The sequence below is a fragment of the Lissotriton vulgaris genome, chromosome 8, assembly GCF_964263255.1.
Source record: "Lissotriton vulgaris chromosome 8, aLisVul1.2, whole genome shotgun sequence".
In the NCBI taxonomy this organism is placed as follows: Eukaryota; Metazoa; Chordata; class Amphibia; order Caudata; family Salamandridae; genus Lissotriton; species Lissotriton vulgaris.
Window position 1 is genome coordinate 706,411,608 of NC_141696.1, and position 288,358 is coordinate 706,699,965.

Consider the following 288,358-nt stretch of genomic DNA (forward strand, 5'->3'; position numbering starts at 1 on the left):
GCTTTGACGACTCATTCGGACCACGCGTTTAGACGGTATTACGGTCCAGTTTATACTGCGTGGTGAGTTTTCTTTTGACTTGCTGACATCATACAATTGCTCGGACTTGCCAATACCTTGAGCCGATCTTATCCCATAGCCAGTGGGTACTGAAATGTCCGGTTGCTGCCGTCTGTTTCGGACCGGCTTTACTCCTATCTTCTTCCTTTAAAACAACTTGAATTAATCGGCGGATGTAGCGCAATTTCATTCGTTTTTCATTCCAAGTGCGCTTATTATCCATTGAAATTGATTAATCATACGCATACTAATTGTGTTACGTATGAGTATACTCGTTCTAATTTTATGGCACAGTAATAACTTTGTCCCCTACCATTTCATGTTAGTACTGATGTGCTTTCCCTTTGGAATAATATAGGGATTCTTTTCCCAATATTAATTTATATATTTACATTGAATAGGTGTGTCCCCACCCCTGTCCTGATGAAGACCCCACAGCAAGGATAGCAATTCTACCTGCACAATAGAGGGTCGAAACGTCGACAACTATTCGCATTATCAACTCCACGCCCTAACGCCTTCATTGTTTGAACTTTGTGGAGTATGCTGTTATGTGGAAATAACAAATTGAACCGTGTGGTCCCCATTTCTACACACATTGTGTAGTATGGACAAATGATGTATATTTACTGATTTAATTGTCACTACAAATTTTTCTTCCTCCTTTCCTCCACTACCTCCTCACAGGATCACTCCCCCCTCCCCTGTCTCTCCACTACATCTGGGGCACTACGCAAACTATGTTTACGTGTTGAGATAAGCTATATATTTGCTATAACACATTCACATTGTGATTAAAACAATGTGGACAGATTTGTTTCTTGATTGATTTATTCTATTTTTTGCCTTGTAAATTGTTCTTTGATTACTGGGACTCTGTGTTTGAATCGGGCAGTTACAGACACTCTCCCCCACCATCCCATGTGGGCATCAGCTCTGACTCCCAGCAACCGGTCCATGGAACAGCGAACAAAATCCAACAGAGAAGCATCGCGGAGAAGAAGGGCAGCAGACAGCCCCATCCAAGTAGGTGACCGCGTGCTGGTTAAGGATCGTCACCCTGGGGGGAAATTCCGCCTCCCTTTCGAGTTAGACCCATGGACTGTCACAAACGTCATGGGAACCATGATCACGGCAGTGAAAGGGAGAGAGAAAGTCACTAGGAATGTGTCGTTCTTTAAAAGAACCCCAAATGGATATGATGATGATGGATTCCCTGACTCGGCAGAGCAATACACAGAGGCAGAGCAGCTGCGCCGGCCCGGAGCGTAGAAGAGTCGCAGATGCCCCAAAGCCACCCTGGAACGGCGGAGCTCCAACCCCGTCAGGCGAGCGCAGCCAGAGCAGGTACAACCTGCACCCCTGTCCGAAACCATCCCAGAAGTACTATGACTTAGTGGCCTGCTGCAGACGCTGAGAGAGGCACTGCAGCTGATGAAAGAAAACAAAAGTAAGACTGTTCCTTTTTGCATTTTTGAAATTCTCAGAGACTATGATCGGAAGTGTTTATATCTATTATGTCATGTTTATTCTGTTTTCACTTCAGGGTAAAGGAGGAATGTAGTGTCGTACTAGGTGGGCGCAACCACTATGGCCCACACGTAGTATGACCGTGATTTCATGTGTTACCCCCAAGGCGCAGGTTCAATGGTTTAGCCCGACGTAGTTACGGAGGGCACGTTCAAGAGCTAATAAAGGGCCCAGGACCCTGGGCGTGGCAGGCATTGTACTGACCACCAAAGTACACATGTGTGGTCTCCTTTTGTGTCTGCCAGTAGGCCCAATCACGACACGACAGAGACAGGCGAGGTTAACTTCGAAAAGTTGCAATTTAACCGCGCTGGCCTGACAGAGGGCAGGCAGACGAGTCACTGATGCAAAATCCTCACCCCCTTTTTTCCCACAAAGCATTAGGAAACGATGGGACGAGCATCATGACCAGTCTGTGGATCCCTGTGCCACTGATGTCCCCCTGGATGAAGCACCCCGAGACCTAACGGCAGTGATCTAGCAGCAATGTAGACATTGAGATGCCGAGTGTCTGCCTGTTGGTGCTGCAGTGTTTTTATGTATCCTTACCTGACAGGTTCTGATGTGTATGCAAGAGGTAAGTGAGTGGATTCTTCATAGCACATGGCACCACTGCGCCCCTTGGTGAGGCGGAATTGACAAAGGAGGAAGGGCCATTTTATCAAGAAAGGGCAATACATTATCGCCGCTTTTATCAGCAGGAAACTGCCGCTAAAGCGGCGATAATGGGCTTGATAATATGCCCTTGTGAATTCCAATAGAAGCCCAGGTTAACACCAGAACATGGGATTCTATGGGAATTCACAAGGGCATATTATCAAGCCCATTATCGCCGATTTAGCGGCAGTTTCCTGCCGATAAAAGCGGCGATAATGTATCGCCCATTCTTGATAATTTGGCCCCAAGTTCTTTGGTGCTCTCATTTGCGACCATGCATATCTACCAGGAAGAGAAGACTGGTGTCATTTACGTGGCTGCAAAGAAAGCAGAGAAGACGTTGAAGGATTCAGTGCAGAGCCTGGAACAGATGACAAAGAAGACAAAGCATAGTGCAGGTCTGGAGATTCAGAGGGCTGGAACTGTATCGGAGGGGGAGGGGATTGCCTCCTTCAACATACATGCAACTGACATCGTGTTGAAGCTTGATATCAAGATAGAACTGATTGACAACTTAAGGAGGGATCCTCAACGTGTGGCTGCTCGGTGCTCCACCTTGGAGGCTGCCTGAATCTCTCCATGACTGGATGCATTGAGTGCTGCATGGGTCACTGGATCTTCAGGATGGGATGCGCATGACATGATCTGGAAGGCGCATTCCCCAGAAACCAGGGAGGAGCCAGTACTGTGTTGTATCTTTCTTGTCTCTCTCCTTTACATTTCCTTCCCTTTAATTACACAAAGAGCAGCCAAGTTTTATGGTTCTAGTGATTATTTGCTTAATTACGTTTGGGACCTTTTTAGCTGACTTTGCTGAGATGAGAACTCAACAAGGTTGTTGTTGTGTATCTTGTATATGACTTCATGTTGGTACCCAATAAAAATATTTAAACCGACTAGTTCATTTAACCTGATATGTTCTTGGACTGTAATACAATTGCTTACACAGGCATCCAAGCATATCATTGAGCCACATATACCACCATCATGAATATACAATTAGAAAACAAAATTGGAACTACCAGGACAGTTGAGCAGCAGAGTTAAAATACAAATGTATAGGTTTACCAGCGTTTTTCAACAGCCTTCCTCTAGTTGTATAGTGCTAAAATAAAACAGAGCTTTTGTCGAGTCATTATTGGCCTGGGCATAAATTAACATCAGTGGACCTCCAAAAACTTGTTATGTTTGACAATCATTCAATATGTACATGAGAGGAGGAGAGGTGATCTAGATCAAACCGCTTCATAAAGAGCAGATTCTGGCTGAATCAGGAGCACTAGTTAAGTGAAGCAATCTGTACCTTCGAATTGTCCAAATTCACAGTTGACCAGAAAAAACAACCTGGTGAAATATGAATGGGGAAAAGAAATGTCTTCAGGAAAAAACTGGAGCGCAAACACTGAGGGCCTAATTACGATTTTGGGCGGACTTAAGTCAGCCCGATATCGTTACCGAACTGGGACCGATCGACTTCGTGTCACCGGTCCCGACCGACCAATTAGGGTGAGTCCAAACACGGTTCGGTCGCACTCCTATTCTCTACAATAGGAGCATGCATTCCGACCAGAATGCATGCTCTCATTGTAAAACAAAGAGGTGCAGAGATCAACAGGAGGGCACAATAGGTGCCCCCTCGGCCTCCATTCGGAGGCCATGCACCCAAGGGGGCCCTGTTCTGACCAAGTTTTCCGCCCCTTTTTGAGTGAAGATGACTGAAGGTGACTTTAGCCTGCTATCATTTTAATAGGAGGACTAGAATCTCAGACCGGGCCTATTTACAAGGCGTTTGATGCAACTTCCTACCCTTTTCTTTATTCTAGGGCTTATAAACTTATGTTAAGGGATAGATTCCTTAGTATTAGTATTAATCCGTCCTTTTGTAAGGTTGCTAGTATACTTTTAATGGAGTTATGCTTATTTCGGGCCTTGTAGTCCTCGAACGGGAGAGACTCCATCTTTCTTTCTGCCTCGGCAGCTTGAGATGCTTTTAGGTCAAATGTAATGTTTTAGTTATGAGGTGTTGTTCGCTTGGAGAGAACCGGCTCAGGCTGGCCCTTATCGAAGAACTGTATTTTTCTTTGTATCGAAGACATAACATCAGGCCGGCCGGCTGAGAACGTGTCCTTGGTACGGGGAGGTACAGGAATTTGGTGGGTGGCAGGTTACTGGCCGTAACTTTCCATGCATGAACAAGGTTCCATATTAGCGAAAGCACGAAGCAGTCAGTGAGTCAGTTCATAGGCAGCAGCTAGCCGTTAGCATCATTGCAGTTAATCAACTTAAGGCAGACAGTTGCCATTTTGAAGTCCGAGAAAGACTGAAGACTAATACTCTCTTAGTAAGATTGAAGTTATTTTAGCTGGAGCAGCTGGCGAGCTTTGACATTTAGATCAGAGCATGCCGAATAAAGCAGTTAGTGGAAAGAACGAATACCAGAGCGGTAGAAACTAATTCATAAGATCGAAGCTGGAAAGTGCAGACAGTTCGTGATTGAGAGGAGAGAGGAGTAGTGCAGAACAGCGAGAGTGCAGCTGACGGGACAGAGAATAAGAGGAGGGTTCCAGTGACTTGGAGAGAAACGGAGGAGACAGAGCATAGCGGTGCAGACGTGTATCCGTGACTGCAGGGGTGATCCTAAGACGAGCCAAGGCACAGACGAGAAGGGAACCCAGATGACTACCGAGTCCAGACTTCATACTCATAAGGTGACGTCGCCCCTTTCTTATTAGTGTGCACACACATTCTAACCTTTCCTTTTGTTTTTCAGGCTATATGTGTTATATTGCAGTAGTATATTGTTGATGTCATTAATGAATAAAGATACCCCAGTTCTTAGTGAACTAGTGCGTGATGGTTATTTCCTTATGATAAAGTTATCCTTTCTTCTAGTCAGATGCTGTTATGTGAACGGAGGCGTCTCCCGTCCAGGTAAATGGTAACTGAGCAAGGGAGTAGAGGAGCACTCAAATAGGTAATAACCTTCACACAGTGTAATTTGGCCATTCTTGTGTGGGAGAGGATTGACCTGTCTATCTATCCCATAATCTATAATATTGTATTATCTGTAATCCTAGTAGAGAGAGAGAGAGAGAGATTTCCCAATATGAAGAAGGTATTCATAGGAAAGTGATCGTCGTTGTGTAGCGGCGTTAACGAGAGCATTGACCGTGGTCAATGTGTATACCCACAGGATTGTGGCTTGCGAGAGAACTGGGAGAATCCGGTGTGTAACGAGAGCATTGACGGTTGTCAATGTGTATACCCACAGGATTGTGGCTTGCGAGAGCACCGGGAGGATACGGTGTGTAACGAGAGCATTGACGGTTGTCAATGTGTATACCCACAGGATTGTGGCTTGCGTGAGCACTGATGGTGATCAGTGTGTAATGGTAAATAATTGGAACTGCCTCAGGGTAGTCTAGTCTGGGCCCATGTTGCCGCGAGACTATGTTGTAAATGATCTAAGCTTGTATATTGCTAATTCCCCATCCTTAGGTAGGTACACAGGTGCCTTTTGTAAGTAGGTCCTGAGGAGGGAGATGGTTACGTTTCGGCTGGGTTAGTGGTGTTTTAGTCTGATTCTATCTGGTCCGAAAATCCGGTCGTTACATCTGGCGTCACAAACCGTTTACCAAAGCCTGTTTGCGCGGTATTGTTTACATCTTGTTGGTTTGCGCTCTGCGTTTTACGTTGTTCATTTTGTATATTATGTGTTTATAGTTTTATATATCTTTTTCTTTTGACACGATGTTTATGAAAAGGTCTAAATCTACTCTTAAATTGCCCGTTGAAATTCCCGGCTGGGAATCATCGCCTTACGAGGCTTTAGCCCGTGAGTGGGCCGATTCTACTGGTTTGAGTGAAAATTGGAGTTCCTGTTTGGAACTGGCGGAGCCGGCTAATGTGATTTCTTGTCTCCAAAAAGCACCAGTTGTGAAGGGTGAGGAGCTTCCTATTTTGGGACGCAGAGGTTGGATTGTTTTATCTGCGTACAGGATTGTACATGAGAAATTTTTGAAATTACAGAGACAATATGTGGAAATGGAAGAGAAGTTTGTTGAAATGCAAAATGCTCATACTCTTTTGCGCTGTCAAAATAACTTGCTTGCCAACAAACTTGAGACTTATCAGACAATAGCTGAGAGAGCTGCTGTTCGTATAGCTAAATACAAATATAAGAATCGTCGTGGTCGCGTTTGTAAACGGAAAGTGCGTCTGGTCGTGGCGAAAGCCGGACTGGATTGGAATCCTGATGAATGGGATGGTAATATCTGGGACTCGAATGATTCTGGCTCCTCGGCTGAGGAGTCTGACAAGCGCGAGTCTTCTCGCGCCGGACGTGATTGTAAATCTAATACTTTTGACAGATATGATGATTCCGGCGACCATGGTCGCTGTTCTAATTCTGATGACGTTTCTCGATCTGATTGTCCCTCTAAATCTGTTGATCGAGCTTCTTATGATGCTCGTCCTGAAGTTTCTGCGCATACGGTTTTTTGACGTAAATTACAGCAAGCTCCTGGTAATCCAAATGGTATTCCATTGGATAGTTTGGAAGATTTTACGCAACAGGAAGTTAGTGACATTTTGCAACAATTTCGGCAACGGCCCGGCGAGGCCTTGCTTACGTGGATGGTGCGCCTTTATGAACTTGGTGCTGCAGGCATCATGTTAGATGCAGGGGATGCCTTGAAATTTTGTTCTTTAAGTTCTGATTCTACTGTTCAGGATCATTTCCGTAACTATAATGTTCCTGGTCAAATTAGTCTGCTTCAGTTAACGCCTGAGGGTTGTAATAACAAATACCCTACTGAATCTGATTGGCCTTTTAATGACAAGCCATGCTATACGTTACGCGATGCAGCACAACGGCTTAAGGAGGAAGTGATGAAAACTGCGATTTTTCTGGGTACGTCTGACAGATTGTTGGATGGTTTATTAACATCTTCTGTGTGGAATCACATTATCCGTTCTTTCCCTGTTGCTTATAAACAGGTCATGATGACTTTGTTGATCAATCAGACTGGCAATGCTTTGTCTATGGTGCTTGAATCTGTACGTCAACTTGGTGAGTTGGGCGAATGGCTTAAACCTGAAAGACAGTCCAGACCTGAGGGTCGTACTGCTGGGAATCATAGATTCACTAGACGTGATATGTTTCTTGGATTGTTGGATGATGGTGTGAAAAGGGAGGACATTGATGGTGAACCTAATAATCGCTTGTGGGATATGTTTCGCAAACGTGGTTTGGATCGGAAGGAGGGTGCTCGACGTGTGCGAAAGAATGAATGTGATCGTGAATATTCTGATGACAGTGGGGATGATAGACGTCATGATGATTCGGATCGGTATGATGGTCGACGGTATGAGCGCAATGTATCCCCTCGGCGTGAAAGAGAGAGAGGACGAGAGGGGGAAAGAGAAAGGGGGAGAGATGACCGTGTTAACAGCAGATATAGAGATGAAAGGGATCAGTCCCCCGAGGTGAGGAGAAGGGAGGATCGACACAGATTTTCCGAACGAAACTCACAATACCATGCAGATGACAAGAATCCATTTCGTAATCGGGATGGATATGAACATGACATTATATCGTCCGAAAATTTTTAGAGCATTTATCCTGATTTGTCTTGGTTGTCAGAACGCAATAAAAATGACTAGGAAATAGGTCAAGCTCCGGTACGCAGGTGGGCTCACAAAGACAATAGACCCTATGTAGATATTGAAATTTTTGGGAAACATCGTAATATACAAAGGGCCCGAGCATTGGTAGATACAGGAGCGGAGGCCACTCTAATTCATGGAAAATCGAAGAAATTTAAAGGACGATTTTTCACAATTACTGGTTTAGGTGGAAAGGAAACCCCCGCAGTGCAAACAAAAATTGAAATGAAGATAGGTAGAATTCCTCGAAAAGAATATTCTGTTTTAGTTAGGCCACTTTTGGAATACATAATTGGAATTGATATTTTAAAAGGTATGACATTGCATCTAGATGATGGTTGTTATCAATTTGGGAGTAAAAGTTATATATCATCTAGACCTGTACGAGTTGGTCGCTTGAGAATGCCCCCTATAAAAATTCCTCTGGCTACAAAAGTTGTTTCCCTAAAGCAGTATCGTATCCCAGGTGGTCACGAAGAGATTAGATCTACAATTCAGGATTTAGTGGATGCAGGAGTTATAACTCCGGTTACTTCTGCTTGGAATAATCCCGTTTGGCCTGTGCGTAAAAGTGATAATTCTTGGCGCATGACTGTTGATTACCGCGAATTGAATAAACATACACCCCCTTTGACTGTTGCAGCACCAGACATGATTACTTTAATTGAAAGAATTCAAAAGCATCCAGGAATATGGTTTGCGTCTATTGACATTGCTAATGCTTTCTTTTCAATCCCAATTGCCCCTGAGTGTCAGGAACAGTTCAGTTTTACGTGGAATGGACGTCAAATGACGTTTAGAAGTCTTCCTCAAGGCTATGTACACAGTCCTACGATTTGTCACTGGCTGGTGGCGGAACATTTATCTGAAGTACCCATAAACCCACAAATTCAGATGTGTAACTATATTGACAACATTTTGATTCAAGGTGAGACACAGGATACAGTTCAGACTCAGTTAGATCAGATCATCGATCATTTACGTACAAAAGGTTGGGAAATCAATCCCGACAAGTTGCAAGGCCCGTCACAAAGTGTGAAATGTTTAGGCATTAATTGGCATAAAGGTAACAGAGAGGTGATTCCACAAGTGAAGCAGAAAATTCTTGATTTTGCGGTTCCTCGGAACCGAAAAGAAGCCCAAAGCTTCATTGGTTTATTTGGTTTTTTGGCATCAACACATCCCACATTTGAGTCAGAAATTGGACCCTTTATACAGAGTCACTAGTAAAAAGAATGCGTTTGAATGGAGTAAACCGCAGCAGGATGCGTTTGATTTGGCAAAAGAAGCAATTCAGTATGCTTTGGATTTGTGGCCCGTACGTGATGGTGATGTGTGTAGGAAGGTGGCTACCTGACTATGGTTACCCCAGATTTTTTGCCTTGTGTTTAGCTGGTTTTCGACTTAGTTGGCCTGGTTCCCTGCTAATCAGGGCCCCAGGCTATCTGCTCTCTCTGTAAAATGGATTCCATGTACCCTAGGTGCATAACTAGATTGGCTTGGGTCACCTTATCAGCCCCTGTACAGAGCACTATAGGTGCCCAGGGCATAGGTGCATCCAAGGCCTACCAGGGGCTGCAGCATATCTTTTGCCACCCCTGGCTGGCTATCTAAAATTGACACAACTGGCTGATCACTCAGCTGGGGCAAGGTGGTGTAATCACCCCTTGCTTAGATATAGTATGCCTATATCTAAACCTATCTGGACACATATAAACCTGTGAGCCACTCCTATGGCAGGCCTTAACAATCCTGAAGGCAGAGTGCGTAGTTTATTGTGAGATGGTGCTCTAGCATGAGCTGAGCCTGTCTGCAGCTGTCGGGACCACTTCCCTTAGCTGTTCCGGGATAATGCCAAACCATATACTATTAAGTGCATTATAATCTGCGCGGTTATATGTCAACTTTGGTTTGGCTTTATCAAAACATGTCGTGTAAGGTGTCATACGATTTGGAATACTACCCCCTCGCCAGTCCTGGCGACGGGGGTAGCATTCCACCCCTCTAGAGGGGACGACATGTTACTTTTGCTAAAACGCGGTTGATTTTTAAAAGAGCCTCAGATCCACAAAATGGATGCTTCTGCCACAGACACATGTCTGACCTCCTGCTGCTGACCGAAACTCAGCAGAGGAGGCCTGGACAAAGGATTTCCTGTCACAGGGAGGTGTGACACCATCCAGACAGGAGATAGTGGATTGTAGTAGGGAGGTTTCAAAGAAACCAGACAGTGCCTGGGGAGCACAAGGCTTCCCCTTGCATAATCCGGTCAAACCGGTTCTGGGGCAGCCCAGCCCCAGCTCCAGTGAGACCTGGACAAAGGAAAGGGGGTGTAACCACCCCCCTTCCTGGTCCCACCCATAGGGGAGGGACCTAGCAGGAGATCCACCCCTCAGATTGGAATAAGAGTGGGAGCAGTGCCAATGCAACTCAGATCATCCTGAAATCAACTTTAAACTAAGAAGACGACTGGACTTCGACTTTCTGATGAATAGAAGACTGAAGAGCATCTCCCTTGTGGCCTAGGAGGGGCCACCCTTTGAACACAGGCACCACCCAGCACCTCGACGTCTGCTTTGCCGCCGCCTCCCGCCGGAGCCCGAGTGCAGAGCCTAACAAGACCCAGCTTCCCAGACTTCTCCCAGCCCGATCCACAGTCCCTGCAAAGAAGGGACCCGTGGAGGCACCGAGAGACGTGGGAGCGGCCATCTTGAAAGACCCCCAAGACGCTGACTGCGCAGCACCCGAGGCACCCTCGACTCTGTGCTTTAGGGTTTGAGAAGCCCCACAACCGAGCAGCATTTGCACTAAAGATCAGCCCTCCAGCATCTCCACGATCTGCGTGGGACCCTTTTGTTTTGTGCCACTCGACTCGCCATCCCGTCCGCTTGTCACGTGGTCAGCGGCCATCTTGGCGACGAAACCTACAATTTACACTGTGGGTCTGGTTGCTCCAGATATGCCCTCGCTCCTGTAGAAAGGAGTACCCGCTCTGACCTTGCTGGTCCGAGTAATAAGCCTTTTTCCCTTTCCCAGTGGTTTGCATTAGCCAAGGCTTGTTTGCTTCAATCGAGTTGCCGACACCGCCATCAGCTAGAGCCTTCAAGGGACAGCTCGTGATCGACTCCTGGACCTCTTTGTGTCTACGCAGCTGCAGAGAGAAGCAACCCCTGATCACCTGTTTGCACCCGACTTTGCCTGGTTCCAATCTGGTTCCACGGTGGTCACTGGTCAGTGACTTTGAACATTGTCCCCTCTGCTTTCAGGTCTTCACCACTTCAGATCCACCCTTGGATCCACCGGACACTTCTCCTTCACATCGCCTGCAGCGTCTTCAGCTTCAAGCGCCAAGAACCTGCGTGTCAAAACCCGACGCCACTTCGACCCTGTGCACCCACTTCCTGTGGGTGAGGTAACATTGCAACGCCGGTGTCCCTACACTGGTACACACCTCTAGGGTCTGTGTCTTAAGTTTTGTTCCTCTAGGTTCAGCGGAAGTGCCTTTAAACTCACTTTGTGTAACTTTTACGCTCCATTGACATTGCATTGGTGCAAGCCGCACTTTCCGTGCTGCACCCGAGTCCCGTGGGCTACTCCCAACTTCAGCATTGCTAGTCCTGACTGCTCCCAGCGATTCTCTAGGCCCTAGGCCTAACCACTGTTCGATTGGTATCTCTTATACCATTTTTCTAGTATATGGTTTGAGTGGCCACCCGCCCTCATCAATAATTGTGCAACTTTATATGTTTTACTGTGCTTTTGATTTAACGCTTGTGCCCCTTTCCTCATAAAGAGTACTGGGGAGTAATTTAGAAATAAATACATATATTTTTATAATATATACTTGTGTGGTGTCCTTTCATTTGATTACAGGATTGTATGTGGTAAAACAGCTCGCTTAACACGACCTCTTAAGTTAAGCCTTTAAGGCTGCTTAGTCCATGCTACCACTAGGATAGCTTGTCTAACAAGGTTGACTTACAACCAGACATCTTTGGGGTTTGTTTGGACTGATACCAAGTGGTTCCAGAATTGGAAACACTACATATCAGGCCAACTTCTCACAATGTGGATCTGAATGTTTCTGTGCAAGGTCTTTATGCAAATTGGAGTCTGTGGCAAAAACAAGGCAGAAATAAAGTACCGTTGGGTTTCTGGACTAAAAAGTTACCTGATGCTGGTGAGCGTTATACACCTTTTGAGAGATAGTTACTTGCATGTTATTGGGCTCTGGTGGATACCGAGCAATTGACTTTGGGACATGATGGGGTATTGAGACCTGAAATTCCTATTATGCAATGGGTTTTGAATTTGCCGAAAACTCATCGAATTGGACATGCTCAAGAGGCGAATGTGATTAAGTGGAAATGGTACATACAAGACAGGGCACCTGTGGGACCGAAAGGTGTTGCGATGTTACCTGAGCAAGTGGCGCAGGAGCCATCGAATGAGACTGGGAGTGAATGCTCCGTACCTATAGTACAGGAATCCCCTGTTAAGTGGGGTAAGCCATTTGATGATCTGTCCGCGGAGGACAGAAACCACGCGTGGTTTACGGATGGTTCAGCGAGGTACATAGGAGAGAAGAGGCATTGGAAGGCAGTGTCCTATAATCCTATCACACAAAAATTGCTAAGTACAACTGGTGAAGGAAAGAGTAGTCAATTTGCTGAATTATATGCTGTTTACCAAGTTTTAAAACAGGAGTTACCTGGTACATGTCATCTTTTTACTGATTCCTGGTCCACTGCTAATGGACTAGCGGTTTGGTTAACAACTTGGCATTCTCGTAATTGGGAATTGCATTCTAAAGAACTTTGGGGTAAACAGTTATGGCAAGAAATTTGGGAGCTACTCCCACAAAGTACTGTTACAATCTTTCATGTGCATGCTCATACACCAATAGACTCCCTTGACAAATTCTTTCACAACATTGCAGATGAGAAATCTAAAATTGCTGAGGCAGTGGTGGACATGCAGGATTCTGATTTGGCGGGATTGGCGAAATGGGCCCACCAGAAAGCAGGACATTTTGGAGAGAGAGCCACTAGCAGGTGGGCTGCCGATCGAGGAATTTATATTCCTTTAAATTTGATTAAAGATACTATACTGCATTGTCCTATCTGTCAACATTCTCAACAGCGAAAAGTGCCCCAAATTGTTAAAGGACATTTACACCGAGGAAAATTGCCCGCTCAAATTTGGCAGATTGATTATATTGATCCACTCCCTATGAGTAAAAATTGCCAATATATTTGCACCATCGTTGATACATACAGTGGCCTTTTAGTGGCCTTTCCCTGTAAACGAGCTACCCAAGTAAACACCATTAAAACATTGGAATTGATTATGCTGTATTATGGTGTTCCATTTCAAATTCAATCTGACAATGCATCACATGTTAAGGGAAGATTGGTGCAGGAATTTTGTGTGGAGAACAACATTGAATGGGTGTTTCATATACCATACTATCCACAGGCAGCAGGCCTTATTGAAAGAATTAATGGTTTGTTAAAAGATCAATTACGTAACTTAACTGACAATAAATATAAGAATTGGAGAGAATATTTGTTTCAGGCACTGTTGATTTTGAATAATCGTCCCTTTTTAAATGCTGAATCACCATTGATGCAATTATTTCCCCCAGCTATTGATGCTAGACCGAATACAGTTGGAAATACTGTAATGTATTGGGAAATTTCCCCTGGAGCCCTGGCTCCATGCAGAGCAACCCCAGGTTCCGCAGGCTTGGACCTGCATGCCATGAATGACATTACTGTGAAAAGCAGAGATCGAGTTATCATTGAAACTGGCATTGGTGTCTGTATACCAGCTGGAAATTTGGATTAATTGCCCCTAGATCGGGCCTGGCCTTAAAAGGCATTCAAGTACTTGGAGGTGTCATTGACAGTGATTATCAGGGAGAGATTAAGGTACTCCTGCTGAATAGCAGTGAGGTTGATTTACCGATTCATAAGACTGACCGAATTGCTCAATTGCTAATCATGCCTGTTTTCAGTGGTGAGATTCAGAAAGGCACTGCCCCAACTTTGTTAACTGTCCGAGGACAAAAAGGTTTTGGCTCCACTGATAATCCAGGAGCGAGAGTGTGGGTGCAATCGCCTAAACATCCCCCTGAACAAGCTGAAATTATTGCAACCGATCATGATAACACAGTACTCGTCATGAGACCAGGGAAAGATAGCTGGGAAGCTGTCCCGGCTGACAAATGTTACTTACGAGAATGAATAATGCCTGTGTTTGATTTTCTTTCAGATCATTCTCTGGACTGCTGTTGCAGGATGTGCCGGCGTTGGACTCCTTTTGGCTTGCTACGTCGGGAGAGGAAGGAACCCACTGACTTTGGTTGATTCGATAACCCAAGTACTGCGTTCTTTTGCTGCGTGGGATTCATCATCTAACTTTTGGACTACCCTGGCACGAAGGGTGACAAATTCCCCACATTTCTGTTTAACACCGATGCGTTCGGTGACTGACATATTAGCGACCTGTTTGGTTGCCATCCCCGCTTCGTTGGAGACTCTGGCCCATATTTTCAATATATCAAATGCTCATCCTAATATTATTCTTGGTGATTTCGCAACACAAGAATATTGCCCCTTATGTACTGTGCTTTCAGATCCAATACCCCCAATTCATTCCCAAATAATTACATATAATATCATGCAGGGTGATTTATGTTTTTCCTTACCTGTGATCCAAATGCCATAACGGAATGTGTGCGTTTAAAATTGAAAGGTGCTACTTCATTCACAGTTCATGAAAAGATTTTATGTTCCCGGAGATCACCGAAGTCGTGTATTTCAGTCAAAAATAATATGACCTGTAAAAGTCTTGTAGTTACCCCTAGCCACTATCGTACAATGCTATTACCTTCTGGATGGCTTTTCTCTTGTGGCAATACATCTTGGCCTTATATTCCTGCAAATATTACTGGAGGACCTTGTGCCATTACCAGACTGAGTTTACTGATGTTTTCCTCACATCCTAACATGCATTCCCGTGTTGTCCGTGATGCAGTGATGTTAAAAGACAACTGTGACTCTAAACTACATTTATTTTCTGAATCTGAATATCTTAGTTTGGCTTTTTCTATTCTGGGTGTCCCTGCTTTAGCAGTCTATAATGCTAAATCCATTGGAAAAATGGCCTGTTGGATGGTTAAATCTATTAATAACACTTCTACAATTTTATCTGACATGCTACTAGACGCCCAAGGTGAACGCAGAGCTATTTTGCAGAACAGGGCTGCAATCGACTATCTTTTGCTTAAACATGGACATGACTGTTCTGACTTTGAGGGTCTATGTTGTTTCAATTTATCAGATCATACTAGATCCATTCAGGCTCATATCGATAAACTTCATGACTTGACCAAAGAAGTTAGAAAACACATTGATCAGGACTGGTTTGACTGGCTCTTTAATTGGTTACCAGATTTACATTCTTTACGTCAGATATTAGGGGGTATCCTGATTACTATTTGCATTTTAGTTGCTATTTGTTGTTTAATTCAATGTATTCCTTCTTTACTTCACACCTGTAGATGTAGTACTAGAAATAGATCAGTTAGTTTTGTTTCATATTATTCCTCAACAGATGTTAGTTCCATTTAGCGAATGATTAGTAGTCTAAAGTCAAGGGTGAAGTGTTCTGACCGAGTTTCCTGCCCCTTTTTGAGTGAAGATGACTGAAGGTGACTTTAGCCTGCTATCATTCTAATAGGAGGACTAGAATCTCAGACCGGGCCTATTTACAAGGCGTTTGATGCAACTCCCTAACCTTTTCTTAATTCTAGGGCTTATAAACTTATGTTAAGGGATAGATTCCTTAGTATTAGTATTAATCCGTCCTTTTGTAAGGTTGCTAGTATACTTCTAATGGAGTTATGCTTATTTCGGGCCTTGTAGGCCTAGAACGGGAGAGACTCCATCTTTCTTTCTGCCTCGGCAGCTTGAGATGCTTTTAGGTCAAATGTAATGTTTTAGTTATGAGGTGTTGTTCGCTTGGAGAGAACCGGCTCAGGCTGGCCCTTATCGAAGAACTGTATTTTTCTTCGTATCGAAGACATAACATCAGGCCGGCCGGCTGAGAACGTGTCCTTGGTACGGGGAGGTACAGCAATTTGGTGGGCGGCAGGTTACTGGCCGTAACTTTCCATGCATGAACAAGGTTCCATATTAGCAAAAGCACGAAGCAGTCAGTGAGTCAGTTCATAGGCAGCAGCTAGCCGTTAGCATCATTGCAGTTAATCAACTTAAGGCAGACAGTCGCCATTTTGAAGTCCGAGAAAGACCGAAGGCTAATACTCTCTTAGTAAGATTGAAGTTATTTTAGCTGGAGCAGCTGGCGAGCTTTGACATTAAGATCAGAGCATGCTGAATGAAGCAGTTAGTGGAAAGAACGAATACCAGAGCGGTAGAAACTAATTCATAAGATCGAAGCTGGAAAGTGAAGACAGTTCGTGATTGAGAGGAGAGAGGAGTAGTGCAGAACAGCGAGAGTGCAGCTGATGGGACAGAGAATAAGAGGAGGGTTCCAGTGACTTGGAGAGAAACGGAGGAGACAGAGCATAGCGGTGCAGACGTGTATCCGTGACTGCAGGGGTGATCCTAAGACGAGCCAAGGCACAGACGAGAAGGGAACCCAGATGACTACCGAGTCCAGACTTCATACTCAGAAGGTGACGTTGACCCTTTCTTATTAGTGTGCACACACATTCTAACCTTTCTTTTTGTTTTTCAGGCTAAATGTGTTATATTGCAGCAGTATATTGTTGATGTTATTAATGAATAACGATACCCCAGTTCTTAGTGAACTAGTGCATGATGGTTATTTCCTTATGATAAAGTTAACCTTTCTTCTAGTCAGATGCTATTATGTGAACGGAGGTGTCTCCCGTCCAGGTAAATGGTAACTGAGCAAGGGAGTAGAGGAGCACTCAAAATAGGTAATAACCTTCACACAGTGTAATTTGGCCATTCTTGTGTGGGAGAGGATTGACCTGTCTATCTATCCCATAATCTATAATATTGTATTATCTGTAATCCTAGTAGAGAGAGAGAGAGAGAGAGAGAGATTTCCCAATATGAAGAAGGTATTCATAGGAAAGTGATCGTCGTTGTGAGGCGGCGTTAAGGAGAGTATTGACCGTGGTCGATGTGTATACCCACAGGATTGTGGCTTGCGAGAGCCCTGGGAGAATCCGGTGTGTTAACGAGAGCATTGACGGTTGTCAATGTGTATACCCACAGGATTGTGGCTTGCGAGAGCACCGAGAGGATACGGTGTGTAACGAGAGCATTGACGGTTGTCAATGTGTATACCCACAGGATTGTGGCTTGCGTGAGCACTGATGGTGATCAGTGTGTAATGGTAAATAATCAGAACTGCCTCAGGGTAGTCTAGTCTGGGCCCATGTTGCCGCGAGACTATAAGGTATGAGTGTGGTGTTGTAAATGATCTAAGCTTGTATATTGCTAATTCCCCATCCTTAGGTAGGTACACAGGTGCCTTTTGTAAGTAGGTCCTGAGGAGGGAGATGGTTACGTTTCGGCTGGGTTAGTGGTGTTTTAGTCTGATTCTATCTGGTCCGAAAATCCGGTCGTTAGAGGCCCCCAAAGTCGACTTCCGACAGCCTTTAAGTGTCGGAAACACTGGCACAGAAAGGCTGTCGGAATCTGACATTTTAATCCCTTGGGCAGAAAGAGACGCCCTTGGGATTACTGAAATCATTCCGACTGTCAGATGGGTTCTCTGAGCCCGTCAGAATGACCGGTCAGATTATTTTCTGACCGACACTATAGTTTTGGGTCGGTCGGAAATTAATCCGACCGGCTGATTACGATGCGTTAGGAAAGGCTCCGACCAAGGGTCAGAGCCGTTTTCTAACCATCGTAATCAGCCCATAAATTTCCAGTTCTTCCATATTCTGGCCATCCCAACTCATAGGGAGGAGGGAATATCGCACATATGATTTACTAATCCCAATGGTACCAGTAGTTACCAGGTGCAGGGATTACTCCCCGTTCACATCTCTACTCGTGATAAGGCTTTAAGATGTTGACAATGTTGGGATCATGATACAAAATGTTCATTCAAGGTTCCGCTCATGACCATAATATGTAAAGACTAAAACACTTTATCTCCCCATCCCTTTTTTGTGTCATCTGCCAACACCCGCAGCAGTAAGAGTTCGGATAAAGGATATTTGTGGAAGCCTGGAATAGAATTTATTTCCAGTTTTGATAGTCATTTTATTTTTTGCAGAAAGTTACTAATCAGAGGCATTGAATATTTGAATTGATAATGAGTTCGATTCTCAGACAAACATTATTTCTTTTAGTCAAATACCAGCTCGCTCGCTCTTTTAGTGATATCATGCAATAAGTAGTTATACATGGATCTTTCTGAAGAGAAATTGACTGGTCTAAGCAATCTCTTTGAAAAGTTTGTCATAGGTCATGTGATTGTCTCTTTGTAGTGCGTTTCTCAGGCAGTGCCAGAAGTAACACTGAGAGTGCGGGTTTGTAGGCCATTCCAAAACCGAACCTTTACATAGTCTCTTTCTTAACCTGAGATATTTAGAATTCTGCAAGGCCTTTTCTAGAAATATGAAGATAATCACATCCACATTTTCATCCATTAGACACTGGTGTGCCATGTAGAAGGCTGTCTTGAAATGCCCACTTTGTGCATACTTTTTTGTAAGCACAAACACCGTTTTTCGACTCATGCGTATGCATTCAGAGAGGTTCTCAAAAATTGCTTGCCCCGGAACCCAATCTCTTTCTTCCAGGCACAAATTAATCTGTTTTCCTCCTTGATCTTCCAGGTTTGTAACTAGTTCTTTATAAACCCATTCAGATGCAGGCACATCCTGTGTGTCATAGGCAATGAAGGCATCATAGCATTTGCCTGAGGTAGGCAAACGGCGGTAGCCTTTTAATTTGGCTGCACAGAAGTGGTAACTGTACCAAATGTCCCAGAAATACAAGTGGTTTGAGACAGCGATCACCATAATGCAAATAATTATTGATGCTGAGACAGAGTGCAGTACAACAAGTGGAAGATCTTCTTCACAGGTATAAAGATCCAGAAGAATTAAGCTTTTGTCTTTATGTGTCCCAGGGCCAGCACAGGTAACGTCTGTGGCAAGGCGGGGGACATAGACATGTGTTTGGTTTAACCACCACACAAACCATACTGCTTCACAATTGCACTTAAAAGGATTACCCTGAAGGATCAATGTGTCAAGTTTCTCGATCACATCCATTGGACAACTGGACTTATTGATTGTAGTTAAGCTGTTATCACTGAGGTCCAGGTAGCGCAATTGGAAAGCGCCACGCAGGAAATGTTCTTTTAGTTTCTTTATTTTGTTGCTTTTTAAAATTAGCCTAGTAACTGTTGACGTGCAGTTGGACAACTCACGTGGTCCATTGACTAGCTCATTGTTGCTCAAGTCCAAGACTTCTAGCTTTTTCAGAAAGATAAGTTGCCCCCAGTTGAACGACGTAAGTTTATTGTTGGCCAAGCAGAGCTCGGAAAGTTGAGGAGGCATGCCTTCAAAACTCCCTGGAGGAATAAAACTCAAGGAATTATAGGAAATATCTAATTTTCTAAGCTTTTTAAGATTCTTAAAGAAGGATAGATATCTTGAATCTCCATCTCTCCATAGAATATCAAGACGGTTTCCCTTAAATTCCAATGTTTCCAGAGACGAACTATTCATATGTTTATTGGTGGAGGAGGAGATTTCGTTCCTGTTCAAAAGCAGTTTCTTCAGAGAGGGCAAATAATTGGTAAAATTGAGCATATGTGTGATACCTTCTGCCAGAAAATAATGGTTGTTATTACTCAGGTCGAGCACCTCCAAATCTGTCAGTTCTTTAAAGGCAGCTGCAAACAAAAAATCAAGTCGGTTGTTTGAGAAATCCAGGTATTTTAACTGTTTTAAGTACTGAAGTTCACTACCATTCAAAGACTGGCCAATAGCATTGCCTGACAAGTTGAGACATTTGAAAGAGGAGACATGCTGGAAATCTTTGGCGTTGATGAAAAAAAGGTTATTGATGCTAAGGTCTAAGGTTTTTCCAAAGTCACGACAGTCCTCCTTTACAAAAGAAATAAATGGAATGTTCTCCTTGTCTTTGCTCTTGCATCTGCGTGCATTTTCATCATACATGAAGTAATGTGTGTCCTGAAGCCGTGCACTGCCAAAATAGTTCTCAGAATTTCTGGAATTCGAAAAAAAACCTTGATCAGATTCACTGGATGGAGATATTTTATTCCAAGATAGGTCTACAAATTCCAGAGCAGGGAAGTCCTGAAATAGGCTCAAATTTGCAACCTTAATAAAATTTGTACCCAGATCGAGTAGTGTTAGATTTTTGAGCGGGATCAGTGGTCTAAGATGTTCTATGGCAAGTTCTTTAAACACATACCCCCTTACACGGAAACGTTCAAGGGACAACAACGAGGAAAATGTAGTTGACAATTTCATAAATACAGGATACACTTGCAGATCATAATTAAAAGAAAAATCTAGCTCCTTAAGTTTGGGAATAAGTCTCAAAAAGTTGGCCTCTTCCATTTCATGTGCTAAAAAGTTTTGGGAAAGATCTAATACCTGTAGTTCTTTAGTGTTTTTAAACCAGGCGCTTGGTATTTTACGCAAACAATTGCTCCTAAGACGCAAAATTTTCAGATTTTTTAAGGAGCGAAATGCTTCAATGTGAATCTCAATTGCGGCATCGTTTGGGCAGGGAATACAAGGATAAGGTGCATTGTAACACCGTGGACAGTTGGCACTCAAGTCAAGAATTTCCAAGTGCGAAAGATTTTGAAAATCATTTTCTCTGATAGATTGAATAACGTTGTTGTAAAGATAGAGTTCCTTCAAAGTTGATGGTAACCTGCCAGGAACCTGTGTTATATTATTAGATTTTAAAGACAAAACTGATAAATTTGTGAGACTGTAAAAGGCATCATTCTCAATATAAAATGACACGTTGCAGGGATTGCGATAATAGCAGTTCTGGCCCAGGTAGAGGATTTCTAGATTTACTATGTCTGTTAAATTGCCCGTGGTTATTGAAAAAATGCTGTTCGCTTCAAGACTTAGTAATTGCAAGTGTGAAGGTAGTCCGCGTGGAATTTCCAAGAGCTGGTTCCCATCTAAATACAGTGATTTTAAATACATGAGTGACGTGAAGCTGTTGTCCTCAATATAAAGTCTCTCAGTGCACACATGGTTCTTTGGCCCCAACCGCACAGGAACGCAGTTGCATCTGAAATCAAGTTCCACCAGCTGCTGGAGACGGAGAAAGGACTTCTTTGAAATATGTGGTATATGATTAATTGTGAGAGTCAAATTAGTGACGTTTGTGGGAATTTCCCTTGGAACTTCTGTCAGGCGGCGATCAGCACAGTCCACAAGTAAGGAAACATCATCAGAAGATTCGATCACGTCACAAGGGAGGCTTTTGGGAAACCAGGAACCTGCAGCGGTGTTTGGGCACAGGCACAGAAGAACAAGAAGGTGGCCTCGCAGGATAGTTGAGTACAGCAACTAAAAAAACAGAAACAAATAGGAAGGGTTTTAACGATTTTTATTATTGTGACAGACGCTATGCATTTTAGTACCAGATAGAGGGTTTTTAGCATGCAAATTACAAAACTGGCTCTAGCCTAATACGCTCTCCCCATACACCTCAAGTTTTAACCTTATTAAATCTTTTACTAATGAGCCGTATTGTACATTGCATTTTTCTGGTCACATGTTTCATCTCAATTTGAATTTTTTATGTATGAGTTGTATTGTCCGTCGTACTTTTATGGTCGTACAACGGAAATAACGTTTTGTATACACATATTTTAATATTGTACTCAGCTCAAGAGTTGCATTTCTGAACCATGTTTACAATGGCTTTTGAACCAAAAAAACACAAAAGATAGGGCACTTTAAAGAGAATGAGGATACCCTTGTATTTCCGTGTTGTTTAATTAATATTATGATATTCAATGATCAAAACACACATAACAAATTACATAGGTGTACTACATTTCATCAACAGTTTTTTTCTTTCGGGCAATTCTATGTCTGAGGCCAAGGCAGAGAATAAACGTCTTATTCTGTAGCAGTGGGAGGACGTTATAATGGAGTTTGTGGACATGGACCACATACATGGACCACAACGAAAAGACAAACTGGGAAAAGGAAGAGGAAGAACAGTAGAAAAAGCAGACGCTGGGGAGGGCAATACAAAGACATAACAAAACAGACAAAGAGAAAATGATCAGTGACCAATTTGTAGATGACACAGTTACTAATAAAGAAATAAAGAAGAAGAAAAAGTTTTAGCTTTGGGACTATCTTTCTGCTCTACAACCAACTTTGATTACGCTCAAACCAGGATTGCATTTTTTCCATTCATCAGAAAACGGAAACTACAGAAATACTTTAAGACCAAACCGGGTCAAATACAAGGCACCGATAATAATACTCCAGTTTTAGGATCTCTACAAGTGGACGATCTAGCATTGATGCAGGACTTGGAGGAATTACAGGGAGGAACCCAACACACAAGGCCGGCAGAAGAATTGGCAGCAGAAATGGGATTGGACATGTTAGATCTGGGGGTCTCTAGTTGGCAGAGGTAGGTACCAATATCCAAATAGCGACCCTTGCTTCTAGTCAGGGTAAGGTGGATACACGCTTTAGATAACCCCTGCTCACCCCCTTGGTAGCTTGGCACGAGCAGACAGGCTTATCAAAGGCAATGTGTAAAATATTTGTACCAACATTCACAGTAACACAGTGAAAACACCACAAATGGACTCCACACCAGTTTAGAAAAATAATCGTATTTACTCTAAACTAAACAAGACCAAAACGACAAGAATCCAACATACACAGTTCAAGAATATGATTTTAAAAGTGTTCTAGGGCTTGCGTAAAAATAATCCACAGTTGAGTCCCATTCAGCCAAAAGTACCTTTAGATGCGACAAAAGTTCCAAGTGAAAGCTGTATGGGGAGGGATGCGATACCTTGTATGGATTCTGATGCACAGGTTCCGTAGGAAGCGTCTTGCAAAGGCACGATTAGACGATCTTTGGCACGGCGACGATCTCAGGTGCGGCGGCGATGCGCGGCACAGCGTTGATCTTCTCCTCTTGCGGCCTCTCGATGCGATGGCTCTACGACGGTGTTCGCAGCGACGTGATGTGGTCCGCAAGCAAGCGGTGCGGTGATCTCACCCAGCAACGACAGGCTCTGCGACGATGTTCACAGCAACAGTAATCTTCCCGCACCGGACCGATGCGTTCCGCAAGCGAAGGGAGCGTCGGCTCTTGCAGCGGCAACAGGCGCTACGACGATCTCGATCTTCGCGGCGGCAGGAATTTCCTCGCACTGTCGGGGTTGGGCTCCGCAAGCAAGCGATGCGTGAAATTTTGCAGATTGTCTTAGTTTCTCCTTGTCCAGCTTTCCAAACAGCAGGCACAACTTCCAGAGGCCCTCAGTCGGACTCAGCACTCCAGGAAGGGCAGAACTCTCTCAGCAGAGTTCAGGGGGAAGCTGGGGCTGAAGTCATTTTGTTCCTGGGACACTTTAACAGAAGGCCAGCTCGCTTCAGGTGTCAGGACTCCCCTTGTAAGCTCCTGTTCTACTGTGATCACGGAAAAGAAAAAACTGAACATGAAGAAATATCCATATTGGAGAAGGTTAAATCCAGTGTCGAAGGCAATTTTACGAAGCATATAGCGTCTAAACCAGCAAAAACAAAATCCAGCACAGCGTAAAAAATACAGGAGGTAGAGGCAAAAAGAAAGGGGAAACCACGCCAAAGACGTCAGGTCTAACAGGACATATATGGTACCATTCACCCTTCAGACCAAATCCATTTTTTGCCAATATTGCCTTGTGATTCTCTTGACATATTTGCAGATAATGTTGTATGCAAATTGAAACAACTCACTATTGAGTCAAGCAAGAAATTCTTACATTCTGACCACAATTTGAGAGCACAGTATACACAATTGATCACGAAAAATAGACAGGATATAGTGGTGAGGTGGTCGGACTAGGAAGGCTATGTGGTACTCTGGCCTCTCCATATGTATACTGCTGAAGTGCACAGGCAACTGCAGGACAGAACATGCTACTGTAGAGTAGGCCAGATGAGCCTCCAGAGAGTTAAAGAAAAATTCCACAGTGAACTGTACAAATGGAGGGGCCGGGGCTTAACTTCCAAAAGCGAGTTTGATTTTTTGAAGATCACTGCCCGGTCACTCCAATTCTGTACTTAATTCCGAAAATACACAAAAATGCTAGCAACCCCACAGGTTGCTCTATAATCTCAGTGATTAGGGGGCTGTTTGAGAGTACTTCAAGTTTTATAGACCATTTTCTCCAAGAGTTTGTAGTCACACTACCCTCGTATATATAAGGACACAGGAGACTTCCTGCGTAAGATATAAAACGTGACCTGGGATGAGCAGTTTCTCCTTATGAACATAGATGTTTCTGCTCTCTACACCAGCATCCTGCATGTAGATTGGATCAGAGCATGAAACAATTCCTGGGAAAGAGACCAATCCATCTTCACCAGCAAATACACTCATGCTCCTTGACATGGCTGAATGGTGTTTGGATAACAACCTCTTTATGTATAACAAACCTACAAACAGACACAAGGGACGACCAGCGTAACTGCAGCAATGAGGCAGTTTTGGGAGAAGCTCAGAAAGACCTATTTGACAGAATGAAAGTTAGGGGCTTCAGCTAGGATGTTTTGGAGTTAGCAGAGGCTAAAGCAGGTCACAAGAGTTGTGAGGCAATGCTATTTGGGGACAGCAAAAGTGAGGTGAAGAAAAAGAACCCCAGGCACGGGAGGCCCAGTTAGCCTAATCACAGGATACTCAGCGTATCAGGCAAGAGTACGCAATATTCTACACAGAAATTGAATAATTTTGAAGGGTGACACAGTGATAGGATCAGACATACATCCTGCCCCCTTGATATCCTTCAGGAAGGCCAAATCCATAAGGAGAGAGCTGGTGCAGAATATGCCACACATGAGGAGTAGCTCAGATTGGCTAACAGCAAAAAAAGGATTCTTTAAATGTGCAAAGTGCAAAGCGTGTAGGCATGGCCGGAACACGACCGCCATTAGTCACCTCTAAGAACTACACCCATAGAAAACAGGGGCAAGTATAACTGCAAAAGTGATTTTATAGTATACATTTTAGAGTGTACTTGCCAGAAAAGATACGTAGGCAGCACAATACACAAAGTACATGTTAGGATTCTGCAGCACCTCAGTGCAATCACGAATGATGATCAGAGCTACCCTGTGGCCAGACATATTAATCAATGTCACCAAGGCAATGCCAGGGATTTTGTATATTTTGTCATTAATTCTGTCCCAAAGAGTCCCAGAGGGGGTAATAGTCACCTCCAATTAAGGTGACCGGAATCAAGATACATACTGACACCAAAATACCTCATGGACTGAACTCAGACGAGGAGTTAATAGTACATCTGTAGCTGTTTTTTCACTCTCCCATAGACAGGGTGCTAGGTACAAAGTTGTTTATAATTAATTTGTATTGTTTCCCACTCTTTCTTTTCTTGTACTATGTATTTTATACATTACAGTACACAGTTTTACATATGTATTGATTTATATGGTGTTTGCTTTTTCTGCAATGTGGCAACCAGGATTGAGACTGCATACTAATGCCTTTCACATTCCTCTGTGGTGAGGGTTGATGCAAATATCTAGTTTGAAAGGATGCTAAGCCTACTGGGGCCCAATCCCTCTAAAGTAGGTCACATAAGTTGGGACGTAGGCAATTGCCTTTTCAGATCTCACATGATGGTTATTTCTATTATTATTTTCATCCCATGTGCACTTAATATTGGGTACCAGGATTTTGGGTACTCTGTGAATTTGTCCTGACAGCTAGTGAGATATTGCCTATATTCTTGTGTTTAAACTTGCCCAGTACCACTATGGAAAGTCCCCAGCAGCAGATATCATTTTTCACCAATTTGTGTTTTTGTTAAGACTCTATTTTATTTCACTATTATTATGAGGCACTTTCACATTTTTTATGTCCATCACGAATAACCAGATTTTTCTATGTCTATGTGTTTACTGTGTTGCCATGACAATCGCTCTAGGTGGGAATGCATATGTAGACCTGAGACATTGGGGCCCATTATGTGAACAAGGCGGCATGACCGGCGAAATGCTTCAACGTCGATTGGGACAATAAACTGGGTGTTTAATATCCACGGTGTCTTGTCTCTTTGTTCACTTCCCTTGCCTGTTTCTGCACTTCTCTTGCCTCTTTCTGCACCTCTGATGTTTCATTCTGCACTTTCCATGCTTCTTTCTGCACCAGTCATGCTTCTTTCTGAACCCCTGTTGTTTCTTTATGTACTCTTTTGCCTCTTTCTACACTTTTCTTGCCATTTTCTGAACCTCTCTTCCTTCTTTCTGCACGTCTGTTGCCTCTTTCTGCACCTCATTTGCTTCTTTCTGCACTCCTGTTGTCTCTTTCTGCACTTGTCTTCCCTCTTTTTGTACATTTCCTGTCTTTTTGTATCTCACTTGCTTCTTTCTGCACTTCTCTTGCTTATTTCTATACCTCTGTTGCTTCTTTTAACAATTCTCTTGACTCTTTGTGCACTTCTTTTGCCTCTTTGTGAACTTCTCTTGCCTCTTTCTGCACCTCTCTTGCCTCTTTTTGCCCCTCTGTTGGCTCTTTCTGCACCTCACTTGCTCCTTTCTACCCTTCTCTTGCCTCTTTCTGCACCCCTGTTGTTTCATTCTGCACTTTCCATGCTTCTTTCTGCACCTGTCTTGCTTCTTTCTGCACCCCTGTTGTCTCTTATGTACGTCTTTTGCCTCTATCTGCACTTGTTTTGTGTTTTTCTGCACCCCTCTTCCCTCTTTCTGAACGTCTGTTGCCTCTTTCTGCACCTCATTTGCTTCTTTCTGCACCCATGTTGTTTCTTTCTGCACTTGTCTTCCTTCTTTCTGTACCTTTCCTGCCTGTTTTTGCATCTCACTTGCCTCTTTCTGCACTTTTGTTGCTTCTTTCTACACCCTTGTTGCTTCTTTTAGCAATTCTCTTGACACTTTGTGCACTTGTCTTGCCTCTTTCTGCAACCCTGTTGCTTCATTCTGCACTTTCCATGCTTCTTTTTGCACCTGTCTTGCTTCTTTCTGCACCCCTGTTGTTTCTTTACGTACCTCTGTTGCCTCTTTCTTCACTTTTCTTGGCTTTTTCTGCACCTCTCTTCCCTCTTTCCGCATATCTGTTGCCTCTTTCTGCACCTCATTTACTTCTTTCTGCACCCCTGTTGTCTCTTTCTGCACTTGTCTTCCCTCCTTCTGTTCCTTTCCTGCCTGTTTTTGTATCCCACTTGCCTCTTTTTGCACTTTTATAGCTTCTCTCTACACCTCTGTTGCTTCTTTCAGCAATTCTTATGTCTCTTTGTGCACTTCTCTTGCCTGTTCCTGCACCTCTCTTGCCCCTTCTTTGCACCTCTGCCGGCTGTTTCTGCACCTCACTTGCTCTTTTCTACACTTCTTTTGCCTCTTTCTCCACCCCTGTTTCTTCATTCTGCACTTTCCATGCTTCTTTCTGCATCTGTCTGGCTTCTTTCTTCACCCCTGTTGTCTCTTTATGTACCTCTTTTGCCTCTTTCTGAACTTTTCTTGGCTTTTTCGGCACTTCTCTTCCCTCTTTCTGCACCTCATTTGCTTGTACTTTTCCTGACTGTTTTTGCATCTCATTTTCCTCTTTCTGTACTTTTCTAGCTTCTATCCTCCTCTCTGTTGCTTCTTTCAGTAATTCTCTTGCCTCTTTGTGCACTTCTCTTGCCTGTTTCTGCACCTGTCTTGCTTCTTTCTGTATCCCTGTTGTCTCTTTATGTACCTCTTTTGCCTCTTTCTGCACTTTTCTTCCCTCTTTTTGTACATTTCCTGTCTTTTTGTATCTCACTTGCTTCTTTCTGCACTTCTCTTGCTTATTGCTATACCTCTGTTGCTTCTTTTAACAATTCTCTTGACTCTTTGTGCACTTCTTTTGCCTCTTTGTGAACTTCTCTTGCCTCTTTCTGCACCCCTCTTGCCTCTTTTTGCACCTCTGTTGGCTCTTTCTGCACCTCACTTGCTCCTTTCTACCCTTCTCTTGCCTCTTTCTGCACCCCTGTTGTTTCATTCTGCACTTTCCATGCTTCTTTCTGCACCTGTCTTGCTTCTTTCTGCACCCCTGTTGTCTCTTATGTACGTCTTTTGCCTCTATCTGCACTTGTTTTGTGTTTTTCTGCACCCCTCTTCCCTCTTTCTGAACGTCTGTTGCCTCTTTCTGCACCTCATTTGCTTCTTTCTGCACCCATGTTGTTTCTTTCTGCACTTGTCTTCCTTCTTTCTGTACCTTTCCTGCCTGTTTTTGGATCTCACTTGCCTCTTTCTGCACTTTTGTTGCTTCTTTCTACACCCTTGTTGCTTCTTTAAGCAATTCTCTTGCCTCTTTGTGCACTTGTCTTGCCTCTTTCTGCAACCCTGTTGCTTCATTCTGCACTTTCCATGCTTCTTTTTGCACCTGTCTTGCTTCTTTCTGCACCCCTGTTGTCTCTTTATGTACCTCTGTTGCCTCTTTCTGCACTTTTCTTGGCTTTTTCTGCACCTCTCTTCCCTCTTTCCGCATATCTGTTGCCTCTTTCTGCACCTCATTTACTTCTTTCTGCACCCCTGTTGTCTCTTTCTGCACTTGCCTTCCCTCCTTCTGTTCCTTTCCTGCCTGTTTTTGTATCCCACTTGCCTCTTTTTGCACTTTTATAGCTTCTCTCTACACCTCTGTTGCTTCTTTCAGCAATTCTTATGTCTCTTTGTGCACTTCTCTTGCCTGTTCCTGCACCTCTCTTGCCCCTTCTTTGCACTTCTGCCGGCTGTTTCTGCACCTCACTTGCTCTTTTCTACACTTCTTTTGCCTCTTTCTCCACCCCTGTTTCTTCATTCTGCACTTTCCATGCTTCTTTCTGCATCTTTCTGGCTTCTTTCTTCACCCCTGTTGTCTCTTTATCTACCTCTTTTGCCTCTTTCTGAACTTTTCTTGGCTTTTTCGGCACTTCTCTTCCCTCTTTCTGCACCTCATTTGCTTGTACTTTTCCTGCCTGTTTTTGCATCTCATTTTCCTCTTTCTGTACTTTTCTAGCTTCTATCCTCCTCTCTGTTGCTTCTTTCAGTAATTCTCTTGCCTCTTTGTGCACTTCTCTTGCCTGTTTCTGCACCTGTCTTGCTTCTTTCTGCATCCCTGTTGTCTCTTTATGTACCTCTTTTGCCTCTTTCTGCACTTTTCTTAGCTTTTTCTGCACTTCTCTTCCTTCTTATTGCACCCCCCTGCCTTTTTCTGTACCACTCTTGCCTCTTTGTGCACCCATCCTACCTTTTTATGCACCCCACTTGCCTCCACCCCTCTCCCCTCTTTCTGCACCTCTGTTGGTTCTTTCTGCACTGCTCTTGCTTCTATCTGCACCTTACTTGCCTCTTTCTGTACTTCTCTTGCTTCTACCTTCACCTCTGTTGCTTCTTTCAGCAATTCTCATGCCTCTTTCTGCATTTCTCCTCCTCCTTTCTGTATCCCTCCTGCCTCTTTCTGTACATCTCGTGCTTCTTTCTGCACCTCTCATATCCCTTTATGCACCCCTTTTACCTCTTTTTACACCTCTGTTGGTTCTATCTGCAATGCTCTTGCTTCTTTCTGTACCTCACTTGCCTCTTTCTGCACTTCACTTGTTTTTTCTGCACCTCTCTTGCCTCTTGCCTCTTTTGGCACCTCTGTTCCTTCTTTCTGTACTCCTCATGCCTCCTTCTGCACCTCTTAGTCAAAGGTAAGTTTAATCCCCCTGCCCTATTATGTACTGGGGCCATACAGGGAAGGTAATGCCAATTACAGGGGTACACCAACTCATAGTGTACCCTAGTGTATGAAGGTGTTTTCACTGTATAAGTCTCTTTCAGCATAGCACTGGGTCCGGGCCTGGTTAGTCAGAGTCAGTTACCACCAGTACCCGTCAGCAAAATTTGGGGGCACAGGATGACTTTGCAACAAGGCCTCTTTCTGCTCCTCTGTTGGTTCTTTGTGTACATCTCTTGCTTCTTTCTGCACCTTTCTTCGACTTTCTGGACTTCTATTGTCTCTTTCTGCATTTTACTTGCTTCTTTCTGCACCTTTCTTTCTGTTTCTGCACATGTCCTAGCTTTGTAGACATAGTCAGAAATTTGCATTTAAAAAACCTTTAAAATTCACTGAAAAAAACACAGGTTTCAGGGACATTATAGTCATAAATTAGCATTCAAATATCCTTTGAAATTCACTGAAAAACCATAGGTTTCAGGGACATTATAGTTAGAAATTAGCATTTAAAAAACCTTAGAAATTCATTGAAAAAAACAGGTTACAGGGACGTTATAGTTAGTTGGACATTTCACTCATACAAAACCAGAGAAATATGTCCGTTATAATGAGTTCAGCTAACTATAACTCGTGCCCCTGCAATGCACTGCTGATGACGTCACTGCTGATATTACATCATTCATGACATGGTCAGTGACATCACTGATGACATCACTGTGCCGCTAATATTAGATGAGTGCCAAGTTCACACGATCACAACTTCAAAGCGCATGTGACCTGTACAAGGTGTGAATCAGTGATCTTGTGAACTTGGCACCCATCTGGGGAATATTAGCGCCACACGTATAAATCTTTATTCGGTAAATTGATCACCATAAAAAACAACAATATACAATTTTAAAATACATTTCATAAAATCTAATTATACTAGCAACAACAAGGGTTGACCATACTTAAAATACGACTGAGCACTGACATAATTAATAAAACCACAGACAAAAAAATACTCCAGGCACTCAGAATTAGCAGCTTCAAACAACTCCACTCTAGGTAGGTAGAGGCCTTGCAATCATTCCCAGAGATCTTGATCTAATGATCCAGGCACTGCCTAAAAACTTTGCCACCCCGCATATCAATGGGGTAGATGATAGATCCGATGTAATCACTCGTAAGGCCGAGCGATGGCACCTCATCCCCAAACCTTTACATACTGGTTTCAACCAGTTTTTCCGCGCCACTTTATACGCGGGGCAGGCAAAAAGAAGATGGGCCACGGACTCTTTAGGGGCCGCACAGCCAGGGCAAGATCGCAAGGGGCCGCCCTGGTTGGACCATTTTGAAGTAAATTCGCGTACCGGGAGGGTACCGTACCTTAATTTTAAAAAGAGGGCCCTGTCAAGAGGCTTAGTTATCAAATCAAGGAAGGGTTCAAGTTTCCTTACACTCTTACACTCCAGAAAAGACTCTGTAAGTGAGCCCCCTGTTATACCACGTGATGCTTCAGCCTGAACCCAATCCCAATATAATTTCTTGATCACCATTTTGGGCGGGGGCACTTGAGACTCCCAAATATCTCTCAAACCCAATTGGCAGACCAATAGCCTCAAATTTTTCAACCAGCCAATTTTACACCCAGAGTCGAGTAGAATTAGCTCGTCCAGTACTTCAGCATATTTAGCCAACTCCTTAGTCCGTCTCAGGCGGACCCAAAAAAGCAATGGTCGCAGCCTCACTATATCCTTTAGGGCACGTCTACCAAGGTCTAACCGCAAGGGGATAAGCGGGGTGGAAACAGGGAGTGCCACCACATCTCTCAAAAACTTATTTTCTGCTAAGGTTAGCTCATTTGCATTGTCGAACCCCCATAATTCGGAGCCGTACAGTGCAGCCGGGAGTATCTGGCCATCGTAGATGGCCATTATCGGGGACACTGGTTTGCTAATTGATGCCCGGTACTCTCGTAAGATCACCCCCGACACTCTTTTGTGGCCCAATAGCATTTTCGCTAAGTGATCCTTCCAGGTCATTCGGCTATTTAGCCGGACCCCTAAATAGTCGAATGCCTCGACCAACTCCAAGGGAGTCCCATTAAGCAGAAAATTGTTTTTAAAATTTTTGGTGGGTGAAAAGGCCATCAATTTGGTTTTAGTGGTGTTGATAGTTAGGCCTCTCTCTGTACAAAAGGAGGAGAAACGCTGCAGGAGTTTGTGCAGGCCTATCGGGGATTTAGCTATCAGCAAGGTGTCATCAGCAAAGAGCAGGGTCTGAATCTTTTCCCCCGCCAGGGTTGGGGCATCCGTCTCTTCTCCTCTCAGATGGTCCACCACTCCATTCACAAACAAGGAGAAGAGAGTCGGAGCCATGACACACCCTTGGCGGACTCCACTCCTCACAGGTACCCTATCTGTCAGTTGGCCCTGTGTACCCCATCTGATCCTAGCGTATGTCCCCTCGTGTAGTCTTACAATTAATCTTAAGAGTGAGCCAGGAAAGCCCAAACTTTCCAGAATCTCCCACAGTTTAGCACGGGGGACCAGGTCGAAGGCCGTCTTGAGATCTATGAAGGCCATATATAGGCTCCCCTTCTTGATGGTAACTGCCTTCCAATAGATCCCAAACAGCCGAAAGACCTGGTCCATCGTGCCCACCTTTTGGCGAAATCCGGCCTGCAGATGAGAGAGAATGCCTTCCTCCTCCATCCAGTCGCCCACCCTGGCGATAATGACCCTGCCAACCACTTTCTGGATTATGTCTATCAGACTGATCGGTCTGTAGTTGGCAGGGTCATCTCTTGCCCCCTTCTTGTACACTGTGACCACCTCGGCACCCTTCCATGAATCTGGGACGGGGTGTCCCTTTACTAACAAATTCATTATGGTGGCTATTAAATTTGCCCAGGCTAGGGGTTCAGCAATCAAGGGGTCCCCAGGGATCCCATCCGGCCCAGCTGCCTTTTTGGGCGTCAAATGTTTAATTGCTGCCACTACTTCGGAGGCCATAAATAAGCACTCCGGCTCCCCGTCAGAAACCCTTCCCTCCCCACAAGTAACCAAAGGGCCAGATGTATCTTCACTGCCGCCATACAGAGATGAAAAGTGATTGAACCATTGCAGGCTGGTTATATGGGTTGCTAAAGGCTGGGATTTACCCTGTCTAGCTCTATTAATTAAATCCCAAAATAACGTCGAATCCCTCCTACTGACGGCGTCTGTTATTTCCCTCCAGTGCTCCTCCTCCCACTCGCGTTTTGCCAGAGCAATTGCTCTCAAGTACTCCCTTCTGGCCGCTCTAACCAGAGTAGGATTCCTTGAGAGCAAGGCAACTGACAGACTTTTCCTCTTCCCCCTGCAGTCCGTTGAATACCATGGATTGCTGGATATGGGGGGAGTCCTATTTGATCTGGGGGATTTCCCTTTAGAGGTGAAATAAAGACTCACTTGATCTATCGTGCCTTTATATGCAGAATCTAATTGTAAAGAAAGGCACGGAGGGCTAGCAACCACCCGATCCATTACTTCCAAGTCCCTGTACAGGGCTTCGATGGTAAATTTAATGGACTCTAGTTGGTCTGCGTTTAACTGAGCCTTGTCCCACTTCAATCTACGATTGTTTTCGTAGGGGATGATCTCTTTGGTTAATTTCAACGGTGCACTCATCCCTTTCTCTTTAATTTTGCCCCATTTAAACTTGCAGCAAAGCGGATTATGGTCGCTATCCTGGGTGGGTACCACCTCCATATCAATAAGGTCCATCCACATACTAACACTCATTAAAATATAATCAATTCTGGACGGGGCCGATACCCTGTTAAAAGTCATTGCACCTAATGTATCAGACCGGGTCCTGCCATTAAGGGCTCTTAATTTGTGCTCCCTAGTGAGGGCGTTCAGTTGGATTGCCCTAGCAGACCATTTCCGGATGGGGGGTAGCGTCAAGGGGGGGATAGACCACCTGGAGTCGTCCTCCTCAGTACCTAGTGGATCATCACCAAGAAGAGGTTCGAACGTGCAATTAAAATCGCCACCCACCATAATTCTGGCTGAGGGAGGGCAATTAGCTAGAGCAGAATCAAGGCTCAATATGGTTGCCGAAGTATTATCCCCCCGCAGCCCCTCTAGCGTATACATTAAAAAGTTCAAGCCTAATCCCCTCGATATGACCCCTGGAAGAAAGGTGCATTAAATCATTACACTGGGTGTCATTAGAGGCCATGTCCCAATCTAGGTCTGTTCTTATCCAGACTAAAAGACCTCCTGCTGGTCTACCTTTCCCTCTACTTATCGCTGGGGAAAAGAAGGTGGTGTAGCCAGATTTATCAATTGGTATCAAGCACCAAGTTTCTTGAAACAGGCAGACATCGAACTTCTCGATGAGTTCATGCCATTCAGGAATGTCTAGCTTCCTTTTTAGCCCGGCTACGTTCCAGGAAATCAGGTTTATTACCCTAGAACCCTTGTGCACTAGAGAGTACCCTTCCGTGATCGCCACTCCCGGCTCCATTCCCACACCTCTAAATTGGTGGCTGTTACTCACACAACAAAATTGCCTGTCGGGTTCAGAACAATCAACAACAATAGACATATCCGGGGCGTCAAGATGAGGCATATTCGAGTGGATGACATTAGAGTCTTCTATAGTTACCTCCTGGGAATTGTCACAAATAGTTCCTCCTTGCTGGGGATCCACTCCATGTCTACCGCCTCCCTCCTCCATAGGCTGTAAGCATCAATCGCAGTCCTCCATGCCACTGAGCTGCGAAAACCTGTTGAAAGTATCTAAGGGGGTGAAGGGTCTAAGATGCTCCATTGCACCATTGTGGCTTGGGTGATGACTCTGAGGAACCGTAAACCAACCAGACTGACCATTAGGGTAAAGCTGATGCTGGCCAAATACCTGATGAGTACTATTGTAACCAAACTGCTTGGGCCATAGGGCATAAGACTCTTCCCTATGTTTGGGGGGGTAAGGAACCGGTCTCGGGTAAAAGTAGGTTAAGGGCCTAGGTGTAACAGAGTTTCCTCCTCCTGCATATGGCCAGTTTAAGATGTAGTCTACTGCACGGGGGTCTCTAAAATTGACCACCACTAGATCCCCGTCAATATCTTTCCTAGTGTTACCCAACCACGGGATCCTTCTAACATGTACAATATCTCCATCCACATTTGGGGCTATAGGCCTGAATGTCCTCAACCAGTGAATTATTTTATTTTTCAATTGGCCATAACCTTCCTTCTTATTGTCTGCTAATGGGGGAACCCCGGTCATGACTACTACATAGGGCACCGCCTGGGGTGGGATTTCCACTTGAGGTACCCTAGTGAAAGGACCTCTGGTGCGTCCCCCTTCCCCCTGTCTCTCGCTAGTGTTTACTGGGGGAGCCTTGGACATTGGCCTTTTGGCGCCACCTTCTGCCCCAGCTACAGAAATGATCGGGTTCGTTGTAGGATTTTCTTTATGTATAGCAGGCGCCGTCTTACCCTGATGCTGAGACGACTGTTTAGACGGCTGGAGTGGAGCAGAGGGGGTAGCTACTGGGGGTTTTACAGTCTCGCTAGACGAGACCCCAGTACAAGGTGTTGGTTGTGTTCCCCCACTCCCCTGAGCCCTAGTCACCGTGGCCATACTATTTAAGGCAGCCTCTACTAAGGTCAATCTATTTTCGACTTTCCTAAGGCTCTCAATCACGGGTAGCAACAGAGACCTCAGTAAAAGTTCGAAATCCCCTACAGGTGGAGGAGGAGTCGATGAGTTTGTAAGTAAGGGCCCCTGACTGTTAACTAAAACTGCTATATTGGGGACCTCAACAAGCGGGGTAGCCACCATTGGTGGTGCCTCGGGTATTACAGTAGTTGCAACTTCCATGGTAGCCCTTACATGCGGTGAAGATAATTTAGGGCCTTTGCCAAAGTCTAAATGGGAAATTTTAACTTTGCCTTGACCCGCCCTTAATTTCCTCCTTTTTTTTTTGGGTGGTGGACCGTGTATCTGTGCAACCACTAGTTGCTTAGATTTCAATGGTTTAAGCTTCAGGGGAGCAGCAGGGTGGCATGGAATCTGGGTAGGGGGGTCAATCACAATAGGATCAAGGGACATACCAGGCGAAGATGTGCAGTCACGCAGTAAAAGTGGGAAGCCTTCTTGACTAACGGTTTCCCTCCCAAGGTCAATTAAGTCCCCCTCGGTGAACAAGGATACAGACGCAGAGTCAATAAAGGATCTGTTTTTCAAGCTTTCGATTGAACGCCTCCGCTCAGCCCTGCGTTCAGCCATGATCAATTCCTTCTCCCCCTCGGACAGTACCTTGGGAAAGTAATTGTCTAGTGACCCATTGCGAAGTTTGCCCTTCTTCCCAGGTGACCCCCCATCAGGTAGGGTAGCCATTAACTAACCTGTAACACAAGCCTACGGAGTGGGTTTTAGAGAGTGGGCCCAGCCCGGCCTGCTCTGGCCTACGAGGGCTTCGCCCCGGGCGCTCCCGCGCGCTCCCGCGCGCTCCCGCGCAGCGAGTTACAAAGGTTTATATGGGCCTAAGGCTGGAATAAGCTGGGCGGGGCGGTCAGGGAGAGCGGGCCAGATGATAGGCCGGAGGATTGCCGGGACTCCTGGGAAAGCGAGTCCCGGTTCCTTCGCTCGCAGCCCTGTCGCACGCACTCTCACCCAGCTGGCTCCTGTGACTCCTGGGCTCCGGTGGCGGCAGCAGCGCAGCGGGACCCGCGAAGCGGGTTCCGCAAGTAGTGAAGTTGTGAAGTTGGTCTCCCAACGGCAGCAGGAACACACACAGCAAACGACCCCAATGTCAGTAGGAGGCGGGGATTTTTAACGGTGAGCTGGGCGGGGCGGTCAGGGAGAGCGGGCCAGATGATAGGCCGGAGGATTGCCGGGACTCCTGGGAAAGCGAGTCCCGGTTCCTTCGCTCGCAGCCCTGTCGCACGCACTCTCACCCAGCTGGCTCCTGTGACTCCTGGGCTCCGGTGGCGGCAGCAGCGCAGCGGGACCCGCGAAGCGGGTTCCGCAAGTAGTGAAGTTGTGAAGTTGGTCTCCCAACGGCAGCAGGAACACACACAGCAAACGACCCCCTAACCTCCTCAGCACCCCCACTGGACGACAGGCCTCTCTGGGGTTGCTCAAGTGTCTTCTGACAGGAGATCTCGGTAGGATTCTGATGATAATGATTAAAAGGCCGATGCTGTGGAATGGGCAGAGGAGCCGAGAGTTCGTTACAACTAAACAGCGCCTCTGTTTCCGCTCGAAGCCTCAGTGCGCTATGCGCACGCCCCGAAGAGAGACACTGCTCCTCTGGGCCACACTACAAGTACCACAAATCTGTGGGAAACTGCTGAATTGCTCATTGGAGCGGGAGCCTATCGGAAGGCAGCAAATTTGAAATAAAAGTGTGGCGCCTGAGCCAATGAACACATGAGAACGGCCTCTGAGGAAGATTGTTTGAAACGCGTCAGTCTGCAATTCATGAGCTGCGAAGTCTTTATGGCATTACAAGTTCTGGAGTGCGTCCCTGCCAGCTGGTCAAACTTTGGAGCTTTCATATATGTGTATATATATATCATTTTGAACTTGTACATAAAGAACTTGAATCACCTCACCTACTTTGTCATTGACTCCGTCCCCAAGAATATCCGGGGTGGGGATCATGAGAAAACATTGAGACAACTTGAGAGCAAATACATTGTACTCTTAAACACCAGAATACCTAATGGGCTCAATAGGGGGGAAGATTTACAAGTTTTCTTGTAAACTTGATTCTATCACCCTGTCATGTAGTTATCTGAGTAGGACCTTGTTTAATGCCTCCCCTTCCCCTGACCTGTGTAACTCTTTCTTTTGGAGTGTTTCTCCCTTTTCTAAATATAACGCATATTAAGTTTCAGTTCATTTTATATATATTTTCTGTCTGAGTCTTGTTGATGAAATATTTTTCTCTATTGAAATATTAATTGTTGTTACTTAGTCACTATGGCTATAGTGAACTCACAGCATCAGCGGCAATGCCTTATAAATGTTTTTAACTGTGTTTGGTTGATAGCACTAGCGCAGGTACATTATGGAACATGACATCTATTGTTGTGATTTGGACGAAATCATTACATATGTGTACACACTGCGAGTATTTCATGCACTTTAGAGCACTTGAGCACTGTTTTTTTTAATAACATCCTATGGGTTTGTTTTATCACTCAGGGACATGATATCAGTAATTCACACATACGTCATGATTAGTATAAATCCTATGAGGTATAAAGAATGAGCCTATTTTTGCACCCCTTTGTACATACTCCTACACCATTTCATAGTTCAACATTGAGCTCAATTATGCACTTGCACTTTATTTTTTCCGATATGCAAATTCGATCAGATTAACAATGTTTATCAAAGATTAAATTTTTTAATAATATGTTTATACATTGTTTAGAATGAGCTCATGTATGCATATAATTAATTTGTTTTATTGAGTTTGTACTTAGTGCACATGTGTAGATTAGTATTTTTTCTATGTCCCTCACCCATGTGACCCGATGTTATTATCTTCTTTATTTGAGCACAGTATATAAACACCCCCATTGGTCATTTGAAGCCATGTGATCAAGGCCGTTTTTTGACGGCCGAAACGCGTCATGCCGATGGCGAGGGAAAAATAAAGCCACTTTTGATTCAACTTCTTGGTGTTATGGAGATCTGTACCTGATGGATGTGTGAGGAGTCACATTGCAGGACCTTGTTTCTATATATATACATATTCACTGAAAAAAACATAGGTTTCAGGGATGTTATAGTTAGTTGGCCATTTCTCTCATACAAGTCAAGTCAAGTCAAAACAAGCTTTATTCGATTACATTTAAAATCATAAAAGCAACAAACAACATATATTTAAAAAATTGATTACAATTTGATAAAATTCATTACAATTTGATAAAGTCATGTGGGTTAAAAAACATAACAATTCAGTAAAATTCATGAAGGTTAAAAAGCAAGCCGGGAATTATAATGATAAAATCACCCTTCCAGTTGTCTCGGGGATAGCATCCTGGACCTAGTACGCATAGCGGCGACCAGGAAGCTAGCAACCCCGAGAATTGTCCTGGTGCTGCCTAATAACTGAAGGTAAAGTAGAGCAGGCCGTACCTGGACAAAACCTGCATCTCTTAAAATGGGTGCCAAGAACCTCAACCTACTCGCTTTGTAGTGACTACAAAACATGATGAAATGCATGAGGGTTTGGTCGGAGAAATTATCACAGCTACACGGGGTAGATTCATCAGGTACACCCCACACGGGAAGATCGCCCAGGGAATATTGAATTAAATTGAACCTAAATCTGATAAGCAGGTGACGATGGTAAGGTCTGCTCACGATTTTTAAATAGGGTTCAATTTGGGGCGAAGTCAGGAGTAGGAAGTTAGCTCTGACTCTTGGTTTTGTTAATTCTTTCTCCTCCCGTGTTTGAACTGCCCTTCTCATGAAGTTTTCTTTGATCCATTTCAGATCTCCCTTGAGTATAGTATTTGGGTGGCTATATAGGTTTGGTCTGCCGAGTCTGCCCATCTCCCCCTTTATGTATTCGAGCCATGGGATTTTTGAGGCGTTGTCCAAGGTCATGCAATCCCTGAGGATTTTGTGATTCAGAGCAATGTCCTTGTTCAGCCAAGTTTTGGTCCAACACATGAGGGGCGCTAGTTTGAGCGAGTCAGTAAGATAACCCAGCCCTAGTTCGGTATGTATTGAAAGGACAGGTGTGGATTGTGGAACACCCAACAAGGACCTGAGGAAATGATTTTCTGCTGTTTGTAGTTTGCCACAGTTTGCGTGGCCCCACAATGGGGCTCCGTAGGAGGCTATAGATAGGCATTTGGTTTTGTAGACCTTCAATAATGCCTCCATCGGTCGAGACCCAAGACGCTTGGCAAAACTCAAAAGTGCAGAGGTGGATCTGGTAACAGCTAGGGATTTCGCATCCACCTGTGGGGACCATGAACCCTTCTCTTCAAATATCACTCCCAGGTAAGTGAACACTTGTACTCTCGAGATCCCCTCTCCACAACAACTGAAAGATTTCAACTTTTTTGGCCTTGGGCGCTTCCCTACCAGCATAATGTGAGATTTTTTGTTATTGACCAGCAGGTCTAGCGAGGACATAAAGTGACCAAATGCATTGAGGAGCCTCTGTAACCCCACCCCTGTGCGGGCTAGAAGCACCGCATCGTCCGCATAGAGGAGTACGGGAACTGCAGACCCCCCCACATAAGGAATATCGGGTGTAGTCCCCTCCAGGGCTTTATCAAGGGAATTGATATAGATGGTAAACAGGAGTGGGGCTAGGATACAGCCCTGCCTAACACCCCGTCTGGAACTGAATGGTCTGGTGGTTTTACCATCACGGGTAGTTCTGATGTTAGCTGAAAGATCTGCATGGAGTGCGGCCAGGAAGTCTACTAGAGGGGGGTCAATCCCAATACCAGCCAATATGGTCCATAGCTTGGCCCTATTGACCAAGTCAAAGGCCGAAGAAAGGTCCATGAAGGCCAGATATAGGTGACCCTCCTTGGCCATGGTGTATTTACTAATCAGCATGTGGAGGTTCAAGCACTGCTCTATTGTACCTCTTTTCTCCCTGAAACCATATTGCAGGTCAGAGAGCACCCCCTTCTCCTTAATGATGTCGTCTAATCTGTGTAGAATGACTCTGCCAAGAATCTTTACGGCAGAGTCGATTAACGAGATCGGCCTGTAACATGCTGGGTCCGATCTGGAGCCCTTCTTAAATATAGGGATGATGGTTGAAGTGGACCAACTTTTTGGGAACCCCACGATGACAGTTGAATTGAAAATGTTTGAAATTCCCCCGTTTTAGTTAGTTCAGCTAACCATAACTCGCTTCCCTGCAATGCACTGCTGATTATGTCACATATTACATCATTCGTGACCCCTGACCCTGCTTGCAGGCCAGGTCACCCCCCTACTGCCGAACAGATCCACCTGCTCGTCAGCCCGCCGCTGCTCTGAGCGCGAGTTTGAGCCTTCTGTGCCCTGATTGCCTCTGTTCGCCGCTGTGCCATTTGGGACAGTCTCGTATTTTTTGTGTCTTCCACCTGTTTGTTGCCTTGTACCGTTTTGCTTAGTTCCAGCCCTCTTGTACACCCCTTCCACCCCCCCTTCTTGCTCCTGCACCCTTTTCCCGACGCTCCCCCTGCGGCCCGCTCCTTGCCGCCTGGCTCCTGCCCTCCAGCTGCTCCTCCCTCCCCGCCTTAAATGGCGGATGCGCGCAGCGGACGTGCCGCTGGTGCACCAAAGGCGCACCAAAGGCAAGCCCGACTGCGCCCGACTGTGCCTGTCTGCGCTTGGACCGCACCCAGCGCCAGAACCCCTGGACCCGGCAACCGCCACACCACCAGACTCCACTATGACACCAGCACCCTCCACACACTCAATGGCTGGCCGAAACCACACCTGCTTCCAGGCCGCCCCAAAACAGACCCACAGACCATTCTCCTGCGGCACCTGCAGCTTCACCTGCGACAGAACCACCAAACCTCCAAGTACCAAACTCAACCACCTCAGCTGCATACTCCTCAACACCCGCTCCACACGCAAACACGCCGTCGAGCTCTGGGAACTGCTCAACCTCTCCCCCAGACGTGGCCTTCCTGACCGAGACCTGGTGGAACGACTCCTCGGCACCCGACATAGCCATAGCCATCCCGGATGGTTACAAGATCACCTGCAGGGATCACGCCAACGGAGTCGGAGGAGGAATAGCCATCATCTACAAGTCCACCCTCAAGGTCGCCACCCACGCAGACGACAGCCTCAACACTGCCGAACACCTGCACTTCCGGATCCACACCAACCCCAACACCACCCTCAGAGGAACACTCATCTACAGGCCCCCCGGACCCCGGGCTCAGTTCAGCGACTCCATCGCCGACCTCGCCAGCACCCATGCACTCGCCTCCACGGACTACATCCTCCTTGGGGACCTGAACTTCCACCTCGAGAACAACAACAAGGCCAACTCCACCACCCTGATCGACAACCTTACCAACCTCCACAAGCTCCCACGCCACCTTCAACCACACCACCTAACTCCACTAAACCGACCACCGCTGCATCCATTTCACCTTCAAGAAACCAACCACACGCCACTGCACCCAACAGCTACCTCGCCGCTGCTGGAGCAAAGTCACAGACGACCAGCTGATCACCACCCTCGCCCAGAACCCACCAACCGACACCACCAACCCAAACGCCGCAGCCCGCAACCTCAGACAGTGGATCGAGGATTGCGCCAACACCCTCTCCCCAATCAAAAAACCCTCCAACAACCACACCAGCAAGAGAGCCACCTTGTTCACCGACGAGCTCCAGACCTCCAAGCGTGCATGCCGGAAACTAGAGAAAACAAGGCTCCAAGAACACACACCGGACAACCTCGCAGCCCACAAGGACGCCACACGCAGACATCACCACCTCATCAGACTAGCCAAGAGATCCTCCTTCAAAAACCGCCTGGACAACAAAGCACACAACATCAAAGAGCTCTTCAGCATTGTAAAGGAACTCTCCAACCCCAGCGCCAACACCAACGATATCCTGCCCTCACAAGAACTGTGCGACTCAATAGCCATCTTCTTCCACCGCAAGATCGCTAACATCCACAACTGCTTCAACACCACGACTGCCCGACTACGCCAGACGCCGCCTCCCCTGTGAACAGCGCCAACCGCCTGACCTACTGGTCCAACGTCAACAACGACGAGACAGGCAAGGTCATGAACTCTATCCACTCAGGATCTCCATCAGACCCGTGCCCACACCACATATTCAACAAAGCAGACGCAGCCATCCCACCCCAACTGCGGAAGGTCATCAACATCTCCATCGAAACAGCGACATTCCCGGAAAGCTGAAAGCACGCCGAAATCAACACCGTCATCAAGAAGCCCAAAACGGACCCCAAGGACCTCAAGAACTTCGGGCCCATCTGCCTGCTCCCGCTCCCAGCAAAAGTAATCGAGAAAATCGTCAACATGCAATTGGCCCACCACCTGGAAGACAAGAACATCTTGGACCCGTCCCAGTATGGATTCAGAAGCAACCACAACACCGAGGCAGCCCTCATCGCCGCCCGAGACGACATCAGGCGCCAACTGGGCAACGGCGAAACATCAGCCCTCATCCTCCTAGACCTGTCAGCCGCCTTCGACACGGTATGCCATTGCACCCTAAAGACACGCCTCTTAGACACCGGAATCCAAGAGAATGCCCTTGACTGGACCACCTCCTTCCTCTCAGGCAGATCCCAGAGAGTCTGCCTCCCACCCTTCCTATCTGAAGCCACCGACATCATCTGCCGCGTCCCCCAGGGTTCATCCCTCAGGCAGACGCTGTTCAATGTCTACATTGCCCCCCTTTCACAAGTGGCCAGCTATCACGACTTCAACATCATCTCCTACGCCGACGATACCCAGCTCATCCTCTCTCTCACCAAGGACCCACACACTGCCAAAACCAACCTCCACAAGGGAATGAAGGCTGTCGCCGACTGGATGAGGAGCAGCCGTCTAAAGCTGAACTCGGACAAGACGGAGGTTCTCACCCTCGGACCCACCCCCTCAGCCTGGGACGACTCCTGGTGGCCGACCACAATGGGAACAGCGCCAACACCCAGTGACCATGCACGCAGTCTAGGATTCATCCTCGACTCCTCCCTCTCCATGTCCAAACGGGTCAACACCGTCTCCTCCTCCTGCTACAACACCCTCCGCATGCTCCGCAGGATCTACAAGTGGATCCCAACCGAAACAAGAAGAACGGTGACACATGCCCTCGTCAGCAGCAGACTGGACTGCGGCAATGCACTCTACGCAGGAATCCCAGCCAAACACCTACGACGACTACAAAGCATCCAAAACGCCTCCGCCAGACTGATCGTCAACGTCCCCTGCCACAACCACATCACCCCCCACCTGAGAAGCCTACACTGGCTCCCCGTCCACAAGAGGATCCCTTTCAAGCTCCTCACCCATGCACACAAAGCACTCCACAACGCCGGACCAGCCTACCTGAACAGCAGACTCAACTTCCACAACCCCACCCGCCAGCTCTGCTCCGCCAGCCTCGCCCTCGCTGCTGTCCCCCGCATCCAACGTACGACCTCCGGCGACAGATCCTTCCCCTACCTCGCCGTCAGGACCTGGAACACCCTCCCTACAAACAGACCCAAGACCTACTCACCTTCAGAAGACTCCTCAAGACCTGTCTCTTCGAACAGTAGCAGCACCCCCTCCCCACAGCGCCTTGAGACCCTCACGGGTAAGTAGCGCGCTTTACAAGTACTTTGATTGATTGATTGATTCATTCATGAGATGGTCAGTGACATCACTGATGACATCTCAAATGACATCACTGATGACATCATCCAGTGACTGTGTGTTTCTTTAAAGTTTAAATATGTATTATACATATGCCAAGGTGTATTGAAGAATGAGTGGGTGTATAAGTGTCTGGATGGATGATTTAGTAGGTGCATGACTGAGTGTTTAAGCGAGTGATTACATGTGTCTTACTGAATGCATGGGTTAGTCACTAAACATTTTGAATGTATGTATCAGTTTGTCTGTTGTTGTATAAGCTACATGAGTGTCTATATGGGTTATCGATTGTTTGTCTTAGTATTTGTATGGGTGCCTGATTGTGTGTGTGGGTGGGTGAGAGGTGTGTGACTCTGTGCATAAATATTTGAGTGGTTTATTTACTGGGTGTAAGGGTTCTAGAGTGTATGTAGTAACAGCTGTATGGGTGGGTGAGTGTGTGTATGAGTGTGTTGGTGAGTGAATGGATGTCTCAGTGATACATGTCCAAGTAACTACATATGTAAAATGCAGTGTATGTGAGAGTTGTAGTATATAAATAACTCTACTTGAGAGTCAGTTATTGTGAGAGTGGATGTATGGATGAGTATGTACTTGTATCAGTGATTGTATAAGAGAGTAAGTATGCATTTGTTTCTGTTTGAATAAGTGATGTGGTGTGTGTATAACTGTATAGGTCAGTAAATGGAAGTGTGATTGATTATTTGCATGACTGACTAGGTGCATGAGTAACTCTGCATGAGTGGTGCTGTGTGAGAATCTGTATAGGTGTATGATTGCATATGATAGTTTTGTATTGATGAGTGACTGCATGTATGAGTGATTGTATGGGTGAATGAGTGGATGTGTGTGTAGATCTAGGAATCAGTGAGTGCGTATGTAGTAACTGGTAATGGTGTGTCGATGGTTATTTTACAGAGGGTGTATCAAAGTTTATATTAGAGTGTGAGGAGGTGGATCAGATTTTCACGAGGATGATGTCATCAATGATGTCATTTGAGATGTCATCAGTGATGTCACTGACCATGTCATGAATGATGTAATGTAATATGTGACGTCATCAGCAGTGAATTGCGGGGGCGCGAGTTATAGTTAGCTGATTTAACCATAACAGGGGAATTGTCCAACTAATTATAACGTCCCTGAATCCTATATTTTTTTCAGTAAATTTCTAACGTTTTTTAAATGCTAATTTCTAACTACCATGCCTGAAGCCTATGGTTTTTCAGTTAATTTCAAAGGTTATTTAAATGCTAATTTTAAATTATAACATAAAACCTATATTTTTTCCAGTAATTTTGATTTTTTTTTTGGGTGATATTTTGTAACTTTAATATCCTTAAAATAGTTTTTGTAATGTTTTTGTTTGTAATTAAAATAATATAATGTCTTCTGTTTTCTTAAATATTAATATATTTTTTTTGGGGGGAGAAAATAGTCGAGTCGCGCACCCATCGTGTACCTATCTCGGTGGGTGTGCGGATTCAAACTGACATATTGGTAAAGTGTACGCTTACAGGGAGGGAACTACAACACTACATGTCCCAGGTCTTCCCTGTAGTGATCTGCTGATCACAGGTTTAGTTGTCTGCATGCCAAAGCCACTCCCTCACAGCTGGTTTACACCCACACCACACCCATGCAGCACAGGCTTCACAGGACATTTCACCATGTCAATAAAAAGGTTCTGGGTGCACGTGCTCGATGCCATTTCCACTCTCTATCTGGGTGTATCCCTGTGGTTATTATTTCACTTATATTGTCGCAAACTTCTCAGGCAGTGTGCATGATTCCTACATCTTTTGCAAGCATCCCAGCCCTGGTCCCCAGACCAGTCCACCGCCCATCGATTACTGCCCGACCCTGCGCACCCAGACCTCAATGCTCACCTGCCGCCACCAGCGTGTCTCCAAGAGGGCCCACCACGTTCCGGAGCAACCTCCTCAGCCGTCGCTGGATTCCACGGCACAGGCCCCCAGTGCATCCTGCTTCGCTTCACTGAACTGAAGGTTACAGGTTTTGCCTGCACGTTCAGTGCAGGCAAAACTGAACGGTGGTCCAGTTTTGCCTGCATATTGTTGGAATGCGTGTGGTTTTTGTTGTGATGATTGTGTGCAGTGTCGGCAGGGGCCACAAGTACTACATGTGTGCAGTCAATTGCCCCCAACACGTGCAGGAAGCCTGATATGGTGTAGCTCCCTTGCTTGGTCTCCAGCTGTTCCTATGCAGTGTGGGTGAAGTGAACATGCAGGTGTATCAAGCTGAAACGAACCGAGATGCTTACAGGTATGATACATCCTGCATAATGAGACCGTAACAGAAGTTTGTGTGGTTGTAATGTTCCTTTTCTTTTCTACGAAGGTTACGACCACACAAACGTCTGTTACGATCATTTTTTGCAGGCTTGAACATACCTGTAAGCATTCCGGTTTGTCCAAGTGCAATACATTGTACCATATTACGTTTGTGAGCATACTAACGCTCACTATTTAACCCCCCAGCACAGCACTCACTTATAAATTCCCTCACTAACACCCCAAATAGTCAAATAAGTGCTCCCCATGCAAAGGTCGGTCGCAGCACGTCGCATCCCGTAGAGGAGTGCGAGGACCCCAATGATGAAGCATGACACCAAGGGGCCTGTTGGTGTGTGAGGGGTACCCAAAAACAACTAGTGTGTTCCCAACCACAGTAGGGACACCTTCTACCCACTTCCTAATGGATTCCTCTTGTTAATGAATATAACTCAGGGAGAGCGAATTCATTTCAAGGTAATATTCTCTCTCTCCCCTTTTGTTGAAATTGGTATACAGGCAGCGTACAGCTGCGGGAGCTCCCCTATCCCAACCAAGACACATACTACCAACACATTATATACATAGAACACACGCTCAACCACACCAATATGGAGTCAGAACACGGACTTACGTTCGGCGAGGAAGTTGTAGACAAGATCCTGGCAGCCCTCAACCCCTTTGAAGGACTGAGCAGCACAGAACCAGGACCCAGTGTTGTTGAATGGGATGAACTAGTCTATCTGAGAAAGACACAAATAAGGGCAGCATTGCATGGCCTTTTAATGACCGAGTACCTGAGGAACAAGATAGCACCACAGGGTCTTTTGGTCAAGAATGAGCCCTTCATTTTCCAGAATGACAAAATTTTCAAAAAAGAATGGTCACTAATTTCGTGGCACTGTACACAGGATTGGCTGGTGCTCATAGTCAAAACCGCCACAAGAATTACACAAGAATTAAAATTGGACATACAGAAGATTGAGGTGCAATTAAAAACCTATATAAAACCTGCAGAACTCAAAAGGATGCTGGATGAACTAAACCAGCAAATGGCTGATTTTGAAGCCACACTGAAACAAAGCAAATTTAAAAAACTGGGTAAGGATAAGGACCGTTTCACTCCCGAGACAACATATCCTTATACAAAGGATGATTACACCTCGGGAATGTGAACAATGACAATGATAGTGATGGCTCCGACAGTGGTTCCTCTGGTTCTAGCACCCGCAGCAACCAGCGACAGAGGGGCTACCAGAGACGACAAGGCCAACTTTACCTGAGACAAAGAGGATGGCGAGGATACCAACCTCAACCATACTTTCCACATTTCACAGGACCAACACCTTTCACACCATTCAATTTTGGACAAGGACCAACAGGACCCATGTATCAACCATGGGGCTCTGAGTTTGACCCGAACTTTTACAGCAACCAGCCTTTTTTAGGCACCCGCCAAGGAACAAACAGAGGACGGAACAGAAAAGGCAACACGGTGATGTGGCAAGATCCCAATCAGGGAGACCTCAGAGTGAACACGAGGAGCATGACAGGAGCCCTGCAGAGCAACCCATCAACCAGCCGCAGGGGACCTAGTGGTAAACATCACACCATGGAAACTGACACCCACCCAGAAGGATGTACTAAACAAAGGCCTAAGTTTCGTCCCAACTAATAAGTTGGACTCTTTCAAACTCCACACAGAAATGCAGGAATTTCTAAGAAAAATCAAGTTACAGGTTTTCTTCAAGAACAAAGAGAGTGTCCCAGAGACAGACACAGGATTGAGACCGAAATCGACCTTCACACCACCAGATGCCCTACTACCCATAGAGGTTTTGTCCTTCGAGAAGGCAGTAAGGACAGATCTCAACAAATTAAAGTCGTCGGAACGCACCGTTTTCCAGAACACAAGCAAGGTGGAACAAACGGCCATTCGAGAACTGACCAGCAACCGTGATATCACCATAAAACCTGCCAACAAAGGCGGAGCTACGGTTATACAAACTACAACAGCATACAACCAGTAATGTCTAAGATTGTTGTCAGATAGACGAAATTACACGATATTGACTGTTGACCCGACCGAATCCCTGAGAATAACCATAGGAGGGATGGTAGAGGAAGCTCTGGCACATAACTGGCTCTCTAAAAAAGAGTCAGAGTCGCTGATACCAAAAAACCCACGAACACCATACTTCTACTGTATCCCGAAAATCCACAAAAACCTGGACAATCCACCAGGGAGACCTATTGTCTCCGGGATAGGTTCCATTCTAGAGCCTCTCTCAAAATTCTCAGATGCTTTTCTGCTCCCCCTCATCCAAGCAACAGACACGTATCTGAAGGACACAAAATCAGTTTTGCAAATGCTAAAAGATCTCACCTTTGACCCAAAGAACCTACTCCTGCTCAGTTTAGACGTCAAGAGCTTATATACAAGCCTCCCACACGATGAGACCCTGGCAATAATCAAAGAAGTATTGTACAGCTCACACTGGCGATACCAGACTCCAAGGGGAGTAGTAAAAGAATGTATTGCTTTAGCTCTGACCAAAAACATGTTTGAATTTGATGAGACAATTTATTTACAGAGCCATGGCACAAGCATGGGGAGCACATTTGCGCCGAGCTTAGCTGGACTGTATGTACACCACATGGAAACCAATAAAATTCTCAATCCTAACAACCCCTACAGACAACACATACTAACCTGGAAAAGATACATTGACGATATCTTTGTGATCTGGCAGGGGGACCACGAGACGGTCATCCACTTCATCGAGTGGCTCAATACCCAAGACAGCTTCCTCAAATTCACGCATTCAGTTTCAAATGAAACACTAGTTTTCCTGGATACCAACATTTACCACCAAGATGGAAGACTAGAAACCACTACACATTTCAAACCGACAGCAAGGAACTGCCTACTCAGATACGACAGTTTCCATCCACGCCATCTCAGGATGAACCTTCCATATGGGCAATTTCTGCGGCTTAGGGGAAACTGTACCCAAGTGGATAACTATAAATCACAGGACCTAGATCTCAAAGTCAAGCTACAAGCTAGACATTACCCAGACAGAATAATCAATGCCGCCATGAAAAGCGCCAGGAACAATAATAGAGACGCCCTTCTGGAGGACAAAATCGAACCAGTCCCTAAACAAACAAGACCAATATGCGTCACTACATATAGCCCTCATTCAAATGAGGTGTCAAAAATAGTGAACATACATTGGTGCATTTTGACGTGCAGGACTGTGGAGATTCAGAAACCAATGTTTTCCCATAGACGTGGGAAAAACCTTAAGGACATACTAGTGCACACAAGCCCAAAACCAACTCCACAACAACAACCTTCAGTACAAGGAATACAGGGACATTTTCCCTGTGGCAACTGTGCTAGCTGCCACCTAACCAGAAAAAGTAAGCAACTGACCTTCGCCAATGGCACAAAATGGGACCAAAGAAGAATGACAAACTGCAACAGCAAGAATGTGATTTACATGATTGTGTGCCCTTGCCACTTGGAGTACATTGGCATGACCACCAGAGCAGTGAAAACACGACTCAGTGAGCACAAGAGCAATATCCGCTGCAAGAAGAGTACCATCAAGATGGCGGCTCATTTCCTGGAGATGGGACATTGTGTTAATGGCATCTACTGGACTGTAATTGAGCAATTACCCACGGAACAGGGTCTCTTTGAAAAAGAGCAACGTTGGGTTTTCCGCTTAGGTACCCACATATCTGGATTAAATGCTGCCATCTCCTGGGGCCAATTAAAACCATAAACGACTAATAGAAACAAGCATTTACAATGCAACGGTTTCGCCTTTGCAAAAGTTAGAGCTATTGGCATTGTAAATGACAACATTTTTATTTACGTGTTGGTTTTGAAAACAGATAAATAAATTACATTGTCATTTACAATGGCAATAGCTTAATCATGGTCCCAGAACTTGAACATCTGTAATATAATAATAAAAAGCACTGAACAGTTCTCATAATAGTGCAGTAAAAAGTCACATACAGATTTGAAGATTGACTGCTACATTAAAAAAGATATACAATAGTGGACTCTGTCATACAGTTTCCTTAAAAAAACACCTATATTGTCTACTTTCTGAAAATCCATCCACATACACACAAATGCATGAATTAAGTTTTCCAAAGTGTGCCCAGTTTGCTGCCTACCTAAAATGCTCCCAGCAGCATCTCTGTTATTGCTTATATTTCTCAGAAGCACGTGGCTACTTTCAGTGAAGAGCGAATACTGTCAAGTGAAAAAGAAACATGAGATTTCATAGCCCTGGGATAGAATATTTTAAAGTTGACAGTGGTGAAACAGCAATGGTGGCTGCTAAAGCCGGAAGAGAGCGATTCACTCTGCACGTGCCCACAATCGACATCCCAGAATAAATAAACCTGCTATGTGTGTGCAAGCCTGGATTAGGCGCACGTGCCCCTTCCGTGCTAGACATGTCTGCTGGGAGATCTGCTGAGAAGAAGACAAGCATGACAGGCCAGACTGAAAAACACCACCCAAAAGGCACGGCAGGAGAACAAAGATGGCTGACATTCCATGTGAAATAGGATAAAAACACCACATCAGGCTGAGATAGCGGCAGGAATGCAAGTTTCAAAGGCACGAACAGCGTTTAAGGATCCTTGAAATCATATTACGCTTGCACGTGCATCTATGAAACATCGGTCTTGCAAAACTGTGCAACTTATTTTCGTGGCACAATCGAAAACGCCCTCTACAATACACACAGCCCCAAAAACAAAAAAACGGTGGTTCTCAGATGCAGCAATAGAAAGCTTTTTAACAACACACTCTCCCCACAGACACACGTCCAATTGTCCCTTTGGTCTGTCATGTGACGCTCAGCCATTGCGCCTCCTCGCCCTCTAATCACCAAAGCTTTGAAATTGTCATTATCCTGCCTGAATTATTTTGCTAGTGCCACGTGCCTGGCCTGCTTTGTTTTCCTTAACTGTGGCACAGAATATCGCGACACTACGACGGGGTGATGTACCCACCGGTAAACTGTTCTACCCATTCTTAAGAAATAGCATTAGCATGCTATTGTAACTCAGCATGTGTGTAAGTTAATCTTAATTATTTGGGTATATCAAAGTATTGGAGCTAAAGAGAAGGCTGGGGAGCAAAATAAGTAAATTGGCCAGGATCACTCAGTGTGTTCGAGTTTTGGAACATTGCACACGAGTGAAACTCTAAGGGTGGTTGTAAAACCCGTTCCCTGTCATATAAACTGTTTCTCCAGCTGAAATCTGCTATTTCCCCCTGTTCTTCGCGTTCATAATGACGCTGCCTGTACATTATGATTTTAGCCTGATATTTTACTTGGAATCGCCAGGGCTTACGAGTGTCCGTCCCTCTGAGACACATTTACGCTCCCCTACACTGCGCGCCTGTCTGTGCCTGCACTCTGGCAGAAATCACTGAATAAATGCCTGCAGAAAGAGCTCTGCGGCGTGCAGGCAGTCACCGTAGGGAACACATTGTTAGTACTTTACAGCGAATATATGTCCAGACGCAGGCGAACGTCTCCATTTCCAAGAAAATCCATGCGGCGAGAAAACAGCCATTTCCACCTGTTTGTCCTAGGGAGTGCTATTTCTAAAGAGTGTTTGATATTTGCATGCCGGCTTTCCTATGTTCCGTGGAAATAAATGCACGAGGAAGGCCTAGTATTTCTTGGATGGCTGATTTCTCTCTCCCCGTGGGGACCACATACACGGAGTTCCTCAGCAAAACCACCTGCCGGACTCTCTACTGTTTAGGAAATCAACGCAGTTGATAAGTTGCTCGTCCATAACAAGAGTATGTGGGTATTAAAAATATAAACACACATATGTATCTAAACGCAGAACGGTCCCAGGAAGTGAGGCAGCGAGATGGATAGAGACGCAGATAGAGAGCGAGACAGAAGGAAGGAGAGATAGAGAGAGAGAAAAGGGAGGGAGATATATGTTGACGTTCTTAAGAGATTGTACACATTGGTCTGCATAGCCATTAAGTCGGTATCAACATTTAAAAAATAAAAATAAAACAAAAAGAAGAATCGACTTTTGAACATTTTTCTACGAATTCGGAGCATTTTATTCGAACTAAAACATGTCCAAAACATGAAATCATTGTGCACACAGTGGCGATCATACCTGGACAATATTGGCATATTGTAGTCACTTGCAGTGGCGTCACTAGGGTTGGTGTCACCCGGTACGGGTAACTAATGGTGTCACCCCCTCACAACTTACTGGATGGACCAGCTCACCCTCTGCCTGCACCATGTCCCCTCTGCCTGCACCATCTCTCCCTCTGTCCGCATCATCTCCCCTCCACCTGCACCATTTCACCCCCTGCCTGCACCATCTCCCCTCTGGTTGCACCATCTCTCCCTGTGTCCACAACATCTCTAAACTGTGTCCACACCATCTCCCCTCCTCCTGCACCATCTCTCCCTTTGTCCACACCATCTCCCTTCCGCCTGCACCATCTCTCTCTCTGCATGCGCCATCTCTCCCTCTGCCTGCACCATTTCCCCTCCGCCTACACCATCTCCCCCTCAGCCTGCACCATACCACCCCCTGCCTCACCATCTCCCTCTCTGCCTGCACCATCTCACCCTCTGCCTGCACCATCTCCCTCTCTGCCTGCACCATCTCCCTCTCTGCCTGCACCATCTCCCTCTCTGCCTGCACCATCTCCCTCTCTGCCTGCACCATCTCCCTCTCTGCCTGCACCATCTCCCTCTCTGCCTGCACCATCTCCCTCTCTGCCTGCACCATCTCACCCTCTGCCTGCACATTTCTCCCCACCGCCTTCACCATCTCTCCCTCTGCCTGCACCATCTCCCTCTCTGCCTGCACCATCTCCCTCTCTGCCTGCACCATCTCCCTCTCTGCCTGCACCATCCCTCCCCCTCCGCCTGCACCCCCTCCCCCGCCTGCTGCTCTTTTAACCCTTTCCTCGTCGCCTTCTCAACCCCCCCCCCCTCCATGGTTTCTCCCTCACAGTTCTCGGCTTTTCTCAAAGTGACTGAAATAAACACATGAAATGTGCTTTGAATTCGTGCACGCGCCGCTGAGGATAAGTTTAAATAGTCATAGAGGAGAGGCGAGGCGGTAAATGTCACCTAAACTTCTTAACACACCTGTTACGCATTTTCATATTACATGTTTTTGAAATAGGAAAACGCATAATGAAAATAACACTTCATAACACTTTTGTATGTTAAAGTGTAATGCTCTACTTCCTAGCATCCTCACTGACTGAAAGTCACATTTTACAGAATTATATCATTTCAGAGAATATTGGAAATTAAAAAAAATAATGTATGACACCATAGATGTGGAATATACAATTTGAAACAACTGCTGAAAGAGGGTTATCATTATGACCCAATAGCTATACACATGGATTTCACCAGATCTGGTACCTTAATTGATTGCCTGGGCACCACAGACATGCTCAGGGCAAAATATCCCTGCCCACGTGAATCACTTGGCTTGCCAGCTCCTAGTTGTCACTGGGCATGCAGTATGCCCTGCAGTCATGCCATGGGCTCAGTATGCTGATTGATACCAATATCTGCACACATCCCCCCTGGGCACGGCCACATGGCTCAGTTCAATGGAGCCAACATTGCTAAAGATATGTAACTTTTTTCATCTTCGATATGTTAACACCAGCAACACTTTGCCGACGTGTAAAACAGAAGATAGTCCCAAACAACCCCTTTGTTGATTTCACCCCTTCCTCTATGCTTCTCCATGGCTCTCTAACATCCTGAATCCAAGAGTAATCCTCATCCTCTTGGGGGTAGGAATCTGCCTTCAGACTGACCGTGAGTCTAGTGGTGGTGCACGGCACTTTGGTGGCCGATTCCCTGTTTCCATTAATACCATGTACCAGAGTAAAATGCTGCCAGTACTGTGAAACTTAGTACGGAACTGGCTCCTGAAATCTGCGGCCTGTGCACACCCTGTAGATCCGAGGTACCGGAGTCTGAATGAAGGAACTCAATCGCTCATTCGAAAATTACCTGCTCCAGTATGACCCAGTAAACACATGCTAATAAGCAGGTGCAGTACAGACGTCATGGCTGGCGAACTCCTCCAGTGTCCCCCTCGGGGTTCCCTCGTCGAGCTGACTTTGGCACAAATCTGGCTAATAACGGCGCCCACTGTCAGTGACGCGTGATACCTGCGAGCTGTTATCTATTGGCAAACATGCAAGTCAGTATGCTGGGAAAAAACAAGTATATCGGGAAAACTACGCACACAGGAATGTCATAGCTGCCAAGGTTTCAGGTGACATGTTTTAAATAATCCCTGTGGTGCGAGCAGTGCTGATTGCCACCACAACTTTGTCACAATGCGGCTCAATGACCCCGATCGGCCCAGCGCCACGCACAGGAAAGTGTGGTATAATTTAAAGGCATATTCTTAATTTTATTAAAAACGAGCGCAGTGAGAGATTCCATTACCTCACTGAAGCTGGTATTGACATTTAGCACTAAGAAAACAAACGGCCGACAGGCCGACACGTGGTGCAGTGCAGCACTTATTACAAATGAAAGAGTAAATGCTAAACTTTTTTTTTTTTTATCACTCACGTTTCCGAAGGGAGAAGCGTCGTCCAGGATGTCCAGTGAGACCCGAGCGGGACCGCCCAGTCGGTGACAGACTGTCCTGGAGGCCGCTGCATCGCGGGTGACTGACTCCTTCCCTCAGCTGCGGCAAGACTTAAATTTGGGAGGGTGTAGCAGCTGAGAGCACACTGCGACCCGGCCCGGCTCGGGCTGATGCGAGATGCAGCAGGAAGCTGCGAGAACCATTGTTTGCGGGCGGGGCGGCGCGCCAAGCCAAATTCAACAACCAGCCCTCCACAAGTTGATTTCCGGCTCCCCGCTCAGTAATCAGGATGTGACGACGGTTCCCCGCGGCGCCGGTCAGCACGTAACCTGACTGGGCCCCGTGGCGTCAGGCTGACACTGTCCTCGCGCCACCGTCCAAGGTAAACAAAGTTGCGGTGAGCAAAAACCTGAAGGGTATGGAGTGGCGGACAGCGTAACCAGATGGTGACGGTGTCACCCGTGCGGTCCGCACCCCCCTAGTGACGTGTTCCAATATAAGGTATCTAATCATTTCAGGGCTGCGTGTCAAAAATGGTTAGCGGTCCCCTGCACAAAAAGGAGCGCACGTTGTTGGTGACAAAGTAGCAACCATTTTAAACACGTCAGGTCCCGGGCCGGCCAGCCAATCACAGCGCGGCCCGGGGAATGACGTCACGGGGGTGTCCCGGGCCGGCAGCCAATCGCAGCGCGGCCCGGGACAAAGGGGCGGGGCTTAAAAAAAGCACCAGGAACGCCCCCGAATCGCGTTTTCGAGAGAAAGCGCGATTGACAGCCTCTGTCTCCCAATGGCTAGTCTCCATTTATGGAGCTAACCAATTGGAAACAGAGGCTGTCCTAACCTCACTATTAATAACAACAGATTTCGATCTGGGAGGGGCTTCGCCCCTCGCCAGGTTACGAAACCTAAAAAGGGTACCATCCTGAATATATTCTTTTCCCCTCCCCCTCTTTTTTATATAAAAGAATTTGCCTCCTTCTAAGTCCGAACAAAAATTCCGAATACGAACATTTTACGTGAAATCCATGAATGTACTAAATCCAGAACAGCCCATAGGGTAGATGAGGTAAACAAAAAGATGAACGAAATTCCTTTATTTTTACATAATATCGCTATCCTTCTCTCATCCCCCTCTGAACTGACTGTATATACTAATATCTGAACTATAAACAGGTTGCCCAGATTTCATTATACGACCGAGTTTGTAAAATCCTTGTTTTATTCATTATATTTATTTTTTTGAAGATAATCCCCGATTTTTCAAAAGATAATAACATGCTCAGAGCAGGCACGAACCCTAGTCGTTTCGGAGCAGGCTAGAAGCGAGCTACCGGGTGAAACTAACTATCGCGCATGCGCGATCCGGAAGAGAAGCAGAAAGCAAACCCAATTACCGGCGAACCAAATATGGATATCCCCAGTTACAAACCTTACCAATAATCCAATTAAGGGCGTGACAACGATAGTATATATAGGGTCCTTTTGCAAACACCCCGGCACAACCAACGGAGCCGGCGTAAGGGGCAGCGAAGAGGGATTCTCCTTATAGACTCGTGAGTAATACCACCAAAAAACGAAAGAACTTACCACCTCTTCAAATATGTAAGTAGCATGACAAACAGCAGTATTTGTATTTTTCCCTCAAAGGCAGCAAGGAAGCACGAGTAACCCCTACGTTAGTACGGTCTCATGGAGTAATAAACTCCTAACAAAACAGTATGTTATGCCCACTGTGAGCTTCACAGAATTTTCTTATTCTTCACAATAAGTTTATGACTTAACAAGTATCACATGGGCTGACTACAACCCGATTCTGCCATGATCATTAGAGTGTGTGTTTTATGTTACATGTGTGTCTATCTTGTATGTGTTTTTTGATATGTTAAATAATTTTCACCATAGGCACGTTCCTCAGGTGTAGAATGATACTAACGTGTCTAGACAAATTCGAACCGCACTCCTTTTTTGTGACTGTATCCACGGGTAAACATACCTATGGTTTTTCAAGGAATGGACCACCTGAAAAAAATGTTTGTCCTTCTCCTTACAGGTCAGGTAAATAGCTTGGTGTCCCCCCGCTCCCTGTCCCCAAGGTCAAAACCCTTGGTGTTTTCCTTAACTCTTCACTTTCTGTTCACTCACAGGTCAATTCGGTTGTTTCCTCCTGCTTTTTTTCCCTCAGAACCATCAGGAAGATCTCTCGCTTCTTCTCTCTACCTGCCCTAAAGATCATAGTGATGGCTATGGTGCTCTCGCGCCTTGACTATGGCAACATCATTTACAATGGCACCCCAGCCTACGCCATTCACCGTCTGCAGCTAGTGCAGAACCAGGCCGCCCGCCTTATTCACGGCCTGCCCAAATTCCACTGAGCTACTCCTTTACTGCAGGCCCTGCACTGGCTGCCGGTGAAAGAGCGAGCCTTGTTCAAGCTTGGCTGTACCACCTTTCAGGCCAAAATGGGCACCGCCCCGGAGTTCATCTGCTCCGCCATCAAGCCCTACACGCCGGGTAGAGAGCTTCGATCCACCCATCAGGCCCTGTTAATTACCCCCCGTTTCAGAAAGAAAAAGGCGGGCGGAACAAAATTTGCAGTTCTCGCTCCTGCGTTCTGGAACTCCCTCCCGACGGAACTCCGTATGACATCCTCTTACATTGAGTTCCGGAAAGGTCTTAAAACTCTGCTCTTCTCCCGAGCCTATAATGTCTAGATTCCCTCCGCTCCTGTTTGTCTCCTCGCAATCTAAAAGCGCCAAGAAACCGCGTGGTAGAAGTGCGCTATACAAATGTTTATTCAAATTAAATTCAAATTCAAATTCATGACTTGGCGCAGCCCCATTTCAGTGACTACAATCTTGGATCTGGAGCACAGAGGTATCAAGCAACGACAAGGGTTGGGGTTGGTTGTGCAGGAATACTACAAATTAAGACAAGCGGGTGGTGCGGATACAGGGGCCCTATGTTGCTGTTGTCTACATGCATCCAAGACGTGTGAGGAAGGTTAATAGGGCAGGCTGTGAGACTCCTCCTACTCTCACAGTTGTTAACTTGGAAGGTACCAGAGGCCAACAGGTGCAGCACAGCCAGCAGCTTTGTCTGCGGAAGTATGTTGATTGTCCGCTGTGTTGGTACCGTCAGACTGTGGGCAATGTGGCAGTGAGCACCAACTTGAGAATGGGACGATAATTCGTTCGCCACTTTTGCTGCGCTAAAGTGCAGATAACTTGGCGATAAATCCCCACTGTTGGGTTATAGAGTGACTAAAACTAGCCCTTGTGTTTATTAGGACTTTGTTGTAGCTACATGCGAATCACAAGAAAAAAGATGAAAAAACAAGAAAAGTGTGCAGCCTACAAACACCCTGACCCCCTAGGCCTGCTCAGGGGATACCACTAAAACCCCCAGGGCCAAAAAAAGATTACTGTTTTTGTTTAAAAAGCGGTTGGGTGCACGAATCCGGACGTAAGATTAAAAAAATAAAAACGATGGGGCGCATTCTCAAGGACTTATCGCTGAGTTATCGGCACTTTAGCGCAGCAAAAGTAGACAAAGAATTATCATCCCATTCTCAACGTGGTGAAAACTGCTGATATCTCCAGTTTTCCAGCGATAGCTTCTGCAAAAAACACCGCCACGAATGAGAGCGACAACTAACTCTAATAATATGCAGAGTAGGCGTTCCCGTGCAAAAAAACCCCACAAAACACCACTTCCCAATATCTACCAGCCAAATCTGCGACGCAATCCAAAAACAGGCGATAAGCCGCGTTAGAAGTAAGAATTTAACATCTGCCTTTTACTGGTGTGAAGCAGGATGACTATCTACAGTATGAAAGGGAGCCCAGCCTAGAGTCACATCTGAAGACCAACACGTCATAGAGCTACTGATCATGCAGCTCTGACACCCAAGAAGACCTCAACACCCACCACCAATACCCCCAGGACAGCAGACCTTCCCAAGATGGCATGGCCCCTCAGCTACACAATAGCTGAACGTTGGGAGACGTGGAAACCAAGTATGTGTGAAGGAGACAAGTCACCCATCAATAACAATGCACACAGTGCCAAGTGTAGCGGTGCTGTGCTAGACAGACCACACTATGCAGAGCACATCTACTCCATGTGTACATATACTGCTGGTACTTGACGTGCTGTGGACAGTGGACACAACCATGTTACCTCAGGGAGTGGGGAAGATCTCGGTCATGTAGCTGTGTTGTCCCCCCCTATAAGAGGAAGCAGAGTGGGCTGGTCCAGCGTAGGAGTGTGAATAAATAGGCCGGGGCTCTGGACGTGGTTCACTTCTGGAAAGGCCAATGCGTCTGCCAGAGCATCGGCCCTCACCCTGCCACAAGGCCGCCGCCATGATCGCCGGCCTCCTCGACACAGGCCCCCTGCGAACCCAGCGGCACAGCACCACAGAATTATGTCTGTACAGACTACTGCCTTCAATGTACACTGCGGACAGCAGGGCTCACAATTCAGATCGACTTGCGATTGCAGATGACGCAGTCCAGTAGGCAACAGACATTGCTACCAGTGCGGCCTTCCCGGACCACGCATCATCACTGGCTGCGGACGCACAGAGTGCTTCTGGTACCACTAACTATGTTCAGCTCAAGTCAACGCAAAGTGGCTGTGGGCCCTTGCGGACCGCTGCCTCCGGCCTACACTGAAGTCAGCAGGACTCACAATTCAAGATTAGGGACGAAGCAAATTGTGTAAGAGAGTATAATCGGTTAAGAAGACAAAATGCTCCCAATCTGTGCAGCTCAAGTCACCGCCACATGGCTGTGAGTCCTTGCTGACCGCTACCTGTGTCCTACACTCCGGTCAGCAGGGCTCACATTTCAAAATCAGTATTGATTCATTAATTGCACAGTCCAGTAGGCAACAGACATTGCATCCAGTGTGGCCCGGCCCGGACGACGCATCATTGCTACCTGTGCACAAGCTGAGTGCTTCAGGTGCCACTAACTCTGTGCAGCTCAAGTCAATGTCACGTGGCTGTGTGCCCCTCCTGACTGCTGCCTCCGTCCTACACTGCGGTCATCAGGGCTCACAATAAAAATTGTGTATTGATTCATTAATTACAGAGTCAGTAGGCAACAGATATTGTTCCCAGTGCGGCCCAGCCGGACCACGCATCATCGCTGGTTGTGCACATGCTGAGTGCTTCAGATGCCAGTAACTCAGTGCACCACAATTCACTGCCAGTTGGCCTTATTGAGGCAGAATTCATGAGGCAAAAAACATTGCTCCTAGTGCGGCCTGCCTGGACCACGCATCATCGCAGGCTATGCACACGCTGAGTGCTTCAGGTGCCACCAACTCTGTGCCGCTCAGCTCAATGCCACGTGTCTGTGGGCCATTACTGACCACTGCCTCCGGCCTACACTGCCGTCAGCAGGGCTCACAATTCAAATTCAGTCTTGATTCATTAATTTCATAGTCCAGTAGCCAACTAACTATAAAATCCCTGAAACCTACATATTTCGATAATGTATTCCATACTTATTTTATCTTTTGTTCCATACGCCTACACTGCAGTCAGCAGGGCTCAAAATTTGAATTCAGTCTTGATTTATTAATTGCAAATTGAATAGTACTCTATGTCCTCAGATTTTATCAAGAGGAAGTGATAAAAAAGCATTCCTCAATATCTGTGCTGACTGCTGCCCTACATCTACACTGCGGACACCAGGGCTCACAATTCAGATTGAGTTTTGATTGCAGATGACACAGTCCAGTAGGCAACAAACATTGCTCCCAGTGCAGTCGGCCCGCACCACGCATCATCGCTGTCTGCGCACACGCTGAATGCTTTTGATGCTACTAACTCAGTGCACCACAAGTCACCGCCACATGGCCTTATTGAGGCAGAATGAATTCGGCAAAAGACATTGCTCCCAGTGCGGCCCGTCTGAACCACGTATCATTGCTGGCTGCGCACACGCTGAGTGCCACTGTTGCCACTAACTCAGTGCACCACAAGTCAACACCACATGGTTGTGGGCCCTTGCTGACAGCTGCCTCCGGCCTACACTGCGGCCAGCAGGTCTCACACATATCCAATTCAATCTGTCCTGCAAGGACATGCCATCAACGCTGGCTGCGCACACGCTGAGCTCTTCAGGTGCCACTAACTCTGTGCATCACAACTCATGGACCCTTTATGATTGACTTTCATGCTGTAGACACCGAACGCAGCAATGTCACCTCAGGCAGCAGAAATATCCCGAAGGGACATCAACAATTTCTTAAGATGAGCACGGTCATCTCTGGTGCCCCTACCTCAGTGCACCACAATTCATGGACCCTTTACGATACAATCTTTTGTGTTTGATTTAAGATCTGGTGCCCCTATCTTAGTGCACCACAAGTCATAGACCCTTTATGATTGAATCTCTGTGTGTGATCCGATGATTTCTGTTGTAGTTGTTGCCAGCACCAAACATTCCCACACGCATCCAGCACAGACGTCACTGAACATGTGCCCCTGGTAATAAAAAGGAGCAGAGCGCACATGCCCTTAGCCAGAACCTCTATCTATCTAACTGTGTCAGTGTGTTCATTATGTATGCATGATGGCACTGGGCCCTATCACGTTACATTGTGCTGTTGAATGCGCATGCAACCATGTTACCTCTGGCAGTGGGGAAGACCTCGATTATGTAACTTTGTCTGGGTCATTCTATGAGTACATGGGTAGAGAATGGATGATTAGAGTACTGCAAAGAGAGTGTATGGTGAATTTATAAGTGCTTGGGGATTGGCTGAGTGCTTGAATAAGTACATATTTTGGCGGAGCCTAACCCCCGAGCACAAGCTTGGCTCTAATTGCCTGCCAACCAGTGGCAACCCCAGTGACGCAGGATTGCAAACCAAGCCTCGAGAGAGCTGACGCTACACACGGAGCGTGAGTAGGCACCGAGCCGGTTCCTGAGGCACCCACCTCCTTTGCTGTGGAATCCCCACTGCCTTTGCTCTAGTACCCTGGGTTCCTGCCCACTAAAATCTGGGCCACTGGCTAGTGGGAATACCGCACGGATGCCTGGAAAACGGCGTCCAGGAGCTTAGAATTTTCATTGTGGTGTACTGCATTCTCACTCAGTGGATACCCTCCCAGGTTGTTAATCTCTGGATCAAGGAATTCTGACTGTTGGATACCCGGAGTTCCTTTCTCTGGACCCCTAATGCGAGCCGGTAATAAAAGGCCCAGAATCCTGTCTGCAAGATATTCCTAGCCCCACAGCTGGATCATTGACATACAGTATTCTAGAATTTACGGAATTCTGTGAGCGTACGCGGAGTGGGCAGAGCCGTGTATGCAGGGGTGCAACTAGAGCCACATTTCGGGGAAGGCTGATAAACATTTCGGGGGGGGGGGGGGGGGGCTAATTCTTCCAGTCATAGGCAGACTAGAAATGCAGGGGCTCTGAGAAGGGGTGAAAACACAACACAACAAAGCCTTATTTACAGGTAAATGGTCTTTTAAAGACCTGTGAAGTACTCGGGCTGAGAGCTGTGCAACCAGCGCGTTCACACTAGGGGGCCATGCTGAATGCCATATTAGGATCTTCTTACAAAAAATGTCTTAGGAGGAAAACACCACCTTGTCCCAAAACTCTCTTCTAGCATAATTCTAAAGATCATCATACTCTCTGGCTTTGCTTATTAAGGGGCATATTATCAAGCAGGGTGTTAAAAATTAGCTCTGTTTTAGCGGCCGAAAACTGCTGCTAAAGTGGCGATAATGGGCTTGATATTATGGCCTTGCGAATTCCAATAGAAACCCATGTTCTGGTGTGAACATGGGCTACTATTGGAATTCTCCAGGGCATATTATCAAGCCCATTATCGCAGTTTTCTGCCTCTAAAACTGTGATAATTTTAACGCCCTGCTTGATAATATGCCCCCATGTGTCTCTGAGGTATGTCCCGTAGTGGGGGGTATTTCAGTTCTCCAGAAATTGGTGGATTGTTATCTTCCAACTTTAACTCATGCCCAAAGGGAGAAAGGCATACTACAATTTTCTTGGTGGTTATTTGTGTTCCATAAAATACTTTTATATTTTTAAACACTCAAGTTAACGTTGTTGTGATGCCCGACATATACATCACCTTTTCTAGTGAAGCGTTTTAGAAAAGCCAATGAAGCTGTAGCCATGATCTGTGGAAACGAAAAAGATAACCTTTCATCATCGGGATTTGTACCATGTGTCTGTGCTGACCACATTTTGTAAGAGTTAAAATAGTTTGCCCAATGGTAGTGGAATATTTCAAAAGGCTGGTATCATTTCTAGTCTTGTCAGCTTTGCAGCGCACAGGATACAGTTCAACTGCTCATGCTCTGTGTTTACTCACAGACCTGCTCTAAAAGGCTCACCCTGGTGTCTGTACTCCGGATCCCACGCAGAAGACGTGCTGGTAACTCTGCACGAGCAACAAGCACTAGGAACCTCTGTAGGGATCCTAGAGGCACTACTTGTGGTGCTGGGAGCGCAGTCATCTCCTCAACCCCATTATACTATTTTTATATTTGGGAAAACCTCTAGAGCATAATGAATTTATTCTTTACTATTATATTTATCTTAGTTTGTGTGGGAATCTGTATGGATTTATAGAGAACAAACTTTGTTTCAAGGCAACAGAGAGTCGTACAGGAACAAGGAATGGTGCACTTCACCCTGCGCCCGCTATTTAGCACCCAGAGACCACTTCGATGTTGAGGGGTAGCACTTAAAAAAAAAACTTCAAATAGCACCAAGTGACCTCTGACGAGACCTGGACGTGCCCTTACCTCGGTTTAGCTGCAACACCCCAAATGGCTAGGACTGGAAATAGAAAAATAAACACACCCAGTTACAATATTGAGAAGTCAAAAACTAGTCACTGATGTGGGTCGGGAGGGTGTAATGACCTTCCAGAGTCCAGTGAGGTCAAGGTCAGTGCGCGTATGTTGGACAGCAGCCCTAACCAACACAGTACAGTGTGGCTTGGAGTTTGCGTATGATACGTGTTCAAGTGTGGCCCCCCAAACAGGAAAGCAACTCACTGCTCCAGAACGTGTAATTGCAGTCACAGCATAGCTGCTTTGTAGAAGCTCCCTAAAGTAATTTTTTTAAGTAACACTAACTGCAATAACGAGGGCCAGGCCTGAGATACACAGGTATTTTAACCTAGCCTGGCTGCTTACACACTGTTTACACTGGGGGTGTAAAAAGCATTTCCTGGCCCTTAGCAGTGCCCCTTCACTTTATCTGCGGATTTCCCCCCCCCCCCCTATCCCCGCCCCTCTAACAATACGATTTCATCCCTCCCTGAAAGAATCAGGAACTTTTTGAAAATAAACTCTCCCGCAAACGCCCCCCATTCACCACCCAGCCCCCGCCGGGCAGTCATTGCCGTTCATCTCTTTTATCGGTCACTTTCTCTCAGCACCTATTTGCTTTGCCAGGAAGAGGGCACATCACCACCAAGCTGCAATTGGAAAAAATGCATACTTTCCAGGAAACCTTATTTATAAGACTAGAGCTCGCCTCCATGCCATTCCTATTTCGGCTCTCATCAAGGGCAGCATGTTCAGCACCCGCCGCTGCCCGCTCTTGAATCCAGCTCAGTGGTGCTCCTCCCACAGGTTATTTTTGACCATGACTAGCACCCTCAGGAAACCTTATTTATAAGACTCGAGCTTCCCTCCATGCCGCTCCTATTTCTGGCACTCATCACGGGCAGCGTGCTCATCACCCGCCAGTGCCCGCTCTTGCATCCAGCTCAGTGGTGCTCCTCCCGCCGGTTCTTTTTGACTGCGACCAGCCCGCTCACCCACGCCACTGGCAACGTAAATGCTGGTTGAGTGGCCGTGCTGCCATGGAGGGGGCCCCTGGAGCACACACCCCCCTGTAACGCGGGGGCTGCTGGGGCCTATGTTATGCCCCTGCTTCAGATGAATAAAATATTCAGCTCCCAGTTTGAAAAACAAAATATGAACTTTCTCAGTTACTGGGATTTGTAATCCTTTTTTCTTAGTCGCTAGCTGCCAACAGTTCCTGGTTGGAACTGTTGACATCCACACACTAGAAGCTATAGGGGGATAAAGAAGACAGGTTGCCCCCACTCAACGCGTTACAAACCAACAATGGGCCTGTCCATCCAGAGTTACACCCAAATCTGCATTTCCAATACTTGAGGGGTCTCCTAAAATTTTTATAACTCCCTCACAGACTTAAGTCACAGTGTTGTGGTGTGTCTTAATTAAAATTATCTACCATCATAGACCCACCCATGTGCAGAAGAAAAAGTGTGGAACAGAGAGAAAGAACCTCACGGTAGCAACACCAAGGGGACAGCTGGCTAGTACTGGCCAGCAGGTCCACTTATCATCATTGGTTACCTTCTCTCTGAGGAAAAGAAATGTGTGTGTTATTATAAATGAAAATCTCAACCCTATCAGATCAACAAAAGATAGAAAAACCTAAGTGTGAGTGTGCTATCTATGCAGGCTAATGCAGAGTATGCCCTTTCGACCCAGTGAGAATATAAACAGATAATCCTCACCTTTAAAAATTGGTAAAGCTAACTAGCTTAAGGTAACTTTATTCAGTGCTGTAAGCTTTCCAAATTATAAATGGTTCCCATCAAACCATGATCAATTATTATGAGCCAACATGTTTCGTTGCCAAGAGACAGTTCGGGCAACTTCGTCAGGGCTACTGGGGTTCCAAATCAATACTTCATGGAGGTTCACATCATAACCGTTTGGTTGCGTCTATCGTGCCGATTGATTTTGCCACCAGACGTGACCGGTAGCGGTGATAGGACCTGTTGGCAGTCACCGAGGGGGAACGTGATCTGCTGATGCGTGGGTCTCCCTGATGATGGTTGCAGGTATGCAGTATAGACGCAACCAAACGGTTTTGATGTGAACCTCTATGAAATATTGATTTGGAACCCCAGAGGATGTAGTGGCAGCTATTTTGAATATATTGTTTTGATGAATTGAATGTGATGTTCTCTTATTGCAATTATTATTTGCTCAGAGTTTTATCTGAAGAAGGGATATTGTGTGTGCCCGAAATGTATTGGGGCTTGTGTAATGCACACAGGAACTTTTTGAACATCATCTAAAGTCATGTGGAATGGATTTTCTGTGTAGCACCTGCGTTTGCGTAATAAATTATGAAGAAGTCATATTCAGGGTCTCAGGGATGATTTATTGATGGACTTTTGTATATTGGAATGTTGCTTTTGTTTTGAGTTTTATATGTACAGTGTTCAAGCTAGTTCACTATTGGAATATAATCTAGGATACACTCCCTGGGTGATCAAAAGTAGTACACCTTGTGTCTAGGGCATAGGCCCTAGTTTTTCTCTTCTTTACTTTTTGAAAGTTAGCATTTTCCTGGCCTTTGCCCTTTGTGCCTGAAACCTGTCTTGGGTCACATGACTGGGTGTAGCTGGCAATCAGACTTTGTGAATTACTCCCATAAGTCACAAAATGGAGGGATTAGGTGTTCTTCAATGGGCCATCTGCTGGCAAGATGGGGGGCAAAGCTGAACACAGTTTCACTTGCAAATAAATAGCATGTGCTCTGCTTTCACACAAAGGGACTAACACCACCACATTGTCACTGCAGCCAGTTTGGAGCCAGGGCAGGGGAGAAGGTAAATTCCATGCATTTAAAAGAACCTTTCTAGAAGCTTCTCCCACCTTCCAGCTCTGTGTGGACCCAGCCTGACTGAGTTATGAATCCCCAAGAGGTGCCCCGCCATTCCTGGCCCCTTGGTTGTGGTGCTAAAGGTGCTCAAATGGCCAAACCCCAAAACTAAGGACTTAAAGAAAAATGCTTTAAGAACCAGGAGGAGACCGGGATCAAGTTGCTCGCCTAACTGTCTGATGTGCATCACCCGTCAAATTGACATTGCAACTTCTACAGCTACGTTCTTCTCCGCAGCAGCAAATCTTTTTCAGTGGTCCATCTTCAAAGAGGTATCAAGCCTTGTGGAACTGTTTTCAACTACAACCCTCTGACTCGTCCAGCTGGGGATTATCAACTTTCATTTCAGAGACTAAGGGGCCGATTACGATGCGGTTTGGAAGGCCTCTGAACGACATTTGCTCCGTCTGAATCGGATCGGTAATACATCTTTCCGACGGCATCGGAAAGGATTTTGACTAACTGATTACGATGCAATTTAGGCGTTAGGAATATCTTAATCTGAACCCGACAGCATTCGGAATGACAGAGCCGTACCGAACAAACTCGTACGCCTGTCCGGACCCTGTTTCCGAAAGACCGATTACAATGCTGGATTCGTACAGCCTTTCCAAATCGTGCCATCCAACTCGAATCAGCAGTCGGAATCAGACTTTGGGGGCCTGTAGTTGGCCCTGGTGCACCCAGAGCCTTCCCAATCGGGACCATGGGTGTATCCGTGGGTCCCCCGTACCAGCCATGCACAGTGTAGTAGGCACCAGATTGTGCCCGCCACATGTTGCCCGATTTTCCCCAGCCACCCCTTTCTCCAATAGGAGCCTATGCATTTGGTCAGAACATAGGCTCCCATTCCAGTAAATGGGAGTCGGACCGAATCGTATCTGGAAGCATCCGGATGCATCGCAATCGGTCAGTCGTACTCACCCTATCCGAATCGGTCGGAAAGCATTCACAAACCAATTCGGTCAGAATGATTTCCGAACCGCATCGTAATCGGGCCCTGCGTCAAGAGGGCAGAAATCTTCACCACAGCTTCAACCCAAAGATATCTGATGAAGACGCACCCTCCTCTGACACTTCCTGCAGCTCTGCCCTGCTGAACTTTACCTTCTCAGACACTTTTAATCAGAATGACTTCTAATTCCGAAGGTAAACACTGACCGGGCCTAATCCACTTCTTGTATCTGATCCATGCTCCATTGCGATCGGCCATATTTTTCAACACTAACCCGGTCTCGCACGACTTAATGTCAGCGGTTGGCGCTTTGATCTTTTTGCCACAAGCTTCCACTAAAAACTGTTAAAATTCATAACTCCAGTTCTACTGATTGGATGTTTGTTGTTTAGGTGTCAAATAATTTATTAACTCTATCTTTCTAAACGTTCTTGTGTTGTGTTTTCACTTTATTACTGTTGGCATACTGCATAAGTACTTAAACATTGCCTTTAAGTTAAGCCTGACTGCTTTTAGTGCCAAGCTACCCAGGGTTAAGAACTGGTTAATTTAGTGACTTTTTCTGGTTCACCCTACAAGGTATTGTGGCTGTTGCTTGACCAGGGCTCACACCCCAGTCAACCACCAACCTAATTTCTCACCGGCACTTAATCAAGGCTGGGAAGAAGAACACCAAAACCAAACCCTTTGGCAAGACAGGTAGGTGGGGTCTTCACCAGCTGGCCTGTAAGGCTGGGCAGGCTTAATTATTTTGTACCCCTGCCTAATATGCTGGGATATATATAGTTCAGTTTAAAGGAGCGACCCAAAAAATCTATCATGCGCAGATCAAGAAAGCGTAGAAGGCTTATTTTTCAAAGCAGATAATTGAGGCGAGTGTGATCAAAGATCCATATTCCTAATTGCCAAATCATTTTTACAAACAAAAGCACTGGCAAGAGAGATTTCACCCTCGCAGATCCTCTGCAATAAAATGTCCACAATGCAATCGACAGAAAGCATGGGTTTGTTGGACTTGCATGTATGGGAGTTTATTGCGTTTTAGTTTTCACATTGGAGATATATATTAGATTCATATAGCATCTTTCATGAAGGTGTTGGTTTTAGTGATTTCACTTCTAGATAAGGTACACATTTGGTGATGGAGTCACTTGGTTCTTTCATCTTATTTTTTCCAACCTTTTCAGGTACTTCCTGAATTCTTCTAAGCAGGGCTGTCCTTTGTGTTTTCATTGAAAGATATTCATGAATGTTGAATTCCAACATCCTTGATGTTCGCCTCAGAGGATGTAGTGGCTGTTATTTTGAATCTTTTGTTTTTATGCACTCTTATTGCCATTATTATTTGCTCATAGATCACCTGAAGAAGGACTATTGTGTATGCCCGAAATGCATTGGGACCTGTGTAATCCATGTGGGAACTATTTGACCATCATCTAAAGTCATGTGGAGTGGATTTCCTATGAAGCCCCTGCGTTTCCATAATAAATTATGAAGAAGTCATATTCAGGATCTCAGGTTTGATTTATTGATTCAAGGCAGACCTGGCTTGGCAGTTCGGGCTGGACTGTTCCCACGAGGCACAGGGTCAAGACTGATTTGCATATAGCTGGGTCTGAACTGAGGTGGCGAAATAGCTATAAAAAAATATGGATTCAGCCCAGATCTGTGACTAGCTGTGAGTGTCTGAAAAGTTTCAGCGCTCTTACCATCATCTCCTTGTGTTTGCTTTGTTTGCCCTAAGTTGGCAGGGCATGCCCAGGTGTGGGTCTCTTGCTCACTTTGCCACTGGATTCAAGCTAGCCTGACTGATGAGGGGTGTTACCCCAAAATAAGTCCCAGGATGCTTGTTTCCGGTTCAGGGAAGACCTGGCTTGGCAGTTCGAGCTGGACGGTTTCCATGAGGCACAGGGTCAAGATTGATTTGCATATAGCTGGGTCTGCACTGAGATGGCGAAGTGAACGATGATGGATTCAACCCAGATCTGTGACTGGTTGTGAGTGTCTGAAAAGTTTCAGCGCTCCGTCTATCATCTACTTGTGTTTGCTTGCTACTTGGGTGTTCTCATACAATCCAGTTACCCAAGGGGTGTGGCACATATCACTATCAACTAACAATTGTAGACGAGGATTTGAGCCAAAACCGTAAGCCTCCTTGAGGCAGCTGAAACAGGGGAGAAATGTTTTAATTTCTTCATACTTGTGAAACTTTTCCATGTGTGCACACATACAAATCACATAAATACAAATACAAAGTGGGAAAAACATACATTAAAGAGTAGTTTTATAGGGTCCTAATCTGGTATAGAAGGTATAGAAGCAATGGTGCAAGGATGTGTGCTTTGATGCAAGGAAGTCAAAGGTGTGGTGGTGCAATCTGAGAGGAAAACATCACCATATGTTAGGAGATCAACAATGAAAGACATGCCCTGGAAGCAAGTTTTCAGCACATAGCTATTATGCTTTTCAGAACCAAAGCCACACTTGAAGACTTGTTTCTGAAAAACAAAAACCATCTTAAGCGGGCCGTCATAATATGACTGTATGCCTGGATTTGCATTTTCAACAAATATTTTCCTTTAATGTCAGTAGGAAAACTTCCAGAGAAACTTCTGGGCCACAAAGTTGGGGATCTCTTACTTTGGTGGTTGGGTATCGATTGGACTGGCAGTGTGGATGGGCATCTGCCAAAGTATAAAGAGGTCATAGCCCAGAGAGGAACTTCATCTAACAGAAACAAGGAAGTTCTATCCTTCTGGCAAAACAATTGATTAATTTAATTAATTTAAATGTCCCTTGTGGCTCCTGTTTCCAACAACATTTTCACCCATTATATCGCAGGTTTCTGTTGTAGGCCATCAATCAAGAAATTCAAAACCAATTCACAATGAGCAACAAAATTGCTTGCAGCCTGTGCTACATAATTTGTTGAACATCTCAGTGATCAGGAGATTATTTGACAGATTATTCACTCAGGCTTCCGGCCCACATCATACTCTAAACCATTGTTGTTGCTTCCTCATGACCAGATTTATCATTCTGTTTATCCTTATACTTTCTGTCCATTCCTTTCCTTCTGTTCCCAACACCCACACAAGCATTGATTCCACTAAATATTAACCTTATGAAGTTTACATATGTTTTTGCATTCCCAGTTCATGTAGGTTAGACACAGCTTGTTTTTATTAGGAGCATCAAAAGTCATATGTATATCACCAAAGGCAGTGTGTATCGCCTCAGAAGATGGTGGGACCCTAATGGACCAGCGTAATTTAAATTGATGCCCTTAGATGGTGTGTTGAAGTACATTTACTGTAGAATTAGAGAATTAAATACACTCTGTGCCTTAATCTTATTAAAACAAATTGTGGTCTTGGAAATTTGAGAAAACTATCATCACACAATGAAAATGTAATTACATTAGAAACAAGAAAGATGTATGTAGTGTGCACTAATGTTTTCATATTTCCATTTATAAAGTAGCTCTTAATCACATGTATACACACATACTCAAGTTACTTCACCTTTATGCAAAGTGTAACATGAATCCAATACTCTGACATTTTCCATTAATTTTGTGGTTAACTGTGCACCTGCCTATTAACTGTACACCATTGATGTAATACGTTGTTACCATAACTAGGCCTGTATTTCTTTCTACATGATTTGCTGTTTTCCCATTTCTTGCTTGCATATCTTTTCCTTGCAGATGCATTCACACGTTTTGTTAGTTTGGGAATAGGTATAAAACTGTATCAGCCATAGAGAGTCTGAGAAGAAGACCTTAACAATGAACATGGAGAGCCAGAGCATTGACTGACAGTCTCTATTCAGTAATATTGCAAAGAGTTGCAGGTGACCAAGAATATTATCGTTCCCAGGTCTAGTCTGGCTGAATCCATGAATGTTGCAGCATACAACGTGAGACTGGAAAAGGACAATGGAACCCCTGATGATGCAAATATGGAGTGGTACTTTAGAGACCTGTAGACCTCTATGCTTATCCCCTTTTGATTCTTTGCTGAGTGTGGCTTAAGCTAACCCTTATACCCGTATCCTAGGAAGACTCTTGACTGAGCTTTTGAAATGCTTACACCTTCCCGCACTTTCCTGCATTTTCTTTTTATCCTGTGTTTCCCTGATTTTGTAGATCCCTTTAAATATAACCATTCTCATTAGTTTGGATTTTAGATTAGATGATTTTAGACTTTACTCATGTATAGACGAGAAGATCAGAAACTCTTCTCTAAGAATAAAATGTTGTTATTAATCTTTTGTATTGCTGTAACTGACCTTCTTGTTTGCCTTATGCTAAACCGCTTAAACTTCTTTAGGAGGTTATTAGGTTATCCGGTTGTTATACTGCATCTTTACAGCATGGTACTGTGATTTTTTTACCTTAACTTGACTGCTAACTTGTAATAAACCTTTTAACCATAGTCTCTGATTCCTTTTCCCTATTGTGTAGCCAAATGGGTTACACTGTAAATTTAATTTGTTTGATTAAATGCTAACTCCCTTTACGTCTCAGTCGGTGAAAAGGTTATTCACATAATTAATGGTAAAAGGTTTGGCCCAGCGCTGGATCAACAGTATAGTACACAGAATATTGAGGGACAAAATATCAAAAGGGAAGTATGTATAGATTTTCTGTTCCTAACTCCTAATCTGTGTACCTTGATAATATAGATGTATTCAGGTAGATAAATGTGGATCCTTAGAAATAGATATCACCTTCCAGGAGTCAAGACAACAGTAACACAAAAGTTCCATAAGCCTTGTGTCATCTATAAAGTTTGTTCTGATATCATATGACACTGTCACTACACTAACACCTGGAACTCGAAAAACTGCAGCTAATTCCTATTGAACAAAATATGATGACCTGAACAACATGTAGGCAGAGGTTAAGTAAAGTGGTATTTTATGTGATGTGATGGGGTTTTTGTAAAGCACAGGTTGCACTCCAAGGAGCATCTTTGCGCTGTAGAAGAGATTAAGAAACGCCTGGTAGATATGGTGAGGAAGGAGGGAAGTATCTAGACTAGGTTTTTACATTGTTCTTCGGAGAGAGTGAAAATCCAAGTTTTGAGGGCCTTTCTGAAGGTTGCTTCTGTGGGATTTGGCGTAGATAAAAGGGGAGAAAGTTCCAGGCCTTGGAGCCTAGTACCGCCAGGGATTTTCCTCCTTTAGTCTTGAGTCTGAATTTGGGAATGGTGAGAAGATTGGATCCTTGAGATCTGAGACATCGTGTGGGGCTGTAGTGTTTGAACATTTTTAGTATGTAGTTGGGAACCTATCCATTGAAAGCCCTGAAGGTGATCAGTGGGATTTTGAAAAGCACCCTTTTGTAGACGGGCAACCAGTGTAGGATGTTCATTGCTGCTGTGGCCGAGGTTCTCTTTTTCCATCCTAACACTAATCTTGCTGCAGCATGCTGTACCATCTGTAATTTGTGGCAGACTTCTCTATTGGTCCCTGCATATAGATTGTTGCAATAGTCGATGCGGGAGGTGATGAGGGCTACTGCGACCGTTTTCCTTGCAGAGATGGGAATTAGGTCATAAAATTTCCTGAGCGATTTTATAATTCCGAAGCAGGTCCCTGCTACGGCTGTGGCTTGCTGTTTGAAGCTCAGGGAGGGGTCAAATTTGATCCCTAGGTTACGGACTGATGAGGCAGTACTTGGGGGGGGGGGCAATGGCGTCCTCAGACCACCAAGATGTGGGGTTGAAGGTATTTCCTTTGCCGAAAGGTAGAATTTCAGTTTTCCCAGTATTGCACTTGAGATGATTTAGGTTCATCCATTTGAACGTGGCGGTAAGGCGGTTTTGGAGCTTTGTTTCGGCTTATCACTGAGGAGGACATGATCCTCCGATGATATGTTCGGGTGCAGTCAGTAAAATCTGCCAGTTATCAGTGTTAGCGAATGTGGAGCTAAGAATAGTAAATCTACACTTCATTATATGCACTTATCTTTAGATATTTTGCCCATGATATTCCACAAAGGCCCAAAATAGATTTTCACTATTAGAATTTTAATTGAAAATAGTAGCTATACATAAATTGCTTAATCGACTGTATTGTGATTAATCTGAAATCCATATTGTTGCTTCCTCATTCTCAACCCTGACTACAGTGCTCTTCAAAATTACTTTTCAGAACCTTTTTGCTTTGGTGCTTAAAGCAAAATAGTTCAGTAGCATTTTTGTCTGACCCAAAAAGAACCTGAAAGTAAAAATGCACATAATATAATTTATATTGTAATCATATTATTGACAGTCTGAAACCTTGATCACTACCTGCCAGTGGTATAGCGTGGGTTGTCAGCGACCGGGGCAAAGAAAGTATTGTGCCACTTAACCTGTGGACCATTAGCTCAGGAAGTGCTAAACGGCCCAGGAGTTAAGGGGTGCAATACTTTATTTTAAAATTGTGCACCCCTAAGAATTTTGTACCCGGGGCAATCCCCCCAGTGGACCAAACCCCCCCAACCCGGCTAAACCACTACCTCATGCATCAGCAAACAAGTACTCTGTCAGTAGGTACACAAACTTTAACATTTAAATGAATGCATGAAATAAACTAAATGATTACAAGGTTTGCAATGCTGGTCAATAACAAAGAGTTTAATTGACAAAGGCATTTATTATTATGTGAAGTAGTACTCCTATAGTAATACTTCCCCTTCTCCAACATGGCTTTATGTTTTGGTCCCATAATCATTATGCTATCCCTAAAATAAGGTTTTGAATTACCCCATCCCAGCAGTATGAAGAACCCGCTTTTGGCCCTGAATAAGGTGACAATACCTAACCTAAATATTGATGCGGCTCAGCGAAAGCCTTGTCCCTCCTGATGGAGGAAGGAGTTAGCCATTTTAGATTTAGGGATTCTGGGAATCTTTATGGCATTTTATGGCTTTGCAATGCAGAAGTGCTGTAAAAGGAGGTGGGCAATCAATCAATCAATCAATCAATCAGGGGTTTATAAAGTGTTCTACTCACCCGTGAGGGTCTCAAGGCGCTGGGAGGGGGAGGGGGGGTGAGTGCAGCTCCGGTTCAGTCGAAGAGCCTGGTCTTGAGGTTTCAGGAAGGCACTAGTCACAGATGTCATTGTATCGGCTCCAGAGGGAGAGGAGGATGAGGCTCTCTAAATGAGCCAGGTGCTCGAGTCTAGAGTGCAACCAGAATTGCAGGGCTTGTTATCTGCTTGGAGGCCTACCTTGGATAACTTCCTCAAGGCACAGGGTAAGTGCTCTATACTTGTGGGACTTCTCAAGGAAGTCCAGGAACAGGTCACCAAAGGAGAGGTTGGGAAAAATTATACTGCCTAGGAGAATAACTTACTATGTAGTGAGTTGGTGAGCCCAGAGTCGATTGTTAACAAGAGGCTATTGGTTCCAATGTTGCACAGAAATTTCCTGTTGCACTGGCCTACAAATTGACCAACTTTACATTCTCTCATACAAGAGAGGTGTGGTTGCAAACTGGTATGACTCAAGCCAATGTTCCTGTGGAGCAGTTCAACAATACCAAACAGGAGAATGGAGCTACGGAAGGTTAAAAAGCCAAGTTTTTAGTACTTTCCTAAAGGCTTGTTCTGGCTCCGTCATGCGGAGATGGAGGGGCATAGCATTCTAGAGTTTCGCATTTCTCACCGCATATGCTCTGCCGCCATCCTGGAGAAAGTGAGGAACCCTGAGCAGTTTCAGATAGTTTTATGTCAGGACCCGGTCTTGATGGTAACTTTGTAATATAATGTAATTTGTACTTGTAAAGCGCACTGATACCCCAACTGGGGTGTCCTGGCGCTGTAACGCATACCGCTGTGGAACCCTTCCTGGATTTTCCCTGTGAAATGTCCACTCCTGGACACTCCCAAGGTGAAGCCAGGCATCCCAGCACTGTTGGGGCCGTTGTGGAGATTAAGCAAGCTATTGCCCAGAGTTGCAGAGTGGGACCCTTGATTAGAATAGGCACCGAGGCAAGAATTATCAGGTCCAAGGAAATTGAGCCCAAGACCAGCCGAGGCGGGAATTGAACCCTGGTCCTGGGCCAGACCTCAGCGTCAGGGTCTGCCGCTCTAACCATTGAGCCACACTTCTCCACAAGTCCCTGCCTCAGATAGCTTGGGCCCTGATCTCCATCAATGCGGGAGATGTGATGGCATAACGGCACTTACCCAATTAATCTGACTGCAGCGTTTTGTATTATCTGCTGCCTGCAGACGAGGTAAGCTGGCAGACCGAGATAGAGACTGTTCGAGTAGTCTAGCAGGAATGTGACCAGTGCATGGACCACTGGCTTCCTGAAGTCCACCGGAAGGAAGTGTAAGTATTTTCTTAAAGCTCTTAACTTCCAGAAGCATGAAGAGGAGACATGGCAAACCTGGGTATGCATAAGAGGTCATTATCAAACCTAAACCCCAGATTTCTGACCGAATCCACCAGAAGGTTCAGCTCGGAGGGCCGCCAAAGTTTCAAAGGTGGAGGTGCCGACTGGTTGAAGAATAATCTCTCTGTAATTTTGGCATTAAGCTTTAAGCAATTCTCAGTCATCCAGGCCGCTTAATGTTGACAAAGGCAAGCCTCCGAGTGTTCTTTGAAAGAGAACACCAGCTGAGCGTTGGCAGCGTAGAAGACCAATCTCACTCCCAATGTCTCAACCAGAGTCACAAGAGGAGCCAGGTATCCATTGAACAGTAAAGAGCTTAGTGCTGAACCCTGGGGTTACCCGCAAACAAGGGGTTTCTGAGAGGAGACGTGAGGGCGTAGAAATACTTGTTTTGAGCGGTTCTCCAAGAATGACTAGAGCCAGGACAGAGTAGTTCCCCACACTCTCATCTGTCTTAGTCTCTCCAAAAACATCGGGTGGGCCACAGTGTTGAATGCTGCGGATAGGTTAAGCAGCACCACCACAGATTCAGGAACGGTTTCAGCAACTTACAGAAGTGCAGTCTCCATACTGCACCCCGTTCTAAAACCAGAATGTGAATCATGAACAAATAGTTTGAGTAAAGAAATTCGGCCAGTTGTTTCTGAACTTCCTTCTCAATAATTTTTGCTGGAGCAGGCAGTAGGGAAATGGGCCTAAAATTCTTGTGTTTCACTGGATCAGCATCTGGTTTTTTAAGTATGGGCATGCAGGAAGACCTGTTCACAAGCATCTTGGTAGATACCAGTTGTCAGGGAAGAGTTCCAGATGTGGTTCAGGGGCAAATTGAGGCAAGGGGCCAGTAGTTTGAATAACCGAGCCGGGCAGGAGTCTCCAGGAGATCCCAATTTGCATTTGTACAAGTCCCTGCGAGACTGCTGGTGGCAGTCTGTGGAATTCAGACTAGGTGCCGTGAAGTTCTGAGGTTGGACTTTGCACAAGGGGGGCTTTAAGGGAGGATAGTCGGAGTAGATCATTTGGACCTTTTCCTGAAAATAGTCTGATAGGTCAGCACAGAGGGTAGGAGAGAGCGTAACTGTGCTGTCTAGAGCAGTGGGATTAGTAAAGCGTTGGACAACTTTAAATAATTGTTTGACGAGTTGTCGGATTGTTTAATTTTGTTAGAGAAATACTCCCTCAAAGTGCTACACTTAAGCCTATGGAAGCTTTTCAAGGCCTCTCTTTAGCCACTGGATCATAGAATTTTCTCCAGGAACATTCTAGTTTCTTGCATAGACTTTTCTCCTCTCGTAATGCCATGGAGAACCAAGGGGCTGAGTTTTTTTTCTGGAAGATGTCACAGGCCTAAGTGGGGCCACTCTGTCTGAGGTGACCCAGCAACTGAAGCTGGATACATCACAGCTTGGATCACCAGTCAGCTGGGGGAGCAACTTGGCTTGCAGGTCCCTTAGCTTCTAGGGTGATCTTCATCCAATGTCCCCTCTTGTCAGAGATTGACCTGGAGCTAGACCGTTTGGATTCGAGCCTGAAGCTGAACGGAACTAAAAAGTGGTCTGACCAGGTCAGGGGTAGTGGGCCTCTACTTTAAATTTAGGATTGTTTGAGAAGATAAGGTCTAGCATATGGCCCACCTTGTGAGTAGGGGCTGTCAACCTTTGAGTGAGATTTAAAACCTCTAGGGATTCTGCCAGCTGAGATGCCTGGGAACATTTTCCATTATCCATATGGATGTTGAAGTCGCCTAGCACAGTGAAATTTGACGTGCTTCAACGAGAGATCAGCGACAACGGTGCATTGCTCTAACAGGTGGCAGGATGGGGTGTCAGGAGGTCTATATACCAGCATCCCAGCTACAGAGGAGGAGGGTGAGATTCTGACACAGAAGGTCAGAGCCTCAATGTTCCCAACGTGCTCTATTCTCCTAGTGGAGATCTCCCATCAAGCCCTCATCATAACAGCCACACCTCATCCTATCTTGTTACCACCCCGATTAGCACTAGTAATCCGAAAAGCATCAGGTAACGCCAGCATCAGGTCGGGGTAAAAGCCCTCCCTCAGCCATGTTTCTGTCAGAAACATGAGATTCCAGGAGTTTGACTCCAGAGGAAACCATATGTTCTCTGTGTGTTTGGAGAGGGATCTACAGTTGATCAAGCAGGCCTTAACATTGGTGCTAATAGCCATGGGGTGCTTTATAGGGATCTTTAGTGCAGTTGTACTGCCATTCACCCTCCCTCCACTGACAGCCAGCATAAAGCGACATGCGCTGCAGCAGTACTCATGGTTGACCGTCCCCATGTCTATCTTGGCCTTACTTGAGTAGGCCGCTATCTTCATGTTTAAATGGTGATCTCTGGACCACACAATACTGGTAAAAATAGGAAAACAGGCAGCATGGCTGACGCTGGCCGTGGTCTGGACGTGGACAAGCGCAGACGGGTTTGCCTTTGGCGCGTCTTTTGCCACCACTGCACGTTTGCATCACGCATTAAGTAGGGGCTCGGGTCGGCGGTCGACAACTAGACCGCCGACCTTTAATTTGGCGCCCTGCGATGTCCCCGGAGGGACAGGCAATATGGCCTCTGCTGGTGCGGCAAGAAAAAGCCCCTCCTCCCTGTAATTTACCAGGTAAGATTTAGTGAGTCTAAATAAACAGCACTATTAAAAGTCCATGATCCTGCCCCCTGCAACACGCAGCAGTGCAGGAGGCACTCATGCCTGCAGCAGTGGACGCATAAAACATTAAAACAGGGTTACAACTCTTCAGTAAACACAGGCAAGCATCAGGATGGTTAGAAACTGGGATAGCATAACTTGTAGTTACCCCTACTGGAGTCCTTTGGGAATTCGCGTTGTGGCTTGCATTAAGTAGGGTCTCGGGTCTGCCGGTCGACAACTAGACTACCGACCTTCAATGTGGCCCCTGGCGATGTCCCAGCAGGGACAGGGAAAAATTACCTCCGCTAGTGCGGCAAGTAAAATCCCCTCTTAACGGAGCTTTAACAGGTAACATTTAGTGAGTCTAAATAAACAGTACTATTAAAAGTCCACACTCCTACACCCTGCAACACGCAGCAGTGTAGGAGCCACTCACGCCTGCAACAATGGACGAATAAAACATTAAAACAGGGTTAAAACTCTACATTAAACACAGGCAAGCATCAGGATTGTTAGAAACTTGGATAGCGTTGGTTGTAATTACCCCAACTGAAGTCTGCCTAGAGTTAAAAGGCCTGTCGGCCCTGCTTCAGACTTTTCCAGCCGCGGTCTGAAGAAATGTTCATGAGCTGGAGCATGTCATCTTGTGTTCTGACAATGAGAGAGATGAACCGCATTGTCCCATGGTCAGTGGGAGTGGCACATTGAGGTAGTCACTGTCAGCATGGCTTCTGGGTGTAGCAGATAGCTTCTTCTTTGCAGTTTGTGCAGGCAAGGTGATAGTGCAGTTGTAGTTTTGTAGGGAGGCTTTTTCTCTTGCTATCGAGTCTCTCTGATAGTCGGGGGACTTCTCCAATACCTGTGACACCGCCAACAGTCCTTCGGGCCCTTCCTGGCATATGGAGGTCAAGGCAAAGAGCAACAGCCCCAGTGATGCCGGTTGTGTTGGGCAACAGATCTAACTGTGAAAATGGCCCCCTCATGGCAGACGGAGGTAACAGTCATGGGAGATGGCCCCAGCAGTTTTGCTTTAATGGGTGATGGCCCGAAACTTCAGCACAGTCCTGATGGGGTCGCCCACTTCTGCAAGGAGGCAGATGGCTCTCTCACAACAACAGTCCCACCCAGAACGAGCACGTCAAACTTTCGGCACAACAGCTTAAAGTCATTGTGATCCTATTTACACTGATGAACAATTTGGTGTTTTCTGGTTTCTACTTTTATGCTGTTACCCTAGATCACAGCTTTCCAAACTTTTCATGTTGGTGAAACACCTTTTTGTGAAAAAAATTTCAGGGACACGGTAAAGCGAGCGAGTGCAGCGAGCTAGCCCGAACCACCCACAACCCCACACACAAACCCACATACACAACCTCACACACACACACGCCCACCCACAGACACCCACACACACCCACACAACCCCCCCACCCACACAACCCCACCCCCACACACACACAACCCCACAGCCCCACACACACACACACCAGAGCTGGAATTAAAACCAAAAGTTCCAGATCACCAGGTCACCAGTAGTTTCGCCCCTAGACTAAATCTCTGTGGTCTAAAATCCCAGAATGTTGCATGTTCTCGGAGGAATTCTGTCTCGTAAAACTCTGCTCTTCATGGCCACACTTTTGATCTAGTATCCTGGCTTCAGCTGGGTTTGCTTTTCCTCACAGTGGGCACTGCCCTCACTGCAGTGAGAGCCACCACTTCTCCCCATTCTTATGCTTTCTCTCGTGGTTTTCTCTCACTTTAATCACCCGGCTCTCTTCCTCTTGTTGTATTTCTCCTCCTGTGTTTCACCCCCTCCCCTCTCCTATTACACCTCTGCCCCCAGAGCTCACCCTTCAGTGCAGGGCCTCTTCCCGGAAGCTGCTCTTAGAATGTGTGCCTTTCCATTCCTGGTGCACTACAGCTCTCACTCAGGCGGACCTCTCTCCAGGGCCACCTCCTGTCTCTGCCAAAGACTAGAGGGCACATGTCCTGCACACCCTCCTTTCCCCCATGCCACATCTCTACTGCCCCCTGTACTCCCCTGCCCCGATATCACCACTCTTCCTTTACCCATGATTCCCCTGTGCACATCTATAATGCTGCTCCCTTCTTTTCCACGCCCACCTCTTTCTAGCCCGGGCTGTGCTGCCCACCTTTATTTATCATCAAGAAATGCTGAAAATCTACTGCTTGAACCTCCCACTTTCAAGTGTCATTGCTTGATTTTGCTCCTTGAAAAGTGTCACTCATAGTTGATAAAATGTCACTCATAATTACACTGACATTATAAAAATGTCACACATAGCGATCTGAAACCATGGCAGCTATGGTGAAGAGTCACTCCTCCCATACAGATAACTGCCTGCTCTCTCATGACCCCTGCTGGGAACAGTCACTGCATCCCTGCACACTTCTGCCTGCTTCTTACCCACAGCCCTGTGTAATTACTCCCTTCCTGTGGTTGTGGCCTTGTCACTGCCTATCCCATCTTTCTGAGGATGGTGGAAAAGATGGTGAATTTCCATTCTATGCCTTTTAGAAATTACCAGTGATTGCTTCAATCTCAAACTGTAGGACAAGGTCGAAAACACAGACACAGCCTTATATAAAAATCATTTTATTTCAATAAGTTCGTTCACAACAGAAGCAATGTGGCCACTCATATTTGAAGCAGGTGTTGCTAATGGCTGCATATCAACAATACTTTGCCCGGGGGGCGTGGCTTACGCGCCGGCGTGTGATGGCGCTGCCTTCGTGAGCTCCGTGACGACGCGGGAATCCCGATTGTTTTCCTGGTGTTTTTTCTGCACACGGAGACCGGCAAAAGGCTTTCCTACACGGCGGAACATGGTCCCCGTGTATTGCGAGCAGCAGCGGCGCCCGTAATTGCCGCTTTAATATCTTTTCACCGCTGCTTCTTTTTCACTCACTACGGGACGCGGGCGGCCGCTATTTTGTGCCGCCGCGCTCGCATCCCGTTTTCTGGCATCTTTACCGCCGTATCAGCTCGTCTGCTGCAACCAAAGCTCATGTTGTGACAAGGTATGTTCCAAGGTCTGCGCACCATGCTACCATTGCTTTTTCTTGACTGTTGGCGCCAGAGTTCTCCTCAGCACCTTTACTTCTACTAACAATACTTCTCGGCGGCCATTTTGTGGGGCTCTCTGCGCAATGCTCCATACCTTCCTTTCCTATGCTATTAATCCTTCGTGGAACACCAAATAATTCCCTTGGATCCCATATTCCATGGACGCTCTGCTGTTTATTTGCTACCATATTTCTGGATGGTCTTTTGGCTACGCATAACATTGATTTTTGCTGCTTCTCAACGCCTGTCATGTCGGTTTGAGGTATTGCTTCTCCAGTGCTACTTGTCACCTCTTCTAGGACCTCTTTTTTTCCAGTACTTCTTATACCTCTACATATAGGGTCTCAACACTTTTACTAGTGCGGTGTGGCTTCCATTCCTGCGGTCCTCCTGGTTTGCCCCTCTGTTGGCATCATGTCTCAGGACGCAGGCCATGCGAGAGCGTCTGTCACCGGAACCAAACCAAAACGCCTTAAGAATGACCCTCCTTCTCCAATTCGCACCTCTCAGAACCCCGTGCTGGATTCCATTTTAGAAGAGGTTCGTGGCCTACAGCCTTTCATGGTGGCAACTAATGAGAAGCTCAAGCAGATAGAAGACAGATGGGTCGTCATGGAAAATAAAGTCCTGCAACTAGAACAACGCGTCAGTGACGTCCAGGATGTCTCTACAAAAATTCCTATTCTTGAAAAGGAGATACAGCAGTTGAAACTTCACACAGAGGACCTTGAAAATCGTAACAGGCGGAATAACCTCCGTATTTATGGTGTTCCGGAGTCCCTTGGGGAGGGCGATATGGTGTCCTTCATCCGCAAATTCCTCTACGAACTTTTGGAACTCCAACCAGAATCTACCCCTCTGAACATACAGCGTGCTCATCGTTTGGGACGTCCAACGTCTAACCCGGCCAAACCCAGAGGTATTATCCTGCTTTTTCTGGAATTCACTGAATTGATGACTGTTCTTAAAGCTGCAAGAGCAAAACGTCGCCTCATTTGGTCGGGCCACACCATCTTCATAGCCCAGGATTTATCGAATGCTACGAATGCACGTCGCAAGGAGTTCCTCAATCTGCGTCCACGTATGAGGGAATTAAGCATTCAATATGGAATCCTGCATCCTTGTCTCTGCAAAATAACCCACAATGGTCGTTCCCGTACCTTTGATGATCCACAGAAGCTTCGAGAGTATCTACTAACCGTCTCTACTTCCACGATGGACACTAATGACTGAAAATAACTCTTTTCTATTTTCTGCATTCACTTCTCTTCTGTCTTGACGACTGTTGTGGCCTTGTCCCGGTCTCTTTCTTGTCATTATTTGCTTTGACTTATCTTCTTCTTGATTATATCCTATCTATATTCCAGCGTTTTCCTCGCTCTGTAGGGTAGGCGCCCGCGTTGGCGTCTCCATGCTCCAACTATCTAGGTATTCTCTTTTTTCTCAGATCTGGCGTCTTTGCCTTGATCTGTTTCTTATCTATTTCCTTCTTTTTCTCTCCTTTCTTTTTCTTCTTCTTTTCACAGGCCATTCATGTTTATCCCTTGCTCATTTATGTTCCGTTCTCCTCTTTGTGTCACTTATTTCCTTTCTTATTGCTAACTCCAGTACTCCTCATTGTTCCTCCTCGCTTTTCCTACTGACTGTGATGTTTCCTCGTCTATTGCTTCTTTATATTTACCCGATTTGTATTGCCTTTGTATATATTTCGTATTTGACTCTCATTTCTAACATGTTTGTCTCCATTGTCTCTCCTTGTAGTTCCTTTCCTGCAGTGTATTGGACCCAGTTGTTACCCTCCTCCCTTGCCTTCCATCATGTGTAACTTTGTAACGTGGAATGTTCGTGGTCTCGGCAACCCCGTTAAACGTCAAAAGGTATTGTCCCATTTATCCAAGTTAAATGCTCAGATTGCTTTTCTCCAAGAAACGCATTGTACAGATGTCGAATCGTTGAAACTTAAGAGGACATGGGTGGGTCAAGTTGTATTTTCTCCTGCTATTGATAAAAAAGGAGGTGTTGCTATATTATTTCGTAAAGGTTTGGATGTTCAAATTCTATCTTCTCAATCGGATGCTGAAGGTCGTTGGGTTATGTCAAAAGTGACTATACAAAACAAAACTATGGTGCTCCTCAATATTTATGGTCCTGTCCGACCAGACCCTAAATTTTGGACTGATGTCAAAATCCTCATTTCCTCCATTGACTGCCCTAACATTGTCTTAGCAGGCGACCTTAACCAATGGTTAGACCCCTTTTCAGATAGACTATCCTCCTCCAAATTCCAACCTGATAAGACACATAAATCCTTCCAATCAGCCATTGCCTCACGTCCCCTCTTTGATGTGTGGAAAACATGTAATCCAAACTCACTCGAATATACATTCTACTCTAATGTTCACCACACCAGGTCCAGAACTGATTATATTCTAGTCAGCAAATCCCTTCTCCCTGCGATTCAGAAATCTGAAATTGGTTCTATTTTTCTTTCGGATCATGCACCTGTTTATGCCACTTTTGACCTGGCCCAAACCTCCTCCTCTTTCAATCGTTGGAAATTTAACACTTTCCTTCTCTCCGATTCTGTATTTATGTCTAAAGTTAAAGGTTTCATCTCTGAATACTTCTCCCTCAATTTACCCCAAGACACGTCAGTTTCAAATAATTGGGATGCTTTTAAAGCGGCTTTACGAGGTTTCACAATCTCTTATGTATCTAGGAAAAAGAAACTCAACCGTGACAAATACACCGCCCAACTTTCCAACATTAAGACCCTAGAACACTCTTACTTCTCGTCCAAGAATCCTGACGCTCTCCTCCAACTTATCAAAGCCAAATCTGAACTCAATCAAATTGCCACAGTTGAAGCTTGCAACACCCTCTTGAAGGTTAAATCTTAATTTCATGGAGGTCAGAATAAAGCGGGGAAAATGCTAGCAAACTATCTCAAAATTAAATCTGAGCGAAAATCAATTGGCTCTATTCTCAATGAAGTGACCAATACAACGGTCTCCTCTGATGAGGATATTGCACAAGTCTTTCATAACTACTATAAACTCCTGTATACTGATGATACGCACCCTGATGATGATGACCTCTCCCGTTTCTTCAAAGACCTTCCTCCTCCCCCATCTCTCCCTACCGAATTCCATCAACTAGAGTCTGAAATTACCCCTCAGGAAATTCTCAAGGCAATTACCTCACTCAAGAAAGCGAAAGCCCCTGGTCCAGATGGTCTCCCAATTGAATTTTACGCCAACATGCATTCTATTTTTGTCCCCCATCTTTTACAACTATTTAACTCCTTTATTGCAAATGCTAAAGCATCTGGCTCATTTTTGGACGCCCTCATAATCATAATCCCCAAACCTGACAAAGACCATTCCTTGTGTAAAATCTATCGTCCCATCTCCCTTATTAATTATGATTGTAAAATTTTTGCCAAAATTTTAGCAGCCCGCCTCGAATCCCTTATTCCTCTACTAATCACAACCGACCAAGTTGGCTTTGTGAAAGGTAGACTTGCAGCTGATAATGCCCGTGTTTTTGCCAATATTATTTCTCACAGTAAACGATTCAAAGCCCCTCTAGCTGCCCTATCCCTAGACGCTGAGAAAGCGTTTGACCGAATTAATTGGAAATTCATGTTTAAAGCATTACAATGGTTTGGGTTTGGTCCCCACTTCATTTCCTTAGTTAAACTACTTTATTCTGCTCCCCGTGCTAGTGTTTTTGTTAATAATCAATTCTCCAAATTTTTCCCCTTATCCAGAGGGACAAGACAAGGATGTCCTCTTTCCCCTTTACTCTTTATTCTTTGTCTTGAACCCTTCCTTATTAAAATCCGCTCTAACCCCCTAATTCAGGGGTTCAACCAGTCATCGATTGAGACAAAAATTTCGGCTTATGCCGATGATGTCCTGGTCTACATGGCTAACCCTGTCTCTTCCCTTCCTCCATTTTTAGAAGAAGTCCGCATATACTCCTCTGTTTCTGGTTATAAACTTAATCTCTCTAAAACGGAGGTCCTACCCCTCAACTCATCTTGTTACCAATATATGTTTGCATCGACTGATTTTGCATGGTGTCCCTCCAAGATCAAATACCTGGGTATTTGGTTCTCCTCTACTTTGCGTGACACACTCAAACTGACCTTTACCTCCCTTACTCAAAAGATTCAATCACTCCTTCAATTATGGTCTCCCCTTTTCCTTTCCTGGTGGGGTCGGTTAGACACCATCAAAATGATGATTTCCCCACATATTTTATACACTGTATCCATGCTTCCTGTGAAAATCCCTAAATTGTATTTCAATCGGTTGAACTCCATCTGCTCCAAATTTCTGTGAAATAATAAAAGACCTCGTATTGCCTTACATAAACTTATACGCCCAAAATCTGAAGGTGGGGTCCGCTTTCCTGATTTCCAATCGTACCATTCTGCCTTTTTAATAAAACAAGCCTTCTCATTCGCGTTCGATTTCAATGATACCCCTCTACCCAGATGGATTGCTGTCGAAAGGTCCTTGTTAAAGGATTTTTCTTTCCAACAATCCCTTTTCATGTCAAATTGTTCATTCTTGACTACACACCCTGTTCTGAAATACTCACATACTCTACTGCACAATATATTCTCGAAAGACTCGTCCCCCCTACAAACTTTTCTTTCCTCTAGCGTATGGTATAACAAATATCTTAAGTACAAGGGTAAATCGTTCTATTTCAAGTATTGGAAAGAAAAGGATATTATGTTTGTGTACCAATTTTTTTCTGATTCATCCATTATTCCATTTGATGTAATGCAAACTATGTTTGATTTACCTGCACATTCTCGCAAAGAATTTGACATTATTACTTCTGCCATTTTATCTCACCTATCTACCCTTCCTACTTTTGATCTCCTTCCTTCCCTTACTCCTTCCACTCCTCTATATCCTATGTTTACTCAACAAATACCCAAAGCTGCTCTAATTTATAAACTATTATTAGATAATGTTGGCCTTAGGCCTAAAACCGTTACTGAAACTGTTTGGGAAACTGATTTATCTTTCACGTTATCTGTTGATGTTTGGGATCACTTATGGTCTAAACTGTTTAAGACTTCGATTTCAGCCCGTATTACTCAGTCACTTTTTTTTCTTTACCATAGAGCTCTTATTACCCCTGTAAGCATAACAAAATTCTCCCCTTCCTCCTCACCCCTTTGTTGGTCCTGTTCCTCTCACCCAGGCACACTCAAACACCTCTTATTTAATTGCCCATCAGTTCTTACTTTTTGGACCTCAGTTTGGAAATATTGCATGCGTATTTTTCATTTCTCTGAACCATTTTCACCGTTGCATATTTTTTTAGGTTCCCTATCTGATGTTTTGGACTTACATTCGTATAACGCTAAATTGTTTGATCTTCTCATTGCAACTGCTTTCAAAGTAATTTTGTCTTGCTGGAAGGATAACTCTAAATTGTCTGTGCATACATGGTGGAATTTTGTATGTGATGAGCACAGAATTGCAATTGCTTCTTCTTCTTCTGTCGCCTTAAAAATTAAATCTGATCTTACCTGGCTACCTTTCTCTACCTTCTTATCCTCTTATCCCCCTCCCTAACCTTTCCCTCCTTTTTCTCTCTCTTCCTCTTTTTCTCTTTTCTTTTCTTATCTTTCTTTCTCTCTACTATTTTCTTCCATTTCATATTTTATCAGAACCTTTTTTCATCTCCATTTTTCTTTCATGATTATCTCATATTGGTTCTGTTCTATGTCATGCTGTTATATTATGCTGTACTATTTTTCTTAAACAAAATAAAAACCTTATTAAACTGAAAAAAAAACAATACTTTGCCCGATATTTGTGTGCCTTCAGGCACTCGAACATTTAGCAAATGGAAATTGGTACATAAACGTGTGATTGCGCTTTCGCAGTCAGATTCTTTTATTACACGGGCAATAAATTGAAGAGGGCGACGGATGATTCATTAAAGGCAGTCCAGCTCAACATGTTTGCGGCACTATTTATAGAGACCCTGCCAGGTGTTGTCAGAACAATAATTTTCGGGTAGAAGTTAGAAGTAAATAAAATATCCTCTCGTTTTTTTGTGACTGGCTGGCTGCAGGTAATGCCCGTATGAGAGAGAAGAGCATGCTATCCCGCTCTTGTACTGACGCCGACTTGAAAGCTGCATTTCTCATCATAAAGGGGCGCAGCTGGGGGCCGATTGTGGGCCATTGTGAAAATATTTGTTAATTGCAGCGCATGATGGTGCTGTAATTACCAAATATTTTCACAAAGGCTCACTAACAGCCTCTGGCTGCGCTTCATTAAGAAATAAATGCAGCACTTGCAGAAGAAGAAAGGAAATTAACATTTTTCGCGACGCCACTTTTAAATGCGAGCGGCGGAATGCTCTCCTGGGATGTGCTGTGTGTGCGCGCTTCACACACAGCACTGCACGCTCCTAGGAACAGTGGTCATCACATCACATCCGCCGCGACACACCTACGCATGGGGCGCGGCACAGTAACGTGTCGCGCCACACAGTTTGGAAAGCTGTGCCCTAGATACTAGAAGTGATTTAGTGTCTGGTATTTTGAAATTTATGTTCTGGGTGTGGAGTCCTTTGAAGTGTCTACTCTGCTCTCATGGTCTTTGTCAGAAGTCAGTCTGCACCAGCAGGGCTGGCACCAGGATTGATGGACCCACAACATGCAGCTTCAAGGTCACATCTGGAGGTTAGCCTCACTGTGCATTGCAATGGTTCAAAGGCCAAAGCCTCCCCTAATTTAGTAGTGTGTGCCTTATCAGACCCACCATCTACTCTAAACACCGGGCTCAGCCCCCACTGACCAGCACCCTTCCTGGATCATGAAAGCCTTTAAGGTGCACATAAGATGCTCTGATCCTCTCTATTCAGTGTATCTCCTTCCCAGGCCCCAAGAATATCAGCAATCCACACACCCTGTTTATGTCTGCAGTCCACACCTCCATCTTAGCTCTCCTAAGCTCAAGGCTTTCAATATGGAACCCCCAAGCATCCTTGTTATAGAGCACATTCAAGCACACACATGCAAACACATTATGCACGTGTAGTCATGTGCTGTAAGCAAGTGATCGTGGATTAGTCCTTCCCAAGCAACTGCCATTGGTGGATGGTAAGCTAGAACGGGTGAGATGGCTGATTCTGTTGTTAAATGGCAGTATGTTTCTAGACAGTCCTGCATCTTTTGCCTGTCCCTGATTGCTACTTCAGGGACTCTGATGATAGCCAGATACAAAGGTTTCACACTTCAATGTACCTCTATGGTGAACACTTCTGATTGGAGACACCATCTTGCTTGAAGAGTGTCTCTGCACTACAGCCAGAAAACTAAATTTGAAAGGGAACTATCTCAAACTGCTTCCAGAACTTTAGACAGTGGATCAACATCTCCTGTCTGGAAAATGAGCGATCCAAACCTCCCCACTTGGTTCTAGCTCCAAGTTCTTCTTGATAAAGCAAGGGAGTGCTCCTCAGACTACAAAGTGCTGCTGTGAGACTAGAGCTGGTATCTTCAGGACAGCCTTTCTCCCAGTGGTGAAGGGGCATCACATTGGGTCTTCACAATTTGCCAGAGAGCTGTGTGTATGTCTAGTGGCTAGAAGCCTGCCTTCCCACCCAGAGAGGAAAGGAGAGTGCATAGCCCTTCAGGAGGATATCAAACCCATAAAGAAAAGTCCTGGTGTCTTCGTTGTAGGAAAGTAGGATCTGCTTCTTTTGGTTAACCCCACTTTTTGCTTGATGTCTCACTGTTTTTGACTAGTCTGGCTGGGATCCTGCTAATTAGGACCCCAGCCTATCTGCTTTCTCCCTTAAATTGACACACATGTAGTTTGGTACACTCCGGATTGAATACTGGGGTATCCTTATCAGTCCCTAGTATATAGTACACCATGTACCCAGGGCATAGGTACCCCAGAAGCCTCTCATGGGCTGAAGCATGTTTTATGCCACCCATGAGAGGCCATGTAAAATGGAACTCTGGGTCTGCTACTGCAGCCTGTGTAAGATGGTGCTTGCACCATTTACTTCAGATATAGGTGCACTATATCTAATGGTCACTACACGTAAAACTTATAAGTCACCCCTATAGCAGGCCTTATCAATCCTGAAGGCAGGTTGCTGGGTTGTAGGTGGGAGGGTGCCCCTGCATGAGCAGAGCCCCTTTGCAGCCTTCGGAGACCATTCTCCTGGGTTGTTTGTGACTCAGCCGGATATATAGGTAGATGTGCATTATAACCTCATGGTAAATGGTATCTCCAAAACTGCTGCATAGAAACATATTGTGTTTGGTATCAAACACCTTGGAATCATACCTCCACACCAGTAACTGGTGTGGGAGGTATAATTCCACCCTTCAGAAGCGAGATTTGTGGGGGGGTCACTGGTCTACCCGGTACCAGCCTTCTCGACCCGGACAGCACTAATCGATGCTGCCAGCCAGAGACACATTTCTGCCCTCCTGATGCTGAGCCAAGCTTGAGTAGAGGAAGGCAGCACAATAGGCATCCTGTCACGGGGAGGTGTGACCACCTCCCAGACAGGGTTTAATGTATTGGGGCTGGGTGGGTGCACTCTGAGAGTGCCTCAAAGTCTGCACTGGGGGCACATTTGGTGTGCCTGTGCATAGTCCAGTTCAAACCAGTTCTGGGAGCAATTGGCTCCTGCTCTGGTGCAAAACTGGACAAAGGACTAGGGTGTAGCCACCCCTCTGTCCTGCCCCTCCCCTAGGATGGTCCCCTGAACCTGTCCAACCCTCTCCCATGGGTATAAAATGGGTTACCTGGCTACAGGACATTAGATTTTTTGAGGACAAGATTCTACAAGAAGAAACCTATGACCTTCCATCGTCTGGACACCCTGGACTTCGCTGGACCTCGACTGGGCTTGACTTCATCCCCCTTACATCTGAAGCTTAGTTTGTGCCATGACTCTATACAGGCTCCGTGCAGGACCTGTGGGGCACTTAAGACAACAGAAGAATCTTCCTTAGAGTGAAGGAGTCACATAAAGCGCAACTGACCAGTAGCTGCTTCTGAGCTCCTGTGGACACCGAAGATTTCAGCAACACAGGAGATGGGTTCCTGAAGGGCGATCTGCCCTCTCACCAAGTTTGAGGCCAGTATCCCTTGTGGGGAGTGCGAAACCTGAACCCCTGTGCACCTCGTCCATTTGCAAGTGCATATGCTTGTTGGCGATTCCTGAATCTGTGAATTGAACACCGTGTAGTCCTGACCCTGAGCAGTATTTGCACCAAAGAACTCCGGCCTCCTCGCACCATGTGCTCCGTGGGCTGGTGCTTTGCAAACTTGCTCGAGGTCCCCCCGCGACTCCTGGTCCTTCGGCCTGTGGGTTTCCCTGAAGGTCATCTTGATTGTTCTTGGGCTTTCCTGGTTGCTCCAGACGTGCCCTAACTCCCCATTGCTTGGAGAGTCTCCTAGACCTTGCTGGTACACACCGTAACCTGTTTGTCCTTCCGATGTGGGTTGCTGTTGCCAATGCTTGCTGATGCCCTCGCCGGACACCGACCCCTCAGCACTCGATATCCTTTGTGGGACAGTTCCCCTCTGGCTCCTAATTGTCCTTGATGCCTCCGGGACCTCGTGGCTGCAGAGTCAAGCATCATTTCTTCGCACCTGAAGCACCCGACATCGGTAGGCATTTGTCTACTGAGCCCCTGGTCACTCTGATGTGACCCAGACTCTGTCCCCTCTGCTTTCAGGCTCCTTCCATCCAGAATCCAGGCTTGGATTCCAATGGACCCTATTCACCTCCACGGCAGCATAGAGAACGACAGAGGTTCCTGACACCACTTCAGGCCTATGCACCGGCTTCCCTGGGATAGGTAACTCCGATGCTACAGTATTCACAGGTGGGGTGGCTCTCCAACCTCCTAAGTTCCAAAGGGTTTGCTCGAAGTCCACCTAGAAGGGTCCTTAAACTTTAACGTTGCAACCGCGACTTTCCCATAGAGTTGTAGGGAGCTCGCGGTCGTGTTTCCTCAGTGCACCCATCCTCCGTGGGTCTCCTGTGTCATCACCTTGGGAGGTTCCTTGGAGTCCCAGCGATTCTACGTGCACTAGGCACTGTGTCTAGTCAAGTCCTGATTGTTATACCACTATTTTAGTATATGGTTTGGTCTCCCCCCTGCAGCCCGCTGTGTATTGTGCTACTTACAACTGTTCTGTTGATCCAGTATTGTGTGTGTTGTGTCCTATCCTCACGTAGAGGATAGTAGAGAGTGTTATATGAAAAAAAACATATTTTTATATAACTACTTTGTGATTCTCCTTCATTTACTCATTCAGGAGGTGACATTCTGGTAAAACAAGCTGCTTTACATTCTTTCAAGATTAAGCCTGAAGGCTGCTCTCAATAGCTACCACTAGGATAGCTTTCAATAAGGTTATCTTTGACCTCATACATCATAAGGGTCGTGTGGATTGGTACAGGGTGCCCACTTTAATTAGTGGACAGCATATACCAAGCCACCTTCTCACATTCATGATGCATTGAACTATCATAAAAAGCTGACTCTCAGTCAGAAGAGCACCTGGTGCTGACCCAAGCAGAGAAAAGTCACTGCTCACCTTTCATGCTTTATTTGGGACACTAAATAGGAATACATCAACTTTAAGTACAAGCAAGCCATTCGGCATCTCTGACATGACCTGAGGGGCTTGCCTGCTGCTTCCACGAAGAACTGCCGCAGGGGTTCAAAGGCCTCAACTGCCAGCAAAATTGATGTGGACTGCCATTAAAGCGATACAAGTCAAACAACAGGACCTTTGAGGAAGCGCATGGAGGCTTGGGTGCATCTAGTAGGTTTAGGTTTGCTGACAACTGGCACAAGGCCTGCTGGGCCACAATTCTGTCTTGATCCAACATGTGGGGCCATCCCCATAGCCCAGAGGTTTTCAAACTTTTCCAGGTTGAGCCCCCTAGCTGAATTCCCCCAGATGTTGGGCCCCCCCCACCACCCGACAGAAACCTCGGGAATCCGGCACACCACATGATCGACTGCCACGCGCACACCACGGGCCATATCCGGCAAACAATGCTCAACACAACAAGAGTGCTTAGCAAACTGCAGGCCTGTGAGTGGGTGTGACGAAACGACAGAGGCATACCAGACATCTCAAAATACAATCCTCCAAGACAAAATGTGCGCAAATTCTCCCCACTAGGATGCCCTGCCTTACACAGGACACAGATCAACAACAACACCACCAACATAAATGTGACGGGTGTGCCGGTGCCCAGCCACACCTAGACTCTCAATCTGTGGGTGAATCCCTGCCTCTGCCATCCTCAGGCTGTGCTCCACATCCAGTTCTAAACGGTACCTAGTCTTGAGAACCCAATCTCACAAACTCCCCAACAAATAAACAAATACATTGTAGGATGTAAAGCACCATGCACAAGTGAACCAACGGGAGGACCGCCGTGATGAACCCACTATAGGGAACACACCATGGGTGCTTCACCAAGCGGAACCCAAAACATGGAACCCGACCTTGCCCATGGGGGCCCAACATTCAAGTAGCAGCTGGACGTCACGCAAATTGTCACAAGCATGATGCATAGATCCCACACATGAGCACACAGAATACAGAACAGTAACACATAGGCAAGGGAGCAGCCAAACAATTCAAATACCTCCCACTCTGAACCCCAGCTCCCATGGCACCAAGAAAGCAAAGGAAGTCATCACAACCCTCCCCATCCATCATGTACACCTTGTCATCCACCAACTCCCCCACCATTCATTCCGTCCCTCCGTCTGAGCCCCATCCACATCCAAACCCCTTCAACCACTTGCAACCCCATCCACCTTCCATCCCTCCATCCATCATCTCACCTCTTCATCCCTCCATCCACCCCCTCACCCATCCATCCATCCCTTCACCCAATCTATCCCCTCACCAATCCATCCACTCTTCCACCCATCCATCCACCCACTCATCCATCCACCCACTCATCCATCCAACCATTCACCCAAGCTATCCTCCCACTCATCCATCCACTCCTCCACTCATCCATCCACTCCTCCACTCATCCATCCACTCCTCCACTCATCCATCCACTCTTCCACCCATCCATCCACTCCTCCACCCATCCATCCATCCATCCACTCATCCATCCAACCACCCACCCTCTCACCCATCCAGCCATCCCCCACCCACTCATCCATCCACCCAGTCACTCATCCGTCCACCCACTCAGCCCCCCACTCATCCATCCACCCATCCATCCCGCTCTCCACCCTCCCCCCCACTCATGCATGCATTCTCTGACCCATCCATCTCCATGCTCCTCTCCTCACCCATCCATGCACACACCTGCCCATCCACTCTGCCAATCATTCATCCATGTCATCACTCATCCATCCATCCTCCCCCTCTCTCTCCATTCCCCCCTCACCCAGCCACCCATCCCTCCATCCACCCTTCACCCATCCACCCACTCATCCATCCACTCATCCACTCATGAATCCATCCATTGACCACTCATCCACCTCTTCACTCCTCCATCCATCCCCCGTCGATCCACCCTCCTCAATCACCCATCCATCCCCACATCCACCCCTTCACTCATCCATCCATCCATTCATTCATCCCTTCACCCATCAATACATCAATCCATCCGTCACCTCTCTCATCCATCCACCCACCGACTCGTCCACCATCCACCCCCCCATCGATCCATCCACCATTTCACTGATCCATCCACCCCTCCACCCATCCATCTACCCTTCCAACCATACACACATCATCCACTCCCATCCATCCCTCCACTCATGCATCCATCCTCTCTCCCACCATCCATTCACCCCTTCACTCACCATCCATCCCCTCCCTCATCCATCCACCCCCACCCATACATCCACCACTCCACCCTCACACCTTTTATGATTCAAATTCGAATCTGCAGACCAACATCCCTGAACACCGGGTGCCCACACAAAGGTCCTCATGAGTTGAGGACCGCAGACCAGAGCCCACTGTCCCGATTCATGGCCCAAACCCGGATTGCAACCTCTCCCTCCCTTCCCAAAATAACTGAAGGACTCCCGCCCCCCCAACTCCCCCTCACTCCCACCCCCCCTTGAAAGGCTGGGGCCCTGGACCAGAGCCCACCCCCACCGTGCCTCAAAATCTCTGCGAAACCTTCTCTCCCTTCTGGGAAGAGCTAACTCTCCCAGGAGGGGGTTAATTCACAGAGCTGACAGCTTCAGGTGCAGTGGGAGGCAAGGGGTCTCCTCTGCTAAAACTGAAAGCGTGTCTGTTTGTTTGCCTTCGTTTTTAGCAGAGGAGACCCCTGCCTCGCACCGCTGACTCTGTGAATTGGCCCCCTCCTGGGAGAATCACCCAGACAAAGAAACGGGCACAAAGGGAAGATCGAAGTGGAGCCCGCGCCCCCCCCCCCTGGGATGGCGCCGCCCCCCCCAGGGGGGCGCGCCCCACAGATTGAAGAACCCTGCCATAGCCCTTTAATGACTGTTAAAGGATTTCACCAGGGCTTTAAGTGGGCCAGGTCTGTCCGGGTCTGAGCACCAGCAGTTATTTTCAGGGGGCCTTGAAATGGGTCCCTATCGGGCTCTATTTATGGCCCACACAAAGGTAGTCTGTTTTCTTTATTAGACTGCAGTGAGAGCATGCACATCGCTCACTACTGAGAAGTGGAGACGTCATGCCAGGTGAGCCGCGTTGTAGGGGAAGATAAATCCTTTAAAGAGAGCCATTTTCTCTCAGGATTTCCCTTCTCTTTTTGCAGTGCAGGAGCAACATCATCGTGGGATGATTAGGAGAGAGACGACCAGGCAGGTAATGCCCATTTCCCCGGGCTGAGACAGGTTCCCGGGCACACACACACAGCCGCACCCGAGTACTGCACAGGTCTTTAAAAGACCATTTGCTTGTAAATGAGGCTTGTTTTTCACCCCTTTTTTTAGAGCCCCTACATCCCCACTCTGCCTATTGCTGGAAGAATTAGCCTCCTCCGAAAGTCTCTAGTTGCGCATGTGGAGACGGCCACAGGCAGCCAACTCCAGCCCGACCCTGCTCTGACCTTTCACAGTGTCTTGTTTTAGTGCTACGAAAACACACGCTTTGCCAGGCTCACTTAGTTCTCACACCCCCTCTTTATTAGTTCTCACACCCCCTCTTTAATAAGAAGATAGTAGCGTTGGAATTACCTTTATATTCCTATACTGTGCTTCACATGAAATATAGAAGGGCAGGTACTCACCACCCTAAATTAGCTGTTTGGTATACTCTCTCAAATGTAAGAACTGCAGGTATTCAGTATCTGTCAGTCATGGCCAATTTAAGGCAGTGTTCCTATATAGAAATGGTCAAAAGGTTATGTTTCTGAATTAGCGTCTTACACTGAAAAGCTGGTTTATATTTCTTTCGCTGGATCAACCTTTGTTTAAAACACCACCAGAGAAGGGTGGTGAACTATGGCCCACAAAGAGCAACTGAAAGCTTTCTTGTTCTTTATCAGAAACATCTGCCTGTCAATGGTTATCACCAGCCTTTTCGGCCCATTAAGATGCTGGGTGGATCAGTATAATAAAGGGGTGCTTAGGATCGGGGGCAGAGGGTGCACAGAAAGAAGGACCGATAGGTGAATAAAGGGTGAGTGGATGGATGCAAGATGGATGATTGGATACTTAGATGGATGGATGGATGAATGAATGGATGGATGGGTGAATGAATGGATGCATGGACCAGTACTTAGGATAGACGGTGGGCTGATAAATGCTTAGGATAGGTTCTGGGACAGATGTATGTGTGGATGTATGGGTGGATGGATGGCTCAGTGCTTAGGATAGGCGGGTGGGCTGATAGATGCTTAGGATAGGTCCAGGGACACATGTATGTGTGTATGGATGTATGGATGTATGGATAGATGGATGAATGAATGAATGAATGAATAAATGAATGAATGAATGGATAGATTACTAGCTGGATGAATGGATGGGTGGATGAATGGATGGATAGATGGATGGATGGAATGGATGGATAGAAGGATGAATGGATGAATGGACCAGTACTTAGTATAGGTGGGTGGGCTGATAGATGCTTAGGATAGGTGCAGGAACAGATGTATGTATGTAGGTAGGAATGTATGGATGGATTGAAAGGTGGTTGGATGGTGCAGTGCTTAGGATGGATGGATGCAGGGCTTTAAGTGGCAGGGTCTGAGCACCAGCGGTTATTTTCAGGGGGCCTCGAAACGGGCCTCTATTGGGCTCTATTTTTGGGCCTCGCAAAGGTAGTCCGTTATCTTTTTTTTTATTGGACTGCGTTGAGTGCATGCACATCAATGTGCCCATGCTCGTTTTGCTCACTACTAGGAAGTGGAGACATCATGCTATGTGAGCCGCATTGTAGGAGGAAGGGAAATCCTTTAAAGAGAGTGTTTTCCGAAGGTAGGATAATTGGTGGGGATTTTCATAAGCACACAATGCTAGTTATCTTGATTTAGACCACGCCCCTACTTGGATAGGCCACACCCCTTTATGAGGTTTGCCCCGCCTCTTTTAGAGCACCCCCAGGGTTTTTTTCCCACTTAAAGCCCTGTATTTCACTGAATAACTGAGAAGGGCACAGCATGGCCGCCACAATGCCAAGTAGCGCTCCTTATAAATAGGTTACATGCAGCATTATTTGAAAGCCTGAGAGACTGTGTCTTATCGAAGAAATGAGTATATGATATCAAGTATGAGTCCTGCCACAAACTCTTCAGGCTGATACAGTTTGAACAGTACTACTGTTTCCCTGCATTGGCCAACTACCTGCAAAATCAAAAGGTTTACTTGCACCTGCGCCGATTCTTGCCTGAGCGCTCCGACAAGTAGCATGTCCTTTGGCAGGCGGGATCTATGGCCATAGTAATGGATAGCTGCAGCAGGGCAGGATTGGGGCCCATCAGTGGGGGGGGGGGACACTGACCACAGACACAAAAATGGTGTGACAATGGCCGCTTTATTGGAAGCAGGTGCACCTTAAAATCCCAATCCTTGGCCTGTGCCGTACAAATCTAAACCTCACTAAGCATAGCCCTGCCTAACAGCCCCCCACTCCCACCCCTAAGTGGTTCCCCAATATTGCAACAACAACACAACATCCCACCTGCAACATGTCTCCCTGCCTAACTAACTATAACTTGACATCAGTATTCCCCACCCTCTGCCAAACAGCCCAGGCCTCCTGCAATGCCCCGCCTTTTAAACTAGGAGAAACGCCACCTCTTGCTTTGCCCACCAGCACCTGTTCCAGCGACACGATAAATCCCCCACAACTGTTCATCACCCTGATGCACCAGCTCCCAAGAAAACCCCTCTGACCAAAAATTCCCTTACACCATAAAACCCCCCGCTAAAATGCCCACCAAAAACTGGGAGGGAGGGCGGGAAAAAGCTTGTGCCCCAACAACCCTCCGCCAGCTGCTGTGTCACTGCCACCAAAATGGTGGACAGTGACACAAAATGCCCGGTTTTGTAGCCCCCCAGCCCAACCAGCCCAATCCCAGCCCAAACACATCCCAACTCCCCGCCGCCAGCCCAACTAGCCCAACTCCCTTGTCACTGTTGTCCTGTGTCCCCCCTCCCCGCTCTGGGCCCCATAAACCCCCGGGGCGGCAGGCCTCCCATTGGTCGGCCACCCACCCCAAAAGCCCCATTGGGGCCCTCCAGTATGGGGGGGGGACCCCGACCACAGACACAAAAATGGTGTGACAAAGGACGCTTTATTGGAAGCAGGTGCCCCTAAAATCCCAATCCTTGGCCTGTGCCGTACAAAACTAAACCTCAGTAAGTATAGCCCTGCCTAACAGCCCCCCACCCCACCCCTAAGTGGTTCCCCAACATTGCAACAACAACACAACATCCCACCTGCAACATGTTTCCCTGTCTAACTAACTATAACTTGACATCAGTATTCCCCACCCCGTGCCAAACAGCCCAGGCCTCCTGCAATGTCCCCCCTTTTAAACTAGGAGAAACGCCACCTCTTGCTTTCCACACCAGCACCTGTTCCAGCGACACGATAAATCCCCCACAACCGTTCATCACCCTGATGCACCAGCTCCCAAGAAAACCCCTCTGACCAAAAATTCCCCTCACACCCTAAAACACCCCACTAACATGCAAACCAAAAACTGGGAGGGAGGGTGGAAAAAAGCTTGTGCCCCAACAACCCTCCACCGGCTGCCGTGTCACTGCCACCAAAATGGTGGACAGTGACACAAAATGCCCGGTTTTGTAGCCCCCCCAGCCCAACAAGCCCAACCCCAGCCCAAACACAGCCCATCTCCCCGCCGCCAGCCCAACTAGCCCAACTCCCTTGTCACTGTTGTCCCGTGTCCCCCCTCCCCCCTCTGGGCCCCAAAAACCCTCGGGGTGGCAGGCCTCCCGTTGGTCGGCCGCCCCCCCCAAAGCCCCATTTGCACCCTTGGTCTAGAACCCCCGGTAGGCATGGGAGCTTTACAATTGGTCATCACTGTAACATTGGAAGGACTCTGTAGCTTTCTTGTCCTAGTATTGCATTTTAGTACTTGTCTTTTCACAAGGAAAACACTGGGCAAAGCAGCACATTAGTATATCTGATTGTTGGTTGCCTTCTATCCACTGACAGTTAAATGCAGAAGTGGTGTACTTCATCAAGTTTATGAGCCTTACTAGGACGAAGGGGCAAACAACCCCACACACCATTTATACTGCCCTGTAGCCTCTGTCTGCCCTGCGGTCCCACAAGCAGGTTTGGCAGGGTGTTGGTGCTGATCTGCCCCAGTAATAGGCCCTTGATACAAACAGAGCAAATAATTTTTCGGTCTGGGACAAGGACAAATTTGCAGTGTGAAACACCTTTTGCACTGAATAGTACTTATCCCGCGAGACTTTGGGTAATTTTGCCTCAGCACAAAATCTTAGTAAAAAGTGGGTTGAGTTACATTTATGTCTTTCACTTCACCCTGGCGACACGGGCGTATTTCGGTTCATACTTTAGAAGTACTTTGTGTCACGGTTCTATTATGCAAGAGCAGCACATGCATTTTCTTCCTTCGATTATACATTGTTTAACCTCAGAGACCACATATCAGGGGGCAGATTTATGAAGGCCTTGCGCCGCCGGTGCGTCATTTTTAACATGGGAAAAAGTGACGCACCGGCGGCGCAAGTCCTTCATAAATCTGCCCCCAGGTGTGAAAACACAAGAGTTGCAAAGGACCGACTTTACTCTGCATTCCATTCGGCATTAAAGGCTGTGAACATCTACTCTCATTGATTCCCCATTTTATTTTGCTTAAGGTTCATATAAAGCCTTAAGGTACTAACTGTTGTCACAGAGAGTACAAAAAAGTGAACCAACAGAGATCCGTTACATACGTAATGTCATGGATCAGATTCAGACCCACTAGGGGAAGTCAATAATCTCTTCAAAGGGGGAAAAGCATTGAAAAGGAAGGACTATTCAATTGATGATCAAGTCCTAGGTATCTTATGGGCAGGTAAGAGGAAATGTACATGAGGAAAGTCCAGCAAGAGTCCGGCTGCTGACTTTAGAGTCCAAGCCATTAACATATTAACGACACCCTTATTTTTTCAAAAACACGTTTTACTGTATTTTTGCAGTCCCATATAGTTACTGTGCGCCCAGCAGGTCTATGGGCATCCTGCATCATTGTTGTGATCTCTTTGGTTACATTTGTAACAATACCTTTAGACTCTCCTCCCCGGACATTGTTTTTGCTCGTAATTTTTGGAGTTATCGCTATTATTTTAGTCTATAATAACAACAGGGTTGGGAATACCACATCGGTGTTCCTGCACCCAGAAATACCAATACGGTGGCATTTAGGGTCTGTGCTGGGAAATTCCCTTAACAAAATGATGAATCACTGGGGAAATTTGAGTTAATGCATCTGATGCCCATAGTAATTGCCCATGGGTTCAGCATTTCCTTGCATGAAATGAGGAAATCTCCTGGGAGGAAAAAGCAGGAGTGCAATATTCCTGGATTTCTGTAATTAATGATTTTGCCTGGAAGTACTCCAGTCTTAGAATGCATAATCTGTTCATTTTAATGGAATACAACATGGCTGTTGTGACAATTTCCATTTGGTACCTAGTAGACGAACTTGAATCAATAAAACTTAAAACAGTCTCCACAACCACCTAGCCAGACTATTGCCAGTTTAACTATGTTTTTCGCATGTCCATGCCAGGTTCCATTTCCATAAAAAATTAGTCACAAATAAGAAAAGTCCTTGGACTGTTCCATCTTCCTTGTGCAAAATTCAGTGAAGACATCACGGACTTCATCACTCCACACGCGCTTCCCTCCAAAGATTACATCCTTCTGGGAGACCTCAACTTTCACCTTGAAAAGATCAACGACCGCAACACCACCACCCGCTTGGACAACCTCGCCAACCTCGGACTTAAACAACTGGTCACTTCCCCCACCCACATCGCAGGTCACACACTCGACCCCATCTTCACCTCCAGCAATCATGTCTCCTTCAGCCACACTACGGATCTCCTCTGGACTGACCACAGCTGCGTTCACTTCACCTACAACAAGCCGAAACCCATCAACCACCTCCAACCAACTCTGCGAAGAAACTGGAACAAAATCACCATCGACCAGATCTCCTCATCGCTCCTTCTAAACACCCCAGCCCACTCTTCTAACCCAGACCAAGCCGCCGCCAACTTCACCCTATGGTTATCCAACACCGCCGACACCTTAGCACCACTGAAAAAACGTCAAAGCAAACCTGGCAGCAAGAAGGCCTCATGGTTCAACGATGACCTTAAGAAATCCAAGAAACTCTGTCGCTCCCTCGAGAAGGCCTGGAAAAAAGACCCAACCACCAGCACCAAGGACGCCTTCAAAAACGCCACCCGCACACACCACCAACTAATCCGAAAGGCCAAGAAAACAGCATTCAAGGATCGACTTGACAACAACGCCCACAACAGCAAGGAACTTTTCAACATCGTCAAGGAATTTACCAATCCCTCGGCCAACTCCAACGACATCACCCCCTCTCAAGCCCTCTGCGACTCCCTAGCCTCATTCTTCCACAACAAAATTGCAGACATCCACAACAGCTTCGACAACCAACCCGGAGACCAACCCACCCAACCATATGCTGAACATTCTCCCCCCTTGAACACCCTTAACGACTGGAACCCAATCTCCACTGAGGACACCATCCGCCTGATGAACTCCATCCACTCAGGATCCCCCACAGACCCATGTCCTCACCACATCTTCAACAAAGCAGACTCCGTCATAGCACCGCACCTCCGAGACGTCATCAACTGCTCCTTCAACTCCGCCACCTTCCCGGAAAGCTGGAAACACGCTGAACTCACCGCCCTTCTGAAAAAACCCACAGCGGACCCCACCGAACTCAAAAATTACCGCCCCATTTCGCTCCTTCCATTCCCGGCCAAAGTAATCGAGAAAGCTGTCAACAACCAGCTCGCCGCTTTCCTCGAAGCCAACAAATCCCTCGACTCCTCACAATCTGGCTTCCGAGCAAAACACAGCACTGAAACCGCCCTCATCGCAGCAACAGACGACATTCGAACTCTACTGGACAATGGAGACACAGTCGCCCTCATCCTCCTCGACCTCTCTGCAGCCTTAGACACAGTCTGCCACAGCACCCTTTTACAACGACTCAGAAACATCGGAATACAAGGAAAAGCACTTGAATGGATCACCTCGTTCCTCACCGGAAGAACCCAGAGAGTCCGCCTTCCACCATTCAAGTCCGAGGCCACTGAAGTCATCTGTGGTGTACCACAAGGATCCTCACTCAGTCCCACCCTCTTCAACGTATACATGAGCCCCCTCGCGGCCATCGCCCGCCAACACAACCTCAACATCATCTCTTACGCGGATGACACTCAACTGATCCTTTCTCTCACCAATGACCCCAGCACCGCCAAAACTAATCTACACGAAGGAATGAAAGAAGTTGCCGAATGGATGAAACACAGCCGTCTGAAACTGAACTCAGATAAAACAGAAGTCCTCATCTTAGGTACATCCCCCTCTGCATGGGACGACTCTTGGTGGCCGGAAGCCCTTGGAAAAGCACCCATCCCGACAGACCACGCACGGAACCTAGGCGTTATCCTGGATTCTTCACTTTCAATGAACAGACAAGTCAGCGCCGTATCCTCATCCTGCTTCAACATTCTTCGCATGCTCAAAAAAACATTTCGCTGGATCCCCACCGAAACCAGAAAAACAGTCACCCATGCTCTGGTCACGAGCCGACTGGACTACGGAAACACCCTCTACGCAGGTACTACCACTAAACTCCAGAAGAAACTCCAACGAATCCAAAACGCCTCAGCCAGGATCATATTAGACATCCCGCGCAACGAACACATCTCTGGTCACCTGAAAGACCTCCACTGGCTACCCGTCAATAAGAGGATCACTTTCCGACTGCTAACCCACGCACACAAATCACTCTACGACATCGGACCAGATTGCCTCAACTCACGACTGTCCTTCTACACCCCCTCCCGCCAACTACGTTCTTCCAGCAAAGCCCTCGCCACTGTACCTCGCATCAACAAGACCACCATGGGAGGCAGATCCTTCTCTTACCTGGCTGCTAAAACTTGGAACTCTCTCCCCACTTACCTTCGCCTTACCCAGAACCACCTAACATTCAGAAAACAACTCAAAACGTGGATATTTGACAAGTAATCCTCCTCCCCTCCCTAAGCGCCTTGAGACCCTCTGGGTATGTAGTGCGCTATATAAATTCTTTGACTTGACTTGACTTGACTTCCCATGTGTACCTCTGTTTTCTCCCTTCACAGTCTACGGCTTTCTTCTTTGTGGGGTTTAAATGACATTTCCCAGCTTTACATTATTTTCTAACAGGACTATGTCTATTTTGCATGATGTTCTCTTGGAGCAAGAACTAACAATTTAGTCCTTTGCACATGCAAATGAGACTTCTGTTCCACATTACTTGGATTTTTGAGAGTGATGATGGATCATTTTGCAGTTATATATAGGACAGTACCACCCTTACTATTCATTACTACCAGTACAGAGTTTCCATCTCTTGCCTTAATATATTCATTAATATATGTATTTACTTATTTAGTCAAGAGCAGCAGCAAAAGCATTTAAAAAAGAAATGCTGTAGACAGTCAGGCGATTTACAGTACACAGCCCATGAATATGTTGAGGGTTAACCTAAAGAAGACCGTGACTACAGAAGTTGGCGACTGAGTCACCAAACTGTAATTTATAAACATTTAGCAAACACGTAGATATTAACATAACTAAAGCACATCAGGACAGATGACATAGTCTGTGAGAAAGATCCAAGATGGAATAATCTGCTCTCATTTCTTGGTTATTTGAGAGAGTGTAGTTTTTTAAGAAGTCTAGCAAGTGTGCTGTGAGATGGGATGTAGGTTGATGAGGAGTGACTGCAGTTAAAGCGATCCAAGTAAGTCAAACGACAGGACCTTTAAAGAAGCGCAAGGAGGCTTGGGTGCATCTATTAGATTTAGGTTTGGTGAGCAAAAGATTCCTGGAAGCATGAAATGTGATTCTGGTTTGTGGCAAACATCCCTTTACAGCAAATCTAGACTTTCACAAGCACTAGAAACCTTCTAAGCTGACAAGAGTCCCACTGCTTCTCCAGATGAAGCACTACATGTTCCCCACTAGGGCATCTGTGCCCTTTATTCTGGATTACTAGAACAAAGATTATACAGAGACATCTAGGGAAAGGTTTCAGACACTACAGATGATTCACTAATAAGCACATATGCTATGTTTAAGCCTAAAGAGGAGAAACAAATCACCTTGGCCATAGATGTTCTTCACTGGCTTCCTATGATGCAAAGAACCACCAAATTCAAAAGCCTTTGTGATGGGAATACTTGGCACTTCCAGGCTGCACTTTTGCACTTTCAGTTCGTAATTATTCAACTTGTTTTTAATAGATTTAATGGTGAATTGAATATTATTAAATACAGTATGACTGTAGCTATTTTTTGGGGAATCAGTGGAGGTCACCGCAACCAACAGTGGGACAAAAGCACTTGACTTTGGTAACTGGCCATGTTCAGTGCCAGACGCCATCATCAGAACAACTAGAGACAGGATTTTTGTTAGCGCTCTAGTTCAAGTCAGCCTCGCTATTTAATGAGCGCCAGGCCAAGGGCGCAATGTCTTTCAGGCTGCACTGTTGCACTTTCGGATCCTAATTTTTAACTTGTTTTATTGCTGCTTCAACTGTTTTAATGGTGAATAGAATAATATTAAATACTGTTTGTCTGAAGCTAAATTTGTTGAAATCAATAGGACTCGCCGCCACCAAGAGTGGGACAAAAGGGCTTCACTTTAGTAACTGGACGGGTTTAATGCCAGACGCCATAATTAGGACAACTAGAGATGCAACGTTTTGTTAGCGCTCTAGTTGTTCAATTCAGCCTTGCTATTTAATTAACCCAGGGCGCTGACATGCAGCAGACACACGCAGCAGGTGCGCCAAAGGCAAACCATTTACGCCTGACCAGATCTGGCTGGGCCAGGGGTAGGAACCCTTTCCCGTTTTCCTAAAATGAGGTTAACCTTCTTCTTGGAAGAACATACCCAGCTAAATAGGCCATTCAGTAAGAACTGTTACCATACTTTAGATCCCATGAGCTTCCCCCTTACATGTGCTTTTTGTAGGCAGAATTTAGGGCACTTAGAGTTAATGAAACAAATGGGCTCCCTGCAACGTCTTATTATCAAGAGCAATAATTGCCACTTGTTTCCGATTAACTGTAGATTTCGCCCCAAACATAAACTAGACTTATTTGCTTTCCTTGAATAAAATCAGCCTGAGGCTCTATTTCTTCCTGAAACCTAGCTCACAGAGGATTCTATGCCCGATGTAGTAGTGGCCCTTCCTCAGGACTACGCAATAACAAGGTGCGCGCGACAAAAGAAAATAGGTGGCGGGTGGCTATCATTTTTAAGGAACATCTTAAATTGAACACTGCCCCCATTAATATCTTAGGGTGGAGAGTCTATCCTTGAAACTGAATTTTCCCTAACATATTTTTTCTGGACTATTGGTCCACCATGCCCAGAACCAGTCACTCAGTTTATTCATGCTATGCCAGATTTTGTGGCTGAACTAAGCTTACAGAAAGCCAATTTTACTCTGCTGGGTGATTTAAACAAACATTTTTAATGATGATAACTGCGAATTTGCTACACATTTACTTCACAATCTTTCCACCTTTCAGCTTATACAACAAATAAACTCACACTCACAAAAATGGTCATCTTCTTGACCCCATTTTGTCTAATATTCCTAATAAGAGATCAGAAGACCCTCTCCCTGTATGCTGGTCAGACCACTATATGGTCCCATTTCATCTTCCAATAGAGAAGTAAATAAAATCTTACCTGCCCAACAGTCAAATCTTAGCCGATGCTGGTCAAAACTTATCGCAGCTAACTGGGAAACCACACCACCCAATTCCATTCAGGGTTTGAATGGCGATATATCAGAAATGAATATCAACTTCAATGACTGGATAGAGAATTTACTAGACAAACTAGTCCCTATGAACCTGCATAAAAGTATCCAAACACAGGGTTGTGACCCTAGGTTCTATGCCAAAATATTCAAATTAAAAAAAGAATGCAAAACATTGAAAAGTAGGTGGAGGTAATGCTATGATGCTACTAGCAAAATAATTATACAAAAAGCAACAAAGGAATATCAGTATGCCAATACGAGAAGAACGGATTTCCTATCTTAACACTAGGGTTGACATATCATCACATTCATCAAAGGAGCTATACAAGATACTAAACTCTTTCATGAACCCTGCCCCCTGAATCTTGCTGAAGTATGTTAGCCAATTGAAAAGTTAACAATATTCGCACTACTTTGTCAGGGAAATTAGTACCTAACAAAGGGGCATATTATCAAGAACGGCGTTAAAAATGATCGCCGGTTTAGCTGCGATAATGGGCTTGATAATTGATAATATGCCCTTGATAATTCCAATAGAAGTCTATGTTCAGGTGTGAACATGGGCTTCTATTGGAATTCTCTAGGGCATATTATCAAGCCCATTATCGCTGCTTTAGCTGCAGTTTTCTGCCGCTAAACAGGCAATAATTTTAAGGCCGTTCTTGATAATGTGCCCCAAAGATGTTAATAATATCCCACAGGATTGGCTGGGAAAAGAGAAACTAGCTTCCTTCCTGCTGGGGAAAAATGTATATATAAAAGAACTTATAAAAACAGCAAAATCTGGATCACCGCTAAAACCTCTTGACATACTGATGAAGGTTCAAAATGTAATCTTCCCAGTACAGAAGGATATTTGTAACTGTTCACTTGAGAGAGGTAGCTTCCCAGATCCTGGAAACATACAATTATTAGACCATTACAAAAAAAAAAATCTTTAGATTCTGTGGAGATGGAAAACTACAGGCCAATTTCCTCACTCCCTGGTGTTAGCAACATTCTGGAGAAATTTGTTAATAAACATATCTCCTCTTTTTTGGAGCATCACGAATAGTACATCTCACCCAAATGGGTTTCTGGTCCGGAAGTAGCACAGAGACAGCATTACTACTAGTCACAGAAGATCTGAATAAAAGTCCATGATCAAGGTGGCTCAGCGGGTACTGTACCAGAAGTACTCAGGACCAACTTAGTTTCAGAAGACAGCTTAAGAAACTTCTGTTCATCTAATGTAAAACGTGGGTGAGCCTGGTAAAATCCAAGCGCTGGGAGGCTCACTGGGTGGCCATGCACATTTGGACGTGCCAGGAGTACAATGGAATTGAACCTCTACATTCTAAGTAGTGCCTTTGGACCACACAAATCTAAACTAGTTGTCAGGCCCACGTTTAAAAAAAATACCCTTAATCGGTAGATCATAATATGGTTAGGTCCTCAAAACGTATTTGATTAGATCCCTATATTAAATACTTGAGTACATCAGTCAAAAGGGGCTCCAGTAACAGTATAGATGGCTGTTAGTCCATAAACACTGACCAAATAAATCCCTTGACTCTCCAGTGAAGCATGAACAATGAATTACATTAATATTTTCTTTTTTTATATATGAGATTGAGTACAGGGGGTTTCTTCAAAAGTGAAGAGAAGGCATATTCAAATTAAAAAAAACATTAAAAAAGATAGATCTAATATACAGTGCTGAGAATTATAAATTCAAGAAAATAAAAATATTCAACAACCTAAAGCAGTAAAACCAGACGAAATAACTTAGTAAAGGTGTTGTGATGAAGTTAATAATTACAAAGCAAGATTCTGGGTGGAGGGAGACTGTTAAAATCAACTATAGCTGATAAAGGGAATATGTGCCTTACTGTAAAAACTGAAAGACATCAGATTTTGCTGCGCTTTTACTTCTTTAGTGCCCTTTGATGTCAAAACAATGCAGGCTATACTTCTAAGCACTTTTCTTTGGTGGATGCTCCCGCTATGTCCAACTCCAGTCATGACAAGCCACATAATATGCCCTTGTGACCATCCACAAGGTCCTTGGACACCCTAGACCGACTCCCAGTTGGGTTTGAGAGCTAATGCATGGCAAGAGCACAGTCCCCAAACTTCTTCCAAAGCTTGGTATAAATCAATGCTTAATTGTAGTTTCCCTGGCAAAAAAATAAAAATAAACGTACTTCATGTTGTGAACTGCTCAGACAAGTGGCCCAATGTATCTTGCAAGTCATGCAGCTTCCTTACTACATCAGATGCTTCTTTATACATCAGCAGTGTTTGATGTTACTAAAGACCTGAGAGCTAACATTATGCATATTATTTGGCAGAATACACCCTTGTGACCAGATAGATCAGGAATAGGCCAAGTGCAGACACATATAACACATTTATTAGCCCTGCCATTTCTTTGTATCTTGAGACAAATAGTTGGATAACAGAGTAACAAATGACGCACACAATGCATATCTCAATATTATAAAGCCATTCTGCTTCATTTGTCTAAAGAATAGAAGATTAAAGCTGGTGCGTTAAAAATTCACTATTATCCTTTTTATATGTTGCAAACAAATCTTAATTAGGCACAAGCATATCCCTATCCCTGCACATCCTGGATATGGGGTGGAAGGGGACTGCTGGAAAGAGGAGCTTGCATGTTGGAAATGAGACAGGGAGGTGAGGGAAATAATGCAAAGTTACTTGTAAGAGCAAATTCAAGAACAAGGTACAGAGAAGGGATTTAGAAGCAGGAAAAAAAGGAAGGAAGAATTGAAAGTTGGAAAGAGTAAGAGACGGAAGGAAATAAAAGCCACATTCTTGATACGCACTCCAAAAACACCATCAACGTGATTTTTTACAGAGCAAAAAGGGGTATACACTGACAACCACATATGTTTTACCATTTTTAAAAACATCGTAAAACATTGAAAGCACTCCACTGGAATTGACAATAAATAGAAACTGAAAACAGGAAAGCCTATGGGTAAGGTACGACTATAGAGAAATGTGAAGCGTTGACCATGATGATCTGATGGAGATGCATGGGCGTAGGAAGTGTGGGGGACGCAGGGGATATATCCCCCCAGATTTTGGAATGGGGGACACAGGGGACAAGGGTGGGGGGAAGAGGAAACAAAAACGTTTTCCCTCTCGCTTCCGAGATTAGCAGGGCCATTAGCACGCAAAAGCGCTTCCTATAATGGTCCTGCATTTGCCTGTGACCTTCCTCCTACCCATTTTTTTATGCTGCACCCTCCAAGGAAATAGTCAATGCCTATGGATCAGCCTCTCTGAGATGGGCAAAGAAGGGAAAAAGACACTGTGAAATGGATCCAAAAAAAGAACAAAACACTTTGGCTGGAAATGTTGTCAATTTCTGACCTTATTCTATTCCAAAGTGCAACCTCCAGACCTAGAGAAAACAAGCATTGAAAATGCAATAGGTCTCGCCTTTTATTACGTTAAAGCCATTTGCTTTCCTAATGGTATTGTATAGGAAAGCAAATGGCTTCAACTTATTAAAAACTGAGACCTATTGCATTTTTAATGCTTGTGATTATATAGTAGCTGGGCGGTGTGTCTTACATCAGGAACCCCATTTGAACCTGGTGAATCATCACTATGATGGAGATGTACAGATCATGGTTGTAATTACTCATGCCAATTGTGGCAAAAAAAAAAAAACAATATGGCAAGAAGGTAATGTGCCAGCCTCGGGGAAGGCCAAGGTCACACCAGGTGGGTGCATCTCTGCCCCACCTTACAGCTGGACTTTGAGGCATTTGTCGGTGACAGTAATGTATGCCAGTGGAGAGCGAAATGTTGCCATTTATGTCTTTTAAACTGTGGAATGGGCTCAAGAAGAGTGTGTCCTGCAGAGCGATAACCAAGAAAGGCTCCACAGTTGAGGCGGTGCCAGGCCAGCAAACAAGCAGAGTGTGCCACAGCCGAACGGTATCACAGTCTGCGATCTCCTAGGGACTCAAGTACACAGGGCATGGCCTCCCAACTCCTTGTAAGGAAACACAGGGCGCGCTCTGCCATCCTAATAACAGTTCCCAGAGTACACAGCATGGTCTGCGGCCCTGAGATAAGAGGCCCTCGTGCTCTCCCATGTGACCCTGCAGCAGTGTCTCCCCATTCACAGGATTTCACAGGCAAGCATCCCTCCGCCCCACCCAAACAAAAGAGGTTGAAGGTCATCTGCTTACTGCAGAATGCCACCCACCCCTCCTCCTCCGCCATTGGCAGCCCCGCACAACAAGGTAGAACTGGGAAAGTGCTGGGACCAGACAGCAGGGACACAAATGGTTTTAGCACCTGAAGCTACTCCCGCCAGCATGGCCACTGAATAAGAGCAGCCCATGTGTGCCCCTATTCTGTGTGGTGTGTGGCCGCCGTATGAGGGGAAGGGGATCGGCACAGTGGTCTAGCAGGGGCACTCACGGGCTGGGGGCTCCCTCAACGCAGGCTCCGGGGTTCTCAGCTTCAACGATGATCAGCAGCACAGGCGAATTCCAGGCACTGGTCTGTCCGCTTTAGGAACGTTAGTTGCGTCTCCTCCCATCTCGAGGTCTCCCCAGATGGTGCGGGTCACCCTCCCGCCCTGCGCGGGAAGAGGGGCTCACCTCAGCCGGCTGCAGTGAGTGAAAACTCCTTAACACACCTGTTCCAGGGAGCAACTCCTTAACACACCAGTTCCAGGGAGCTGCTCCCCCCTTCTTCGCAAGACCGGGGCTCTCTCCTTCCAGGCTCGGATGAGTGTCTGCTATTACTTCCCTGCAAGTGAGTCTCTTGTCTCCTCACTCCAGGAGACGGTAGTCTGTCCTCCAAGCCTCGCAGCCCCAACAGGTCTCCCCCTTGTCCCTGCAAGTCTCTTTCCTTGCCCGCAGGCTGGTGCCCTCTCCCAGGCGGCAGACCTTCTAAGCATGGCGGGGAGTCAGCCCGGCTTCAGATGAATGGAGCAGGTGAGTGCTCATGCAGGGAGGGGCCCCCGGAAGCCAACCAAACAAAAAAACATAAATAAAGAGCAATTAGGAGGCGGAGAACCAAAGAGCAGGAAAGGAAGAGAAAGAGGGGGTGGGGTAGCAATTAACCCAACCTGATGAACTCCTAAATCTCCTCCTGGCAGCCGACACTCTGCTACAGCCAAGAGAATGTGCAGTGCAGGCAGTAATTAGGCAATATGCGCGCGAACAGGGCAGTCTGTTGCCCTCTGCCCCCTCCCTAAGCCAACAAGGGGTGCAGAGAGAGTTTGTAAAGTTATTCATTTGCATTAAAGATAACTTCAAGACCCCCAAGACTGGCCCTCTACTACCCAGACCCCACCCACTAGCCCAGGGCACCCGCCACCCCACTAGAGAGCAACAGAGGGAAATGAGCCCCCCTCCCCTGCTAGGCAACTTGCATGGGCCAATCCCAGTGCAGCTCACGGTGACGTAGGAGCCCACAGCCGATGAAGCTCCCAGCGGTGATCTCTTGTCTTTATGGGGCCATGTGTTTGAAACACATGGCCCATTAAGATAAGAAAGCTTTTGCGACAAATGTAAATCAGACAAGCCCGTCCAAGTGGGCCGTCTGTAAAAGAGAAAAGTCCACGTCATGAAAAACTCTTTCCCAATGACTGGTCACCGTTTAACATAAACGGTGATGCCGGCCAATGGGAAAGAGGGGCGGGGCATAAAGCCCTTTACTGAAAGCCCTCTAAAACATAATATCTCGCCAGCGAGACTGCGCATGTGCGCAGCCCACACCAGCTGAGACCTAAAAAAGGATCAAAAGACGAAAAATAAATAACTAAATAAAGCAAGGTAGAGTGCTTGCAGACAGGCCAGATTGGTGTTATTCACACCCACACACATTAGCACCACTTTACATAGTTTGCCAGTGAAGCGCTACTTTCTTTTTATTTTCTTTCTTTGAGTAACATTGTTTTCTCAGGATGGGGAAGTGCACCATTCCTAGAGGGACTGCAATACCTGGTTGATGGGTGAGTGGAAAACGTTTAATGTGATCCTTTTCAAATGTTTTAATTGTTTTTGCTTATAAAATGTGTATTGTGGCACTGTGTTCAGGGATGTGGTCTTTTTAAACAAAACTCCTTACGTTTTGTAAGGATATATGCAATGGACATTAGAACAGCTTCCTTCCGGGCCCTGTAGTCATGTCCTGAACTTTTGAGGCAAAAGCACTCACTGATTTCTGAATAATTAATGTAAAAGCGTTAAGGTAACCATGTTGTTCCTGCTTAGATTTCACATGCTTTACTTATTCTTGCATTCCCTATAAGTGTTTGCTTTTTCCAGGATGTTATTACTTTTTACCTTCAGGCAGGATATTACTTTTGTCTAGTACATAATTTGAATTGAGTTGCGACACAATTGGGTTGTAGCTGAAGGCAGTGTAAGTTTCTCTCAGTGGGGCAGTATGATGTTCAGTGGGGGAGAGGATGTGACAATCTGGCCAGAGCTGCCAAATTTGGAACTGGAGAACCAGGTTCAGCCTTCAGGACCAGTCCACCAGAACACTCTCCTAATGGAACACATTGCCATGCTGCACCTTAGAAGACCCCAACAAACCTTAGAAGCCCTGGTGTCATAGCACCACTAGGTGGACCCTTTCAGTGGCAAATGTGGGTTAACCTTGAAGGCCGGTCCACCGAAATCCATACTGAAGTTCACCTCCAGTCTTGCGGGCAGGCATTTGAAGCAGCACACCGTAGAGTGATAGTGGCTATGTCACTGCGGTCACAAGATACTTGAGGCCAGTCCACCTCACCCATTGGTATCTCCATTGGCCTTTTTCAGCAGTAGTCTAGCAATTCACTGAGGAATCGCCAATCCAGGATTTGCACACACGCCAAACTAAGTTTGCAAACTTCACGGTTTCTCTGCTTCATGCATAAGCACTTTAAACATCTGCTGCCTGCTCTGGGGCCACTGGAATTATGCAGCAGTGGAGGAAAAAATTATGTCACAGTGTTGACTAAATTATTTTTGTAATTTTTGATCTGTTGAGCTACAAACAATTATTTTGTTGAAATCGTTATATTATGCAGCAGATGATGTATTTTGGGGCAAATATGGTTCGGCAATAATTAAGTAGAAAACATTTGTAAACTAGGATATTTTGCCATTTATGTTTGAGCTTGTGTTGTGGAAAAAGGGAGAAGAGCAGATGACAAAAACTGCATGGCTCGGAGACCGATGGCTTGTGATTCCACTTTTAAGTATATTTGTTATATTCTGTGATCGTAAGCATATCCCATTTTGTTCATGTATTTTAGTGTCAATAACTCATATTAAATCTTAAATAAACATATGTATTGGTCGAATTAGATATCGTAATACGCTGTAACTGGTCAGTGAAGTGCCAAATAAATACTAAAAATAGGAAAGTTTTGCACTTTCTGGCGACACCTCTGACTGCGCCCACAAACCCAAATCTCAAGTTATTCTCGCCTTCTATATTTTCTGCCCACAGTTTTCCTACTTTTTTCCCCACTTCGACCACTGCTTCCTGTTTATTGTGTTTTGAATATTGAGGCCTCATGAACTGAACTATTATCGTAGCCTGACTGTGGGGTTAATCACAGCAGTTGCAGATCACAGTTGGCTCAGGTGGGAGCTGGGGCTTGAAATTAGGAATCATGGACTGCATAGGGCACTTTCACTGTGCCTTCTTACTTCACTAATGAAGCCTAGTAAAGGTACCAGATGATATTGTTCTAGGTTAGGAATTTCATAAACTACAAGTAACAAAAGAATCTCTCAGACAAAAGCAGTAACCCACTGACCTATTTACATTATGTGTACTTTGTGACCTGCATGGTACACGATCCCTCTCAATGAAGAACATTAAGCACTGGAGTTATCTTGACATTTTTATTGTTGCCTGAAAATTGCTGGACAGCAGGAATGCCAAAGCAGGTACTTTTCAAACCATAATGCAATTGCAAACACCACGCCCCCAACCGAAGTCAGCGACCTTTGTTTCCTTGGTACACGAAGAAGCAATATTCATCTGCATTTTTTCACATTTGGTCTAATTACTATGAATGTAAATAACAAGAAAACATACTTACAAACTGTGACTACATGCCTGCTTTTCTCAATATTTCACTTCAAAACTGTGAAATTGTATTTGTTTAACAGGTTTACTGTCTCATTCAACGGGCAATTTGTATAGGGCCACTGGAAAGTCCACAAGGTTGTCCCTGTCCCCCCCCAGAATTTTAGTGTCTCCTACACCCCTGTGAAGATGAGCTGACTTTAAATTTACTCAGGGTCAAGCTCCATTCACAATTTATCTAAAGAGGCAATGCTGCAGGAAGAGGGAGAGAGTTGTGCTTTTGCAATAGGACACTGAAAAAGAAACAGATAAGCAAAGGCAGACTACGTAAACCACGCTGTTGCAATCTCAAAATTAGTGGTACATGAATATGCGTAGAGATGACGCAAACAGAGTTTGCTCTATTTGTGCTGTACTTACGCAATAAGAAAATAGAAGAATCTTCTACTTTTAAAATATGATAGCTAAAATAAAGAAATTTGCTTCATTTCTTAGTACCAATGTTGCATAAAAAAGGTACCAATGTTGCACTAATAGTGCAAAATTAGTCAAATCATTGTATTAATAAATATTTGTTGACGAGTTGCATTGTTAGAAACTTTATTCAATGTTTGATGTATAGGCAAAAGTAGCAAATGTGTATTTTCTGCTCTTTCACAATGTGTTCTTTCGTCATTTTACCTTGATGAAACAATGGTTATGCAATATGTGCTGAAGCAGAAGACGTTGTGAAATCAGCTACAGTTTTTCACCAGTGCATAGTTATGTAATCTGCCCTCAAGCACATTGTACTACTCCTAAGCCGGGAACAGTCCATGGTGCCAGTGACCATATTTATGAAGCCTTTGCATTGCAGTGTGGAACACTCTTCCCCTGGACATTCGTTGCGAGCCCAATCATCTGGCCTTTCAGAAACGTTTAACCCCTTCGCTGCAGCTGCGATTTTACCGCTGTGCGGTAAACAAAAGAACAGGGCGGGGCCGTGACGAACCCCAGCCATCATCAGCACACGCCCACCGCGGGGCGTGACGGCTGGGGTTCGTCACCAGCATGGGAGGGGTTAAAAACGTTTTAGTTTCCATAATGCTTATTCAATTCAATTCAATCCTTGCCTCACAAAAGGTGATGCAAGGCCAATGTAATGGCTTTAGTAATATTTACAGAGACGCGCAAGGCCTGATTTGCATTGCCTTGCGTGGCTTTGTAAAGAAATGTTACGCAAAGCAGCTGTTTGCACGGTGTTACATTACATTTCAGCTTGAGAGGCATTCCATGGGTGGAGTACTGGTGTTTCAATGCATCCACCCATCGATTTTAGCGCTTTCCCAGATTTGCAAAGACTCGTAAACCTGGGAATGCGTCTAAATTCTATGCCTTCCCAAGTGAAACGTATCAGTGAGAAATTCCTTTATTTCTCCTCGCTATTTTCCCTTTCCTCATGAGCTGCATTCTGCTGCACACATAGAAAGTGGAAAATACCTTTGAGGATCGCTTTTGAACAGGAAAGTGACCCTTCCTGCACAAAGCAATCCTGCATGTAATACAGACACCCTTGCACTATGGTGAAAGGATGCCCGAATTGGTGCTAGGCTGCAGACAATACACCAGCCAAAAGAGAGAGCAGAAATGCTCCATATCTTTGTAAATGTGGAGCAGTTCTATGCTCTCCCTTCCACGTGAACCAGTGTACCAACTTTGCTTGTTGCCCCGTATTGTGTGAAATGTGTCCCTGAAACTGCACCCTCAAGCTCCCAATGCATACTTTTAATATGGTGGATGGGATATCTGCCATGTTTGTGAAGGAATTACATATAAATTGGTAGTAGTATTTCCCTAAAAAGGGAAAAGAACCGCACAATCAATGGATCGAAAAGTGTCAAAATAAACAGTAACACAGTGTGAATCAATATTGGTTATACATTGTAATTTGTTCTGGGGCGCTTGCTTCACTCCAATGCGCCTACTACCAGAGGACGCTGCTCACACAGAAGTGACCTAATGTGTGTAAAAACTTTAAAAAATAGAGCACTAATAAGCACACCCTACAGCAATTAAAGTCACCCAGAGTACCGGATAGGTAAAATTGCTCCAAATAGCAAATACCAGAAATGTGTCACTTGACCAGTGATACTAATCAAAGAAATCACTCAATGTTCTTATTTACCTGAAATATACAGAGTCCACACTGCTCAAATTTGGCGATTTTTATTCTTGTTGTTGTTACATCCAGAGCAAAAAAATGACACTATGTCAACACGTGTTTCGTCTCCCCTTAGACTTTATCAAGGCTGGAATAAAAGATATCAAGACATTGTTGTAGTTACATTCTTGACAGATATCGCCAGTGGTTCTCAACAACTTTAAACCAAAATTACAGCCAAAATGGCAAACATGGTCATGACTTGTTATTAAAATTTCTATAGCGCACAGCTGCCCCAGCAAAGGGGCGTCCCGGCGCTTTGACCAACAGAAAAAAAACAGACTGTCATGAAGAGCATAAGGAAACAAATACAGTGGCAGGAGCAGACAGCGAATTAGAGCCTAGGCTGGAACAGCTGCGTTTTGATCGCCTTCCTAAAAGAAAGGAGATGGTCGAGAGCACGGATATGAGCTGGTTAAGAGTTCCAAAGCTTTGCCGCTAGATAGCGGAAGGACCGCCCACCGGCTCTACAGCGTTTGAAACGTGGTACTATTACCAGGTTTTGGCCCATAGACCTCAAAGAGCGGGAGGGAACGTAAGATGTTAACAGGTTCTCAAGGATTTTAGGGGAGGACTGTTTGAGAATCTTGAAGGATAGACAAAGAGTCTTAAATTCTATCCTTTGAGCCATTGGGAGCCAGTGGAGCTTCCGGATGGTTTCCTTCGCCGAGCAGAACCTATGTAGGCCCACCAAGGCTCTAGCCGCAGCGTTCTGAACGCGCTGCATCCTTGTAACTTCGGCTTGATTAGCCCCCAACAGGAGAGAACTAGCATAGTCCAGCCGGAATAATATGCTGGCCTGGATTATAAGCTGTCTAGTGGGAGCATCGAAAAATTTCAGGACGGGCCTGATCCCACGTAGAATGCCAAAACAAGTGGCAGCAACTTTTTTAGTGTGTCCAGAGAAACTGAGGGATGGGTCTAACCATACACCCAGATTTCAGTCACTGGTACAGGTGTCTTGCCCAAAACCGAAGGCCACCACTGATCACCCCATAGACAGCTGTTTTTGCCAACAATTAAGACCTCCATTTTATTGGCATTTAGCTGGAGACAGTTAGCTGCATCCAGCCAGCCACTGCTGCCAGACCGTCCCTGAACCTAGAGGCCCCGAGGTCAGATTCCCCAGAGAGCGCAACCGCCAGCTGCGTGTCATCAGCATAAGAGACCATAGTCATGCCCCAGTGCTTGGCGACCGCAGCCAGCGGCTGCACATACAGATTGAACAACGTGGGTCTGAGAGCCGACCCCTGAGGCACTCCCTGCTCAGTAGGATAAGCTTGGGATTTAAATGGAGGTGTAGTGACCCTAAATGGTCTGACCTGACAGGAATGATCTGAACCATAAAAGGGCCATGTCAGAGATCCCAGCCTCTGCCAGGCGGTGTAGCAGTACTGCGTGCGAGATCGTGTCAAACAGGACCAGTGCCGCCATCTGACCAGCATCGAGCATGGAGCGAAGATGTTCAGTCATGGCAAGGAGAGCAGTCTCGGTGCTATGACCCGCCCTAAACCCGTTCTGGGAGCTATCAAGGATGTTAGCCAACTGGAGATGTTTAGTCAATACGCTGTTAGGGTATGCTTCGGCCACCTTGGCTGCCCAAGGGAGAAGGGATATCGGCCGGTAGTTCTCCATTTTATTAGGGTCCAAAGTGGGTTTCTTCAAAACCGGGGTGACATAGGCCTGCTTCCACTTGGTCGGGACTGTCCCAGTGGCGAACGACATATTAATGAGTTGGCGCAGAGGGGGTAGACACAGCGTCGCTGAGTCTTCAAACAGTGCGGGCCTAAGTGGGTCGGCGGGAGACCCTGATTTCACTTTAGCCACCATCCTGTCAAATTCCACCTCCGTCAATTCAGGGAAGATGGTGAGGCCCGTGTTGGTACAAAAATTAGGCCTCTGCCTCTCATTCAAAGAATCAGTACTAGGAAATGAGCTATAGATGGTACGTACCTCTTCCGGAATGAAAACTGCAAGATCTTCCCAGTGTGAGACTGAGCAGATCTCTGCCACTGGAGCTCTCTTAGCAGTGAGGTCTTTAAGGACTTTAAAGATCAGCTTAGTCGGATTGGGACTGCATTTGAAATCCCTGGAATAGTGGGCTGCGCGTGCCTTGCAGATGGCTCTATGGTAGATTTTACCTTTGGCTAAGTACTGAGTTTTCTTCCCTGTGTCATCGGTTTTGCGCCAATCTCTTTCCGCTCGTTTACAGGCTTTCTTCATGAGCATCAAGGAATTATCATAACACGGGCTGGGCTCAAGGGTGCGGCATTTACTCCAGGTAGCAGGTACCAGGGAGTCAAGAGCTCGGGAGATCCATTCACAGAAGAGGTCATAGCCAGACTCTACTTCACTGAATGGGTCCAGGGGGTTTTCACCAAGAAGACGATGAAAATCCTCGAGCTTCAGTTTCCTCCAAGGGCGTTTGAAAGCGACTCTGCCTATATTTTTAAAGGGAGGGTCCAAGATCGGGAGGAGTATCTCCACTAAAAAGTGATCTGACCATGCCACCGGGATCGGCGGTTGGACCTTAGCTGTTGTCAAGTTAGTAAATATAGGGTCCAAAATATGGCCGCCCACATGAGTAGGGTGGGTATTAACCTGACATAACTGGAATGCCTCTAAATCGGCAAGTGTACTGCTGATGGGTGGAGTCTGGCAAAGGTCGAAATGGAGGTTAAGATCTCCAAAAATATTAAAATTGGCCGAACCCATCGCAAGAGAGCTAACTGTCTCAGGGAGGGCTTTCCTGAAAGTGACGTCATTCCCCGGGGGTCTGTATATCAATAGCCCTGAGAGAGTAAAGTGGTGGTTAACTGTAACGGATAGCAGGATTTAACAACTACTGCTATACCCCCACCTCTAGAGTTACGATTACACGTGTAAATGGAGTACTCTGGGGGGAGCGCTAAGTTTAGCTCAGCCTTTGCTTCATCATGAAGCCAGGTTTCAGTTATGAAGAAGATATCAGGGGCTTCCTCAGGGATAAGGTAGCGAATTTCAGTGTGGTGTTTGACCAATGATCTAACATTAAGCTGCCATATTTTAAGGTCACATGGGGTCAAAGGTTCAACAAGAGCATTAATAGGGGTAGGGGAGTGAAGCAGGAAGTTACCACACAGGCATTTAAACGGGCCAGAAAGCGGGTGGAGAGAAGAATGTTCGCTCTGCTGGACTTGCTGCCGTATACTTAACAGCACGTCTCTCGTATAGATACCTCTATCTAGCTTAGTAGGAGCAGCGTCCCTGGTGAGAGGTGATGGCCTGGCGTGGACGGGCGTAGACAGGCTCACCTTTGGCTCACCTTCGGCGCGCATTCGGCTCGCCCACTGCGCCTGTCCGCTGCGCTCCCCTGTCATGTCCGGCCTAAATAGGATCTAATGAGACGTCAGATAACTAGACCGCCGACAAAGATGGCAGGTCAGTGTGTGCTACCGGAAGTGGCTCTTTCCGGTCCTTGCTCTGAGACAGCCCTCCACGACAAACAGCCACAAGACTGCGGTGGAACGGGGCCTAGAGCGTCACAATGCTGGGTTTAGAAATTATTCAGGTAGGTGTTCAGGGCGCAATATTAAAAACAACAGCAACGTATGTTTAACTTACGTATGTTTAACTGTTGATGCAGTTTTTATATTTATCCATTGTGAGCCAGCAAAAGATGAAAAGACGGGATTGTCCCAAGTGTCCCTGCTGTTCCGACACCTATGTGTCCCAACTGGTGGCCTCAATGGCTTAAATAATATAACATTCCAAAACAGAGTTGAAAACTCTAATAATATCTATATGAAAGAAGAAAGGAAAAGATGATGACTGAAGCAAAGACTCAACGAGTCCTCTAAAAGTTGTTCAAAAAATAATATAAAAAAATAATAATCACCCAGTGTCTCAGAAATAGGCACCCGAACCTAACGTGAGAAAATCCCTAAACCAAACAAAATCATGCCTAACGGCTAATAGGTCTGACAACCCACCGATTGGCAAAAAGCTAGTTGTCCAACGCGTTTGAACAGTGTGGACTCTATATATTTCATGTGAATAAGAACATTGAGTGATTTCGTTGATTAGTATCACTGGTCAAGTGACACATTTCTGGTATTTGCTATCTGGAGCAATTTTACATATCCGGTACTCTGGGTGACTTTACTTGCTGTTGGGTGTGCTTATTAGTGCTCTATTTTCTAATGTTTGTGAAGGAGTAGTCTGTCCACCAAACTTTAAATGAGGCCCTATGTAATGTAATTATTTTCATGCAAGTGGTTTAAAATGCCAGAGGCACAAACGTGTACTGATCACTTAGCTTAAGATCACAATCTCATAGGAGGAAATAAACAATGTTCCCCAGAGCAACAGATAGAAAACCAGTGTGCATGCGCATGGACAAATCTAGAACAGGTTCTATTACTTGTGACACACAGCGGAGGAAATGGTGGGTGAGGGCAATCAAAGACGCTAATCTCAACAAATGGTTGGGGAAGTGACATCAGCACTAATTGAGCAATGAAAACATTGCAAGATTGACTTCTTGCTCAACCTTTAAGCCCTCAAAAGGGTAATACCGGCTTCAAGCATGTTTGCAGCCATCATTATAATGGATTTGAAACATTCAGTAATTACACTTTCATTTTGAGTCTTTGCAGCCATAGTCCTGGATCTATATTTATCTCCAAGCACACAAGTAGGCTCTGAATTTACCTAATTTTCTCTCTGCTTTTTATCCCCTTCATTGTGGTGAGCCAAAGGACTCTTCTTTTAGGCCCATCCATTTTAACTTGTATGGTGCTCTATGGCTGCTCTGATCTGCTCTTTCGTATTGTGGAGCTTATTTACAAGCCCCTTACGCTGCCGGTGCGTCACTTTTAAAATGGGAAATGGTCATGTAGCAGCAGCACAGGGGACTTGTAAATAAGTCCCTGTTTTTTTTATTCATACGCTGACCACAGCCAAAATATCACCCTTTTTAATGGTATTTGGATGATACCATATAGTTTTTCCATTGCTGTGTGACTTGTATCGCAGCATAGATGTAGAATACTGTCAAGTAAACAAAAGTATTTTCCCTATGGGAGATCAAGTTATCTCAGATCCAAACGGAATTCAGAGACCTATCGCACTCAGTCTGCATCACTCACTCAACTCTCAATCTATTGGCTTGGGGAACACCTACCAGAAGGAAAAAACAATATTTGTGTAAAAATATACAATTTATTTCAATAAAAAACATATGAATTCTTATGCATTTCTAATTAAAAACATATACATTGTACAATAAAAAACCACCTAATGTGGAAATGGAGAAAGAATGGGAAAAGACACTACTATTTGTCTTAATCTTGTCACTTCGGACCCCTGTTTGACAACACTGGGAAGAATTGTCTTTCCTTATAACCAAAATGTTTGTTGGCAACTCCGAATTTGACTCTTTGTAAATGCGTCGACGCGTTTCGGAAGCCTTGAATGATTATGGCCCCCTTCCTCAGGACAGTATCTATGATTTTCTCCAAAAACTGTATATCACCTAATGCACAAGTAAAACATAGCTTTTAGCCCATAGTTTACACATGCTGACTTTACATATTATAGCTATTCTTATAATGCCATTGCAATAGAATTTCGTCTCTACCTTAAGGTCTATACAACAGATAGATACAGTGCCATAATTCGCAGCTGTGACCTTCACTTTCTAAACAGGATACCAAATTGTCCAAGCCTAATCACCCATGGGAACAACTGAACCCATTGTAAGACAATAATTCATCATATGATTTTTAAACATGATTCACATAGTTTATAGCATTCTATACATCATTTTTGTCATAACTAGGGTGTTTCTCTCACCTGTGCATCTAATACAAACTGTAGTTCATCTTGACTTTCCTATAGTACGATTCATAAAGTTTACATTGTTTGTCAACTGTATCCCATGTATCCAGCCTGTAATTCATACACTGTATAATCATTGTTTTTGTACATCCCTTTATTTTTTACACACCTATGGCTATATACCTTTTATGTCTAGTTAGTGCTACCCCAGCCATTCTGGCACTCTTTCACACCATTCACGCACCATGTATTCACATTCGCTTATTACTCACCAATGCAGTTGCATCTTGGTGGGTAGTATCTGTTGTTTTTTATATTTATATCTGGGGTCGTTTTCAAATTTTCACGATTTCCCACACTCCTATTTGTTATAAAGGAGAACGCTGCATTAGTGGAATTCAGTTGTATTACGGAAAGGGTAAAGTTTATATCAAGCCATTTAAGTATTACCTCAATATAAAAAGAAGAAGAACCGATTAAAGATTTCAATTTCGATGTCATTCAGGTTTGTTTATTCATTTTTGGTTATCTCATCAGGATCCTATTTAAAATTTAATAGAACATCTTTATTAGTCTCTTGCACTGCGAGTAGTATTCTTACTAATTATACAAATAGCAGATGTTTACCTCAGAAGTTTTTCTTATATAACAAAGGTATTCTATTTTCCAAATCCAGACGAATGTCCGTTCTGTCTCTGGTTCTGTGAAATATACATGTATCTTTTAGTAATTCGTCATGTTCCCAATGATTAGAGTGAGTTTATAAATTACCAAGGGTGCTTACCTGTTTTAGATCGAAGATCTTTGTGTATTACTTCTCTTGGTGCACCCGGGTAGTGTACGCTCGTGGCTGTGTAGAAAACATATATTTGTTTTTTTTTTAAACCGAGTGGCTTTTATCTAGCAACTGATAATTAAGACAGTTGTTTGTGATAAATTGTATGTATCAGTCCTGATGATGATCTAAAGTTACATAGATCAAAACGCCGTCGACATACCCAAGGATTCTTACTCTTTCCATTGTATATAATTGTTTTTTAACCTTGTTGTTGTTGTGTGACAGTCCGTTCACTTTGTTCACTTTTGTCACGTCCTGCACCGTACTATTCACCTGAGCACCTGAAATATAGTATAAGTATAAGTATTTATGTATATCCAAAGAAAAAAGATCAAAATAAATAACTTTTTTCTACCTATACCTACAGTCTTTGCTCCCTAGCGTTTATTGAATACTCGCTACCCATACCTGTCCTCTAGGACCTAATCAGGCCAAAACTGAACCATTGTGACTAAAAAAAGCATAATCATTCAAGGCTTCCGAAACGCGTCGACGCATTTACAAAGAGTCAAATTCGGAGTTGCCAACAAACATTTTGGTTATAAGGAAAGACAATTCCTCCCAGTGTTGTCAAACAGGGGTCCGAAGTGACAAGATTAAGACAAATAGTAGTGTATTTTCCCATTCTTAATCCATTTCCACATTAGGTGTTTTTTTATTGTACAATGTATATGTTTTTAATTAGAAATGCATAAGAATTAATATGTTTTTTATTGAAATAAATTGTATATTTTTACACAAATATTGTTTTTTCCTTCTGGTAGGTGTTCCCCAAGCCAATGGATTGAGAGTTGAGTGAGTGATGCAGACTGAGTGAGATAGGTCTCTGAATTCCGTTTGGATCTGAGATAACTTGATCTCCCATAGGGAAAATACTTTTGTTTACTTGACAGTATACTGGTGCTCAATTTCCCTTTGGGTAACTACGAGCCCCTCTCTTTTGATTATAACTAGATGTAGAATACACCAAAGCTGACTCCATCTCGATCGATGATTCTTTTAATGCCAGTAGTTTTATGTTTTTTAACTTTTGTAGACGGGCTTGCTTCACCCTTCAAGTCGGGGTAAGCAATGGTGCGCAAGCTAATATTATTTCATCTTGGCTGGGTTATGGAGATGGCCTTAATTTGTCGAAATATCTGATTGTTACACTTCAAATAATTCAGAGTGCAGAAGCTCAGTTGGTGGTGGTTTGTAGCTGGCACATCACCATATCAACACACACTTGGCCAGGCTTCTCTGAGTTCCAGTTACATGTAAGTATGAGTGCAACGCCTTTAAATCAGTGCGTCTCCGTTGCGGCTATGCCTCGGTCATAATCCCATCTATGGCCACTTTTGATTCACAGTCACCTTCATCCATGTGTTACTCCTTGAGTGTTAAGGTCCTCTCCCCATTTCTTTCTTCATGTAACCAGAATTAATTAGTCGTACTGTGGGGTCAGCCCTTCTTCCTGGCGTCTAAACCTTGGACCAGCCTGTCCTCTTCCTTGGCTACAGACCAATGTCACAAATCAAATTCAGAACCACCTTAAAACCTTGGCTATTTGCTGCACCACCAATTCGTATTGCTTGATCATTATCTAATCATTGCCGGGCAATGCTTAATTTGTACCAGTGGTTGCAGGTGGAGGGCACCCCACTCGTCTTGTTTTTCATCATCAGACTTTGCCCCACAATGAAATGAGGAAAGGCAGAACAGGGAGAAAGGAGTGGGAAGAGAAAGGTTGGAAAACAATGACAAAGGGAGAATGCAAAGGTGTAAAAAACCTGTAAGAGGGAGTTTAAAAGACAAGCGGGCATATGTACAAAGAAATGTCGGAGTGCTCAGCTGCGCCAAATTGGCAGCGCAGTGCTTTGACATTTCCTAAATGCTTGGATGTATCGTATTTATAACAATACGCACCTCTGTGTTTTTCCTAGCGCTGGCTCTAAAATTAGCTTCCAGCCGCCAGCCCACGTACCCTTGCACCATAATGGCGCTTTGTTACTTCCATGTGTGATGCATTCTGCAGCACACATAGAAGTAGCAAATCGTCCCTATTTGATGACTGTTTATGTGCAGCAAGTGACACCTTCTCGCACATAAACAATCATAAATGGCGTGTTGCTCTTTGGACTGGGGTGAGTGTGTGACATTGATCCACATTCGGTCCATCACCTGTTGTGTTTGCTCTTTCTCTGCAGCACACATACAAAAAGCAACAAAAACGAGTAGAAATAACAGTATTTCTCCTTGTTGCACAGGACTCCTAGAGATCTCTTTGCTTGCTGTTCCTGATGCTGTCTTCATGACCTCAGGGATCAGAGGTAGTAGAGGTAGAGTATAGTGTATCGAAAGGAATTAAGAGATTGCGACTATTAATTCTGACTACCCCTAGTTGAAGCCCATTTCTGGAATATTCCACAAAAATGCCTTAGACTCAGAACAATACAGTCTTATTTATTTTATTTTGAACATCTGTAGATCTCCTGTCTCTCAATATAGCGGATCCTGCGAATTTCAAAGGGAAACAATTCATAGGCCTGTGCCCAGACCACGACCCATACCCTTTGCAGTAATAAATTAGGATGTTCCTGAATCCTTACAAGCATTCAGTGATGATGGGGATGGAAGATATTCAAGAAAAACTGTCTTTCAGGTTTTTTCAAATAATTGGCCAAGTGAAAAAGAAGATAGGTGGTGCACACATATCCAAACCAGGAAGCTTGTGCGACTACACACACATGCAGTGAGGTGTACTTGAACTTTTATGGCCTTCTACAAAACACTATGCACCTCTACCAACTCAAGATAACACGAATGAGCCACATATACTTTCTGTTTCCATTCTTGCTAAAGGCCGTCGAGACCACAAACAGGGCTCTTGTGTTCTCTACACAGGTCCTTGGGAGTTTTGCTTGGGCTCCAGGAGCCATCTTTCCAAAAGGTCTACTTTCTGTAAAAGGCTGGGTGCCACTGGGCTCTGCCAGGCTCTTGAGGACAGCAACTGAGAGTGTAGGCCTGATGCAAATACTGCCACTAGCAATGAAGAGTTTATCTAAAGAAGATCCCTTCCTTGACAATGTTAACAATGCTATGTAAATCCGTGAACACTCAGTGTCCAACTCATAAAGCTTTTTTTATGAGTAGTTGTGTCTTACTCCAGGTTTAGGTGACAGTCACACCTGAATATCTGGCCTGATTCTAAAAGCAGTATATGCTTGTGTGGGGCATATTTACAAGCCCCTTGTCCTGCTGGTGCGTCACTTTTTGTGACGCACCGGCAGAACAGTGTGGTGCTCCATATCTATAAGGCCACTTAAAGCCCCCCTGAATGGATTTACGTGTTCTTGTAAATATGGCCCCTTTGCACGCAGCACTTTGCGTGAAAGGGAGGGTTCCATCGGTGTTGCTGTGGGTGTTCTTACGCAACACCCATTAATTTGTTTCAGTTCGTAAACCTAGGAATGCGTCAGAATCCTATGCATCCCCGGGGGAGGCGGTGCAAAGAAGACAAATACTTATTCACAGAAACAGTTACTATAATTTCTTATTGCTGGAATTTCACGGGTAAGTTACGCCTAATCCTGGATTAACACACCGACTCATGGCAAATGCTGTGTGGCTCAGGCCAGTATATTCCGGTGTATGTATCAATGTATGTATGTGGTATTTCTATAGCGCAAGGATTAAATCATTGACAGACAGGAGAAGTGTTTGAGGTGTGGACTATTAATGCTGTGTGACTATGTGACTCACACTGAAGGCTGTATTAAGACCCACCACCTTAATGGAAAAAGCTTTGTGAATCTCTCTCCACAATGATTACAGTGAAGCAGACTAGAAGATATAAGGAGCGAAAAATATAATATTATGACATGACAAAGCTAATAAATGTGACAGTGCTCGTCCATAACACACCAATTTTTGGGGCATAACATGCATGGGGACCATGCATCATATAGAATGTTCAAACACACTCATTAGAGAGTGACTGAGTATGGAGAGGATGTTCAATTTTAAATTGAAGACTCAAGTGAAATAAGTGAACTTCTATATTTTGTCTCCTTATGTCTAAGAGAATCAAACCATTTTTAAATCGCAACCTGTTTCTTCTGTATTCACTAATGCTTTGTGAAAAATGATTCAGAGTTCGTAAAACTTTAACAAGCTGACAAAGTAGAGATGGCAGTGTGCAGTGGGTGCAGTGTGTGAGCAGAGAAGGCAGTGTGCAGAGGGTGCAGTTTGTTTGCAGGTGAGTCATGGAGCAGAGGGGGCAGTATGTGAGAAGGAGCGGGGAGCAGAGCAGGCAGTGTGCGAGCAGAGAAGGTAGTGTGTGGAGGGGGTTGTTGGGAGAAGTGTGGAGGGTCAGAGCAGAAGGGCCCGAGTGTAGAGGGCGGTGTGTGAGCAGAAAGAGCACGGACCAGAGAGGGCAGTGTGAGCAGAGGGGGGGGCGTTTTCCAGAGGGGAAGTGTGTGAACAGAAGTGTCAAGAAGCAGAAGTGCAGAGCATGAGCAGGGACGTAGAGCAGGCAGCGTGTGAGCATGTGAGCAGACATTGCAGTGTGCATAGGGGGCAGTAAATGGGCAAAAGGGGCAGGTGTAGGGTGGGCATTGTATGAGAAGAAGGGTAGAAAGCAGAGAGGGCAGTGAGGATGCAGAAGGGGCAGCGTGTGAGGAAAAGGGACTAAAAGTAGAGGTGACAACAGGCGAGGAGAGGAGTATGAGTGCTGGAGGGCCATGAGTGTTCAGAGGGAGCAGTGTGTAAGCATAAGCAGTGATACTGGAACAATTTTCAGAGTAGGGGTGCAGCAATCGACTCTACTCCTGTATACTGTACCTTGTAAATACCTCAATAAAAAACATTGGAAATAAAAAATAAAAAAAGTAACGCCATTAAATTCATAGAGATTGCGACTAATCCAAGCGTAACGCAACGAACAAGTGTAGCAAAATGTCCCATGCCCGTTCAGCAGGAGAGTGGTAAGAGTACTGCATGTATCTAGTGGTGCATTCTGGAGCATACTATCACACATATATTAATAAAGCATAGTGTGATAGTGCACAGTCATTTACAGACAACACATGTTTTATTGAATTCACCTTTAAATTTGCAAAGTCATGCAGTTTCACTGATAAAGGGCTCCAACAATATATAATGTGTGGGATTCCAGCCAATATTTATGATTTGGGCATCATACAATGAAGTGTCTTGATTTGTTTTGATGTATTAAAATCTTTGTTCACATCACAATTCAGAATTGCAAAAAATATGCTTCATTTGTTGTTTTCTTAATGACTTTTTTTGAAATATTTGTTCAGTTCAATTGCAAGCCACTAAGTGTTGCTGTGTATCAGAAAAAATACAGCCTTTCCGATAACACTCCCTGTACACCAGCAAGCCTGCTTCATATTTCACTTTACAAAATCCTCTCACTTTGTAGCCAAAGAAAGAAAGGGAGAAAACAAATGCAACCTCCATGTTAAAAGAATAAGGTTCAATTTGTCAGAGGACATAACCTGACATTGGAGCTTGTTTTTAAAAACACAGCAAATGTGATGAGATAAAAACAAAATGTAATGCTTCTTTATATCTCATGCTGAACTTCAGCATGGTTATTTTGGGGGTGCTGTAGCACCACCCCCTGCACTCCTACTTCCAGTGCCTATGAGCGTAAGAGGCCTGTGTATAAAAGGTGGGTAACGTAAGTGAGCATTAATTGAAATATAAAACATTATTTGCGCTACTGGCACTAAATTGCAGTGCAAGCAGTATGACATGCATATTTTCCGCCTGTTGGCAGAACTCCGTGGAATCTCACTGAGTTTTTATGTAATTACACAGAATTATGTGCAGTGAAAATCTGCGAGTTCTGATCACCCAAAAACAGAATGTCAATTTGGACTTACCGGCCCTAAATGCCAGAAAAGAAGATGTGAATTGGTGTATATAGGCAGAGCATCAAAACTTTGATGCCAGGAGCTGTCTGCAGAAATGGACAAGGTTTAGGGGGTTTACCAGTCACACAGAGCGTTGCTGTCAACTTGGTAGAATTTTTTTTTTTTTTTAAAGAAAACATTTTAAATCTCAGAGCAGGGCAAAGCACTTCTGTCATTCACAGCTCAAAGTGGGTTTCATGGTCACAATGTTGGGCACTTCCTAGTTCAAAGATAGAGGTTTTAGATTTCACTGTTTCAAAAAGTAAAAACAGCTCAACCTAGACCCAGTACTTCGGTAAACCCACCAAGCAAGTCCATGGTGAGTCAGTTCCTTTGGATTCAAGTTGTTGGGGTGGTTTCTTCCAGTGGAACCAAGTCTATGTATATGCTTCCAGCACATCTTAAAATGAATTATTTCTCATAGACACAGGCCTCGTCTGTTCGAGGATCTTCTCTGTTGCCGGGTCACAGCTGGCATAGAATCGGCAACTACAGTAGCTCTCCAGTCAATTGAATCACTTCCACTTTTTAGCATCTTCGTAGTCAGAAGACTTTTTACTCCAAACACACACCTTCTACTAAAGAGGTTTCGACCAACATGTTTAGCAGGCTATCCACATCAGTTTAGACTCCTCTGTGCTTCGTGGCTCAAATCAAGGGGGTATTTAGTTACAACTCCCAAACATCAAACGAATTCATGCGACAGGTTTAGGCAATTTACATTTATTGTGTCAATGTGGGCAACAGAAGCTTCTTTCAATTGTGCCTTTATTTAAGTCTTGAATTATCAAAATGGGAGATAAGGAGACTTTATTCTAGAAATGTCATGACCTCGGTATTTCACCCTACCTTGAACAAATTACCATACTATTAACACTTCTTGTGCTTGCATGTGAGGTACTTCCTTGTGACACTTTGATAACTGTACCTTGAAGTAGAAACCCATCTTGGTGAATATTTTAATATAGGAAGCAGTGCTTTCCTTCTCTCCAACTCCAGCTACTCATAACCGGCTTTGTACAGTCAACATCATACGGATTCCTAACCATTCTGTGAAGGCAACAGGCAGGAACACACATACAGACCCCATAGTGACTCATAGATTTCAGATTCTCTGAAAAGAAGTTTGAACAAAAGTGCAATAAAGGCTAAAAGAAGAGGCGCGCTATCATTCATTGTCCCACCTAATATCCCACCCATGTCCAGAGAAGCATTTAAACTTTGGAGCTTACATGTGTCTCTACCGCACCATTTTACCTTCTCACTAGCCAAGGAGCAGTAAGCATTCTCGTCTTATTTCTAGCTTCATCAAGAGAAATATAAACATGATCAAATTTCATATATTAAAAGCCGTGATAGGTCAGAGAAGGTTGGATGGATTAGTACATTTCATGGAAAACAAAATATTACACACTCAATAGTGTTACTCAATTGCTTGAAGGTCAGATTACGGATTTATGGTTAAATTAGATGCTCCTACCAGCGGTTATTTTGCGGTGTTACTGTCAGTTTGTGGGACAGCAGTCTGAGCTGCATATGATATATTGTTAGATTGTGGGAATTACCATAATGCTGTAGAGACCCAAATATGTACCATATAAGTAACAGCTCGCGAAAAAAATATAGGGGTAGATTTACAAGCCCCTTGCGGCACTTTTAACATGGGAAAAGTGACGCAAAAGTGCCCCATAGTTCTTTGATCAACTTACGAAGTGCTAATTTTTCTCACTTATCACCTCCTGTATTCAGCCTGGTGTCCCCACTTCATGTGGGAACAGGGCCACAGCAACAAGTGCTGTACTGTGAGAGAACGGAAGTTCATGTTCATATAGCATACTGTGGAAGAAACCGCAATAACTTACGACTGTCTGAATCAAATCAAGTTTTTAGACTCAGGGATTTTCTTCAGGTTTGGATGTCGTAGTAATCTCATCCGACCGTGTTGTTTCTCAATTAATTTGCTCTTTGGTCAGTGGCTGTGGTATGAGGACCACTGAATCGAATCTGAGGTTCATACACTGCTTCAAACAATTGTAGTTCAAAGCTTCTGAGCCTAAAGCACGGATTAAATAAAATTAAACAATGTTCACTGTAGGCTCAATGTGCTCAAATTAATTTAAGGAAATTGAGGTGGCTTTACAATTTTTTCCGGACACTGGCTGGTCCTGATCACGTAGCACTGAAGTATGCAGGCCAACGCAGGCCACCTGATACACTGGTCAGCCTTCAGAAACCTATCACCGAAATATAATGAGCCTCTTCATTGCCTTTCACTGCCTCTTGTGGGTATTTGTGGCAATGGCACTTACATGCACTGGGATGGACAGTATTACTAATAGTCCTAAGGAACGCTGGTAATGAGACACTGTAATCTAGGACATATCTATAGATTCAACAAGAGAAAACATTTGTGATATTTCGACTGGTATTTGTGAATACTGCGGACCATGGCATATATGGCCACTTCATAAAATGGCACAAACAAGATCTAGTGGCAATTGGTATAGGGGACCCTGTACTGTGAGTTCTGACAAGAGGGATAAAGTTATGTATGCACATTATTGACCCTGGCATTGGTGGACCCATATTGGCCGCTTACAGATATGACGTTGAAGTGGCCACAGCTATGATGCTAAGGGTCATCGCATTGACGCAATCAGTGAACCATGAGTCTAGAGTGCAAGTCACTTTCTAGGACTTGTAGGTATTAAGGCGCACAAATGTAGAGACTGTGTAGAAACTAATAGGACTGTTACCTATTCACACAGTGACTCTGACACTGATGTCCAATGTCACTGTATTGTACACTGACTCAATATGTATCCTGTCTCGGAGTCTTTACAAGCTAAAGGAAAATGTGCAAATCAAAAATGGGGACTATGGGATGAAGCATCTGACAAGACCACTGACAACTGTAGTGAGAACATTTCCATTTCTGATCAGTCAAGAGTGGCTGGTCCAAGAGTAGGTTTTAGCTTCTTCTTCACAATATCTTTCAATTTGTTTGGGAATTAAAGACAGCACAGCCTTGATTAACCCCTTCGATGCTGATGACGAGCTCAGCTCGTCATCAGCCACAGGTGGCGTGTGCTGATGACGAGCTGAGCTCGTCATGTAACGCGGAAAAGGGAAAACAGCCGCACAGCGCAAAAATCACTGCAGCAGCGATGCGGTTAAACCATATTTACTCAATGTGTGGTCAAGATAGTCATGCTGAAACTGTTTAGACAACCAAAACCTCCCTGCCCAGTATCTTTTACCATTCTAATTCCCACAGCTGCTTCAGCCATGGGATGCCAACCGATAAACTACGCCCAGAGATACCCAGCTGCATACGTCATATCGACAAGCTGTGAACCCATCACAATTCATCACTACTTCAGAGGACCAAATATGACCAAAGGCTGAATCAAGAACACAGGGTCTATATGCTTCCAAACTGAGGTCCACCTCTCAGAAAGTATAAGGTGTCAATTCACCTCCATCTTTCATCCCAAATGAGAATTAGCTGAAGAAGAATCGCGTGGCTACGTTACTTCCATCTGTGTAAAAATGGATTCTCTCACTCAGCCTTCACACCAGAACCAATAGGCGACCAAACACAAGAGGTGCCCACATTCATGGAAATGAACATGACTTTGTGAAAATGTATCTTTTTATTTATTTATAGTATTATAAGGCACCACATCTCCTTAGAATTCACTAAAACTGCATTAGGGAGGTCTGTTGAGCGTTTGAGAAATAACAGCCGAATTTTGGCTCCAACACATAAAGCAGGACACACACTCGATGGTATATTTACCAATAATCCACACATTACCATAAATAAAACCCTACCTCTAGTATGGTCTGATCACTCTGCCATCCTATTTGATATTAAAATTAAAACTACAGTTCTTAAAAGTACTTCTCAGAACTCCTCTCAAACCACCAGAGACTGGAAAAACTTAGATTATAATCAACTTGCTCAGATTCTCACTGATGCTTTCACGGGTATAGATAATGAAATTGACCCAAATCTTGCAGCTATCAGATACACCTCTATTCTGGAAGGGGCATTTTCCACATTAGCTCCATCCAGAACATCCAAACACAACAGGAAGACCCCTTCTGCTCCTTGGTTTACTGAACAACTTAGACTTCAACGACAACACTGTCGTAACCTAGAGCGCCATTGGCGCAAATATTACAACTCATCAGACAAAATAACATATAAAGCTGCACTTCACAGCTATAAGCAGCGAATAGTTATAGAAAAAAATGTCTACTATACCACCCAAATTGACCAAGCTAAATGCAGCATGAAGAAACTGTTCGAAGAAGTAAACCACCTGGCTGAACCACTCAATCCACCCACTGAAGCATCTCAAACTCTTTGCAACACATTGGCCGACTTCTTTTCTGAAAAGGTCACATCTATATTTAAAGATTTCACTCCAAATACCAAAGCCACTGATTCATTTAACAGACAAACAAACCTGACTACTACAGCTTTAACGGAATTCACTAAGATTGATTCACAACACATCCATAAACTAATTTTGTCAATTAAATCTGGTTCCCCACTGGACCCATGTCACCCTTCCATTCTCAACACTATCCCAGATATCATTACTATACCACTGACACACATTTGTAATATTATGTTTTCAACAGGTTCATATCCAAACATCTGGAAAAATACTATAATCAAACCACTTCTTAAAAAACCATCCCTGGATCCTTCATTACCTTCCAGCTACCGTCCTATTGCATCTCTGCCGTTCCCAGCTAAGATCTTTGAATCTGTCATGAACAAACAACTGTCTGACTTCATTCAAACTAACGACCTTTTAGATGACACTCAGTTCGGTTTCCGACAAGGTCATGGAACAGAAACTGCCTTGATTAAGGCTGCAGACGAAATAAGAACAACAATGGACAACGGAGGACAGGCTGTCCTGATTTTGCTGGACTTATCTGCGGCTTTCGGCACGGTCGATCACTCCACTTTGATCGGCCGTGTCGAGGCCATCGGTGTTAAACACAAAGCCAGAGAACTTATCACATCCTTCCTGGCTGACCGCAAACAGGCAGTTAAGTTAGGTACTTTCACCTCTCCTACCTTCAGCCTTCCTTGCGGAGTGCCGCAGGGTTCCTCGCTAAGTCCGACCCTTTTTAATATCTACGTTTCGGACTTAGCGAGGGTAATAAAAGCCTATAATATCAACCTAACAACATACGCTGATGATACTCAGTTGGTATTATCCATACACAAAAATGGCTCCAAGATAGCAGCAAACTTCAAGGACGGCATGAGGGCCATCAGCAGTTGGATGGCTTCCAACTGTCTAAAACTTAATTCTTCAAAGACGGAAGTCATGCTCTTTGGTAGGATTCAGCCTCTGTGGTCTCCCTTATGGTGGCCGGAGGAAATGGGAACTCCACCTCAACCAGTCAGTAAAGTCAGAAACCTGGGAGTTATATTTGATGATAAACTCCTTTTCCATCACCATGTGAACGCTGTAGTATCATCATCATTCAACATCTTAAGGAAAATAAAAAAACTTCTCGCGCTACGAGGCCTCCGGGTAGTTTAGCGCTATACAAGTGCAATTTTCATTCATTCATTCATCTTCCTACTACTACAGGAAAAACACTAATTTCAACACTGGTGTTTTCACGCACTGACTACTGTAATGCCCTCTTCCTCAACACACAACAAAAGGTCATCTCTAAACTTCAAATGATACAAAATGCCTCAGCAAGAGTTCTACTGGGCATTCCTAAATTTAGCTCTGTCTCTAGATATCTGGACCAACTGCACTGGCTTCCGGTCAGAAGTGGCACAAAATTCAAGGCCCTTTGTATTGTCTACAAGGCAATAAATAATGTGGGACCCAAATTTCTCAGGAATTCATTCAAGCCTTTGGCAACTCCCCGAACGCTTCGTTCTAACACTGCTCATCTGCTCCATGTACCCAGAACAAGGAAAGTTAACTGGGGAGAAAGATGTTTACCATCGCAGCCGCAAAACTATGGAATTCCCTCCCTTTTAATATAAAATCCAGTCCAACGCTAATCATCTTCAGAAAGCAGCTAAAGACATGGCTGTTTTCTCAATGATATGATTATTCATAAATAACTCCAAATACTGCCTCAGAGATCCATTTTATTGGCATCAGTCCTAGCCCTCAGCGCCGAGACACCTAAGGGTAATTGCAGCGCTTTAAAAATTGCATAAATAAATAAATAAATAAACGTCATTAAGGCTGCAATTGAATGAGTGGTAAGTTACCCTATTAGGTGCGTTAAATGGACAGGTGTTTTCACGTACAGTCGGTACACTTCTTTTATTTAAAAGCGAGGGCACCAGCACATCTCAGCATGGTTGCAATACTTATAATTGTAGAGTGACTGCACTTCTCAGTGACAAACAGGTATTATGAGATACTGAATGTGTGCCCTTTCACTTTACCATTTCAATCAATCCATTAGTAGATTTGTAGAGTGCTTCTCGCCACCCGTGTCGGTGGCCAGCCACTGACATGGTCCAGATGATTAAAATAATAGTCAAGTCTTCAGGTAGTTTCAGAAGTCTGGAAGAGATGGAGAGGTCAGGAGATTAAGGGTAGCTTGTTCCATGTCTTCTCTGCTGCGTACCTCCGCATCTGCAAAGTCAGATCTGATGGGTGAGGGTTATAGAAAGAGACGCTGAGCAGAGGCATCTGGTCCGCTGATGGAAGTTCAGGCAGTGGCTCAAGTAGGCGGGTCCGCAATTGTGCAGAGCCTTGCATGTTTGGGTCAAGCACTCTCCCTATTCTCTATTTAAGGTTAAACATTCAAGAGGCCAGATCACAGAATATTTATGGCTGGCCCTAAATAAACGTGCTTGGTGGTAAGTAAGACAGTGCTTGGTGCCAACACCTTTTACTATTGTATAATCAAAGCAGATTTGTAAAATTGGTTTGGGAGTTGTCTTTTTGTTCACATATGTAAAACATAATAAATTGAGTCTAAGCTTACATAAACCATATTTACATTGTTCTCCATCTTGCATCGGTCATAGTACACCACATGAGGACTACTATTGTTGTTTCCCGTTTCAAATCAAGAATTGCATGTTTTATTCTAATAAATGGAGAGTGTTCCAAGAGAGCTTTCCCACACTGTGCCCAACTAAGGACATCCCAATTGTCTCAGGCTATTTTAGAACAATGTTTTAACTAGCATGCTTGAAAATTGTGAGAAGCACTAAAATCCAATGTAATGCTGCTGTGATAGAGTCCCTGAATGTATTCTGTAGTGCAATGTTTCTTTTTATTTCCTTCTCATTGGTGCATATCCTGAAAATAATGTAAATGTGCAGAATGTATGAAAGTCTTTGTCAAAACAAAAGTCCTATAAAAGCAAGAGTATTTTTCTGTACACTGGAACCACTTATTCCCTACCTTTAGAAGGTGAATCTATGCCGAGTTTCATATAGAACTGCATTGAGCTCTTATTTTTTTTTTTTTTTATATATTGTACACTTGACTGCTAACTTTGATGGCATATTCCATGTACTCTACTCAGTAATTGCTAAATGAAATTTCCAACTATATCTGGTGTCTGTCATTCTTATTAGAATGTCTTGGGATTGAGTACTGAACTTGATTTCAAATGTATTAGTGAAGGATCCAATTGGGGAGCACCAAATTCCATATCAGGACTTCACCGCTCTCAGTTCTAGCCGTGCTTTTGTAATTGTCATTTAAAGACAAGTTTGCCTGCTGACTGTGGCAAGGTCTAATACTATGTTTGTGCATAACTGTTGTGTTGAATTGTGTTAGTGATCTTTTGATTGTGATGTGTTGTTGACATGTTGTGTTATTCGTGCTGAATTATTGCACTGTGTTGTTGTGTTGGACTCTGGTTGGATGTTGTGTTGCATTCGGTTTTGACTGTTTTGTAAATTGAGCCCTGTTTCTGCTGGGTTGTTGTTTTGCTATTTGTTATGTCCATGTGCTGCGTTCGTTGTTCACTTTAGAAATGTCAAAAAAATGCTTCTACATGGTCAGTCAAAAGCAGTGCATCCCTTTATTTCTAGAGACAAACAACAGTTTACCTTTTTCTAAAGCGGTAAATTACCACAGTTCATGCACTTCAGCTATTTAAAACATCAGTCCGTAGGAAATGTTTGCAGAGACTTGTCTTAAACTAGCACTTTGCACTGCTCACTTTATGTGCATCGCCTCTGTTTTTAAATATGATTTATGATTGGGCGTGGCCCAAGGAAGGAAATTGGCAGTTCAATGCAGGCTCCACTTTGAAGGAGGGTTAGGGGTCGAAAGTAAGCCCACATGTAGGAGGTCTATCCATGAAGTAAACAATATATGTAATGAAGGATTAAGTAGGGAGGAAGTGAAGCATTTTAATTGCCAGTTGAGCAGTGGAAAGAGGAAGTGAGGCAGGTGACCGACTGGTTGAGTTTTGGAAAAACAACAATAAGGTCAACAGTGTGCGTGATTGTCAAAGAAGAGTAGACATCAGCAAAAAAAATATCGAATTGGCACAAAAGTGTGTGGTGTGGGACCGACAAGAAAGCAGACAGAAGGAAATGCAGACACGGGACAAACACGTCGCCCGAGAAGAAAGTGAGAAGTGTGCCAAAGGCCACAGACTAGAAACTGATTTTATTCATGTGGTGTGAGCTGTAACTTGAATTTATTTATTTATTTATTTATTTTTTGCACTTATAATGCGCGCAGATACCCACAAAGGGTTTCCCGGCGCAAAAGATATGAGAACTGAGAACACTGAAAGCGCAGAAGAACAACCTATTAGAAGCCTGCAATTATTTATCAAAGAGCCAGGTTTTTACACCTTTCTTAAAACTGGCGAGATTTACCTCCTTACGCAGGGCTAAAGGCAAAGAGTTCCAAAGAACTGGTCCCAGATGGGAGAAAGACTTTCCCCCCATACGGGCCAGTTTAAATCTAGGAACCACAAAGTTGGCTCCATTTGAAGAGCGGAGGTTTCGTTCAGGAACGTAGGGCCTAACCAGATTCTGCAGGTACTTTGGTGCGGTCCCTGCCTTGATCCTAAACATGTAGGTCAATGCTTTGAACCGGACCCGGTTCTCAACTCTAAGCCAGTGCAGGTCCTTTAGGTGCTTTGAGATCCTAGCTGTCCTAGGGATCTTACATAGCAGCCTGGCGGCGGAATTTTGGACCAGTTGGAGCCGCCTAATCACAGCTAAATTGGAGCCCAGATATAAGATGTTACCGTAGTCAAGCCTAGATGTAATCAGTGCATTGACTACGGTCTTCTGGGTATCCATAGGCAGCATCCAGATGATCTTCCGTAACCATTTCAGGATGGTGAAGCACGTACCAGCTACTTTGTTTACCTGCTGTTTCATTGATAAAGAGTCATCAATGCATACCCCTAAGTTTCTGACTTGAGTGGCCGGGCAGGGGAAAGCACCCAGGGAAGGCGGCCAATGGGTATCCTGCCATAGATCTCTCTTTTTCCCTAGGAGAAGAATCTCCGTCTTCTCCCCGTTAAGCTTCAGCTGATTAGTTGACATCCAGCTGAAGACTTCCTGAAGGCCTGTTTTCAACGCAGAGGGGGATGAAGGCTTTGAGTTGGTGAGAGAAAAAATAATCTGCGAATCATCCGCATAAGTCATAAGTTCTAGGCCAACTCGCTCAGCTAGATCGGCGAGTGGGCGGAGATACAGATTAAAAAACAACGGGCTCAAGATTGAGCCCTGAGGCACGCCATGTGGAGACAGAAAGGTGTCTGACTGAGCTTGCGAGGACGAGATCTGAAACGTCCGGTTGCTCAAGTAGGACGCGATCCAGTCAAGCGCTTTCCCTCCGACACCATCATCACTCAGCCTAGCAAGTAGTCTGTTGTGTGAGATGGTGTCGAAGGCCGCACTTAGATCAAGTAAGACAAGAGCAACCGTTTGCCCCTCATCCAAAAGTCCCCTGATCTTCTCGGTGACTCCCAAGAGGGCGGACTTGGTGGAATGGCCTGCCCTAAAACCTGACTGAGTAAAATGGAGTAGATTATTGTTCTCCGTGTATATTGAGAGTACACCGTGAATGTGCTTCTCTAAGATCTTAGAGAACGCAGGTAACAGGGAAATTGGGCGGTAATTGGCCAGCACCTCAGGATCAGCCGCCGGCTTTTTCAATAGAGGGCTGACCATGGCATGCTTCCAAGCCGCTGGGACAGTTGCCAGATGAATGGAGGCATTTAATGTCTCAGCAATAGTCCCCAGGGCTGAGTCGTCCAGCTGCCTCAGGATGTTAATGGCGAGAGGATCACAGGGAGAGCCTGATTTAATGGACGCAGCTAAGGATTTCAGAATGTCCAAGGAGATAGGTGGCCAAGAGTCAAGCCGTGGTCCTATTTGATTTACCAAAGGTGGGGACGGAACTTCCCCGTCATCCCTCACCAGAGGATTAATATTGGCAATAATATTCTCTATCTTTTCCACAAAATACGTGGCAAGATTTTGACATTTTTGAGGGGTCAGGGGAGGTGCGGCCGCCATAGAATTTGCTCCGGCCAGTTCCTTAACAGTGTTAAAAAGAGTCCGTGCTTTGTTTGCGGCTGTGTTGATAGTCTCAGTTATGTAGCATGCCTTGGCTCTAGTGCAGGCTCTGTGGTAGAGGTTTCTGGCACTACGATAAATTTCCTTTTTTAAAGGATCGTAATGTTTGCGCCACTTCCGCTCTAATGCCTTACACTTGATTTTTTCTAGCTTTAATTCATCGTTGTACCAAGGGGCTGGAGGGCGATGAACATTACCACTGCACTTAGTAACGGGCAAACAGATATCGACTGCTCTCTCCAGCCAGGTATGGGCTTCACGCGCAATCGTTTCCATATCGGTGCCCAAGATGGGGGGGTGAATTTTTAGTGCATTCTGCAACTCGGACAGGTCTAACCTTTTCCAATTTCTCATAAGAATTGGGGGCCGAGCAGAAAGTGACGGCTTAGAGTCAGTAAGGGTAATGCTAAAAAGGGTTAAAAAATGGTCCGACCAACAAATGGGGTCGGTTTTCAACCATTTTAATTCCTGTATGTTGGATATAATGGGGTCCAGCAAATGGCCAGCTTGGTGAGTAGGACCCTCATTCCGCAGTGTCATGCTAAGAGTAGTCAAATCTTCCAGAAGGTTGACAACCGTGCTATTTGATTTGTCCTCCAAATGGAGATTTAAATCACCCAGTATGGTCAAATTTTGGGCATTCAGAAAATAAGGTGAAATGACGTTGGCCAAATTCGCAGCCCAGACATTACTGCCTCCAGGAGGGCGATAAATTAAAAAACCAGAAAAGGTAAAATTAGGGTTCAGTGCAATTTTAAAAAATGCTGCTTCGCATCCTGGGATATTGACCGTTTGGAAATCACAATTAAATTCCCTATTAAAAATCACAGCAATCCCCCCTCCAACCTGTCTTTCTCTATCAACTCTAGCGATAGCGTAATTAGAGGGCAGTGCGGCCGCTACATCGGGACAGCACCATCATGCAACCAGGTCTCCGTAAGGAAAACCGCACATGGTTTTTCCTCTGCTAAAAGATGGTAAATATCTGCTTTATGTTGAGGCAGTGATCTGCAATTAACAGTGTAGAATGTAAAGGAATGGGTGTTTTGAGGCGCGGTTGGAGTAGGTATCTTAAGTTTGTGTGTAACGTCTGGGTGGGGCTGAACATTAGATAAAGCAAAAGCACAGTGATGACAAATTTGGGAACCTGCTAATGCAGGGTTTAAAATGGAATATTTACTATTTGTACTAGGGCGCAGAGCCCTTAGATGACCCGCCGAGAGCGTACCTCTGACAGCGTTTCCTGCCCCATGCCCCGACCTGGCCCGGACGGGCACAGACGGGCTGGTCTTTGGCTCGTCTTCGGCGCAGTCGATGGCGCCTACCCTGCGCGCCATCGCTGCGCGCTGGGGCCGACGAGTAGCTAAATACCCTCAGGAAGCGGAGGTCTAGAGCGCTAACCGCTCGAGGCTCCGTGAGGTGCCGCCCCTGTCCCGCCCTAGACAACCGTGATTGGCTGGAGTGCCGGTTGCCTTGCAACAAGGCGGAAAACAGTCATCGGGCAACAATTAAGATCCCAAATGAATGTGAGTGAGTGCTTGTGATAAGTGCAATTATTACATCCAACAATTTACTGCTACAATTCTGTCAGGTTTTAAAAACTTTATTTATTTGCATATTGACTGGGTCACAGTTGTAACTTGAAACATACCTGCATATTTACTGAGCTATCACTGAGCGGGTGGTTGCTAGTAGTATAAAACAGCTTTTCTTTAAAAAAATTGTAAATATTTCCTTAGGTATGACCCGTAGTGCTTAATACCTTCGCTGCGGCGGCTATTCCGCCGCAGCGCTAAGAGGGCGGGGGGCCGCGCGGCACGCACATGCTGGTGACGGAAACGCCCCATCACCAGCCGCGGTTGAGCTGTGCTCATGACGGAGCGGTTCCGTCATGGCCCCACCCGCTCAATGGAGCGCCCAGCACAGGCGCGGAATCCGCCCCGCGCAGGCACGGCGAGCGGGCCATGACGGAACCACTCCGCCCCGCGCAGGCGCGGCGAGCGGGCCATGACGGAACCGCTCCGTCATCAGCACAGCGCCACCGCGGCTGATGACGGAGCGGTTCCGTCATCAGCATGGAAAGAGCTAATTTGCTTAACACCGTCAATTATTTATTAGGGCCGGGTCTACATCTGAGTGCCAATTCACATCAACCACTGCATGACACGAAATGACTGTAGTAATCCCACTCTTTCTCCCGAGTACCTGGTGAAGAGTGCTGCTGAGACAGTGCCCTGCTTCAAACATTTGTTATGTTTGGAGCTGCAATGGGGGCAGGAGACCATGGCTGGCGGATCGGATTTCACCGGATGCATAGATTTAGCATACTATTTTGTGCTGCCCTGTATATGAAATTCCATGATCAGTGGAGTTCGGAGAGACTCGTAGTATGACATTTGTAAGGTACATTAAACTGCAAATATTGTTATTGTTAACACTAGGGCTGAATTGTTTGCATTATCATTGTCGAATGTCAAAAGAAACAAGATGCTGTAACTTACGAAAAGGAGTTTCCGGGCATAATTAAGGCCTGTGACTGGAAGGGAGCACACCTGCTTGGAACAACAGTTTATGGGAGTATATTTTAAGATAAACGACAGTGCCTACAATAAATGCATACCAATTTGCCAATGATTGAGCAGGATTTGGTACTGTGGGGCTGAGGCATCTGCCGCAGTGTGCGTAACCTTTTTTAAAATTCCATGTCCTCCGCACACTCACGAGTCACGACGTACCAGCACCGCCTAACTCAAATGCCATGTCGTTTTATGCAAATCTGAAGAAAGAGGCAAGCTGGATCTGAGCTTTGGTGAGTGTTTATGTTTCCATTTTAAACACGTGTGTGTGTGTATTATTCTATTCACTAAATCTTGCAGAGATTAGTCTGAAAAGGAGGCTCTAAATCCCAGCTTCTTGAACATTCCAATTCTCACAGATAAATCGGCAATGCGAGTGTCACGCTGGTTTTCTGAGAATTGTATTGTAAATATATCAGCTGTGCAACTTGTAGCGCTCTAGTGGTTAGCCCTGAAGGGCGACTCGCCGGAAGCACCACCAAACACTGTATCACTCTCTGACCAGGCATGGCCAGAGAGCTATAAATAAATGGGCCGAGGTTGCTCGTGGCTTCCGGTCCCAACCAGCAATCTGTGTGGCTGTGTGTTTGTATAATGCCGATATTGTAGGCCCCTGCATGTGGTCCCCTGGCCCCAAGCTTATGCTGGTATCTGGCGTTCCAACTTTCCCCAGCCGCGACACTGGCCATGAGGGTGGGATCAAGTTGATGATCCTGCGAAAGAGTAAGGAACCACCTACCCGCAGTCACAGCGCCGATCGAATAAGGGGCCTGACTTCGTCCGACAGCACGGCGACGCTGGTCTGAAGAAGCAGCCTGGTGGAAGCGACAAGAAAGCCTGTGCATCGGACAACGTCAGCGCGAGTTCTGCCGGTAATCCTGAGGGGACGCCCCCGCGATCTGCTCACAACGCCCTAGGCTCGGCAGAAGAGCTCCGCGGCAGATCTACCGGTGCGCGTATGCGCCCAGAGCAGAGAGGCCGCACCCACGCCCTGAAGCAAGCGACCAGGCGCGCAGAGAGACAGGAAACGCTACAAGCCACACAAACTGCCCAAAAACGTGCAGATCGCACGGAGAAGCCTGCAAACACTCAAAAGCTGGCAGGAACAAAGCATCAGAATCACGAAGGAAGGGAGCCCAAAGATTTTGACAACAAGCCAAAGATAATGCAAATAGCCAGACACAGAAAGTGCACAGGGCAGAACAAAGAAGGCTGGGACACATCGCTGGTTTCAGAAACAGTCCCAACGTCAGGGGCAAGAGTTTCAGGGGCAAAAGTGTCAAAGGAGCCAAAAGAACAACAAACAAGCACTGGCGAACCCAAAACCACACGGACAGTCTGAAGAGGGAGTAGACACCCAAAAGAGAGGGCAAGTAGAGCCAAGCGCATGTCCTACAAAGCACAGAGTCATCCAATGAGGAAGAACTATGTTGAACCCAGGAGGCGCAGCCCAGCAGCCAGCCGCCCCAGGAGGCACAGCCCAGCAGCCAGCCACCCCACTGGCAGCGTCACACCCAGTGCATTCCCAGATTACAGCAGTCCCACCATTCAGTGAACTCATCGACCCGGCCACAGCATCACCGAGGTGGAAAGTCTGGATTGGACACCTGAATAACTATTTTATAGCTACGCGAGAAACCGACGGAGCAAGTAAGAGGTCATTACTGCTACATTTTGCAGGTGACAAGATATATAAGCTTTTTGAACACCTCCTGAATACTGGTGCCGCCAATAACTACGAAGCCGCCGTCACCGCGCTCAATGCACATTTTGACCCCCAGCTCAATCCTCATTATGAACGATTTAAGCTGAGGCAAGCAAGACAACGTGAGGGGGAATCAATGGGCACGTACCACGCACGCCTCAGGGAACTAGCTAGCACGTGCACTGAGGACGACCAAGTCAAAGAAGTGACAGCGCAGCTCATACAGGGGTGTCGCAACAATACGCTGCGAATGTTGATACTTCGCCAACCCCGGATAACATTAGAAGAAATACTGATCCTAGCCCGGTTACACCAACTTTTAGATGCTAGGGCGACGGCCATGGAGGCAGCGCTCACCGCACACCATGATCAAGCAGCCAGCATCAAGACGGAGCGGGCCGACGCTCTCCGGACATCAACACGAGGAGGCAAAGGAAGATGGTCGACGAGAACCGCACGACGGACTTTGTGTGGGTGGTGTGGCCGAGAAGAACAACCCCAAAAAGCTGCTTGGCCAGAGGGAAGTCATGCTCGAAATGCGGAATCGCTAATCATTTCGCAAGTGTATGCCGAGGGAGCTCGCGGGGGAGAAGTACTACAGAAAGAAGACCACCAACAGGAGCGGTGAGAAACCTGACGATGGAAGAAACCGCATCGCCAAGTTCGCTCAGAGGCCCCAGTCGCTGCCCCCAATGCTTAGACGACTTGTCTACAGAAGATGAAGAGGAGTGTTATTTTGTGTAGTTCGCAAGTGATCTCAAGAAAAAGCGACGGCCACAGCTAAAATGCAACATCGAAATCGATGGCTCCAAAATAACCGGTCTGATCGATACCGGGGCGACCGTCAATGTAATGGGGTCGCAGCACTACAAAAAGCTAAGTCCAAGACCAAAACACACTCCGTCGAAAATCAGGATATTGACATATGGCAGCAAGACGCCGCTCCCTCTCAAAGGGAAGATGATAGTTCAAGTGAGAGCGGAAGACCATGAGGTGACAACAGTGTTCCATGTCATAGATCGGGAGGCTGACATACTGGTCGGAAGCCACACTGCAGAAGATTTGAACCTAATTGCATTCGCTAATGCAGTTAAGTTACTACAAGTCCATGACATTCTAGAAATGTTACCACAGCTGGGCAAGGGATTGGGAAAGATACGGAGACCACCCGTGAAACTACACATAGACAAAGCCATCCAACCAGTGGCGTTAAGGCATCGTAGGATTCCTTTCCACCTGCGGCCGCTAGTCGAGCAAGAACTTCAAGAACTAGAAAAACAAGGGGTCATTGAAAAGGTGACAGGCCCGACCCCCTGGGTGTCGCCCATGGTGATCGCAGAAAAACCTAAGCAACCAGGCAAGATCCGAATATGCATCGACATGAGGATGCCGAACCAAGCAATCAAGCGGGAAAGACACCTAACCCCGACGGTAGACAGCATCCTAGCTGACCTCAACGGTGCTCAATGGTTCTCAAAACTAGACCTAAATGCCGGCTACCACCAGCTCACCTTGGCAAAAGAAAGTAGGTATATAACTACCTTCTCAACACACCTGGGACTCAGGCGATATAAAAGACTACATTTTGGGATATCGTTTGCGGCGGAGATCTTTCAGAACACAGTACGAGACATACTGACTGGATTGAGTGGAGTCCTTAATGTAAGCAACGACATTTTGATATAATCCAAAACCGCTGAGGAGCATCACCGACGGCTGAGAACCACTCTCCAGCGTCTGGCAGAACACGGAGTGATGCTCCACAAAGACAAGTGTAAATTCTTCAGGAAATCCATTGACTTCTTTGGATTCGTATTCAATGCTGATGGAGTCAAGGTGGACCCCCGGAAATACACCTTGCCCATGGGCGTCCGCAGACCTTTTTCCAGGGGGGGGCAAAATGTTAACGTCATCACCATCCTCTGACATGATGTGTGCCAGGTGGGGCACAAGAAACTCTGGGGCGCAGAACTAGAATAGACTCAATTAAATGCCAGGAATCCAGGACATGTGACTGACCCTGCCACAGACCAACAAACACCACCTGTAGGGAAAACGCTAAACTTTCTGACAAGGTGCTTTATCTCTGTCTGCTAGGTGTGCAGACTTCCGGGTCCTTGATCCAACACCAATCAAGGCTGTCTTCAGCACGATTTGATTTTTATCAGAATACTTTAAAACAGCCTATGATTAAAGCACCAGATTAAATATACTGTATGCACAGTGTATGTTAGGGATTATTTGTAGCACACATATTCACCAATATTGGCTTCTTGGTGCTAGAAGTCATGATAACTTTTATCCAAAGTTAAAGCACAACGTCAAAGTTAGTAATAAATAATGCAGCAATCATACACGCTAGTGATTCGCCAATGGGTGCTCCCTTTACTAGAATTCCACGGGCATTGCTAAATTTTACACACATTAAATTAATTTATACAAAATAAAATGTATAGGTCCAAATGTTAGCTATATTTTTTAAAAGAAACTTAGAGTCCCTCTACGTGTTGTAAATGTCAAACTGACAATGTGCACATGTTTAGGGATACAATAAGGCCAGCTCACTTATGCGGAAGCCCTGCACCGTAAATGTGTGGCACATGCGGCGCCCGCAGCGGCGGCACATCACAGGTCCAGGGATGCTGAGTCTTACACAGTGGTCGAAGTGGGGGAAAAAAAGTAGGGGAACAGTGGGCGGAGAACCAGAGGGCGGGATTAACCCAAGGATTGGATCTGTGGGTGGAGCCAGAGGTGTGGCCAGAATGCGCAGACATCCCAATTTTTAGTATTTGTTTGGCATTTCGCTGCCCAGTTTAATCAACCTATGGATACATATGAATATTTAAGGTTATAATGAGTTATTAAAATATATTCACAAAGTGGGATATGCTTCTAATCACAGAATGTACCAAATACGATAAAATGTGGAAACACAAGCCATTTGTCTCCCAGCCATGGAGTTTCTGTCATCAGCACTTCTCCCTTTTCCCACAACAGCAGTTCAAACATGAATGGCAAAATTCCTAGTTTGCAAAAGTTCTCTAAAATTATTGCTCTGCCATATTTGCCTCATAATGCAAGATCTGCTGCATGATCTGACCATTTAAACTAATAAATTGTTTGTAGCTCAAACATATCAAAAGATAATATAAAATGTGACTTGTGTTGCTGCGGAGTAGATGGCCTATTGTAAAGGTTGACTGGTCACCTTTCTCACTGCTGCGTTTGTATGTTACACTGGTACTAATAAGGCAAAATCTTTCCAGAGACTGTTAGCATGTGTACACACTCAAAATAATAAAATATCTGAAAATATACTGCATTACGCTGAAACCTTTTTTTTAATGCATAGTTTAGTCAACACTATGGCATAATGTTGTCATCCTTTGCTGCATAATTAATTCCAATGGCCCCACATGTTAAAAGTGCTTGTGAATGAAGCATGGAGACTGAAGTTTGCAAACTTAGTTTGGTGTGCGTGCAAATCATGCATTGCCAATCCCTGGTGAGTTGCAGCTACTACTGCTGAAACAAGGTCAATGGAGGTACCTATCGGTGAGGCAGACTGGCCTCAAGGGCAGGGCAAGCCATAGCACTGGTGGTGTCCTGTGCATTTATGTTTGTTAGTGCCCCCCAAAGACCACCTCTGCCATGGATTCCCTCACTACCACCCTTTAACTGTGCCCCCCAAGTCTCCATAACCACTCTCTCTCAGATTCATTTAATTTGATTTACAGCGCCACTCATACCATTGTAGGGTGTCAGAGCACTTTACATCACACACATTACACAGAGACAATCAATATGTGTGTAAATCACTGTATAGAAAATGTTACATAAAACTAAGGACTATAAGGTGTAGGAGTCACATGACAACCATACTTGTACCCCGTATAGTTTTATAGTCATTTGTCTGGAGGAACACAATACCCGGAATTTAAAACGTAATACCATGGTGGGGGGTTCTCCTTAATAATCAGAACTGATTTCTGTCCAAAAGAACACTTTTTAGGACATTAGGATAATCAAAGACTGGGGGGGGGGGGACATAACGCTCTAATTTATACCTTGCAGTTTGTATGCAGCTCTTAGATGACAGTTAATAGCTCACTGTTCTAAGTTAGGATTTTACCTTATAAACTGCAAGTAACAAAAGGATCTCTCTGACAAAAGCAGTAGCCCACTGACCTATTTACATTATGCGCACTTTGTGATCTGCATGGTGCATGTTCTTTTGCAGCCGGTACATTAACCCTCTGAGCTACCTTTCCATGAGTCAAAACTTCCACTAGACAAAATTCTGATATCTCTCTAGGAAGAACATTAATCACTAGAGTCATCATGACATTTTTATTGTTGCTGAAAAGTGCTGGAGACCAGGAAGGAGGCAACAAGCGTTTTTAACACCTTGGCTGCTAGGGGTTTTCCCGTTCTGTGCTGAGCATACATGATCCCCATTGTTCATGACAAGGTCAACTCGTCATAAGCACAGGGCAGGTAAAACCCATGACGAGTTGACCTTGTCATCAGCACTGAAGGGGTTAAAACCATAATATACTTGCAAACATGATGCCTCCACCTAAAGTCAGCACCCGGTGCGGTCACACTGGTTGCACCGACTTAGAGCTGGCCCTTCTCAAGGGTCCTGTGACCTCAGTGACTGTTGTTCTAGGGTGTGCTGCTTCATAGGCCTGCCCGCAAGACTGGAGGTGAACTTCAGTATGGATAGTGGTGGACAAGACTTGATGGTTACCATACACTAGTCATGCTAGGGTCCACCTGCTTGTGCGAAAAAAACAGGACTTCTAAGGTGTTGCGAAGCCTTCTAAGGTCTAGCATGTGATTGTGCTCTCACAGGAGAGTGGTCTGGTGGTCTGGTTATTAAGGCTGATCCGGGTTCCCAGTTCCAAATTCAGCAGCTCTGACCATAGTGCCACATCCTCTCCCCCACTGAACACCGAACTGCCCCACTGAGAAAAACTCCCACTGTCTTCAGCTACAACCCAATTGTTACCTGCTATAAACACCTGGATGCAACTCAATTTAAATTACACACTAACCAGAGCAATATGCGGCCTACAAAAAAAAAAGTAAGAACATCCTGGAAAAAGCAAACACTTATCGGGAATGAAAAATTTAGCAAACCATGGGAAATGTAAGCACGAACAACATCGTTACCTTAATGCTTTTACACTCACTATTCAGAAACCAGTGAGTGCTTTTGCCTGAAAAGTTAAGGACACGACTACAGGGCCCTGAATGGACCCATTTCAATGGCCATTGCTTGTATCCTTACAAAACGTGAGCAGTATGGTAAAAAGACTACATCCCTGGACGCAGAGCCGCAGCACACATTTTGTTTTCCAATCCACACATTGCAGTACCTCCAGGATTGGTGCACTAGTTCCAAGTCCAGGGAAAACAAAGACAAGAAAACAAAAATAGCGCTTCACTGGCAAACTCTGTAAAAGTGGCGCTAATGTGTTTCAGTGTGAATAAAATCAGTTTTGCCAGTTTGCTACCACTCTGACTTACTTTATTATTTATCTATTTTTCATATTTTAGCCTTTTATTCCCAATGCTGCACTTTGAAATTAAAATGCAACATTTCCACCAAAAGCGTCTCTTTTTTGGATCCATTTCACAGGGAAGCGAATAATAGAAAGGAGAGGAAAGAAAGGGAAACCCCCGTCTTTAAGTCACGGTTTTCATGGGCGTCCTCAGGGGGGGCAAGGAGGGTCGCTCCAGGGGGGGGCAAGCGCCCCTCCTTGCCCCCCCCTGCGGACGCCCATGACCTTGCCCGGCACCAAAGAGTGTATCAGAAGTGAGGAGCTTTTAGAATATGGCGACATACTGCGGTCGGTTCATTCCAAACTTAGCAACCATCGCAGAGCCACTGCGCAACCTGACCAAAAAGGAGAATCCCTGGAAGTGGACCGCCATTGAGGAAAAGGCGTTCAACCAAGTGAAAACAGCTCTGCTGGACAGTACGACAATGGCGTACTTTGACACAGCTCGGTCCACGGAATTGATTGTGGACGCCAGCCCAGTCGGTCTTGGTGTGCTATTGACCCAGGAGACAGAACCAGGGACATGGTTCCTTCTGGCATTCGCGAGCAAGTCCCGCACCGCAACTGAAACTTGATATTCTCAGATAGAGCGAGAGGCGCTCGCAATTAAATGGGCCTGTAATCATTTCCACCTTTATGTTAGCGGAAACCCATTCCGAGTGGTGACCGATCACCAACCACTCCTGCCAATTTTCAAAGGGACAGCACCACATCCTCCTCCAAGAATCGAAAGATGGGAAATCCAGTCGCAACATTACCAAATGGAATTGGTATACCGACCCGGCGCCAAGAACCCGGTGGACTTCCTGTTCCACCATCCGGCAACAGAGACAATAACCAATGAAGAACAAGAAATGCAAACGGAGGATTTCATGAACATGGTGACACAGTGGTCATGCCCTCGAGCACTCTCAGTAGAAGAAGTGAAGGGACACATTGGAAAAGACGTCTGCCTTCAGCGAGTGTCAAGCGCACTGAAAGGAGGATCGTGGGATCAGTTCCTCAGAGACCTCCAAGGATGGAGTGAGGGCGATCGGAATCGCCTTGGGAAAATTTGGAAGTGAGAAACGAGCTCAGCTCAACAGAAGACGGAATCATCCTAAGAGGCTCGCGCATAGTGATGCCACACAGCTTGCAGAAACGAGCAATAGTCCTGGCCCATGAAGGTCACCAAGGCGTCGGGTAGATGAAATCCCGGAAGAGGGAGAAGGTTTTTTTCCCAGACCTGGAAGGACATGTCGAATCCGTGGTACGCAAGTGCCGAGGGTGACAACTTACAGGGAACTCTGAAGCTCCAGCACCTGTCATAACCGAGGAACCAGCGCCATGAGTCTTGATTTTGTGAGTTTACCAGATGGGAGTCACTGCAGTTATCGTAGACAGCTACACCAAATACCCCATTATGGAAGTCCTAGCATCTACTTCATTCAACAATCTCCAACCAGTGCTGGAGAAAGCCTTTGCTCTATTCGGTATTCCCCATATCATCAGGACCGACAACAGGCCCCCATTCCAGGGCAGCGACTTTTGAGAATTCCTAACACATCTAGGGATTAAGCACCATCGAGTAACATCACCAAGGCCACAGGTGAACAGCGAGGTGGAGCAGTTTATGCGAACCATTAACAAAGTACTGCGGATTGCCACAGCGGAGGGCACAGACCCTGAGTGCACGCTACAGCGATTTCTGAGAGACTACCGCAGTACACCCCACTGCACGACACAAGTATCCCCGTGGTAGCTCATGCTGGCCGGGCCATGCAGAGACATGCTTCCGCGAGCCGAAGGCTGGGCCCAAAAGTCCTATAACCCGACGCTGACACAAGCAAGAAGATACACCACAAATGACAAGGCAAGCAGAAGGCGCAACGCGAGGAGTCGTGTGCTACATCCTGGATGCTCAGTATTGATCAGGAACCGCTGGAACACTGAAAAGTTCCGGACTCCTTACGAAACGGGAGTGTGGGTGGTAAAATCCACCAGCGGGACAGTTGTCACAGCATAGCGGAACGGTGAGACCGTGACAAGAAACATATCGTGGTTCAAACAGATCCCGGACAGGACCAGAGACCGAACCCCAGCAGAGCAGGCAGAATTCCCGGAACCAACACCAAATGAAGCTGACCTCGCAACGGAGGGTGGAGCGCCATGCGCCCCCAGACGATCACAGGTGCCCGAAGCTCGCAGCCCAGAACACCAATCCACGAGCGGCAGACAGCCAAGTCAAGTGTCCAATGCGACATGCACCGTCGCACATATGGCCTCCGGCCAAACCTCAGACCCAACCGGAAACTAGCGGACTTTATGTGCTAGACCATAGTGACTTTATTTTGTTTTCAAATCCAACTTGATAAGGGATGTAGCGTTCTAGTGGTTAGCCCTGAGGGGCGACTCACCGGAAGCACCACCAAAAACAGTATCACTCTCTGGCCAGGAGTGGCCAGAGAACTATAAATAAATGGGCCGGGGTCGCTCGTGGCTTCCGGTCCCAACCAGAAATCTGCGTGGCTGTGAGTTTGTATAATGCCGATATTGTAGGCCCCTGTATGTGGTCCCCTGGCCCCAAGCTTATGCTGGTATCTGGTGTTCCAAATTTCCCCAGCCGCGACACAACTGAGTCTTTAATCACCTGTCACAAGTGTGGAGCTCGCATCTATCCAGCTCCGGCAGTCCATGGAATCGGTTTCTCTGTCCTTGGGCACAGCTTTTTTTGGGGGGGAAATTGGCGTTCAGCAATTCCTCTGCTGACTGACTCAGTACGTGCTTTCACAGCCAATACCATGAATTACTAATGATTACATTATGCTGTGCTAGAAGCCAGGATTTGGGTTTGTGATGCCAGAAGTGCTGTGATGATAATGGTAGGAATAATAACACTTATGTAGCACACAGTAGCATTTGTCTGGTCTCTAGGCCCTGATAACTATATTAATACTCATCTCACTTATGTAGCATACAATTCCATTTGCGTATGTTTATTCGTGTCAGACTGTGACTGGGATCAAATTTCTCTGCCAACTCCTGAAGTAAGTGTGTACTGTTCACTGGCCTCTTTTCTTGCTAATCACAGAGCCCTGTTTGTGCCTAGTTGTTGGTGTTTTTTTCCTTCACCAGAGATTTTTAAACCAAACATATCTTGTCCCCAGCACCAAACAACGCACCTGAGTAGACCAGTGGTTGAAGTGGGGGAATGTGAGGGGCACCACTTACCCATACTTTTAAATTTTTAGACGAACAGTTCCCCTACTTTTTCTTAAAAGACAATTGTCCTGGGACGGTTAGAGAGAGTAGGCATCTCCAACCAAAATTAAATGTTTACAGCTGCAGTTCAACGTATGCTATTCACTCAACCTACCCCACCCACCACCTCCCCAGCTTGCTTAGTCGTCCATGTACTCCCTCTGAATCTCAGTGTGGCGTGCCCTTTCATAACTACTACCAAGACATCACCAAGCACTTCTTTCCTGCAGGGACTGGAATTAGAATAGTTAGCCTGGTTCATAACGTTAGCCTGGCTGGAAGTGCTTTTTATTGAAATATCTAAATTGTTAATGACAACAATAATATGGTGATAATTAGGGAATGTAAACAGTGCAAAAGCAGGTCGAGTTTATTGTAGAAGATATTTTTGGCTCTGATATTTGTATGGTAGATATTTTTGTTGCCTCAGTTAAGGCAGGGAACCCTGTTAGCTGTGTTGCCCTGGTGTAACGTTCGCCTGCGTCATAATGTTGAGTATCGCATTTCGACCTCCCTGATAACTTGCATTCCTATTGCGAAGGACAACTGTCCTTCAAATCTCAAAGCAAGGAGGTAAATGCAAATCCTAGAAGAAAACCTCACCATGGTGAAATAAGACCACACTACATGACCCAATGCATTGTTAAAAACTCCTGTTGTCTACACAGTTGCCCTTGAGACTTCTTCTTTCTAAATGCATACCCCCCTCCACTTTTTCTTACAGCATCAAGTTCATGGGAAGTATGTCATAGTGTGATACTGTGTTTAACAAATAAAGCATAAGTTACACGCCTGAACTGTGACCGAAACTCCTTCCGTGGGAAGATAGCTCAGTGATATATGTTCTAGCTGTTGAGAGGGGTGTATATATGGGTGTGTGTAATCTGCAAGCATCCACTTAGTCATTCATCCTCCTGAAGTAGATACACTGCATAGTAACACCTAGTATTTACAGTGCTTTAAAGTGACTGTGCCCACAGTTAGCAAACACTCTAAAAGCAAGTTACCACAATATATGGTTCTAATTTTTAATTTGGCCATATAACACTATATGAAGTAAACTGTCTAGGCACAGATGTTATTCACTTTTTTGCTTCAGAGTCGGCAGACACCCTTTCCGAAATTCAGGTCAGGGATTACACCTGCCAGTGCCAGTTGAGGATGTGGGTGGAGCCATTAGAGTAAGTGGGTGGGGCCAATGTAGGAAGTGGGTGGAGCCGGGGGAGTGGGTGTGACCTCTGACAAACCTTTGGACACCTGGACTTCATATTTTACAAATTAAGCACTGGTATGACGTAACCGCGATCCTAGCTGCTAGTCTTCAAATCGTACATTAGTTGAACCTGTCAAGTGGAATTCGTACTTGTTCGGAGAATTATACCTCAGGAAAATTATGTATATGGTAAATTAACAATGTGGAGTTCACACATTTACTGATTCACGTATGCTGGTTCTCGATCATATATGCTTTTGTAGATTCGCACTCCAAGAAAACCTGGTTCTTTGACACAGTTTTACACATGTGCTACAGAAAAGCGGACTGTGCTGAAAAGCGTACAAAATTAATTTACTTGTTTGAGAATCAATTTAATTAATGCTGACAACTTTTATGGACCTTCCTTCTTAACGTCCTCTTCCGTAAAGTAAGCAAAAACTATAGATGCATTACATGTTTGTATATAGTATTTGTCTAGCCTGCACCTTGCAGAGAGCAGAGGAGTGCCATCCAGACTGAAAGGGAAAGAAATAGCTGCCCAGTGATTGGAAGGTTACCTGGTTTTTAAGAGGAAAAGTGGACTGTTACTTTCTTGTGATCTAGTATTATTTGAACAGGTGTGACTTCTAGGGAAGTCTTGATGGATTTGGGGATATCATTCCAGATCCTGGCAACAAGGATGGACATGGCCTGATGCCTTGTTCTGATTTTTTTTAAAGTTGTTTGCTTCCAGTCTAATGGTGCCCTGGTTGTTTGGCTGTGAGTGTGTGAATGCCATCAGAGATGGATGCGTGTCTGTCAGATAAGTAGGAGTGTCGGTCTTGGTGGCTTTGTAGATGCCACAGCTGGTTTTAAAGATAGTGTGTCGTGGCCAGAGGAGCAAGTGGAATTTGATCATGGTGGGAGTGATGTGGCCATATGTTTTAGGCCCCTAATGAAACGTTCTGTGGCTTGTAGGATGCCCTTGGGAAAAGACAATGTGGAGAGACGGTGGAGCGTTTTGATGGGGCACGGCATGCAAGATGCAAGAGTACAAGATCGGGAATGGTAGTTCTGAAACCCCTTTCTGGGAGTGATAGTTTCACTTTCCTTTGTAGAGAGAACTGGTAGCAGTCCATCCTGGGATATCTTGCTGATGTGTTCCTTGAGAGTGAAATCTGTGTCCATGGTGAATCCAAGTAATTTGGCAGCAGAACACCAAAAGAACCAGGCAGTGGGAATTGAAAGGGAATGGACTAGGATTGTTTTTAGCAACTCCCCTTCCAGTCCACACTTCCTGATTCAATTTCACACAGGTCTTTTGTCTCCCAATTCCTTTCTATCCAAGAGAAGCATTGAGAGATGAATCAGCGTTGTGTGTGTGCCCTAAGCAAGGAGCCAGATGATGTTTGGATTTCTTTAGTAAAAGAAACAAGCATTTACAATGCAATGGTTTTGCCTTTGTTAAAGTTAGAGCTATTGGCATTGCTCTTGACATTATTTTTATTTATGTTTTTTTTTAACATAAATAAATGGCATTGTCATTTACAATGCCACTAGCTTTATCTCGCAAATGACACACACAAACACCCACAGAGAGCCCCCCCCAAACACACACAGAGCCCCCCCCCCACACACGCACCCACACAGAGCCCCCCCACACACACAGCCAAACATCGCATTATATTACACCATCTTTTCCCTTTTGATCCGAAATAAAACTAAAACAAGAAACTAAAACGACACGTGTGAATGCTCAGGAAAGCACTAAATCCTCAAACTGCTTTGACATTCTCCTGGCACGTGAACCCACCGAGCTCATACGTGGACGCCCACAGGAGAAACTCACTTACACAAGAGCTTCCCTGAGTGGAATTCAAACAAGTATTTCTTTCACCTGAGGTTTAAACAGAGGTTTGTAGCCAGTGTGCCCAATCAGCACTCATGACTCCATCTCGCCTTTTAGACATAATCTCAACCTGTTCTGAAGTTAACTTAACCAATTGTCGCTTGTTCCAGTAATCCTCAGATCCCAACGGCTTACTGGCTTCAGTCACAGGAAACAAATTAACTGCACACAAAGCGCACGTGGAGAACATTTCAAAGTAAACACTGCACTATGCCAACATGACAAGCATAGATTCAAAGATAAATATAGCGCTCTACAATAATACCATGAGGGCATACAAAGGATAAGGCCATGAACACAAACAGTGCTTTGGGGCCCAGCAGACCAGGTTGATCTGAGAGAACAGTTCCCAACTCTTTCAGGGCAGATCTCAGAAACCTGCGCCTTTCTCGGTGTGTAACCCCTGCATGGGACAAAGCTGCTTCCTTGCACTCCCTGATGTCGCTGACACGCTTGTTGTAGCCTTTGAGGTTTGCAAACAGATCTTCTGCTGCTTTGTGTATGTGAAACACTTCATATCTGAAGAGGGAGAATTGGTTTCAGATCAATACAGAAAGGCTCTACCAACTCAAAACTAAAAAACTTACATTTGAAAAAAAATTGCATTTACAACACCAATTGCTCTCATTTTCACCAATGTGAGACTAATTGCATTGCAAATGCTTGTTTTATACTGATGTGGTGACCCATTGACAACGTCAGTAGGTGTGTCTTATTTAAAATAACATCAAACACACAAAAGGTGATGGGAGGATTGGTTCCAATGACTCTTACTACTGGCAATTTCTTGGGTAGCATTTCATCCCATTGTTCTTTTGACCATCATGCCACCTCAGTTTGGACCCAGCCAAAATCTAAAATTACTCTTCTTTATATTGTGATGTTGCCTCTTATATGAAGGGGATTGTTAATATGGGGTATGACCCACTAGGTGTCAAATGTGATTAAAGGGTAAAAATAAAGGTATATCCATCTAGCACATGTGCATATTTGTAATTTATTGCATAGTATTTAGTAGTAGTAATGTGTATGTGTGTGTGCGTGTGTGCATGTGTGTGTGTAATAAATGCACTTATCCATTTTACAAAAAGAAGCACTGACTGGACAATCATTTTTTGAGTGTTATTGTTGCATACATGGGTGGAAACAGAGGAGCAGGTGGGAGAGGAAGCAGCACATGAAAGAGGTCGACATGAGGGATGGGGGAAGAAACACATGAGTGAGAAACAATAAGGAGCATGGGAGTGGCAGTATGCTTGGCAGGGGAAGAAGCACATAAGAGAAAGCTTGTACCACGAGAGACCCAGCATCACTGAGTGCAGTGGGGGCATTTGGCAAGATGGAGAAGTTCACAAGGGTGAGAAATGGAAAACACATGCATTCTCATAAAGCGCTTAAGCAGAAAGAAAACAGTAGCTCCCTAAAAATGAACAGTGGAAGTGCAGAGGCCAACCAATCAGAGAAATGGTAAAGAGGATACGCCCCAGAGGAGGGACAAACATAAGCTGGGACAGGAAAAACCATTGAATAAGTAAAAAGCAAATGAGAGCAACAATAAAGCCAACCAATGGCGAGGCAGTAAGGCCATGTAAATTCCCAGTTAAGCCCACAATAAGTCATTTGGAGCCAGACATCTTATGCTGTCTGGTAGGCTTGACCTAAAATGTCCCCCACAAGAGCTGCATCTGTTCAGATGAAAAGCAGACAAATACTGACAATGACATACAGAATCTCTGTTTCTGGATCAAAAATCAGTACAGGAATGCGTCCATAAATTAGCTTTCGGTGTGAAAAAAGAACTAAAATGTGTGTACTTAACAGTTCAGAATAGGTGCCACTAAACATATATGGCACTGAGTAATTAATGGTTTACTCCAGACAGAGTTCACGTGTAATAGGTGCGTCTGTGCAGACGTGTGATCTGTGGGACCGTTGCTTTACTACAAGAGTATCTATCACTTTGTAAAATGTATGACAGATAAGGCTAAGGCAGGTAACGCGTCCAACAGTGTATCTCTAGAGGTATTAAAACATGGAACACCTGCATCAGGAGAGACTGATGTACCAATACTGATAAATGGCATGCGATGCAGGCATGTCAGTACAGACAAATTACCTTTTGAACGGATGTGACAGTACCCTAAACTGCTAAACCAGGAGCTCCCCTGCGCACAATAATCGCACAAAACGTAAATGTTAGACACAGTAATGCAATTCTTCTGAACAAAAGGCCTGCTACAAGTTAAGGGGGTGGGAAATGGAATCCTGTTCTTCCTGGACTTCATACAGCTAGTACAGTTGAAGTTATAAAGAGAAAACTGCTCGAGAGAAACCTTAAATATATATGATGCTCTACTTGGCAAAACTGAAAGTGATCACAGAAGAAAGTGCAGTGCTTGATTGTTTGCAACTCTAGGAAAAAGAATCCGCAGATATGTCAAAACCTGCCATGGAGGGACGCCAACATGAAATGGAAGATGGTGTAGGGTTAATTCACAGGTCGCCCCATTATCTCGGACTGAGCAGGGGGGAAATCAATCTGGGGCTCGAAGGATGAGCACTCGCTCTTCTTGGTGGGTATGCTTTCGGGCTTGACGCCCGCGTACGGGTGGTGGAAGGCAGGGAAGGCTGCGGCGGAGGAGGTGGAGAGCGGTTCCAGCCAGGGTCGCACCGCATAGCGCCCACCGCTGGGCGCTGGCTGGGCCATGTAGGGCTGGTAGAGACCGCTGACGGCGGCAGTAGGTGGCTGTGAGTGCACCGCAGACCAGGCAGCCGGGAAGACTGCGGACTTGGGCGCAAAACTGCAGGCGGAGAAGTCGGACACCTCGGTGCCACCCGGGGCCCTGGAGGCCGCGCCGTGCCCCACCTGGAGGCAGCGGGCCCCGTAGACCTCCTCGCTTTCGTGCCCCATCAGGGAGTCCACGTAATAGTTACTTACAGCGCCACTGGACAACATTTTAGGCTCCCCTCGCTGGAGCTCTTCTTCTCCGGCACTTCCGCTTGTCCTGCCCCCTGCCTGCCTGACTTCCGGGCCGTGGCCAATCGCAGCGCGGCCCTGGGGTCGGGAGGCCGGACAGCGCCTCCTAATCTCCCACCGGGCCGGCGGCGGTGTAAACACGGGGCAATGCCGGGTGGGCACCGGCTTCAATTAAAATATAAAGTGGCACTCGCTCAAAGGCGGCAATGTCCCTGGCAGGGTGGGCACCTGCCAGGGGGCTCAAAAAAATCGGCAAGGGACGGGGCAACTGTATTGAGGGCGGGTGCCGCCAATGCCGGACCAGATTCGGGGGCGTTCCCGAGAACCGGCTTTCGGCTGACGTAGCCAAAAGCCAAAGAATCTCGGGAACGCCCCCGAATCTGGTCCTGCATTGACGGACAGGCCAGTCTTCCAATGGCTAGCCTCCATTTATGGAGCTAACCAATGGATGACGGGGGCGGATTCCAACCCCTATACTATACTCATTAGGTTTTTTCTAGCGAATGCTTACTTCGTAAGCATTGGCTAGTCAAAACCTAAAAAAAACAAATGGTGTATGAATTCTTCATGTGATGTGGGCATACAATTCTGTGCCGCAGCAAGGAACTGTATGTTGTTTTGATTTTCCTAATAAAATCCACCAGGTGGCTGGCTGCTTGCTGGGGTGCAGACACACAGTTCTGCAGTCCAGTGAGGTGTCGGATGCTTTTTGGATATTTTCTTTGCCCAAGAAAAAGTTCAGCCATTCAGAGGCTCTTTGCTGGGGTCCAGCCACCCTTGACTGGGCCTCAACAGGGAGCCAGACCCTTTTTGGACTGTTGGGGCACAATCACATAGAACTTTGTCCCAGCAAGAAAACGGATATGGTTTGGAATTTTTCTTAGCCTAAAAAAGACAAACATTGTCTGTTTCCTTGCTTGGCTGAAGGCACACACTTCTGAGCTAGAGCGAGGAGCCAGACCCTTTTTGGCTTTTTCCTAAGTGAAAATCCAAATAATGCTTGTATCCTTGCTGGGGCATACACACACGTTTGCACTCCAGCAAGGAGCCAGCCACTTTATGTATTTTTTTTTTGTCTAAAAACAAATCCTAATGTTGTTGGGATCTTTTTGACAGCACAGAAACACACATCGGAGACTGGGGTCATCTAGCACCTAGGGAAAACTACCAACCCCAGACATGTGAAAACACTAGACACTGGGAGGAGTCTTTGGTGGTGTGTCTTACAAGGATGGCACCACTTTCTCTTACCCAGTATTCCCCCCATAGGCCAAACATTGGTAAAAAAAGGATTTCCTCATATTTCTGTGACAAAGTTCAGGAATATGTGGGGAACAGCAAACCTCTCAGCACCTAGAGTTCCTATATGTATAACAATAAAAAAACAGTATGTCACATGTGTGGGTGGGCTTATCATAACTGACTTGAACTGGCCAAATAGGAGTGCATGTGAAGTCAATATTGTGTTGATGTAGTCTTCGCATGGTGTGAGAAGTTGGCCTGATATGTGATGTTTCCAATTCTGGAACCACCTTGTATCAGTCCAAACAATCCCTTATGGTGTCTGGTTGTAAGTCAACCTTATTAGACAAGCTATCCTATTGGTAGCATGGACTAAGCAGCCTTAAAGGCTAAACTCAAGAGGTCGTGTTAAGCGAGCTGTTTTACCAATCACAATCCTGTAATATCAAATGAAAGGACACCACACAAGTATATATTATAAAAATATATGTATTTATTACTAGAATAATCCCCAGTACTCTTTATGAGCAAAGGGGCACAAGCGTTAAAACAAAAGCACAGTTAAACATATAAAAGTTGCACAATTATGGATGAGGGTGAGTGGCCACTCAAACCATATATTAAGAAAGTGGTATAAGAGATACCAATCGAACAGTGGTTAGGCCTAGGGCCTAGGGAATCGCTGGGAGCAGCCGGGACTAGCAATGCTGAAGTCGGGAAAAGCCCACGGGATTCGGGTGCAGCGCTTAAAGCACACGCATGCACCAATGCAAAGTCAATGGTGCGTAAAAGTTATAAAGTTACTGTTTAAGGAGACTTCTGCTTAACCTAGAAGGACGAAATTTAAGACACATACACTAGAGGTGTGTACCAGTTTGGGAACACTGGCGTTGTTGAGTTACCTCACCCACAGGAAGCGGGTGCATAGGGTCGAAGTTGTGTCGGGTTTTATCACACAGGTTGCTGGTGCTTGAAGCAAGATGCTGCAGGAGATGTGAAGGAGAAGTGTCCGTGTGATCCAAGGGTGGATCAGAGTCGTAGAAATACCTGAAAGCAGAGGGGACAGAGTCTGGGTCACTCAGCAGTGACCAGGGTGGAACCAGGACGGAACCAGGCAATGTCGGGTGCAATCAGGTGGTTGTTGAGGAGCTTCTCTCCACTGCCACGTGGGCTCTAGGGCATCTGCGATGTCCAGGAGCAAGTCACGAGCTGTGCCACAGAGGTTCTCGCTGTCGGCACAGTCGGCTTCAAGATTGGAGCAAACAACACTTGGCAAGAGCAATCCACTCAGGACTGGAAGATTGCTTCTCACTCGGACCAGGAGGGTCAGAGCGGGTGCTCCTTTTCAGAGGAGCGGGTGCAAGTCTGGAGCAACCAGAATCACAGGTCGGATTTCAAGTTTCGTCGGCACAGGGGCCACAAGCCAGCGGGCAAGTGACCAGGCCAATGCGTTGAGCCAAAAGAAGCAGAATGGCCCCACGCAGCACTCGGTGAGTGTAGAGGGGTGAGCTTCAATGCAAAAGTGGCACAGGGCTGGGGCTTCTCAAACCCCGGTGTACAGCTTCGAGGGTCACTCGTGGGCTGCACGGTCAGCGTCTCGTGGTCTTGTCAAGATGGCAGGCCCCACGCTTCCGGTCGCCTCCACGGGTCTCACCTCTGCAGGGACTGTGGATCGGGCTGGTAGAAGGCAGGCAAGCTTAATCTTGTCGATCTCTGTCGCTCAAGTTCCGGCGGGAACTGCAACAAAGCAGACGTCGAGGTGCTGGATGGTGCCTGTTTGCACAGGGTGGTCACTCCTTGACCACAAGGGAGATTCTTCAGTCTTCTACGTCGAGTAGGATGTCGAAGGGTCCAGAGTTTCGTTTCTTATGTTTCATCAGGATAATCTGAGTGCATTGACACTGCTCCCATTCTTATACCAATCTAGGGGGCTGGATTACCTGCTAGGTCCCCTCCTATGGGTGGGACCCAGGAAGGGGGTGGATACACCCCTTTCCCTTTGTCCAGGCCGCGCTGGGACTGGGGCTGGTGTGCCCCAGAAACGGTTTGACCGGATTATGCAACGGGAAACCTTGTGCTCCCCAGGCAGTGTCTGGTTTCTTTCAAACCTCCCTGCTACAATCCACTATCTCCAGTCTGGGGTGGTGTAACACCTCCCTGCGACAGGAAAGCCTTTGTCCAGGCGTCCTTGGCTGAGTTTCGGTCAGCAGCAGGAGGTCAGACTCGTGTCTGTGGCAGAAGCATCCATTTTGTGGATCTGAGGCTCTTTTAAAAATCAACCGCGTTTCAGTAAAGTAACATGTCTTCTTCCTCTAGAAGGGTGGAATGATATCCCCGTCGACAGGACTGTCGATGGGATAGTATTCCAAATCGTATTACACCTTACACGACATGTTTTGATAAAGCCAAACCAAAGTTGACATATAACCGCGAGGATTATAATGCACTTAATAGTATATGGTATGGCATTATCCTGGAACAGCTTAGGAAGTTGTTCCCGACAGCTGCAGACAGGCTCAGCTCATGCTCGAGCTCCATCTCACATAAAACCACGCACTCTGCCTCTAGGATTGATAAGGCCTTCCATAGGAGTGGCTCACAGGTTTATATGTGTCCAGATATAGGTTTAGATATAGGTATACTATATCTAAGCAAGGGGTGATTACACCCACTTGCCCCAGCTGAGTGATCAGCCAATTGTGTCAATTTAAGAACAGCCAGGGGTGGCAAAAGCTATGCTGCAGCCCCTGGTAGGCCTTGGTGGCACCTATGCCCTGAGCACCTATAGTGCATGGTACAGGGGCTGACAAGGAGTCCAGTTCCAATTGGGTTATGTACCTATAGTACATGTATGTGAATTTAGAGAGAGAACAGCAGGCTGGGGGTCTGATTAGCAGGCCCACAGCCTCATTAAGTCGAAAACCAGTGAAGCAAAAAGCAAAAATTGGGGTGACCATAGGATAGCAGACCCTACTCTCCTACACAACCCCCCCCCAAACGCAGGGACATAAAACTTAACCTTGACCAGATAAGTCTTCATGTTTTAAATGGAAGTACCTGGAGAGACCATCTGCATTACCATGGTCAGTCCCTGGGCGGTGCTCCACTGTAAAGTCCATCCCCTGTAGGGAAATGGACCACCTGAGTAGTTTGGGGTTTTCACCCTTCATCTGATTTAGCCACAAGAGATGCTTATGGTCTGTCTGAATTAGGAAGTGAGTTCCAAACAAGTATGGCCTCAACTTCTTCAGGGCCCAAACCACAGCAAAGGCCTCCCTCTCAATAGCTGACCAACGTTTCTCCCTGGGGGTCAGCCTTCTGCTAATAAAAGCAATGGGCTGGTCATGACCATCTGTATTCAATTGTGAAAGCACAGCTCCCACCCCCAACTCAGAAGCATCTGTCTGTACAATGAACTGTTTGGAGTAGTCAGGACTCTTCAGGATAGGTGCAGAGCACATGGCCTTCTTCAGGTCATCAAATGCCTTTTGACAGCTAACTGTCCACTGAACCTTTTTTGGCATCTTCTTAGATGTCAAGTCATTTAATGGTGTCACAATGGACCCATAGTTCTTCACAAACTTTCTGTAATACCCAGTGAGGCCCAAGAAGGCTCTGACTTGTGTCTGGGTAGTTGGAGGAGCCCAGTCCTGTATGGTCTGGATTTTGCTCTCCAATGGTTGAACCTGACCCCCACCTACTAGGTGGCCCAGGTACACAACCTTGCTCTGCCCTATCTGGCACTTAGTAGCCTTGATAGTCAGGCCTGCCTTTTGCAGGGCCTCCAGAACCTTCTTCAGGTGGATCAGGTGATCCTCCCAGGTGGAGCTAAAGACAGCAATATCATCTAGATATGCTGCACAAAAGTCATCCAACCCAGCAAGGACTTGATTCGCCAACCTTTGGAAGGTGGCAGGTACATTCTTCAAACCAAAAGGGCATTACCACAAACTGATAATGTCCACTAGGGGTAGAGAATGCTGTTTTGGCTTTTGACTCTTCACTTAACCTGATCTGCCAGTAGCCAACTGTCAAATCAAATGTGCTCAGAAACTTGTCAGAAGCCAATTTATCAATGAGCTCATCTGCTCTTGGAATGGGATGTGCATCTGTCCTAGTGACAGCATTGAGACCTCTGTAGTCCACACAAATCCTCATTTCTCTCTTTCCATCTTTGGTATGAGGTTTTGGCACCAGGACTACTGGGCTGGCCCATGGGCTCTCTGATGGCTCAATCACTCCAAGCTCCAACATCTTTTGCACCTCAGCTTTTATACAATCCCGACATGGTCAGGTTGCCTGTAAATTTTATTCTTCACAGGCAGACTGTCACCAGTGTCCACCTCATGGGCGCACCAGTTAGTTTGACTGGGTGTGAGTGAAAACATATGTCTGTGGGCCTGCAACACCTGTCTGCAGTCCACCTGTTGCTGCTCAGTGAGGCTGCCTACCAAGGCTACTCCATCAACTGAACCATCATCAGGGTTCTAGGAAAGCAGGTCTGGGAGAGGGTCACTCTCTTCCTCCTGATCCCCATCTGTGGCCATTAGGAGACTCATGTCCTCCCTGTCAACAAATGCTTTCAAACGATTTACATGGAGCACCCTATGGGGGCTCCTAGGGGTTCCAAAGTCAACCACATAGGTGACTTCTCCCTTATTTTCAACAATTGGGTAGGGTCCAGTCCATTTGTCCTTGAGTGCTGCTGGGGCCACTGGCTCCAACACCCACACCATCTGCCCTGGTTTGTACTCCACCAGAACAGCCTTTTGGTCATGCCAAGCTTTCAGTAATTCTTGACTGGCCTCCAGGTTTTTGGATGCTCTCTCCATGTATTCAGCCATCCTGGAGCGGAGACCAAGTACATAGTCCACAACATCTAGCTTAGGCTTTTTGAGAGGTAACTCCCATCCTTCCTTCACCAAACATAGTGGACCCCTCACAGGGTGGCCAAACAGAAGTTCAAAAGGGCTGTAGCCAACCCCCTTTTGTGGGACCTCTCTGTAAGCAAAGAGCAAGCAGGGTAAAAGGGTGTCCCATTTCCGCCTAAGCTTCTCTGGTAATCCTTTTATCATTCCCTTGAGGGTCTTGTTGAATCTCTCCACAAGCCCATTGCACTGTGGGTGATAGGGTGTGGTAAACTTGTAGTTTACTCCTCACTCCTTCCACATTGCGTATCCACACATGAAGTTGGTACCTCTGTCTGAAAGAACCTCCTTTGGAAAACCCACTCTTGAGAAAACTGCAAGAAGGGCCTTTGCCACAACAGGTGCTGTTGTGGTCCTCAGGGGAATTGCCTCTGGATACCTGGTGGCATGATCCACTGCCACCAGTATAAATCTGTGCCCAGATGCTGTTTGAGGATCCATGGGACCCACAATGTCTATTCCAACTCTTTCAAAGGGTACCCCCACCACAGGTAGTGGTATCAGGGGGGCCTTTGTTGTACCACCTGACTTACCACTGGCTTGGCAAGTGACACAGGAGCGACAAAACTCCTTGACATTTTCTGACATATGAGGCCAGTGAAAGTGAGGGACAAGCCTGTCCCAAGTCTTGCTTTGGCCTAAGTGTCCTGCAAGGGGAATATCATGGGCCAAGGTAAGAAGGAAGCCCCTAAACTTCAAAGGTATGACCAACCTCCTGGTGGCACCAGGCTTGGGGTCTCTAGCCTCTGAGTAAAGGAGCCCATCGTCCCAATATACTTTATGGGTACCTTGAGCATTCCCTGCAGCCTCAGCAGCAGCTTGTTGTCTGAGGGGTTCAAGAGAAGGGCAATCTATTGGGCCTGCCCCTGGTCTGCCCTTGAGGGTCCCCCTGTCCCCAGAAACTCAACCTGATCAGGTTTAAGTTCCTCAGAGACAGTCTCCTCTTGGACTGCAGAATCAGCTTCCTGTGAAGTCTGATCCTCAACCTGGGGCAAGTGGAAAGGCACAGCCTTAACCCTCTTGCTCTTTCTCTTGGGTTGTGGTTGGTCTATTGTTCCAAGATCCACCACTGGTTCAGTAAGGCACTTCTTAGCCTGAGTCCTTGTCACTGCAAGGACATGTGCTGAAATCCCTAGCATTTCTGCATGAGTCCTGTACTCCACTTCTGACCACATTGAGATTTTTCAAGATCATTGCCTAACAGACAGTCTACTGGGAGGTCTGCACTTACCACAACTTTCTTTAGGCCATTTACCCCTACCCAGGAGAAGTTCACAACAGGCACACTATGGGTAGTAGTGGTGTTGCTTGCATTGGTCACTAGGTAATTCTCACCTAGTACAATCTGTCCAGGGTCCAAAAAGTCAGGTGTCACCATAGTGACACTGGCACAAGTGTCCCTGTAGGCCTGAGCCAGTTTCTCATTTATCAAAGGCATCTGCCTATACTTGCCCAGGTTACTGGGACTCACAGTAGTGGTCAAAGATAAGTCCACATCATAAAGCAGAACTGCCTGAGTAGGGGCTCTGACTAGGCCAGATTCCATCTCAGTACCCAGGGTCAACCCTACTAAACCCTTGGGTTGTGTACTACCAATGCTGACTGTACTAGGGGATGCAGGTGCTTTAGGAGCTGCAGTGGTAGGAACTGGATTTTTCTTGGTGCACTCACTGCTCCAGTGTGAAACTGATTTGCAGGTATTACACCAAGGTTTCTTTGGGCCATCATTCTTCTTCTTTTTGTTACCATATTGGGAACCACCCTCCTTATTAGAATTTTGTGGGCCTGAAGAAGACTTCTGGTCTTTTTCTTTATCTTTCTTATCCCCACCCTTCTGGTCTGTTTTCTTCTGGTCACCACCATGGTTCTGGGGTTTCTGCTTAATCCTTGTTCTGACCCATTTGTCCGCCTTCTTTCCCAATACTTGGGGAGAGGTCAGATCAGAGTCAATAAGGTATTGATGCAACAACTGGTTCTGACAGTTATTAAGGATCTGCTCTCTCATTATAAGATTGTACAATCCTGTATAGTCTGAGACTTTACTTCCCTGCAGCCAACCCTCCAGAGCCTTAGTGGCACAATCAACAAAATCAGTCCAGTCCTGAGACTGTGCTTTTTGGGTGTCTCTGAACAACAACCTGTATTGCTCAGTGGTTAGGCCAAACCCTTCAATAAGAGCACTCTTCAGGACAGAGTAGTTTTTGGCATCCTCAGGTCTAACTGTGAGGAGCCTATCCCTCCCTTTCTCAGAAAAGGAGTACCATAAAATTGCAGCCCACTGATCCTGAGGAACCTGCTGTACCATGCAGGCTCTATCAAGAGCAGTCATCCATTTGTGGATGTCATCCCCTTCCTTGTAGGGGGGCACAATTTTTGTCAGGTTTCTATTGTCATAGCCCCTGTCTTTCTCTCTAGGAATATTGCTGCCACCAGTGGCATCTAAGCCACACAACTTCTGTTCTCTTGCTAAAGCAAGCTTAGCTTGAGCCAAGGCTATCTCTTCCCACTCTATCTGGAGTTGGACAGCCCTCATCCTGGCCCTATGCTCTTTTCTCTGGGGGGAAGTCATTCCCCTTTGAGATTCCCTGGAGACACTAGAAATATGAGAGTCCCCTGATGGAGATCTCACCCTTCTATTGCCTGAAGGAACTATGTTATAGGATCTGGGGAGGTGCTGGCCCTCTTCACTCCCATGTAGGTCTAAGTTGGCCTGGTTAAGCCTGGCAACTATGACCTGGTTACCCCTCTGATCCTGATCAGGCTCATCTACTTCTGAGCCTTCCTCCTCCTCTTCCTATTCTTCTTCCTCCTCTGGAGTGTTCTCATTCTCAGGGGTGTTCACTCCATCTCCTGTTTCTAAGGGAACTGCACTCTCCATATCTAAGTCATCCTTTTCCAGGATGGCTATCAGGGAAGGAATGGTGGGGTTGTGAACCCTTTTTAGCCCTCTTGCAATGCATAAGGCACTCAAGTCTTTATGGCTAAGTTTGTCATAGCTGGAAGTTGCCTTGGTAAGGTCAACTGTCACAGGGGCAGAGCCTGAAGCTCCTCCTGTGCCAGACATGACTGCTAGTGAGGTGCAAGTGGTGCACTTACCTACACTAAGTGTTTTCCTACTGTACCTTGCTAGTGAGTTGTAGGCAGGGTGTGCTACTCCCTTTAATCTACAACTACTAAGTTCAGTAGAACTTAAATATGCTAAGCTTTTGTTTTATATGTACCTAAGGTACTTGATGTGATCTTTCAATTTGATAAAAAGATTGCAATGGTAAAAACAACAGCAAGCTCAAATCCGCACCGCTGCACACCAATGTGAGAAGTTGGCCTGATATGTGATGTTTCCAATTCTGGAACCACCTTATATCAGTCCAAACAATCCCTTATGGTGTCTGGTTGTAAGTCAACCTTATTAGACAAGCTATCCTAGTGGTAGCATGGACTAAGCAGCCTTAAAGGCTAAACTCAAGAGGTCGTGTTAAGAGAGCTGTTTTACCAATCACAATCCTGTAATATCAAAGGAAAGGACACCACACAAGTATATATTATAAAAATATATGTATTTATTACTAGAATAATCCCCAGTACTCTTTATGAGCAAAGGGGCACAAGCGTTAAAACAAAAGCACAGTTAAACATATAAAAGTTGCACAATTATGGATGAGGGCGGGTGGCCACTCAAACCATATATTAAGAAAGTGGTATAAGAGATACCAATCAAACAGTGGTAAGGCCAAGGGCCTAGGGAATCGCTGGGAGTAGTCGGGACTAGCAATGCTGAAGTCGGGAAAAGCCCGCAGGATTCGGGTGCAGCGCTTAAAGCACACGCATGCACCAATGCAAAGTCAATGGTGCGTACAAGTTATAAAGTTACTGTTTAAGGAGACTTCCTCTTAACCTAGAAGGACGAAATTTAAGACACATACACTAGAGGTGTGTACCAGTGTGGGAACACCGGCGTTGTTGAGTTACCTCACCCACAGGAAGCGGGTGCATAGGGTCGAAGTTGTGTCAGGTTTCGTCACGCAGGTTGTTGGTGCTTGAAGCTGAAGATGCTGCAGGCGATGTGAAGAAGTGTCCGGTGTGATCCAAGGGTGGATCAGAGTCGTAGGGTACCTGAAAGCAGAGGGGACAGAGTCTGGGTCACTCAGCAGTGACCAGGGTGGAACCAGGACGGAATCAGGCAATGTTGGGCGCAATCAGGTGGGTGTCGAGGAGCTTCTCTCCGCTGCCACGTGGGCTCTAGGGCATCTGCGAAATCCAGGAGCGGGTCACAAGCTGTCCCACAAGGCTCTCGCCGTCGGCGCAGTCGGCTTCAAGATTGGAGCAAACAACACTTGGCAAGAGCAATCCACGCAGGACTGGAAGATTGCTTCTCACTCGGACCAGGAGGGTCAGAGCGGGTGCTCCTTTTCAGAGGAGCGGGTGCAAGTCTGGAGCAACCAGAATCACAGGTCGGATTTCAAGTTTCGTTGGCACAGGGGCCACAAGCCAGTGGGCAAGTGACCGGGCCAACGCATTGAGCCAAAAGAAGCAGAAGGGCCGCACGCAGCACTCGGTGAGTGTAGAGGGGTGAGATTGGGTGCAAAAGTGGCTCAGGGCTGAGGCTTCTCAAACCCCGGTGTACAGCTTCGAAGGTCTCTCGTGGGCTGCACGGTCAGCGTCTCGTGGTCTTGTCAAGATGGCGGGCCCCACGCTTCTGGTCGTCTCCACGGGTCTCAGCTCTGTAGGGACTGTGGATCGGGTTTGTAGAAGGCAGGCAAGCTTGATCTTGTCAATCTCTGTTGCTTGTTTTCCGGCGGGTACTGCAACAAAGCAGACGTTGAGGTGCTGGATGGTGCCTGTTTGCACAGGGTGGTCACTCCTTGAATACAAGGAATATTCTTCAGTCTTCTACGTCGAGTAGGATGTCAAAGGGTCCAGAGTTTAGTTTCTTATGTTTCATCAGGATAATCTGAGTGCGTTGGCACTGCTCCCATTCTTATACCAATCTAGGAGGCTGGATTCCCTGCTAGGTCCCCTCCTATGGGTGGGACCCAGGAAGGGGGTGGATACACCCCTTTCCCTTTGTCCAGGCCATGCTGGGACTGGGGTTGGTGTGCCCCAGAACAGGTTTAACCGGATTATGCAAGGGGAAGCCTTGTGCTCCCCAGGCAGTGTCTGGTTTCTTTCAAACCTCCCTGCTACAATCCACTATCTCCTGTCTGGGGGGGTGTAACACCTCCCTGCAACAGGAAAGCCTTTGTCCAGGCCTCCTCGGCTGAGTTTCGGTCAGCAGCAGGAGGTCAGATTCATCTCTGTGGCAGGAGCATCCCTTTTGTGGATCTGAGGCTCTTTTAAAAATCAACCGCGTTTCAGTAAAGTAACATGTCTTCTCCCTCTAGAAGTGTGGAATGCTATCCCCGTCGACAGGACTGTCGAGGGGATAGTATTCCAAATCGTATGACACCTTACACGACATGTTTTGATAAAGCCAAACCAAAGTTGACATATAACCGCATGGATTATAATGCACTTAACCGTATATGGTATGGCATTATCCCGGAACAGCTTAGGGAGTTGTTCCCGACAGCTGCAGACAGGCTCAGCTCATACTCGAGCTCCATCTCACATAAAACCACGCACTCTGCCTCCAGGATTGATAAGGCCTTCCATAGGAGTGGCTCACAGGTTTATATGTGTCTAGATATAGGTATAATACTATATCTAAGCAAGGGGTGATTACACCCACTTGCCCCAGCTGAGTGATCAGCCAGTTGTGTCAATTTAAGAACCAGCCAGGGGTGACAAAAGCTATGCTGCAGCCCCTGGTAGGCCTTGGTGGCACCTATGCCCTGAGCACCTATAGTACATGGTACAGGGGCTGACAAGGAGTCCAGTTCCAATTGGGTTATGTACCTATAGTAAATGTATGTGATTTTAGAGAGAGAACAGCAGGCTGGGGGTCTGATTAGCAGGCCCACAGCCTCATTAAGTCGAAAACCAGTGAAACAAAAAGCAAAAATTGGGGTGACCATAGGATAGCAGACCCTACTCTCCTACACATGGTCACAATCTTGACCTAATCCTGTTGCCTGCAAAAGGGCCACCCTCATGTGGGATACCATTTTTATCGGGGGAAGGGTGAAACTATTGGATGGTAGGACGTTTGCCATTTGCTGAAGGCTGGAGTTTTATGTCACAAATAGAAGAAATGTTGATGTTCTGTTTATCCAAAACATTTACAATGGATTCTGGTTCTTACAAATGCTATGGCTTCAAGTAAGTCACATCACCGCATCACTGTGGATTCCTCTGTGTCTCAAAATTTCAGAAATGTCTCGGGTTAGTAGGTTCCCATGGGTCACCGCCTCGCCTGGGCCCAAATCATATAGAAATCCTAATGGAATCCCCTGATCAAAAACTTTCTCTGGTGTCTAGTGTGTGGATTTATGCTCAAGTCCATGGAACTTCAAAATATGTCTCATAGCCTCAAACCCAGATGTAAAGGAACACAGATTTGGGCAGGCCATGGAGAGGGGATGACTGCAGAGTTCCACGCCTCTGCCTAGTCTTCCGTGACTCGTGACCCATGACCCCGCCTCTGTAATGGCGATCGTGATCTAGAGACGTGGAGACGCTGGAGGACTGCAGCTACAGGGAAAAAACCGGGAGCCTCTAGCTGAAAAGAATACACAGTCTCACTTGTGTAACACGGTGCGGAGAGAATCAGGAAATCAAGAAGAAATGCCCCGAGAGAGATGATGCCTCGCTGATTTAGTTTGCTTTTCTGTCGGGAGTTCGGTCCGAGTTAGGACATACTGCTCATCTGTGTCTTTTGAAGGTGAGCGCAGGAGTGTTCTTATCAGTGGGCCAGACACGGAGCTTTTCAACAGAGCTGCCTGATGGGTGGTCGGTCCGCTAATCGGCAATGTTTGAGGTGGTTGTAAGCGGACAGATACGGAGCAGATACTAAGCTTATTGAGGCTGTGCTAGCTGGCTGATTTTCCACGAAAGAAAGGAGGAGGTGTAAATCTGAGGGTGGCTCCCAGGTGCAGCTAGCAGAGTTTGGTCTACTAGAAACGATCAATATACCTAAAAAACAAAACAAAAAAAACAAACAAACAATTTCTTTGGTTCTTTGGGACTCTGTGGATCTGAGTGGAGTCCCTCTGAGTTAACTGTTTGGGATCATTGGGGCTGCAACGGATTGCTGAAGATCAAGCTTTAAAAACCCTTTTTTTTTTTTTTTTTTTTTCCTTCCATCCTAAAAACGAACTAAAAAAAAAAAAAAATAAAGTTCTGAGCTAACTGTGGGGATAATTTTGGATCATTTGGATTGCTGGAGATCTGTGTTAAAAACTTTTTCTATCCTAAAAAAAAAAAAAAACTAAAAGGAAGGGAAAGAAGAAGGAAGAAAAAAAGGAAAAGGGGAGTGTACTGCTCTAAAAATGGGCAAACTTTTGAAGGATGACGACGCAGTTAAACTCAGCAAAGTGGAAGCGGCTGCCCGACAGAAAGCCAAAACTCGTCTCGCTCTAGCTAAAAAAGCTGCACGCAAAGCTGCTTGTGAGAAAAATAAAGACATCAATAGGGAGGGTGTGGGGAGCCCTGTAGCTGTAGCTGATGATACAACACCTGAATCTTCAGATGAGGAACCGCCCTCCTCCTCTACCCCCCTACAGCATAAAGAACAGCATATAGAACAACAAGAACAGCAAGAAGCAGCAACAGAGGGGGACAAGACGAATGATAGTAATGCAGCAGATTTACTTGCACAGTCACAGGCAGAAAAGGAAGTCCACCCTCAAACTCTCAACCCCTCACCAGCATTGGTAACAACAGCGCCTCAGGTGGTAGAAGAGAGGAGAAACAGCGGGAAGGGAGGAAAGGAGGTGAGAGACTTTCCACTGTTTGCAAAAAGAACAACTCCGAAATCTCTCCTTCCTAATTCTTCACAACTCCTTTCGGTTTCCCTCACTTTGGATGCCCCAGCCTCTAATGCTCTATCTAAGGGTCCTGACATGACAGTATCTCCACCTCAAACTCAGCTTTCTACAGTAAATGTAGCAAATGAAGCGGCAAGTGATGGGGGGAGTATATATGATACAACTCCCGGGAGCGGGAGCGAAAGAATATTAGGACCCGACTCTAGCCTTCTCGACAAGGAGGCAAGATCAGAGGTAAAATTCCAGCTAGATATTCGTGAGATGCTCAATCTAATTCTCGACGAGATCCGTGAAATAAAAAATAATCAGCGCACGGAACTTGCTGCTATTCACGCCAGAATTGATAAGCTGGAGGAGTTAACACTGGCGCTGCCCAACAGGGTTTTGGAAGCTGAGTCAAGGATTGCTGTCCTGGAAGATCAGATGAATCTGGTATCAGGAGAGACTAAAGAGGCTACAAAGAAGAGGATTATAATGGAGAATAAACTGGAGAGTTGGAGAACCATTCTCGCAGATCCAACCTGAGGATCGTAGGGGTTCCAGAAGGAACAGAAGGATCCGACACAGTACAATGGGTTAACTCATTTATACAGAAAGTAGTTCTACCAGACTTTGAAGGAGACTTAACGATAACAAGAGCCCACAGAGTACCGGCTCAGCGTTTTGCGAACTCTCCATTCCCTAGAACTATCCTTCTAAATTTTGCGGATTTCAGGATTAAGGAACGGATACTCTCTAAGGCATATCAACAACGCCAGTTTTCTGTTTCCGAAACCACAAAATGCAGGATTTTCTCGGATATGACAGCAACTGCAGCCAAAAGAAGGAAAGAGTTTGTAAAATTGCTGCAGTTGTTTAAAGCTAATGGTGCTCAGGCCTCGATTGCGCAGCAATCAAAGCTGAAGGTTCTCGTTAAGGGAAAATTCTTTCTATTTACTGATTTAGAAGAGGCACAGACCCTGCTTAATGAGATATCTACAAGGGCCTAGGCTCAATGGCTTGGCTTAACTGTAGGTTAACGGAATGTTAAATATGAGGAATCTAATGTTATAATGTTAATCTAGTTAAAAGGGGAAAAAAGGGAAAAAGAGTATGGAAAAAATTCAGGCGGGTGTTCCTGGGTCAAGGGTCACACTAGGGTGTAACAAGAAGACACCCGTAGAGGAAATAAGGGGTGGGATGTGGGCAGTGTGGACGGGGAGGGGTTTCCCACATCCCTGGGGGGGTCCTGGGTGGGGGGGAGTGAAAGCAGAAAAAAAAAATACAAGCTCAGTAGGTTTTCTATTCTTAACATGGGTTGGTACAGAAGAGGTTTCAGAACATCATAGCTTCGTCAATGAGATTTAACTTGTGCAATATCCTGTCCATTAATGCAAATGGGCTGCTAAATAAACAGAAATACGGAGCTCTTTTAAAATGGGTAATTGCCTTTAAACCCCATGTGGTCTTCCTCCAGGAGACGCACCTGAAATCGAACTCTCCAAAGTTGTTTCTACCTAGATATTTTTCCTATGGGTTTTTTTCCTCAGCTGGGGTCGCCCAGAGGGGTGTCGCTATTTATTTCTCTAGGAATCTACCCTGGGAAATTTTGCAAATGCAAAGAGACTCTAAAGGTAGATGGCTTTGGGTTACAGCAAAATTGTTGGGAAAAGTATTCAATTTTGTAAATTATTATGGCCCAATTTTTGATGACACCTCGGCCCTGACTGAAATTAGGGAAATACTAAGGGGCACTGCTGGGCAAATTATAATAGGAGGTGATTTCAATTATATCCAGGATTTAAAGAGGGACACCTCAAACAAGAATAAGAAACAACTAAAACCAAAGACTAAAGGGGTGTTAGAGGCTTTCATGTCAGAATATCAATTGCGGGACTCCTGGCGTTCCCTAAACCCCAATCTAGAGTCTTACACGTGCTATTCTAATAGGTTCCACACAGCCTCTAGAATAGATTTTTTTTATCCTCAAGATCACTCCAAATTTCCAACGCATTGATAGGCTGTAATCCCTTTTCAGATCATGGGAGGATTGAGGTAGAACTAATACTAGAGGGTACGACAGGGGAGCGATCTAGGTGGCAGTTGGATCGTACCCTGTTACAGAACATGACATGGGTTGAGGGTTTTAAAGATTGGATAAGGGAATTTTTTTTAGTAAATAAGGACTCAGCAGAGCCTTTTGCAGTATGGGGGGCATTCAAAGCAGCAGCCCGGGGACAGATTATAGCATTTTCTTGCAATAAAGCAAATGACCGAAAAAGAAAAATTTCTGCCCTTCAGTGTGCTGCTGAGAATGAGTATACATTGAAACTGAATCAAAAACCTAATAACTGGGAACAAGCTAAAGCATTGCTTAGGGACTTCTTCATCCTGGAAGAGATAAATAGCTCAAAAGCCTTTCAACAAAAGCTATATGAAGACAGTCAACTCATGGGTAAGCTGCTGGCAAATTCGATCAGGAAAAAACAAGAGTCGTCCATCATTTTAAAAATCCAAGACCCGTCAGGTGGAATAGATACTCGAAGTGAGGGAATCGCGAAAATATTCCTTGATCATTACGAGAGAATATACTCTACTGATATTCAAGTGGAGGAAATATTGATCAGGGAATACTTTGATAATTTAAATATCCCCAAAATTTCCAACTTCAGATCTAATCAAATAGGCTGTGATATAAGTCATCTGGAAATTCAGAATAGTATAAAAGCCACAGCGGGAGCAAAGGCCTCAGGGATAGATGGATTCCCAATCGAATTTTATAAGGTTTTTTTGAAGGAATTAGAAGATCCCTTGAAACATTTATTTAATTATATTAGACTAGGTGGTAGGGTTCCCTCAGAGTTTAAAGAGTCCACAATTATTAGTTTTGTTAAGAAAGGCAAGAATCCGGAGGACGTAAATTCCTATAGACCAATTAGTCTATTAAACTCTGATTATAAGGTTTTCATGAAAATTTGGGCTCAAAGATTCGTGTTGGCAGCCCAGGAGGTAATACATCAAGACCAAACGGGTTTTATAGCCGGTCGTAGTATGGCTGCCAACACAGAATATTTAATACAGGCACTAGATTATTTTAATTTTAATTCAATTTCTGCATGCATTCTTATGATTGATGCAGAAAAAGCATTTGATTTAGTCAACTGGTCAGCGTTATTTTTTTCTTTGGGTTATTTTGGATTCCCCGCCCTCATTATTAACATGTTACAAAATATCTATAATGGGGCATCAGCCCAGGTGATAATAAATGCCAAGCAAGCTGGGAAGATTAAAATAAAACGGGGTACTAGACAAGGTTGCCCCTTATCACCCCTGCTTTTCACCTTTTTTATCGAACCCCTGGTAATAAAAATAAGAAATAATGAAGCAATATCTTCCCCAATTGCTGGAATGTCGAAGTTAAAATTATTTGCCGACGACATCATCCTTTACATGGCTCCTGATAAAGAAAATATCTTACATCTTATGAAAGAGCTTCAGGAATATGAGAAGATAGGGGGATATAAAATCAATGAGAAAAAAACGGAAGTTCTTATTATAAATTCAAATTTAGATTTCCTTCCGCCAGATCTTCAGCTCCAAGCAGAAAAAAGGGACCCAATAAGATATTTAGGGATTTATGTGACCAGAGACTATCAAGAACTTTTTCAACTGAATTACACAAAAACAAAGAATAAAATTAAGTGCCTTTTAGAACAATGGGATATACTGCCCCTATCATTGATTGGCAGAGTGGCATTGATTAAGATGAACATATTACCTCTGCTTTTATTTTTGTTTAGTAATATTCCAATCAAAGTCAATATGGCCTTTTTTAACGAACTAGAATCCATGATGAGAAAATTTATTTGGAACAAAAAGGCCAATAGAGTCAAACTCGCGGTAATACAACTTCCTGTTAACCAAGGCGGGCTTGCTCTTCCCCATTTTAATACATATTACGAAGCAGCTTTTTTCGATATAATGGCAGGATTATTAAAGGCTAGACAGACAAGAGACAACTTTTTTTTAAATAGAATGCTTGAGGAATCAGGCTCTCAAATTCCTATCTTCTTAAAAACTGCAAAGCTTCCAAAGAGAACACGATACAAGACACTGATAGGGTATTCATCAAGATTACGGCTGCTATTTGAAAAACATGGTTCAGATGGATCTATTTATTTGAAACTGTCAGAATGTGCTAAAATGGGTCTTAGGATTTCTTCAAGTCATCTGACAGAATGGGAATCGGCCGGATTCTGTGAAATAAGGCATCTTCTTACTCAAAATACCTTAATTAGCTGGCAAATGGTTAGAGATAGAACGCATCCGAGGCGGCTCATGTTTTTTCAATATTTGCAATTGATTTATTTTATGAGAAAAGAAATAGGAAGTCTAGATTCAACACCCAATGCTTTGCTAACAGCGCTATATGGGGAGAAACATAAGGGTATTGGATTCTGGTATAAAAAGCTACCCCCTTCTGGATCATCTACTATAATAATTAACCACTTGGAGAAAATAAATCTTACATTACAGTGTGTATTGTCAGATAAAGACTGGGAGACAATATGTTATTTAGGAAACAGAGCACTTCGAGCAGCTAACTATAAGCGAATGTCCTTTCTTTCTCTCTGGCTGGCATATTACACCCCGGAGGCCCTACAGAGAATGTTCCCTGAATGTGAGAACAAATGTTTTAGATGCAAAACCAGGGGACAGGGTGGTTGGTATCATATTTTTTTCTCATGTCCAAAGTTAGAACCCTTCTGGAAGGAGATTTTCGCAGATTTGGAAATAGCAACTGGGAAAATTCTTCTTCCAGAAGGGGAAGTGGCCCTTTTTGGCATCAGTAAAGACAGGAATAGGTTTAATGAATCAGAAGAAGTGTTTATTTTTATTTCCGCTGCCGTGGCACGGTCCCTGATTTTGCAAAATTGGAAATCTACGTTGAGTCCATGTCATGTTAAGTGGGTTAATAAAATGAGAAGAACATATAATTTTGAGAGAGCCTATGCAGGTAGAGTGGGTGCAATTGCAAGATTTGAAAGGAATTGGAAACATTTTAACCAGCTTGAACTGTTAAAAGGAAGGTGATTGTTATATTTTAGTTAATTGTAAGTATTGTAAATATCCATCTGCCGTGCTATATCAAATTGCTAAACACTTTTATCATATATATTAGTCGTTATTGTATTTGCACTTCATGAAGTGTATTACTATTTGTGTTACTATGCATCGGCACTTTATTGCATTAGTCACTTTATATAGGTCAAATTTTGCACATAATTACAATAGCACTTTCAAGCGTCGGTCTTTTTCACTTTTGCACTAGCACTTTATGAACGGCATAATAATAATAATCTTGATGCTGCTATTATCAGTTGTTTATATATTGGGTAACCTAATATGTTTTGGAACTAATATCTTAAATACTGTAATAATATTATTATTATTATTTCTTTTTTCTTTTTTGTGCATTATTGCAGTTTTTGTATTATTGCTGTGGTATTTTTTTTTTTTTTTTTTTTTTTTTTTTGTCTAGGGTTGTCTCTTGGATACTGTAAATTTTTTCTAAATGTATGTCTAAGTATGAAGAAATTAATGTACCAATGTATATAACATTTTTTTTTTTTTCACCTACGGCTTGTAATAAAAAAAAAAATTAAAAAAAAAAAAAAAAAGATTTGGGCAGGCCTTGGGAGGGACATGTTCCTGTGTGAGGATGACTGTAGGAAACTAACATGCCCTAGGGACAAAATGTTGAAACTCTGACAAACATCTTGTTCAATGTTTTTGCCTGGTCAGCAAGTAAGGGAGAAGGAAGTCTGGGACACATCAATGGAAACCTTATGATGTGTATGTGTTGAAGGAGTATGAACCAAAAACACATTACTTTCCTAAAGCATCCATCTTTGTTCCTCTGAGTCTCCGGAGTTTTGTGGTACCAGACACGTTTTGTATTGGTATCAGTATTTTGGTCACAGATACCACCCCTCAACGGTACAGAATCACACTCTAACCCTATATTGTTAACATCTACACAACCTAATGTTACCTCCAGCAAAAGGACAGGTAACCTAAACCTGCATTTCACTTAAGGAGGCTTTTCAATTTTCTCAAATACACCAGTTCATCATCGATGGGCACTCTAAGCCCAAAGAAAACCAGTGTTTGGGAGCAAATTAAAAAGATCTGATAAATGTCATGTTCAGCGCCATCTATCTGCCAGCGAGTCAGGGTGAGGGAGATCTGACACCCAGGGATGGAAACCTTAGTATGTGTATGTAGATGTTACAAATATATGTTTTGGGTGCATTTCCATATAGCCCAGGGGTGATATCTGTGACCAAAAGGCAGGGACACTAAACTGCAATTTCACTTGCAGCAGCTTCCTAAATTTTCTAAATGCACTACAATCAGTTTATTGTGGGCATCCGAAGGCAACAGAAAACCCATACATGTGAGGTACTCCATGCTCAAGTAATCCAGAGAAACAAAGTTAGGGGTTAAGCCTTGGCAGGTTTATCTTCATGTGAAAGGTAGACAGAAGGGTATAACCATGTTTTGAAAATAAAATGCCCAAAACTTTGACAGATGTCAGGTTCAGAGTGTTCTGGCAACTAGTCATGGCAAGGCAGGTCTGGCATGCGCCAATAGATTCCTCAGGTCACACAGAATTGGAAAATGTATAGTTTTCATACTTTCATGTAGTCCTGTTTTTTTAATATCTGTTATCAAATGAAGAGGGCACCAGAAGCAATGAGTCTACCACAATGTTATGCTCTGTGCAAATATTACATAATTGATTGTGCAGCTACATTCCTTAGAAAAATTTCAAGGAGCCCGTCAGGGCATTCGTCGGACCGTAACCCCTACAATCAGGGTGGTGCCTGCAGAGGCACTGCACTAACGATTACAGTGTCCCTATTCCCTCTGCCATTACATGGTGGTCTGGCGGCTACGTAAAGGCTGACTGGAAGGGACTTTGGGGGCCCCGGGCAGGGACCCCAACCCCCATGGGCGTTCGCTATTGGGCCAGGGGGGCACATGTGGTGCCTCCTCAAACATCCATGCAAAGTATACCAGGCATTACAGGTTGCCTGGCAGGTGGTGCATGCATGTTTGTAAAATATCTTTTACCATTGTGGCATGTGCTGTAGCCCTTTTCCAGACTGCAGTACAAGCCGCAATGGCAAAAAACTTTTATCCAACCGCCTACACGGCGGTTGCATTGTAATTAAGTGGGTGGATCTGCTGACTACATGTCTGGTGGTTCCATTCCTGCGGCGATGACCGACATCATAATTAGTGCCTTAACAATTAGGTTCTAATAATGTTGGCCACAACTGGTGAATTGTGTGCCGATGTTTGTTCACTTTAAGGGTAAGCATATGCTTTGCTGCTTGTATACTCATGTATTTCACCCAAAATGTAATATTCCAGTTGGATGCTCCTTTCTACTTTCTGGTTTTCGAAATTCTGACAGCAACTACACTTTTGTCAATACATCGCATTATTGGAGAAAGAACTTTTCAAATCTGCCTATATGCCATGTATCTGCCAATTCAAAGATGGTTCTTGACCTAAAATTGTTAAAACCAATCATGCAGTCTGTTTCATGCTTTTACTGCAGGTTGGTTTTTATAAGTGTGTGGATTTGCTTACCTTTTCTCTGTCATATCTGTACTCAATTTGAGAATACTCTTCATTACGGGTAGTAAAAAAAATACTATGATCATGATTTAGCCTAGGGTGATAATAGAGAACCCTCTGATTTCTGAAGGAAGTTCAAAATCAGAGGGAGAACCTACCCGCGGAATTACCCCCAACAAAGACATAATAAAAGTGCGGAAACTTAGTTACTTGATTATCCTCTGGCTTATGAATTCCGGTATAAATGGAGGGGTTGTCATTGCCTATCAAATTCTAAATCAGAGCTTTACCCTTGAGGATTTTTTATGCACAAACTCTATTTTGGTGTCATCTGTGATTCAAAGAAGTACCGCCATATCCTGAGTTATTTAGCTCATAAAAACAACATTCTAAGGCAGAATTAGGAATCCAAAGCTGACATTTCGAAGGAATCTCAAGTAGAGGAGAAAAACATCACTTGTCATGCAATATGCATTCCTCTACACCATTGAGTGTCACACAGGCATGACTGTGTTCCTGTATGGCACTTACTGAGAATATTCAAGAAAGTGGATGATGTTGCTGGTAATTTATTGCAGCAACCTGAATAATAAGTAAAGAATCATGTAAATTACCTAATAAATCATTCTCTGTTGGCTGAAAGTTCTCTTCCCAAAATCTCCATGTATTCTTAGGGACAGCACAGGTAACATTGATGAACTACCATGCAACTTTGGCACTACGATGACAGGAATAGGTTTCCAATATTTGCATAATAAAATAGACAAGCACTGGCAAAGCCAATAAGTTTGGCATTGGGTGTCAGCCTTTTTACTTGGTCAATCCTTGTCTTACATTGTCATGATTTTTGAAAAAGTTATTGTTGTGAAAGCTGCTGGGCCCTTGTTAATCTTAAACAACAATTTGAAAAAAGATACAAATATTTTTGTCTCAAAAAGCATATATTGCCATAGTTACCCCTGGAACTGAAGAGAACTACTTTTTTGTTTAGTTGCGCCCGTTGTGAAAGGTCAGACATGCTATAACTTACAGCAAAGTTAGCCAATGCTGAAGTGGGCTAACCCACTGCTTGAATGCAAATGACACAAAAACAGACCAATAGATGAAGAGGGCTAGCTGGAAGCCCTTATAAGTAACTGTTTTATAATTTATAAATGTACTAAAAACTCAAGTATGTGGCTAAGACCAGTTACGTATGGAGGGAAACCTTAGCATGAAGATCCATTTGATAGGGCACACCTTACTGATGACAATTTCACACAAAACGAACCAAAAAACAAGTACACAATGCTTCTTAGTGCAGGTTACTTAATGCAATGATGATCAAAATAAAATGCCTATTTTTTCTAAAACTATTTGGTTAAAACTATCCTTGCTCACAATAGACCAATGAAAAGAGGACTATAAAACTACTCAGGGAGACATATGTAAAATCCGAAGGGATGAGTCACAGACCACTCTTTTCTAAATTCTTTAGCATTGACAAACATGTTTAACCTACAGTATCCATGCATTAAGTCAATATTTTAGCTATTCTACTTCCTTTACAAGTAGAGAGTGGAGCACATGTAGAATGCACATAACATAGTTCTGGCGGTACCTTTCACATTTATATTTTTTAGGCTATATATATGTTTAGGATAAGAGGAATATGGCATACCATTTTCGATGTTCCAGCAAGTCTGTTGTCTTCTTCGATTAAAGTTTAAGCCAAATGGATGCCGGCAGCCCTTTGAAAAGATCACCTATCTTCTGCAAGGATGAACTTCAGACAGAGAACACAACTCTGACAGCAGGCAATAGGCTGCAATGAAACTGTGACTTTTACCCACTTCCTCAAAGTCAGTGCACGTGTTTGGTCGCTGGCATCTCCAGTTATCGTTCTCTGTTAAAAATAGGCAAGACAAGCTTGTGCAATACGTTCTTCCTGATTCACATGGTCTATCATTTAACAGACTATACCGAGGGGGTTTCCATTTAGAATACAATTGTTGAATCTCTTGTGTTTTTACAGCAATCTTATATATAATGGTATGATGTGGATACACATGTGGCCAGATTACAGAAGCTTTGCAGTGATGCCATAATAGAGTGAATGTTCCTTCATATTGTTGTTCTGCTTACAAAATAGGTGAATGGAGCAAATACTTTGCCCTATCCTATGTTATATGGAGGTTTCTGTACTAGCCCCATCAATACTTAAAGGGATAGTAACACAAAAATGTACCCTTAATGAAGTGAATACTTAACTGATGTGCTTCACTCTACACTAAAATTCGAATTAATCAGACTCTGACCCCTCACCCACCCTGGAATGCTACATCATTCGGCCTGCTCTTCACGCCTGTCGATGAAAGCCCAGACCGATATGGGCTACTCTCATGTTGGCCTGATATACTCCCTTTGCTTCTTTCTGTTTCTTTAGCATTGCCAACTGGCAGGTGCAGTAAAGCGAAAAGCCGGCCTGTTGGTAACTTTAGGTTTTCTTTTTTGCTCCCTCGTGCCCTTTGCAATTACAGGGTAAGCATAATGATAATCCTTATGCAACTAAACCATTTCAACCATAGGTGTGCACACCCCTTTGAGGTAGAGCCCACTCGTATTGGAGACCGGCAACGAAAATAAGGAGCTGACCGTAAGATGAAGCAGCACACAACATTAATATTGTGTCCAAAATATTGTCTGACACAAATATTGTCAAAAATGTTTATGGTGACGAGAATATCTTGGTACAGATAATTGGGGGCAGGAATATCATGTTTTAATGTAGTTTTTTTTATATAGTTGTATATGATATCGATTTTCTATTATTTTGTTATATTTATGATTTTGTGTTAAAATAGTTGTTTTAGAGTTTGGCAATATTTGAAAAGTTTTGTTTTAAGTTTATTTTAGCTTATTTATTGGCTTTTAGTTTTTTGTTTGTAGGGCAATAGAGTGGGAAGATAATGAAATCAATATTTACATTTTTTAATTATTTTTTATTTGTTATATTTAATGGGTTAATTAGATTTTGAATTATCTACATTATTTTATTGTTGTTACATTATTTGGTTATAAAAATGGTATTTAAATGTTTAGATTATTAATTAGGTATTTTTAATTCATTAATTATTTAAGGTGGTTTTTTTCATGATTACTTTTTATTGGATGTTTATGCTATGAATTAAGTAAATTATTTCATTTAATTAAATATATTTATTTTAATGTGTTATGATTTTGTTTTTTCAAACATGTACTATTTATTGATCTTTAATATTGTGATTTGTGTATTTTTTTTATGTCACTGCATTTTTTTGTGAGTTGTTGGGTTTTTATGGAGTAGGTTAGGAAGTGTCTTACTGTCATTTATTTATTGTCTTCGGGGCTTAATGATTGCGACTGACTTGCCCCCAAACAAGTTGGCCGCAATTCGGTGCACGCCGCCAATCCCCCCATGATCACCCTCCTAATGGGGTGGCCACAACGAAGGGGAATACTAATCTAGTAAAGCTTATTGGCAATGATATTGATAGATGTACCCCTGTTAGGGACTCCAGGGGAACTGGTAAAAAATGATATGGAGGGTGTGGTAAGTCTGGTCTGTTGGAACATAGCCGGCATGCGCAACAAACTGGAGTCACAAGAATGGGTAGATTTTGTAAATTGTTTTGACGTGTGTATGTTCCAAGAGACATGGATGCGCGAGCCCTCTTTTCTGCAAGGGTATCTGAACTATTCGGTTCCGGTAACGAAAGGCCAAAAGGGTTGTGCAAAGGAAGGCCTGACTATATGGGTACGTCAATGTTTGCCTTTTTCCGTTAAAGTGGTTGAAACTGGTAGCAAGGATATCCAACTTATAAAAGTGGCCATGGGCTCATCAGGGTGTCTTGATATATACAATGTATATGCCAGGGGCAACAATGGGGGGAAATCAGAAGTTCTTGCAGCTCTGGCCACCCTACTTGAAACACACTTCCTGAATAACAATGTCATTATTGCTGGTGACTTTAACCGCACGTTTGAACCCCTGGACATTTGTGATGATCTCGTTGGGGTGGAAGAGGACAGGCAATGGGAAGTTCCCAAAACAAATCTAGACCCTATTAAACGTTGGACTGAGGACATTATTTGTATAAATGCCATCTGTCTTGAAAGGGGACTTAGGGCTTTAAATGGGCGAACAAAGAGTGATCAGGGGGGGGGCTTGTACCTTTGATAATGGACGAAATAGGAGCAGGATAGACTACGTTTTGTGTAGCCTCAAACTATGGAAGGGAGTCCGTGATATGGAAGTGAAGCACAGGCTTGAAAGTGACCATGATCCTCTGTGCGTAGTACATAAATGGTGGCAATCCTCAAAAGGGAATCCCGTTATAGAGTGGGATGGTGTCCCCTTGCCTATCCCCACTAATGACATGCGTAGGCTGAAATGGCCTAGTGTTTTGGCTAATCAACAGTCTATGGCTAGTATAGACATGGAGGTCGACAGGGCGATAATTGCCCTAGAGCAGGCTAATATAGTCGTACCAGGGTCAAATGAAATAACAGCGATACACGATAATCTCTTTTGTGTCATTAAATCCCATTTCCAGAAACCGGGTAGGAAAATCAACAAGGCACCTTCTAGACCTGCAAAGTGGTACAACGCACAGTGCAGGAAAGCCAGGTTAGCTCTGGGAAAAGCTATTAAGAGTAGGGAACAAGTGGCTATTCGTAGTGCCAGAATGATCTACAAAGATAGTATAGCCACAGCAAAAAAAATATGGGATGAGCGGCATTGGAACGAATTAAGGGAGGCAAATATGACTAAAGATTCCAGGCTTTTCTGGAGCATTGTTAAATGGGGTAGTGGTGGTTAACCCTATTGCCCCGATAATAATGTCCCGGAGGAGGATTGGGTCAATTATTTTAAGCCACAATATGCTGATAGCCACCCTGGGTCTGAGATTGATGGTTTTAAGGTTGTGTATCCCAAAGACAACTTCTTTAGTTACGGAGAGGTGTTGTTGGCCTTAAGTGTAGTGTCTAGAGGAAGAGCTCCTGGTTTGGATGGGGTCCCGGCGGATCTTTTTATTAACGATAGGGAACACTGGGGTAAATATATTCTTCTTTTGGTTAACGCTGTTGCCCAGGGAGCAATGATTCTGTCATCCTGGAAGGGTGCAATTATTATTCCTATATATAAGAAAGGCGACCGGGGTCTGCCTGGTAATTACAGACCCATAAGCTTGATAGCTACCATCCAAAAGGTGGTGGTGAGGATGGTGGTGAACAGGCTTATAGATTGGGTTGATGAGAACAATGCATTATCCCCCTATCAGGCTGGGTTCCGGAAGGCCACTAGTACGGTGGATCAGGTGTTCCGCTTCACCTTGCTACGGTGGCGAACTGTGGTGCTGGGCGAGGGCAGCCTGTATGCCGCTTTTGTGTATTTGCGTGCTGCCTTCGACCTGGTTCCCAGGACTAAACTGTGGTTAGTGCTGTGGAACCTGGGACTACCGGAGGAGCTATTGACCTTGGTTATGAGGTTGCACGAGGCGAACTTCGCCAAAATACAGTGGGGCAGACAGGGTGAGGTCACCGCGGACTTCCCGGTCGAGCGGGGCGTTCAGCAGGGGTGTGCGATGGCACCTTTGCTCTTTTCTTTGTTTATTAACGGGGTAGTAGCAAGAATGTTGTCTGTTAATGTAGATGCTCCCTCGTTGGCGGACATCAAGGTCCCAATTTTAATGTTCGCCGATGACACCCTTATTTGATCAAAGACCCCGAGTGGCCTGCAGCGTGCCCTCCACATTTTTGAGGAATTTTGTGGGGAGCATGGTTTAGAAGTTAATGTGGCCAAAACCAAGCTAATGATTTTTAACCCCCATCGTAGTTTTCGATCCAGGGTGTCTATGAACCATCGTCCCCTAGAGGTAGTTAAAGCTTTTACCTATCTTGGTATTTATGTAACCAAGGATCTAAAATGGTCCCAGCACATTGATCTTGCGACTCTAAGGCACAGACAATTAGCTGGAGCCCTTGGGGCAGAACATAGAAAATCAAAATCTAAACCAATCACGCCAGTCCTACAGGTCTACGAAGCGAAAGCCCTAGGCTCTGCATTATACAGAGCTGAGCTGTGGGGTTTTGGTAAGCTCAACTCAATCCAGAAGTCTGAAAATAAGTTCCTTAGGACAATTACTGGCCTTCCCAAAAGTACCCTCCTTCTCCCCCTTAGATATGAGTTGGGCAGAAAGGCTGTGGATGATTTGGAGAAGCTACACCCAATCTTGTACTGGAGACAGCTCTGGAATACTGTAGAACTCAAGCATTATGCTGAGGGCTTTTTAGCACTGATCGAAGCTGACGTATTCCATAGGATCAAATGGTTAAAAGATCTTAGAACCATGTTATGTTAGTTGGGTCTCCAATCCCTTTGGGACAACCCGTCAGGTGCACTTTTCCCTAGTAAAAAAACATTAAAGGAACTATATTGGGACTATGTGGCCAAGCGGGACTGGAGAAACACTGATGCCGGATCCATGACAGGTCGGTTCTTGGAAGCTAAAACCTCCCCTAACCAAGAACTTTATTGGGATAACATAACCAAGCCATGGGATAGGAAGCTTCTATTCCAATTGAGGATAGGTGCTCTTCCGCTCAGGTCCCTAACTGGCAGGTGGAGGGGTCTATCTAACATTACCTGCCCCGCTTGTGGATCTGCAAAGGAGACTACTGGGCACTTTTTATTCTCTTGCCAAGCCTATGTCGTCCCTAGGCGAATTTGGCTAATACCTGTATGTAAAAATGTAGGTACCATTAGTGGCATAGTAGCTTTGAGAATCATTTGCACTAGTTCTTGTTTTCCACTGGCCATAGCAGTAGCGAAATTTCTGGGGTGGGTGTGGTCTATTAGGCAGAAAGCCATAGCCGAGTAATTGCTTATATAGGGATTGTTTTTACTGAACCTATTTGATGTAGTGTGTTAATTTTAAAATACATGTATTTTTGTATGCTTTTATCAAATGTGTTTGTTTCTTATCTGATTGAGGCAACTATTTAATGATGTTTTAAATTTATGTATGTACCGTGCTTTTATGAGAAATACTCGAATAAAGCCTCTTTGATTATGATTATTGTCTTTAATTAGTAAATAATGTCTAAATTGGTACTTTCTTTACATTATTTGTTTAATTATTTTTTAGGGTTTAGGGTGTTTATAGATATTGCTTTTTTAAATGCATACACAGAACCAGATCATGAGGACAGGCGTTCTTTTACATCACTCCTAAAACATGGAATGTCTTCCCACTCCACATCAGAGCGTCCTCCTGTCTTCTTGAATTCCTCAAAAAGTCTTTTAACTTAACCAACCTAACATAGGCGGGCTAGGCACACACACCTTCTCCGAGCCAGGATACCTTTACGGGTGATAGTGCACTTTACAATTACACATTTCATAACATAAAGTAACATAACAATACAAATGTAACTTTTTTATGAGTATTTTCTTTGATTTTGTTTCATTTTCATTTTTAATGTCGCAATTTTTTCAAAATGTTTAAAGACCTATTGCATATTTTTCAAACACATTCTATACTGGTGCTTCGGTTGGAGTGAGAATATGACATCCGACTCTCCAAACTCCTACACTTTCCCTACTGTTGTTTAGGTTGGAGTGGAAAAAGTAAATGTGACACCTGCAAAGTCCAGTACTTTCACCAGTGTTACTTAGGTTAAAGTGGGAATAGCAAATGATCTATCACTTACCGGTAATCTTCATTACTCCGGGTCCCGTTGGCCTCATCCCATTCATAACAAAGTGGAAATAACCATCTCCCGACAGAAAAAAAGAGCAGGGGAATGCTGGGGACCCTAACCCAGCCCCTCACACTGGAAGTACATAATCAGTACTTACCCAGCACTCCGCCTGAACTAACAAGCTCCCAACAGGAAGGCCGGCCATCTGGGTGGTAGGGCGGGCGTATGAATGGGACGAGTACAACAGGACCCGGAGTAATGAAGATTACCGGTAAGTAATAGAGCATTACCCCCAGGTCCCTCCTGTCCTCGTCCCATTCATAATAAAAGTAGAGAATACTAAAGCAGAAACATGGCCTTCCAAAACCCACAAGCACTCCCGGGAAACCACACCAAAGGCAGCAACCAAAGGAAAGGAAAAGGGAGGGCCGCAGGACACACCAGGCAGAGCACCCAGACAGGAAAGCACCCCACCAAAGCAGGGATGCACCCCACAACAAAAATGGGAGACAACCAAGCAAAAGAAGAGACCAACCCACAGAGGGCCCCTCAGCACACACCAGGAGCCCCACGCCCACAGGAAAGGGGGAGAACACTCAAAACAAAAAAAACAACAACAAAGGCCACCCACAACCAAAGGACAGTGAGGAGGCCATACCAAGAAGATGACCCCCCAGAGGCCCAACCGGCCAGCAAGCCAGCAGGGACACAGCAGGAGTTAAAGGGGGCCAATCAGGGTTAGTCTGCTGGGCCTGGAAAGTAATTAAATTCTCATGTAGTCACTATGTCGGGCGACAGACCTAGACGTTTCCACATTTAGCGAGACGAGTTTAAGGTTTAAGGTTTGTTTATTGTATAGTTAATAAAAACTCACAATTTTAAAACGTACAAATGTTAAAAGTCAGTTACTTCTTTAAAACAAGTAAAGAGCAGTGGCTCAAGTATTTAAGAGTGTTAAAGTCTCAGCTTGGGTTGCATAAGAGTCAGTGGGGTTTGCGTGGTCTTGTTGCTTCCAAATTTCGAGAACAGTGGAAGCCAGGGGTGTTTACTTTGTTATTGGTTTGATGCTTGAGTAAACCCTCTGGATTTTTCATTTAGTCTTATGGCCACTATATCAAAGTATTTTGTTGTTCTGCAATTTAGCTGAGTTTCTTCAGGATTAAAACAGAGCATAACGGCCTGCCTGCAGCTCGTTATGCCCTTCTGGTTCCATAGAGCTCGAAACAAAGAGCGCCTTATGTCCCAGAGATTTGTGCAGATGCAGATAATGTGAATAAGATCCTCTTTCCCAGAAAGACAGAGGCGGCATTGGTTTGCAGGGTTTTCTCTTGACCATGGTGCCAGGTGTGGGGCTATAGGAATATTGCACATGCGCATGTTAAGGAACTTATTTTTTGTCTTCTGTGTGAGGCCCGTCGTTAGGTACTCTTGTGGTTTTAGAGCGCTGTAACCTTTCAGCACGACCCATCCGTGCGCTCTCTTGGCTATGGTGGCTTTATCCTCAGTTAATGAGACCATCTTGGTGACTTTCGACACCACTTTTTTGAAGGTGCCTTGGTCAGTTGCCGACTCCCATAGGTTTGCTAGTCCTAAGATCTTCAGTGATTCCATTAAATAGGTCCTTGCAGGTGAGTTATCTCTGATGGTTAGTTCGGTCCAGAGGTGAGAGTTTAGGGATCCATGGTCGGCATCTCTGATTTTCCGCCAGCTTTTTAAATATGCGCCTCTTCTCTCCACCACTTGTTTCTGCAAGCCGAATTCGAGGCGGATTTGTGCGGGTGATGAGTTGGTGGGGAGATGAAATATTGCCCTGTATGCTCAGCTGATGGTTTTGTCTAGTATTGTAGCGTCTTTGCCTCGCATGGACTCGCTACCGTAGGTAAGCATGGGCTGTAAGCGAGCTCTTAATACCTGTAGAAGAGGGCCCAGTGACCGGTCGGGGAGTGCTTTCTGCAGAGGCTTTATCGATAGGTGGAATGTCGTGCCCTTTCGACGTATGGCCTCTAGTTGTTGTTTGAAGGAGCCATTGCCGTCTATTGTGATGCCTAGATATTTATAGGAGGCTACCTGGTCTAGCCTCTGTCCGTCCAGGAACCAAGCGGGTTTCCGTTTTTTGTGGTAGTTTGTTGTCATTACTTTTGTTTTGTTTAAGTTAATTGTTAATGAATTGGTTTTTGAGAATGCGTTGGTTTTGTCAAGAAGGTGTTGGAGACCGACGGGCGACCGGCTGATGAGAACTAAATCATCTGCGTAGAGGAGGTTTGAGAGCGTGATGTTGCCTAGTCTTGGGGCATGAGATTTGGCTGTCTCCAGTTCGCCGGGGAGGTCTGCGAGAAAGAGATTGAACAATATGGGGGCTAGGACGCAGCCCTGTTTCAGACCTTTGCTGGTCTTGATTTGTCTCGAGAGGTGCGTGCCAGGTCCCAGTTTAATCCTGACCCAGGTGTCGGTGTGTAGCATTACCAGCTGCTGTAAGAGTGGGCCTGGAATTCCCCATCTGTCCAACTTCCGCCAGAGTTTGTGCCGATCTACGTGGTCGAACGCAGCGCTGTAGTCAATGAAGCACATAAAGAGAGAACTCTTGGAAGCTTTTGCTGCATCGGACAAAAGGGTTAGCGCCATGATATTTGTAGAGGTGCCCTGGCCGCTACGGAATCCGGTTTGGGTTTCTGGGATGATGTTATTTACTGTTGCCCAAGATGTTAATTCCTCCAAAATGAGGCCCGCGTAGCATTTTGCCTCTGTATCAATTAAGGCTATAAGGCGGTAGCTACTTGGGTCATTCCTGGCTCCCTTTTTGTAAATCAGGCTTATTATCGAGCCTCTCCAAGATGTTGGTGTATTTACTGTTTCCCTTATTGCGTGGAATACTGGTGTCAGGATGTTGCTCCAGAAGGCAGGGTCTTGCTTGTATAGTATCGGCGGGATCCCGTTGGGACTGGGGGCCCCCTCAAGTTTGCCCTTTTGGATTAGTTTTCTTAGCCTATCTGGTGCGTCCAGGAATAAATTTTCTTCTTGAATTTCGGATTGGTCGAGTATTGGTAATAGGCATTTAGCCTCGGTTGAGGTTTGGTCCTGGGTTGGTTTCCACCTGCAGACTTGGTTCTCTTTGAGGTTAAGTGTACCAAAATTGTCGGAGCTCTGGCACGCTTCGTCTGACCTGTCTCCCCCTGTTGACTCGACCGTTGCTGGGTCTGCTGAATTGAAGTGAGCTGATAGATAGGTGGCCCAGTCAGATTCGGATATGTTGGAGTTGATGCCTTTCTCACCTGGATGTTGGAGGCTATGAATGATCTTCGAGAAGCCGGAGCTGTTCTTCTGTTTGGAGTTGTGAAGGATTTTTACCCAGAGATCCTCGTTCAGTTGCCTTTTTCTTTCCCAGGTCTTCTTTTTTAGCAGTGCTTTTAACATGCGGAGGTTCTTTTGGGTGTCCTCGGTGTTAGGGTATTTTCGGAGTTGTTTAAGAGTCTTTTTTATTTCTCGCTTTATATTTTTTATCTCTGCAGTTGTTATTTTTCCATATGTAATCCTGGTGGTGTTATTGCCTTTATGAATTTTTATCTCTGTTGCGTGTTTGGCTCCTAATTCCATTACGAAGTCTACCCAGGCGTCAAGTGGGTTTTTGTTTGAGCTGGATGTCTGGTGTATAATTATTTTAGCGCTATTTGAAAGTTTCTCAGGCTCGGTGGGTTTGCATCTTATTTTTCTGTAGTTGGTAGTGTGTTCTGTGGCGATGTATCTTCTTACGACTGCTTCGTTCACGCAGGTCAGTCCAAGATTGATTTCTAGCGGCAGATGATCGCTTTGGGTGATTTCTCCTATCTTAAACGAGCTTATTTTCTTGTACAGTGGAAGTGACACAAGCATGAAGTCAAGGTGTGAAGAGGTTCTTGATGAGAAATATGTTGGTACTGGAGGGATATCCTCTGTGAATCGTCCGTTGAGCGCTCTTAGGTTTAGTTGCTCAAGTTCTTTTACTAACTGGGTTGAGGTTTTGGTATGTTTGTTTCGAGAGGGGATAGATTGGCTTGGGATTTTCCAGATGGTGTTCATTTCCTTTGTCATTTCGTCCATGGTTTTATCTCCAAAGAGGTTGAGGTTGAAATCTCCAGCCACAAGTATGTTCTCCATATCCCCATCGACCATGAGCCTTGTCAATTCTTTGACAAGTTCCCTTGACCCAGATTTCTTGTGTTTCGGATGTATATAGGTGTTTATGACTTGTAACTGTTGAGTGGCCTGTTTGTTTTTGACTGTAAATGATATGGACTGTATTTCATTTGGTGGAGTGATGTTTACTCTTTTTACTTCCGTTGTGCCAATGGTTGATATTGAGGTAAGTATTGCCAGACCGCCTGAGCTTCGGCCATATTGAGAACCTCTGGTTGCCGGCAGAGTAAAAGTTGTGTAACCTTGTAAAGGAATATCGTTTGGTTCCCAGGTTTCCTGGAGAAGGATCAGATCAAAACAATTTAAGTAATTCAATGTGTCTGGGTCCTCCAGTTTGTCTGAGAGGCCATTGATGTTCCAGCTGCATATTTTGATTTTAGTGAGGTGGGCCGTAGGGTCGGGTATTAAGACTGGCACTTTTTGGCAGTTGGAATCACCTCCAGGTATGGTGCGTGTTATTGTTAGACTGCGTGGTGGTAGTTGCTGGGAGATGGGGTTATGAGAAAGCGATGAGTATTTTTCCATCCCTGGGGAGTAGCTAAGTGCTCCTTTCAGTATTGATTTAGCTAGTTGGGGGCGTTCTTGTTTCCTTTCTTCAAGGAGCAGAGTAGGATAAGCTGGCCTTTTTCCTACTTCAAGCTTGATTCCCCACTGTGAGAATCTAGGAGATTCGTTCATGATCAAATTTGCTACTTCCCTTGTTGACCATGTGGTCTTTGTTGTTTCGTTTCCTTGTGGGTGGGGGGCTGGATGAAATTCAAGTGTTAGCAGATCGGAAGTTTTTATATTTTTTAATTTATCTATTGAATTGATTAACTTTAAAATGTTGCCCCTGTTTAAAGTGTCCACTCTACCTCTGGAAATAAATTCGGGAATGGATAGGATAATGTCCGAGTCCTTTTCCCCGAGGGGCGGTGTATGCTGGTACATTTGTTGCTCGGTATGCGTATTCCCGTCTGGCTGGTGCTTACGCAAAGTTGTTGTTCCGCAGTTGGAATTCGCCTCCTCCGATTTCTCCTTCGTCTGGCTGATTTCTTTGTTAATGACACTTGTTGATCGGCGATTCTTTATTGTTTCACTAGTAGTGATCTCAGTTATTTCGCAGGTGCATTTTTTTGAAAGATTTTTTGATGTGACTTCAGTTTGGGTTAATTTGGGCTCCTCTCGGGCCTGCTTACTGGCTTCCGAAATTGGTTGCATTGTTGCTGCTTGACAGGCCCGTTGCCCTTTTTGTTCCAGTTCTAGTTGGTTTCTGGTTGCCGGATTGTATGTTTGACAGGATGGGTTCTGCTCTAAGTAGAGGCTGGGGGCCTCATTTGAGAGTGTAAAGGTTCCTGTTCCTACTGCTGTTAGCGTCTTTGTTTGCGATGAGTTTGTAGGTGATAGTGGGAGATTTGTGAGTTCCCTTTGATGCTTACTATCACCTGGCAGCTCCTTGTCCCTCGGTATAATAAGATGACTATACTCTTTTCTGCTGTCCGCTTCTACAGTTTTCTTGTTCCGGCCCTTTCTCTTTTGCTTTCGTCGGGCCCGGGCATTGGGTGGGCTCTCCAGTGGCTCGGTTCGTCCTCTTGTGAGGATGTTCCGAGGGGATTCTTCGGGTAGGATTGTGATGATTGGGGGCTGGCACCACTGCGTGCTTGTTTTTAGTGGGTCTTTGCTGTTTTCTGGTGTCCTTTTATTTGGAGACTGGCACCACTGAGTGATTGTTTTTTCTGTTTTTTCTATTAATGGGAGCTTGGTTGTGGTTGATTCTATATCGGTCTTGTCGTGCCTGTCGTTTGTTGGGGGAGGCTTTGTGATGTTTGTTTTTATGTCCTCCAAGAGGTTTCCCAGCATCATGGGTAGAGATGATAGTTTGTCGATGATTGGCCAGCAGATGCAGTTGGTTCTTTCAATTTGAATTAGTTTAGCTGACTCCTGTCCTCTTTTTATGAGCCCGTTAAGGTCAGCAAGTTTTCGGTCGATCCCCATAGTGGCCTCTGCTAGCCTTTGTAGGACAGTCAGTTGTAGGTCAAGCTTATCTGATTGTTACTGAAGTGCCGTTGATGATAGCTGTATTGCGTTAAGTAGAGTTACCCAAAAGGAGTTAACGGGATCTCTGGTCCCCTCTGTGAGTAAATGGGAGCTTTCTTCGCTGTTACCATTGGTAGGTTCCGTGACGTTATATGCTGCCACTAGTTCGCTCCATTCTTGGGATACCAGGAAGGTCATGTCCCTGTCTGGGGAGCTTTGGTCCCCTCTTGCAATGTTTGGTGAGGAGTTTGCTGGATAAGGTTTTGATCCCGGTGTGTCAGGAGCCTCAGTGTGGCCTTGGATTTTTTGTTCTAAATTTGGGTGGGCATTGAGTGCTTGAAAGGATGCTGTTTCTTGATTTGTTGTTGCTACTGCCACCCCTTGCTGAGTGTGTAAGGAGGGATTGATTGGAGATAGATGGCGATGTTTTTTTATGCTGTGAGGCCCCGGGGACCCTTCCAGCTCTGGGGCGTGTTTTCTTGGTGTGTCCTCCTTTGATGAAGGACTTGTTTGGTTTGCATCCTCTATGCGGCCGTCGATGGTTCTCTCGATGGGTTCCTCTGGTGAGGGGGCTTGACTGGTGCTGCCTTCTGGTGGCTCGTGCGTGCTGGTTTCTTTTGCCCGTGGTCCCCTACGCCCGCTTCGCCTCCGGCGTCGTCCGTTCTCTCCCTTTGGGTCGGAGCCTTGTGTATTTCTGCTACTATGTAGCTTTTCGTTTGTGGCGGAGCATTGTTTGCGCTAGCAGGTTCTAGTGGAGATTGGAGGCCTCTGATGGAATCATTTGAGGAAAAGATGACATTTCCTGGGTTTTTTAAAAAGGCAAATTTTGCGTACATTTTCGGCTGAAAGTTGTGTTTTGTTTCCGTTTGCTGTCCCGCTACACTAATTAATTGGTGTATATTTTTACTTTTATTGCTTCTGGGTTGTTCTGGAAGTAGGGTTAGGCTGTGATTAATGTCCTTATCAGATTGCAGACCGCCGGTTTGCTGACCTTCGGTTGTGCTGATATTGATTTCGTTGGGGCTACTTCCCAGCAGGGTAGTGTCGCTAATTGTTTTGTCTTTTTCTTTGGTGTTGTTGGGTGTTCGCTTGTTTTTTTCCGGTGACGCTGAACTTGTGGTTGTATTATTTCTTTTTTGTTTAGCTGGTTGCTTTGTTGGAAGTCTCCTTTCTCTTCCCGACCTCATTGTGGTCCAATGAGTCCCTTCCAGGGGCTCTTGAGGTGTCACAGTCTCACTGTACCGCCGTGCCTCCGTGACTATGTCTCTCACCGTGACAGTGCTGCTGCTGTGGACCGCTATTTGGATGCTATTTGGATGCTCTTTAGTGCTGCGATGATTTACGATGGTTTGCAGCGACCCGGGTTCTCCCTGTTTGCCGGTCCGCAGCAGCTGCTCACGGGCAGTGACTCGCTTGCTACATGCGGGCTATGAGCAGTAGTTTGTAGTCTATCACACTCTCCTACAGCCACCACGCTGCGCTGCTCAGCCTTGGCGAGAGGGGGTGGAGGGGGGAGCGGGGCTGCTACCAGGAACCTGCCGCCAGGAGCCTCAGCCTCCTACCTGCCGTCACCTCGCCCCACTCTCCACACTTCTCTCGCTGACTTCTCTTATTAACTGTTGGGTGTCGGTGCAGGCAGCGGACAAATCTCTTCAGTGTTTCACCCACCAGCCGTCAGAGCACCAGTGGGGATCAGTTAATTAATTGATTTGAGCTATATGGGGTGAGAGTCGGTGGGAAGTGAAGGAAAAGGTTGCACTCGTACTCACACTCTCCGCTGTCAGTAGTCATCAGGGCCAGATCCGAGTTGTGTGCCAGCAATGCCAAGATCGCCAAGATGCTCTCTCAGCCACCCGCTTTCACTCGCAGGCGGGGAGAATTGTGTCCCGTGTACCGGGCCCGGGAAGGGGGGGGGGGGGGGCTGGCTGGGGCAGACTGGAGCAAAGGCGGAGTGTCCCGATGTGCTGGTGCGAGGCGCCGTACCCCCTGCATTTAACCCGCTGTTGCCCGTGTCCGTGTCCGTGAGGCCCCTTTGCCCCCTTGCGGGTAAGCTCGGCAGTCGGGATAATTCGGCTTAGCGCTTGACAGGCCTCAGCACTCAGACCTCTGGCTCGATTCTGGCTGCCTGATGGCGGCAACGGCGTCCTCCGCGTCCTGCTCGTTGCAGCTCCTGACTGCTCTGCTCTGTGCTGGCTCTCTGCTGCTCTCTGCTGCTCGAGACGAGTTACCACGGAGCAATTTTGCCCGACATAATGACAACATGAGGATTTAATTACTTTCCAGGCCCAGCAGACTAACCCTGATTGGCGCCCCCTTTAACTCCTGTATGGATCACTACCTCCCCAAGTGATTGCTCTTGAACGCCAGTTTGGAGCCTACGCGCTCTTCTTCTCCTCAGGCCCATCCCATGGGCCCTTTATGGTAACCCGTCCCCACTATCCCCTTCCTATACTCCTGTCCTGAGGAAGATTCCGAAGCACAGGACAAACTTACTTACTGCTCTCAAGGGGTCGAAACAGCGAAAATCATCACCCTAGCCAGTTTGACCAACAGCGATTTATCACTGTGATTCTGTTTGAAACTATGGCTATCTAATGTTTGAATCTAATGTGAATAACCTTACTTTATGTATGAGCCCTTTTCGTTTTGTAAAACAATTGATTTTGCAAATTGTACGCTGTTTTCACTCACTTCCTTAACCTCACTTCATTCACCATACCCTCACCCTTCCCTCCCGGGGCACTGCTTTAAATTGTCCTAGCAAATGTTATGAATTACTGGTGGTTCAGTGTGATTAAAGAACACTGTACATCAAGAATATTACGGTTCTTTCATTCTTTGCCTAACTGTATATAATTCTGTATTTTATGTATAATAATCCGTTTACTGGGGCCACTGTTTCAATGTACTGTTCTATAGCCAGGTCCCAGTTATGCTATTTGGGTTTACCCTTCTAGGTAACTACAAACAGAAGAAGAGGCAGCGACACCAAGGAGGCACCACCGGAGGCCAAGCGGAACTAGCCGCAAGCTGGCAGACCAGGAGTGACCGGAGACAAACCCCGGACACGTGAACCACACAAAGCACAACGCTGCCGGGGACCCCAGGGGCCACAGGACTGCGCCACAGAGCAACAGACCCAGGCAAAAAAAAAAGGGAAACGACCCAGAAGCACTTAACACCAGGGCCCATACAGGCATGATCAAGGCCAGACGCAGCCCAGCGGCAAACAGGGCAGAAAGGTCACCGGCCACTAGAAGGGCCATGAAGGAGGAACACCAGGGCAATGGGGAAGACAACAAAAACTTGAAGCCCAACACCTGCCAAAGAAAACCCAGCAGAATCAGGCAGGAAAATGCGGACAACCAACCCGGGCGAACCAAACCCACGAAGAGAACTGCGGGCAAGAGCAGGCCCAGGAGAGCACACAAGGGAGCATGCGAGGGAGGACGTGACCTCCCCAGTGTAGTGTAGTTCCTATATTCCCAATAGGCTCTGCGCATTGGAATAATATATCCTATAGATTAGATGTAGGACTGAAGTCGACCAGGTCTCTATCGAATATACTAAACTTAATTGTGAGTACCAGCTAGCTCAGAGGTCACTAGAAACTTTCTTGAATATTCAAGAAGGGATTAGTTTCTGACAACCGCATAAACATGACAACTTTGTTTCCCAAGAATAAGAAATATATCTCTAGAGTCACGGAAACAATAGAGTATTTCACTCAGTCAATCATGCATGCTTCGTTTTAACAGAGTTGCAGAGAAGTAGAGAGACGGGCGTTTTCAATAAAAAGGGTTTAATGAACAGACTTCTTTCTCATGCAAGAAAAGTGAACTGCTGCAATTGTAATGCAGACTGCAAATTACAATGCATACAGCCAGAACAATATTATAAAATAATACTGTAAGAGCATTTTATGGTTTTTAAGCCATATAAAAACACATACATAAATAACAATGACTAAAAATACTCAACTGGTGCTTCTAAAATACGCCTACCCCAGTGTACCTATTCTAAGTCTAGTACAAGGGAAGAAGTAAGTATTGTGTAGCCTAGGTTTAGTTTTCTTTGCCAAGAATCTATCCAAGATTTCTCTTAGGTTCTAATCAGCTCCATACCTTAGTTAAAATGAAGGAGGTCTGGTATCTCTGTCTCAGGACTCGATTTCCCAACACCCCGCAAAGGAAGCTTGGAAACACTGGAGCTGGATTCTCGCCGAGAGAAATGCAGCCTCTCCATCAGTGCGTCAGCCGGAGGATGGGCTTCCTTCGGCACTTGCTGTAGCGAGCTGCGTCGGGCAAGTAGATAGTCGAACTGCTCCGAACCACTGTGTCTTGCTAGAGCAAGTGAAGGCATATTTATACCTTGAAGGTGTCTAGTTTGATGTAAAGTCGGCCATGATAACGTCAGGAAAGAAACCATTGGAAATAGTAGTTCTTTGTAAAGTACATGATTTCTTGGACAAGTCAATATTCAAGCAAGGAGAAGATCCCTTACTGCTTAAGCCGATTTTCCTAGAAATCGTTGTGACGTTTTGTACGGGTGGAAGTAGCCATGCCTGTATTTGGTCTGCATGTGCTATGTCTAAATAAGGGCTTGATTTCTATGCCTATATAAGGGCAATGTGAATTGTACCTATATAAGGGCTTGAATCGGGAAAATTCACTCGGAGCCACACAACACCAGGAGCGTGAACAGTTGAGCAACAACAAGTGGAGCAGGCCCAGCATAGAAAGGAACCAGCGGCCACCAGACACAGGCAAGCAAAGCAGCAGCGGTGGCCAAAATCACTGGTGTGCCAATCCAGGAAACCCAGAGAGCACACAGGCAAGGACGCAGGACTGAGTGGGCGAAGAACAGGTGCTGAAAGCCTACAGAACCAGGAATGCTCAGGCTGCCTCCCACCCAGGCACCAACCAGGCTCGACCCTGCCAAATGCCTGAGACCAGACGAGACCAGGTGCCCTTAGGGAGGAAAGACCGGTGGTGGAAAACAAGCACAAGGCCAAGCAACAGCACCAGGCTCCCAGGCAGACCCCCAAAAGGGAGAACTGCAGAGAAGAGAGGAGACCAGGTGACAACGACCAGGACACAGCACCAGCGAAAAGACAGCCCAGCACATACAGCAGGGGCACAAACCCTGGACTCCCAGGGACTACGGGAAAGAGGAAGCAAAACAGGTGAACTACTACATGGAACTCACCCTGGGGGGACCGGAGACATGAACAAGGCCCCGCCCCAGCCCACGGTGCACCACCAGCCACCACACAAGGACAGGAGGGGCAACCGGGCGCCAGGTACACCGGGGGCCGCATGGACCAACCCACAGCCAACAGCCAGGCCATGAGGGGGTCCCGGGCATCAAGGCCCCCAACGGACAACCAGAGGCAGACCCCCAGTCATTCCACACACCAATGAATAGAGAAGAGCAGGAGCCCAACTCACATCAGCCACAAAACTTCCTTATAATTTCGTGTTACATCTGTCCATCAATTGTTCTTTTAACATTTGTCACCCCATTTGGGAAGGGTATGCTCAGACGTGGGTCCTGTGCTCTCCATGCCATTGGAGTCAAGCTATCCTGGCTGATGAGGGCTAAAAGCCCAAAACCGGTCCTAGGATGCTTGTTTACAGTCCAGGGAGGACCTGGCCTGACAGTTTGGGCTGGACTGTTCCCCTTTGGGCGCAGGATCAAGACTGATTTGCATATGGCTGGGCCCAACCTGGAATGGCATGGTGAGCAAAAAAACGATGGATTTGGGCCCAGATCTCTGTACTGGGGTGAATGTATGACATTGTTCTGCATTCTGTCCATCAATTGTTCTTTTTGCATTTGTCACCCCAAGTGGGACAGGTATCTCCTGACATGTGTCCCGTGCTTTCCAATCCACTGGAGTCAAGCTATCCTGGCTGATGAGGGCTGAAAGACAGAAACTGATCATAGGGTGCTTATTTCCAGTCCAGGGAGGACCTGGCCTGACAGTTCGGGCTGGACTGTTCCCATTGGGCGCAGGGTCAAGACTGATTTGCATATAGCTAGGCCCAAACTGGAATGGCATGGTGAGCAAAAAAAACAATGGATTTAGGCCCAGATCCCTGTACTTGGGTGAATGAATGACATTGTTCTGCATTCTGTCCATCAATTGTTCTTTTTGCATTTCGTGTTACATGCCATAACTAGTACTAGTGAAACATTTTTGTTTTGGAATTTTATATAGCGCAAACTTGACACGAAGGTAACAGATCGCTTTGCACCAGCACCAGCATCGTTACATGAGGACACATTAATTTTTCTTAGGAACAGGGAGATACAGTGATTCGCTGTATTAACAAGTGGTGGGGATGGTGGAAGGGGGCGGTGTGGGGGTAGGGGGAATATAATACATAAATTAAAAAGACTTACCTGCTTCTGCGCTGCCGCCCATCGTCTTGGGATTCTTCTCCTCGGGGCGAAAAATTGCAAAAAACACAGTTGATGGACAGAATGCAGAACAATGTCTTACATTCACCCCAGTACAAAGATCTGGGCCTAAATCCATCGTTTTTTTGCACTCCACACCACCCTAGGTCAGACAATGGCTATATGCAAATCAGCCTTGACCCTGTGCCTCATGGAAACTGTCCAGCCCGAACTACCAAGCCATGTCTTTCCTAGACCGGAATCAAGCATCCAAGGACCGGTTTCTGGCTATCAACCTTCTTCAGCCTGGATAGCTTGACTCCAGTGATGTGGAGAGCCTGGGACTCACGTCTGAGCATACCTAGCCCACTCGGGGTGAAAAATTGCAAAAAACACAGTTGATGGACAGAATGCAGAACAATGTCTTACATTCACCTCAGTACAAAGATCTGGGCCTAAATCCATCGTTTTTTTTTGCACTCCACACCACCCTAGGTCAGACAATGGCTATATGCAAATCTGCCTTGACCCTGTGCCTCATGGGAACAGTCCAACACGAACTACCAAGCCATGTCTTTCCTAGACCGGAATCAAGCATCCAAGGACCGGTTTCTGGCTATCAGCCTTCTTCAGCCTGGATAGCTTGACTCCAGTGATGTGGAGAGCCTGGGACTCACGTCTGAGCATACCCAGCCCACTCGGGGTGAAAAATTGCAAAAAACACAGTTGATGGACAGAATGCAGAACAATGTCTTACATTCACCCCAGTACAAAGATCTGGGCCTAAATCCATCGTTTTTTTACACTCCACACCACCCTAGGTCAGACAATGGCTATATGCAAATCAGCCTTGACCCTGTGCCTCATGGGAACAGTCCAGCCCGAACTACCAAGCCATTTCTTTCCTAGACCGGAATCAAGCATCCAAGGACCAGTTTCTGGGTATCAGCCTTCTTCAGCCTGGATAGCTTGACTCCAGTGATGTGGAGAGCCTGGGACTCACGTCTGAGCATACCCAGCCCACTCGGGGTGAAAAATTGCAAAAAACACAGTTGATGAACAGAATGCAGAACAATGTCTTACATTCCCATGAGGCGCAGGGTCAGACTGATTTGCATATGTCTGAACTGGGGTGGTGTGGAGTGCGAAAAAACGATGGATTTAGGCCCAGATCTATGTACTGGGGTGAATGTATGACATTGTTCTGCATTCTGTCCATCAACTGTGTTTTTTGCATTTTTCTCCTCGGGGCCCTGTACACAGTGCAGGCTCCTAGATGCCAATCAAGACGCTGCTCTCATGATAGCAGCACCATGACTGGCCTGAGCGGGCTTGTTTAATGCTCGCTCAGAGCCTAGGAGCCTGTACCTCTACTCCACCCAGCTGTACAACACAGCTGGGGTGGAGTGAGATCAAATTGTGCCTGACGGTTTGGACGGCATTAAACATCCGGCTTAAACATCATGCGCACTTTACAGTTTGCACTACTCCGCAACTCTTTATGACCCGCCTCACACAGACTTGGCTGCCTGGCACTGAAGTAGGGGAGGCAACGCTCCTCCTCCGCCATAGCAGAGGAGAAGCCGTTGTTTATTTATTTATTTTTTGTCTCATAAAGTACTGTCTGCATCCAACCAAGTTGCAGATGGATTAACAGAGAAGATGTGAAATAAACGGCAAAAATCAGCCTTAAATTGGAGCAAAGCAACATACATATTTTAGCAAAAAGTACAATTACATTTGAACATGTAAGGGCAGGGCTTTAAAGGGGGCCTTGAAACAGGTCTTTATCGGGCTCTGTTTTGTGCCACTTTTTTTACGGACTGCAGTGACAGCAGGCACCTGGATGTTCGACTGCTCACACTGCTCAGTTCTCAGTAGTGGAGAAGTTACGGCATGACAGTCATGCCAGGTGAGTGTTGTAGGGGAAGGGAAATCCATTAACTAGAGTCATTTTCTCTCTGGATTTACCTTCTCCTTTTGAAACTCAGGAGCAGCAACATTGTGGTGGTGTCACCAGGGCTTTAAGTGGAAGCTTTTCAAACATTATATACAAGCCATAGTTGCTGCTTATTTATCTTATGCAACTAACAACCAGTGACAAAGCCAATAGCCCTAACTTGTTGTAGGTATGAATTGACTTGTTGTATCATATATCTCAATGCAATGACAGAAACAGCAAAATACAAGTTGGGCGCACACTATGCTAAGCACAGATTTTTAGCTTGTATGTTTTTAGGCCACCCCCTTAATTACATTGGCCATGCCCCTTTGAGAGAGACCCCATTTTTTTCATCCCACTTAAAGCCCTGCGTAAGGGAGATTGCACTACAGGAAAAGCATAGACAATGATGACATACAACTTCGCAGGCAACTTAGATTGTATATTAATCATCAGCACAAGTGGTCTTACAAAACATCAGCAAAGAGAAAGTCAAAATAGATAAATGAATAACGTAGGAACGTCATTTGGTCTTGTGCATCACTAACAAAAACTGACATTCATACTCTCACAGATATTTTAAAAAAAGCCTCACACACTGTTTTCTCGTCTGCAGAGTGACTTTAAAAACGACTACCTTCTGGTGGAAACACACTGATAATGTAGTGTTTAAAATGATGGAATTTCCATAGGGTGACCAGTTGCAAGATGTAATATAGATACTTCAACTTCATGTACACCTGTGTCCTTCTCCATATAGTCCTGCTGGCAAACCGGTTGAACCCCCTTCCCAGTCAACTTTGCCAAACTTTGGAACTCATTCCCTACTTGAATAAGGAGAACTGACAGCCGTCTCCAACTCTAGGAAGCATTAAAAACATGTCTCTTTCCATCACCCTAACTACAATATTGAGAATATGATCTACGCAAATAGATGGTTATGCACAACTGTCACTACACTCCCACTGTTCACAACTCTACATACTTAAGTGATGCGAGACTCGCAGCACCAAGTCTGGAGCACGCCTTTGAATTTCACACAACACAATCAACATTTCCTACACTGGACTAACCCTGGGCATAGTTTGCGTAGTAGCCCTACGCGTAGCTACGCGAAGTGCACTTCGCACTACGCACGCTACGCGTAGCTACGTGAACTGCATAGTGCGGTAGGGAAATGCTGTTTGCATGGATTGCACAGTGCCAGATGCTTGTCCGCACTCTGCAATCATTGCAAACGGCATCTTGCACAGTGCAAGCGGTCGTTTTCTGCCGCTCAAGTAGATTTGTACTCGAGAGTGCATAGTAGCGCAAACTCTGCACACTCCGCGAGCGTAGCATAGTACTACGCCCAGGGTTACACAGGACATTCTAAACACAGCACAATTCCAACCATCCAGTCCGAAAGGGCACTCAGGTACAGATGCAAATCAGTGAATTTTTCGGCCTCGCTTGGGCTCTGACGCACTATACAGATTCTACAACACAATACAATATCAATTTAAACTCGGTTAGTAATTATTTTTCTCATCACTACTTCCTGATTTTGCGCCAGGTGTTTTGGGAAGGTTTGTGTTGTGATACTTTTAGATGTACTTTTGCAGATGTTTCGTATGCATTGCTTCAGCATTACTTAATATTGAAACTTGAATATGAGTATAGAATTTTTTTTTTTTAATGGATGAGCCTTATTGCTTTACATTATTGTAGCTGACCTTAGTAAAGGTTCCCTTCAATTTATTTTACCTTTCATTTAATCATTTCACCCTGTACTTCAAGGGAAATAGTCAAATTTGATGGTGTATCCCTCGTATCTTGATCAGTGAAAGGATTTAAAATTCATGCACATTGTTTATTGTATGAGAAATGGGCTGCATGGAGCTTTTCTGTGCATGCATGTCTCCAACGTTCAGAATCGCTAGAACATACGTTTAGAACAAATGGAAATGAATGGTACTCAGTCATACGACATACATGAAGAATTGAACAAACTCAGTGCCCGATTTAAGAGTTTTATATAGAGCGGACTAGACCGAGACATCCAGTATCAGAGCGCTTTACATGAGCACCAGTTTCGTTACAGATGGACACATTCATTTTTGTTAGGCACAGGGAAATTCAGTGATTTGCCCAGAACAACAGAAGATTGAGCGTGGATGCAGAGGCTCAAACCTGGTTCCCCAGCTTGGAGGCCGACTGCTCTAGCCGTAAGGCTACATCCTCCCTAAGTTGAGTGGTAGTGGGAAATTATTTGTTACAGAAGGAAGTGTTTAATCAGAGGAGAATCCACCATTTCCTCCGTTTAATCAGCAGCATGGCTCAGTAAGTTGAACACTTTCAACAGAAATGTGAAGTGATCTGCAGATCATCAGTTCATAAGCCCGGCACTGCTGACCCAGCATTCTATCTTTTTCGCAAGTCAGTAAAATGAATGATATTAAATTGGACAATAATAGCGCCTTTTATTTACGGAGGTTAAACACCACAGAAGTACAGCATGAAGGTCTATATAAAAGCAAGTACTCCCACTACACTCCAAAAACCCAGCATGAATAATTGACCTTGACTTGCTTCCGCTTGATCACTCTCCTTTCTATTTTTCAAAGTCATCCTCTTCTTACCTACCGTCCTCTGAATGCCTTCTCTTTCCAAGTATAGCCTCCTCTCAGTCTTATGTCTGTCTTCCTTAATGCTTCTTTTTGCAATCCTGCAATTGGCTGATACTTAATTTCATAGATCATGCCCTTTCTGTTTGAAAATCCTATCCCTGTAACCTAAATTTATCTAATCTCCACCCGTCTAGCTGATTCGTCAACCATTCACCTGAAACCACATAGCCTCCACTAATGATCACACCTAATACCCAACTGGTACTCATGTAATCTATCAGAAAGTAATTGGAGTACATGTATGCAATTTTTTCTTGAAAGCACATGACTAATCGCAAAAACCAATGGATTAACCACTAGCTGTGGGTTCCAGACTAGCGTGCTACTCACTGTAAAGCACTTCAATGTCTCCTTAGGCGAAATTTAAATTCAATTACTGTTATTATTATTATTACTGTGGTGGGAGAAATTCCACCAGTGGATTTACCTCCAGATTTAACACTTTCTCCAGAAATCACATGATTTTTCCTTACCATGAATTCTAAAGTAGGCTAGGAAACTTTGGTGCTAATCAAAATGCTCTGATTTCTAAAGAAATATGTAAATCCAGAGAGGAATCAAAAATTAGCTAGCATTCGCGCCAAGAATTTTCAATTCTATTAAGGACACGGAGGCGAGGATTATGCTTCTCTTTCATTTACTGTAAACTCACAGCAGCCAATAAACATACAGTTTATCAAAGTTAAACTACATTAACCATCATGCTTGGCCCAAGCCACGCCTCCTTAGCCCTACAAGAGCCCTGGTAACAGTCCCAGCTTCCTCTTTCTTTGCACGAACATGCAACATAAGTTCAATATAAAAGTCTTATCAAAACTCCAACGTGGAATAACCCGGAATCACTTCCAACTTCAGAAATTCTCCAACTGGAGGTAGTAGGGAACAGCGTTCCATCTGCAATCTTCAATAGAAGAGGCATCACTCCTTTTTCTTGTCAGAACCTAGAACAAAGATAAAGAACCCGTAATGTCTGTATAAACAGGATCAATCATAACAACGGGTGGGTAAGCATGATCATAACATGACATAGCCGGGTGGGATAATCCTCGCCTCCGTGTCCTTAATAGAATTGAAAATTCTTGGCGCGAATGCTAGCTAATTTTTGATTCTATTACAGGACCGGAGGCTTCAGATTATGCTAGTTTAACGCTGAATCAAATACAACAGAAGAAATATCTCCCACCGGCTTATAGTAAAAATGTTTAAATGTCGACTCAGACGACCAATCAGCACAATGCATAATATCCTGAATATTCGCTCCCAACAAATATGACTTTGATGCCATAGCACCCCTCACAGAGTGTGCCCCAAACAGTTGAACATCAACACCCGACTCTTTCATGACAAACTTAAGCCATCTGGCAATGGTGGCAGAGGACACTGGTTTAAATGGTTTCTGAACTGCAATCAAAAGTTGCGTTACTCCAGTCGGTCTCAAGGAACGAGTACACTCCTCGTACGCTTTCAAGCATTGGACAACACAGAGTTTAGCATTACTATGAAAGGCATTATATTCGATCATCCTAGACATAGTTTTTGTGCGGCCTGTAATAGTAAAGGAAACTCCTTCCGGAGTGAATACTCTACCTGCAAGGTCCAGTGCCCGCACGTCCGAAGATCTCCTGCATGATGATAAACATAAAAGCATAGCGAGCTTGGCCGATAACTGCTTCCTAGAAAGCGAGTCGTTAGAGGGCCAGCTATCAAACAGTTTGATGACCAAAGAAACATCCCAAAGCCCCGAATATTTGGGTTTGGGAGGATTCGCAGCACGAATCCCTTTGAGGAGTCTGCACACATAAGGGTGAACTTCCACCGGTTTCCCGTCAATGTGGGAATGACCCGCAGAAATAGCAGATCGGAAGTTGTTCACCGATCTATAGGCTAAACCGCCCGTCGCCTTTTCAGTCAGAAAATTCACGACGTGAGAAAGGCCTGCCCCCACGGGATCCAGGTCCCGTTCCACGCACCAACGTAACCATCCCTTCCAGGCCGAAGAGTATCGCTTTCGCGTGGAAGGGGCCCAAGCCTGCTTGATGAATTCATTAGCCGCTCCTGAAACTCCAGGCAAACTCCACTGTTGCCTGAAAGCCTCCATGCCATCAGCATTAGACGCTGAGACAGGATCAACGGATGTTGTTCCTGCAGAGGGCCCAGGAGAAGGGACTCCGACCAGGGCAACATCCGGGGAAGGTCGCAGCACATTCCCAACAAGGTCGGGAACCACGGTTGCGACTTCCATAGAGGTGTCACCAAGATCACCTCCGCCTTCTGTTTGAGAATGTATGACGCTACTCGTGGAATGAGCAGAAAGGGGGGAAACGCATAGTTCACTGCCCCCGTCCAGTCTTGTAGAAATGCATCCGTTGCTGCCGCCGCTGGGTCCGGTCTCCAGCTGAAGAATTTTGGCAGTTGGCTGTTGAGCCCGGATGCAAACAGGTCGATCTGGCAAGGACCCCAAAGGTCCAGCAGCCAGTGAAACATCCGGGGAAGCAGCCTCCAATCGCTGTAATCCCTCAGATGTCTTGAATTCCAGTCCGCCACTACGTTGGACTGTCCCGGTATGTATTCTGCAATAACCGTGATCTGACGGCTGAGGCAGTATCGCCAAAACTCCTTGGCTACGTGTACTAGCATGGACGATCTCGTCCCTCCTAACTTGTTTATATAGCGAACCGCCGAGACGTTGTCCATTCTGAGGAGAATGCAACAAGACGTCTGATGCGGCGAGAGAGTTCTGATAGCGAAGGAACCTGCTAGAAGTTCTAAGCAGTTTATGTGTAAATCTAGCTCTTGAGAGGACCAACGTCCTCCTGTGGAAACCGCGCCACAGCGCACTCCCCAGCCCCAACGGCTGGCGTCGGATTCTATGACCACCTCGGGAAGAGAACCAAAAATGGCTCTGCCGTTCCAAGCCTCTACTTGGTGCAACCACCATTGCATTTCGTCCCTCACTTCCTGTGACAATGGCACTAAGTCCGAGTACGCTAGCCCCCTCTGGAGGTGCTGTATCTTCAGTCTCTGCAGGGCCCTGTAGTGAAGAGGCCCCGGAAATATTGCCTGTACTGACGACGCCAATAGACCTACTATCCTGGCGACCGTCCTGAGAGATACCATCTGACTGTTGAGAAGGGAACTGATCTCTTTCTTGATATCCTTCAGTTTCGATTTCGGAAGGCTTAACTGAGCAGTCTGTGAACTGATCACAAATCCTAGAAAGTCCGTCGTTTGCGACGGAATCAGAGCGGATTTCGTCTGATTTATAACAAATCCCAGATTCTGGAGCAACGAAATCGTTGTCTGCAGATGTTGCGACACCAGATCCGGGCTTTGAGCCATGATCAGGATGTCGTCCAGGTAGATTATCAACCGTATACCCTGTTCCCGAAGATGGGAGACTACCGGCTTCATCACCTTGGTGAAACACCAAGGAGCCGAGGAAAGCCCGAAAGGAAGGGCCGAGTATTCGAACCATCGTCCGTTCCACTGAAACTGCAGGAATCGGCGATGGGGAGGATAAATGGGAATAGAGAGGTAGGCGTCTTTGAGATCCAAACGGACCAACCAGTCGCCCTGCCGGAGCAGATCTGCCAACAGATGGATGCCCTCCATCTTGAAGTGATTGTATACTAGGAAGTAGTTGAATTCCCATAAATTCAGCACAAGTCTGTGACCTCCTCCCTTCTTTTGGACTAGGAAGATATTGCTGCAAAACCCTTGCAGGTTGTGTCTGCACACCGCAATAGCCTGTTTGCGAAGCAATTCTTCTATTTCGTTGTCTATAAAGGTCCTCTCTTGTTGGGAAAAAAGGAGAGTTCTCGGGGCTGACCTCTGTGTAGGAGTCTGGAAGAATTCTAGTTGAAAACCCTTTACAGTTTGCAAGACCCACGCATCCTGGGTCAGAAGAGCCCAATTGTGAAAGAAGTGTCTCGTGCGACCCCCCAGTGGAAAGGGAAAACATTCAAATGTGCTCACCTGAAGTGTTCTGGTTGTGGAAGCCTGCTCTGTTGCCACCTCCCTGGAATCTGCCTCTGTGAAATCTGCCTCTTGTGGGGTAGAAAGCACCTCCCCTGGTAGAGTCCCAGTCTCCTCGACCTCTACCGAAATCGCCTCTGGGGGGACCTTGACTGGCGAAGCGGCCTGGCGAGCGTCCCCGACCTCGTCCGGCCCTATTGAAAACCTGTTGATGGAACACTCGTTTGATTCCAGATTGAGCCTTGTCCAGCGATGTGAAGGTCCCCACATATTTGGAGACGTCCTTCACAAAGCGGTCACCAAACAGGTTACCCTCTGCTAAGGGGCCTGGTTCCGCGGATGCCAATTCGGTCAGGTTCGAGTCCATTCGCATCAGTAGCGATTTGCGCCGCTCCGTGGATAGAGCGCAATTAGCGTTTCCTAATAAACAGATTGCCCGCTGGGTCCATCCAGCCAGGATATCAGGGTCCACGGGAACGTTGGATTCCTTGGCCTGAAGGGCCATTTCAAGTATTTTAGCCAAAGGGCCTACCACGTCCAACATTTTATCCTGGCAGCCGCGCCAGGCGCGGTCGATGCCCTTCTTCGGGTCCTTGGCGAACTTTTTCAAAAAGGTTAACAGACTAACGTCGATCTCAGGAGTGTCTGCCACTTTATGGGCCAGGTCAGGTCGGGGGCACTCCGAGCGTAAACGGTTACGCACCTCTTTGTCAAAACCTTTCCTGAGGTTCTCTTGCAGGTAATCCGCCACGGCAGCGGCTGGGACCCAGTCAGATGACCTGGGATGGACAATTTCCGTAGGATTGAATGTGAATGGGGTATCAACTACCGGGGCGGACGCCGAAGGTGTGGCCTTTTTTGCCTTCTTCCTCGGAGGAGCCTCTTCGTCCGTATCAGTGGTATCAGTACCAGTCGTGGTGGTAGTGTCCGTGTCTACATAATTTTGTTTGCTCTTGGCCTTGGCCCCTGTAGAGTACCCATGCTCCGTCCCCGACGCTGGTATGAACTGCAGAGCCTGAGCCTGCCCAGAGGCTGGTAGGGATTGTAGAGCACTTGAATGTGGCCATTGGTCACTGCTGCCTGCCTGCGTAGCTGGTGGAGTGGTCTTAGTGGACTTGTCCTTAGTGAAACCATGTCTTTTAGCAACATTTTCTAACTGTTTAGTAATAGGCTTAAGAGCCTTTGCCAATGCTTGATGCACAGTAGAAGGCACTGTGCTCTCGACTGCCTTGTTGACGGAGGCCTGCACCGAAGCGTCCAAGGCCTCCACAATCTTATCTTCTACTGCAGCAGCAGGCTGCTCTCCATAAACTTCTTCCCCTGCCTCCTCGTCAAAATATACCCAATTCTCCATTGTAGAACACAGTGGGAAGGACACCACCGAAATGAGGTAGACACAAGGGGAGTAAGAGGGGGGTCAGCCTCACTGCACACAAAATATACACTAAAGTCCTGTACCAGACCCCCTCAGCAAAGCTGTATAGATATTATTGCAGCCCAGTGGGCGTCAGAGCCGTTGAAATACAATATATAGAGCGTGTGCGCACTCTCAAATAAGGCAACTGCTGTTACAATCAGTTAGGCGTCTCCTCCACCAGCTCTAACTAAAAAACGCGGTCAAAATCGGTGGAAAAACGAGCTCTAAACGTGTGCAGCCCAACCGAGTCCCAATCCTACTAGGAATAGCCCAATGGACGTGGCTTGGGCTGCACGCGCTTGCCGTAATCAAATAAATAAACAATGAAACTCTTTTGAAGCAATAAAGCACTGTAAGAGTAATAGGAGCGGAGCACTTATCTCTTGCTGTGAGCAGCAAAGAAAGAGGAAGCTGGGACTGTTACCAGGGCTCTTGTAGGGCTAAGGAGGCGTGGCTTGGGCCAAGCATGATGGTTAATGTAGTTTAACTTTGATAAACTGTATGTTTATTGGCTGCTGTGAGTTTACAGTAAATGAAAGAGAAGCATAATCTGAAGCCTCCGGTCCTGTAATAGAATCCACTTGTCTTCTCAATAATTGAACAACTTCCATAGAAATTGAAAGGGTTTCCCCTTATCTCCCAACCCAAAATCCGGCCATCAATCCTACAAATAATAGCAGCATAACAGCAGAATCACCATGCTGGAGTTTGTTAAAAAATCATTGGTATTCTGCGATAAAAACAGGCCCGGTTGTGGCAATTACACAATTTTTGCTACAACTTATGGGAGGCCAAATCTTGCATTTGACAACACATTTAAGTACTATCGCCATCCAAAACGGCACATCCTGCAGTTGTAAAACATTGATACAAAACCGACCACACATGAACAGCATAACCACACATTGACACACACTAGAAACACTTCCAGAATATCAATGGCATGTTTCACCGACCTAAAAAGCACCCACAATGCTTTTCACAACAAAAACAGCAAAACCGGCACACTAACAACACTGACAAGAACTCCGCAGGCACACGCCGGGAGCCGATTCACCTGATTTTTAAAAAAACTGTTGATTACTCTGTACTTTTTAAAACGACAAACCTACCTAAACAGTCGAGTGCGTTCCTGAGAACACGCCGGCTGCAACGATCCCCGACGCCACTCCTGGCGAGAATTCCGGCCACGCCCCCCACAGGCCACGCCCCCCGGGCTACTATTTAAGCGCCAATACCGAGCGCTGTCAGACAACCCTGACAAGAACTCCGCAGGCACACGCCGGGAGCCGATTCACCTGATTTTTAAAAAAACTGTTGATTACTCTGTACTTTTTAAAACGACAAACCTACCTAAACAGTTGAGTGCGTTCCTGAGAACACGCCGGCTGCAACGATCCCCGACGCCACTCCTGGCGAGAATTCCGGCCACGCCCCCACAGGCCACGCCCCCCGGGCTACTATTTAAGCGCCAATACCGAGAGCTGTCAGACAACCCTGACAAGAACTCCGCAGGCACACGCCGGGAGCCGATTCACCTGATTTTAAAAAAACTGTTGATTACTCTGTACTTTTTAAAACGACAAACCTACCTAAACAGTCGAGTGCGTTCCTGAGAACACGCCGGCTGCAACGATCCCCGACGCCACTCCTGGCGAGAATTCCGGCCACGCCCCCCACAGGCCACGCCCCCCGGGCTACTATTTAAGCGCCAATACCGAGCGCTGTCAGACAACCCTGACAAGAACTCCGCAGGCACACGCCGGGAGCCGATTCACCTGATTTTTAAAAAAACTGTTGATTACTCTGTACTTTTTAAAACGACAAACCTACCTAAACAGTCGAGTGCGTTCCTGAGAACACGCCGGCTGCAACGATCCCCGACGCCACTCCTGGCGAGAATTCCGGCCACGCCCCCCACAGGCCACGCCCCCCGGGCTGACTATATTATGTGCAGCCAGAGGAAGCGCAGCGGACGAGCGCAGCGGGAGCGCCGGTTGCGCGCCTAAGGCAAGCCCGTCTGCGCCCGTCCGCGACCTACCGGGACCAGGGACCCGAACCCCTACATCTCCCACACGCCACCGACAGTGCTATTCTAGCAGTAGATTGAGAGACCTGTGTCCCATCACACCTACCCTCTGTCATAATACAATGGAGCCACAGAACCTAGGTCCTTGCCCCCATTGCTCATTTAGAGGAAGCAGCTTAGCGCCACCTGCCAAAAACCCGGAAGCGACACTGGTCAAGGGGGGTCTTCTAAACTGCAGGTCCATTAGCAAACATACTCTTCAGCTATGGGATCTCTTACTGGAGGAGGACCTGCACATACTGTTCTTGACGGAGACCTGGTTGGGAGAACACTCAGATCCAGATATAGTAGACACCATCCCTCCAGGCTATACACTCCACAGACTTGACAGGACAAAAGGTAGAGGAGGCGGTATCGCCATCATCGTTAAACACCCATTCGAGTGTGTTTTAAAACCAGCAAAATTCGATGACAGCGAAGCAGGCGAATTCAGCATAAAAATGACTCAACATGAGAACATCTCGGGTATCCTAATTTATAGACCCCCTGGGTCCTTGGGTAACTTCCGCAGTAGCGTACTAGAGGGGGTTGCTCAGACCGCGATTAAACATAAAAAAGTTCTGGTACTGGGCGACTTAAACCTACACCTAGAGGATCAAGGACACAAGGAGGCGGAAGATGTGCGTCTGGTCCTACATGAACTACAATTTAAACTTCTAAGTGTCGCAGCCACCCATCAAAAAGGGCACTGTTTGGACCCCATTTTTGCAAGCTGGGATATGATAAAAGTTCTCACTCCGTGTCAGCTTCCATGGACTGATCACTTCCTGGTCCCATTTCAATGCTTCTACCATACTACGAAGAACATTGATCATGGGAAAGGAAACATTAAGAAACGCAAATGGAGATTATACTCCAAAGAGAACTTTATAAACACAATCCAGAAAGCACAATCCCCCCAGCCCACGGACAGTGAACAGGCGAACAAGGATTTTAATCTACTTAGTACCACCACCTTAGACGAGATAGCCCCTATGTGCAAGGGTAAAACTAAAGAGGGCAGACAGCGCACTGCCCCCTGGTTCACTACAGAACTACAGCAACTAAAATCAAACTGTAAAAAGCTAGAAAGGACCTGGAGAAGGAACCCAGGTGTACAAAACAAAACCAGATATAGCTCATCCCACCGAAGCTATCAGTACGCGGTGCGCAGAGCAAAAGCTAAATACTTTCAGACGCGTATCGAGGATTCTGAATGTTCCTCACGAGAACTGTTCAGGATTTATAAAGAAATCTCGCTAGTTTCTAGCTCCAATACCCCTACGAATACCTCCACGGAGGGTTGCAACAAAATCGCAGACTTTTTCTCCAATAAAGTTAAAATGATCTACACCTCCTTCTCAAAACAACCAGAAAAGGGTTTAGACTTCATAGCAGACAGTCCATCGACAGCCCCAGAGTCCGCACTACGAGATTTCAACGTCCCCACAGCTGACAAACTAACAAAGATATGTCGAAGTGTAAAGTCTGGTTCCCCTAATGATCCGGCCCCGGCCTGGGTATTCTCAGAGGGCCTAATAGCCCTGGAACCTCACATTAGACACGTCCTACAAACCTCCTTTTCCACTCAACGGGTACCGATGGAATGGAAGAAGGCCATAGTACTGCCTATTAGAAAAAAAACAACAATAAGCCTGGAGGTTCTGGAAAACCTCAGACCCATTTCCCTATTGCCATACGTGGCAAATGTGGCTGAGAAGGTGGTCAACGCTCAGCTCACTGAACATCTGGAAAAATGGAATGTACTCCATCCTTCACAATCAGGTTTCAGGGCGGGCTACTCCACGGAGACAGCCCTCCTTAGAGCTACTGAGACCTTAAGAGCAGGTGCAGATACAGGCCACACTATGGCCTTGATTATGCTTGACCTTAGCGCGGCTTTTGACACCGTAGCACATTCCATCTTGCTACGGTGTCTGCAAGAAGCCGGGGTCGTTGGCCCTGCGCTGGGCTGGCTGCAATCGTTTCTGACGGAAAGATGCTTCCAAGTACAGCAAGGGACTTGCCGATCAGTGGAGGTGTCACTAGACCAGGGAGTGCCTCAGGGCTCGGCTCTAAGCCCTACCCTTTTTAACCTATATATGGCCTCACTAGCGAAAGTGGTACAGCCCTATGGGGTGGAACTGGTGTCGTACGCTGACGACACCCAACTGCTCATCTCCCTATCACAGAACACCTCCAACACCCCTCACAACTTCAAAGCATGTATGCAGGCCCTAGCTGAATGGATGGACGCCCACTGTTTAAAACTTAATGGCTCTAAAACAGAGGTGTTGGTGGTAGGGGGAAAAAGGGAAGACTGGTCGGATGAATGGTGGCCTTCATGTCTGGGTCCTACCCCCACACCATGTCAGGAGGCAAAGAATTTAGGGATCTGGATGAACCCTGCACTCTCCTATGATGGCCACATCAGACGTCTTGTAGGCAAATGTTTTGGAGTACTAAAGACTCTAAACAAAACTTTAGACCTCCTCCCTCTGTCGGCCAGAAGAACACTAACGCAAGCACTAGTGACCTCGCGTTTAGACTATGGCAACATTCTGTTCCTAGGGGCTACCGAAGGCAGCATAGGTCGCCTACAAGTCATACAGAACTCCGCCGCCAGACTGGTGCTAAGAAGACCTAGGAGAGCCAACTCAAAAAAGGCACTGGATGCGCTACATTGGCTACCTGTAAAGAAGCGTGTGCGTTATAAGTGCCTCCTCTTCTGTCACCGTATCGTCTGGGACAGATCACCGACTTATCTCAAGGACTTAATCAGCAGATACGAACCAACTAGGTCCCTACGATCAGAGGGCGTCGGACTGCTGGTAGTCCCTAGAATTAAGAAGGCTAGAATGGGTGGACGCTCATTTGCACTCCAAGCAGCCCAACAGTGGAACAAACTCCCCTGTGCACTGAGACTGGAGAGCAATGAAACGCGGTTTAGGGCCCTGCTCAAAACTCATCTATACTCCTCTTAATCCTGGCTGTCTGTATGCTGATTTCTTGGACAGTGTCAGCGCGGGGACACGCCGTGATGGCGTTACTGAGCGCTCTACAAACTCGATATTATTATTATTATTATTAAGCAAATTAACATTGTTACTTTTTGTTTCTCTCTATATTTTGTAGATAGCAGCTTAAAGGCTTATAACAGGCAAAAAATCAAAACCATTAATATCACTATAAGTGTCCAGTACACAAACTGGCACATAGAGTAAAAAATACCACTAAAAACAACCATCCCATAATGACATGCATTTGGAAAACTAGGTAAATATACATAAAACATGGAGTTCATCAATTAAATTCCAACATTAAACACTCAAAAATAAAAGCACAAACAGTATAACAACAAGAAAAAGACGAAAACATCAAAATCTGTCCTGATAGAACATAATGCCAGTGGTAGAAGAGGGCGGGGACGGATAGGCACGGCGTGCCCCTACTTAAAAAAAATATTTCATTCTGTTCCCCTACTTCTTTCTTTGAAAGAAGCATCCCGGGACGGCAAGAATAGTCTTACTTTATTAACACCTTTTGAGCGTCGAACGTTCAGCGCCCAGTGCTGAACGTTCGAATAGCGAATGCTGACCCGTCGGCCAACGGTCGTGTGCAGCACTGGAAAGGTAGTGCTCGTGACGACCGTTGGCCGACAGCAGCACTTAAAGGGCTAGAACACTAACTTTTTCATCCAGCTTCCTGCTGCGGCTCTCACTTCTCTGAGCTCCAGAGGCTGCAGCAGCCCCTCCCTGAGCTCTCACAGACTGTGGGCAGGCCCATTGTCATTCCGATTGAGGCTGATTATCCCCTTTGGAATAACAATGCGCCCGCCGCTGCCTGCCTTTTTGCATATCATGTGCCAGACAAAGCCGCTAGGTCTCGCCTGTGTGAGCCATATAAATGGCAATGGTTTTCAGCAACGCTTCACAGCATCAGTGATTCAATGCAGGGTGGCTAAAGTAAAAAAATAATAATACGAAAGCCGTCGACATGGCCACCTGTGTATATTTATAGGCGCACGCACCATACATGTGAGCCCCTACAAAATTACGTGTTGCTTTAAAAACCTTTTCTATTACTGATCCAAGTTGTACCAGGTAACTAAAAAAATGAATGTGCAAAGGTGTGTTTTTTTTGTAAGTGAACGGGAGGGTGGGGGGCACCGCAGCAAGACAGTAGGGACGCAGGAGCAACAGATGGAGAGAGCTGAAGGGGACACAAAAGCAAGAGTGGAAAGGAAGGAGAAAAAGCAATTCAAGGATTGGTGGAAAGCAACACGGAGGCCGCTTATGGGGAAGTAACGAGGAGAAGCACATGGGCAAGCTCAAGAAAGAGGAGGGCATAACAGAGGAGCTTTCCCCAAACGGAGTACTGTGGGGAACTTGTCCTCTTGTGTAATTTGTCAATGCTCTACACAGAGTGAATTGGGCAGGAGCAGTGATGGGACAGAAGAGGCGACAGGAAAGGAGAGGTGATGGGGCAAGAGACGATACCGGGCAGGAGAATTAATGGGCAGGAGAAGTGACAGGGTAGGAGAAGTGACAGGGCAGGAGAAGTAACGGGCAGGCGAAGTGACAAGGCAGGAGAAGTGACGGGGCAGGAGCAGTGACGGGGCAGGAGATGTGACGGGGCAGGAGAAGTGACGGGGCAGGAGAAGTAACGGGGCAGGAGAAGTGACGGGGCAGGAGAATTGACTGGGCAGGAGCGGTGACTGGGCAAGAGCAGTGACGGGACAGGAGCGGTGATTAGTCATGAGCAGGAGCAGTAACCGGGCAGGAGCAGTGAACGGATAGGGGCAGTGAACGGATAGGAGCAGTGAACGGGGCAGGCGAAGTGATGAGACAGGAGAAGTGATGGGGCAGGAGCGGTGATCGGGCAGGAGTGCTGAACGTGCAGGAGCGGTGAATGGGCAGGAGCGGTGATGGGGCAGGAAAAGTGATGGGGCAGGAGCAGTGACGGGGCAGGAGCAGTGACGGGCCAGGAGCAGTGACGAGCCAGGAGAGGCAACAGGAAAGGAGAGGTGATGGGGCAGGAGAGGTGACTAGGCAGGAGAGGTGGCCGGGCAGGAGAGGTGGCAGGGCAGGATAAGTGACGGGGCAGGAGAAGTGACGGGGCAGGAGCGGTGATTAGTCATGGGCAGGAGCGGTAACCGGGCAGGAGCAGTGAACGGATAGGGGCAGTGAATGGATAGGAGCAGTGAACGGGGCAGGAGAAGTGATGAGACAGGAGAAGTGATGGGGCAGGAGTGTTGATTGGGCAGGAGTGCTGAACGGGCAGGAGCGGTGATCGGGCAGGAGTGCTGAACGTGCAGGAGCGGTGAATGGGCAGGAGCGGTGATGGGGCAGGAAAAGTGATGGGGCAGGAAAAGTGATGGGGCAGGAGCAGTGACGGGGCAGGAGCAGTGACGGGCCAGGAGCAGTGACGAGCCAGGAGAGGCAACAGGAAAGGAGAGGTGATGGGGCAGGAGAGGTGACTAGGCAGGAGAGGTGGCCGGGCAGGAGAGGTGGCAGGGCAGGAGAAGTGACGGGGCAGGAGAAGTGACGGGGCAGGAGCGGTGATTAGTCATGGGCAGGAGCGGTAACCGGGCAGGAGCAGTGAATGGATAGGAGCAGTGAACGGGGCAGGAGAAGTGATGAGACAGGAGAAGTGTTGGGGCAGGAGTGTTGATTGGGCAGGAGTGCTGAACGGGCAGGAGCGGTGATCGGGCAGGAGTGCTGAACGTGCAGGAGCGGTGAATGGGCAGGAGCGGTGATGGGGCAGGAAAAGTGATGGGGCAGGAAAAGTGATGGGGCAGGAGCAGTGACGGGGCAGGAGCAGTGACGGGCCAGGAGCAGTGACGAGCCAGGAGAGGCAACAGGAAAGGAGAGGTGATGGGGCAGGAGAGGTGACTAGGCAGGAGAGGTGGCCGGGCAGGAGAGGTGGCAGGGCAGGAGAAGTGACGGGGCAGGAGAAGTGACGGGGCAGGAGAAGTGACGGGGCAGGAGCGGTGATTAGTCATGGGCAGGAGCGGTAACCGGGCAGGAGCAGTGAACGGATAGGGGCAGTGAATGGATAGGAGCAGTGAACGGGGCAGGAGAAGTGATGAGACAGGAGAAGTGATGGGGCAGGAGTGTTGATTGGGCAGGAGTGCTGAACGGGCAGGAGCGGTGAATGGGCAGGAGCGGTGAACGGGGCAGGAAAAGTGATGGGGCAGGGGCAGTGACGGGGCAGGAGCAGTGACGGGCAGGAGAAGTGACAAGGCAGGAGAAGTGATGGGGCAGGAGCAGTGACCGGGCAGGAGAAGTGACGGGCAGGAGAAGTAAAGGGGCAGAAGAAGTAAAGGGGCAGGAGAAGTAAAGGAGCAGGAGAATTGACTGGGCAGGAGCGGTGACTGGGCAAGAGCAGTAACGGGACGGGGAGGCAACAGGAAAGGAGAGGTTACGGGGCAGGAGAAGTGACGGGGCAGGAGAAGTGACGGGGCAGGAGCGGTGATTAGTCATGAGCAGGAGCAGTAACTGGGCAGGAGCAGTGAACGGATAGGGGCAGTGAACGGATAGGAGCAGTGAACGGGGCAGGAGAAGTGACGAGACAGGAGAAGTGATGGGGCAGGAGCGGTGATCGGGCAGGAGTGCTGAACGGGCAGGAGCGGTGAAAAGGCAGGAGCAGTGATGGGGCAGGAGAGCGGTGATGGGGCAGGAAAAGTGATGGGGCAGGAAAAGTGATGGGGCAGGAGCAGTGACGGGCCAGGAGCAGTGACGGGCCAGGAGAGGCAACAGGAAAGGAGAGGTGATGGGGCAGGAGAGGTGACTAGGCAGGAGAGGTGACTAGGCAGGAGAGGTGACTAGGCAGGAGAGGTGACCAGGCAGGAGAGGTGACGGGGCAGGAGAAGCGACAGACAGGAGAAGTGACGGGGCAGGAGCGGTGATTAGTCATGAGCAGGAGCGGTAACCGGGCAGGAGCAGTGAACGGATAGGGGCAGTGAACGGATAGGAGCAGTGAACGGGGCAGGAAAAGTGATGAGACAGGAGAAGTGATGGGGCAGGAATGGTGATCGGGCAGGAGTGCTGAACGGGCAGGAGCGGTGAAAGGGGCAGGAAAAGTGATGGGGCAGGGACGGGGCAGGAGCAGTGACGGGCAGGAGAAGTGACAAGGCAGGAGAATTGATGGGGCAGGAGCAGTGACGGGGCAGGAGAAGTGACGGGGCAGGAGAAGTAAAGGGGCAGGAGAAGTAAGGGGCAGGAGAATTGACTGGGCAGGAGCGGTGACTGGGCAAGAGCAGTGACGGGACAGGAGAGGCGACAGGAAAGGAGAGGTTACAGGGCAGGAGAAGTGACGGGGCAGGAGAAGTGACGGGCCAGGAGCGGTGATTAGTCATGAGCAGGAGCAGTAACCGGGCAGGAGCAGTGAACGTATAGGGGCAGTGAACGGATAGGAGCAGTGAACGGGGCAGGAGAAGTGATGAGACAGGAGAAGTGATGGGGCAGGAGCGGTGTTCGGGCAGGAGTGCTGAACGGGCAGGAGCAGTGAACAGGCAGGAGCGGTGATAGGGCAGGAAAAGTAATGGGGCAGGAAAAGTGATGGGGCAGGAGCAGTGACGGGCCAGGAGCAGTGACGGGCCAGGAGAGGCAACAGGAAAGGAGAGGTGATGGGGCAGGAGAGGTGACTAGGCAGGAGAGGTGACTAGGCAGGAGAGGTGACGGGGCAGGAGTGGTGACGGGGCAGGAGAAGTGACGTGGCAGGAGAGGTGACTGGTCAGGAGAAGGGATGGGGCAGGAGAAGGGACGGGGCAGGAGAAGTGATGGGGCAGAAGAGGAAACTGGAATGGCATGGTGAGCAAAAAACAATGGATTTAGGCCCAGATCTCTGTACTGGGGTGAATGTATGACATTATTCTACATTCTGCCCATCAGTTGTTCTTTTTGCTTTTGTCACCCCGAGTGGGATGGGTATGCCCAGACGCTGGTCCTGTGCTCTCCATGCCACTGGAATCAAGCTATCATGGCTGATGAGGGCTGAAAGCCCAAAACGGGTCCTAGGTTGCTTGTTTCCAGTCCAGGGAGGACCTTGCCTGGCAGTTCGGCCTGGACTGTTCCCATTGGGTGCAGCATCAAAACGGATTTGCATATGGCTGGGTCCAAACTGGAATGGCATGGTGAGCAAAAAACTATGGTTTTAGGCCCAGATCTCTGTACTGGGGTAAATGTATGACATTATTCTGTAGTCTATTCACCAGTTGTTCTTTTTGGTATATTATGATTGAGCAGCTGGCTGGCTGCCATGAATATGAAGGAACCTTTATGGGTTACCGTGAGTCTAGATTCTCCTGAAGAGTCCCTTTCTCTTCTGAGCCCTGCTTAACACGTGTACAGGAGGAGCCCTGTATTCATGTCCTCAATGTTTGAAACAAAAAATACTCATGGATTTCTGAACAATGAGAGTAAAGGCATTAAGGTAACATGTTGTTCCTGCTTATATTTTGCACGCTTTACATAAACCTGCATTCCCTATGAGTGTTTGCTTTTTCCTTAATTAAACCTCAAATACACATGTTTATCCATTGTTTGAATTAAATAAGGTTAAAAGCTGTAACTGGTCAGTGAAATGCTAAACGTACAAAAAATTGGTATGTTTTGCTACTTCTAGCCACACCCCTGACTCCGCCCACTGATCCAATCTTCGGTTATTCCCGCCCCCTGATTCTCCACCCACAGTTCCCCTAATTTTGTTTTCCCCACTTCGACCACTGCATAATGCACACAATTACAACAGAGATGTGGAACAGTCCAAATAAAATATGATTAAATAACATTTCAGGTAATTTTGGAAGTAACCTAGAAGCAGGATTGCATTTAATGTGCACATCACAAAGGATAAGTGTTGCGGCTTGGCCAGGCGCAGCAAGGTGGCAGCCGTGAGCTTGTGAGGCTCCAGAGCAGAAGGCTCATAAATCCTTCATCATTGTGGGTCCCCCACGATAGTGCCGTGCAATTGGTGACAAAGAGGGGACCATGCAATGTTGGTGCTACACGGGCTGGTCAGGAGTGTCCATCGATGCCTTGAAGCGACCTGCAGTGGCACCGCAGAGCTGTGGCACGCGGGCTGTGAAGACGGCTGGCTGGCCGATGCTAGCGTGCCTGTCGGACTGTGGACAGTGACACACTTGGGCTCCTTTTCACCCCCCTGGAGGGGGTCAATGAAGAGATTGGTGATGCTGCCGGGGAAGAGGAACCGGTTAAAACAGCAGTAGATGGACGGTGCCAGCAGCGCACAAGGAACTGCTGGCATCGTAAGCTGGGTTGTTTTCTCCCCAAGGTGTGCAGACCCTCTGGCCTGTGTGGGGACGTTTACCCCACTCCTAAAGTGACAGGGGTTGGGAAGCATGAGTAATGTGAGGCTCCTCCCTCCTTCGACGTGTCAGCTGCCCTGACAGTGATTGGGTGCCTCAGCTCACTTGCTGCAGTGCAGACCGTTGTCGTACCCCCCAAGTGATGGGAGGACCTTCATGGTGGAGGTCAGCAGGGGCAACGCCCTGGCAAGAGTGTGCCTGCATAGACCTCCCCAGCGCCTCAAAGGTTGACATCTGGTGCTGGGACTGGAAGGAAGGGCTTCTTGAGGGGGACAGTTCTGGAGATGGGAAGAATGGCTGCTCGTGCCTCCCTGGTACCACTGGGCCTGGTTTGCAGCGCCAGGAAACGGCAGGCCTGTACTGAGTCCAACCCACTGGTTGTCTAACAGATGTCATCGCCTTCTGAGGGCAGATCACAGCTGGCCGCCATAAGCAGGTGACAATGGTGAGGCAGAAATTGGAGAAGGCCCCCCAGGGTGTGCCAGGTGCTGGTGACTAGGTTGTGCGACCTGCACTGCTTCCCGCTACTGCAGGGGATAAGTCCCCATCAGATTTGGACACTATGGCCCTGAAGTTGGACACCATTCTTAATGTTGGGATTCCATTTTGTCATTTTCATTCAGCCTCTCACTGTTCTTTCATTGCAGCACACTTGGGGATCCCTGTTGGGGTGGCGCTGTCCACTTTTCCTCTCTGTTTTTTTACTGTGTAGATAAATTAACATTTATTACATGGAATGTCCAGGGACTGGGAAAAGTTTCCAGACACCTCAAAACATATGGGACACATGTGGCCTTCTTGCAGGAAACTCGCCTAGTGGAGGGAGAAATGTTACAGCATGGCCTATTTGGGCTATGCTAGGGGAACGTTGATATGGTTACGACCAGGGTGCCCTTTCTAGATGTAGAGGTGGACTGGGAGGTGTGCTATGTGTTTGTTGTGGGGAGATGGGAGTGAGTGGCAGGGAAGCAGGTGGTGCAGGTGTTGTTAGGGGGCCTCTATTTGCCAAGGCTGCTCAGGTGACCGGGCAGGAGAGGTGACGGGGCAGGAGTAGTGACGGGGCAGGAGAAGTGACGTGGCAGGAGAGGTGACTGGTCAGGAGAAGGGACGGGGCAGGAGAAGGGACGGGGCAAGAGAAGTGATGGGGCAGAAGAGGAAACTGGAATGGCATGGTGAGCAAAAAAACAATGGATTTAGGCCCAGATCTCTCTACTGGGGTGAATGTATGACATTATTCTACATTCTGCCCATCAGTTGTTCTTTTTGCTTTTGTCACCCCGAGTGGGACGGGTATGCCCAGACGCGGGTCCTGTGCTCTCCATGCCACTGGAATCAAGCTATCATGGCTGATGAGGGCTGAAAGCCCAAAACGGGTCCTAGGTTGCTTGTTTCCAGTCCAGGGAGGACCTGGCCTGGCAGTTCGGCCTGGACTGTTACCATTGGGTGCAGCATCAAAACTGATTTGCATATGGCTGGGTCCAAACTGGAATGGCATGGTGAGCAAAAAACTATGGTTTTAGGCCCAGATCTCTGTACTGGGGTAAATGTATGACATTATTCTGTAGTCTATTCACCAATTGTTCTTTTTGCTATATTATGATTGAGCAGCTGGCTGGCTGCCATGAATATGAAGGAGCCTTTATGGGTTTCCGTGAGTCTAGATTCTCCTGAAGAGTCCATTTCTCTTCTGAGCCCTGCTTAACACGTGTACAGGAGGAGCCCTGTATTCATGTCCTCAATGTTTGAAACAAAAAATACTCATGGATTTCTGAACAATGAGAGTAAAGGCATTAAGGTAACATGTTGTTCCTGCTTATATTTTGCACGCTTTACATAAACCTGTATTCCCTATGAGTGTTTGCTTTTTCCTTAATTAAACCTCAAATACACATGTTTATCCATTGCTTGAATTAAATAACGTTAAAAGCTGTAGCTGGTCAGTGAAATGCTAAACGTACAAAAAATTGGTATGTTTTGCTACTTCTAGCCACACCCCTGACTCCGCCCACTGATCCAATCTTCGGTTATTCCCGCCCCCTGATTCTCCACCCACAGTTCCCCTAATTTTGTTTTCCCCACTTCGACAACTGCATAATGCACACAATTACAACAGAGATGTGGAACAGTCCAAATAAAATATGATTAAATAACATTTCAGGTAATTTTGGAAGTAACCTAGAAGCAGGATTGCATTTAATGTGCACATCACAAAGGATAAGTGTTGCGGCTTGGCCAGGCGCAGCAAGGTGGCAGCCGTGAGCTTGTGAGGCTCCAGAGCAGAAGGCCCATAAATCCTTCATCATTGTGGGTCCCCCACGATAGTGCCGTGCAATTGGTGACAAAGAGGGGACCGCGCAATGTTGGTGCTACACGGGCTGGTCAGGAGTGTCCATCGATGCCTTGAAGCGACCTGCAGTGGCACCGCAGAGCTGTGGCACGCGGGCTGTGAAGACGGCTGGCTGGCCGATGCTAGCGTGCCTGTCGGACTGTGGACAGTGACACACTTGGGCTCCTTTTCACCCCCCTGGAGGGGGTCAATGAAGAGATTGGTGATGCTGCCGGGGAAGAGGAACCGGTTAAAACAGCAGTAGATTGACGGTGCCAGCAGCGCACAAGGAACTGCTGGCATCGTAAGCTGGGTTGTTTTCTCCCCAAGGTGTGCAGACCCTCAGGCCTGTGTGGGGACGTTTACCCCACTCCTAAAGTGACAGGGGTTGGGAAGCATGAGTAATGTGAGGCCCCTCCCTCCTTCGACGTGTCAGCTGCCCTGACAGTGATTGGGTGCCTCAGCTCACTTGCTGCAGTGCAGACCGTTGTCGTACCCCCCAAGTGATGGGAGGACCTTCATGGTGGAGGTCAGCAGGGGCAACGCCCTGGCAAGAGTGTGCCTGCATAGACCTCCCCAGCGCCTCAAAGGTTGACATCTGGTGCTGGGACTGGAAGGAAGGGCTTCTTGAGGGGGACAGTTCTGGAGATGGGAAGAATGGCTGCTCGTGCCTCCCTGGTACCACTGGGCCTGGATTGCAGCGCCAGGAAACGGCAGGCCTGTACTGAGTCCAACCCACTGGTTGTCTAACAGATGTCATCGCCTTCTGAGGGCAGATCACAGCTGGCCGCAATAAGCAGGTGACAATGGTGAGGCAGAAATTGGAGAAGGCCCCCCAGGGTGTGCCTGGTACTGGCGACTAGGTTGTGCGACCTGCACTGCTTCCCGCTGCTGCAGGGGATAAGTCCCCATCAGATTTGGACACTATGGCCCTGAAGTTGGACACCATTCTTAATGTTGGGATTCCATTTTGTCATTTTCATTCAGCCTCTCACTGTTCTTTCATTGCAGCACACTTGGGGATCCCTGTTGGGGTGGCGCTGTCCACTTTCCCTCTCTGTTTTTTTACTGTGTAGATAAATTAACATTTATTACATGGAATGTCCAGGGACTGGGAAAAGTTTCCAGACACCTCAAAACATATGGGACACATGTGGCCTTCTTGCAGGAAACTCGCCTAGTGGAGGGAGAAATGTTACAGCATGGCCTATTCGGGCTATGCTAGGGGAACGTTGATATGGTTACGACCAGGGTGCCCTTTCTAGATGTAGAGGTGGACTGGGAGGTGTGCTATGTGTTTGTTGTGGGGAGATGGGAGTGAGTGGCAGGGGAGCAGGTGGTGCAGGTGTTGTTAGGGGGCATCTATTTGCCAAGGCTGCTCAGGTGAATTTTCTTGTGTGCATATGCTCACTGCTGAGCAGTTGGTTCCATTTGCCCTGGTTGCTTGGAGTCAATTTCAATTGTATTCTAAATCCTGCCTTAGATGGATCCTATTCTCCTCTTTCCCAGTCTGCTATTACGCGCGCTGTGGCTACCTGCCACAATGACTTGCACACTGGTCCTCAGTGGATGGCTGGTGAGCTCTGAATCCACCTGCTAGGAAATATTCTATATACTCTTTGCTATCCTGCCAAGCAGTTTAAGGTCACGTCAGCAGAATACTTGGGGAAGACCACATCAGATCACAACCCGCTGCTCTGGCAGATTAAGTTGGGGGATCCCTTCCCAGTGGTACCCACATGGCGCTTGCAACCGCTGGAGGATGCTGTGTTTCGTGACTCAGTCTGCAGCACTATATCACAGCCAACAAGCCAACTATTACATAGAACAGTGGCACAGCTTCCACACGGTTGTAGAATGGGATGCATTAAAAACTGTGGTTCGAGGGCATTGCATACATACAGTTATTGATGGGTGGGCACGCTCAGCCAGGACCTCAACCAGATAGAAACCTCTTTGGGGTCTTGAGCCGGCAGCGATTGAGGATCGGACTACTAGGGTCAGTCTAACTGATGCTAGGACCCGCCATGCTCAACTAATGGAATTGCTGAGGTGCCTGGATTACAAGGTGTGTCAAGCCAGAGTCCATACGGAAGGAGATAAGCTGGAACACCTGCTGGTTTGGTTGCTATTGAGTGCATCAAACACCATACTGGTCACAATCGCCATCAACCAGGAAGCATCATGCATTCTGTATATACTACCAGTATGTCCCTGTGGCCCATTTTTGATTGAATCAGGATCCAAGACTACTTATCTGAGATGCCAGTGGTCCATGTGGGGCAGAAGGAGGCCATGAGTGGCCATGTAACTGAGCAGGACATTAGGGGTGCTATATGGGACTCCCCTACCTTTAAAACCCCAGGTCTCGACTGCTTGCCAATTAAATTCTATAAAACCTATGAATCCTTATTGGCCCCCAAATTGGTGGAATTATACACTGCCGCCTTCATAGCTGGACATTTACCCCATCTTTGAGGGAGGTCCTTCTGCTGTTCCTTCCCAATTCAGGCAGGACCCCTCGAGGTCTCCTCCTATAGGCTGCTATCATTGGTAGGTACTGATTATAAGCTTCGTAGTAAGATGCTGATGGCTCGTCTTTTTGAACATATGCCGACACTGGTCCACTCTGATTAGAACGAAATTATCCTGGGCAGATCCACAACTATTAATCTTTGTCGAATGCACATAATATTGGAAGGTGTTCTGACACACTGGCAATATTCCACTTGCCTGGTCCGAGACCTCAAGAAAGCTTTTGACACCCTTGATTGCAACTATCTGTTTGTAGAGTTACAACACATGAGCACCAGGGGGTAGGCTTTTGGTACTAATCAAGCTTCTTTACACCGACCGTCAGGGAGGGTGAAGATATGTTGTAAGATATCTAGCCCGTTCCCCATCGGTAGAGGTACCTGGCACAGGCTGGGGTATTCCGGTGGATGGCAAAGTCAACATCATCTCCCTATGTGCTGATGATGTTCTAGTGTACATAAAAGATGTCTGGTACGGTACAGTGGGGATCGCCCCATCCTGTATGAGTTTCAAGCTGCTTCAGGCTTTGCAGTCAAGTGAACTCAATCATGTCTGTTCCAGATTCAGCTGGAATGCCCTCTGAATGGCAATCTGGTTGATATGCATGTGGTCAGGTGGAAGTCGAACTCCTTTCACTACTTGGGTAATAACATTTATCACACGCCTCAGTATTTGAATGAAGGCAACCTTACGAGGGCGATATCTTACTTGCAGCCTCAGATTGCTTTTAGGTGTTCTCTCTTATCTTATCTTAAGAGTGACTTGTATAGCGCTCTGTCACCATAGGTTTCCTGGTGCTGGGTAGTACTGAGAGATGTAGAGAGGGGGAGCTAGCCAGACTGTGTAAAAAGATTGGTTTTAAGACGTTTTCTGAATTCCAGCAGAGACATGGAGGATTTGAAAGATAACGGCAACTGGTTCCAGAGTTTGGGAGCCAGATGAGCAAATCTGCAACCACCATATTTTTTTAGTTTGATTGGGACTGCGGTCAGAAGTTGACGGTGGGAGGACCGAAGGTTGCGTGCCGGACGGTAAGGAGTCACTAGGGACTTCAGAAAGACGGGGGACGTACCAGTCACAGCTTTGTAGGTCAGGCAGCCGATCTTGAATGCAGCTCTCTGTTCGACCGCCAACCAGTGGAGTTTAGAGAGTAGTGGTTTTGCAGACTGCCACTTCGGGGTCTTAAAGGCTAGTCGGGCCGCCTGATTCTGCACGACTTGCAGCCTATGTAGCAGGTATTTCGGTAGGCCATGATACAAGGAGTTGGAAAAATCCAGGCGAGAGAGCACAAGGGCAATCAAAACTTGTATCAGGGCTTCAGGCGAGAGTAGGTGGGAAACTTTCCTGATTCTCCGAAGCTGAAACATACACGAGGATACGACTGAACCAACCTGAGGCTTGAGGGAGAGCTCTGAGTCTATGATAACCCCCAGGCTCTTTGCCGATTTAGCCGGGATGGGCGGGGAGCCCAGCTCTGTAGGCCAAAACTGTGGGCCTCGGTGAGTGGAGCTACTGCCAGAGAGAATTAGCTCAGTCTTCCCTGGGTTCAGCTTGAGCTGATTAAGGTTCATCCATTGCTGGATATGTAACATGACCGCCTGACAGTCGAGAGCTGCGTTAGGGCTGTTAAGAGGGAAGATGATTTGCAGGTCGTCTGCATAATTGAAGACGGTAATGTCCCAGCTCTTCAGGGAATGGATGAGCGGGCGAAGATAAAGATTGAAAAGCAGGGGAGACAGAGAGGAACCCTGAGGCACTCCACAGATGAATGGTTCCCTAGTAGCCATGAAAGGACCCAGGTGAACAGCCTGGGTTCTGCCTGTCAAGAAGGATTTAATCCAGACCAGAGCCGAGCCCCGGATACCGGCTTGTTCGACATGGTGGAGAAGGATGTTATGGTCCACCGTGTCGAGCGCTGCTGACAAGTCCAGAAGGATCAGGGCCTGAGGAGACCCTTTGTCGGCGTTGCTCATGAGAGAGTCCATAACCGCTAAGATCACAGCCTCAGTAGAGTGGGCAGGTCTGAAGCCAGCTTGGTTAGGCTCAAGGTAGCCGGAGGACTCGATGAACTGAGAGAGGCAGCAGGTGACATGTGCCTCCAAGATCTTAGAAATATAAGGCAGGAGAGAAATAGGCCGATAGTTAGCAAGGTCCTCTGGGTCGGCTCCGGGTTTTTTCAGCAATGGTACCAAGGCAGCTTCCTTGAAGGAGTTGGGTACGATGCCAGCCTCAAGAGAGGTGTTTAGTAGAGGCAAGATGCAGTTGCGCAGAGCCAAGCAAATGTCCCTGAAGACAGAGGGAGGGCAGCAATCATTGGGGGAGCCAGATTTGACTCGGGAGGCAAGTTTGGCGAGGGAAGGAGAGTCGAGGAGGGGAAAGTGTGACAGTGAACATGGGTTGCCAAGGGAGGGGACAAGTGGGGCAGCAGGGGGGGCGGGGGGATAGTGTTCTTGATCTTAATGATCTTTTCAGTGAAAAAGCTATTTAGAGCATCAGAGGATTGTTGGGTGGGGACCTGGGAAGGGAGAGTTCTGGCATCAGACGTCAACTCGCCCATAATTCTGAATATTTCCTTGGACTTATTGGGGGCGACAGAGATTCTTTCGGAGAAGTATGAAGATTTTGCAGCTATAATTGCACTTTTGTATATTTTCCGTGCCTCAACGTAAGCCTCTCTGTCGAGTGGTAAGTAGAAACGCCTCCACCTGCGTTCCATCTGACGCAGTTTGAGCTGCTGGGATTTCAGGGAGGTATTGAACCACCTGTGTGAATTGCTGTGGCGAGAACGGGGAAATTTAGAGAGGGGGGCAAAAAAATCACTGGCTTTGGTGATCCAACTGGAAAAGTCGTTTTCCAAGGCCTGGACTGTCGCATTGCTGCGCAATGGAGGTTGAGTGTCAGCCAGGGAAGATAGGAAACCTTGTGAATCAAGGGTGACCCATTTGCGAGCGACCCCGCCTACTACGGCAGGAGCTTTAACACGGCCCCTGACTGTAATCACTGTGTCGATTAGGTGATGGTCCGACCAAATACAGGGGGTAACCACAGGACAGGAGAGAGTGAGATTGTAGGTCCAGATGTGGTCTAATATGTGACCCCTGACGTGAGTGGGGGAAGAGACAAGTTGATTCATGTTGAAGCTAGAGAGGACTTCAAACAGCTCTGCAGCATGGGGGCCAGCATCGCTGTCGTTGTACCAATAGTTAAAATCGCCGAAGATGGCGAGGCGGGCAGATGAGGTGATCAGATTGGCTAATTGTTCGCTACAAATGGCAGGAAACAAAGGCATAGGGGACGGGGGACGATAGAGGACAATGAGAGTAAGGGCTCCCTCTCCTGTTTCAAGACTGATGATAAGATTGTCTACATCGACAAGAGTGAAGGAGGATGTGAAGATGATCTTAAACTCCTTCCGTATGATAGCTGCCACCCCACCACCGGCGCGGCCGGGGGGACAATTGATGTTAAACATATAGTAGTCAGGGGGTAGGGCTGTCAAAATATCAGGGAGTGAGTCATCAGTTAGCCAAGTCTCAGTGATTAAAAGGATATCAGGGCACTCATCAGTGAGTAGGATAAAAAGGTCAACATGATGTTTGACGAAAGATCGTGTGTTTAAGTATAAGACACGTATGCGTGACTCTTGATTATCCGTGCATACTAGGGGATGGGCACTAGGGTGAGGAGAGGAGGCAGTGCACGCAATGCCCAATAAAGAAATGCGATCACGACAGGCAGGGGGTAGGTTGCAATGTTTGGGTTGTAGATTTCTCAGGGCAGAGGGAGTATATGTGACAGGGGTGACAGAGTCCCTGGCCCCTGGGCCCGTTCGGTCGCGGACGGTTGCAGACGGGCAGGACTCTGGCACGACTCCGGCGCGAGTCAGGCGCGAGTCAGGCGCGCCCGCAAAGCGCGTCCGCTGCGCGGAGGAGTAGACATCCCCTTTTATGCGCAACTAGAGCGTGCTAGAACCCACCCACACACAAGATGGCCGCCGCAATTGAGTGCCCGATACCAACTCCACAGCTTCAATACTCGGCTGGGAGTGGCCCAGGGCAGCGGGAAAGAGGGGGGACGGGGTCAGCAAGTCAAGCTTAGTAGAATCAAGCTATTTAGAACAATTTACGAAGGGGCAAGAAAAACGCAGATTTTTGCAATTAATTACACTTTTAAAATCAGGTAAAATCAGAGGAGCACAGGGTAACACAGCCTCCCGGCTTCCGCCTCAGGAGGAGCTCAGACACACACAATCAAGCATCTGGCCGATAGGGACCCCTTTTATGCGCAACTAGAGCGCGCTAGAACCCACCCACACACAAGATGGCCGCCGCAATTGAGTGCCCGGGACCAACTCCACAGCTTCAATACTCGGCTGGGAGTGGCCAAGGGCAGCGGGAAAGAGGGGGGACGGGGTCAGCAAGTCAAGCTTAGTAGAATCAAGCTATTTAGAACAATTTACGAAGGGGCAAGAAAAACGCAGATTTTTGCAATTAATTACACTTTTAAAATCAGGTAAAATCAGAGGAGCACAGGGTAACACAGCCTCCCGGCTTCCGCCTCAGGAGGAGCTCAGACACACACAATCAAGCATCTGGCCGATAGGGACCCCTTTTATGCGCAACTAGAGCGCGCTAGAACCCACCCACACACAAGATGGCTGCCGCAATTGAGTGCCCGGGACCAACTCCCCAGCTTCAATACTCGGCTGGGAGTGGCCCAGGGCAGCGGGAAAGAGGGGGGACGGGGTCAGCAAGTCAAGCTTAGTAGAATCAAGCTATTTAGAACAATTTACGAAGGGGCAAGAAAAACGCAGATTTTTGCAATTAATTACACTTTTAAAATCAGGTAAAATCAGAGGAGCACAGGGTAACACAGCCTCCCGGCTTCCGCATCAGGAGGAGCTCAGACACACACTCTCACTCACGGTGCAGGGATGGGTGGCTCTCTCTAAAATGGTGATATTACCATTCCTCAAATATTTCCCCTTGGTTGGCTGGGCACAACTTGGAGGATGTAGGCTCAGCCTTGTGGCCTGGAGCGCTTAGTTTGGAGCAGGAGTTACTTCTTTCCAGCTCTGAGTTACTGGTGTCCATTAATAGCCTCCTGCGTGTGGAATTTGTATGCCATCACAAACACAAGGAGATGATGGACGGTGCGTTGAAACTTTTCAGATACTCACCCGCAGTCACTGATATGAGTTAAATCCATCATCGTTCTTAAGCTCACTTAGCCACCCCAGGTCAGACCCAGCTAGATGCAGATCAGTCTTGACCCTGTGCCTCATGGGAACAATCCAGGCCAAACTTCTAAGCCAGGTCTTCCCTGGACCAGAAACAAGCACCCTGGGACTAGATTCGGATTAACACCCCTCATCAGCCAGGCTAGCTTGAATCTAGTGGCAAAGTGAGCAAGGGACCCAGATCTGGGCATTCCCTGCCAACTTAGGGTGAACAAAGCAAACACAAGGAGATGATGGACAGAGCGCTGAAACTTTTCAGACACTCACCCAGAGTCATGGATCTGAGTTAAATCTATCATTGTTCTTTAGCTCACTTTGCCACCTCAGTTCAGACCCAGCTATATGCAGATCAGTCTTTACCCTGTGCCTCATGGGAACAGTCCAGCCTGAACTGCCAAGCCAGGTCTTCCCTGGACAAGAAACAAACATCCTGGGACCGGTTTAGGGGTAACACCCCTCATCAGCCAGACAAGCTTGAATCCAGTGGCAAAGTGAGCAAGGGACTCACATATGGGCTTACCCTGCCAACTTAGGGTGAAGAAAGCAAACACAAGGAAATGATGGAGGGAGCACTGAAACTTTTCAGACACCCCCCCCCCTAGTCACAGATCTGGGATACATCCATCAACGTTCTTTAGCTCACTTCCCCACCCCAGTTCAGACCCAGCAATATACAAATCAGTCTTGACCCTGTGCCTCATGGAAACAGTCCAGCCTGAACTGCCAAGACAGGTCTTCCCTGGACTGGAAATAAGCTCCCAGGACAGGTTTCAGGATAACACTCCTCATCAGCCAGACAAGCTTGAATCCTGTGGCAAAGTGAGCAAGGGACCCATGTCTGGGCATACCCTGTCAACTTAGGGTGAACCAAACAAACACAATGAGATGATGGACGGAGCGCTGAAACTTTTCAGACACTCACCCCCACTCACATATCTGGGTTAAATCCATCATTGTTATTTAGCTCACTTCGCCACCCCAGTTCAGACCCAGCTATATGCAAATCAGTCTTGACCCCGTGCCTCCTGGGAACAGTCCAGCCTGACCTGCTAAGCCAGGTCTTCACTGGACCAGAAACAAGCATCCTGGGACCGGTTTTTGGATAGCACCCCTCAGCCAGTGTAGCTTGAATCCAGTGACAAAGTGAACAAGAGACCCACGTCCGGGCATACCCTGCCAATTAAAGGCGAACACAGCAAACACAAGGAGATGATGGATGGAGTGCTGTAACTTTTCAGACACTCACCCCCAGTCACAGATCTGGGTTGAATCCATCATCAGTCTTTAGCTCACTTCGCCACCTTAATTCAGACCCAGCGAAATACAAATCAGTCTTGATTTGTATTTCCTGTGCCTCATGGGAACAGTCCAGCCCGAACTGTCAAGCCAAGTCTTCCCTGGACCGAACACAACCATCCTGGGAACGGTTTTAAGGGTAACACCCCTCATCGAACAGTCTAGCTTGAATCCGGTGGCAAAGTAAGCAAGGGACCCGCATCTGTGGCTTGTGCCGCATGCTTCATTGTATGCTCCTGAGATTCCTTTACACTCCATCTGGACTTTTCTGGATGCCACTGGCTGGGCATTGGAGGGCAATGCAGGAATCCATAGGCGTGGCCACTCTAGGTGACTTATTTCAGGAGGGGGCCCTTGTCCTGTTTGACTTAATGGGGAGCTGACTGGTCTGCCTGTTGACACAACAGAAAAGGGCTTCGACAGCACACCTCTTATTATAATTTGAGTATCCTATTCGGGTAAGTATAATCTCATTAGACTTAAACATAGAGACAATCTCAACAATGTTTTCTCATATATAGGGATCCAAGACGTGTGGTGATCTTGATATTCTTTTATTCAAAAACACTTCATTAAAAGTTCCCAGCACGCGGCTTGCTGACACGTGTTTTGTCTTACAAACACTTTTTCAAGACAGAGAAACTATGTGTCTGCCTGTTGGCCAGTTCCAGACACATAGGTGCATTGCAGTTGCACTTAAGTGCATGTGGGGCATTACAGATACTGAGCCCACTTCGCATCCTCTGGCACAGGCACTACACAGACACTGATTGGTATCTTGGTTTTTGAAAGCACTCTTACACATGCCTCAGGATCCATTGGCTTCTCCAAGCCACATTTGATAGTGGGATATAGGGTGTGAGCTGATCCAGAATGAATTGGATATGGTATTGGCATACCAGCGCAAGCCTTCCCACAATGCCTGCTTTTAATTAATCCAATATGACATCTTACATAGGGCTTATCTCACCCTGGCCAAATTACATAGACTCTACTTTGCAACATCTCCTGATGGTCCTCACTGCTGCGCACTCATGGAACATATGCTCTACATGTTCTGGGCTTGCCCGACCACTTGGGTAGGGATCTGTGCGATCCTGACTTGTGTTCCTGGATGTTTTGATCTAAAATAGGCAGCTTGTGGTCTAATGGGCCTTTATAGCCATCAAAAGGGGTGGTGCTATTACTCCATTCATTGAACTGGAGTTGCTGATGGCCCATTGTATGATAGCAATGAACGGGAAGGCCTTGTTGCATTCAGGTACAGTTCATTGGCAGGCTGCTGCCATTAAATGAGGAGGTGGAAGCTACAGCACTGTGGCGGAGGAACGTGAGAAGGTTAAGGAGAAGACTCATTGATGCTGCATGGGATGAACTCCTCTCCGGTTTTCAGGGGACCCCTAACAGTGCTGATAGCTGCGCTTTGCGAAGTTAGCACTGTTTCTGGGTATGCCTGACCTGTTCCCCTTGCTTCCTTCCTTCTCCCAGCCCTCCTTGTATCCCACCCCAGCAAAAGCAGGCTTATGTATGTGTACAGTGCTACTGTGTTATTCGTTCTGAAGTTCCTTCCCAGTATCATGAAAGTTCACACCCCTCCTTACCCTACTCTTGGCTGTGCTGTGCTTATTTCTGTACGCCGCTTGGGTCTACCTTGCCGTAGATGGCATTTTAAGGCTCATGGTTTGCGATGCAACCGATTACTGACTCGCAAAATCGGCTGACAGAATTAGCGTGTCCCAAATAGCGAGTCGCAATTTGCGAGTTGCCAATCTTCATGTACACACAAGTTGGAATTTGGGAGTAATTGCAAAATGGCCAGTTTGTACATGCAATTTGCCATACATCCCAAATAGGTGGTAACAGGGCACAACCTGTAAAAACAGGCCCAGAATGCATAAGAAATCTTTCAACAATGGCTGCCCTGTACGTGATAGTGAGGATGCAGATTGAGGCTGCTCAGCAGAGGTGGCAGAGACAGGAGAGGATTTTAAGAGTCAAGCTCACCTTGTTTGAGAAGACAGAGGAAAATATATATAAGCAGTATAGGCTGAGTAGCAATGTGATTCTAGAGCTAATAGCCACCTTGAATCCACAACTAGAAAGCAAAACCTAGCGCAGCAATCTATCTCCAGCCATATCCAGGTGTTGTGCTACCTACACCTATTGGCCAGTGGTAGTTATCATTGCAGTGGCCGGAGGGGTCTCTCAGAGTGCACTTTTATGTTTCTTTTGCTATTTATTAGACGCCATGCTCCACCATATACACCAAGACATCTACCTGCCCAGGGATGATGTGGAACAACAAAATACAAAAATGAAATTCTACCACAGGTCACCTGGTGCCCATATGTCCCCCATCTTGCCTAGAATACATATACCGGAAAAGAAAAATACAAATTCCCTCAACAATCAAGTAGTCTTCAATGCATACAACATCATCACTGACATTGTGGCCAAATATCTAAGGAGCGCCCATGACTCCTACATCTTTAGGCACAGTGGCATATACCACCGACTAGAAAGAGGGAAATTTAATGAAGGATACCTACTAGGTACAGAAATGTCATGTCCACAGTAAAATGTATTGGCACATTCATTGCTCTCTGCATGTTGTCTCACCCCTATATGTGTTTCACCGGGTGAAAGTGTGTTTGCCCTGCGCCCTTGGATCTTCACACTGTGCCTGTCTCCCAACAACCCACATGAAAGGCATTACAACATGGCACATAGGTGCACCAGGTCCGTGAATGAGCACACATTTGTCCTACTCAAATCACGCTTCTGGTGCCTTCTCAAAAGTGGAGGAGCCTTTCAGTATGCGCCTGAGACAGCGTGCAAAAATGTGGAAACCTGTGCCATACTCCACAACATTGCCTGCTGGAGTGGCTTACCCATCAGACACTGAGCATGATGACCTTGGCCCACCTACCCAACAGCAAATCAAGGGAAGCACAGCAGCAGAGGGGAGAAGGCTCAGGGACCACATAGCCAGACATTATATTTCAAGGTATGATCCATACATTGACATACTACCCTCTACAAATGTGAATACGAAATTTAGATTTCACGATAAATGTTTCCCTTCATTTTCCAGGTACACAAAAACCTTGGTGGACAACCTGTCCATTATCATCAGCATAACATAACAAAATTGCATGTTGTGGGGTTACTCTTCGACCAACAAAATAATAATTGGGGCAACTGTACGGCACTTTGCTAGTCAAAAGCTATTTCTTCAATCTACGTTTGGCAGGAGGGGATCAGGCATTTGGAATGACAGGCTGGCGGCTGCTGCTCCTACACTGCAATTGTGTGTCTGCAGGAGAGAAATGACTGCGCTGGACACCTCTCTGTCTATTGCCTCTCCTGCTCCTCCAATGGCAAACATGGAGGTTGGTATTGCCTCAACTGCTGCTGTTATTTGTTGCAACCCTCATGCAATATCACCACTGTAGTGGCCCATCTCAATCTGCAGGCTCAGGGTGAGCTTTTTGTGTTGGGTGGGTGTCTCCGCCAGCCTCCCGATTGCCCTGGTCATTGCCTCCATCTTTTGTTCCCGGCCACGCTCCATTCGGCTTTGCTACCCTCTCTCCTCTGACAGCTCGGTACACAGGTGCCCAATAGTCCCTGTAAGGGCATCACATTTTTCCTCAAGGCATGCCTGGTTATCAGCACACTGCTGGGGGGTGTTGTCAAAGCCCTTGCTCAGCTTATTGTTGATCATCCTTATTTGTTATTTGTTTTTGCTGCAGGCGCTGAACCTTCTATAGGCCCTTTCAAGCCCACCAAATACCTACTGATTGCCTGAATTACTGTAGCCTGTGGTGAACTGGATGCAGCACAGGCCTGGAGATGGGAACAACTTGGCTAACTCCCAGTAGCCCCATCCTGCCCTTCCTCAATCTGGCCCTGCTCCTAATCTTTGCTCGCATCATCAGACCTTTCCTCTCCTCTCAGATGTGTACCTATGTGGCAAAAAGGAAGATAAATAAAAATAATGTATGAGACACTATCTCAGTGGTTGTACTATGGTGTTCAACTTATGTCAGATTGCAATGTTTATGTCACTTACAATGACTCCCATAATCCACCAGCTGTGACTTTTTAGTCTTGTAAATGGAGCATCTATGTGTATCTGGGCGAGGGTGTGTGGCATGCATGTGAAGAACAAGGTTTTGGCTGAAATGCAGATATGGTACACATTTTACACTTACCAGGGGGTGGTGGGTGTTGGGATTTGTCGACCGTCCCAAAGCCAACCACTGCCGCTCTCTCGAGTGTACTCCCCACTATTGCTTCTGCAGTTGAGGGTTTGGTGACATCTGATCACCTTCCTCCTGTTCTCTGGACGTCACATATCCGTTCTGCCACCCTGTCCTTGGCCCGGGAGCGCAGGCCATACCACCTTTTCTTTACTTTATCAATGGACGTGTAAGCCACAACCATGGCAAATATTCGCAGCTGAATCACCCTCCAGATTTTTAGTTTCTCAGACTCAGGGACAGTCTGAGATGCCCGCCCAAAAAGCTGATCATGGTTGTTGGAGCATAATTCTATGAGGATGTCCAGTTCCCTCTGAAAATTTGAGCTTGTGCCGACACTCCCTTGCTGCCTTATCACTCTGCCTGCTGGCCATTTTGGTTGTAGGATTGGAGCCTGCCTGCAACGTAGGTCCGACTGCTGCACCTTACCATGTGCTCGGACTGCTGATCAGGATGCTCCAGGGACACCACTTCCTCTTTTGGGGCCCTTCTTCTGTCCCAGGAAGTGTTTCTGTTGTTTTTTTAACTGTGGTTGCTGTTTGCGACCGCAAAATGCCTTTTTCATGCTGCAGTCACTATTAGCGAGCGAAAATCACATAATCACATTTTATTGCCTCGATCACTATTATAGACTGTGAGAAGTTAGCCTGGCATATGATGTCCACTAGTTCTAGTGGGCACCTTGCACCAGCCTATTTTTTTTTTTAAACCTTTTTATTAATGGGTATCACAGGCAGATTTAAACAGAATAATCAAAATGTTGTTGTACATAATTTCCAGTGTCTTTAAAAATATTACAAAAAGCGGTTTACCAAAGCTTGTAAATAATAGTCAATTCTCAGACGGGCAAATAAATACAATACAGGATGGATTTACACAAATAAATACAATCTTATCTAAATTAGAGTTAGACACGGCTTCAGTTCAAGTTAGTTAGTATCGGGTGTATAAAACATGCCTCCCCAAATTCTCTTTACTTTAATCATTGCTTTCACTCCTCTTTTTCTGGCTAGAGATAGCTCCATATGATGTATCTCTTTAACCAAGCACCACCATTCATTCGCATTAGGTGCTTGATCAGCTATCCAAGCTCTAGCCAGAACTTGCACATGCCAGCACAATGAAAATTAAATCTTGAAAAGGTGTAGGATTGGGCTGTATACCTAACAGAATCATTTCAGATGTTAAAGGTGTATCAATTATCAATTTCAATCTCAGTATCTTCCCTATACTGTCCCAAAATGAAGCTAGCGCAGGGCATAGAACCAACATGTGTTCTAGATCTGCCGCCTGTAGGTGACATTTGGGGCATTTGGTTCGATCGTTAAAAACATTATTCGAGGACCATTTGCTTATTTGCAGAGGAGTGTGGTAAAGTTGGCAAATTGTTTTATATGCTTGCAGTTTTAAACTTGAAGAGTGAACCAACGTATCAATTTTCTTTAAGGAGTAAGATATTTCATTCGAGGTGATACCTATTGGAAAGCATAAGGCCCATTTCTCTGCTATTTTTGGACACTCGTCTAGTTTATTTTCAGTAAGACACTTATATCCCTCGCTAATAGTTACTATTTGATTTTCCTCTCCCTTGTACAAACATTGCCAAAAATCCGACTCCAGAATCTCTTTCAGTTTTAATTTTCTGACAAGAAAATCACAAATTTGTGTATATTTAAAATAAGTATGCTCTGGTAGTTTATACAATAACCTTAATGTTTCGAACTCCAAAAAACCTGAGGAGCCGTAAAGATCCCCAAGTTTCGATATACCTTGACTCGCCCATATTTTACACCCAGAATCAGAAAAAATGCTAGGTAAACCTGGGTTGTTCCAAAGACTTAAAAGAGGGTGATAAAATGATAGCTTATTCTGATTCATAACTATCCTCCAGATGTTAATCATGTCCTTTGCGGTCTTGAACCTCACTCTTTTGAAGTAGTTTGGGTCATTACTTCTAGCCACAAACTGCAAGCAATCTGGCCCCAACATAAATTGATGAAAAAAGTATGGATTGCTGGAATTAAATAAGCTCTGTAACTGCCCCAAAAATGATGCGATATAATACAATCGGAAATCTGGGAAATTAAGCCCTCCTTTTATAAATGGGAGTTTCAGAGAGGAAAGTGCTTTTCGGTTCTTTTTGTAACCCCAAATGAAGCTACCCAATATGCCATCTAGTTTTCTGAAAAAGACTGTGTTTATTTTCAGCGGTATACATCTGAATAAGTATAAAAATTTTGGCAGGATGTTCATTTTAATAAGGTTGATTCTCCCGATAAGATTTAAAGGTACCTTATGCCATTTTTTAAGGAGGGCCTCAGTTTCTTTTAATAAAGCATCATAATTCAGTAAAATAATTTCCCTTATATTGGATGTTAGCTTAATGCCTAGGTAAGTAGCAGCATAGCATACTCCCACCACAGGTATTGGCGGTTTGTAGTTGGATATTATTTGTGTTTTGTCTAGGTTTAGCTTATAACCCGAAACTTTTCCAAAGATTTCTGCCTCTTTAACTATACCTAACATGGATTCAGTCACATCGCTTATATAGATTGCCAAATCATCGGCGTATGCTATTGTTTTAAGAGAGCTTGCCCCAAATGTAAATGGTGTTATCATAATTTGAAGCTGTATGGCGTTGATGAAAGGTTCCATGGAGAGGGCAAATAAAAGGGGTGATAAATGGCAACCCTGCCGAGTTCCTCTTCTAATGGGAAATTTAGTAGAAAGTAGGCAGTCGTATCCAATTAATGCATTAGGTAAATAGTAAAGTGCTTTTATCTTAGTAATGAACTTGCTTTTAAACCCCATTGCTTTCAAAACTGACCACAGGTAATCCCACCCCACTCGGTCAAATGCTTTTTCTGCGTCAAGTAGTATAATACCGAGTGGGGTGGAGTTAGCTGCGGCCATGTCAAGCACTGTGATGGCTGTATTTACATGCTGCGTCGTATCTCTACCTGATACAAAACCATGCTGATGTTTGCTAACCATTCTCGGCATAATGGGGGATAGTCTCAAGGCTAGTAATTTGGCAAAAACCTTGGCATCAGCATTGATCAAAGAGATTGGGCGGTAGGATCCGCATTCCGTGGGAGTTTTATTCTTTTTTTAAAAAAATATAATTTTGGCGGTGTTCCAAGATGACGGGGCCCCGTCCTCTGTGACAATCTGATTAATAACCAAACAAAGTATAGGCACGAGCTCTTCCCTGCATAATTTATACATTTCAATAGGGAGGGTGTCATCTCCGGCAGCCTTTCCAGATGGGAGGGAGAAAATGGCTAATTTTAATTCTTCTTCAGTATAATCTTTTTCTAACTCTTCCATACATATCGAATCATTCTCCGATTGCCAGTTATTTCTGATATAATTCTCCACCAAATCAGTTAAAGGCACGTTCTCGGGGGTATACAGCTTAGTATAGTAATCAGCAAATTGTTGCAGTATCTTATCAGGTTGAGTATAAATAGTACCTTCTGTTCCTTTTATACTATTAATTAGAGAAGTGGCTCGTTCGTCGGCTACTTTATAAGCAAGTATTTTTCCTATTCTGTCACCTCTCTCATACTGTGTAATTTTATATTTGTGTAATTTAGCAGTAACTTTATCTCTTAAGAATTTTTTAGTCTCGCAGCGCAGCGTATTTATTTTAAGTTCAAGTCTGTCTTTATTTAAATTATTAGGGGCTCCTGCGCTTTCTTTTCTAGCAATCTCGGCCAGGTGTTCTTCTAACCCTCTAATTCCTGAAATTAAGCATTGAGTCTCTGCTTTCTGATTGAAATTCTGCTGAATAATATATTGCTGTGAAAATCCTCTAATACTGGCCTTGCAACAATCCCAAACTAAAGTAATTTTAGTCGAATCAATATTAAACTCTAAAAATTCCTTAATGTGAGCTTTCAGTAAAGGAATGAACATTTTATCAGATAAGAGGTGTCTGGGTAAAGAAAATAGCCTGGGTTCTTTCTTTGAAGAAAGTACCTTAAAAATTACCATTATAGGGTTATGGTCCGACGTTACCTTTGGGCAGATCTCCATTTTACAGCCGTTGGTAATTTGGCTCATTGCCCAGGCCATGTCTATACGGGAATACATTTTATGAGGTATAGAATGGTAGGTGTATCCCGCCAATGTAGGGTGTAGCTGTCTCCAGATGTCTTTTCATTTATGTATACGGGCCAGCTCTAAAATGGATGCCCTAGTCTTACACATTCGCTGCGAGGGGGTACTCTTGGTTGTGTCTATTGCATAGTTTATAGCACAGTTGAAATCCCCCATAATTAATATCTCTCACTCCCACCCTAGTAGTTCTATATTTAAACGATCAAAGACTGCAGCGTCATCATGATTGGACCCATATACTGCACATATGGTGTACTTAACAGCTGATAACGTGATTTGAGCGATGACCTATCTACCCGCTTTGTCAGATGCTACCCTATTAACCTCAACCTTGAATGTTTTCTTCTTTAGTATAGCTACCCCACGTATCGAGGTATTTAGAGATGTGCTAGCTATCAACTCATACCCCCCTTGCACAAGCCTTTTCCTATCTCGATATCTTATATGTGTTTCATTTAGCAGTGCCAAGTGAGGGTTATACATCCTTAACTCTTCAAATACAAGCTGTCTTTTACTCCTATTATTCAACCCTGATACGTTCCATGCAAGGCAGTTAACTTGGCACATTTCTTAATTCAGAAACGTTCTGAATAACCGCTTCTAATAGCATATATACCCCTTCTGAAATTATAAATTTGTAGCATGAATCGTACCTGCCTGTGATACTCTTTTTAGTTAACCCCCCTCCCCTCCCACAACCACCCCCAGGTCTAGACCTATGTCCCTCCCCCCACCCTGTACCTACCCGGAAGCCTAACCCTATCTTCTGCTGCCGCTGATTGGGCAGCGAGACAGTGTGGACCCTCCCAGGATCCTCCCCCTCCGCATTCAATCATACATACTTAAGTATCGTATTATCGGAGTAGAGAGCAAAAAAAAAAAAATTATTATTTCTTTTAGTAGTGTCAAATTAGCAAAGATAGAGGATAAAGAGAAGAGAAGCAAAACAGCTAATCAAGTCTCTTAAGTAATACAGTACAGTACTTCTGGTGTTTTTTAGCGATCGTTTGTTAATGATGCGAGAAATTGTTCGGCCTCTTTGAAATCATTAAAAATGCGGATGTGACCTGACTTTATAATTTTAAGCCTAGCAGGTTCTTGTAGATAGACCACCGCCCCCTTCGACTTCAAAGGGTCTATCAATTTTCTCAGTTCCCACCGCTTGTCCATTGTGGCCTTGCTCAAGTCGGACTTCGTGAAAAACGTAATATTATCTACCGTCACTGGAGTATTAGGTCTAGCCTTGATGGAAATTGCTTGTCTCAGTAAAAAATTCCCCAGATAGATCAGGATGGGCCTTGGATATCTGCTATCCTTATTTTTAGCGAACATGGGCAATCTGTGAGCTCTCTGTACTTGGGAGTCCCAATCCCAATCAGAGAGATCTGGGAAAGCTTTGTGAAGTAGCTTGACCATGTACGCCCGAGCGTCGGCCCCTTCGGATCCCTCGGGAATTCCAAAAAAGCGCAGATTTTGTCGCCGCTGACGATTTTCCAAGTCTTCGACTTTATTTTTAAGCATTACAATGTCTTTGTCCTGGCATTCTGAAGAAACAACTGTAGTAGCCAAAGTTTCTTCAACCGTAACAATCCTCTGTTGGATTTCGACTATCTCCTCTGTAACATTATGTAGTCTACCTGTGACCTCCTGCAGACAACTCTGCATTTTTGCAATTATCTTCCCTTAGCTGAGAGAAGTTATGCAGAACCTCTTGACGGTGCTCCAGAAGGGTCTGCAAAATCAGATCCAAAGAAGTACCCCCAGCAGCAGGGGCTGTTGCAGATTCTGGGTGTGATTTTTGGGGGAGAGTTAGTATCGCAGAAGGGCATGGTATCAAAAAGGTAGCTTGGGTTGAATCAACACAAACAGAGGGTTGAGGAGATGGTGATTCCACTGTCTCACCTTCTATTATATCTAAGACAGAATCCTCATCATCTACCACTCTTGGCACACCTGCTGTTATAGAATCAGAAGGGGTCTTAGTATTGCTCATATCCTCCGTGGGGTTATTACCAGAAAGACGCATAGCCAAGGTTTTAACACCACCCTTGGCTTGTATCCACTTACGTAATGGGCTCTGATCTTTCAAGAGTTTCTCCCTGGCGCTTGCAGATGCTAGTGTCGATGACATAGAGTTAAAGTTCAAGCTTCTGCCCTTTTTGGTCTTAGCTTTTGCCTTCCCTCCCCTTTTAAGTAGACCGGTAGTCTTGCCATTCATGATTGTAACAGAGTCATCCTCATTTTCATCACCCTCAACCCCTTCCTCCGTAACCAGATCCTCATATTCATCCTCATTAGACTCCACACCGGAAGCTCCTGAGACATCAACTTTCGCGGAGTCCTCCCCTTTCCTAGATAAAGATCCGAGCAGGACGTTTCCTGCATTTCCTGCATTTACAATGGTCACACTTATTGTATCTATGTTTGTGGAGCCTAAGTTTTGGTTGCTTGGTTGATCTTTTAGATTAGAGACTGCGTCTTCAGCGTCTTCAACAGTCACATTAGCTTTCTTCATATTAGTATCCATGTCCTGAGTCTGTGCTGACTTGCTTGACCCCTCATTAGCTCGATGTATCTCTACAGGTATTTGAATAAGACCCCCAGTATCATCTCCTGGCTGGGTTAAATTAGCTTTGGCTGTGATAACTGTAGTAGTCATAACTGTGGGAGCTGTAGGGGGTGCTATAGTGTCTTTGTCAGTATGAGAGCTGATTGCATTTATATTCTTGTGTCCCCCAGAGCTGGAAAGAGCCAGAGAGTTAACCGGCGCTTTGTTATTAGCACTTTCATTTTCATTTTTCCCTGTCACTGTCACATTTTTAGCTGCATTTACTACTGGTTCGTCCACTCTAGAACCCTCAGCTACTGGTAGACAAATGGTCACTTGCTTACCGCTTTGCTTGCCTTGTGCGTTGAAGGGAGATCCAGCAATTAGTTTGGCAGCTGCTATTGGGGTTTTCACGGTTACTGCTACCGCTGCTTGCGTTGTTGTTACTACTTCTTTTGTTATTACAACCGGCTCTGCAGTCTCTTTACCTTCAGTGTTCTCCTTGTGTAGTTTATTCTGCCGAGGAGGGTTCTTGGGTGCGTTTTTAGGGGCCATTGTAGCACTGCCTTCCAGCTTTTTTTTACTCCTTGTTCTCGCCACTTTCGTCTATTCTGTTGGCGTATTTCCCGTCTTCTTCGTCTCTCTGTTTGGAAAGAGTACAAGATCCTTTTCAAAATCCTTTCGATAAATTCAGCAGATATATACCTCCTCTGCACCTCGCTTTATACAGCTCTATCTCTGATATCTCTGTCTCTATCTCAGATATCTGCTGCTTGACTACCAGTCCTCTGCTTGTCCTCTGGCAGTTGCTTCACCTCTTAATTTTTCCCTCCACCTCCACCTTCACCAGTTTCAGCCACTGCTTCTGCTTCTGCTATTGCAGTGATAGGCACAAAAAAAAAAAAAAATTTAGGCAGCCCCCTGCTGATAGTCAGTATGTTTTCCTTTTTTCCGCCCCTTTATTTTGGGATATTCAGCTCTGCTCAGCCTCCGCCTCTCCCACCACCACTGCTGCTGCTGCTGCTGCTGATTAGAGCACCGATAGTTTCAATGATTTTCAGTGGTCAATCCCGCCCCACAAAATTGCTCAGCAGCTCCACAGCCAACTGTTCCACTGATCTCCCTTCTCCCAAAGTGCAGGAAAAGGTGCAGGCAAAGGTGCAGAAAGCAGAACGTCTTCAGCCACAGCCAGCAGCCCACAACCTCGCGAGCAGAGTTGCTCAGGCGACCAGCTCCGCCCCTGCTCGGTCAATCTTGCCGACTCCGCTGATTCTGCCGTCTCTGCCGTCTCTGTTCTGTTCCAGCAAAGGAGCAAGCGGTAAGCAAGGAAAGGTTAAGAAAAGCGGCAGCGGCTTGCCCCCTAAAGTCACTGCTTCACTACTCCGCTCGTATTATTCAAAGTGCTCTGCTCCATTCAGCCGTAACGCTGATCTGCATCTGGACTTGCGGAGGTAGGGGAGGTCCTACGGAAGCGTCCTTACTGTGGCGGCTTCAATCCACCATCTTGCTTCCACGAAAGAACAACGAGTGTTATCACCTTGCACCAGTCTAATCAACACTTATTGATGGTGGTTGTAAATTCAACCTTATAGAAAGCTATCCTAGTGGTAGCATGGACCATCAGTCAATAGGCTAAGACTTCAGAGAGCATGTGAAGCCAGTTGTTTTACCAATTATAATCCCTTGAATACCAAATGAAAGGACACCACACAGGGAATATATCAAATATATATGTATTTATTTCTACACAACCCATCTGCACTCTTTATGAGGTCAGAGGTCAATGTACATCACAAGTTACTCAATTAGCATACAATAGGTTGCACAATATACAGTAATGCCTAGGGGCCTCACGAACCATATACTAAGAAGGTGGTATAAGAACCACATCTGAAATAGAGAGTAGGCCTAGGGCCTGGGGAATTGCTGGGGCTACACTAAACAACCAAAGGTTAGGAAGTAGGAGGCCCACGGGAGACCGGCGCAGTGTCTAAACACAGTCGCGAGTTACCAACGACTTTTAATGGGAAACGAAGAAGTTACAAAGTTACTGTTTAAGGGCACTTCCGGATGGACTACGACAAAACCACTTTAGCCTAGGACACTTCAAGAGTCAAGACCCACGGGAGCACCGGAGAACTTGTGTTACCTCACCCAGGGAAGCCGGGTACATAGGTGCCTTTTTGGTGTCGGGCTTCGTCGTCGTTTTCTATGGAGATCTGCAAAGAAGTGCTGCAGGCAACCAGAGGAAAAGTGTCTGGGTGGATCCAAGGGTGGATCTAAGATCTGAAGAACCTGAAAGCAGAGGGGACAGAGTCTGGGTCACTAGCAAGTGACCAGGAAGGTACCAGGAAGGAACCAGGCGATGTTGCGATGATCTCAAGTGAAGAAGGTGACTTTGTCTCTTCAGCCACGAGGTCGAGGAGGCATCGACGATGACTAGGCGATGGAATCGAGCTGTCCCACAATGGATCTAGTTGACTGCGGTATCGGTATCCGGATTTGAACTAACAAGCCTGGGCAAAAGCAACCCACGCAGGATATCAAGGTTGGCTCTGTTGCAAACCAGCAAGGTATGTGGCACTTCTTCTTGGGAGGGAAGCTGGAGCAACCAGGAAAGCAAGTTTGTTTCAAGAGAAAGTCTTCAGGGGGCTTACTAGCCAACGGGCAAGGAACCGGGAAGACCCGTCAAGCTGAAATGCAAGAGCAGGCCCCACACGGCACTCGTGGAGTGTGGAGGGCTGAGCTTTGGTGCAAATGGTGCTCAGGGCTGGGCCACTTGTAGTACCCCAATGCACAACTGCGAGGGTACCTCGGGAGTTGAGCAGTTAGCAAATTGCAGGATGTCTAGAGTGTCCGGTCCCATGTCTCTCGTGTCAGCCATGGGTCTCAGCTTTGCTGTGGATGTGGGTCGGAGTCAGAGAAGTCTGGAAGTCCAGTTCCTCTGTAGCTGAGTCTTCGGGTTCTGGTGGGAGCATTGACAAAGCAGACCGGCAAAGTTGCTGATGGTGCCTGTTTGCACAGGGTGGTCACTCCTTGACCACAAGGGAGATGTCTTACGTCTTTTAGTCAGAATAGAATGTCGAAGGTGCAAGAGTTCTGTATCAAAGTTTCATTCCAGGATAATCTGAAGTCCTAGGGACACAGCTCCTATACTTATACTAAGGATGGGGGCTGGATTACCTGACTAGGTCCCTCCTATTGGTGGACCTGAGAAGGGGGTGGTTACACCCCTTTCCCGTTGTCCAGTTTCGTGCCAGAGCTGGGGCTGGAGTGCCCCAGCAACTGGTTTAAACTGAGCTATGCATGGAGCACCTTGTGTGCCCCAGGCAGTGTCTAGATGCATTCACTGAATGTAGCCCTCCCTGCCCCAATACCCAAAACCCCTGCCTGGGGAGGTGCTGGCACCTCCCCGGACAGGAAACCTATTGTCCAGGTCGCCCTTGCTGGAGTTTCCCCCAGCAACAGGAGGTCAGACTCGTGTCTGTGGCAGCAGCATCCATTTTGTGATGCTGAGGCTCTGTGTTTAACTTTAACCGGGTAAAGCAGTAACTACATGTCTTCTCCCTCTAGAAGGGTGGAATGCTACCCCCGCCACCAGGACTGGTGGGGGGGGGGGTAGTATTCCAAAGTGTTTAACACCTTACACAACATGTTTTGATAAAGCCAACCAAAGTTAGCATTAACCGCGAGGATTATAATGCACTTAAGAGTATATGGTATGGCTATATCATAGAACAGATATAAGGAGATGGTTCCGAAAGCTGCATAGGGGCTCAGCTCATTCTAGGGCACCCTCTCACATAAAACAAAGGACTCTGCCTCCAGGATTGTCGAGGCCTACCATAGGAGTGACTTATAGGTGTATATGTGTCTATATATATATGGGTAGATATAGGTATACTATATCTAAGTAAGGGGTGATTACACCACCTTACCCAGGATGTGTAAACAGACCTGTGGTTACAGTTTGGAGGGCCAGCCGGGGGTGGCATAATACATGCTGCAGCCCCTTGTAGGCCTTGGATGCACCTATGCCCTGGGTACCTATGGTACACTATACAGGGACTCACAAAGGTGACCCGATACCCAATCTGGATTACCTAAAGTACATGGTATCAATTTAGAGAGAGAACAGCTGGGCTGTGGGTCTGATTAGCACGCCCACAGCCACACTAAAGTTGAAAAAACAGACAATCACAGCAAAAAGTGGGGGTGACCATAGGAAGCAGACCCTACTCTCCTACACAACCCCCCCCCCCCCAAACGCAGGGACATTAAACTAACCTTGACCAGTTGAGTCTTCATGTACTAAGTGGGAATATCTGGAGAGTCCATCTGCATTGGCATGGTCAGTCCCAGGTCTATGTTCCACTGTAAAGTCCATCCCCTGTAGGGAAATGGACCACCTAAGAAGTTTGGGATTTTCACCCTTCATCTGATTTAGCCACAAGAGGGGTGTATGTTCTGTCTGAATATTGAAGTGAGTGCCAAACAAGTATGGCCTCAGCTTCTTCAGTGCCCAAACCACAGCAAAGGCCTCCCTCTCAATAGCTGACCAACGTTTCTCTCTAGGGGTCAGCCTTCTGCTAATAAAAGCTACTGGCTGGTCTTAACCATCTTTATTCAGTTGTGAAAGAACAGCACCTACCCCCAACTCAGAAGCATCTGTTTGAACCATGAATTCTTTGGAGTAGTCTGGACTTTGCAGAATAGGAGCAGTACACATGACCTGCTTCAGGTCATCAAATGCCTTTTGACAGCTTACTGTCCACTGAACTTTCTTTGACATTTTCTTGGAAGTTAAGTCATTAAGGGGTGTCACTATGGAACCATACCCCTTGACAAATGTTCTGTAGTACCCAGTCAGGCCCAAAAAAGCTCTGACCTTTGTCTGGGATGTGGGAGCAGTCCAGTCCTTTATGGTCTGGATCTTGCTCTCCAATGGTTGAACCTGACCTCCACCTACAAGGTGGCCCAGGTATACAACCTTACTCTGCCCTATCTGGCACTTGGTAGCCTTGATAGTTAGGCCTGCCTTAAGCAGGGCCTCCAAAACATTCTTTAGGTGGATCAGGTGATCTTCCCATGTGGAGCTAAAGATAGCAATATCATCTAGATAAGCTGCACAGTAGTCATCCAGACCTGAGAGGACTTGGTTCACCAACCTTTGGAATGTGGCAGGTGCATTTTTCAGACCAAAGGGCATTACCACAAATTGATAATGTCCTCCTGGGGTTGAAAATTCTGTCTTGGCTTTTGCATCATCAGCTAGTCTGATCTGCCAGTAGCCAGCCGTCAATTCAAATGTACTCAAAAACTTGGCTGATGCCAATCTGTCAATGAGTTAATCTGCCCTTGGTATTGGATGGGCATCTGTCCTAGTGACAGCATTGAGGCCTCTGTAATCCACGCAAAACCTCATCTCTCTCTTACCATCTTGGGTGTGAGGTTTAGGCACCAGGACTACTGGACTGGCCCAAGGGCTCTCTGAGGGCTCAATGACTCCCAATTCCAACATCTTTTGGACCTCTGTCCTGATACAGACCCTGACATGAACAGGTTGCCTGTAATTCTTACTTTAACAGGCAGACTGTCCCCAGTGTCCACTTCATGAGTGCACCAGGTAGTCTGACTTGGAGTCGATAAAACATATGTCTGTAGGACTGTAGAACTTGTCTGCAGTCCTGCTACTGTTGGTCAGTGATGCTGCCTGCCAAGGCTACACCATCAACTGAACCATCATCAGGGTTCTGAGAAAGCAGGTCTGGGAGAGGGTCACTCTCTTCCTCCTGTCCCTCATCTGTAGCCATGAGCAAGCCCATGTCTGCCCTGTCAACATATGGTTTGAATCTGTTGACATGAAGCACCCTGTGGGGGCTCCTGGGAGTTCCAAGGTCAACCAAATAGGTGACTTCTTCCTTCTGCTCAACAATAGTGTGGGTCCACTCCACTTGTCTTGGAGAGCTGCTGGGGCTAACGCTAGAGTGGCAATGATTAACATTCTTAAAGCATCATTCCCAGAACTGGAAGCCTGGGATATGGAAAGGGAGATACAACGGGCCCATCGCTTTCCCTTAACCCTCTCAAAACACTCCAACAAGCAAAATCAATATCCCAGGGCAATGTTGGTCTACTTCGGTAACTTTCTCCTCCGCGAAGCAATTTATGATCTTGCAAGACCTACCACACAAAGAGAACATAGGGATTCAAGTTCTTTGCGAGACCGGATTTTGCTCACTCGACTGTGGAGCGTAGATGGAAAATGGACCAACTATTTGGACCCTTTGAAAAACTCAGAGCAAAAGTATTCCTGCAAAATCCGGCACGCCTGAAAATTATATTCAAGGGCTCAACAAGAAGCTTTAACAGGGAAATACAAGCGGAGGATTATTTACGAGAAATTACAGAGACTAGTTCACGAAACTCAGGGAAATAATATAAATCTTATATCAGGACATGTAAGAGGATATGATAAGCTGAATTATCTATTCTACTCTTTATTCATGTACATAGTTTGAGGTATCACTGAAAATTAGTAGATGGGTTGCACAGGCTGGAAAACAAACCACTTAATTTTTATATGTGAAACGTTATTATATTTGTTAGACTCTAGTTTATTTGAGATTTGATAAATATGTACCATACATTAACAAACCAGCCCAGCCCGTTGGGCTTGCTTACACTGATGTCACACCCTTGGTCGCAACGAAACCAGGTAACCTTCAAAGGTGGTGGTGGGTGGGGGGTGGGAAAAAGGGGGGGTGGTCGGCAAGTTCGGGCAGTTATTGGACAAACCTTTCAGCGAATTGAAAGAAAAGCATCACACTATCGACACAAAAAATGGACTGATAGATGGGTACGCTAAAAATATTGTCTTTAAATATTTGTGGTTTAAATGACATCAAGAAGAGACAAATGGTGGCAGTAGGCCTACAGACTATCGGTGCTAACATCGTATGTTTGCAGGAAACCCATATTGAAGGGTCAAAATCACATATGTTAAATTCACTAGGATACAATCTGATTGGTGCAACTACACAGGGTATGCGGACAAGAGGGGTAGCACTTTTAGCCAGAGGAAGAGGGTTTAATTTAATAATACTAAATCCGATAAATTGGGAAGATGGGTGATCACAGAAGTTCATTCAGGACAATCTTCATCATTGACCATCTGCACAATTTATGGGAGCAATAGCGATGACCCCTTGGTATTTAATAATGTCTCCAATGAACTCACTAATTGGCCGCTACCTCTTATAATCTGTGGTGATCTTAATATAAATCTTTCATATGACTGGTCAATAAAAGATGACTGGCATTACCGTGGACGGAAATCAAAAGTCTTTAAGGCAATCAAGGAACTATGTATCACCCACGGGTTAATTGATGCGTGGCAGACCTCAAATAGTAAACCCAATGATCCAGGGAACACATATTATTCAAATCCGCATCATACACATGCCAGACTGGATTACTTTTTGATCTCTAGCTCAATCAAAACCTCCTCCAAATTAGAAAAGCTACCCCGTATTATGTTGGATCATAATCCTTTGATACTTACAGCTGAGACATCTTTGACACAGACACCACAAACTTGGACATTTGAGAGGTCTTTGCTCCTCAAGAGCGAATATTGTAATCACATGAGAAGCTGAATTTTTAACTTCTTAGCGGTTAATACTGGCAGCACAACGATAGATTTCGTCTGGGATGCCCTAAAAGCAGGCATTAGGGGAGAAACTACACAATATTCACTCAGGAGTAACAAGTCTGCAAGAGAAACATTAAGACTCTTACAAGAAACTTTAAAGAGGGTGGAGGAAGATCTTATAAGGGTAAAAAGAAGCTCTTTTACCACAGAAGAGATAACTAATTCACAAACTCAGGTTGCAATAGCTAAAGCGGCAATTACAAATATATATACCATCAAAGCAGTTAAAAAAGCTACTGTTCACTGTGAAAAAATATATGAGGTTTGTTAGTCAGTCGGTCAGCAATTAGCCATCCGAATGAGACAGCAGACTACACAAAATGTAATACAGGAAATCCAAGACCCTATAATTGGCAGAGTATACGACTCAGATAAGATTAGAGAAGCATTCTGGCGTTTTTATAGTGCTCTATATACAGAAGAGGGAGAAATAGGTCAAGAGAAAATTACTGAATATTTAGATATAGATACCTGTGAAAAATTCAACACCGAAGATCAGGTAAGCTTGGAAAAGGCCCCCGACATAGAGGAAATAGGAAAAACAGTAAAAGATCTCTCCCGTGGGAAAGCAACTGGATTAGATGCGATTCCTCTTGAATTTATATAGTATTTCTGGATCAGCTTCAAGAAATATTGTTGAACCTATGCCTACATTTATTTAGAGGAGGGCAACCCCCCAACTCATGGTCAACGGCAAAAATTGTGATATTCCCCAAGAAAAATAAACCCCCCGACCAGATGGGCTCTTACCGACCAATCACATTAATAAACGCAGATTCTAAAATCTATTCTAAACTGCTTGCCAACCGTATCTCATGCATAATCCATAAAGTTATATCTAAATTTCAGCATGGCTTTATCCCCGGGAGAGACACTACTAATCACACACGGAGGGTAATCAGCTTATTCGACCATACCCAGGTGGCAGGAGACCCAATGGCGTTAATACTACTCGATGCAGAGAAAGCTTTTGATCGGGTCTCCTGGTCATTCCTGTGGCAGGCAATGTCCAGGGTCGGTTTCAACCAGGTTTTCATACAGGCAATACAAAAACTCTACATTAACCATCAGGCTATGGTGATGGTTAATTTCGGTATCTCAAAAGAACTAAAAATTTCGAGAGGAACTAGGCAGGGATGCCCCTGTTCCCTGCTGTTGTTCGCTATTTATATTGATCCGTTTATCAGGAGACTGGAATGTAATAGGAATATAACTGCTATTCCGACACATAAATACTCAACAAAGACTCTCGCATATGCCGATGATATCGCCATTGTCACTGCTAACCCAAACCTCGCTATGCCAATTATTGAACTGGAGGCTGTAAAATTTGGGAACATTTCAGAATATGCACTGAACCGAGGGAAACCCCAAATAATTATCAACAACAAATGTGATATGACAGATCCACGCATAACAGGTTCAGCTACTTATCTAGGGGACATGATTAACTCTGAATTAGAGAATCTAGTCGACTTGAATCTAAAACCCGCACTAAATAAAATGCAAAAAGATCTCCGCCGTGTCAACAATCTACACCTCTCTCTGATCGGACTGGTGAATGCTTTAAAAATGGTCTACTTTCCAAAACTCTTGTATATATTTAGAGCCATTAATCTAGAAATTTCAGACCAGTGGTTTAAAAGAATGGAACATATCTTCACGGACTTTGTCTGGTCATAAAACACAGCCCCGTCGTGCCTGTAAACTACTGACACTTCCCAAAGAAAGAGGAGGATTAAGCCTTTGAAATCTTAGGGTATATTATTGGGCAACAGTCTTGTTATATAACCATGAACTTTTTCTTCTTGACGGAACAGGGACACCTGTGGATAAAGACGCCCCTTCAATTCATCAAATAATACAAGGTGAATGCAGCACCGGCTATCTTTGGAGATATCTCTTCGATAGTTACCATAAAAAAGTAAGACTAAAAACACTCATAGGAGCATTTAAGGTTTGGAAATCTGTGAGGAAAATGATAGGTTTGGGACGGCTATCTTTTAATACACCCATACAAAATAATCCTTCCCTACCAGACATATTTAAAGACTCCTATATTGATAGATGGATCACAGCCGGAATTACTCATATAGGTTGTTTTTTTTCTTCAGAGGGGCTATATTCTTTTGAATTTTTGAAAGACAAGCATCATTTGGAATGGAGAGATTTCTTTAAATATCTCCAAATAAGAGATTTTCTATCACGACGTGTAAGGGGAGAGGACACTATGATTAAAAACACCTTAGCTGAAATTCTCAGCCACTCTCAGGAAAAAATACGGATTGGGGGGTTATATCAGCTATTACTGATGCATTTATCGGATGATAGGCAGAAGATCATTCAGACATGGCAAAAGAAAATCACAATCTCTACTGAAGAATTTGAGGATGTATGTGGGCTATCACACACTATACTTATGTCAACGAAATTACAAACACAATTTTATAAAATATGTTTTTTTATGTACTATACTCCAGACAGAATCGCAAAATGGGGTAGTGGGAGAGGCACATGCTGCTTCCGATGTAACTTACAAAATGCGGACTGTATACACATTTTTTTATCCTGTCCCTCTTTAATTCCTCTCAAATCAAAAATTGAACATTTCCTTTAACTGATCCTCAAAATAGTGGTCACTCTATCTGATCAAACAGTTGTCCTGGTCGTAACAAACTGCACTAATCAGAATATCGGTCATGAATTGATTTTTATCTTGATGGCCGTATTAAGAATTTGTATAGCATCAGCTTGGCTAGATCCTATAGCCCCCTCATATCAACAGTGGTTTTCAATATTGTTAGCAATTTATTTTATTTTTTTTTTAAAACCTTTATTTAACATTTGCACACATATACAAAACCGGGCCTACAACCCCCAGGGCTGGCCGCTAAGCAGTTCAGTATAATATCACATTCAGTTTCAAAGCAATTGTCCCTGGGGATCATAGTAGCTCAGATTGCCAAGTACAATGGTTGAGAGTGCAGTTCGATGCGAAACAGGATAGGAGGTTTTCATTTTCAATATAAAATAGAAAGGATCAGGTATCATATAGTGTCTCGGACCATGGGAATGAGGGCGAACAGGAAAACGATGCGTCCATACCAAGTTCGCTACCCTAGCAATCAACGGCGTTTAAACATGCAACATCAGGATAAACAGCACATTATTAATATCAACACCGTCCTTGTTGTCCGCCCCCCAGCGCCCAGGCCCCGGAGAGGTCTAGGCACAGGTGTAGAGATGAGGTTACAGAGAAAGCCGAACCCACTACACTAACCCGGAAAAGAAAGGAAAGAAAGGCAAGAGAAGAGAAGAAGAAAAAGAGGCCATAGAACAAAGACAAAAACGAAATACCCACCCCCACACCCCCCCACCCTGCACCCCTGCAAATAACTACGGCCACCCCCCACGCAGCGTGCCTGTCGCCCAGCAACCAAAGCCCGAAATATAGAAGAAAGGGAAAGAGAAAAAGGTAAGAAAGCCCCAATCGAAAGGGGAAATCGGAGGAGGGCATAATACTACGGACTCCCGGTCTCTTTCCCCCAACCTAGCCAACCCTGCCCCGGAATCCGTTAGGACAGTGAAGCAATCCCGTCGACCATAATTTCACCTCGATAAGCCCAGACAAGGATCTCAACCCTGACCCCTACGATCAAATGTACTGAAATCTATAATTAAGGGAAGTCCCTTACACACAATGTCCCATAAGTCGGCAGAACAGGAGCGCAGAGATGTTGATTGCTGATACCACCATCGCCCCTCCCCATATGCGAGGCCAAGCTTCGTCTCATCCGCCATCTTCAACGACCGGTGGAGGAGGGGGATCAAAAAAGTCCAAAACCGCATACAGTTCAAAGTAGAGAATACCACAGTGGGGACGTATAAATGTTCCGAAGGATGCAGAATCGAAAGTTCCAACAGTTCAATTGGGTGTCCAGGCACACTCCAGTCCGGCAAATCCGACACAATGGGGGCAAACACTGTTTCCACCGCCGGGTCTAAATACACCTCCGAAGCATCCAGTACAAAGTGGGCTGGCTGCCGGGTCGCAAGCGTCGAGTCAGGGTCCGGTCTCGAGCCTGTGACTTCATCCATCGCAGACAACAAGGCGCGAGTCCGAGCTTTAATAGTGCCCTGAAGCGCCATAAGTGCCTCCATCACTGTCAACAAAGACGGGCCAGATCGAACCCGCTCCTTTAAACTTATTCTGTCCTCAGGCATGGTGATCCCAACGTAGAGGGGCCTTCTCAGGGGCAAAGTGGAACGGAGCAGGAATAAGCAAGGAGGGAACGGCGGTCAGCGAGCAGTGGTACGCGTCGAGGCGCCGATCCGGGGGGCTCGGCGTTATGGATGCCGGATCCCCGGTCAGGGACCCTCACAAGACAGTACCTTGCGTCACTCGTCGCCTCAATCGCTACAGGGCACCAGGCAGCTGATGGTAGCAAAACAATCGAGAAAAAGTTTGAGTGAACCAGAGACCGGGCCCAACCGCATGCAGCAGCCCGTTGTTGTTCAGCTCGGACCCGGCAGGGCCAGCACTAGAGATCCCGGCTTCCCAGGCCGGTTAGGCCTCAGTACGATCTTCGACGTATCTTCGCTCCACGGCGGCGGAAAAACTCTGTGATTGCACCACTGGAGTGTGGGACGGATCACCCACACGGATCCGGTTCAGGTAAGCAGGATTGTCATCAGGATAGTGAAGCGTAGGACGGAGGTCAGCGGAGCCGGGAGACTATGCGGCCATCTTAGTTGGTGTCGTAGCTCCTCCTTGCAATTTTTAATCTAGAAATGGCAATATATAAAACTAAAGGTAGGAAGCGTAGGATAAAAGGGCTAAAAATCTGGTCACCTTTAATAGAATGGTCTGAATCCGAGTGACTTATATAACAACAATCTAGCTACAATCATTTAGCTGTAATGTGTACCTATCTAACCCAATGTCTATTTGTCTTTGAATAATCATTTGTTAATTCATTTATTTACTTTTTTCTTTTATTATATATATATGCTTTAGGATTTCTTTCTGTTCCACATTTAATCTGCCCGCTCGGAGGGCAGGGGTGTTGTCTTATGTGTTGTATTGTCTTTTTATTTGTACAAAATCCAATAAAAAAATTTAAAAAAGGAGAGCTGCTGGGGCCACTGGCTCCAACACCCACACTTTTTGTCCTGGCTGGTAAACAGTCAGTACAGCCTTTTGGTCATGCCAGGTCTTTTGCAATTACTGACTAGCCTCAAGGTTTTTAGATGCTTTTTTCATGTACTCAGCCATCCTGGAGCAAAGACCAAGTACATAGTCCACAATGTCTTGCTTGGGAGGTTTGAGAGGTAACTCCCATCCCTTCTTCACCAGACAAAGGGGTCCTCTTACAAGATGCCCAAATAGAAGTTCAAAAGGGCTGTAGCCAACCCCCTTCTGTGGGACCTCTCCGTAAGCAAACAAAAGGCAGGGCAGCAGGATGTCCCATCTCTGCCTAAGCTTTTCAGGGAGACCCTTAATCATACCCTTTAAGGTCTTGTTGAATCTTTCAACTAGACCATTGCATTATGGATGATAGGGTGTGGTGAACTTGTAGTTCACTCCACACTCCTTCCACATAGCAGTCAATTCAATACTTTATTTCGGTCTACTTTGGACCATAAAAGTGCATAAGATAAAAATACAACACATTAGGTTTAAAAATCATTATTACAGCAAATTACAACAATTAAGCAATCTAGATGATTATACCAAATGACAGGGATGGGGGAATTATTTCCACATTTCATCAATAATTTACATATAAAATCAGTAATGTTTAAAAAATACAATATTATTTGTATAAGTATAAAAATAAACAGGGGTATTAAAGTTAAAAACGTACATTCCATTAAAAAATTAAATATTAATATACAGTTGATCAATCACTGCTGAAATACTCCAATATAATGTTATAAAAATAGACAAGCAGCATTTTAAGATAAAAATTAAGTGGACTTTTTTCCTCCTTGAAACAGTTTAGATAAAGTGCTACTGCAATTACAATTTTAGACCACTTTTGGCCGTAAGGAACATTACGCTCATAAGGAACCTGGACACACAAAATACTACCAATCGAGTGGTATCAGATCGTAAGATCCGTTATGCCTGTCTACAGTGTCTTAAATTAAGGATGTTGCATAAAGGTTTAATCCATCTTTCTCTCGAATATTGATAAGCCGGGCAAAAAAATAAGATATGCATATCATTTTCTATGACAGATGTGAAATTTTTACAAAAAACACATTTGTCAGAATCTTTATCTTGTGCATTACTGCCCCATTTGGATTTCTTATCGTTGGTCTGCAGGACCCCGTATCTAAATTTAAGATATAATGATTTTGCTGCCGAGGGGTTAACCTCATCCAAGAGAATTTCAAATTTAGAAATATCTTTGAATTGAAGAAACCTTATAGTCAAAGATCCTAAATTGGTATCCTGTAGCAGTTTGTTACTTAAATATTTCCAAAATGAACGCTTTGCTATTTTGCTACAGGATTTTGTTAGCTCTTGATGGTTTTCCCAGTAGTTTAATAATCCTATTCTTTTAAACCAAGAGGCAATATGTTTAAACCAAAAAATATATTTTAGAATACCAAAGGGCATTATCTCTTGAAGTCCCGATCTGTAATGGATAAGCTTGTCTGTTGTCCAAATTCTTATCCAATACATAAGGGGGCGTAACGCAGCAAGACTATCAGTACGCTGTAGATTAATATCTAAAAAAAAAGGTATCATCGGAGTTCTATTAGGTAAGGATAGTAACCTTCGTCCAAAATTGTTTTCATCCACTTCAAAATTATGCTTACAGTGTGGACCCCAAAGTTCTGCTCCATAGAGGGCTGCTGACTGGGCCTTAAATTTAAAGACCTCAATAGCAGGGGATGCAGCCTTAGAAGTACTCTCTCTATGTTTCTTTATAATAGGCATAAAATGTTGGAGCAATACTAATTTTGTTTTTACCAATTGGGGTTTCCATGACATTTTGGAATCCAGCGTGATACCTAAATAGTTAAAATTATTCACATACTCTAATCTTTCCCCTTGCAATTCCAACTTTTTTCTAAATGTTTTACTTGGGTTAATTGACATATATTTTGATTTGCTAGGGTTAATTTCAAGTCCTTTTTTGTTACAGTATAAATGAAAGGTGTTTATCAGCTTTTGGAGGCCACCGGGAGTCTGAGAAAATAAAATGGTGTCATCGGCAAAGAGTAGTGCGGGAATCACCTCCCCTCCTAACCTTGGTGAATCACTCTTGCTTCCTTCAAGGAAGGAGGGGATGTCATTTACGTATAAGGAAAACGAGGTTTGTGGCAGCACACAACCTTGCCGTACTCCACGCTTCACTGGAATTTCTCTTGTAAGTTCTCCCCGTGCCCCCACCTTACTTTTGCAAAATTATTTTCGTGCATCCTGATAATGTGAACTAGTAATTCGTTAGGTACTCCAAGGTTTTTCATATGGGTCCAAAGACTAGTTCTGGGGACCAGATCGAAAGCGGCTCTAAGGTCCACAAATGCTACATGCAATGTTCCCTGTCTGATCGTAATATACTTCCAACATAAACATTGAAATCTAAAGACTTGATCAATGGTGCTGATCTTTTTTCTAAACCCTGCTTGGAATTTTGTTAGCAAATCAACTTCTTCCATCCAAGATGAAAGACGCAACAATATATGTCTAGCAAATATTTTCTGTGGAATGTCTATCAGACTGATCGGGCGATAATTTGCCAGATCAAGTCTATTCTCCTTTTTAAAAATCGTGGGATTGGGTCAAAATTCGCTATTGCGTTGCATAGAACATTCATATAGGGAGCCCAAACTGTCAAATTGTGTTTTAGTAGGTCGCCGGGAATTCTATCAGGGCCCGGAGCTTTACCAGATTTTATTGTTTCTAAAACATAGTTAGTTTCTTTTATGGAAAAATGTAGATTGGCTGCCATAGCAGTCAGATATGCAGACATAAAGTTTGCACCTCTGTCTGAGACAACCTCCTTCAGAAAACCCCCTCTTGAAAATACTCCCAGGAGGGCTCTTGCCACAACAGGTGTTGTTGTGGTCCTTAGGGGAATAGCTTCTGGGTATCTGGTGGCATGATCCACTACCACCAGAATACACCTGTGCCCAGAAGCTGTTTGGGGATACATTGGTCCAACAATGTCAATCCCTACTCTTTCAAAGGGAACCCCCACCACAGGTAGTGGTATTAGGGGGGCCTTTGTGGTGCCACCTGACTTGCCACTGGCTTGGCAAGTGACACAGTAACTCCTTGGTATCCTCTGACATGTGAGGCCAGTGAAAAGTGAGGGACAAGCCTGTCCCAAGTCTTGTTTTGGCCAAGATGTCCTGCAAGGGAAATATCATGGGCTAGTGTGAGAAGGAAGCCTCTGAATGTCAAAGGTATGTGTGGTAAATGAGTTCCAAATGGCCAAGTAGATGGAGTTAGTAGAGTTCTTTATTCAAGATAAGAGGTAGAGCAAGAGCAGACCCTCCATTGCAGCAGCAACCAGTAAACTGCCACAGCATGGAATCCACAGTATAATCAAACACAGAATACAGAATATAGAACACCATGCAAGTAAGTTCTACAAAGACTAGAAAGGTAACTTACAATGTACTACACATCTTCTCCCTTTCTTTTTTTCCAAGAAGAAATAAAACAAATAAAACAAACAACAAAAAAAACTTAACAAACAAAATCTTGCAAATAAGCAGGTGGTCGGCGAGACCTAGCAGAACGTGCACACAGTAAATCATTGTGAACAGAAGAAGCATCATGTAAAGGAGCAGGAGCATCCCCACCCCCAGAATTACTGAGTTCATTGTGAACTGGAGGCTCCAAAGGTGTATGAGTGGCTAACAAATATTCACTTGTAGAAGGAACCTCACAATCAGGAGAGTCAGTGGTACCACTACCCTCTGGCAGTGAGGAGGAACCATTCTTTGTCGAAGCAGACTTCATTTTCTTATAAAGAGCAACTATTCTAAAGTTCCAACACTCCCCATTGTTAAGGTTAACACAATGATTAAGTGCTTTTTTCACTTTAAAAGGACCTTTGAATTTTGACAAACCCCTTTGTAGTCTTCCCAATTTAACTTTGACCAAATCCCCAACAGAGAAGGGAGTAGAATCAGGTGCAATAGGAGGAGAAATAACTTCAGCCTGTTTTTCCTTTAAAACACCCTGTTGGGTTTGCAAAGTAACAACATCTCTCATCCATGAAGGAAACAACTTTAAACCTGGATCACGTCCCCTCATTAATTGAAAAGGAGATTGATCTCCATGTGCCAAAGGAGTAGTGCGGTAGGCCCACAACATCTCATTGACCATCTTTCTAACAATACACCCACTGCTAGAAGCCATTTGAATAATGCCCTTCACAACCTTGTTGGCTCTTTCACATATCGCATTACCCTGGGGATTATATAAGGAGGTACGATGGTGTGAAATACCGTATTCCTTTAAAAATATTTGCATATCCCTAGAGGTAAGTTGAGTTCCGTTGTCAGTGATGATGATTGAAGGTAGACCCTCATCTTTAAAAAGATTCCCTAAAAATCTGATGGTACTTGATGTAGTAATGTCATTAGTGAAATGCACAACCAACCATTTCGTAAAAACATCAACCACAACTATAGCAAATCTGTCCCTCTCATTCAACTCACCCACTGGGCCAATGAAGTCAAGGCAAATAGTGTGCCATGGTAAACAGGACTCTGTATATGAGCATCAGGAATAGTTTTGGGTCCTGTCTTCAAACGTTTTTCACCCTCTCTGCACATTGGACAATTCTCAATCCACTCCACCACCTGTAAATTGATGCCTGACCACCAAAAGTGATCCTTAATGCGGCGTTGAGTTAGAGACTGACCCATGTGGCCTTCATGTGCTAAAGCCAACAATTTATTTCTCAGACCAAAAGGGGGTAGGAATTTCTCTCCCTTAAGTAAGATGTTGTTCACAGCTGAAAGTTCATCCAAAACCTTAATGAAAGGCCTAACAGAGATGGCAACAGAACTTTCACGCCTAGAACTCTACTTGATAAGCTTAACTACCTCTTGAAGGGTCTGTTCAATAGCCATTTCCTTCAGCCAATCACTAGCTGAAAAAACTCCCTCACCAACAAAGACAACGTCCTCAACCAAAGCAAAAGCCACATCATCCATGCCCAAAGACATTTCCGAACCATGAAATGTACGCCATTCTAAAGACAATCTGGAAAGGCAGTCTGCCTGTACGTTCTTCCATCCCTGAATATACTCTACTGAGTACTGAAATTCTTGCAGCCTGGCTGCCAGTTTCATAAGCCTCGCAGAACCCTTACCTGCCCCTCCCGGGGAAAGAACTTTGATAAGAGGCTTGTGATCTGTCCTTATAATGAATTTCATGCCCCACAGATACGTCCGGAAATACTCTACTGCCCAGGAAGCGGCTAGCGCCTCCCTTTCGATGACCGAATAGTTCTTCTCGGACTCAGTAAGAGTCCTCGAGGCAAAAGCAACAGTAACCTCAGATGTGCCCTTGAACGGTGAGAGCATAGCCCCCAATCCAGTCGCGCTAGCATCCACAGTGACTATGGACTTGTTGTGGACATCAAAAGAAGACAACACTTTTGCATCACATATCTCTTTCTTGATGTTGTCAAAGCACTCCTGCTGTTGGACGCCCTAAGTGAAACCCACTCCACGTTTAAGCAAGGACCTAATACAAACAGTCTTATCTGAAAATGTTTTGACAAACTTCGAATAGTATTCGATCAGTTCCATAATGGAACGTAATTGATCTTATCAACAGGTCGAGGAGCAGAACGGATAGCCTCACATAAGTCTTTTTTTGGTTTGATGCCCAAAGGAGTAATGGTATAACCCAAGTAATCCACCTGATCCACCGCAAACAAACATTTATCCTTACACAAGGTAAGACCAGCAATGGACAATTTCTCCAATACAACTTTAAGTGTGGAATTGTGTTGATCTTCAGTTTGACCATAAATTAGAATGTAGTCTTGAAAATAAACAACATTTTGTACCCCCTCAAAAATGCTAGAAACCATCCCCTGAAAAACACTCGCAGCTGAATTAAGACCAAACGGTAGTCGGGTGAATTGATAAGTCCCCCACGGAGTGATGAAGGCTGTTAAACTCTTTGAATCTTTATGTAAATCAATCTGGTGTTACGCACTTCTAAGATCAAGTTTAGAAAAAAACTTGGCTCCCTTGAGTGTGGTAACAAGTTCTGCTATGTTGGGCAAGGGAAAGGTATCAGCCACAACACATTGATTAAGGGACCTGAGGTCCACACAGAAGCGGAGCTTGCCGTCCGATTTTTCCATGACGACAATTGGCGAAACCCAAGGAGAAGCCTTCACTGGTTCAATCACACCAGAAGTTAACATGTCATCAAGAAGACGTTTCTCCTCATCCCTGATAATAATGGGTATTCGTCTTACTTTGTGTTGGACAGGAATTGAGTCTTTTCTTAGTATAATCTTATGAGAGTAGCCTTTGAGACGGCCTAAGCTCTCACCAAAAACATTTTTGAACTTAGAAAGAATAGAATACAACTCTATGTCCTCAACAACAATTACTTGTGGATCAGCACGGGGATTAACAATAATAGAAAGGTCATACTGGTGAACCCACCCCAGGATGGCAGGACCAGACACTGAAACGTAGACCTTCCCTTGAATTTGTCTTGTAGAGAACTTGATGTTCGCTTCAAAATAACCAAGGATGTCCAAAGGTTCTCCCTGGTACCCACCCAGAGAAATGTCCTTTAGAAGAAGTGGCCCCATGTCCCACACCTCCACATAAACACAGTTAGGAATAATGGTATAGCGTGAACCAGTGTCCACCATTAAATGGACATTTTTATCATTAATAGTAAACAACGCTTTCGGCCTGTTTTTCCGTTTGTACTCTTCCTCATGAAGACAGTCATCCTGTCCCACCACCAAGATCTTATTGCTCTCATCCGTGACTCTGGGAATGTCACTCACATAAGACGTTGAGGAGCGCGCTTTACCTCTACAGACTCTTGCATAGTGCCCTAACTTGCCACACTTCATGCATTCTTGTTTAGCAGCAAAACAAAATTTCGAGTCAGAAGTGTGACCATAACTACCACACCTTAAACATTGCTTAGTATTAACAGGTTTAGATGGGTTTTGATTTTTGACATTAACTGTTTTTTTGTTAAAAAACTTCTTGTGCTTAACAACAGCAATATCACCTTGGTCATCTTCTTCTTGTGAACATACCATTGAAGTACAACAGGATACTTCACTAACATCACTTGAAACCACCCTCTTTTCAAGTTCCTTCATACATCCCTCAGATTGTTCCACAATCTTTGCCAACTCAATAGCTGTCTGTAGATTCGGATTCTTTGCTGCCCACAACCGTTCCTGAATTTTCTTATTGTTACACTGGACTATGAGTTGGTCTCTAACCAACTCGTCCGTCATATTACCAAACTTGCACTTAACAGACATTTCACGCAATCTGGACACAAAATCATTTATAGACTCCCCCACCCTTTGTCTCTTAGTGTAAAACTTATACCTATTCACAACAAGGTTTTCTTCCTTAGAATATCTTACTTCTAAGCGAGAAATAGCTTCTTTATATTCGTCCAAAGGAGCTTGTGCACCAGCTTGAAGAACCTGTGGTAAAAATGTAAAGACACGCTGACCTTCTTTCCCCAGTGAGCTCAAAAGAAGAGCCTTTTTGCGTTTAGCAGAATATTCTTGTGCATCCAATGCATCCAAATAATTATCGAACATGAGAAACCAATCCTCCCATGATATGCTAGGTTGACCTGGATTCGGGAGAAAACTGGGTGGCAAAACAACTGAGCAATTTTGGGAAGTGACTTGGTCAGACATAATGCAAATAACAGAGAAAGATGTACTTAATGTTAAATAAAACTCAATGCAGTAAGTGTGACCTTTCCCACTTCCCCACACTCTTTCAGTCAGTTATTTTGACAATGCAAACATGAAGAAGTGCCAACATTCCAATAAAGTACCTGACCAAAAATAAGTCTGCGTGTAAAAAAAAATTGCACTCAGAATCCCAAATAATAGCGTGTCCAATGTAGGATGTGAATCTCCTCAGAGCGCTGATATAAAAACGCCGTACATTCAAATTACACACCAGGCGTGCATATCGCCGACTAAAAACGACCTCAATTTGAATGCGCAAAAGACGTGCGCATCGTCGGAGAAGGTTGTGTTGCTGGAGGTGAATTGGTTACCAGAGCAACCAAAATGGCTTCCCAACACGTAGTGACGTTGCGTAGAGACGTTTCTTACGTTACGTTGCGTTGCGTCGAGGTAGACAGGGCTGAAACCTGAAGGACGTTCTCAGACGCGTTGATTCGAAGAAAAGCCAGACGTCATCAAGGCATTCACCAACTCCCCCACAACATTCTACAACGTCATCAGACGGCAGAACGGAAGAGACGAGGGCAGAGCACCACAGTTCGATGGAGACACCGAACTTGAAGGGTGAGGTAGGTGAACAAAGAAGAGTGTCAAAGGATAGATCAGACTGAGACAGAATTACTATCGCTCAGTGACAAAGTCTATGTTGTACACTACAACTGAGTGGCAAAACTTTGCCAGCACACGCACACAAGGCAGTGATGAAAGCTAAAAGTCACCTTAATTCTGTAGTCTTGCCGGGTATTGAACCGGAAATGGTCGGTTTCGGATGTTGTAATTCTCTTGAAACGTCTTGAGAGATCTCCCACGCTCACTCCAACAGAAACAACACGGAAGAAAAATCACCTCGATTTAGTCTGCTCTTGGCTCTTAACTTTGGCATCAAAATGCAGGGTTCGAGTTCAAGTCGCCAAAAAGTTGTGGTAAATGAGTTCCAAATGGCCAAGTAGATGGAGTTAGTAGAGTTCTTTATTCAAGATAAGAGGTAGAGCAAGAGCAGACCCTCCACTGCAGCAGCAACCAGTAAACTGCCACAGCATGGAATCTACAGTATAATCAAACACAGAATACAGAATATAGAACACCATGCAAGTAAGTTCTACAAAGACTAGAAAGGTAACTTACAATGTACTACAGTATGACCAACCTCCTGGAAGCACCAGGCTTGGGGTCTCTAGCCTCTGAATACAGGAGCCCATCATCCCAATAGACTTTGTGGAACCCACTAGCATTCCCAGCAGCAGCTTGCTGTCTGAGGGGCTCAAGAGAAGGGCAGTCCAACTGCGCCTGCCTCAGATCTGCCCTGGAGGGTCCCCCTGTCCCAAGAAACTCAACCTGATCAGGCTCAAGCTCTTCTAGGACAGTTTCCTCCTGGGTCTCACAATCAGCTTCCTGAGAAGGCTGATCCTCTTCCTGAGGCAAGGGGGAAGGCACTTCCTTAACCCTACTGCTTCTCCTCCTGGTAGGCAACTGGTCCATTGTTCCAGAATCCAGTGCCTGTTCAGTGTTGCTATTTCTTACCTGTGACCTGGTCACAGCAAGGACATGTGCTGATATTCCTAACATTTCTGCATGGGTCCTATACTCCACTTCAGCCCAAGCTGAAGTCTCCCGGTCATTGCCAAGCAAACATTCTACAGGGAGGTCTGAGCTAACCACAACCTTTTTGAGGCCAGTTACCTCTCCCTAAGAGAAATTAACAATTGCCATACTGTGAGTGGTAGTGACATTGCTAGCATTGGTCACTAGGTAATTTTCACCTAGTATGATCTGTCCAGGGTCCACAAAGCTAGGCGTCACCATTGTGACACTAGCACATGTGTCCCCGTAGGCCTGAGCCACTTTGTCATTAATTAAAGGAGTCTGTCTGTACTTGCCCAAGTTACTGGGACTCACAGTAGAGGACATAGCCATGTCCACATCACAGACAAGAACAGCTTGAGTTGGTATTTTGACTAGGCCAGAATCCATCTCAGTTCCCTGGGTTAACCCTACTACACCCTTCTGTTGAGAGCCACCACTATTAGCTGTACTAGGGGGAACAGTTGCCTTAGGGGCAATGGTGGCGGGAGCTGCCTCCTTCTTGGTGCAATCACTGGTCCAGTGAGTATTTACCTTACATACTTTGCACCATGGTTTCTTAGGACATTCTTTCTTTTTTGCAGGTTGGGAACCCCCACCATTAGAAGCTTTTTGGGGACTTTGAGAAGACTTCTGGTCTTTTGCTTTCTCCCAACCCTTTTGGTCTTCTTCTCAGCACCACCTTGCTTCTGTACCTTCTGCTTCACCCTGGTTCTGACCCATATGTCTGCCTTCTTATCCAATTCTTTGGGAGAGGTCAGATCAGAGTCCACCAGGTGATGATGCAATACCTGGTTCTGACAGTTGTTAAGAATTTGTTCTCTCATAATCAAATTATAGAATCCTGTATAGTCATTGGCCTTACTGCCCAGTAGCCATCCTTCCAGAGCCTTAGTAGTGCAATCTACAAAGTCAGTCCAGTCCTGAGTCTGTGTCTTCTGGGTATCTCTGAACAGCAACCTGTACTGCTCAGTGGTTAAGCCAAACCCATCTATCAGAGCACTCTTTAGGACATTGTAGTTGTCAGCATCCTGTTCATTAACTGTCAGGAGATTATCTCTACCTTTGTCTGCAAAGGAGAGCCACAAAATTGCTGCCCACTAACTCTGGGGTACCTGCTGTACTTTGCAGGCCCTCTCCAAAGCAGTTATCCACTTGTGGATGTCATCCCCACTCTTGTAGGGAGGGACAATTTTGTTCAGGTTTTTATGGTCATGAGATATTTCCCTATCTCTAGGAATGATGCTGCCACCAGTGGATTCTAATCCACCCAAGTTTTTCTCTCTCTCAAGAGCTAGGGTCTCTTTTGCAAGGGCAACTTCTTACCTCGTGATCCTAAGCTTGGCTTCTCTCATCCTAGCTTTATGCTCCCTCCTCTGAGGTGAAGGCATTCTCCTCAGAGCAGAAGCATTGGACCCCACTCATGAATCAGAATGGTCAGATCCACTGGAAAGTGATCTGGGTCTTCTGTGCTCACCATTAGGCCTACTTGGGGGTCTGGATTGGATCCTTCCTTCTCCGGTCCCATGTAGCCCTAGGTTAACCTGGTTCAGTTCCCTGACTTCTACCTGGTTAGCATCCATATCATCATCAGAGTCCCCTTGGTTCTCACCAGTGGGATCTTCTGTTGTGGGCTGGCCCCCCTCTGTACTACCTGGATGATCTGTGTTGGATGCCTTTTCTGCATCATACTCCACTAAAATATCTACCAGGTGGTTAAAGGTTGGACTCTGTCCTTGTCTCAGTTTTCTGACTGAACACATACTTCTCAGTTCCTGAAAAAAAAATGTGTCATACTTAGAAGGTACCCTGGGAGGGTCTTCTGGCAGGGTTCCACTAGGACCTGCTTCCAAGGACATTTTTCTAGTCAGGTGTGGTGTGAGCACCTACCTACACTAAATGTTTTCCTACTAGAACATCTGTAGGAGTTGTAGTCAGGGTGTGCTAGGCCCTTACCACCTACAACTGCTAAGTTCAGTAGAACTTATGTATTATAAGAAACTTGATTCCTATGTACCTACAGGTACCTTAATGTGATCTTTCAAATGATATCTGAAGATTATTTGGTAAAACAACAGCAAGTTCTTATCCCACCTACACTAAACAACCAAATGTTAGGAAGTAGGAGGCCCACAGGAGACGCGCGCAGTGTCTAAACACAGTCGCGAGTTACCATTGACTTATAATGGGAAACAAAGAAGTTACAAAGTTACTTTTTAAGGGCACTTCCGGATGGACTACGACAAAACCCCTTTAGCCTAGGACACTTTGAAAGTCAAGACCCACGGGAGCACCGGAGTACTCGTGTTACCTCACCCAGGGAAGCCGGGTGCATACGTGCCTTTTGGTGTCGGGTTTCGTTGTCGTTTTCTATGGAGATCTGCAAAGAAGTGCTGCAGGGGACCAGAGGAAAAGTGTCCGGTGGATCGAAGGGTGGATCGAAGATCTGAATAACCTGCAAGCAGAGGGGACAGAGTATGGGTCACTAGCCAGTGACCAGGAAGGTACCAAGAAGGAACCAGGCGATGTCGCGATGATCTCAGGTGAAGAAGGTGAGTTTGTCTCTTCAGCCATGAGGTCCAGGAGACATCAACGATGACCAGGCGCTGGATTCGAGCTGTACCACAATGGATCTAGTTGACTGGGGTGTCGGTATCCGGATTGGATCCAACAAGCCTTGGCAAACGCAACCCATGCAGGATGTCAAGATTGGCTCTGTTGCAGACCAGCAAGGTCTGTGGCCCTTCTCCTTTGGAAGGAAGCTGGAGCAAGCCTGGAGCAACCAGGATAGCAAGTTTGTTTCAAGAAAAGGTCTTCAGGGGCTCACTAGCCAATGGGCAAGGAACCGGGAAGACACGTCAAGCTGAAATGCAAGAGCAGGCCCACGCGGCACTCGTGGAGTGTGGAGGGCTGAGCTTTGGTGCAAATGGTGCTCGGGCTGGAGCTTCTCGCACCACAATGCATAACTGTGAGGGTACCTTGGGAGTCGAGTTTACCTGACTAGGTCCCACTTATGGGTGGACCTGAGAAGAGGGTGGTTACACCCCTTTCCCTTTGTCCAGTTTCGCGCCAGAGATGGGGCTGGAGTGGTTTAAACTGGGCTATGCATGGAGCACATTTTGTGCCCCAGGCAGTATCTAGATGCATTCACTGAATGCAGCCCTCCCTGCCCCAATACACAAAACTCCTGTCTGGGGAGGTGCTGGTACGTCCCTGGACAGGAAACCTATTGTCCAGGCCGCCTTTGCTGGAGTTTCCCCCAGCAACAGGAGGTCAGACTTTTGTCTGTGGCAGCAGCATCCATTTTGTGATGCTGAGGCTCTGTTTAACTTTAACCGGGTAAAGCAGTAACTACATGTCTTCTCCCTCTAGAAGGGTGGAATGCTACCCCCGCCTCCAGGACTGATGGGGGGTAGTATTCCAAAGTGTTTGACACCTTACACAACATGTTTTGATAAAGCCAAACCAAAATTAGCATTAACCGTGAGGATTATAATGCACTTAAGAGTATATGGTATGGCTATATCATAGAACAGCTATAAGGAGATGGTTCCGAAAGCTGCAGAGGGGCTCAGCTCATGCTAGGACACCCTCTCACATAAAACCAAGCACTCTGCCTCCAGGATTGTCGAGGCCTACCATAGGAGTGACTTATAGGTGTATATGTGTCTATATATATGGGTAGATATAGGTATACTATATCTAAGTAAGGGGTGATTACACCACCTTACCCAGGCTGTGTGAACAGACCCTTGGTATCAGTTTGGAGGGCCAGCCAGGGGTGGCATAATACATGCTGCAGCCCCTGGTAGGCCTTGGATGCACCTATGCCCTGGGTACCTATGGTACACTATACAGGGGCTCACAAAGGTGACCCAATGCCCAATCTGGTATGTACCTAAAGTACATGGTATCAATATAGAGAGAGAACAGCTGGGCTGTGGGTCTGATTAGCAGGCCCAAAGCTACACTAAAGTCGAAAAACCAGAGACTCACAGCAAAAAGTGGGGGTGTCCATAGGAAGCAGACCCTACTCTCCAACATAGACCGCTCATTGACTCGCAATCAGCTTCCTCGATAATTGCAATGCGAGTCATTTGCGACTCACATTTTGGGGTGCAGTTTTCTACGTACATCTGAATTAGCAACTCACAATTTCAGAGTTGCAATTTTGCACATCTGACCCTGGGTAACAGACTTATTTGATTCTCACTTTGGGGTTCTAGAAAGGAACGCCAAGATCACTGAAACAAATGCCAAGATCCATACTGTGAAGAATGTTCCAATAAAAGATCTAAAACTTTCTAATGTGTTTGCCAGTCAATTTCCAAAGAACCCAAATTATTGCGCATTCATAAACATGGTCATGGTCGTACTTTCTAAGTGCAAAAATTAGCTAAACAGCTTCATTGGGGACAACTGGCAGTTTCAGCGTTTGCTTTGGGGAATAGTCAAATATACAGCTGCTCAGCCACAGCATAGTCTATATCAGTAATTCGTAACCTAGGGCCTGCAGTGCCTATTCAGGGGGTTAAATACCATATCTTAGGAGAATTTTTTTTTAAATCAAGCAACAATGATACTTACTTAAAGTGTACTGTATTGCTTTCCCAATGTATTTGATATATGTATTAATAAAATCAGAAGAGGTATGTTTGTAGAAAAGTTATAAACATTTAAAAAATATTTTTAGTTAGAAGCTGATTACTAGCTCAGAGCAGAGCATGTGTGAACGTGCACAGTCACTGTTCACATTTAAACACACTTCAACCTGAACTAACAGGCAGCTTCTGACAAAAACACTTTTGAATTACTTAGAATTGTTTTACAAAATCATACACAACTGCAGACTTAGAGGTCCAGTGCTCTTTACCTTTATACATAGGTAGACTTTCTTTCTAGGCTCCATGTTCTGCTTGCAGACTCAAAGGTCCTAGCCTCCATAGATTGGAAAGGTACATGCTTGCACTTTTCAGCACTAATATCTTATTCACAAGAACAGCCCTTAAACCCATGGGAACCAGGGTATATAGCTATTCCAAAACAAAAATATAGCTCGATAGTGTCATTCATTATCTTATTATAATCATCAGTAAAAATTACTGTTGTCAATTAATGTATAGAAACAATACAGTAAAACAACCATTGCTCTTATAGGAAAATATCATTGCAGATTATAAATGCAACAACTTCAGACAAATAAAGTACAATGTGCCCCAAGTGAACAAACAACACCAGACAATAATATACAACCAACATAAGGAAAAGATAAAACATTGTGCGTTTAAAAAACAACCCTGATTATTTGTAAGCCAATAGCCCTTGTGCGCCTCTGCCTGTTCTACAATCAGGCAATTTTTAAGTTTGTTTCTGGATATTGTAGTGTAGTGAGACTATGTGCACTAGGACGCTTGCAGTTCTGGCCAAACCCAACAGAGTAATTAGGGAACTTGCTGGGAGGTGTTAAGGTGTGGTAATTAAAGAATATGAAATAATCAGAGTGCAATGTGTGATCCTATGCTGAGGAATAAATATGTCTGTTACGGAGCCCGTGTTTGATGTGCTCATTTGCATGCTCTCGGGTTTTGGAGGACGCTACAACTGGCAATGAGTGGGGGATAAGTGTTGCGAAGAAACAAGAATGCTGTCCCTGAGAGTTTTCAACGATACAGCAAACTGCTTGTGCATGCCATATGGGCCAAAATCGATGAAAAGCTATGTTTCTAATGTGGGTTTTCATTTCCCCATAAGGCTAAATGTCCAGCCACAGGACAGATGTGCAAAGGTTGCAGAAAAGAAAACCACTTCATGATGGTTTGAAAAACAAAAGAGAAACCAAATAAGTCACAGCGAGAAGAGAAAATGGAGGCCAGAAGGTTCCAGAAGCATTCTCGCCACGCCCTCATGGCCAAAAAGCAACATCAGGTATGACAAGTAGAAACCAGACATAGTCGATCGTCGTCAAGTTCATTCTGCAAATGCTCTTCAATGTCATTATCAAGCGTCAGTGAAGAAGATTGATGTGTGATGTTGGTATCAACCAAGGAACGACAGGCACATGTAAGTTTGGCTGCTTGCAAGGAAGAACAAAACACAAAGAAAAACCACCAAATGAAACAACCTTATTAATTTGGACACTGCCCCAAGATAACAATAAAAGTCAATGGTTGCCCCAACCTTTATCATAGACAGTGGTGTGCCGATTAACATCATGTCAGTCAAAAAGTTCGGTAGCCTGAAACCTGTGCCATACCTCAACCTGTCAAAAACAAAGGTATACACGTGGGCTACTTCGAATTTGTTGCAGAGTCAAGGGTCATTCATAGCGACAATGCGACATAAAGCAGTCTCAGTGTAAGCATCAATTCACGTTATTCAAGGAACTTTATCCAGTGCATGCCTACTGATTTGCCACTGCTGCTAACATGGGAATCTCTCAATTTCAACCTTCACACTCAATATGAAATTGTCAGTCAATTTCCGTTGCTGTTTCATGACCTAGGAAGGCTATAGACAATGAAAATGTAACTTCACATAATGAGGACAATCACCCTGTTGCCCAACGGCACTGCACAGTCATTTTTCAACTACAAGAGGTCGTTGAGAAAGAACTAGAAACTCTGTTGAAACATGACATCATTGAGCGCTCCATCGGTCCTACGCCATGGGTTTTGCCTCTAGTGGTGGTGGCAAAAAAGAACAGTGGAAGTGCAGTGAGCATCTGTGTTGATATGTGTCAGGCAAAAAAGCAAAAATCAAGAGAGAAAGACATCCTGGTCCACACATAGCGGACATGATCATGCCACTGAATGGTGCCAAAGTCTTCTTCCTACGGAGCACAAGCACAGACAGGACATCGTAAGTGACGAGTCCTTCCTCTCTGCCCCGGAGGAGCCAAAATTGTCTCTACTGAAAGATATAGAGTAGTACCTTCTATAACCCATACATGAAGATGAGCGAATGGGCTCAGAGATGAAGCAGGGTGAAGAAATTTGCCTACCCTCCATAAGCTACCTCAAAGGTAGCTTACATCAATTTGGTCGTGAAGAAGGCACACAGACCTGTGAGGGCTACCAAGGGCCGAAACATGTCGACCTATTAAGACCTACAATCAGGCGCTGTAGGACATTGACACTTCCACTACTGCGCCACCAATTCACATCTTGCCCCATCCTTGGGAAATCAAAGATTTAACTGAGGACAGGAGGCAATTTTAACCTCACTCTTCACAACACCCCTTCGCACTTACTTTTCACAACTGTTGAAAAACCAGACGGTTTACCTCCAGGGGGAGGATAAGGAGATCAAATGGAGAACCGAGCACTCAAGTGATAAAAGACCCAATGATGATACTACTCACTTAACAACAGAGCGGAGAATCAAGATATACCGCACTGTATGCTCAATGTGAATGAGGGTCCTCACCGTACAAGAACCCTATACCCTGGTAAGAAAAGGATGTGTGATTCATTCCCCTTTGATTTTTGACTATATCCAATGGAAGCCAAATGAATCTCTGGTTCTTCCTTCCTCCTTTGATTAAATGAATACTGGTATTTGGAGCAACACAAAAAGAGCATGACAAGGTTCTTACACCAGTACACCAGTACACCAGTTGCTTGCTGATGCAGGTCTCAGTCTGAATGCAGCAAAGTGTGAGTATCACAAGACCAAACTTAAATTCTGTGGGAAGATATTCTCTGATGGGGGAATGTCTCCCTACCTAGATAAAGTGCAAGCACTGTAAGCTACTTGCTTCCCACAGGATACCCCTATGCTGCAATCCTTCTTTGGCATGTCCGGTTATTGCTGAAGGTACAAATGGTAGTTGTTGGACCTGAAGGCTCTGCAGTAGAAGGCACAAGACATGTTTAAAGGGCTACTTCTCTGGATGGGTGACTTGGTTGTGTCAGTACTGGAGTACATATCTGAGTGAGTGTATCAATCCCTCTGTGGGTATGTCACTGGATGTGAAAGTAACTATGTCACTATATGACTTGCTCTCTTAGTAACTGTATGGGTCTATACATTTGTCTGTAAGTGGCTATATGGATTGCTTATTGGCTATGTTTGTGAATGTAACTCTGTGTGCAAATGGTATTTGTACTGCTGGATGCATAAGTAAAATCTGTACACCTTTTATTTATTGTTTCAGATAACAGCCTAACAATATTTTAAGAACATGCAACAGTGTAATTTTAAGATGCTTTAACAGAAAAGAAAGGAAATTGAGTTTTTTTTAAGTTAAGCTATTTGAGTATGCATTCCTTTAAATGTAATAATGCTAATCCTGTAACTCTACATTTGTATAAAGCTAGAAAAAGAGAAAACATTAGTGAAAGAGTGTTACTATCAGGAGGAATGTATTACCTGTTTTTTCAGTTTGAGTTCCTTTTAATATAGGTTTGAAGTGTTAGTAAGTGTTAAAGTTTATAGGCCTATAGTTTTTTTAAAGTGCTAATTGTTTTTTTGTATGTTATAGTAAAGCACATTGGCCTTGCAAAGTGTTATGATTCGTGACTGTTAGTTTGTAAGATGTTATGTAAATGTCTGTGTGTGTTATAGTACAAGAAGTTACAATGTAATTAATGTGTGTTGGTGGTGTTAGTTTCATCCTTAGCTGGGGCAGCTGAGCGCTATATAAAAACATGTAACATAACATGTAACAAAGCATCCCTTAGTGGAATCATTTCCGGGACATGGGAGTCGTGGGCAAGCAGGATGGCTGAGTCAGTGTGAAACTAGTGCGCTCCACTGCTCTAAACGATAATCCTGCCGAATTGTGCACGAGAACATACAAAGCACCACTTCTCATTGAAGCCAGACCCACTTAGATAAACAAGGAACCTGTGGGAGCTGTGATCTAGTTGAGAATACCGGGAAACAGTGTGGGGATAAGATCTGTGCACTGAGGCCCAGAAGCTTAGCGGGTGAGGCGGGCAGTGGTTTATCTGACTCTGACTCATTGACTGGACGCCTCATCAATGCTTGAGGGAGAGGGGTTTCACAGCGTCTACCCGGGTCGAGACCAGTGGGACTGCACGGCCACTGCAGGAACCAGAGGGGAGTGGTGGCTCCCATTATGGTTTGGGCTCTCTGGTCAAGACCTTGAATGTCGGGTGGGTGAGGCCTAATACTGTGAGGGTTACACTGTGGATCAACACAGGGAGTGCCCAGCAACTGTCGAATTTGCTACTGGGAGTCTCAACCCAGAAGACCCTTGGGGAGCTTCCTAGATGACTCTTGCAGGGTTATACCTGATGGCATTACCCCTGGGGGAGCCTGCATGAGGCGCCTGGTGGTTGGCTGATGCCGACTGGCAGTGGTGCTGGTGGGATGCACCAGAAACCCCAGGTGGAGAAATACTGTGTTGAGGGCCAATGCCTTGGACAACCTACCTGAAGGTGAGGGGGTGAGGACACATGGACACAGGTGGGTGAGTTGACAGGCCAATGCAAGCCTTCTGGGTGAAGTGCGGTCAATGTGCCAAGGGCTGCCCAGAGAACATGGCCGGAGGATGGGCCACTATACTTAAGCACACTATTACAGTTTCATCGGGGAGCCTGTCTTGGAATAGTCCGTCTGCATCAAGCAGTAGTGGGCTCACCTGGAGTGATACTCAATCAAGGAATGCCAATCTGCTACGACCTGCAAGGAGTTTGGGTGACTCATACTTTGCCTTGCTGAGGAGAGCATAGAGGACCTTTGAAAAGGGCTGCCAAGGCTTCAGGGCTGGTGGCCTGAGCTGTGTGATAAAGTAATGTCACAAATACCTGAAGCAATGGGGAATAAAGTGGCCCGAACAACACAGGAGAATACCATTACACAGTACACACAAGATGCTGCCCAACGCAAACATGCGCTAGGAGGGCGCTAAAATGTCTGAGGGCTCTGGGGACCCACTGGAGAGCCCACGATGACTGAATTGATGGCAGCTATACAGGGTCCCTAGATGGTGTTGGAGGCACAAATTGACTCTGTCTCCATGGATTTCACCCTGCTTCATACTGATTTACATAAGGTAGCTCACAAGTGGTGGCTTATGATGTATGCCTAGGAAAGGTATACCAAATTAAGTAACATTTACAGAAGGACTTGATTACTCAGGAAACATGCTAGCAGACCTACAGTACTGGGAATCGGGAGGAGAAGAAGTGGGTATGTAAATAATAGAGGCTAGAAGATCCCTGGGGTCAGCAAAGTAAATACATCAAAGAACGCTAGTTCTCACCTAACTTAAAGGGAACTCGAATAGGACAATGCAATCAACCACAAAACTCAATTGCCTTGATGGACGGCCCATTCAAGCGATGGCAAACCAACCCAAGAAAGCCAACATCTGAAGAGGACTGACCCAAAGACCACTCTCTGTACTACTTCTTGTAAATGTTTGATGAACTAATGACATGAGGTCACCTGGACAGCCAATGCTGTCTATAGCCAACCCTAAAAATACTTAATGTGTTCCGTTCGAAAGAATTTAAAAGTGTTCTAACTGTGCTAAAAGGATGCCTCTTTTTAAGTTTCGCTTGCAGTTTATCAAGAAACGAAAGTTACCCAGCTCTAAACACATGAGCAAAGTTTCCCACTTAGCATCTGAGGAACAGAACTGTTCCTGGCCACTGATGCGTTGCACAATCTATTTTCTTATGCTTAATGTACTGTGTGTCATCCAACTGTCACGTGTAACAATTGGTTTTGTCATAATTCTCCAAACCAGTATGAACACAGAGCTTAGACAGTTAGTAAAATAACTACAATTAAACAGGCACACGTAAAAGACAGGTATTAGACCATGCGACCCAGGAACCTATTGTATATATGCAGTTGCGACCAATGTAATATGCTATATATCAGTATTGCTGAGTGTGGGAATGGCCATGAACCACAAGAAAGGAAATCCTGGAGGGGGCTATGCTGGCACTCCCTCCTCTCAAAAGTGTCACTGAATAGCATGCAACACTCTGAGCATCACCATGTGTGGTTTATGCCATGTTGTTTTTTCATGTCTAGTAGTTAGAAAAAATAAAGATGTTTAACCAAAACTAGGTTACTAGTCGTTAAATCTCTTTCCCATGATACAACGTTGTAATGAAATGTCTCTGTGACAATGAGAACAGTAGTTGTTCTGAGAGAAGTAATTGTAACATGCACTCTGTGCAGAAATAAGCAGTGTTTTGTGATTTCACTTTCACTCGGTTTTGGTATTAACATAGAATTGAAACTTTGTGCTGTGGAAATAAATCTGTGAATATGCACTTCGTGGAATATTTGCAGCAAATAATTTGCTATTGGGCGAAATGTATTTTTATTGGCATGGCTGCAACTAATGTATTTGTTTGTGCAAGATTACACTAACCTCCACACATCAGTCATGAAACCACCTGCCAGTGCCTCACACCCTGACTCTCACATTGACCTACACAACTGATCTAAACCCACACGGGGCATCCACAGGGGGCTTTCATGCACTTTTGGTCGAGAGTAACTATCATGGCAAGATACACAGGACATGCATTCATTATAGGACAAGGGAGCTAGTCTTTAAATTGGTGACAGAGCGGCATGTGGCATCTGCTCATTGTTATACTGATGCCATCGTTACAAGCAAAAGCATGTTGCAAGCTCCATGCTTGCAGCCTAGTTACGGTGGGCTGGAATGTGATGATTTCAAATGATGGGAGGCTGTTGATGCGTCTACATGCCTGGATGGGATCTTCTCCTTAAAGAATAAACGCAATTCTTATCTTGTTAACCTGCCTTGAGTGATTCTGTTTCAAGAACACCGGATCCTTTACTGGCGTAGTTAGCAGTCTGAGGAGGTGTGGAAAGAGGATCCCAACGACGAGCTTCTATAATTTTCATCTTTGAACCTACAGGTCGTGAGAACTGTTTTTATTAACTCTGTTGCCTTTCCTACTGGTCTCCATCTTCACATTATGCAACTGGAAACACTGAGTGGGAAATGGGGATTTGGGGGGGTGGCCGACCAGCGGGAGGCTCAAGGAAGTTTGGGGCACCAGGGGAGGGGGGGGAGGAAGCTTGTCACACGGGGCTCTCAGTAGCTGGGGCTGGTTGGGCTCCTTTGGGCTTGTTTTGGGCTTGTCCCCTATTTATACGGCCATTTTGTGTCACTGCACACTGTTTGTGGTGCAGTGACACAGCAGCCAGGGGTCTGTAGGCAGTTTTGTGGTCGGACTTGTGGCGAGGCGGATTGTCGCTGTGGGCGTTTCTGCCAGCGTGGTCGTGCGCGGTGTTTTATGTCCAGGCGGTGGTTGCTTTGGCGGGATGGCGGCGTGTGCGGATCCAAGGGTGGCCGAGGCTTTGCGGCTGTTGGGCGAGGCGGGCCGCATGGACATCGTGCGGCCCGACCTCCAGGTAAGGCCGCAGCGGCGCGCTGCCAACGGCGCCGCTGCAGCTGTGGTGGCGTGGGAGCCGCCGCGGTCTCGGCCGCGGCCGGCTCAGCGAGGCGGGAGGGGGGGCGGAGGGGCTAGGGGCGGGGGACAGCGCAAGGAGGCAGCGCCACGTGCGAAGGCAAAGGGAGATGCCAAGAGGACCGGGCGGAGGGGAAAGAAGCGAGCGCTCGAATTTGTGGAGGAGGTGGGTGGAGGTGCCAGGGGGCCGGGGGGGAGGGGCAGCCTGCGAGGCAGTGGCAGAGCTGGGAGAGCAGGGGGGGTGGGGGCGGATGCGGGGGCTCAGGTGGTGGCGCTGGTGGAGGGTGGAGGGAGTGGGGTGGGGGGCCGGGGGGCTGAGGGTGGTGATGGGACCGTTGTGGAGGGGGGGCGCGGCGCGGGAGGGGGAGGGGGGCCGCGGCGCGAAGAGCAGGGTGGGCTGCTGGGGGGGATGGGGGTGCGGGGAGGCAGTTTCCCCGCTATTGATTGAGGATACTGATGTAGAGGGGGAGGAGGGGGGGTGAGGGGGGGCGGACACAGAGCTGGATTGGAGTTCATCTTCATCGGAGGAGGGAGGGGGCATGGTAGGTCCGAGCAGGCAGGCGTCGCCGGGGCGGCGGGGGAGGGGTGGGGGGGGCAGACAGAGGGGTGTGGCAGGCCAGGGGTGCTTGGGGTGGGGTGCGCGGAGGCGGAGGAGCGGCGGGCGGGAGGGGTGGGCCGGGGCTGGGGGGGTGGGTCGGTTGGGGTAGTGGAGGGGAGGCAGGGGGCATTGGGGGGTGGGGGGAAGTGGTGGGCCAGGGGGAGTTACGGCGATGGGGAGGGGAGTGGGGGTGCGGCAGGGGGGGCCTGGGGAGTGGGGCGTGGGGGGGGTGCGGGCCCGAGTTGGGGTTTCGGGGGTGGGGAGGGCCGGGGGCTGGGATTGGGAGGGGGGTTGGGGCCTGGGTGGCGGGGGGATCCCGTCACGGCGCGGAGGGCACTCAGCAGGATGGGGGCGGGGGCGGCACTGGGATGGGGGAGCGGGGGAGGGGGCGGCACGTGGGGGGGGGAGGGGGTGTTTTCACCCTGGCATGCTGGACTCCACATTTTTTCCTTGGCAGGAGCTGTTTGCGAGGCGCTCGGGTGAGCAGCATGCAGCTCCAACCCACCGAAAGGATGGGCCGGCTCTGTCTGGTGCGGGCGGCCGAGCTCCAGCGAGGGACCTGGCTCATGACCGCGGCCAATGGAGGCAGGATTCGTCTCCGCCGGCCCATCTTTGAATTGTGATCCCGCCAAACCTCGGTAGAGCACAGTTCACCCAGTGCAGGTCATCAGAGTCATCGCCGAGTCTTCCATCCACTCTGGGAACTCGTCCCCCGATCGATCCTCCGCAGACACCGGTCCCTCCTCCACTGCCAGTGTGCCATCTCCCTGCACCATCACACGGGGTGCCTGCAGGTTTCTCTTGTCTCTGGGCTCAGATGGGGCCTGCACTGGGGTGAGTCTGGGGAGTTCCATGTTCCGATTGGGAGCTCATGTCTCAGAGTTTCAGCCAAGACCACGCCTCCTCCGGGTACTCGAAGAAATGTATTTTATCTTGCGCCACCACCCTCAATCTAGCAATGTATGATAGCATGTATGGCCGCCGGGGGTAGGGGAGTGAGGATGGATGCGCATACTTCTGATTGGACTGTGAGTGTGGCGGATGGGAGTGGGAGTGTGGACTTGGTGGATTTGATGCGGGTGTGTCGTGAGAGAGTGGGTTTGAGCCGGCTGGAACCCCAAGAGGGGGGCCGGGGTGGTGTGGAGCCGGCTGATGGAGAGTCGAAGGAGGAAGGAGAGATTCGGGAGGAAGGGGGGTCTGGTAATGTTGTTAGCAGTGTATTACAGGTGCCGGCAAGGCAAGAAGTGCCCAGAGTGATGGCCCCCTCAGCTCCACTGGTTAGGCGGCGGGATCTGGCAAGGACGCCGACCTTGATGCCAGGTAAGGCTGGAGACGGAGCGGGAAGTGGCAAGTGGCGCTGTGTGCATGTTTCGGTGGGGACTGGGGGCGAAGGGGAAGATGGATGGCGGCTGGTGCGAGGACGGTACGTGCAGGACTCTGGAGTGGGCACGGGTGGAGATGGGTCAAGCGCGGGCGGCGGGTCGGCGGTGGTTGGAGAGAAGGAGCCGGCGGGCGGGGGGAAGGAGAGTTGTGTGGTGCTGGTGCGTAAATTACCGTACATGGGGCTGACTAAGCCGCTGGGGGCGCACCTTTCGGCGGCGACGAAGGAAAAGATCTGGAAAGGGGAGTACATTGACATTTTGAAGCTTCTCCACAGGGAGTTGACGTCCAAGGAGGGGTCGAGGGAGGAAGAGCAGGAGTTAGCTAGGCACCCAAAGGTGCCCCTGACGCTAGACAACTGGTCAGCGGCTTTCCTCATATACGCGAGCGTGTATTGCGAGAAGTTTCCGGACCGGTCCGTCGCGCTTTTCAAATACATGGATGTGGTGCGGAGGGCACAGGTGACGTACGGCGGGTTCGCGTGGTCACACTATGACGAGGAATTCCCGGCGCGCATGGCGGCGGACCCGGAAGCGCAATGGGGGAGCTGGATTCGGATCTGTACCAGCAGACGATGGGCGGGGCCAAGTTTGGCCGCACCATTTACACGGCAAGCGGTTTGCCGCTGGTGCCGCCCCCCTTTGCAGCCCGCCCCACCTGTGGGAGGGGGTGGGGCAGGGAGACTCTGGCAGCCAGGCCACGGTCGGGGCCTGCTGGGACTTCAATAGAGGAGCCTGCGGGCGGGCGGCATGCCGTTTCCGGCACGAGTGCTCGACATGCGGACAACGGCACCCAGTGCTGCGTTGTTGGGGGCTAGGGGGCCCACCGGGGCAGCAGCCCACGCAAGGAGGTGCTCCAGCCAGAGGGGGCCAGGGTGGTGGGAGGGGGGGAGGCAGAGGGGGGGAGCCTGAGCTTTGGGCAAAGGCTCGTAGGCCGGTTAGGATCGAGCGGATGGAGCCCTGGCTGGCGGCATATCCGCGGGCGGAGGATGCTGCGGTGCTGTGTCGTGGGTTTCGGGAGGGGTTTCGGCTGGGCTATGAGGGCCCTTGGATTGCTCGCTGGGCGGACAATCTGAAGTCAGTGAACGCGCACAAGGGCATTGTGAGAGGGAAATTGTTCAAAGAGGTCAGAGAAGGTCGGATGGCGGGCCCTTTCACGGAACCGCCGTTGCCGGGCTTGATCATCTCCCCCATCAGGGTGGTGCCCAAGAAGGAGGAGGGGCAGTTCCGACTGATACAGCACTTGTCTTGGCCGGAAGGGGAGTCAGTCAATGCCTACATTTCTGCAGAATTGGCGTCAGTGACATACTCGTCGGTGGACGTGGCGCGGAGGCTCGTCTCGGCGGCGGGAAGGGGCGCGCTGATGGCAAAATGCGATGTCAAGTCGGCTTTCCGACTCCTTCCGGTGCACCTGGCGGATCACCAGTTGTTGGGGATCCAGTTCCAGGGACTCATATTTGTGGACAAGGCGCTGCCGATGGGGTGCTCCATTTCGTGCGCGCTATTTGAGCGTTTCAGTTCATTCCTGCAGTGGGTTTTTTCCAGGCGCACTATCTGGATGATTTTTTCCTGGTGGGGCGGCCCGGAGCGGCGGACTGCCAGCGGCAGCTGGATGGTTTGGCCGGGTTGATGGGGGTATTTGGGGTTCCCCTGGCGCCAGAGAAGAGGTGCGGTCCGGGTACGGTGTTGTCCTTTCTCGGTATCGAGTTCGATTCGGTCGCCATGGAAGCGCGCCTACCGGAAGACAAGAGGTCAGCGATGCTGGTTCTGGTGGATGGGATGTTGGCAAAGAGGAAGGTGACGGTGAGAGAGGTGCAGGTGCTATTGGGGCATTTGAATTTTGCTTGCCGCGTGGTGCGGGCGGGCCAAACGTTTTGCCGGCGTTTGGGTTTGGCGTTGTCCGGTTTGACCTTGCCTCATCACCATGTGCGCCTCTCGGCGGGAATGAAGGAGGATCTGCGCATGTGGCAGGCGTTCTTGGAACGGTTCAATGGAGTACCCATGGCGCCGGCGGAGGACTGGGAGTGGGACGTCAGTGGCAGTGACATCGGCCGTCGGCGCCTGTGGTTACGAGAGATTTCTCTGTATTTAGGTCCCAAAGGAATAACGACCGACTATATGGGGCCAGAGAACTTACATGATAGCTTTTAATCCAAACCGCAGATACATCTTGTGGATCCATAACTCTTTGGAATTTACCTACACAGAGACTCAACAAAACGACTGTCCATAAAATCTACTTTGCTAAAAGGGTCCTAATAGTGTTAACGTAGATACAGATAATGAAAACCCCTTGGTTTTAACTGTATGTATGCACCTGTCTGTTGTCCATTCACATGTTGGCCCTGAAGAAGGTGAAGCAAATTAATTACATCACCGAAACGTACGTAGGCCGTACGCATCAGACATCCTCAGTTTAAATCAGAAATCAAAATCTTGAGAAGGAAAGGAAATGAGTATTAAAAACTGCTAACCCTTAAAACAAAAAGGAAGAAATAAGACAACGGGTTCTAGCCATATTCTGAGGATTCTATCGGAGGACACGATATATGTTGTTCACCTTTTTTCCACTGTTGTGTGTTATTGTTAGTAATGTTAGGATAATTGGTATGAAAGTTTTAATACGTATGAATGATGGTATGAGTGCTAGTCATTTTATATGTACTGTTTAGGGGCTTCTGTTTAGATATGATTCAACTATGCAATTTTTAATTATATATATACATTTGTTACCATGTCACTGTTTTGTAACTTTGATAAAACGATCACCAGAAAATGAAAAAAATAATTTGTCATGCAAAAGATATAAAAAAAATTAAAGAAATCAAATATACATTCCGTGTCTTAATGAATTACTCTTTGTCTTATGTAGCATCGTAACTGTAATTTTGTAGAGACTTTAACCCCTTCGATGCTCATGACGGAACGGTTCCGTCATGAGCATCGGTTGAGCTGTGCTCATGACGGAACCGTTCCGTCATGACCACATCCATTTTGAAAGGATCCAGCACGGGGGAAAATCTCCGTAGCAGTGATGAGGTTAATGCTCAGACGTAAAGGAATATAGGTCAGTATAGAGGTTTCCCTCCTTGTTTGCTGGGAGTGGGACGTCACCATGTACTCGGATGCGGCAGGGGTCGGCGGTTTCGGTCTGTATTGGGAGGGAAAGTGGTGTGCGGAGCAGTGGCCGGAACACTGGCAGGCAGGCAGGAGGAGCATTGCATTTTTGGAGTTGTTCCCGTTGGTGGTGGCGGTCATGGTGTGGTCGGGGGCGCTGGCGCACAAGCGCGTGCTGTTTCGGGTGGACAATATGGCCGTCGTGCAGGTGGTGAACAGGCAGTCGGCCCGGGACCCACAGGTGCTGAAGTTGATGAGGGTGTTTGTTTTGCATTGCTTAGAGAATGACATCCTGTTTCAGGCGCGCCACGTCCCAGGAGTGGACAATGACATTGCGGATGCTTTGTCTCGTTCACAGTGGGAGAGGTTCCATGGGCTAGCCACGGCGGCGGAGGAAGTCAGGACGCCGGTGCCGGAGGACCTGTGGTCGGTGGGCGAGGCCGGGTCTTTCAGTTGGTGAAGGTGTCGGTAGCGGTGTCAACGTGGAAGGCATTCGAGCAAGCGTGGGAGGAATTCCTGCAGTCAGGTGCGGTAAGGCGAGGGGACCGGTGGCGGCGCGAGGAACAGGTGGTAAGGTTCATGCTGGCACTCATGGATAGAGGGCTTTCGCGGGTGTCGATTGCGGGCAAGTTGTCGGCGGTGGCGTTCATGGGAAAGTTGTGGTGGGGTTACCCTCCGTCGGCGGGGGAATTGGGGATCCGGCTTCTGGAGGGGTGGGCGAGAGAGAGGGGTGCGAAGGTGCGAAGGTGCGGCTGCGACGTCCCATCACGGTGGAGTTGCTGGAAGGAGTCATTGGCGCGCTCCCGGCGGTGTGCAGGGATGAGGGCGAGGCGGTGCATTTTTGTACCCTGATGTCCTGGTTGTTCTTTGGAGCGTTTCGGGTGTAGGAGTTGCTGGGCGCAAAGGGGAGGCGGGGGTGTTGTGGGAGGATATGGAGTTGCGAGCACAGGAGGTGGCGGTGCGTTTGCGTCGCTCGAAGACGGACCAGCGGGGGTCGGGACTTGGCTGGTACTGGGCCCAGGTGTCAGGGAGGGGGTGTGCCCGGCGGCGTGGGGGAGGAGGTTGATGGCGAGCCGCGGCGAGAAGGAGGGGGAGGTTTTTGGTCGAGGTGGGGTGACGGAGTGACAGCGGCTCAGGCTTTGTGGGTTCTGCGGCGCGCCCTGCGGTACATGGGTGAGGACCCGCTGGCTTTCGGGACGCATTCCTTCCGGATCGGGGCGGCAACGGAGGCGGCACGGAGGGGTTGGGGTAAGGAGGAAATACAGAGGCTGGGACGGTGGAAGTCGGATTGTTACCGGACGTATGTGCGGTTGAGGGAGGCGGATGGGGTGTTGTAACAGTGATTCCTGATTTTGATATGTGTGTCTTTACAGGTGCTGTGGCGGGCCGGAGGTGGCTGTTTTGAATGTATATTTTGTGGGACACTCATTCGTCAAGCAGGCAGAACAGGCGGAGTGGGACAGGCATCGGACACTCAATTTGGGATTGGATGCAGGGCTGTACCGTTGTCATTGGAGGGGAAAAGGGGGTAGGCGTTGGCATGAGTTGTTGCCCTTGTTGAACACGATGGTGAGAGGAGGGGTGTGCCCGGATGTGGTGGTGATTCATCTGGGCAAAAACGATTTGGTGCAGTGCAAGGGGCTGGCGTTGCTCAAGCAAATGAAGAGGGACCTGAGGGAAATTAAGAAGCAATGGGCTGGCTGTCATGTTATCTGGTCCAAGTTTATTCCCAGGCGGGTTTGGAGGGGAGCGGAGCGCCCAGGAGCCATAGACAGGGCACGGAGGAAGATTAATTGGGATATGAGGGAATTTTGTGCCAGGGAGGGGGTGGGGAGGATGGAGCACCCGGAGTTGCGCTATGGTGCGGTGTATTTTTTCAGGGAGGGTGGGGTTCACCTGTCCAGGTATGGCATGGAATTGTACATCGTACAGTTGAAGGAGGCTTTGGATGGGGCGTTGGGGGTGCTCAGGTATCCCAGAAGGCAGGAGTCCTAGGGGGGGGGGGGTCGAAAGTCGTAAGCGATTTTCGAGTGGCGCTTTCCTAAGGAGATAGGGTGGATTTGCTGGAGGCCTGGGACTGTATGATAGGCGGGGGTAAGGTCATGGAGGTCACTGTGGCATTCAGTCGGGGGTAGGTTGCTGAGCGGATGTGTTGTATTTTCAGTTGCAATGTTGGGGTTAACTTTAGGGGTGGGGGGCTGTCAGGCAGTTGTTATTTAGTGAGCAGTAGTTTTGTTTGGCACAGGCCAGGTGGGATATTGTTGTAGGTGCACCTGATTCCAATAAAGCGGCCTTTATCACACTATTTTGGTGTCTGTGTCAGTGCTTCCCCCCTCACCTACTGGTGTGCCCCAAAGTGCTTATCTTGGTGCACCCAATCTGGAACTTAGTGCCTGGCAAAAACAGCAGTGTCCATCGTTGTGACTGTGACATAATATCTGAGTCCTGCCCTTGATCTACGTCACAAACTCTTCTCTAAAATTTAGAGGCACTGTCCGTGTGGTTTAAAGAGTCATTATTAGTTTAGTCCCTTGACTGGACTCCATGTTTGCAGTCCGTCATTATGGAAGAGACGTTGAGTGTGTGGTTATCTTGCTATCTCACTATGTTGCACGAGCTGAACTGTTGTGAAACTCTTTGTTATTTGGGAAGATTGTAGTCCCATGCTCTCTTGCTACCTCTGCATTTTGCTGCCACGTATTACGAAGGGAAGATCAGAGCTTACTTTCTACTGGAAAATGCTTTTCCTCGCGCTTTCTCACCGCGTGTGCTGGATTGTTTTGGTTTGAAGATCCGGTGATCTGACACGCCCTGTCTTCACTCTGTAACGTTGCATTATGTCGTCTTGGAATTACGCGGTCAGCTGTACGGTACGTGGTGGCCATCTTGGGTGTGATTTCACCCTCTGTTACCGTCTGGTTGCCTAGCACCGAGCGCATCAAAAACACTGCGCACACAACTTGTTACACGGCTCAGTTTGGTTGGGAAATCCTTGGCCTGTTACTCCTGTGATGCGCACACTCTGTAACAATCAATCATTCATGAATTTTACACCATTTATAATACGCTCTAAAGGATTATTTCGCAGTGACAGGCACACTTAAGCATCGCCTGCACTGTGTGGATTGTTCTACCTTATGTGTGGCTATTATGAGAGTCCTCACAGTGACAGGCACACTTCCAAACTTGAAGATTGTTAAAGTTAAAAAAAATCTGTGTACATTGTGGTATACCTCTGTGTTGCATGTTAAGGTTATATAAGTCATTTGTTTGGAAGTATCTTTTTTCCAGTATTCTGCTCTTTGCCTGCGCAGTGACAGGCACACTTTCTTTCTGAGGGTTCAATTTTAAGTGTCTCACTTTGCATAATGCAGAATATCACCGCTCCTCCTTTCTTCTTGGTATAACCTGGGGAGCCTTCCATAAAATGTCTAAAATGGAAGAAGGTTTTAGAGCGTTATGCAAGAGTTTGTGGGACAACACTTAGGCCTAGATGTAGGTAATTATATTTTACCACTTCTTAAATACCGAATTTTACCGATTCGGTATT

The 288,358-nt window shown here is 45.9% G+C and overlaps 2 protein-coding genes across 2 annotated transcripts; both read right to left on the reverse strand.

Moving 5' to 3' along the window:
• Nucleotides 1-18,144: 18,144 nt before the first annotated feature.
• TLR7 (toll like receptor 7) lies at nucleotides 18,145-182,752 on the reverse strand. The gene is made up of 2 exons (XM_086934574.1): nucleotides 182,623-182,752; nucleotides 18,145-21,508 (listed from the first exon to the last, which is right to left on the reverse strand). The coding sequence occupies exons 1-2, from the start codon at nucleotides 182,623-182,625 to the stop codon at nucleotides 18,365-18,367; spliced, it is 3,147 nt and encodes a 1,048-aa protein (XP_086790700.1). The 5' UTR covers nucleotides 182,626-182,752; the 3' UTR covers nucleotides 18,145-18,364.
• Nucleotides 182,753-209,850: 27,098 nt separating this feature from the next.
• Nucleotides 209,851-211,218, reverse strand: LOC147697906 (uncharacterized). Its single transcript, XM_086936157.1, has one exon. It carries the CDS (start codon nucleotides 211,216-211,218, stop codon nucleotides 209,851-209,853), a length of 1,368 nt encoding a protein of 455 aa, XP_086792283.1.
• Between the last annotated feature and the right edge of the window lie 77,140 nt (nucleotides 211,219-288,358).

Excerpts from the sequence above, each read along its gene's own strand:
- LOC147697906 (XM_086936157.1), bottom strand. The coding sequence starts at position 211,218 with ATGGAGAATTGGGTATATTTTGACGAGGAGGCAGGGGAAGAAGTTTAT.